The sequence below is a fragment of the Salmo trutta genome, chromosome 3 (genome assembly GCF_901001165.1).
Source record: "Salmo trutta chromosome 3, fSalTru1.1, whole genome shotgun sequence".
NCBI classification, from domain to species: domain Eukaryota; kingdom Metazoa; phylum Chordata; class Actinopteri; order Salmoniformes; family Salmonidae; genus Salmo; species Salmo trutta.
In genome coordinates, this window is record NC_042959.1 from 27,588,776 (window position 1) to 27,875,976 (window position 287,201).

The 287,201-nt window shown below is 42.2% G+C and overlaps 15 protein-coding genes and 1 pseudogene across 22 annotated transcripts; 10 read left to right on the forward strand and 6 right to left on the reverse strand.

The window, feature by feature from the left end:
* Nucleotides 1-890: 890 nt before the first annotated feature.
* LOC115171529 (ATP-binding cassette sub-family A member 1) lies at nt 891-44,534 on the forward strand. The gene is made up of 37 exons (XM_029728460.1): nt 891-1,107; nt 5,461-5,571; nt 7,144-7,237; nt 11,652-11,793; nt 12,014-12,132; nt 18,929-19,050; nt 22,846-23,043; nt 27,534-27,623; nt 30,495-30,738; nt 30,874-31,013; nt 31,116-31,232; nt 31,558-31,752; nt 32,206-32,411; nt 32,646-32,822; nt 32,941-33,163; nt 33,376-33,597; nt 35,021-35,225; nt 35,373-35,486; nt 35,636-35,810; nt 35,934-36,065; nt 36,221-36,498; nt 36,598-37,145; nt 37,268-37,319; nt 37,446-37,959; nt 38,137-38,421; nt 38,568-38,706; nt 38,810-39,054; nt 39,183-39,360; nt 39,493-39,753; nt 39,912-40,035; nt 40,120-40,433; nt 40,550-40,656; nt 40,754-41,030; nt 41,623-41,726; nt 42,095-42,187; nt 42,598-42,841; nt 43,035-44,534. Exons 1-37 carry the CDS (start codon nt 958-960, stop codon nt 43,188-43,190), a joined length of 7,095 nt encoding a protein of 2,364 aa, XP_029584320.1. The 5' UTR covers nt 891-957; the 3' UTR covers nt 43,191-44,534.
* Nucleotides 44,535-44,621: 87 nt separating this feature from the next.
* Nucleotides 44,622-49,487, reverse strand: nipsnap3a (nipsnap homolog 3A (C. elegans)). Its single transcript, XM_029728471.1, has 6 exons — nt 49,286-49,487; nt 47,036-47,243; nt 46,615-46,776; nt 45,690-45,839; nt 45,480-45,566; nt 44,622-45,357 (listed from the first exon to the last, which is right to left on the reverse strand). The coding sequence occupies exons 1-6, from the start codon at nt 49,358-49,360 to the stop codon at nt 45,281-45,283; spliced, it is 759 nt and encodes a 252-aa protein (XP_029584331.1). The 5' UTR covers nt 49,361-49,487; the 3' UTR covers nt 44,622-45,280.
* A 4,876-nt stretch (nt 49,488-54,363) lies between these two features.
* On the forward strand, nt 54,364-55,594 carry LOC115171551 (probable pancreatic secretory proteinase inhibitor). Of its 2 annotated transcripts, none has more exons than XM_029728494.1 (4): nt 54,364-54,595; nt 54,799-54,833; nt 55,001-55,113; nt 55,413-55,594. In XM_029728494.1, exons 1-4 carry the CDS (start codon nt 54,538-54,540, stop codon nt 55,456-55,458), a joined length of 252 nt encoding a protein of 83 aa, XP_029584354.1. In that variant the 5' UTR covers nt 54,364-54,537; the 3' UTR covers nt 55,459-55,594. The 2 variants fall into 2 exon arrangements, with proteins under 2 accessions (XP_029584354.1, XP_029584362.1); XM_029728502.1 differs by having other exon boundaries at nt 54,802-54,833.
* A 355-nt stretch (nt 55,595-55,949) lies between these two features.
* Nucleotides 55,950-58,599, forward strand: exosc3 (exosome component 3). Its single transcript, XM_029728481.1, has 4 exons — nt 55,950-56,229; nt 57,050-57,199; nt 57,718-57,869; nt 58,046-58,599. The coding sequence occupies exons 1-4, from the start codon at nt 56,014-56,016 to the stop codon at nt 58,251-58,253; spliced, it is 726 nt and encodes a 241-aa protein (XP_029584341.1). The 5' UTR covers nt 55,950-56,013; the 3' UTR covers nt 58,254-58,599.
* Nucleotides 58,600-68,877: 10,278 nt separating this feature from the next.
* On the reverse strand, nt 68,878-86,662 carry LOC115171563 (beta-1,4-galactosyltransferase 1). Its single transcript, XM_029728514.1, has 6 exons — nt 85,692-86,662; nt 84,207-84,442; nt 76,270-76,457; nt 74,075-74,197; nt 72,199-72,303; nt 68,878-71,531 (listed from the first exon to the last, which is right to left on the reverse strand). The coding sequence occupies exons 1-6, from the start codon at nt 85,987-85,989 to the stop codon at nt 71,399-71,401; spliced, it is 1,083 nt and encodes a 360-aa protein (XP_029584374.1). The 5' UTR covers nt 85,990-86,662; the 3' UTR covers nt 68,878-71,398.
* Nucleotides 86,663-94,545: 7,883 nt separating this feature from the next.
* On the forward strand, nt 94,546-103,895 carry rest (RE1-silencing transcription factor). 2 transcript variants are annotated; one of them, XM_029728539.1, is made up of 4 exons: nt 94,546-94,696; nt 97,548-98,476; nt 98,574-98,657; nt 99,021-103,895. In XM_029728539.1, the coding sequence occupies exons 2-4, from the start codon at nt 97,570-97,572 to the stop codon at nt 101,000-101,002; spliced, it is 2,973 nt and encodes a 990-aa protein (XP_029584399.1). In that variant the 5' UTR covers nt 94,546-94,696; nt 97,548-97,569; the 3' UTR covers nt 101,003-103,895. The 2 variants fall into 2 exon arrangements, with proteins under 2 accessions (XP_029584399.1, XP_029584389.1); XM_029728529.1 differs by lacking the exon at nt 94,546-94,696 and adding an exon at nt 95,558-95,841.
* A 4,128-nt stretch (nt 103,896-108,023) lies between these two features.
* On the reverse strand, nt 108,024-110,358 carry LOC115171578 (nitric oxide-associated protein 1-like). Its single transcript, XM_029728548.1, has 3 exons — nt 109,262-110,358; nt 108,848-109,012; nt 108,024-108,652 (listed from the first exon to the last, which is right to left on the reverse strand). The coding sequence occupies exons 1-3, from the start codon at nt 109,326-109,328 to the stop codon at nt 108,300-108,302; spliced, it is 585 nt and encodes a 194-aa protein (XP_029584408.1). The 5' UTR covers nt 109,329-110,358; the 3' UTR covers nt 108,024-108,299.
* A 1,540-nt stretch (nt 110,359-111,898) lies between these two features.
* On the forward strand, nt 111,899-123,646 carry polr2b (RNA polymerase II subunit B). Its single transcript, XM_029728561.1, has 24 exons — nt 111,899-112,070; nt 112,473-112,545; nt 112,653-112,803; nt 112,904-113,016; nt 113,128-113,347; nt 115,073-115,231; nt 115,360-115,524; nt 115,632-115,828; nt 116,028-116,147; nt 116,338-116,524; nt 118,246-118,389; nt 118,585-118,724; nt 118,878-118,989; nt 119,140-119,493; nt 119,723-119,891; nt 120,010-120,106; nt 120,189-120,283; nt 120,457-120,707; nt 121,086-121,175; nt 121,539-121,646; nt 121,877-121,990; nt 122,098-122,258; nt 122,848-123,043; nt 123,305-123,646. Exons 1-24 carry the CDS (start codon nt 112,052-112,054, stop codon nt 123,392-123,394), a joined length of 3,525 nt encoding a protein of 1,174 aa, XP_029584421.1. The 5' UTR covers nt 111,899-112,051; the 3' UTR covers nt 123,395-123,646.
* A 256-nt stretch (nt 123,647-123,902) lies between these two features.
* LOC115171594 (insulin-like growth factor-binding protein 7) lies at nt 123,903-135,104 on the reverse strand. The gene is made up of 5 exons (XM_029728573.1): nt 134,625-135,104; nt 130,795-130,904; nt 127,607-127,714; nt 126,405-126,531; nt 123,903-125,567 (listed from the first exon to the last, which is right to left on the reverse strand). The coding sequence occupies exons 1-5, from the start codon at nt 135,085-135,087 to the stop codon at nt 125,545-125,547; spliced, it is 831 nt and encodes a 276-aa protein (XP_029584433.1). The 5' UTR covers nt 135,088-135,104; the 3' UTR covers nt 123,903-125,544.
* A 679-nt stretch (nt 135,105-135,783) lies between these two features.
* LOC115165188 (cytochrome c oxidase assembly protein COX18, mitochondrial-like) lies at nt 135,784-144,559 on the reverse strand (annotated as a pseudogene).
* Nucleotides 144,560-156,412: 11,853 nt separating this feature from the next.
* On the forward strand, nt 156,413-163,745 carry LOC115171601 (CD97 antigen). Of its 3 annotated transcripts, none has more exons than XM_029728588.1 (12): nt 156,413-156,699; nt 156,813-156,851; nt 157,209-157,340; nt 157,440-157,571; nt 158,083-158,211; nt 158,330-158,367; nt 158,458-158,574; nt 158,647-158,809; nt 159,178-159,300; nt 159,438-159,604; nt 159,738-159,902; nt 163,695-163,745. In XM_029728588.1, the coding sequence occupies exons 1-12, from the start codon at nt 156,543-156,545 to the stop codon at nt 163,728-163,730; spliced, it is 1,398 nt and encodes a 465-aa protein (XP_029584448.1). In that variant the 5' UTR covers nt 156,413-156,542; the 3' UTR covers nt 163,731-163,745. The 3 variants fall into 3 exon arrangements, with proteins under 3 accessions (XP_029584448.1, XP_029584442.1, XP_029584446.1); XM_029728582.1 differs by lacking the exon at nt 163,695-163,745 and adding an exon at nt 160,854-162,213 and having other exon boundaries at nt 156,416-156,699; XM_029728586.1 differs by lacking the exon at nt 163,695-163,745 and adding an exon at nt 160,866-162,213 and having other exon boundaries at nt 156,416-156,699.
* A 2,688-nt stretch (nt 163,746-166,433) lies between these two features.
* On the forward strand, nt 166,434-172,768 carry LOC115171620 (adhesion G protein-coupled receptor E2). 2 transcript variants are annotated; one of them, XM_029728599.1, is made up of 13 exons: nt 166,434-167,249; nt 167,363-167,401; nt 168,069-168,128; nt 168,222-168,353; nt 168,570-168,701; nt 169,205-169,333; nt 169,452-169,489; nt 169,580-169,696; nt 169,769-169,931; nt 170,395-170,517; nt 170,645-170,811; nt 170,954-171,118; nt 172,066-172,768. In XM_029728599.1, exons 1-13 carry the CDS (start codon nt 167,147-167,149, stop codon nt 172,210-172,212), a joined length of 1,515 nt encoding a protein of 504 aa, XP_029584459.1. In that variant the 5' UTR covers nt 166,434-167,146; the 3' UTR covers nt 172,213-172,768. The 2 variants fall into 2 exon arrangements, with proteins under 2 accessions (XP_029584459.1, XP_029584470.1); XM_029728610.1 differs by lacking the exon at nt 168,570-168,701.
* Nucleotides 172,769-174,953: 2,185 nt separating this feature from the next.
* Nucleotides 174,954-187,291, forward strand: LOC115171650 (adhesion G protein-coupled receptor E1). Its single transcript, XM_029728664.1, has 12 exons — nt 174,954-175,000; nt 176,263-176,390; nt 180,004-180,042; nt 180,709-180,768; nt 182,017-182,145; nt 182,264-182,301; nt 182,393-182,509; nt 182,580-182,742; nt 183,221-183,343; nt 183,485-183,651; nt 183,794-183,958; nt 184,939-187,291. Exons 2-12 carry the CDS (start codon nt 176,366-176,368, stop codon nt 185,083-185,085), a joined length of 1,173 nt encoding a protein of 390 aa, XP_029584524.1. The 5' UTR covers nt 174,954-175,000; nt 176,263-176,365; the 3' UTR covers nt 185,086-187,291.
* Nucleotides 187,292-188,777: 1,486 nt separating this feature from the next.
* On the forward strand, nt 188,778-198,402 carry LOC115171635 (adhesion G protein-coupled receptor E1-like). Of its 3 annotated transcripts, none has more exons than XM_029728637.1 (11): nt 192,071-192,728; nt 192,842-192,880; nt 193,547-193,606; nt 194,820-194,948; nt 195,067-195,104; nt 195,196-195,312; nt 195,385-195,547; nt 195,985-196,107; nt 196,249-196,415; nt 196,558-196,722; nt 197,703-198,402. In XM_029728637.1, exons 1-11 carry the CDS (start codon nt 192,545-192,547, stop codon nt 197,847-197,849), a joined length of 1,332 nt encoding a protein of 443 aa, XP_029584497.1. In that variant the 5' UTR covers nt 192,071-192,544; the 3' UTR covers nt 197,850-198,402. The 3 variants fall into 3 exon arrangements, with proteins under 3 accessions (XP_029584513.1, XP_029584497.1, XP_029584506.1); XM_029728646.1 differs by having other exon boundaries at nt 197,706-198,402; XM_029728653.1 differs by lacking the exons at nt 192,071-192,728; nt 192,842-192,880 and adding an exon at nt 188,778-189,228.
* Nucleotides 198,403-210,373: 11,971 nt separating this feature from the next.
* Nucleotides 210,374-216,861, forward strand: LOC115171629 (adhesion G protein-coupled receptor E2). Its single transcript, XM_029728623.1, has 12 exons — nt 210,374-211,362; nt 211,476-211,514; nt 212,173-212,232; nt 212,332-212,463; nt 212,967-213,095; nt 213,218-213,255; nt 213,347-213,463; nt 213,536-213,698; nt 214,429-214,548; nt 214,676-214,842; nt 214,985-215,149; nt 216,116-216,861. Exons 1-12 carry the CDS (start codon nt 211,260-211,262, stop codon nt 216,260-216,262), a joined length of 1,380 nt encoding a protein of 459 aa, XP_029584483.1. The 5' UTR covers nt 210,374-211,259; the 3' UTR covers nt 216,263-216,861.
* A 4,639-nt stretch (nt 216,862-221,500) lies between these two features.
* On the reverse strand, nt 221,501-225,588 carry LOC115164785 (probable carboxypeptidase X1). The gene is made up of 4 exons (XM_029717585.1): nt 225,484-225,588; nt 225,275-225,366; nt 222,744-222,867; nt 221,501-222,603 (listed from the first exon to the last, which is right to left on the reverse strand). Exons 1-4 carry the CDS (start codon nt 225,527-225,529, stop codon nt 222,575-222,577), a joined length of 291 nt encoding a protein of 96 aa, XP_029573445.1. The 5' UTR covers nt 225,530-225,588; the 3' UTR covers nt 221,501-222,574.
* Nucleotides 225,589-287,201: the final 61,613 nt, after the last annotated feature.

Below are 287,201 nucleotides of genomic sequence, written 5' to 3' on the forward strand. Positions count from 1 at the left end.
AGAGGCTGCTGCCCTATATACATAGACTTGGAATCACTGGCCACTGTAATATTGGAACACTAGTCACTTTAATAATGTTTAAATAATGTTTACATACTGCTTTACTCATCTCATATGTATATACTGTATTCTATTCTACTGTATTTTAGTCAATTACACTCTGACATAGCTCTATATAATATTTATATATTTCTTAATTCCATTCCTTTACTTTTAGATTTGTGTGTATTGTTGTGAATTGTTTTAGCTACTTCTGCACTGTTAGATATTACTGCACTGTTGGAGCTAGGAACATAAGCATTTCGCTACACCTGCAATAACATCTGCTAAATATTTGACCAACACAATTTGATTTGATACATGCAACCTGGAAATGATTGGAAGAAATCTGGGGAAGTATCTAATTAATGGTTGAATCTCATGAAAGGTAAACATGACCAGATTATGTTTTGACAGTAAATTATGGGGTTTAATCTATGGAAAAACATATTCAACGTCAGTGATTGTAAGTTTTCATTGCGGTTAAGAGCATTGGGCGAATACCCGAGCCGGCTGTCGATGTGCCCTTGAACAAGGCACTTAATTAATCCTAATTGCTCCTGTAAATCTCTCTGGATAAGAGGGACTGCTAAATGACTAAAATGTCAAAATAAAATGTACAGAGTTTGTGGAAAGACGATGGCGTCTAGGCCTATAACCCAACTGTTTACCCAAACGAAATGTAGTCCCGAGAAGGCTATTTACTACTTTAAATACATGTAGGTCTATGGTTTTTATTTCGATTATCATTCGTTCCAGATGTTTAGGAGGTCGGGGAGTGCGAGTAGCCCCGAGTCTACATGTGCTCCACTAGGGGGATTTAATCACGGAACATCTCCATGACCGAGAGTAACCCCTGTAGTTCTCCAAGCGGATGTAGCCAAGGTTCACTCCATATAAAAGCTTTTCTAGATCCAGATGATTCTCCTCCTCTGTGTACAGGTCACACATGCCTGGATAACAAGCCAGGACAAAAATATTTCAAAAAGTAGTGAAGAAGTGTGGTTTAGTTTAGGAGGAAACACACTTGATGCTGAAAGGGGTCTGATTTCGTGCCTTTGGGAAAAGGTATTTCGATTTTCCACTGATTAATTGTCTGTCATTTGTTTATTCTCTTCTTTTAATGGTAGTCCTATCCGCTGGAAAGAAAGCTGAAAAGATAACGGAGTTATGGCAAACTTTAGCTATTTTTCTTTTCAACAGCGCATCAGTTATAGATATTTTGTTTTATAGCAAAAATGTGTTCGTTGTAGTTTTTGTTGTACTTAGTTATAAAACACGATGTAGACTAGTCTTCGGGCACATTTACAACCACATTATGTATTGCTATGTAACATTGATTTACTCATTGAGGAAAAGGACTTCATATTAGATTTTTCCAAACATGCGGAGAACACTGCATGGCACGAATCTTCTCACCCATTGTGTTAAACAGACTTTTAAAAAACGATCCCATATTTTCTATTCAATGACATTCTTTGCAGAGTTATCCCACAACATTTTGCTACCAAACAAGTGAATAAACAACTTAGAAACAAGTTACTTTGTTTTAATTTACAGTAAGGGACGTCAATGTGAAGCCCAGCAAAATAACATGTTATTGAGTAATTTATATTGTCGTATTACCTGCGGGAGTGATCACACAAACAGCCCACCTGGCTCTTGTGAGTACAAAAGACAGGGAGACAATAAAATGTAGCCTAGACTGAGCTTGTCACTCCAAACACCGGTAGAGAAGCTGATAGTAGCGTACGGTAGAGATAGTTAGAGGATGCAACATTGTATATTTCCCATTATGGCGTCTGCGAGCAAGGGCAACGTCATTGAGGCCATCTCAATTTTAAAGTAGTACATTTTCTTCTTCTACTACTTCTATGGTAAACAAACTGAATGGTTACATAGTGCACACTTAAATCAAATTGTATTGGTCACATACACATGGCTAGCAGATGTTATTGTGAGTGTAGTGAAATGCTTATGCTTCTAGATCCGACAGTGCAGCAGTATCTAACAGGTCATATTTAACAATTCCACAACAAAACCTAATATCTAACAAATTCCACAACAAAACCTAATACACACAATCTATTAAAGGAATGGGATGAGAATATATAAGTATAAAATATATGGATGAGCAGTGACAGAGCGGCAAAAATGCAAGCGATAGAAAATAATAGATCGTGAAGGATACAGTATGTACATATGAGATGAGTAATGTGAGATGTAAACATTCTTAAAGTGGCATTATTAAAGTGACTAGTGATCCATTCATTAAAATGGCCAATGATATCAAGTCTGTAGGTAGGCAGCCGCCTCTGTGCTGGTGGTGGCTGTTTAACAATCTGATGGCCTTGAGATAGAATCTGTTTTTCTATCTCTCTGTCCCAGCTTTGATGCACCTGTACTGGCCTCGCCTTCTGGATGGAAGCAAGGTGAAAAGGTAGTGGCTTGGGTGGTTATTGTCCTTGATCTTTTTTGCCTTCCTGTGACATCGGGTGGTGTAGGTGTCGTGGAGGGCATGTAGTTTGCCCCCGGTGATGCGTTGTGCAGACCTCACTACCCTCTGGAGAGCCCTGCGGTTGTGGGCGGTGCAGTTGCCGGACCAGGCGGTGAAACAGCCCGACAGGATGCTCTCAATTGTGCACCTGTAAAAGTTAGTGAGTGTTTTCGGGTGACAAGCCACATTTTCTTCAGCCTCCTAAGGTTGAAGAGGCGCTGTTGTGCCTTCTTCACTACACTGTCTGTGTGCGTGGACCTTTTCAGTTTGTCGGTGATATCTACACCGAGGAACTTAATACTTTCCACCTTCTCTACTGCTGCCCCATCGACGTGAATAGGGGGGTACTCACTTTGCTGTTTCCTGAAGTCCACGATTATCTCTTTTGTTTTGCTGACATTGAGTGAGAGGTTATTTTCCTGACACCACACTTGGAGGGCCCTCACCTCCTCCCTGTAGGCTGTCTCGTCGTTGTTGGTAATCAAGCCTACCACTGTAGTATTGTCTGCAAACTTGATGATTGAGTTGGAGGCGTGCATGGCCATGCAGTCGTGGATGAACAGGGAGTACAGGAGAGGGCTGAGAGCGCACCCTTTTGGGGCCCCAGTGTTGAGGATCAGCGGAGATGTTGTTTCCTACCCGTCAGGAAGTCCAGGACCCAGTTGCACAGGGCGGGGTCGACACTGCCACCTAGAGTGTGTTTGAACAGGTATAAAGACAAGATTGATGATTTACTGCCACCTGCAGTTATGGAATGTTTTCTCACAAGTATAATTCATTGGCTGATCCCTCCTGATGACCTGGAGGAATTATGCGATCCTTCCTTAACCCATAGGAAGTCCCACCCAGTTGACTTCTTCAAAATGTTGAATGTCCTTAGTGGTGCTGCACATGCTAAAACAGGCTTTTGGGCACTAGAGTCCTCGATCTATCTCTGTGTAGCCTACTCACTCATCCACTTATACCCATGCCCCATCTATTGGGTTCATGCTGAGACACTTTAAAAAACAATTATTTTACCTTTATTTAACTAGGCAAGTCAGTTAAGAACAAATTCTTATTTTACAGCAACGGCCTACCCTGGCCAAACCCTTCCCTAACTACGCTGGGCCAATTGCGCAGCGCCCTATGGGACTCCCGATCACGGCCGGCTATGATACAGCCTGGGATTGAACCAGGGTCTGTAGTGATGCCTCTAGCACTGAGATACAGTGCCTTAGACCACTGCGCCACTCAGGAGCCCTAATGCGTCATGGTGGAGGAAAAAACTGTCCAGACTAATCCGTTCAGTTGTTGTTTTTTTATTCGTTTCCTCAATATAAACATTCATTCAATCTATTTATTAATTAATTCTCTCCGACCAAATAAAATAGTATTTGTCACACATGCGCCGAATACAACAGGTGTAGACCTTATTGTGAAATGCTTACTTACGGGCCCTTAACCAACAATGTAGTTTGAAAAAAGTAAGTAAGAAATAGAAACGCATTCTCCTTCTGTACCATGACGGTTTCCTTCCCACTTAGCCGACAACAATTGCAGCCTAATGTAAGTAAATATATTTAGTTAATTACATGCTTCAAATGGTGATGATCACTGATCGTTCAATAGCTTATTTCCAGTTTCAGTGTTTTCATATGCCTCTGAATCATAAGGACAAATAACCCTTGTGGTTTGTAGGGAGCGGGCGTGCAAAACCCCTAATTTAGGCTAAGTAATTTCAATATCCTGAGAAGCCAGGAGCCTCACTAGCAGTCAAAACTGAATGATGCATGTTTACGATGCAAACAAAATACATTTTGTGCAAACTCTGATTCATGCCACTTGGACAACATAAACAGTTGTCCATTTTGCGCGGCTCTCATCCCTGTGACCCAGTGTTTTATCCCTCGTCCATGAAGTTAGGGCCAGATACGTCCAGTAAAACATGGTGCAGCCAAGCGCCTGGATGTGTTTATGTTGTTTACAATTGTGCATGTGAGGAAAGGCATGCTTCGGTGTTAACCGGTGCAATGATGCGCTCTCATCCCTAGGCAGGAATTCTGTCTGGCTCTGCTTCATGATCGTAGATGTTCTAGTTTATACTCCGGGGGAGTTCATTAGCTACCTACCCTGGCAATTAGCTAATATCCAGGTGAATGTATTGTCATCGCAACAAAGCAAATAGCTATTAGTTTTAGTTATGAACATAGAGCAGAGTTGCCTGGTTGGCTAAGTCGCTACACAGCTATAGCTAACGAACAAGATGCCTAGCTAGCAGCTGAGTCAGTCAGTCACACAGTTCTGGGAAAGGGGTCCAGAGAGAGATGGAACTCCGATTCTGACTGGGGTCATAAGGTCATCTGACCCTAGGGGCATATTTTTGGTCATAACCCCCCAAGGTGGTTTATTCAATTCTTTACATCATAAACAAATCTAAATCATGTTTTGTGTTTCTGCATGAATATTGCAAAAAAAATAAAAATCAAGTCCTTTAGGGTCATTTTGACCCAAGCCAAAAACATCTAATTCTGCCTACAGTAATTTCATATATAACACTTTTATTTGCATCTAGGTTTCTCTGGAGACATAATCATTATCCATACCTCAGGGGGTGGAGGGGGGCCTGTATCAGTGATTCTGACCAGATATAAAGGACATCTGCAAAGATATACACTCCAAATCTGGACCATCAGAACCACACGATTTGTACTGACAGAACCACTAATAACCTGTAAATACGTCCCCTCAACCCATCCTCACTCCCATAAAGTCTGCTTGGGAACTGTGCGGGGATACAGTGCAGAATAAGTTCCCATGTGAGGAGGACCTATTGGAGAGATGTTGTCAACTAGACAAATGACCCTTGACCTTGTACCTTTGAGCTGTGTGCTGGCTGGCTGGACTTTTTACCCACAGTCACCACTGCCTGTTTGTCATTTCAGTTTAGAGCTGGAGGGAAGCTTGAGTGGAAGAGGTCCAGAGTAGAGATGTCCATCTCAACTCAGCTGGGCTTGTTGTTGTGGAAGAACTTTACCTACAGGAGAAGGCAAACGGTAAGCAGAACATTTTTATATCAGATTGTGTGAATTGGTGAAATAGGAATTGGGACTTTTTCTCGTGGCTTTGTTTGATAGGACAATTTAAAAGAGGATGTATAATTATGTTCTTCTGTTATAATGTTTACAGTGTATTTCAAACAAATGTTGTATTTACTTTATTATTGTCATATACCAGGTCTACAGTTTTTAAATTCCTTCTTTGCAGCAAATCATACTTTACACAATAGTTCAATAGCTGTTTAGTTAGAAAGAGTGGTCATGTCCTGTTCTCCTATTATAAGAGAAAGAACAGCACTGTGATAGGCCCAATACATCACTGGGGGCGAGCTCCCTGTCCTCCCTGTCCTGTCTGAGGAAGGACCGAAAGATTGTCAAGGACTCAAGTCATCCGAGCCACAAACTGTTCACTCTGTTACTGTCTGGCAAGCGTTATCAGAGTATCGGGTCTCGGACCAACAGGCTCCGAGACAGCTTCTACCACCAGGCCATCAGACTGCTGAAAAGCTAATCCTATCCGTCTCCCTGGACAGACCTGCACCTTAGAGACTATTTGCACTGGATAAATTATTTGCACTGACAACCCACACATTCAACCCTTACACACAAACACCCATAAACACACACACACACAAACACCCATAAACACACACACTCAGAACTCGTATACACACACTCACACGCACAGTCAACACTGATGTTCCAATATATACCATTGATTCCACTACCCACTTTATAATTGTAAATTCAGTGTAAATCCAGTCCATTATTACTATGCATACTACCTCTTCTATTACTTGTTCTTTTTGACTTGACTCCTTTCATTGTTATTATTGATTAATGTTCTGCATTGTTGAGGGAACTAACACAAGCATTTCACTGTACCTTTTATACCTGCTGTAAACTGTATGTGAAGAATACCTTTGATTTGATTTTTACAATAACTATTGTAAGCAATTCCCTTAACTGGAGGGAGATTTTACGCTGTATTAGATGTGAGACGTAGGCTCCTTTATTCAAGTAGTAAAAAAAAAGTTTTATTGGAAAGTAATATGCTACATGCCCAAAGGGACAGAGCTTTATGTTAGCAGTGTTAGCTTTAATTGCTACTACAGCTTGTTCTCCCACCTGTGCTAGAACCCTGCCTCTAGATGGCTTTACGTGTGCTGGAGGAGCATCTCTCTCCGTCTCCTAATCCAATCAGCATGCACCTGATAACCCTTGAACGGAGATGACTTCACTGTTGCTGGATGTGGGTGTGCAGCATTGGCTATTTTGAAGTCGGGGTTGGTTGTATTGATCGCTTTGCATCTATTAGGAATGCAGTCCTAATAAAAGCTGTCTTATGACAGCTACATCATGCCTGCGTATAGCGTTGATGCAGACCTATTATATGGTGTAGTGAGGGAGCCATTTTGAATGGCAGTTTTTAAGCGCTCCAGACTATTAGCAGACAAACTAGGCTTACGGTTATAAATGGAAGGGGGGGGGGGGAGTAATGGTTACCATAGGCCACGCTCCTTATAAAAAATGCTAACTGGCCTTCTTCTCTTGTTTTCTTCTCTCTAGCTCCAACTGCTGATTGAGATAGTATGGCCCCTATTGATCTTCTTCATTTTGATATCAGTGAGACTGAACTACCCTCCGTATGAACAACATGAATGTAAGTATGATGCAACCCTCGTCATTGTTTACACACAGACACTTCTTCACAAGACACTCAACTGAATTCCCCACCCCACACCCCAAATGGCTGTTCAACCATTCCTGTTGTTGTGGTCACAGAGGCATTTGGATTTGGAATCTGTGGATGAACTATGTTGCCGCATGTATACATATTATACATGCGGATACAAAGATACAAGCCATTGATGCTATAGTATACGAGCTAGCAATACCATGCACTAGTATGCTACAATGCCATGTGCAGTCATTTATTCTGAAACTGCTACGTGCTGGCCACTCGAGTAAACCTACTATGGAGAAAAAAAAGACATATACATTTTCACAGTCCAACAGCAGCCTAATCGTGTTGAACTGTTTATGATAGGTCCTTATCGGGTGTGGATGCTGGGTGTTTTATGTGTTAACTGTTATATAGGGAATATTCTGTCCAGCTAATCAATTTTCTGGTATGGGATGGCAGATATACCCCTGTTAATGGGTTTTTATCTAAAGCCTGACAGAAGATTTCTGCCCACTGGGCATGTATCCCTTTACTTCTCCTGCATGAAGCCTCCGATACGAACATCACAATAGATCCAATTAGAGGTCGACAGAATGGCCGATTAATTAGGGCCGATTTCAAGTTTTCATAACAATCGGAAATCGGTATTTTTGGACACCGATTTTTTTTGTTGTTGTTGTTTTTTTTAAATATTTTTTGTTATTATTATTATATATATATTTTTTTACACCTTTATTTAACTAGGCAAGTCAGTTAAGAACACATTCTTATTTTCAATGACGGCCTAGGAACGGTGGGTTAACTGCCTTGTTCAGGGGCAGAACGACAGATTTTTACCTTGTCAGCTCGGGGATTCAATCTTGCAACCTTACGGTTAACTAGTCCAACGCTCTAACCACCTGCTTTACATTGCACTCCACGAGGAGCCTGCCTGTTACGCGAATGCAATAAGAAGCCAATGTAAGTTGCTAGCTAGCATTAAACTTATCTTATAAAAAACAATCAATCATAATCACTAGTTAAACACACATGGTTGATGATATTACTAGTTTATCTAGCCTGTCCTGCATTGCATATAATCGATGCGGTGCGCATTCGCGAAAAAGGACTGTCGTTGCTCCAACGTGTACCTAACCATAAGCATCAATGTCTTTCTTAAAATCAATACACAAGTATATATTTTTAAACCTGCATATTTAGTTAATATTGCCTGCTAACATGGATTTCTTTTAACTAGGGAAAATGTGTCACCTCTTGCAACAGAGTCAGGGTATATGCAGTGTGAAGACTATTTCTTCCTAACAAAGACAGCCAACTTCACCAAACGGGGGATGATTTAACAAAACGCATTTGCGAAAAAAGCACAATCGTTGCACGACTGTACCTAACCATAAACATCAATGCCTTTCTTAAAATCAATACACAGAAGTATATATTTTTAAACCTGCATATTTAGCTAAAAGAAATCCAGGTCAGCAGGCAATATTAACCAGGTGAAATTGTGTCACTTCTCTTGCATTCATTGCACACCGAGTCAGGGTATATGCAACAGTTTGGGCCGCCTGGCTCATTGCGAACTTATTAGCCAGAATTTAACGTAATTAGGACATAACATTGAAGGTTGTGCAATGTAACAGGAATATTTAGACTTAGGGATGCCACTCGTTAGATAAAATACGGAACGGTTCCGTATTTCACTGAAAGAAAAAAACGTTTTGTTTTCGAGATGATAGTTTCCGGATTCGACCATATTAATGACCTAAGGCTTGTATTTCTGTGTGTTTATTATATTATAATTAAGTCTATGATTTGATAGAACAGTCTGACTGAGCGGTGGTAGGCACCAGCAGGCTCGTAAGCATTCATTCAAACAGCACTTTCGTGCGTTTTGCCAGCAGCTCTTCGCAATGCTTCAAGCATTGCGCTGTTTATGACTTCAAGCCTATCAACTCCCCAAGATTAGGCTGGTGTAACCGATGTGAAATGGCTAGCTAGTTAGCGGGGTGCGCGCTAATAGCGTTTCAAACGTCACTCGCTCTGAGACTTGGAGTAGTTGTTCCCCTTGCTCTGCATGGGTAACGCTGCTTCGAGGGTGGCTGTTGTCAATGTGTTCCTGGTTCGAGCCCAGGTAGGAGCGAGGAGAGGAACGGAAGCTATACTGTTACACTGGCAATACTAAAGTGCCTATAAGAACATCCAATAGTCAAAGGTATATGAAATACAAATCGTATAGAGAGAAATAGTCCTATAATTCCTATAATAACTACAACCTAAAACTTCTTACCTGGGAATATTGAAGACTCATGTTAAAAGGAACCACCAGCTTTCATATGTTCTCATGTTCTGAGCAAGGCAGTTAAACGTTAGCTTTCTTACATGGCACATATTGCACTTTTACTTTCTTCTCCAACACTTTGTTTTTGCATTATTTAAACCAAATTGAACATGTTTCATTATTTATTTGAGGCTAAATTGATTTTATTGATGTATTATATTAAGTTAAAATAAGTGTTCATTCAGTATTGTTGTAATTGTCATTATTACAAATAAATTAATCGGCACCGGCTTTTTTTGGTCCCCCAATAATCGGTATGGGTATCGGTGTTGACAAATCATAATCGGTCGACCTCTAAATCCAATACTAATCACTGGAGCTTTTTTTGTCAAAACAAAATGTCTCTTTGATCAGTCAAAACTGTACAAATATAAGTTTGACAGTTTTCTGTTTGATTCGACAGCTTGTTTGTGAGGTGGCTCAGATTGCCTGTGGACATATCAGTGACTTTATGGGGGGGTTAGAGTTTATGATGCCTTTATTACTGCTCTAATCTCATTATGATGGTTCTATATGTGAAAGCTGATAAAGGTTGCAAGGCCCTCGGAGACTATCTTTGGCACGGGTATGGGAAAAGCTTATATAATGGAAATGCACTGGCTGAACCAAAGCCTGTTTTCCTCGGAATGATACGCTAGAGAATTCTTCAGTTAATTATATCACTGGGGGCAGTTCACAGAACAGGATCAATACATCTGCTGGTTACCTTCTCTTTGCTAAAGCAACTATTGTTTTTTTGTATGGGACTTGCATTCTTATTGATCCTACTTTATGTAATAGCCTACAAACCTGCTTCAGGATACAGTTGTGTAGGACAAAGCATTCATATAGCTACTAATAACTATTATTAATGGGATGAACACATCTCCTGAGAAATCTTTGTCTATGTCAGAATGTCCGCTTTCTTTCATTCCCGGAAGCCTGCGCTTTGTTCCTCTGCCAGAAAGCAGAAGCATTTGGGGGTGAATTGCTTTCAGTTCTTCCTAAAGTCCTGGTTAGGCACCAGGCACAGGGATACTTTTGGTGTGAGTCATACAGCACATGGGTCTGGGCATGTTGTAACTGCTCTTACACCACATAGGAAAGACATGGTCTTCCTTGCACAGGGCTAACCTACTGCTTTTGGGGATGGATATTAACCATGAAAAAAATGTGACAGTGCAATAAGACTCCAAATACCCATTACTCTTTTTGAAGATTTCAAATTGTTTGAGTTGAATATGGTGCTAGTTTTGAAATCGTTTCAGATGAATGTGGTGCTAGTTTGAAAACTGCCTAGCTAAATTCCATTTAGGGTTCACATTTATCACCCACTAGTTCATAAAGTCATAATCTTTATAGGCCGTCGATGACGGTCACTCTGAAAAGCAAAATGGCCGCCCTGATTCAGCTAAGCAATTGGCTATGTGGGGTTATCTCTTATCTCTGCTTTTCTTAGTAATGGGCCTGTTGGCAGGCTTCAGGTTTACTGATAGCAGGCCTACTTTTTTAACTCATCACACAAATAAAGGCAAGCCTCTCGGGGAGGGAGGGATGGCACCTTATGAGGGGACAAAGGTTGTACATTGTACTTAGGCAATCACTCCTTCACATTGATAAGGCCTGTAGCTGCAGTGAAGCCTTCAAGATGGGACAAGACGTGGTTACGCTGATGCTAGCTCATCCGCCACCAGCCCGATAAGTTAATCTGAGAACACACATCAGTTAGGTGTCTTTTGCGTAGACAAAAATAGAATTTTGAAACTCTGTAGGTGATGTTCAAAGTCCACCCCAAGTAGTTCCGTCGGGTTGATATAGAGGTCATTTAAGTGTCTCGGTATCAGATCCAACGTGACTGGAATTACCCTGTGTTCTCTCCAGTCCACTCTCTGTAGATAGTGTATTAATAGACTAAATATGTCAAAAATGTCCCCCAAAAAGTGTTTTGCTATACAACCAGAGATGTGGTTTTGAAAGTGCAGTGTACATGATTGAATTTCAAAACACCACAATTTGTGTCTTATGACGACTGTACAGTGACGTTACTGATGGTATCCCTCCCGGTGTCTCCCTCAGGTCATTTCCCCAACAAGGCCATGCCCTCGGCAGGCACCCTGCCCTGGATCCAAGGCATCATCTGCAACGCCAACAACCCCTGCTTCCGCAACCCCACTCCTGGAGAGTCCCCCGGGGTCGTGGGAAACTTCAACGAGTCCATGTGAGTCCCACCCCAAGCTGCATCTCTGTATCTGATTGTTCTTTAAATATAAAAACATGAATACACTTTATTTTATGATTAATCCGCTTCGTTGGATTAATAACGTCATTGTTTCCAAATAAAGAAAATGGTCACTTTAATGTTTCCTGTAAATATCCTATTTATAACTTGAATTTAACTGATTCAATTTTATTCTGTGTTAATCTGTGGATGTCTGCAGAATCTCTCGTCTGTTCTCCGATGCCAAGAAGATCTTGCTGTACAGTCAGAATGACCGGAATTTGGACGGCTTTAAAGGCCTCATCCAAGCCCTGAAGACACTACAGGCCAACACCAAAGGTAAGAGTCACCTCTATATAAACCATTGTTCACTGTACACATTACTACATTCACAAGAAACACCAGGGGCCTATTCATTTGAGTCGAACGTTCATGAACTCAAAGCCTAGAATAGACAGTATTTTCACTGAAGCTGAATCAAGACTCATTCCAGGTCTACATAGTACATCTCTGTCTGCCCTGAACTTTACGCCCCGTTGAGCGGGCCCCGGAGAGTTACTGCACACCCACATCTGGGCAGAAAAAAGAGGGTTTACACTAATTCCCTTACGCTGTGCTGACTCACAGCGGGACTCCCCCATCCCCTTTTGTCCTGTTCCAACCTGCCTTCTGGGTTCTCCTGTGCCTGTGAATGGCTGTGGATGGATAGTTATAATTTTAAAACTGATTTAATATTATACCCCTTCAATTTCACACCCAGATTTCTTCTATAATGACATTCTATTTATGAGCACTTAGACAATGCTGTGTTTAGAGTGACGTTGCGGGCGATATGTGAGATGGTTTGAGGCAGTAGATGGATGAAAGCCGGCAGAGCCTCTCCCAACTGACAGGTCGTTGGCAGGCCATTGGGAAAGGGCAAAAGGGGGATAGCTAGTCAGTTGTACAACTGGATGTATTCAACTGAAATGTGTCTTCCGCATTTAACCCAACCCCTCTGAATCAGAGAGGTGCGGGGGTCTGCCTTAATCGACATCCACGTCTTCGGCGCCCAGGAAACTGTGGGTCAACTGCTTTGTTCAGGGGCAGAACGGCATATTTTTACCATGTCAGCTCGGAGATTCGATCCAGCAATCTTCCGGTACTGGCCCAACGCTCTAACCACTAGGTTGCCTGCCGCATGGCTTGAAGGTATTCTCATATGCCATTCAAGATAGGACAGATTTGACGTACTTCCTTACTTACTGTGTGCTGGGTCAATGGTGTGTTTCGCATTAGACAAAATAAGACTGTGCTACCTTAGTCAGGTGACCTTATATTACATTAGCTTGGGTAATGGACTTTATAAAAGGATAAGCCTTTCATTGGAGTAGTATATCAACATTCAGATAAGACTTAAATTTCAAGGCAAATACAGTACTACTGTAATGAATGAGATATTTGCCATGCCTGTGTATCCACTTTGGCTGATGGTAGAAAATGTCTGCAGAAGTATAGTAGGTATACGCTGAGTCCTGGATAATTAGGTATACGCTGAGTCCTGGATAATTAGGTATACGCTGAGTCCTGGATAATTAGGTATACGCTGAGTCCTGGATAATTAAGTATTAGCTGAGTCCTGGATAATTAGGTATACGCTGAGTCCTGGATAATTAAGTATTAGCTGAGTCCTGGATAATTAGGTATACGCGGAGTCCTGGATAATTAGGTATTAGCTGAGTCCTGGATAATTAGGTATACGCGGAGTCCTGGATAGTTAGGTATACGCTGAGTCCTGGATAATTAGGTATTAGCTGAGTCCTGGATAATTAGGTATACGCGGAGTCCTGGATAGTTAGGTATACGCGGAGTCCTGGATAGTTAGGTATACGCCGAGTCCTGGATAATTAGGTATACGCCGAGTCCTGGATAGTTAGGTATACGCCGAGTTCTGGATAGTTAGGTATACGCCGAGTCCTGGATAGTTAGGTATACGCCGAGTCCTGGATAGTTAGGTATACGCCGAGTCCTGGATAGTTAAGTATACGCTGAGTCCTGGATAGTTAGGTATATGCCGAGTCCTGGATAGTTAGGTATGCGCCCAGTCCTGGATAGTTAGGTATACGCCGAGTCCTGGATAGTTAGGTATACGCTGAGTCCTGGATAGTTAGGTATACGCTGAGTCCTGGATAGTTAGGTATACGCTGAGTTCTGGATAATTAGGTATATGCTGAGTCCTGGATAGTTAGTTATATGCCGAGTCCTGGATAATTAGGTATACGCCCAGTCCTGGATAGTTAGGTATACGCTGAGTTCTGGATAATTAGGTATACGCTGAGTTCTGGATAATTAGGTATACGCCGAGTCCTGGATAATTAGGTATTAGCTGAGTCCTGGATAATTAGGTATACGCTGAGTCCTGGATAGTTAGGTATATGCTGAGTCCTGGATAGTTAGTTATATGCCGAGTCCTGGATAATTAGGTATACGCCGAGTCCTGGATAGTTAGGCATATGCCGAGTCCTGGATAGTTAGGTATATGCCGAGTCCTGGATAGTTAGGTATATGCCGAGTCCTGGATAGTTAGGTATATGCCGAGTCCTGGATAGTTGGGTATATGCCGAGTCCTGGATAGTTAGGTATATGTCGAGTCCTGGATAGTTAGGTATACGCCGAGTCCTGGATAGTTAGGTATATGCCGAGTCCTGGATAGTTAGGTATATGTCGAGTCCTGGATAGTTAGGTATATGCCGAGTCCTGGATAGTTAGGTATATGCCGAGTCCTGGATAGTTAGGTATATGTCGAGTCCTGGATAGTTAGGTATATGCCGAGTCCTGGATAGTTAGGTATATGCCGAGTCCTGGATAGTTAGGCATATGCCGTGTCGTGGTTAGTTAGGTATATACGTTAAGCCCTGAAGTGTAGGTGCCGCAAGCTCCTAAAACACTGAAAGGGGCACAGCAGATGTTAAAGACATACTCCAGCTATTTTTTTACTTTTACTTTTGAAAAACAATATCCCATGTATAAATACAGTAATGTACAAACACTTAAGGGTATGTGTGTATTTTATTTTATATAAAAAAAATCCCTATATCCTCATATTCAACTATGATCTTGTCTCATCGCTGCAACTCCCCAACAGGCTCGGGAGAGGCGAAGATAGAGTCATGTGTCCTCCGAAACATGACCCGCGCTCCTTAACACCCACCCATTTAACCCGGAAGCCAGCCGCACCAATGTGTAGGAGGAAACACTGTTCAACTAATAACCGAAGTCAGCCTACAGGCGCCCCAAACCCTCCCTTAAACCGGACAACGCTGGGCCAATTGTGCACTGCCCGATGGGACTCCCGGTCATGGCCGGTTGTGTGAGAACCTGGGATCGAACCCGGGTCTATAGTGACGCCTCAAGCAGTGCCTTAGACCACTGTGCCACTCGGGAGGATTTAACATGACTGAGCAGGGGTGCAGCCTTGGAGGCCATCAACCTCTCCTTCCTTCTATCCCTCCCTTTAGCTCTCCCCTCTCCCATAATCGGAAACATTCCCTTTAAGTGTGATTTGTTTTTTTTAACCATTCCTCTCCCTTACTGAATGGTTTGTCCTGTCTGAACTAGTTTCATTTGGCTTGCCACTTGGCACCCAGGCCCACCCACTGGGGAGCCAGGCCCAGCCAATCAGAATTATTTTTTCCCACAAATGGACTTTATTACAGACAGAAATACTCCTCAGCAAATCGAAATCAGCTGCTTGATATGCCACACCTGTCAGGTGGATGGATTATCTTGGCAAAGGAGAAATGCTCACTAACAGGGATGTAGACAAATTTGTGCACAAATTTTGAGAGAAATAAGCTTTTTGTATGTATGTAAAATTCATGGGATTTTTTATTTCAGCTTATGGACCAACACTTTACATGTTGCATTTATATTTTTGTTCAGTGTAGCTGGGCGCACATGCGCAATTCAGGAGACAGATTGTAGTTTTTATGCCTTGATATCAGGAGCTGATGGCGAAAAGTTTGATTAAACAATTGAGACTTAAACGAATACATCAGATGACAAATATTTAAGGAGAGCGAATCAATATACAATCCCGAAATCAACTGTAACTGTCAATAGTAAAACAAAGCTTAAAACGATGTTTGAGTGAACCTGAATCAAGAAAATTAATGGTGAAGTCGCTTTCAATCACAGTAGACGACTACTCCTCACCACGCAATAGGGATCAAAAGAGGTCAAAGAGGAAATGCCCACCCCCCCTAGTTGTGCCATGTCATGAGGACACCTGGACCACCTATTGAGATGTGCCTTTTGTTAAGTAAATCATGTGATATATGAGCTGAAAAGTAGACTGGAGAAGGACTTTAAGAAGGTAATCCAGTGATATCTGATTTGAGCCTTTGCGAGTGGCAATAAAGATGAACGGTTATGCTAGATCTTTCTCTTATGACATGGCTTTCATGCTGGTGGCCACCTGTTTCAAAACACTCCCATTCATTTATTTGATTTTGCTAATCAGTTTATGGTTCAGTCCGTTCTAGTTACTAGTCTAAGCATGATATTGATAAACCTTTATTTGAGGTGAAGCCAGTATAGTTTGATGGGGCTGGGGGATATTTTAATTGTGACCAATATGGCTCGGTTTATTACTATGGTATGTGGAAGTATGAACAGTGATGAGGTAACATCCCTTCAGTATTGGTTGTTGATCACGTTCATTCTGGCTCCTGAGTTCACAGTGCACTGACTATATGCCAATGAAGCACTTTTGCACAGCCACGAATCTGATCAAGATACTCCTGATGATCCACGTTGATGATATACGTTAATCAGTCCTTTCTGAAAACCTGTCTGGTGAGGCCAGGGGGATTCTTAGAATCTAGTTTGTACAGTAAACATTTTCAGCTTCTTTGTGTGACTGGGGTAAAGTGGTTAGAATGGAGGATTGATAGTTGAACAGTTTTAACAGAGATCTGAAGCTGAATAAGCAAATTCCACAATAACGCTGATGTCAGCAAGGGTTTGCATGACCAAAGTGGACTCTTTGAAAGGTTCTGCCAGGTATTGTGTGTTTCCCTCTTTTTATGCTACTGGTTGTCATTGAGTTTGTGAACAGAGCTTTGACTGCACTGTGCTCTCCACAAAGCCCTCACTACCACAGCTTTCACTTGGACAAAAGAATCAGATATTTTTCCAAGTCATGTTTTTTTATTTAATCTGAATATCATTTATTTTTGGCAGTGATGTCTTACTTTTTGGATTCACTGTGGACCCATGGCTTTGTTGATTGAATTTGGCGCTGTAAAATGTATTTATAATGGAGCCATCTATCTAAAAGAGTAGATAGTTAGGTCTAAATTTCAACAAAAAAAATGCTTTTGTGGGTTTGCATAATCTTGCATTGACTTTTGAAATTGCTTTGGATCCAGTATATTTCAGGAAGTCTAATCTTTTTGGTGTTCTCAGAGCACACATTTTACAGCTTGATTCTAACTTGATATGTGGTAATATCTAGATTGATTAATCTCACAATTACCAAAGGAGCATGAACAAGACCTAGGGCCACCAATGTTTTGTCTGGCCGTCATGTAAAAACCAAGCCAATGGCTTACTTCGAGACAAAACAGGAATTCACAAAGCCTGTGAAAAGTAGATTTGCTGAAAGGTATCATGGGGGGCGTGGTGGATTCTTAATGTACTGTAACCAGTGGACGAATATTGATTCAATTGTCTGTCACTAAATTCTAAAGCATGTTCATGGTTCATTGGGTAAAATTTGTTGCTAATTTGTAACTCTTTTTGACAATCGTTTCTAATGATTTACAGGGGTTCTAGACAGTAAAACAAAATGGAGTCTGTCAGCTTTTGAAAAGACTCCAGATTTTCTGAGAACCAATTTGACCCCCACCCCCTCACCTCGTCGGTCTTCAAACGGCCGTCTAGCTAATGTTCCAGGAATCTGCCACCTACTGTCCTTTTGTCCCCCCTAACCCCCCACTGCTATCAGTACTAGTGACTGGACTCACTTCCAGCTTTTGTTCTTTGAAAGGGCCAAGGAGTTGAGGGAAGTAGCCAATGAGAGAGGGGGGAGGGGCAGTTAGCAGACAATTTGCAGACAGTTTGTGTATGATCCAGTGTGTGTTTTTCTGTGTGAATGTGCTAGCGGGGCGTTACTTTGGGGCAATTCCATGGTAACGGAGTAACGCTGAGACTCTAAAATGTATAAATGTCAAACAAAAGCCATGGATTTAAAAGTTTAACAAACCATACAACTCTATGCACAAGGACTACTTGGAACAATTTACACAGAACATGTTGCGTTGTATGGTTTGTTAAGCTTTTAAAATGTTTTTTGTTTGGCATACATTTTAAAGTGAAAAACCGGAGTCTCAGCGTAATTCCGTGACCGTGGAATTACCCTGTGGTTGAAGGTGTGAAGTGTGTCACCTCCTCCACAGGTCTATGTGTCAACGGTTGATTATTTTAGATAACATAATGATGGAAATGGTGTATTCTGGCAATGGGCTACAGTCTGCAAAGTGTTTGGTGTGTATGTTGTTGAGAGATTGTTAAAGGCACATCATTGAAATGATCTACAGCAATCAGAGGATGGTACCAGGCAGCACATGTGTGTGTGTGGCTATTTACTTCAGTGTTGGCCATTTTTCCTTGGACATGTACAGAATTATCCTGGCCTAGTTGTTGTCAGTATTTTCATAGAGACACTTCTTTCCAACCTCTGATTGAGACCCAACCTTTTCTGGGATGTTTTCATCCAACAAAATATATTTTGCGACCCTCCCCCCTACTGAACAGCCTCAAATTTCCAAACATTCATTTGAACTTTAAAAGACACAAAAAAAACATATCCAAATAATCTTAAACCTCTGCACCAAGCGTTTTCGAGTTGGTCACCTGAGTAACTAGCAAGCAAGCGCATGCTCCATGACAACGATTTAATGAGGTTGAAAGCTAATACAGTACCTACGATTACAGAAAATAGTATGATTTGGCAGAAGGAACAACCAACATTTGCTAAATAAGTCTACTAAAATAAGACAATTCCGTACACACACACCCACACACACATCTAGTAATGTCAGGGTATAGGAGAGAGCTGGTTTGAACAAGTTGTTGTGTTTGTTTCCCACAGGATTCAAGCTGAAGGATTTCCTCCACAACAATGAGACCCTGTCCACTTTCCTTCTGCGAAACGCTTCCTTCTCGGAACACGCCGTGCGCCAGATCACTGAGGCCGACGTAAACTTGGAAAAGGTAAGAGGAAAAATACCACCTTCCCAAAGTTCTATGACATTTACATTTGAGTCATTTAGCAGATGCTCTTATTCAGATCAATTTACAGGAGCAATTAGGGCTAGGTACCTTGCTCAACAGATTTTTCACCTATTTGGCTCTGGGATTTGAACCAGCATCCTTTCGGTTACTGGCCCAATGCTCTTAACCAGTAGGCTACCTTCCACCCCATGAGGAATATTATGAGGCATATTACTAGGATCAGTTCACCACATCCTGGACACCATGAAAAGCAGTGTAGTAGTTGTTCAACATGCCCATGGCCCATTATTTCCCTCCTACCCTCCCAGTAGATTAGGTCCCATGTTGTCCATTATTTCCCTCCTAGCCTCCCAGCAGATTAGGTCCCATGTTGTCCATTATTTCCCTCCTAGCCTCCCAGCAGATTAGGTCCCATGTTGTCCATTATTTCCCTCCTAGCCTCCCAGCAGATTAGGTCCCATGTTGTCCATTATTTCCCTCTTAGCCTCCCAGCAGATTAGGTCACATGTTGTCCATTATTTCCCTTTTAGCCTCCCAGCAGATTAGGTCCCATGTTGTCCATTATTTCCCTCTTAGCCTCCCAGCAGATCAGGTCCCATGTTGTCCATTATTTCCCTTTTAGCCTCCCAGCAGATTAGGTCCCATGTTGTCCATTATTTCCCTTTTAGCCTCCCAGCAGATTAGGTCACATGTTGTCCATTATTTCCCTTTTAGCCTCCCAGCAGATTAGGTCCCATGTTGTCCATTATTTCCCTTTTAGCCTCCCAGCAGATCAGGTCCCATGTTGTCCATTTGTTGCAGGTAGCAGCAAATACAGAGCAGGTCAGTAGTGTCTCTTTATTTCAGTGACATAAACTTCACTGCAATCCGCCTTGAAACTTCCTGTAGAGACTATAAACAAGGTGGCTTTCCACCGAGTGCACAGACTTGGAGCTCGGAGTGACAAAACCAAGGGTCCCCGACCTGTCATTGCAAAATTTGAACACTACCAACGAAAGGAGCTGATCAAAAGCAGGGGAAGAGAGCTTAAAGGGACCAAATTCGGTCTCAATTACCAATTTCCCCAGGAGATAAACGAACGTCGCAAGAGTCTGTATCCTGTACAGAGGCAACCGAGTGAGAGGGGTAAGCGTGCCTTTCTCATTGTGAACAAACTCTTTATAGACAGACATCTCTTCCGAGACAGCTCCATAATACCATGGCTGTACTAAATTCTACAGGGACGTCATGTTAGGGACTGTAAAAATATCTGAACACTATGAAGTTAACATGAGCACACGCACTCAATTACACGCTCGCTTACACATAAGGATGCAAACATACACATACTTGATCTCTCTCGTTCTCTCTTTCTCTCCTCCCCCTCTCTCCCTTCTCTCTATTGTTGAGAACTTCTCTATAATTTAATGTTTTTTGTTTGTCTATCTTTTGTTTGTCTTTGTCTACATGTTTATATATGTTAACAGCAAGCAATGTGAAGATATCAGAACAGGGACGTTGGGGAATGATAACATATTGTACGGGATACATTTGTACTGTAGTGAAGCCGTCTCTAGAGTAATGCAAGGTCTCTTTCATAATCATGTGAAACGTCAATTGCTATGGAAATTCTGGGATGTGTTTTTCTATGAAAATTATGTTAAATGTATTTATAATGCAACTATGATGGTGATGCGATACGGATTACAATTATCATTCTGAATATTAAGGCTATACTCACTTCATGTTACACACATAGACACTCAACCATACAAATTGTCTGGGTTATTATTTATTTGGACATCACACATTATTGTATTACTCTTATCCAGACGTCATACACACTCTCACTAAATCACATCCATTATCACACACATCAACCTACTCAGATTTACTACTCACAATATCTTGACAAAATTTTCGAACATCTGTGGCATTGGCAAGGAAGGTGGATATTTTGAATATGAAAGTGGAGGAAAAACAGATTTGGCTCATTAATCTATATGGTCCAAATCAGGATGATCCATACATCTTTGAAAATATTTATACCAATTTATTGAAATTACAGGCAACAAACGATCAAATCATTATGTTGGGAGACTATAACACAGTGTTAAGTACCTCAATGGATCGTAAATAAAATCACTTAACAAACTATCATCACCGTGCCCTTAATTAAGGAAATCACAAATATTACGGACACATTAGAAATAGTGGATATTTGGAGAATCTTGTTTCTCATTGTCTGAGAGTCCTTTAGGTGCCTTTTGGCAAACTCCAAGCGGGCTGTCATGTGCCTTTAACTGAGGAGTGGCTTCCATTTGGCCACTCTACCATAAAGGCGTGATAGGTGGAGTGCTGCAGTGATGGTTGTCCTTCTGGAAGGTTCTCCCATATCCACAGAGGAACTCTGGAGCTCTGTCAGAGTGACCATCGGGTTCTTGGTCACCTCCCTGACCAAGGTCCTTCTCCCCCGATTGCTCTGTTTGCCCAGGCGTCCAGCTCTAGGAAGAGTCTTGGTGGTTCTTCCATTTAAGAATGATGGAGGCCACTGTGTTCATGGGGATGTTCAATGCTGCAGAAATGTTTTGGTACCCATCCCCAGATCTGTGCCTCAACACAATCCTGTCTCGGAGCTCTACAGACAATTCCTTTGACCTCAGGGCTTGGTTTTTGCTCTGACATGCACTGTCAACTTTGGGACCTTATTTATATAGACAGGTGTGTGCCTTTCCAAATCATGTCCAATCAATTGAATTACCACAGGTGGACTCCTATCAAGTTGTAGAAACATCTCCAGGATGATCAATGGAAACAGGATGCACCTGAGCTCAATTTTGAGTCTCATAGCAAAGGGTCTGAATACTTATGTAAATAAGGTATTTCTGTTTTTGATTTTGAATACATTTGCTAACATTTCTAAAAACCTCTTTTTGATGAGAATTGTTTATGGAATATCTACATAGGCGTACAGAGGCCCATTATCAGCAAACATCACTCCTGTGTTCCAATGGCACATTGTGTTAGCTAATCCAAGTTTATCATTTTAAAAGGCTAATTGATCGTTACAAAACCCTTTTGCAATTATGTTAGCGCAGCTGAAAACTGTTGTGCTTATTAAAGAAGCAATACAACTGGCCTTGTTTAGATTAGTTGAGTATCCTGGAGCATCAGCATTTGTGGGTTTGATTACAGGCTCAAAATGGCCAGAAACAATGAACTTTCTTCTGAAACTTATCAGTCTATTCGTCAGTGAATACTAGCGAAATGCATAGCACTCAGAATTAAAAAAGTTTTACTAGGTATTGTTCATCCTGATCAGAGAGGGTTTTTACATGGACGTTACATTGGAGATAATATACGCCAAGTATTAGAAATAATAGAACAACATGAACCATCTAAAAAGCCAGGCCTGGTATTTATAGCGGATTATGAACTGTCCTTTGATAAAGTAAGACTGGATTTTATTTATAAATGCCAGGATTATTTGTTCATTTCGTTGATTCTCTTTTAAAATGGGTAAAAGTAATATATAGCAACCCCATGTGTAAAATAGTAAATAGCGGCTACATCACAGAGTTTTGAATTGTCAAGAGGCGTTAAACAAGTGTTTCCGCTGTCACCGTATCTATTTGTTATGGCCATTGAAATGCTAGCTATTAATGTGATGAAGCAGGGATACCCCTCTGGACTAGTAATGTAACCTGGAGAATGTTCAATACTAAACGTTCTTCTCGACTCTGAAGAAATACTGCGTCATTGCTACATTACACACTGACCTTTCTCCATCTCCAGGTGCTGGTCAAAGGCTTCGGTGTCCACCTGAGGGACTTGTGCAGCAGCAACGGCACCAGAGTAGAGGACTTTGTGACCATCACAGACAGCAAGGTGTCCAGTCTGGTCCAGAAAATGCTCTGTGTGTCCCCAGGCTCCTGGCTCAACCAGGCAGAAAGCCACTTCCTCCACAACCTGGACTTCCTCAAACCCATACGGGTAAGAACAAATGGGCACTAGGCACATTATTGTTTTTCTCCATTAAAGACCAAATCCAGGTGACTTAATCACTGACATGCACAGTGCCGAGAAACAAGGCGTAGGGGGGAAAGCAGAAGATCAGAAACAAAGGGATAAGCATAGATGGAGGCATGTTGTTGCTTGTCCCTGTCGACCTACCTCTAGTTGTAGCCTGGAGATATGTTTCAAAACTAAATGCCATCAAAGAGAGGATTTTGGCCCCTCAATCTTAAAATGGTAGTCATTTATTAGTATCACTTCTCTCTGAATCATAGTTTTATAAAGGTCACTTCCAATTCCACACCTTAGCACCAGTGTTAGGGAATTCTATCATTAACGTCCTTGCAATATGGTCATTTTGCCCAGAGATTAGATCATGAATTGAATTCAAAAAGGCAGATATTGCACGATCAACGCCATCTTTTGTCACGTTTCTAGATGGGAAACAAGGTTCCTAGAAACCAGACAGAGAAGTTAGTGGGATTCCTATCTATAAAAGTGCTGCTGATTGTATCACCTTGTCAGTCAGGTACAGTTTGACTGCCCACAATGATAAACATTAAGGAGTCAAGGGAAACGTGTTCTTCTCTAACCCCTGTCCCCATTCTGACATGCCACCAAGGGTCAGTTTCCTTATTGTGATGATAGTTTAATACAAGAAACAGTGTTTGTGTCCCTCTTATGGTTCTTCTTTTTGTAGCCTTTAGGGAACAAGACATGTTAAACAAGACCTCAGCGCATATAGGGTGCTATTAAATCGAAATCGAAACATTATGTTTTTGTCTCACTCTGGAAAGTTGCAGTGAAATGTGTTGTTTTACAGGGTCAGCCATAGTAGTTCAGCGCCCCTGGAGCAAATTAGGATTAAGTGCCTTGCTCAAGGGCACATTGACAGATTTTTCACCTTGCCGGCTTGGGTATTGAAACCAGCAACCAGTAATTGACCGTTAATTAACATAAACACGTTTAGCATCTCCTGGCTTCCAAGCATAGCCGATAAGCCACTGATGCAGACCTTTGAAACGTTTTAAAAAGTCAAATAAATATATTTAATATAGGCTACATTATCACAATAAATCCATTATTTATTTTAGACAGGTCTAAAAAAATAATCTATGATGAAAATGTAGCATATTTCAGAAGAACAGAGTAGCATATTCTGAGTTGTTCTTAAGTTAGGCCTTGATCTGGCTATACCATATGGCTGTGGGCTACACTAGTTCATTTATGTCTTCCCTGTAGCTCAGTTGGTAGAGCATGGTGTTTGCAATGCCAGCATGGTGTGTGCAACGCCAGGGTTGTGGGTTCGATTCCCACGGGGGGCCAGTACAAAAAAAAAAAAAAAAATGCATGAAATGTATACATTCACCCCTGTAAGTCGCTCTGGATAAGAGCGTCTGCTAAATGACTAAAATGTAAAATGTACAAAATTTAGCAGACAAGATTTGCTTAGAATTCCGTGGCATAATTTTATAATATGAAGTAAACAATTGAACATAGCTGAATAAAATAGAAAGGATATTTTCCCCAAACGGTCCTCCTATATGCTTAATTTACAGTTATTTATGCAACTTTAGTTGTGAAACAAACGTTAGACTAAATGTTTTGAGGATACATTTTTAATATGCAGGCATAGGCAGCTAAGCTTTTTCTAAAGTAAATTTAATTAAATGAACACAATTATATAGCCTAATTAGCCTACTCCTGTCTCTACAGAAATAAATACAATTATACAAAATAGGCTACTAAAGCATGATTTGGCCAGAGGATCATTTAGCTTTTAAATTGTGGAAAGACACATTTGGGCAGATTATTGTTGATTTGTGACTATCTGTGGAAGGTAGAGAGGCCAAGCCAGGTATATCGCAATATTTCAAAATACAATCGCAGGAATATATAGTTTGGAAAGAAATGGTTATTGCTGTAAAGAAAAGACAATGAAAAGACTAATCTGTCTTTTAGTTATCAAAAATCTCTGCTTAATTGAATGAACAACAGTATAGCCTATCTTATTGGCAATATCCTAACTGCGCATATTCACTATTTAGGCCTACAGTATCTGCAAATTAGAATATGCATGGAATGCTTTATTATGAAGGTGCATTTTTATGGTGACAATTTGCTTCCCCAAGCTTGAAACCGCAGGCGCCGCCTATGTATGCCAGGTTGTAAAGCGGATTAATGTGCTTAAGAATTTAGCAATAAACATAGCAGCACAAGAAAGCTGGGATCCTCTTTTAAATAGTGGCCAGTCAACTCTGTTTTCACATGCGATTGCACAATGACTGGACTTCTAAGAACACATGTTTCACAAGGCTCTGTAGGCTATGTGCTCTCTAACCGTGTTCCCAGGGTTCTAGGCCTGTAGGCTACCTTTTGGAGTTATTTGGCCAATTCAGTTGTGATACAAACATTAATATAACGTATAGATCTAGTATGACTATGATTTTTTTTTAAGTCGCAAAAAAAGGCTTTTTCTTACCTTTCTGGACACGCTGGGCATCATTCACAACTGATAATATATAATTCACAAGGGATAATATTGTCACTCATCAGACTATTCTTAATTTAATGTTGTCTTTACATATACTAAATAATATATGTGTGGAATTAGTTTTGATTTAGAATGGACCATTATCATGCACCTGTTGGAAAAGGGGTAGGGGGGAAAAATACATGTCATCATATGCACTTAAATAGCGAATGGAGGACGCTCTTACCACAGTTCATTTTCTTTCTTGCCAGGTAGGCTACTCCTGTTGTAAAGCGAAGCAATGTGCTTAATATTAGGAAAGCTGATAAATAAATATGGTAGGCCTAGCCTATAGAAATCTGATGGGATCCTCCTCTTTTTAATAGAGGCCATCAAAACTCAGTTTTCTCAAGCAATTTCATAGCCTATAGAAATGTTGCACAACATGAGCTCATGGGCTCTCATGAAGTGTTTGATGTGATTTTCGATTGAATTTGCATTGATGTCAGAGTGATTAGCGAGACAATAGATCGCTGAGTACCAGGCCATTAGCGACTGGCAGTTAGCAAGTTTGGTAGGCTACTAATGACCATCAGCAGCATCAGAGCCCAGTTTTGGAGAAGCCTAGTTACCGTGACTAAACGATCATCTGGAATTTGACTGCAGTCGCCACGTGACAGCTAGTGTGGCGGTAATACGGTCGAAGTAACAGCCCTAATCACCACTGACTTCTCCAAGGCCTTTGACAAAATCGACCACACTATCGCATTGAACGCCTAATCCAACTGGGTGTCAGACCTGCCCTCACAGCATGGCTCTGCAGTTTTGAGACCATCCGCAAACAACAGGTGCACTGCAAAGACAGCCTCTCAGACTGGCAGGAGCTGACGGGAACTCTTCTGGGCCCTCTCATCTTCCTTGCGGTCATAGACAGTGCAGCCCTGGATGTCAACAGTAGGTGGAAATATGTTGACAATCTATATCTGGTCAACACGTGTACAATAAGAAACATCAGCACACCACAGCAGCCCTGAACAACTTCGACACTTGGGTTCATGCAAGCAAAATGTTACTGAACCCTGCCAAGTGCACAGTGACCATCACAAGAAATCCACCTGTCCCATGCTCTCTCCGGATCGAGGGCCAGGATTTCAAAGTGTGTGAAGATTTTAGAGGTAAAGTTACAGAAGGACTTACAATGGGGTGAGCAGGTTGTTACTATGGTAACCAAGAGCAACAGAAAATGTTTTATCCTCCATAGCCTTAAAAGGTTCCATGTGCCACAGGATGACCTGGTGAGCATTTACACCGGCTACATATGCCACACCCTGGGGTTTGCTGCTTCTGCTTGGCACAGCTCACTGACCCAGGCTTAGTCTGATGACCTGGAGATTATTCAGAAAAGAGCATGCCGCACCGTCCTAGGAGGATACTCCAGTTATACTGAGGCACTTCAGACCCTGTCCTTACCTCAGTATCATGAAAGAGTCTGCACTGACCTCGCTGTCAGCTTCCTAAAATCTCAATTCAGAGACTGGCTACCCACTGACCGAATCGCAGTGACAGGCAGGAACACCCACAGTCAAAACAAACCAAAGTCTAACTGAATGGGTCACCAATAAATAAAGGTTAAATAAATATTTTTAAAAAATTAATTCCATATTTCTGCTCATTGATTTAAGGAGTGGCTTTAAAACTGCAGGACAATATTGATTAAACATTTTTTACTCTTATGTTATTGTTGCTTTTACCCATTAATATTTTGTATGGATATCAAATCAAATTTTATTTGTCACATGCGCCGAATACAACAGGTGTAGACCTTACTGTGAAATGCTTACTTACAAAGCCCTTAACCAACAATGCAGTTTTAAGAAAAATAAGAGTTTTCAGTCTGTATTGACTGCTATATGAGTGTAATAATTCAAACTTGAAAACAACAGTCACTGTTCTTCTTTTCTATGTGTGTGTGAATTGACACTTCTTTCCTCCACAGAAAGATGTGAGGGCTGACCCTGAAGCCGTCCAGCAGGTGGCCAAGGCTACAGACAAACTCCTGGAGAGCCTGGGCTCCCTGGCCTTGGAGGTAGACAATCACTGTCATCACTGCAGTTTATTACATGATGAAAACTATAAGGTTTTATGTTGCCCCCCCACCCCTCCCCCCCTTATGATCGCCCAGTACATTTCTTGTTTATAACCATGTTTATTTTTATCACTGTCTTAACACTCCTGCCTAAGATCAACAGTTTGTTGTTGGCTGGACCACAGACAGAAAAGACCCTTAGATGTACACTGAGTGAACAAAACATTCAGAACACCTGCTTTCCAAGCTATGATTCCTTATTGATGTCACTTGGTAAATCCACTTCAATCAGTATAGATGAAGGGGAGGAGACAGGTTAAAGAGGGATTTTTAAGCCTTGAGACAATTGAGATATGGATTAGGTATGTGTGCCGTTCAGAGGGTGAATGGGCAAGACAAAATATTTAAGTGCCTTTGAATGGGGTATGGTATTAGGTGCTAGGTCCACCGGTTTGTGTCAAGAACTGCAATGCTGCTGGGTTTTTCACTCAACAGTTTCCCGTGTGTATCAAGAATGGGGTGCAACTCAAAATGATGAAGGTTTTCCGAAGGTTTTGTACACTCAGTGTACAGCAGTTTTTTCTCCCCATCATTACAAAATGGCCGCCACAAATTTCTCACCCCACCCCAACCTTTCATCTAGTCTTATTTGAAGTTTCACAGCATACAGGAGGAGAGGTTGGCTTAAAAACAGCACGTGGCATTGTGCTGCCCACCTCAACTCCCTGCAGTATTTGTTTGGGTCAGGTTATCAGGCAACAATTTATTTGGATTGCTAATACATGTAGCTAGAAAGTCAATTGGAGAGGCAGTTGTTCCCTTGACGTTTGAGCAACAGCTTAATGTCGAGGACAACTGTTGGCCTATGTTCTAATGTGATGATAATCACAGTTTCCTCCTGTGAAAGATATGAGAACAGAATAGGATGGAGGCATTCACCTCTTTCAATGAAGTCAAGTGCTGTAGGTCTGACACATATGTTGAGGATATCTCTTCTCATTGTGTTCTTGCTATTTTCTTGCTTTGTCAGTTATACTGTCCTCCACAGCAATAGAAAACGGCCCTTGTAAGTAACTTGGCAGTAACTGTATTGGTATCAAGTGTCTCTAAGCCTAGATTTCCTCAGGAGATAGATGACTGGGAACAGCTGAACAAAGAGGGAAGGCTTTCTAAACAAGTTAGCGGGCAAGTCAGCATTTACGCAAAGGAAAGTTAACTTTAGCTGATTGATTTACACCGCAAGGTGAATGCATGCCCCTATGACAACAAACAGGAGGCTTTAAGAATGGCTCGATGGCGGGCCAGACTACCCAAGTGTTTTGTCTGTGTTTTCTCAACCAGTCAGTGCTCTGTTGATTACTTTGCTTAGAACAATAAGGATAACCCCCTATAAGTATACATAGATTCTTATGTCCGCAAACACATGGTATGTTGCAGCTGCATACGCATGTCATAAGCATTTCGCTACACCCGTGATAACATCTGCAAAATATGTGCACGTGACCAATAAAATTAGATTTGAGCTATTTAGAACTGCTATGTAGTGTTTATGAAGGCTCTTAACTACAGTATAGTGTACAGTCTTTTGGAGTTACTAAAACAACCCCAGCGCTTCGTAGACACACTTTGTTGTTCTTTGTTGCCCTCTAACCCCAACAATGTATCTGAAGATGTCAAGAAACTCTAAGTCACTAAATATGACTTGGTTTGGCACATTACCCTGGAGTTATGTAGTGGTATGGACCCTCCTACCCCAACCAACGCCCTAGAAACAACTCATGAGGGGTCCAGAGCTCCTGTTGTGTGGTTATGACTTATTGTGTGAGAGTTCAGTGTGTACAGCTGTTTCCCCCGTGTCTCACACACACACACACACACACACACACACTCTGCTCCAGGTGTGCCACCCGGGCTCAATTGGAACCATGTGACTGCCTTCTTGCTGTCGTGGCCAGGCTGAGTCAGGTCCATCTATATGGAGAGGAGGGAAGGAGAGGAGATGGGAGGGCCTGACTGGCATGTATGTAACCACATTGTCAAATAGGCTCTGGGAGAGTCAACAGTCGGGATCACGTCTCCTCCTCCTCCCCGGTGATGAATGACCGAGAGTAACCTTTTCCCTTTGGCACTTATTTTCTTCTCACTCCTGACTTTCTTTGTTTTCCCATTCTGGGTGAGGAAACCAGCTTTGGAGAGCGAGGAAAAATAAGGATAGAAATAGATAGTGAGAGAGAAGAGGTCAAACATAGAATGGCAATTCTGCCACAATAGGTCTCGTTTTTCTTTGCAGACATAACAGGACACATTTGTTAGTACTGTATTGTGTGAATGTTGTTACAAGGCGTTGTGCATTACAAGGCATTAGGACAGTTAGCACACATGCTTTACAGGCTTCTTGTGAGGTCTGTTGTGTTTTCAATGCTCCGAGTTTGCTCCGAGTCTGCTCCTAGTCTACTCTGAGTCCCGCCTTTTTATAATTCGGTATGAAGATACATTTTTGACCTGAAATGCAAGGTAGCAAAATCAGGTTGTTGTAAAAATGCACTGGTCAGCCAAGGAATCAAGGTAGTAAAATACCATAATAGCATAATAATAATGAACAATAAAGCATTAACACACGATGGCCGTGTATTACTGTGGTTTTAGCATGGCTGTGCTGAGGTCATAGGTACAAGGCGAAGACTAACACACAGTCATTACAACACATTGACAAGTTGCCTTATAACAATATGTATCCATCTCACCATGTCAACAAGCTGGTCTTGAATCACAATGAATTGCTCCAAGTCCAGGTCACATTCCCATTTGCATCCTACAAGATGACCCCCTGACCCCATTTGCTAACATCACAATCCTTTGTGTCCCAAATAGCTGGCCAGCATGAAGAGTTGGAGAGACCTGCGTAACGAGATCATCTTCCTCACTGAGAACGCTACATCCTCCCCCAGCCACATGTACCAGGCTGTGTCGCGCATCGTCTGTGGCCATCCCGAGGGTGGCGGACTAAAGATCAAGTCCCTCAACTGGTACGAGGACAACAACTACAAGGCTCTGTTCGGCAACCACAACACAACCAACGGGGAGGAGCCCATCTCTGCCTACGACAACACATCCAGTAGGCAACTTCTCCTTCATGTTAATATATTTCAGTGGTATTCAAACCTTTTTTTAGCAGGGAACCAATTTCTTTGCTAGTTGTGACATTCTTGTCTGGACCTGATGTCATTGTTCCTTCTGTGACCCCCTCCAGCTCCATACTGTAACGCTATGATGAGGAACATGGAGTCCAGCCCCGTGTCCAGGATGATCTGGCAGGCCCTGAAGCCTCTGCTCATGGGCAAGATCCTGTACACCCCCGACACCCCCGCCACACAGAAGATCATCCACGAGGTGTGTATCAGTTATACTATACCTCTTAATTACAGTATATCGCTGGTCCCAGTAGTTGTTTTAGCAGAACACTAACAGTCCCACTCTCACCCTTTCCTTCAGGTGAACAGAACATTCCAGGAGCTGGGGGTCCTCAGAGAGCTGGGGGGCATGTGGGAGGAAATTAAGCCCAAGGTCTGGACCTTCATGGAGAGCAGCGAACACATGGACCTAGTAAGGGTATGTCTGACTAATCTGTTGTCTCTACTACAGCCAACATTACTTATGTTAGCCTTGTAGAGCACCATTGTAGTATACCTTATACAATATTTTATTTTCAGTTTTGAAATGCTTTTGGCTTATAGAATGGCATCCGTAATAATAACTCTGAGACAACACCCAGGACATGGCACAGTAACATAGCAATACAACAAAATACATGATTAAGTAACATGATGGGAAGCAGCCCTTTCAGATGGTCAACACTGGCATCTTGTGGAGAGATGCGGGACGGTACCACAAAGTCCACACAGTCACTCTCCTGCTCTTCCTTCCTCTCTCCCAGACCCTACTGAAGAACAATGGCACTGGCAGCTTCTTCACCTCCCAACTGGCGGGCTCAGAGTGGACTGTGGAGGACGTCTCCAACTTCCTGACCAAACATTCGCAGGACACGCATCCCCACGGCACCGCCTTCACCTGGAGGGAAGTCTTCAACGAGACGGACCAGGCCATCATGAGCATATCCCGCTTCATGGAGGTCTCGCTCTCTTTCATTGTCTCTCTATGTGTCGCTCACGCACACACACACACAGTCACTCGGCCCCTTTCTTAGCCTCAGTTCAATTTTGTTCTCTTTCTGGTAAAGTCCCCATTCAGCACCTTCTGCAATACATACCAATTACATAATTGCGGGCGTTAAAACAACAAGTGAAACACATCAAGGTGCTTTGGGTCTGAGAGTTTTCATTCCAGTCATTGCCCTCTCTTTGTGGAAACAGTAGTCAATTGCAGCCATTTTACTTTGTCCCAACTTCTTCCACTGTATAATGGGAAATGGCAAAGAAAAACACAGCTGGACCAAGTTAGCCATGAACCTGATGAACATTCCATTTAAAGCCCTCCCCCCTTCCAGCATGTGAATGGATCTGCTAGTCCTGGCCAAGACCAGAGGAGGATAGGCCTTTTAACAAATGTGTTTGTTTGTTTACAGTGTGTAAACCTGGATAAGATGGAGCCCGTGGCCAATGAGGAAAGGATGGTCAACAAATCCATGGCGCTCCTGGACGATAGGAAGTTCTGGGCGGGGATTGTGTTTCCAGATATTGAGGCCAACAGCTCTGAACTGCCGGCCAACGTCAACTACAAGATCCGCATGGACATCGATAACGTGGAGCGCACCAACAAGATCAAAGACGGGTATGTTGATTCAAAGCGCCCCAATCTATCTACTAGATTTATTGGATGGTGTTTTATGCTTGTGTCATTGGGGTCATTTTGAACACTCATTTTATTTTCTTGTGAAGGGGGATCACTTTTTTGTTGTTGGTAAAATTAGAATTTGTTGTGAACCTTGCTCCTTGGGAGGGAATGCATTTGTAAGAGGTTTACAGGAAGGGGGGTTTAAGCGTTGCTTTCTTTCTCTCTTAATAGATATTGGGACCCTGGTCCTCGTGCTGACCCATTTGAGGACCTGCGCTACATCTGGGGTGGCTTCTCTTACCTCCAGGACATCATCGAGCATAGCATCATCACAGCAGTAACTGGCGTCAAGGAGAAGACGGGAGTCTACATCCAACAGATGCCCTACCCCTGCTACGTGGACGACATGTGAGTCACACCGAGCAGGATTTGACCTTATTCACCTGGGATCTGTGTTGAGTGGCTAACTGCAAGGCTTTAAAATGGCTTCCATTTCCTCCTTTGACCTATGACCCCTGTCCTCCAGCTTCCTGCGGGTGATGAGTCGCTCCATGCCCCTCTTCATGACCCTGGCCTGGATGTACTCTGTGGCCATCATCATCAAGAGCGTGGTGTACGAGAAGGAGGCAAGGCTCAAGGAGACCATGAGGATCATGGGATTGGACAACGGCATCCTGTGGTTTAGCTGGTTCATCAGCAGCCTCATCCCCCTGCTCATTTCTGCCGGCCTGCTGGTTGTACTGCTCAAGGTATTGCACTGTATCCCAGGATTTAGGGTGACAAGGATCCTTTTTTGCATCACAATATTTCAGTGATATCAGTATTTCAGTGATATTGGTATCGTGACAATAACTTGTATTAATATTTTATGTTGATGTGAGACTGGTTTTTTTTTTTCTGGTGTTAATTGACTTCCTCCCTATTTACCAATGAGAATCCTCCCTCTCTCTCCTCTAATCAGATGGGGAACCTGCTGCCCTACAGTGACCCCGGCGTCATCTTCCTGTTCCTGGGTTCCTTCGCCGTGGTAACCATCATGCAGTGCTTCCTCATCAGCACAATGTTTGCCCGTGCCAACCTGGCGGCGGCATGCGGGGGCATCATCTACTTCACCCTCTACCTGCCCTACGTCCTCTGTGTGGCCTGGCAGGACTATGTGGGCTTTGGGGCCAAAATAGTCGCTGTGAGTCATGCTTTTATATGTACTAGACATTTTGAGTTGATGTTGGTTGTCCACATGTGACATTTTATAAGAGGAGCCACTTTCATTAAGTTATTAAGTGTAGTGCCACTACAAACAGGGCAGCTTTTTCTTTGAAATGTGTTTGTAATGTAACTCTTTTGACACATCATTGTTTTTTCTGCTGCTGGTTACCTCCTCAGGCTCATCATCTTATTGCATTGGTGTTGTATATGATACACTAAATATACAAAAGTATGTGAACACCCCTTCAAATGAGTGGATTCGGCTATTTCAGCCACACCCATTGCTGATAGGTGTATAAAATTTGAGCACACCGCCATGCAATCTCCATTGACAAACATTGGCAGTAGAATGGCCTTACTGAAGAGCTCAGTGAATTTCAACGTGGCACCGTCATAGGATGCCACCTTTCCAACAAGTCAGTTTGTCACATTTCTGCCCAGCTTGAGCTGACCGGTCAACTGTAAGTGCTGTTATTGTGAAGTGGAAATGTCTAAGAGCAACAATGGCTCAGCCGCGAAATGGTAGGCCATACAAGTTCACAGAACGGGACTGTAAAAATCGCCTGTACTCTGTCGCAACATTCACCACGAGTTCCAAACTGCCTCTGGAAGCAACGTCAGCACAAGAACAGTTCATCAAGAGCGTCATGAAATGGGTTTCCATGGCCGAGCAGGCGCACACAAGCCTGAGATCACCATGTGTAAAGCTTGCTGCCACTGGACACTGGAGCAGTGAGTAATGAATCACACTTCACCATTTGGCAATCCGACGGACGAATCTGTGTTTGGTGGATGCCATGAGAACGCTACCTGCCCCAATGCACAGTGCCAACTGTAAAGTTTGGTGGAGGAGGAATAATGGTCTGGGGCTATTTTTCATGGTTCGTGCTTGGACCCTTAGTTCCAGTGAACGGAAATCTTAATGCTTCAGCATACAATGATATTCTAGGAGATTCTGTGCTTCCAACTTTGTGGCAACAGTTTGGGGAAGGCCCTTTCTTGTTTCAGTATGACAATGCCCCTGTGCACAAAGCGAGGTCCATACAGAAATGGTTTGTTGAGATCGGTGTGGAAGAACTTGACTGGCCTGCACAGAGCCCTGACCTCAACCCCATCGAACACCTTTGGGATGAATTGGAACAACGACCGTGAGCCAAGCCTAATCGCTCAACATCAGTGCCTGACCTCACTAATGCTTTTCTGGCTGAATGGAAGCAAGTCCCCGCAGCAATGTTCCAACATCTAGTGGAAGGCCTTCCCAGAAGAGTGAAGGCTGTTCTAACAGCAAAGGAGGGACCAACTCCATATTAATGCCCATGATTGTGGAATGAGATGTTTGACGAGCAGGTGTCCACATACTTTTGGTCATGTAGTGTATTAACCTCTCTCCTTCTCTACAGAGCCTGCTGTCCCCAGTGGCCTTTGGCTTTGGCTGTGAGTACTTTGCTCTGTTTGAAGAGCAGGGCATCGGCATCCAGTGGAACAATCTGTTCAATAGCCCCATGGAGGAGGACGACTTCAGCCTGACCACCGCCATCATCATGATGTACTTCGACTCCTTCCTCTACATGGTGATGACCTGGTACATCGAGTCCGTCTTCCCTGGTAGGTGTCCATGAGCTGAACTATTCCTCTGTAATGGATCTGTTTGGGTACCATTTTGATAGGCTTATGTTGAAGCCACTTGTATTGTATTGTTTTGTTGTTTGCATTGTCTGAATGTATGTATGTGTATTTTGCGGTCTCCTTCAGGTCAGTATGGTATTCCCAGGCCCTGGTACTTCCTCTTCTCCAAGTCCTACTGGTTTGGAGAAGGAGACAACAGGAAGACTGACTTCAGTCAGAACAAGAAAAAGAGCTGTGAAGGTAAGACCCCGATTTAACTCCGATGCAGAGCAACTGATTATCCACATGGTGGGCGAATTAATTTGAGCAGTTGTGTGTTTATTCATGCAAAAGAAAATGGGATGGTCATTGTACCCCATTTGAATTACATTATGTTGTGTTGTCTTCAGCTGTCTGTATAGAGGAAGAGCCAGCCCACCTGAAAACTGGTGTCTTCATAGAGAACCTAGTCAAGGTGTACCGGCACGGGAAGAAGCTGGCTGTGGACGGGCTGACTCTGGGCTTCTACGAGGGACAGATCACCTCTTTCTTGGGCCACAACGGAGCAGGGAAAACCACCACCATGTCAGTGCAATAACATACAAGTAGTGCCATCTGTGAACAATAGCCCATACAAATTTAGTTGAATGTTACATTTATATATTTTAAAATGAGTTCATCTAGTATTGACATCTTTGTATTTGTCAGGTCGATTCTAACGGGACTGTTTCCTCCTACCTCTGGCACTGCTTACATCATGGGAAAAGACATCCGATCGGAGCTGAGTGCTATTCGACAGAGTCTGGGCGTTTGTCCACAGCACAACGTTCTCTTCAGCATGTAAGTGTTCCCAGTCCATCATATTAGCAACCAGTTTTAACAGAAAGTTAATTATAATGACCAAAAACAGGAAGTATTTATGTCAATAGTTACATTGGTTTGTTATGAGCAGTTGTTACATGAAGTCTAACGTGTTTGTTTTTGGGTTTGACCAGGCTGACCGTTGAGGAGCACATCTGGTTCTATGCTCGTCTGAAGGGTCTATCTGAGGAACAGGTGAAGTCTGAGATCGAACAGATCCTGATAGACACTGGCCTGCCGCACAAACGCACTTCCAGGACAAGCACACTGTCCGGAGGGATGCAGAGGAAGCTCTCTGTGGCTCTGGCCTTTGTCGGGGGGTCAAAGGTTGTGATTCTGGATGAGCCCACTGCCGGGGTCGACCCCTACGCCCGCAGGGGCATCTGGGACCTCTTGCTCCAATATCGTCTAGGTAACCACTAACTCCTTACCCCTTTTTAGCAGCTATGCATAAAAAACTACTGGGGGGTGTCCTGTGTGATAACTCACTGTTTTCCCTTCCCCTCTCCAGGTCGTACAATCATCCTCTCCACCCACCACATGGACGAGGCGGACATCTTGGGCGACCGCATCGCCATCATCTCCCACGGCAAGCTGTGCTGCGTGGGCTCCTCCCTCTTCCTGAAGAACCAGCTGGGTACTGGCTACTACCTCACCCTGGTCAAGAAAGGCCCAGAACCTTTCCTCAGCTCCTGCCGCAACTCCTCCAGTACCGTCTCCTTAACTAAGAAGGAGGAGGATTGTCCCTCTGAGAGCAGCTCCGATGCAGGCCTTGGCAGCGAACACGAGAGCGAAGTAGCTACCATAGAAACTGCTCAGGCAGCTTCCATCTGTGAAAGTGCCTTCGTGCCCCCCGACGTCTCCCTGATCTCCAGCCTGATCTTCAAGCACGTCCCGGCCGCCCGCATGGTGGAAAACCTTGGCCACGAGCTCATCTACGTCCTACCCTACGGCGCCGCCAAGGACGGAGCCTTCGTGGAGCTCTTCAAGGACATGGACAATCGCCTCCCTGACCTGGGCATATCCAGCTATGGCGTCTCCGACACCACCCTGGAAGAGGTACAACTACAATAGATTATTAAATGGATAATGGGATGGATATCACGTTTCTAGATGCTCAAAGTGTTTTACATTGCATTGGGGAATAGTGTTTGATTTCTGTCTTTTCTATCTCCTCATAGATTTTCCTGAAAGTGGCAGAGGACAACGGAGTTGACACTGAAGTTCCCTCAGGTAAGAACCCTTTAGAAATCGCCTGTGGGTATGACTCCACAGTCCACATGATTATTAAGTCTCGAATGGTTCTAGAACACGTCAGCATCTGTTAATTGTTGTTATTTTGTATGTGTTTTTGCCTAGACGGTACACTCCCCCTGCGCAGACGTCGTAGAAATCATGCCTTTGGTGGAGGAAATGCCTTTGGTGGAGACCACCAGAGCTGCCTTAGACCCCAGATTGACGACGACAACAATGAACATAACGACTCGGACGCAGACCCAGAATCCAGAGAGACAGACTTCTTGAGCGGCTCGGACGGTAAAGGCTCTTACAAGGTGAAGGGATGGAGTCTGAAGAGGCAGCAGTTTGTGGCCTTGATTTGGAAGAGGTTTCTGTACGCTCAACGCTCCAGAAAAGGTTTCTTTGCTCAGATTGTACTCCCTGCTGTGTTTGTGTGCATTGCCCTGGTCTTCAGTCTCATCGTCCCACCTTTTGGAAAGTACCCCAGTCTGGAGCTGCAGCCATGGATGTACGAAGAACAGTCCCTCTTCATCAGCGATGACGCCCCTGAAGACGCTAGCACACAACGGTTATTGAGTGCCCTCACCGAAGGTCCTGGGTTTGGAACGCGCTGCATGGAAGGACAGCCCATACCGTGAGTCTCAATATGCCAGGGTCTAACAAAATAGCTATTTCCATTTGTACAATTTCTCCTGTCTTTGAGGAAATAAATATGACAGATAGGTGTATGATGAGGCACATATTTTCAATGTTCTTTAGGAGATAATGACTCTCAATCTCTCTCTCTCTCTCCCTCCTCCTCCTCTCTCAGTGACACTCCCTGTACGATGGGTGACGAAGACTGGTCCATACCGGAGGTCCCAGAGACCCTTCTGGAACTGTTCCGCACAGGTAACTGGACCATGGAGGAGCCGTCCCCCGTATGCGCCTGCAGCTGTGACGGCCGCAAGAAAATGCTCCCCGAGTGTCCTGCTGGAGCCGGAGGACTGCCACCTCCTCAGATGAAGATCAGCGAGACAGACACCCTGCAAAATCTGACCAACAGAAACATCTCTGACTATCTGGTGAAGACCTATGCAGAGATCATTGGGAAAAGGTATAACTTTCATATATATATTTCACATCTTTTATAACAGTGGTATGATATAGTATGTACAATAATTGAGTTATACAATTGTTTTTGTATACCTGTCTAGCCCAAATTGACATTAAATAATGATGCTTCTTTTTTTCTTATCACAGTTTGAAGAACAAAATCTGGGTAAATGAATTTAGGTACGGTGGCTTCTCATTGGGTGCCAGGAGCACCAACGTCCTCCCCCCAGCTGACGAAATTGACGACGCCATCGCTCGAGTGAGGAAGATTTTTGAATTGGAGAAGGTGAGATTTCCATTCATTCATTCCCACATTCACTATACCTCGGTTTCTGCCACTGAACACATCACTGCCACCAATCTAAACCATTGTTATTCTTTATCTTCAGGGTGCAGCCGCAGACCGATTCCTGGCGAGCTTGTCTAGCTTCATCAATGGTCTGGACACCAAGAACAATGTCAAGATTTGGTTCAACAACAAGGGGTGGCACAGCATGGGAGCCTTCCTCAACGTGATGAACAACGGCATCCTGCGCGCCAACCTGCCCCCTGGCAAGGACCCCAGCAAGTTTGGCATCCGCGCCTTCAACCACCCGCTCAACCTCACCAAGGAGCAGCTGTCCCAGGTGGCACTGTAAGTACCCACGCCACGGACATCTTGGAACAATGACATCATTAAAGTAATTGACCTAGTAAATGTAAATTACCTAGTAGAATGTAGAGTTTGTAAAGTGTATTCACTGACCCCCCCCCCCCCCGTAGGATGACCACCTCAGTGGACGTCCTGGTGTCCATCTGCGTGATCTTCGCCATGTCCTTTGTCCCAGCCAGCTTCGTAGTCTTCCTCATCCAGGAGAGAGTGAGCAAGGCCAAGCACATGCAGTTCATCAGCGGCGTGCAGCCCCTGCTTTACTGGACTGCCAACTTCATCTGGGATATGGTGAGAACTCCTAGCGGCCATTTTGAGTATTTCTTCTGAGCATTTAGCAGCTGTTTTCTACTAGTGTAAAGCGCTACATGAACAGAATTAGTTTGATTGATTGCTAACCTTGACATCTCGTTTGTCTTGCAGTGTAACTACATCGTCCCGGCGACGCTCGTCATCATCATCTTCGTCTGCTTCCAACAAAAGGCCTATGTGTCGTCCACCAACCTGCCAGTGCTGGCCCTGCTGCTGCTCCTCTATGGCTGGTCTATCACTCCCCTGATGTACCCGGCATCCTTCTTCTTTAAGATCCCCAGCACGGCCTACGTGGTGCTGACCTCCGTCAACATCCTCATCGGCATCAACGGCAGCATCTCCACCTTCGTCATGGAGCTCTTCGGAGACAACGTAAGGGACACCACACATTGGCTGCATAATGTGGTGTGCTCATCCTTGCCTAAGGAAGCCATTTTGGTTTTTTTAGACAACAGAGAGAATTAACACGATATTTTGTTGATGTTCCACTTATCTGGTGACATTAAGGGTTAAATATTCCTCCTCTTCAGGAGATTGGGGGTATCAACAACATCCTGAAGAACGTTTTGCTGATCTTCCCTCACTTCTGTCTTGGCCGAGGTCTCATCGACATGGTGAAGAACCAGGCCATGGCCGACGCTCTGGAGAGATTTGGTAAGAACTGCATTTCCCCATGTAATTCAGCGCCGAGGTGTCTCTTGAACATTTCTCTAAAGCCACTCCTCCTGCTGTTCACAGGTGAGAACCGCTTCCGATCCCCTCTGGAATGGGACATGGTGGGCAAGAACCTGTTTGCCATGGCCGTGGAAGGAGTGGTCTTCTTCATCATCACCGTCCTTTTCCAGTACCGCTTCTGCCTCAAGCCCATTAACCTGCACACCAAGCTCCCTCCGGTGGGTGAGGAGGACGAGGACGTGGCCAGAGAGAGGCAGAGGATCGTCAACGGACTGGGACACGGAGACATCCTGGAGCTCCGACAGCTCACCAAAGTCTACAAGAGGAAGCAAAAGCCAGTTGTAGACCGCCTGTGTGTGGGCATCCCTCCTGGAGAGGTAAGATCAGATTATTTAAAACAAGTAAATACATGATGCAATAACATGCAGTCTCTTTCAATCTCCTTTATATTTGAACACGGATATTTCCTCTGTTTCCTTTCTCTTTATCTCAGTGCTTTGGCCTCCTGGGTGTGAACGGAGCTGGAAAGACCACCACCTTCAAAATGCTGACAGGAGACTCCATGGTCACCAGTGGAGAAGCTTTCCTGGCTGGAAAAAGGTAAGGCAGCCATTTTGTGCCAGAGAGCTCATACTAGGTATTACAGTGGAGAGCTTCAGTAGTCTAAATGTGAGACTGACTTATTTTGCTTTGGTAGTATACTGCGGGAGATAGACGAAGTGCACCAGAACATGGGCTACTGTCCCCAGTTTGATGCCATCAACGAACTGCTGACAGGCAGAGAGCACCTGGAGTTCTACGCCGTCCTGCGTGGAGTGCCCGAGAAGGAAGTGTGCGAGGTTGCTGAATGGGGCATCCGTAAGCTGGGCCTAGTAAAGTATGTGGACAAGGCAGCAGGAAGCTACAGCGGAGGAAACATGAGGAAACTCTCCACGGCCATGGCCCTAATAGGAGGACCACCCGTCGTGTTCCTGGTACGTACTATGTCCCAACACACACACACACACACACACACACACACACACACACACACACACACACACACACAGACCTACATAAACTGTAAAAACCAACACAAGGGGATCAGACTGGTTGCATCAGTTTGGAGGTGACCTTGAAGTGACATATCAACAAAGGAACCTCCTCTAAATCAGATAACTGGTGTTTAATTGTTCTCTCGGTGGGGATTGCAGCAGCGATGGTTGTGTAATGAGGGTTAGATTAAAACTCATGCCACAGTGCTCTCAAAGGGTTCCTGGAAAATCATAGGCTTATGTTTTGCTCCTATTGGGCTGGAGAGAGGGGCTGGCCACATCAGCTGTGAGTGGGATAAAGGGAGAGAGAAACAGAAACTGAGTGGTGAGACAATTCAAGAGACAGAGTAAGAGACATGGTGAGAGCGAAAGAGAAAAGGCATAAACAAAGCCAGAGAGAAAGCAAGTTTCTAATAGCATAATGCAACACTAGAAGAGCCATAATGCCTTGCTCCCCCCTGCTGCTGGTCTTCTCTGTGTGTTTCCTGCTCAACCTGTGGGCCAACCTTAACCTGGCTGTGCTCTTTGACAGGACGAGCCCACTACTGGGATGGACCCCAAAGCGCGCAGGGCTTTATGGAACTGCATTCACAGCGTCATCAAGGAGGGACGCTCCGTGGTGCTCACCTCGCATAGGTAACCAGAAACACCTTAACACCTCAGCCATGCTAGGCTAAGAGCTAACTGCTATACATTGAAATGCATGATCTTGTTGTTGTTGATTGGTTGGCAACATAGCTTATGTACGGTATAGGCTGCGGTTCGGCAATCCTCATTAGCACAAATGTAGCCTATTGGCTTGTACTACGTAGTTTACATGATTCAAAGTATTGCTTACCCACTTACTGTGCAGGATGACAATAATAGCTTTTGGAGTGTTAACTTTACTTTGACAAGGTTTTAGCTTAGTTGACATAGACAAACCTTTGCAGGGATGTGGTTTCTAGTTCATCAATTTCTTTACACTGTTTCTAATGTCTGTGTCTACCATTTTGTGTCTTCAGTATGGAGGAATGTGAGGCCCTGTGCACCAGAATGGCCATCATGGTCAACGGCAGATTCCGTTGCTTGGGGAGCGTTCAGCACCTAAAGAACAGGTAAGATGACAAGTCCTTTCACTGATGCATATGAAACAAGCCAATACCTACAAAGTGTGCTCTGTGGCTTTAAATACAGTAAATTGCTCAAGTGATGTATTGATATATTTTAGATATAGCATTTTACAATTTTTTTCATGTTTGAATTTTTTGGTGTAAATCTAGATGCATTTCTTTATAATTCTTAACAATACTTTTTGTATGGTTTTGTAATCATTTGAAAGGGGGAGGTGCCTTACAAGCCTCTCTGGGTTTTTTTTTTTTACCTCTCCTTAAATCTCTTTGTTTGCCTTTTTAATGCTCATCATATTTTCTTGTGAGCAAAATTTTTTATAAAATAATAATTTCTTCACCTTGCCCCCCCCCCCCCCCCCCCCCCCCCCATTTTCTCCTTCCCTCTGTCTCTCCAGGTTCGGAGACGGGTACACCATCATCCTGCGTGTGGCGGGGGCGGACCCTGACCTGCCGCCGGTGATGAAGTTCATTGAGAGCGAGCTGCCGGGCAGCACCCTGAAGGAGAAGCACAGGAACATGCTGCAGTACCAGCTGCCCTCCTCTCTCACCTCCCTGGCACACATCTTCAGCATCCTGGCCAAGAACAAGGACCTGCTTCGGATAGAAGACTACTCTGTGTCGCAGACCACACTGGACCAGGTAAGACGCCATCCGTCACTGATTTAAGGCTTTGTGGTCAAGAGTTGTTTTTGTTGAGGTGTGATTACAGCAGCACTATGCATGTTTGTCTTTCTGCATGTTCTTTTATTAGTAGACTGGACATAGCATCATGTACGCTAATGAGGATTGGAATGTACTGTGATAATAGCTTACACTCTCTCTTCTCTACCAGGTGTTTGTGAACTTTGCCAAGGACCAGAGTGACGATTACCACTCAAAAGACAATTCAGTTAAGCGCAAAGAGGCGGTGGTGGACATTACCCCGCTCAGCTCGCGGCAGGCTGAAGATAAGCTAGCTGAGGAGAGGCTAAAGGAGAGCTTGGTGTGAGCGAACAGACACCATCTTCCACCCAAACCTGGAACCCGCAAACAGTGTTGGACTGAGTTTATGTCCTTGTATTATTACAGTAGTATTTTATTGTTTTAATTCTTCAGCCAGGTGTTGCCCTCGGAAGGGCCCGGCTGGAAAGCTCAATGCAAGTCAATGCAAAGTTTCCCACTCGTGCTGAAGCGAGTTGAGGCCCAGAGAGCCCTTCACGATAGTCATTAAGGAGAAAGAGTATTAAACTAGGAATAACTGCCATAATTTTATCATGTGCTTCAGCAGACGTTATGCAGTGTATATTTTTAAGGAAACTGCGTTCATTTGTGTAATTCCAATTAACTGGTTTCTACCAATGATAGGAAAATAATTCAGGGTCTGTTTCTTTTGTTCTCCAAGACCAGAATTACATGAAGAATCTCAATCATTTCTGTGGCCAAGGGCTGAACTGTAGAATCTGAATTTGTTTGATTTTGAAAGATGTACCTTTTTATTTATATATTAATGAATATATAAAACAAGAAATTGTTTAATTATGTTTGGCTAAGTACATTGTGGCATTACTGTAATTATGAAAGTTCTTCCTTGTAGTTCAGTACCTTACTATGTAGTGGACTCAGCCATTTTGAAACACTCCAATTGCAGAGAGTTCTAAGTACACTTTTCAACGTACACTATGCAAATAACAAGTAAAAAAAAATATATAAAAACATTTTATAGCTTTTTTACAGAAAACTAAAAGATTTGTTTGTGGGTTAAGACGCATTATCAACATTTGCAATGAATACCTCAACGCAACATACCACAGTGCCCTGCCAGACAAACTGTTATGGATACTTCAGTGTTTTCACCGCCTAACCACTAGGTGAAAACAGAAACATTCCCTCCATGGGTTGATAATAGTAAATCGAGTAACATCGTCATGGATACTCTAAGGGGCCAACCGTGCCGTGTCAGTTTTGAACTCCTGTCATAACGTGTGACCTGGGAGCTTGTCCTGTATCGTTGCAGAGACCGGTGCAGTCAAGTGCCATTTTGTGAAATTCATTTTGTGGTCATTCGGGTAAAAGGACTCAGTATTTTGAAACAAAGCTTTCCTGAAATGAGGGCAGTTCAACATTCCAAGCACTTTATTTGTGGTGTTAATTGGAATATTGTTTTTGCACTGGAATTTCCACAGACTATGTATACAATTGTTTGTTTTGTTTTTGATCAAAAAGAAAATCCTACCAAGAAAATTATTTATTTAATAGCTGTTTATGTTTTTATTGTATTGAAAAAGGCTGTGGGAATATCTGTTACTCGCCCAGTACAATACTTATTTACACAATAAAACACAGAAAATCGTCAGTCCTGGCAAGTGTTTTCTATTCTCTTAATCTTGTGTCAACATGGCTGTAAACTTAATCTTGTCCAAAACCACATTTTAGCAGAACGTTTCATTTTGAAATATGTCTTTATTGGTCATACATTTTCACCTAGCCTTCTTATTGACAAAGGTTACGGAAAAGCGCATTCTAGTCCAGACAAGTATTCATGTGGTATGTACACGATGAATAAGGCACAATTATCCATACCTATTAATATAGTATGAATGGCACTTGTAACGCCAGAGTAGTAGGTTCGATTCCCAGGACCACCCATATGCAAAACGTATGCACGCATAACTGAGTCGCACACGTCTACTAAATGGAATATATTATAATAAATCTAATCCATTACTAACAATACTGTTTGATTCAGGACAGAGGCATTTCATAACAAGCACTTCTTTACAACATAGAAATGCATTTCACAAGAGCCATCTATTTAAAAGACTGAACAGTCCTCAGTAGAATGAAATAAACATTGTTAGAGCCAAGGTGCGAATTATACTTGGTCCTGAGTGACATATATTGATATCAGTACAACATTCTGAATTACAAGTAATACATTGAGTGCTACTGTCATCACATTTAGATGATATGATCACCATTGGTTGATTTAAGAAATCTCAGTGGCATTTTATAACCTCTACTTAGGTCTATAAACAGTGTAAGATGCATATTAGATCCAGTTGAGGTTTAGTCCCATTAATCCTGGGTTTCAGTGTGAGATCACTTGAGGGGAGAGTAGGGGCAGGGGAACATGAGTTTGTTCGTCTGCGACTCCAGATAGGTCACACACTCCCTCACTGTGGGGACAGAGAGCGTGAGAGAGATTTGGAAGAGTGCGGATAGAAACTAAAACGTGAATAGAGCTGTCAAAATTCCCTTTTCTTCTTGGATTAAAAGGGGAATAAATTGAAGGGCTTACCGGCTGCCACCACCCTGGCATCACCATGGGCTTTGTGGCGTACTGCTGCCCGTTGGTCCGGACTCTCATACCACCACAGGGCATTGACTGGCAAACACAAGGAGAAATCCCATTCTGCCTCACACTCTTGCGTTCATATTATATCATAGTGTTGTTACCCATGTGTTAGATCATTCCATCCTGATAATCATTGACCCGATTGTACAGTACCTTTGTTGAGCCGTCCAAACTCGCTGTGAAAGACCCCTACCAGGTGGGCGTGCCCCCCGGCAGCGTGGGTACTGACTGCAGCCTGGAAAGCCTTCCCCCACACTGCTGGCCCCCCTGGCCTCATCTGGAACGATGCCAACTCATATACCCCTGAAACACACAACATATCCAACTGTCATCATTTCTTAAACCAACCGCAAGCCTCGACAAACGCTTTAAATCTAGCTCAGTGGTTTGGCAGAACACGTTTGTTCCAGAGCAGTTAACTGAGTGCATTCAACTGTCGAGGGTGATGCAACATAGCCCTACAGATCTGTGTTGAAAGGAACTTTTTCTTAATTGGAACACTGTGGTTTTGTTTACCAAATCTGTATGAATGTCATGCGCTGTACATTTCAAAAACTCCTTTTAAATGAGGCTTAAGTGCATCAGTGTGTAACTCCTCCCTGTGGGGGAAATCACTCATTTACATTTCAATCAGCAAGCAGACGCTCTTATCCAGAGCGACTTACAGTCACAAATTAAGTGTAAGTGCCTTGATCAATGGCACATTGACAGATTAGTTACCTAGTCAGCTCGGGGAATTCGAACCAGCAACCTTTCGGTTACTTGCCCAACATGCTAAGAAGTGAGGCTACCTGCCACCACCTCTTTTGGGTAAACAGGGCTGATTTCATTTCCTGCTAAAAACACAAGGTGCTGTCCTGTACTTACGAGGAATATGAATAAATATAACTACTCTAAAAACCAGTTCTGTTGTTTACAAAATGTGTGCTAGATTATTGTTGTCCAATGAAATAAACACAAAAGGTCAATGCACAAATACACACAAACAAAGAAGGGAGAAGTTCTGTTTTTCTGTCTCGGGACAACTAAACTCAAACAGTGTCAGAAGAGAGGGTAATTATTTAACTCAGCTACTCACCACCTTCCTTGGGAGGCCTGTCCACCTTGCTCCAGGGCACCAAATATGTGACCTCGTTGTCCTGAGACATGAGCATGGGCATGGCCTTGGAGATGTACTCCTCAATCCATTTGGGGTCCTGAGCCAAGGATGCGCGCACACCTGCCCGCTGAGCATAGCTGTCTAGATAGCAACACAACAGGAGAGACAGTGAGATATACTGACGATAATATGGCTTATTTTACATTGTTCTCTGGGCTTGAGTTCATGCAGGTTCCCTTAATGTCAATTTAGGATTCAGAAATGCAAACATGAGTGCTTGCTTATTGTAGGTGAATATCCTTTCCTATATACAATTTCAATGTACAGTATTTCCTGAGTTGACTGAATTACACATGGAATTGGCCTCAAAGACCCAGCTTGCTCTCTGCCTCCTCCTCACCATACTTCCAGATGTGGAAGACCTGGTTCAAGCCTCCATACTCCACACTCCAGTAGCCCAGGAGCTCGGAGTGAGCAGTACGCAGGTGGATCTTCTCATTTGTCAGCTTGAGGAAGGCAGCGTTCTTCTCTGGAAGGATTCTGTAGGTACGGAATTCATAGAAGGTCCCATGTTGCTGCTGGGGCCCAGTGGAAATACAGGCTAGAGGCTGACAGGAGAGAAGTAGTCACCGCTGACACCTTGTGGTCAATGTGGATTTGACATGAATTCCATTGTAAGCGAATTTTGCTGAGACAGATTTATAATGCATACCCGAACAAAAACGATTGATTTCAAAGTTTAATAAACCATAGAACTGTTTGCACAGGAACTACTTTTAACAATTTCCACTGAACATTTTACAAAAACACATTTACAGGAAGAAATGTGCATATCCAACGTTTGGTAACAATAAAACAGAAGATTTTACAAAAATTCTGTTAACAAACTTTGAATCTGCAGGTTTTTTTTAATGTACTGTGTAAACTGTTGAAGGTAGTCGTTGTGTATAGTATGGCTTGTTAAACTTTGAAATCAATGTTTGTTTATTTAGATTTTAAAGACATTGGGAGTCTCAGCATAATTCCGTTAACATGGAATTAATTGCCCATTACTGACAGCATGAAATTCTAATACGATACTATATGTATTCTAATTTATCTCTTCATTTGATGTTTTTTTTGCTTGAGGGACCCAGCTGGATACTTTATTCAGTGTCATGACTTAAATGTGGGTTTTAGTCAAACCTTTGGTGTTGTCTTTCCGCTATTTATCACGTTAAACTAATTGCCTACTCCTATGAGCAAAACTATTCTGGTCCGGTTTCCCGATAGCGATGGAATTTAGGCTAACCGATGTTTTATTGATGCATCGTTCCTAGATACACGTTTCCCAAAACACCACGCAAATACATCGTTGGAGCGTGTGTCCATACTGATATGATCGAAAGAAAGGGAGCGCTGTTCTCGGTTCAGCTTTCTGAATGCAAATAGAACTTTTACATTTGAATTATTTCACAATACTGACGACGGATCAGCGTCTAGAGAAATATTACCGCTTTACGGCTACAAATATTGAGGCGTCTTAAATACTTACCCAATCAAAATGCACTAAATCACTGATTTGACACGTCATTGCGCACAGTTAGGCTACACGTCATAAAATATATTGAGACAAATTACAGACAGTATCCTGTAGCAAAATATAACTAAATTGATTGAACATGGAATGTATTTCAATATGATTGAAATAGGCCTACTGGTTATATTTTAATGCAGTCGTCTCGGTTTTCATTTCAAGCATATTTTCGCTTGTTTGTATCAATTGCAAAGACATTGGTAACTTTGTATTTGTAGTCAACTTTGTTCTGAAGTTATCTGCGGTCACAGACTGATAAACCCAATATTTAGCGGAGATATTCTGTGTAGCCTATAGGCCTAAAGTGACGCGGGAGGGCAAAAAAGCATATACGAAGCACTTAGCTGTTCTACGAGTGGTCTGAGGCAAAAGTTAGACTACGAGCGTTTTCAAGTGCAACGTTAATAACGATGGTTTTGGGAAACAGCTCGGAGATTGAACATAGCCTTAAAATGCTTTTGGAAAACCGGGCCTTGGGCGTTTTGGAATCAGTTTGATACCCAACCTTTCATTCAGTTTGGTCCAAAGGTCTGTCGTACAGTGGAGTTTGACTTCTCCCTAGCAAGCCAGTCTAAAATGTCTACAGTGTGCATGAATTAAATTGCATAACGTTACTCGTACTCTTGCTTCGAAAATCTAAGACAATGTTACCTTATTATGCAAAGTTAGATATGGTAAATAAAAAAACAAGTCACACACTGTATCCTATAGGTCCATGGTAAATAAAACATGTAAAATGCATGACATTTTCTCATGGAATGACTTAATGAAGTTAAGGCAATTATTTGTCAAACGACGTGAACTGAATAATAGTGCCATCTGCCGACCGGTTGGGCTACATACACCGAGGGCAAATCTCTACTAACTCCCAAGATTTCGCAATACCACGCAGATATTGCAAAAAGCGTTTGCATATAAATGAAAACTGAAACTCACATTGACTTTTGTCAAACCTGATGACTGTTAAGCTACACACGTGAACTTTTAAAACAACAATGTGAACAATCAATTTGCATTGGAATTTGCCCTCATCGCACTGTCAAAATAGACCAAATTATAATAGTCCAAACTTACCACGTCACCATTTTTCAAACAAATATTTTCTATAAGCCTTGACAATCTGCGAAATGAATTTCTTACTGTAAACATTTCGCTTGGAAGTTTTTATAATAACACTAGTGTTACAAAAAGTAACCAAGAGCAAGCACTTTGCGAGTTTAGTCAGAGAGGATGGCGGAGCGAGACGTTTCACTCTCGTCCAAATCTGTACAAAATAATGAATTTATATGGGTTTCTTTTGAACCTACACTCCATCGCCTGCCTTTGTTGGGCGGAGACATGAGCATATCGTCATTATATACAAATCTCTGGTTCAGTAAACTGTTTTTTAGTTGTCCGAAGAGGCGAAAGTATTTACTCTGTCCTTTTTTATATGGAAGTCCATGAGAGAGTGTCGAATTTAAGTGAGGCTAATTTGATCGAATAGAGGTTTCGTAGTGTTTAGTCTGTTACACATATGTTAATGTACTGATATAAATGGATGCACGTGGCTTTCCGCGGCGACTTTGAGAAAAACAACTCAGTTATGCCTGTTGTTCACACGCGTATCTGCCCTCTCATTGGCTAGAATGGTCCCACCTGATCTCACTTGCTACACTCAATTGTGGACATGTATTTCCATCGTTAGAGCGGTCACTCGGCTATCTTGTCAAAATAATAGATCATCTTCGGCATTGTGCAGTTGTAGACTACGGAAAGCGAGAGAAGCTCAAATTTAGAGATCCATGAAAAAAATACTCCTTTGAGCTACCTTTCCGATCTCAATGACGGTCTAAGGGAGAAGATAAGATGTAATTTGGTAACACATAGTAAGAATGAAATATGGCATGTATATCCACACCTGGGTGAGTTAAAATATTATGAATAATAGTAAATAAAGTAAAATAAGAAAAGTATAATTGACTATTCCGGATATTTAATCCAACCAGATTAAGACCACCCCCTCTACAGTCTGATTCATCTCAAATGTTCGTGCTCCCTGTCACTAATTTTAGGATTTAGGGAAAGGGGAATATATAGTCAGGGGCGGAAATCCCGGGGGGGACGGGGGGGACACGACCCCCCCCATCCTGGGAAAAATATGATTTGTCCCCCCCAATATATCACTGAAACATAACTATGTAACTTAAATAATATTAATAATATGCAATGAAAGCAATTGTGCTGATTATAGACACTTAATAGCGCGTTTTTAAGTTTCAAAAGATTGCGACCCCCCCACCCTTTGCCTCACAATGGTTTGATCCACTGCCAGTTCCTTAGTTGGCAAGGTAACAGAGGGGTCGTGTCTACTGTCTGAAAGGCACTCAATGCACATAACTGACGTGAGGTTCATCCAGTCAATCGCGCACATACACTAGCTGAATATGCAGAGCTAGCGCGCAAATATTAACTATTAAGCTAGCTAGTACCTATTCCATATATGTGGCATCGTCAAAGATGGAATCTTTGCTATCGTCAATTTATTCCAAGATAAGCATGCAGATGATGTAAGTTAGTGCTTCAAAGTCCCTGTGATAAGGTTAGCGATAAAATAGAAGTCCAAACTGAACAGAACTACACTCTCTTCTACCATTGTCTTAAATATACACTGCTCAAAAAAATAAAGGGAACACTAAAATAACACATCCTAGATCTGAATGAAATAAATCATCTTATTAAATACTTTTTTCTTTACATAGTTGAATGTGCTGACAACAAAATCACACAAAAATAATCAATGGAAATCCAATCTATCAACCCATGGAGGTCTGGATTTGGAGTCACACTCAAAATTAAAGTGGAAAACCACACTACAGGCTGATCCAACTTTGATGTCATGTCCTTAAAACAAGTCAAAATGAGGCTCAGTAGTGTGTGTGGCCTCCACGTGCCTGTATGACCTCCCTACAACGCCTGGGCATGCTCCTGATGAGGTGGCGTCCGCCAACTCCTGGACAGTCTGTGGTGCAACGTGGCGTTGGTGGATGGAGCGAGACATGATGTCCCATATGTGCTCAATTGGATTCAGGTCTGAGGAACGGGCGGGCCAGTCCATAGCATCAATGCCTTCCTCTTGCAGGAACTGCTGACACACTCCAGCCACATGAGGTCTAGCATTGTCTTGCATTAGGAGGAACCCAGGGCCAACCGCACCAGCATGTGGTCTCACAAGGGGTCTGAGGATCTCATCTCGGTACCTAATGGCAGTCAGGCTACCTCTGGCGAGCACATGGAGGGCTGTGTGGCCCCCCAAAGAAATGCCACCCCACACCATGACTGACCCACCGCCAAACCGGTCATGTTGGAGGATGTTGCAGGCAGCAGAACGTTCTCCACAGCATCTCCAGACTCTGTCACGTCTGTCACGTGCTCAGTGTGAACCTGCTTTCATCTGTGAAGAGCACAGGGCGCCAGTGGCGAATTTGCCAATCTTGGTGTTCTCTGGCAAATGCCAAACGTCCTGCACAGTGTTAGGCTGTAAGCACAACCCCCACCTGTGGACTTCGGGCCCTCATACCACCCTCATGGAGTCTGTTTCTGACCGTTTGAGCAGACACATGCACATTTGTGGCCTGCTGGAGGTCATTTTGCAGGGCTCTGGCTGTGCTTCTCCTGCTCCTCCTTGCACAAAGGCGGAGGTAGCGGTCCTGCTGCTGGGTTGTTGCCCTCCTACGGCCTCCTACACGTCTCCTGATGTACTGGCCTGTCTCCTGGTAGCGCCTCCATGCTCTGGACACTACGCTGACAGACACAGCAAACCTTCTTGCCACAGCTCGCATTGATGTGCCATCCTGGATGAGCTGCACTACCTGAGCCACTTGTGTGGGTTGTAGACTCCGTCTCATGCTACCACTAGAGTGAAAGCACCGCCAGCATTCAAAAGTGACCAAAACATCAGCCAGGAAGCATAGGAACTGAGAAGTGGTCTGTGGTCACCACCTGCACAACCACTCCTTTATTGGGGGTGTCTTGCTAATTGTCTATAATTTCCACCTGTTGTCTATTCCATTTGCACAACAGCATGTGAAATGTATTGTCAATCAGTGTTGCTTCCTAAGTGGACAGTTTGATTTCACAGAAGTGTGATTGACTTGGAGTTACATTGTGTTGTTTAAGTGTTCCCTTTATTTTTTTGAGCAGTATATTTAATGGTCTCGTTGCAAAAGCTAAATTGTCGCAAGGGAACTTTTATTTATTTATTTTATTTCACCTTTATTTAACCCGGGTAGCAAAGATTATAGCAAACACCACTGAAACGGAATTGGTGCTCGCTAGCTTTGCAAATTCAGCTATTGTTGGAAGCCAGCCAATATGAAACAAACTATTAAAATTACAAAAGGTTGCAGCATATGTTGTGTAAATGGTGAACTCATACAGCTGTCAACTCTTGTCATTTTAATCCGTTTCACATTTGCTAGCTACCTTTTAGATCGAAGCCCAAATAGAATGATTGAAGATGATAGAAGCCCATCTCCTACTGTAAATAACCTACACACTGTGTGTGTGTGTAGCCAGCCAGCCAGCCAGGTAGAAAAATGGCAGAAAAATAAAAGACGGACATCAGAGTATTTTTCAACACACCAAAACGCATAGTAAGAACCCTAGTAGCCTAATATCTCAAAGACTAGTTGATAAAATATTCATAAGAAAGAAATTAAATTCTAATGGAAATGTTTCACAATGATGTCATTAGGCAGAGCAGGCAACAGATGGCACACAGACAGCAGAGTTGGGGACAGATATGCAGGGACAGACTGGCAGAGACAGGGAGTCTCAGGTAAGTTTGTTGAGTCTTTGTTTGGCAACATTATGAAAGGTTCTCAATTTTTTTGACTTGTAAAATAGGAACATAATTGGAAAATGCCATGGATACCCCCACTCTCAACTTATACTGGTGACTGAACTAAGATTTGTTAAAGGCAATGGTATTGCTGTTGTGATTAGTTGTGTAGTTTTGGGTACCGGTAGTTAGGAGTACGGCAAACACCTTATTTCTTTGGTTCCTCAATTTACCATATTACAATGTAGGCTATGTGTTACAGCACTACATTTGGTGTCCCCCTCAGGAATTGCTCTTGAGAAAATGTCATGTAATTGTCCCCTCCAAAGTTGATATCAGATTTTCGCCCCTGTATATAGTCAATTGTACAACTGAATGCATTCATTAGGCAGAGCAGGCAATGCGTTTTCCGCATTTAACCCAACCCCTCTGAATCAGAGAGATGCGGGGGGCTGCCCTAATCGAAATCCACGTCTTCTGCCTTGCTCAGGGGCAGAACAACATATTTTTTACCTTGTCAGCTCGGGGATTTGATCCAGCAACCTTTCGGTTACTGGCCCAACGCTACCTGACCCTACTGTATTAAGTCTTCTGTGACAGAATTATTATATAAATAATATTTGATTGACTGTACATAGAAGTCATGTGATCCTTCAAAATGAAAAAGAATTAGGTGAATGAGAGCCTCATTAGCATTAGCACAAAGACAAAGGGTTTGTCGACGTTGTAGCCAACGTTGCAGGCGACTGCCGACGTTGCAGGCGACTGCCGACGGACTGAGCTACAAATCACCATGCATCATAAATAACTACTCATTATTATTTGTAGATCAGTCAGTCACCATTTATCCATAATGCATCATGGATTTGATGCTCTCGAACACGGCCAATATGAGTAGGCCAACTATAGGCCTAATTAAACCAAATTTGCCTACCATACAGGTGAAAACAAGACCAGGTCATGTTGTTGTGGGGACCAAAATATTACAAAATCGGTACAAATTCAGTGAACATAATGTACGGTCTTTAATTCAGTGCTTTAAAAAAACGTATTACATAGTAAGGTTTGATAGTTTCTCTTGGTCAACATGTATGCATTTCATCATCAACAACACCAGTGTCACACCCCCGTTTTTATAGGGCGCTCAGCAATATTTAGGCAGCAGGAATGTTCATCCCTTAATAAAGACCTGGACAATAGGGGGGCTCTGCCGTAACTGTTGCTGGCGGGCTGGTCAGGTGCAATGCCGTCAAAACATCAGCTTTACCCAACACAGGGTCACATTATTTCACAGACAAACAGACGCGACCTCCACTATATGACAACGCCACTCCATCCACAGGGACCAAACCAACAGCAGACCTTGAGCAAGGCACATCGCAGAAAATACAGAAGCAAAGGAGACATCATAGAGATTATAGTGTACTTTTGGAGCTGCATTCAGTAATTGGACCTATACCAACTATTGTTATCAGTTGAATTGGACCTCTTTTGGTCAGAACACATGAACATGATTGGGAAAACTCTTTTGCTAGTCTGTCTGGCTGTCTTCTTTTCTGCAGGTAAATACATTAATAATTTATATGAACAAAATGCCTCACTATTCTGTACATAATTCATGTTTCATTTCCATTTAGGAACTGTAGTTTGTCAAAACATGACAAAGATTGTACTGTCGATTGTACTGTTCATTAGCAGTTATGATAAATTATAGGTAGTAAAGAATAATAGGTTAAATTCTACTTGTGGTTATATGTCGCATTAGCAGACGCAGCGGACCAATCCAGACTCTACAGGAGGGTGAGGCTTCCATGAAAATATTATCATTACAGTTCCCTATACTAATGTGGCAACGACAAATTAATTCATGAGAATGTCCATGCATGACTATAGACAACCAGGGTTGGTTTAGTCTTCCAGGTGGCAAGATGATATAATCTTGAAATGTTATTTTATTCTTTTACTAGCCATCTTGTGGGGATATGAGCCAATCCCAGGCATGCCCCCTCAACTACTCCCCAGTGTGCGGTAATGATGGAAACACTTATCCCAACGAGTGTTCTCTGTGTGTTCACCGGCTGTGAGTCTACCATATATCAGTTTAATTATACTGAAATGTTTCCTCTCTAATTGTTTGGGTGTGCTGCTTATCTCTGTAGCACCCACAGCGTCATCCACACACAGTTGTACATTTTGTTATAGCCAGTAAGCACAGGGTGGTGCTACAATAGCCTAGTTGCAGGATCTGTACAAAGAGATCCGGTGACTAGGCAAGTGATTTTCTACCCCGCAGAATTAGTCCACTGGAAAGCTTTATAAGGGACGTTTTGCTTGCTTAAAAAAATCTTACTGGCTGTTTCTTTCTGTGTCTCTCTTAAGGGAAACCAATGCAGACATCTTGATAGTGAAAGACGGAAGTTGCTGAAGAGTAGCCTACTCAAGTACAGATGATTCCGCTGTGAATGTGATAATATTATCACATTTATCTTTGATTCTTTCTGTGATTGTAGAAGTAGTTTTTTATGGAACACTCATGCACAGTGTACACACACACACACATACACACACACACACACACACACACATACACACACACACACCTACACACACACTTATAATCATATTGATTTGTATTAAATCTTAACACTATCTTTGTAAAGAATAAATCGATTTTTCAGTCCCAGCTCCTGTGGAATCTTTTATCATTAAAGGTCCAGATGCTCCTTATTGTGTCCACATGGTTTGTTTATTTGTTTGTGTTATATTGTCCTATTTTTATGTCATTATCCACGTAGTATGTTGATTGGAATACAATACACAAGATATTACACCTACAATACATTTAAGTCACATTCTTGGTAGTAGTAACTCGTAGTAACCACATGGGTGAGCTACAACAAATATACTTCCGTTTTGCTTTTTCTTCCTCGATTTCCTGTGTCACATTTGTTTCCCCTATCAGAAGTGCACATTTTCAGACATGCTGGGTTGTTTCAAAGCTAAAGTTGGTGATGTTTTATTACCAGGAGATGTATTTTCTTTTCAAATGCCTGAAAGTATCACCGACAGCAAACCCGAGAAAGTTGTTTGTGGACCAGGGCTTCGGCGAAACGGAGATGAAGTTCTCGTTTGCAAAAGCGGAATCCTCCGACATAAACAACCGAATCTGTACTGGATAGACTCTCAGCAAAGGAGGGTATGTATGTATGGAATAACTGATCAATAGCTACCTATCTAGATAGCTAGCTATATCATTCAGGGTCAGATTCATTATATGCGTTTGAAGAAGAAACGCACGATGCGTTGGTAACCACGTGTTTTACAAAGAAAGGCGCATGCCTATGATATCTAGAGTTTGGCTACTATTATTTAGTTAGCTAACGTTACCATCTTTGTCACAGTAAACAGGCAATTCACAACCCCAATACAAATATGGTATTGGTAGGAATGAGGTAAAAAGGTTGGTGAAATTGATGGCATGCATGAACATTTTGCACTCTAGTACCAGACTTGGACTTCCCAAGGGAGATAAGTGATTGTTACCGGCGTTGTGACACATCTTCCACCTGCCAGAATCCCCCCCTTCGCGTTAAAGCGCTCACACTCAATTCTTCATTGCTGCGACTTCCTTGCTAGTTGATTTCTGCTCTTTACTCCGTTGTCAGTTTAGCCTACATTTCACTGATCATAGTAGCAGAAAGTATTTATTTGTGTCCTTAAGGCAGCTGTCAATGATCACGTTAGGCTGCGTTTCATTTTATATGGTGTTTTGATCGCGGGGGAGGCACTAGTAATACCTGCAGTTCAGTTTTCTGTGAAATGTAGGCTAAACTGACAACGGAGTGAAGAGCAGAAATCTCAACTAACAAGTCGCAGCAATGAAGAATTGAGTGTGAGCGCTTTCACGCGAAGGGGGGGCGCAGAATTCTGTCGGGGGAAGATTTTCGGCACAACACTGGCAGTGTCCTTTTTCAAGTAAGTTGTTATGGACTCACTGCTTATTTCCTCTCGCCCAGTATGTTCCAGGGAAGGGGGAGAGTGTGATTGGCATCATAACTGCCAAGTCAGGGGACATCTTCAAGGTGGATGTAGGGGGGAGTGAGCAGGCGTCACTCTCCTACCTCGCCTTCGAGGGGGCTACCAAGAGGAATAGACCTAACGTGCAGGTCAGTATTGTCAAACACTTATTTATTCTTCCAGATGGAAGGTTCACTATTTTACAACTTGACGTTAATGGTTCTTCACCCTAAAAAGTAGTCTATGGGCCAAGAGAAAAGGCAATCCAGGGTTGTTCCTTAAACAGCCACTACAAACTTCTGCTAACAATCAATTGCAGGCATGTGAGCATGTTAAAAAAAGTCAAATTCACCTGAAATCAATTCAAATCAACTCCATATTTGGCTTGATGTTACTTAAAATGGTGATTTGGCAAGAAAAGAAACATGCTCACATACCCCCTTCACTTCCATTGATGGTTAGCTTGTGGTGGCTGAAGTTTGTAGTGGCGGTTTTTAAAGAACTGAAACATGGATTTGTTTCTCCTGGCCCATAGACTACTTTCAGGGTGAGGAACCATCTAACATCAAGTAGTAAAATAGTGAACTACTCCTTTAAACAACATCTTTCAATTTAAAGTTTGATGGCACTAGTCTTTCTCAATTTTGTTTCTGTGGTGCCATTGCAGGTGGGGGACCTGGTGTACTCTCAGTTCATCATTGCCAACAAAGACATGGAGCCGGAGCTGGTGTGTATAGACAGCTGTGGACGAGCCAACGGGATGGGGGTGTTTGGAGCAGGCGGGCTTCTCTTCAAGGTATCCCTGGGGCTTGTACGCAGGTATGTCACACTAATAAAACTAGTCTATGGTCATTTAGCAAGTTATTCAAAACAGCCTCACAGTTAAAATATTCAGCATATGATCTACATTTTACAAATCTATCTAAACATTCTGTAATGTTGCACCACTCAACACGACCCTGGTTCTGAATAGTAAATGTCCTCTCTCCATCCAGGCTGCTGGCACCCCAGAGTGAGATAGCCAAGGACCTGGAGAAGATGTTCCCCTTTGAGATTGTGGTGGGGATGAACGGGCGGGTGTGGGTCAAGTCCAAGACCATCCAGCAGACCCTCATTGTGGCCAACCTGCTGGAGAGCTGTGAGAACATGACAGCCCAGCAGCGACAGACGCTCTTCAGAAGGGTGGCCGATGGATCCATCTAGGCTAGGGGACCACTCTGCTCTGGAGAAGGATGTTCGAGAACTGTCTGAATTAGTGGGGTTCGTCTCAATCATTTGAAGTCAAGGAGGCATTGGTCTGGTCGTCTCCTTTCTTTGTCTCCTCTCCTCTGTGACTACTGAGCTAAAAAGGACCTGAGTGATGAATGCAGTGTAGTTGAAACTTATCAAGTCAAAGGGGATTTTGACCCCAGTGTGTTTGCGTTGTGTGAAGAATCACCAGATTTGTATTTTTGTTTTTTTACATCTTTTGTTTGTCAACTACATTTGAGAAATAATGAACCTGGGTTGATTAAAAAAAATATATAAAAAAGTGCTCATGTTCAAACCAGTCCACAAGGGGTCACCACTTTCAGTTACCTTTGCTAGCGGTCATCTTCTGGCAAGAAATCAGACTTGGTTGATGACTGGATGTAGGAAAACACCTGTGCTGTGCGGGAGGGGTAACAAACAGATCAGTTAACATTGAGCAGGACCTATTCAAGGAAGAGTGATGAATTCCCTCACACGCCCAACCTCATTTCACTATCTTTTTTCCAACTAAGACTACATGCATTACACAAGTGAAGTATATGAGGGGGTAAAATCTTAGTGTGGTATTGTTTGCCAGTAGTGTTAATACTGTCAAACTGATATACTCAAAGGAGGCCAAGGTATAGTTTTATTTGAGGAAGTCAAATATTAAAACTAACAAACCAAATGCTGCCCACATACTTGGTGATGTCAGGAGTTCTTGAGGATGTACTTCAGATCACACTTTACTATGCAGTTACTCGGTTAATCAAGACAGCAGGAAGTGATAAAGACATGATTTAGTAAAAGAAAGCATAGATTGTGGAGATATGGGCCTACATAGTCAAGGATCAAAGTTCATTTAGTGGGTTACTTTTTATTTCACCTTTATTTAACCAGGTAGGCTAGTTGAACAAGTTCTCATTTGCAACTGCGACCTGGCCAAGATAAAGCATAGCAATTTGACACATACAACAACAGAGTTCCACATGGAATAAACAAAACAGTCAATAATACAGTAGAACAGAAAACAAAAAGTCTATATACAGAGTGCAAATGAGGTAAGATAAGGGAGCTAAGGCAATAAATAGGCCATGGTGGCAAAGTAATTACAATATAGCAATTAAACACTGGAATGGTAGATGTGCAGAAGATACATGTGCAAGTAGGGATACTGGGGTGCAAAGGAGCAAGATAAATAAATACAGTATGGGGATGAGGTAGGTAGATGGGCTGTTTACAGATGGGCTATGTACAGGTGCAGTGATTTGTGAGCTGCTCTGACAGCTGGTGCTTAAAGCTAGTGAGGGAGATATGTCTCCAGCTTCAGAGATTTTTGCAGTTCGTTCCAGTCATTGGCAGCAGAGAACTGGAAGGAAAGACGACCAAAGGAGGAATTGGCTTTGGGGGTGACCAGTGAGAGATACCTGCTGGAGCGCGTGCTACGAGTGGGTGCTGCTATGGTGACCAGTGAGCTGAGATAAGGCGGGGCTTTACCTAGCAGAGACTTGTAGATAACCTGTGGCTAGTGGGTTTGGCAACGAGTATGAAGCGAGGGCCAACCAACGAGAGCGTACAGGTCGCAATGGTGGGTAGTGTATGGGGCTTTGGTGACAAAACGGATGGCACTGTGATAGACTGCATCCAATTTGTTGAGTAGAGTGTTTGAGACTATTTTATAGATGACATCACCGAAGTCGGGGATCGGTAGGATGGTCAGTTTTACGAAGGTATGTTTGGCAGCATGAGTGAAGGATGCTTTGTTGCGATTTTGGAAGCCGATTCTAGATTTAATTTTGGATTGGAGATTCTTAATGTGAGTCTGGAAGGAGAGTTTACAGTCTAACCAGACACCTAGGTATTTGTAGTTGTCCACGTATTCTAAGTCAGAGCCATCCAGAGTAGTGATGCTGGACAGGCGAGCAGGTGCGGGCAGTGATCGATTGAATAGCATGCATTTAGTTTTACTTGTGTTTAAGAGCAGTTGGAGGCCACGGAAGGAGAGTTGTATGGCATTGAAGCTCGTCTGGAGGTTAGTTCACACAGTGTCCAAAGAGGGGCCAGAAGTATACAGAATGGTGTCGTCTGCGTAGAGGTGGATCAGAGAATCACCAGCAGCAAGAGCAACATCATTGATGTATACAGAGAAGAGAGTCGGCCCGAGAATTGAACCCTGTGGCACCCCCATAGAGACTGCCAGAGGTCCGGACAACAGGCCCTCCGATATGACACACTGAACTCTATCAGAGAAGTAGTTGGTAAACCAGGCGAGGCAATCATTTGAGAAACCAAGGCTGTCGAGTCTGCCAATAAGAATGGGGTAATTGACAGAGTCGAAAGCCTTGGCCTGGTCGATGAATACGGCTGCACAGTAATGTCTCTTATCGATGGTGGTTATGATGTTTATGACCTTGAGCGTGACTGAGGTGCACCCATGACCAGCTCGGAAACCAGATTGCATAGCGGAGAAGGTACGGTGGGATTCGAAATGGTCAGTAATCTGTTTGTTAACTTGGCTTTCGAAGACCTTAGAAAGACAGGGTAGGAAAGATATAGATCTGTAGCAGTTTGGGTCTAGAGTGTCACCCCCTTTGAAGAGGGGGATGACCGCGGCAGCTTTCCAATCTTTGGGAATCTCAGACGATACGAAAGAGGTTGAGCAGGCTAGTAACAGGGGTTGCAACAATTTCGGCAGATAATTTTAGAAAGAGAGGGTCCAGATTGTCTAGCCCGGCTGATTTGTAGGGGTCCAGATTTTGCAGCTCTTTCAGAACATCAGCTATCTGGATTTGGGTGAAGGAGAAATGGTGGGGGCTTTGGCGGGTTGCTGTGGAGGGTGCCGGGCAGTTGACCGGGGTAGGGGTAGCCAGGTGGAAAGCATGGCCAGCCGTAGAGAAATGCTTATTGAAATTGTCAATTATAGTGGATTTATCGGAGGTAAGTCTTTCCTAGACTCAGAGCAGTGGGCAGCTGGGAGGAGGTACTCTTATTCTCCATGGACTTTACAGTGTCCCAGAACGTTTTTGAGTTAGTACTACAGGATGCAAATTTCTGTTTGAAAAAGCTAGCCTTAGTTTTCCTAACTGCCTGTGTATATTTGTTCCTAACTTCCCTGAAAAATTGCATATCACGGGGGCTATTCGATGCTAATGTAGAATGCCACAGGATGTTTTTGTGCTGGTCAAGGGCAGACAGGTCTGGAGTGAACCAAGGACTATATCTATTCCTAGTTATAAAAAAAAATGTAATGGGGCATGCTTATTTAAGATGGTGAGGAAGGCACTTTTAAAGAATAGCCCGGCATCATCTACTGACGGGATGAGGTCAATGTCATTCCAGGATACCCCAGCCAGGTTGATTAGAAAGGCCTGCTCGCAGAAGTGTTTTAGGGAGCGTTTGACAGTGATGAGGGGTGGTCGTTTGGTCGCAGACCCATTACGGATGCAAGCAATGAGGCAGTGATCGCTGAGATCTTGATTGAAAACAGCAGAGGTGTATTTGGAGGGCGAGTTAGTTAGGATCACATCTATGAGGGTGCCCGTGTTTACGGATTTGGGGTTGTACCTGGTAGGTTCATTGATAATGTGTGTGAGATTGAGGGCATCAAGCTTAGATTGTAGGATGGCCGGGGTGTTAAGCATGTCCCAGTTTAGGTCACCTAGTAGCACGAGCTTAGATTCAATTCACATATGGTATCAAGGGCAGAGGGAGGTCTATAGCAAGCGGCAACAGTGAGAGACTTGTTTCCGGAAAGGTGAGTTTTTAGAAGTAGAAGCTCGAATTGTTTGGGTACAGACTTGGATAGTAATACAGAACTCTGCAGGCTATCTTTGCAGTAGATTGCAACACCGCCCCCTTTGGCAGTTCTATCTTGGCGGAAAATGTTATAGTTAGCGATGGAGATTTCAGGGTTTTTGGTGGTTTTCCTAAGCCAGGATTCAGACACGGCTAAGACATCCGGGTTGGCAGAATGTGCTAAAGCAGTGAGTAAAACCAACTTAGGGAGTAGGCTTCTAATGTTAACATGCATGAAACCAAGGCTTTTACGGTTACAGAAGTCAACAAATGAGAACACCTGGGGAGTGGAGCTAGGCACTGCAGGACCTGGATTAACCTACATCACCAGAGGAACAGAGGAGAAGTAGGATAAGGGTACGGCTAAAGGCTATACGAACTGGCCGTCTAGCACGTTTGGAACAGAGAGTAAAAGGAGCAGGTTTCTGGGCACGATAGCATAGATTCAAGGCATAGTGTACAGACAAAGGTAAGGTAGGATGTGAGTACATTGGAGGTAAACCTAGGCATTGAGTAATGATAAGAGAGATATAGTCTCTAGAGACGTTTAAACTAGGTGATGTCATCGCATATGTAGGAGGTGGAACAACATGGTTGGTTAAGGCATATTGAGAAGGGCTAGAGGCTCTACAGTGAAATAAGACAGTAATCACCAACCAGGACAGTAATGGACGAGGCATATTGATATTAGAGAGAGGCATGCGTAGCCAAGTGAACATATGGGTCCAGTGAGTGGTTGGGCTGACTGGGGACACGGCGATTCAGACAGTTAGTAGGCCGGGGCTAAACAAGCTAGCAGTTACTTCTTTTGTCAATGATCCTGGGAGGTACCATCCAAAGAAGTCCACTGGCTCTCCAGGACATCCAGCCTCTCCCCTATTCCCTCCAGTTCTCCCACACAGTCCTATACAGAGACTTTCAAACTAAATAATGGGTTTTGGCATTGGCAAGATAACTGGAACCACTGATATAGTAGCACATATTGGCCATGCCAACTGTAGAAGCATAAACAATTATTACTACACAGAACTTTGTCCACATTGTTTATATTTCATGCATTGATTCAATTATCAGAAAAATTGCTTAACTGCTTGTTGAGAGAGAAAGCCTAAGCCTCTGGGAGAGTCAGAGCCAAACCAGGAGGGTTGGGTTGGCAGCCCTAGCTTAAGCAAAGAAGCTCTTTCCAGCCACTCCCTGGTCCTTGGGGGAAGACAGGTCGTGTGGATGATGTCTCTTTACAGACCCTTCTCAGCTCCTGCAGCTCTATGACCAGCGCTGTCATCTGCAGAAAGGAACAAGTTCATCTACTCCTATGGTTAGCCACTTGCTCAGCTGCTCAATGAAAATGGTGTCTTCCTACATCAAAGTGCAGTTACCAGTAATAAGTAACTACACTAACTAATACCTTTCCAAGTTATTACATTATTTCAAATCAAGTTATTACATGATATCAAATATAATTGTATTTGTCACATGCGCCAAATACAACAGGTGTAGACCTTACAGTGAAATGCTTACTTACAAGCCCTTAACCAATGCAGTTTTAAGAAAATTCCTTAAGAACAACAAATAATTAAATCACAGCAGTAAATAACAATAGCGGGGCTATATACAGGGGGGTATCGGTGTCGAGGTAATTATGTACATGTAGATAGTTATTAAAGTGCCTATGCATAGATAACAGTAGCAGCAACAGGGGGGGGGCAATGCCAATAGTCTGGGTAATCATTTGACTAGATGTTCAGGAGTCTTATGGCTTGGGGGTAGAAGCTGTTTAGAAGTCTCTTGGACTTAGACTTGGCGCTCCGGTACCGCTTGCAGTGCGGTAGCAGAAAGAACAGTCTATGACTAGGGTGGCTGGAGTCTGACACCGCCTGGTATAGAGGTCTAGATATAGATATATGGGCAACTTGGTGTGAGGTGATACTAAGAATTGGATTATGATGATGCCATGAACTGACTGGACTGGCTACCATTGGCTCATGCTGCCATGAATTCCAGCGATTGACCAATACCAGCCCCTTCTCTCTGTCCTGAGATGAGAAGCAGACGAGGAAGGAAGGTATAAAGTTAAGCTTCATGACAAATACTGGTCCCAAGGGCACCAAGTCTGCCATCTGTGGCTACACTCTAAGAAAATAAATAGTTCCAAAAGGGTTCTTTGGCTGTCCCCATAGAGGAACCCTTTTTGGTTCCAGGTAGAACTCTTTTGGGTGCCATGTTGAACCTTCTGTGGCAAGGGTTCTACATGGAACTCAAAAGGGTTCTTCAAAGGGGTCTCCTATGGGGATTTCCAAAGAACCCTTTTAGGTTGTAGATAGCATCTTTTTTTCTAAGAGTGCGCCTCACCGCCCGGACGTTCTCCGCAGGCGAAACCGAAGTACATCATTATGTAGTAGACGGAATGGAACGCATGGAAGACATTTTATGTGAAACAGGGAGGTGTATCTATTCAATCGACACATGACTATTTGTTATCATTCTTACCTGCTGGTGTAACTCTTGGGTTATCAAAATGAAGATATGCGCTAGGGCTCCTGCAGGTTCTGTACATGGAATGATTGGGTTGCATTAACAGTGTATGAATAGTAGTTATTTTGGATTACAGTCAACGTCTGGTAAATGCAACTTTATTGCACTAAAGCAGATTGCACTTACAGTATCTGAAGTGTACTTATCAGGAGTCGATTGTGGAGCCATGTTAACATGAAACATACCTAGTTTGACGTTGTGATGACTTGCCAAAGTCTGCAGTTTAACAGACATGGGTCCGTTAAAAAGCAACAGGGACAAGCATACACTGAGAACACAGAGAAATCTTGGACTGTGATGACGTCAATGGAAAATTGACAGAGCGAGAGAAAGAGCGAGAGAATGTAACAGAGAAAAAGACGGAAGAATAAAGAGAGAGTATGAGTAAGTGAGTAGGAAGTTTCCAGCTTCCTCAATCAAGAAGGATTGTCTGTGCGGTCTGTGCCAGTGTGGAGTCATGCAACGTTGCATCAGCCAGACAGCCATAAGTACATGGTTTTGGGCACATACTTCTCAGTTGCAACAAATAAAATGAGTGCAAGCACAGCTAAACTGTAGGGGGAAATTAGTCCCGTATGCTCCAAGAATAAGTGCCAGGATTGGTCAGTATGAATGTAATAACATTATGTAACACCTATTCCTGAGTAAGCAGTGTACTTGGAAGTGAAAAGAACAGAGGAAAATATGAAGTAGCTCAGTTGGTAGAGCATGGTGCATGCAACATCAGGATAGTCGGTTTGATTCCCAGGACCACCCAGACTTAAAATGTATGCACGCATGACTAAGTCATTTTGGATAAAAGCAACTGCTAAAATAACCGTCTTTACATCTTTTTCTTTGAAAAATACTGCTATCTTGGAGTGCTTTCTTTACATCCTAAACGTAGTTCTGTCTTAACCCTTCTCTCTGATTAGTCCTTCATAATGACATCATCACCCAGCTCTCTGATTGGTCCTTTCATAATGACGTTGTCATAACCCTGTTCTCTGATTCACCCTTTCTTAATGACGTCATATCGGTGAGAGAAAGTGTCTAGCCCTGCAGTATTCCAACCATGTCTTCCCAGTCTGCATATCCCATGAATCCATGTTTATGTGTCCTCAGGGACCAGGGCAGTAAAAGGCAGTGCACCGTGGACCACAAGCTCAGGGCCAAAGAAAATAGTCTCGGAGAGGGATTAGTATTAGCTTAAGCCAGAAATCAAAACTCCTCACCAGCCTCAACAATAAACAAGAACATGTCAGAGTCCTCAGACTTAAGACAATGGCACTGTGTCAACCAGTGTAATGGGGTGTTACATGAATAAATGGACATTGGTCATGGGCTTTGTGGTTGTAACAAGCTTGCTGTTACATAAGGTTGTCACAATGTATACATAGCCAGATTTGAGCACAGCTGTTAGAGAATGGGCTCTCCAGATTCCCCTCTTTCCCCTCACAGACCAGAGGCAGAGACTGTCCAGCATTATCTTTGATCAGTAGTATTCTAAGCCAGTGAATCCTCAGAAATCCACAATATATATAACTCATAGGTATGTCTATAGCTTGTCTATTCAGCATGTGTTGGCATGATACTGGATGGTGAAGCATGTAGCACAGTAAACTGCAAAAAGTAGCATCTTAGCTTAAAAATGGTTCTCAGGTTGCGTGAACTTTACTAAAGTGATATTTTAACTTAAAGTACAGGAAGTATAATAAATACCATGGCTTAATAATATCCCAGGTAAAAAAGAAAGAAATGCTTGTTATATTATATAACACTTTTCTATGTGAAATGAAAGTTTGGTTACTGCTGAAGTGAGGTTTGGAGGAGAGGTATGTTTGAAAGGAAACATCACTCTGCCACATGTTAGACCGCTTCAACATGACATGGTGCTGTAGGAAAGGACTCCCAAAGAGACAGTTTCCTGGTTCTCTTCCTTTATTTGTTTCTGTGGGCCAGACTTAGTGTGTCACCTCATGGATCTTAAGTCCTCACTGAATTTTGACTGCAGATGAATAACAGACACATTATTACCTTCCACTCTCTCCTCCTCATCTTGTTCCTCCATTTCATACACGGCACTCTCCTCCCTCACCCTCTCCTCCTTTCCAGAGATTTCCACATCCGTTTCCTAAGCGCTCCTAAGAGACAAAAAGATGTGGACTGACAACCCCTTTCAGTTTTCTGTTAGCCTTATCAGATGAGGCCTGGGTTAGATACTACCGAGACGTCTGGCAAGATTACATGCTTCTGTACAAATACGAAGTGTAGACTCCTCCAGCAGATGCTCAAGGTTGTCTAGCTCCTGAAAACATCAACAGTTTCTTGGGTTAGGGCCCAAACACAGCAGAGTCAGCCATCCAGAATTCTTTTCTCATGGTGTTTACATGATCGGTGTCAGGGGTGTCAGTTTTGTAATGTTATTAGTGAACAAAAGGATGAGATACAGAGTGATTTACTTTCAAATGTTGACCTTTGTCCACTGCTTGAGAAATAAGCTAGGTCGTGATATTATGGTCCTCCCTCTGACACTGTAGAGGAACAGTACCAACCCAATTCTCCTGATTGACAAACAGAGGTCAAAATGAAAGATATAATTTCAGTGGACATATGACTTTCATAGAGGGCAGCTTTCATTCTGCCAATGGGAGGCTAGTTTCCTATGCTTATGAAGGGCTTACAGGAGTCAAGCTGTCTTTATGGGCCAATGGTCTATTCCTGTGGAGACACTTTCCCCAGAACAGAAAACCTGGTCCAGTTGGGCGCTAATGATCTCCAAGTCCAACTCTAACCTGCCCACTCTGAGGACATGAGACAGAAAAGTCCTGAGCAACATACAAAAAGAGAAAGCCCCCCCCAAAATGTTTTTATTATTATTTAACTAGACAAGTCAGTTAAGAAGAAATGTCTTATTTACAATGACGGCCTACCCTGGCCAAACCCTAACCCGGATGACGCTGGGCCAATTGTGCGCCGCCCTATGCGACTCCCAACCACGGCCGGTTGGGATACAGCCTGGAATCGAACCAGGGTCTGTAATGACACCTCTAGCACAGACGCAGTGCCTTAGCCGGCTGCGCCACTTGGGTGCCCAATGATCCACAAGCACCATAGTTATTCATTACTTTCTATAAAGGTCACCATATGGTTGGATGTAAACGTTCCCTGATAACAAGTCTGGGATGGAGTTTTACTGGTCGTTTGATCTGCCGAAGATTCTAAACAAGTATCTGTGGGGGAGGAAATTAACAAATATGGGTCAATCCCTGGCACAAGTTAGCAGTTAACTTATGAGAAAGGAAATCCACTCAGCTAGGTATTTATTTAGATGTGTCATTAACCTAAATTCCCTTCCTTTAGAATCCCTGATACAAAAACATAATGGAATGTGGCAAGTGTCATAGTGAGCTGGAAACCTACCCAGTCCATTCATATATCAGTGGTCATGAAGGACACAGCCTTTACTACAGAACAGGTGGCAGCAGCAGCTATGTCTATTACCTGGGGCAGTTCATGTCGGCTCCCTCGGCCCCATTCTCTGGAGCAGTCTGAGCCTCGGTTTCTGCAGGGCCCTTTAGACCTGAGCCAGACTGACTTCCAGATCTCTCCTACGCTGCTCCGAGTCCAGGAGGCCCTGAAGGTCAACCGTCCCAGGTTGGGTGAGTCGAAGCCAGCCAGGTGGCATATCGTCCACGGGGTTGTATAGTGGAAAAGACTTTGGCCTCTGCTGTCAACCTGTCAAAACCCCTGCCCTCCAAATCACTGCAGTGTTCACGACACCACCTACGGTTAACAGCTTCAAGCTGGTTGTCTCAACTCAAAAAACTGCATGAGTGAGACTGATGCAACGATGAAGTAGTAGTTACCTCTTACCTGGACATGTTTTTTTTTCTTTACTAAATAAAATGTAGAAAGCAGTTGGCTTGTCTTTATTTTAAAAAGTACAGAGGGCTACTCTACCCGCCCCTACACCTTTGTCCCGTCAAGTATCCCATTGCTCTGTGCAGAGGACACTACTGGCCAGTTCCAACACTGAACATTAACCAAGAGGGCACTTAGAGTTTAGCTGGCTGACCCAAGGCTTGGACAAAAATAATGGTGTGAAGGGACTTTTAGGGCCAGCTTCCCAGGCACAGATTAATCTTCTCAATGGAGACTTCATTCATTAGGGCTTGATCTGTGTCATGGAAACCACCCCCTAAGTCCTCGACCCATGTTAATGAATGAGAAGACGTTTACTTAAATACCTAAATAGATTTTTTTTTTTTAATCGACACCAAAACATTGCTGCAAGTCAGTATAAATTTTTTAATGAAAATGTGAAGAGCCAGCAAAAGATTTACAAAGACACGCATTTGTAGAAATCACAAGCATCCATGCACACATTGAATCATAATGGAAAACATGAAGAGAAAAAGGAAGAACAGAGTGATGAAGCCTTGCAGATTAGCCAGCTAACTTTTGTAAAACAAACTGAATTCACACTTGACATACAAAATGCTGGCTCTCAATAAAGGCCATTGTCTATGGGAGGTACACAACCTGGCTTTAGCCAACCTATAAAGACCTTAGTTTTCAACCCTGAAAGAGCCTTTGGGTGGATTGAGAAAATTATATAAAATGGTATGCATTACACATAATGCATCCCTGCATGCAAGGTATCTCCCATGTCTTTAGAGAGTTTGTGTGTGGCTACCAGACAGAGTGAGGAGGTATGTGGTGATGAGGCCTTTAAGATATACTCAAGGTGGCAACCACTCCAAATTTAGAGTATAGAAATGTGTTGCATGGAGCTGACACAATCCTCCACTCGCCATGATTGTACATTGTGCTCATTCTATATAAAGGATTTCTATATGCAACGTTCCACCATTGTTGAAGAAGCCCCCGATATTGGGTTTCCTGGCCGAGCCCATAAGGCTTACAGCTTGAAGAGGAACCCAGTGACATCACGACCATTCTCTACTTCACAGTGGAAACTATAGGCTGCGTGTGTGTGTGTACATATAGCTTGGCTGCTTCATTGGAACATTTACTACAGAATGTACAGTAGGCAGCCAACTATTGTCCAGTATCTGGGAAAACACTTTTGGGAAACAGCTGGGGAATTACTGACTATGCTTCAGAGCTTAATGTAAACTCATCCCTCCTACTAAAAATGGTCCAAGGTCCATTGTATAGTATTGTCTCTAAAGTTGAGGTCAGTAACCGAAAGGTCACTGGTTGGAATCCCCGAGCCAAATACGTGAAAACTCTGTCAATGTGCGTTTGAGCAAGACACTTAACCCTAATTGCTCATGTAAGTCACTCTGGATAAGAGTGTCTGCTAAATGACTAAAATGTCAATATAAAAATGTTGACCAATTAAATTTATATTTTCAAGTTTATTTAGGTAAGGCAGAAATGGCAGTCATTTTATAGATTCTCCAGACACCAGCACTGATATAATTAAGAAGCAGTCAGGAGAGGAATGGCAAACATGTAAGCCTAAGTATGGACAGCACAATTATTCTGTTCCATCCAGTCAGAAATCATAATGGCTTTTTTTCCTCAAGATTGAGTTACTAACTTTACTTGTGCAACGTCATGCCCCAAAGCTCACAAGCTTGAGTCATTTTCACTGTATATGAGGGATCTATAAAGTATCTGTGAGGAAGACATGGTGACCGTCCAGTTTAAGAACATGCGGATGTCTTTAAGGGTATTGATTACTACGTATTGAGGACACAAAATGCTTGTTTTTCTAACCCTCACACTTCCTTAGACATACACGGACTACAAGAGGATCCTTTTCAGCATAGAACCCACTCTCTTAGACCAACACAAACAAAGTAGAACGCCAGACACTCGTGACAGACAACAGCATAGTAGCATTTTACCTCAGGGCGCACACACACAACACCACCAGGCAAATACATTCAGGTACCTATTTTCCACCAGGGAGAGACCTCCTTAGAGGCTACCTGGAATGGTGCTCTTCACAGGGAAGGGTGCTTCAGCGGAGACACTTTCAAGATAGTTCAAATACCCTTAAGGACCCCTTCTCTAATATAACTATCATGGGATTTGGACTTTTAAACAACCTATTTTTGGAGTTCTAGGCCCTTTGATGCTCCATCAAAAGGTTGTGAACGTACCAAAAGTACAACAAATCTTAAGATTATTGTTTGGTTGCCTTTGAACAAAAAAAAAAGTGACTTGGTTTGTTATTGAACTTCAAATTGTAGAGTTCCATCTTTGGCCTGAGCACTTGGCATTGAATGGGTTGAAACCCTGCTCGATCAGCAAAGGCATCAAAAGGAATAGCAATAAATCTCCCAAAAGTGACAGAAAACTACAACGATGCCAAAACGACAACATCAACAGTACTGGAAAGAAATAGACATACAAGAAAATGAATTATTTGAGAGTCCCCGACACATAGGACAATCAATTAATCATTTCACAACCACCCCTCAAGACAAAATGGCTCACAAAGGACATTGTCGCAGCAGCAATCTTCAAAAAGAGAGAGAGGAGTACATACAAGCCCAATAGGAAACCAACAGTGTGTCAATGTACTGAATGTCAACGGTCATTCCTGGTGTCAATGATTTATGGATCCTATGAAGAAAAAGCTGGAATCCCAGTTCAATTCACCATCGGATGTGCAAAGGCCGAAAATAAAGGGAACATTTGTTTGCTGATCAGATCAGTCATTCTCTGTAGTCCAAAGAGTCCAAGGCATATCATTATTTATAATGTCAAGGCACATTTGGTTACCGCATCCACCACAGGTTGTCAAGGCTGTTCATGTTTTATTGGTTCTCTCAGTCTTTTTTTCCCACGTCCACAGTAATTTTGGTGTATAATTGATCCTTCTCCACTTTGACCACTTTGTACGACAGGGTTTTGATGCCGTCTTTGTTCATTGTCTCCCTGGTGTGGGCGATACGGTCGAACCTGGAACGAAAAACCACAGTTCAACCACAATTCAATATCGTGGTTTAGGAACCATGTCTTTTGTTTATTAAGGTGTAGCCTATGGCAAACATCTCTTTTGGATTTCACAACAACCGTCACCTGATTAAACATAAAACTACACGACAATCAAACAAATCAAAGTGCTATAGGGAAAAGTAATCTACTATACACTAATGTAATATCTACGTAGTGACTTCAATAGAGATGAAGGATTAAGTGGCTTATCACTGCGGCTTCGCGTGATAATAAACACATTGCACGCCAATGTTTTCCCAGACTTTTATATTCTATTAAGTTTGCATCGGTACGGAGAAGAAAGTCCAAGTTCAGAAAGTCAGCCAGCGCTAGTGAGAAATGACGTCAAGGGGAACAGTAGCGAGTGAATTAATCCTTGTATGGAGAAGGAAAGGAGAGCCTGGGGAGGGTTTGTTCCATCCCTTCTGCTCTCCTTTACAGATCTAACAGAGCTGGATAGGTTAAAGCAATATAGCTGAAACTAGGTGGACCAAACGCTTACTCCTATCATATCCAGTTTGGCTATATTCATGTGAAAGGAAGTGAATGAAGACAGAGGCGGTACCATTATAGATTGAAATACCGCCCCTGAGCATCCAGCAGGAGTACTGTTCACAAGGGGGAACCTCACCTCTGAGGGTTGTCTTCGTTCCCACCGTCCCGGTTGTGGCGGATCATCCTGCATTTCCCCACGGCTCCGCTGGGCCGTGAGATGGTCATCCCCTTGGAGCTCAGCCTGTTAAAAGACAGCAGCAACATGCGTCAGAACCCCCGTCTAACTAAAACACTGGACCGCAGTTGCAAAAACGTTTTGCTCCGAGGAGAAAATCTGCACTTTTTTTTTTTACACTAGTGAAATAAACATAAGAGGTAAAATAAAAGTAGGATAGATGTGAAAGGGAGTAAAACAAGTTCTTTGATTTTCATTCAGTTGCCTCTGGAAGAGACGCAAATTGGCCTTGCTTATTACATAACAGTTCACATTTGTGTAGCTGACACAGCGACAAAAGCTTCCCGAACGCCGTGAATAACATTAATCGTCTCTGGAAACATCCAGTCTGCCAGTTTACAGTTTCACAATAAAAATGGATGAGGTGAATTATAAACCAACCCCTACTAAGACCTACGAAAAGCAGAAGAGACAAAAACACATCTTAACACCTCGCGCTGTGAGGCATTCAACACTAAGTGTGGAGTTGTTCTTTAATTCAGTTTGGCTGGTCTATAGAGCAAGTATAGGGTTACACATGCCTCAAAAGACACAGGTTAACAAGGCACAGTATATGTTTTGTAGAGCTAATTTAATGCCAAATCCAGCAAAGCTTGGATCACACTACTGAACAAAACTGGCTCTGGAACAGGAGATACTGTAAATTAAGTTAAACAAAGAGAAACATGCATCTCTTTTCACAAAGTACCAGGAGTTGGAACTGGTTCAGGGAACAAAACCGTAAAAAAGAATTTTTCAAGGAACAGAAATGGGAAGAAAGTGATGCATACTGTTATTTTAAAAAGCATGTTAACCAGTTAATAACGTTATTTTACGTTCCGGGAAAAAAAAAAACGCAAAATCTTTGCCAGTGTTTAGGCTACCTGCGATGCCTAGGCTAATGTACTAACGTTACAAGTGTGATTCAGAAGAGGGAGAGATTTTTAATTCGCTAGAGAAAAATGGATTAACTTCAACGCTAGTTAAGGATACTATAGGCCTAGTTATCAAGTTGGATTTAACTACAAAAAGGTAGTGGTGCCACTCTGCTCAAGCTTGTGAGCTAGCTAGCTAAAAGGACATTCAAAGTTCCTCCATAGAAGCCACTCCTCAAAGGCATAATTCTGTGGACCCAATTCAGATAATGCCTGTCATAAGATGCCCTCAACCCTCCCTCCTCCTCAACCCCCTCCCCAATCTGTGTCCTGAGCCATAGGCTACACTTGTCTGTCAGTCACATGTGAACAACTAGCTTGCCTGCTCTAGCCACACTGATTGGTGAACTAATTTAATAAGCTAAATTTAAAATAAGTTGTTTTTACAGGATAAAAAGGGAACGATATAAAATCGGTAATCGTTTTTGGTTCGAACCGTCACAGAACAAAAATATTTATGGTTCCAATCCCTGCAAAGTACCCTATTAGTCTTATTTCAGGAAATGTCAGACTGGGTCTGAAGGAGCCATAACTCTTTCAAAACCACACATTTCTCTTTTAACACATTAACATTTCCTTCAAGAGCAAATGGTGGTAGTGGCATACAAAGGCACTCTCGGGGACAAGTTCGAACAATGCTGACGAGTGTCACTGATGAGTGACAAGAACTAGGCCTATGTTACTATGTGATGGGGCTTCGACACTGAACAAGAAAACGGTTTCATGTGAAACCTTGGCTAACACTTTACCCAATAAATATGAATTATTTGTAGTCGTATTTCTTGCTGTCCTGCTGCTGACTTTTACATGGAGTCCTAATACGCCACAGACGTTAGTCTGAGAGTGGGTGTGTGGACTCCGACCTGTTGAAAATGTCGTCGTCCTCCCCTCCCCAGCCCCAGTAGTTGTTGGGGAAGCCGTTGATCTTGAGGAACTGCTCCTTGCTCATTGACGACACACCCCCAAAATACTGGTTGTACGGCAACCTGAGAGAGAAAGAGAGACAGAGAGAGCAGAAGAGAGAAAGATAAATAAATACATGGTGATACTTCAAGTTTAAACAGCTCTCAAATGAAGGGGTCAAGGACTTGGGGCCCGACAGAAATTGCAGTCAGTGGTTATGTTCCAGGAAAGAAGTATATGCCTACAAGATGCGGTGCTGCAGAAAAACCCTCTTCCTCTATGCGTCACTGCCTTCTGTAAGTTACATGCTGGCTCTCTGTACACTGTGTACTGTAGGGCCATGTGTAGCTGAGAAACTGAGGCTCCCTGGTTTAGCCTTGCCTCATTTTCTGGTTGATTTTGGACACTAAGAGTTATCCTTGGCTATGACGCGATTCTTTAAATCCCATGGCTAACATTGGAAAGGTCGCCACAATTAAGAAAATCTAATGAAAAGAGAAAAAAAACCATTCATCCATTGTGGGATTTAGTCACCGAACAAGGGGAGCTTGGCGTCTCTCCTTGAGCTGGACTTTCCTGCCCAAAGCCTGCTGGATATTCCATCCGGATGCTCTGTGAGCTGCATGCCCCTGGAGGAACATGACACAGTGACAGGACACAAGCTGTTGTGTGTGCAACACGGAGGAATTTGGTGACAGGACACCCATAAAAGCCCAGTTAGAAGCTGAGAGACCTGTTCTATGACCTGCACACACGGCGCACTAGGACGTCACATCTGGGACCAGCTTACTTTACTAATCTAAATCTTAAAAATCAGAAGCAGACAACGGAGACAAACTGACTGTAGATCAGCGCCTAGCCTAGCATAAGCCCTACAGCTGTGTAGGCCCAGAGCTGTGTATCAGAAGAGAAGCTCCCAAATCACTTTATCAAACACAAAGACAGCCTGTAGCCTCACAAGAGCCCTTCCCTGTCTGACGTGTTACACGTGTAGATCAACAGCTAAACCAACTGGAGTTTGCGCTACAGGTCACTGGCGCAGTTCAAAACCGTGCGACACTCACAGCATTGCCACATAAGGCTAAAATGATTAGCATTTAAGCCATTGTGACAGCTGACCTTTGAAGCCAGTACTGCTCATGTGAGCACGTTGTATTAGGCAGGCTATTCAACACACGACTCGAGGCAAATAAAGTCCCAGCAGCTAATGGGGATCCATAATAAATACAAATAAGCAACAGTTCACTACTAGTGTAACTAGATTTAGGGCCTAATTCAAATGACATGTCAAGCTCTTTCCAACACCGCCTATTGCGTTAGCGATCAAAATGCTTGCTTGTCTTACCGACAGAGGTAAGGAGAAACAAGCCTTTGTGCATTTAATATGTTATTCCTTTGGCATGTGATACTTTACCCATAGCCTAATCTTTCTAGCCTTATTCTTGGCTAATCTTTTACAGAACCTGGTTAGGATCAGTCACGTGATCAATAAGGAAGAAGGCAATCATCACCAACCATAAAATATCCTTCATAATTACATCCCCACCCCATGGGGAATGTGGTAGTCAATCACTAAAACCCAGTGAAGGGCTTGGTTTGAAATGCCCACAGCAAACACCTATAGACAGCTACTGAGGTAAAGACAGGCAAAACCAGAAACTCAACAAAACAAAACGCAAAAGTCAATTTTCAATAGGCAACATCAAGCAAAGTCTACCGTTAGCTCTCTGTAACCGCAATGGTAATTCAGCAGTAAATTGGTTGAAGTGAGTGACACGGATAGAACATCATGGAATCCACAGGTGCTCTTTAAGCTTTTATGTGGCCACTCCTACTAACATTTGTGTCTATCCCATGTCTGTGCCGTGGACTGGGGAGAGGCTGAAACCGCCGTGGACTGGGGAGAGGCTGAAACCGCCGTGGACTGGGGAGAGGCTGAAACCGCCGTGGACTGGGGAGAGGCTGAAACCGCCGTGGACTGGGGAGAGGCTGAAACCGCCGTGGACTGGGGAGAGGCTGAAACCGCCGTGGACTGGGGAGAGGCTGAAACCGCCGTGGACTGGGGAGAGGCTGAAACAGCTGTGGAATGGGGAGAGACTGAAACAGCCGTGGACTGGGGAGAATGCCTGGTCATCTGTGGGAGTAGTTGACTTACTTGAAGCCAAACTTGTCCATGGAGACAGACAGGTGCCTGGGCTGGCTGAAGCACTTGTAGGTGTTGCGGTCGTCCATGGGGATGAGGTCCACATCGCTGAAAACAAAGCAGCCGTAGTCGTACTCCTTCAGGGCCTCTGTGTAGCCAACGTTGAGGAGCTTGGCACGGTTAAAGATCTCATCACCGTCCTAGAGAGTGAATGGAGAGAATATGGGTTTAGAATTGGAAGGTGAATCGTGTAAATCTAAATAGTTATTTTTGAGGGTCTAGACAGGAGTAAGCAACTATGGTCCTCATTGTTTGGCCACCCATGTCTAATTGGACTAAAGTGTACACCAGAACCAAGGCTAAACTAAACCATCCAGAGGGCTATCTATTACAATGTGATTGGGAATACAAAAACGTGCCAGAGATTGAGCACTAGATGCTACAAACATCCTACATTGAAGTTTGGAGAGAAAAGTACCAGACTTGTGTAGCTAGTTGGTTTGGACAACTGAAAAACAGTGGTGTATACAGTACATGACTTTGAGTCGTTGGTCTTTGATGACGTTATGTTGGCATCTTCTTGTTTGCTGGAAAACATGCGTTTACCCTTAATATCAAGAGGGTGTGCACGTACAAACTTGAAATTCATATTCTGTGTTGCTGATGCAGGGTCATCAAAGCTTTGCAGGCCCAGCTCTTTGTGGCTTCGTGTAGCTGTTACGCTAGGTCTTTTCAAGGGTGTATAAATCAACAGATTCAAATACAATTTAATAGCGCTAAAAATGTGTCAGTGGCATTTTAGGAGCTTATGGATCGTGACCTCTTTATGTAGAGTGAATGTAACTAGAGACAGAATTCTAATGGGAAGGAGAGATTTTTCTCCAAGGTGTAGGATAATTATTATGACTCAAAAACAAAGGAATGCTGATGGACATGGATAGATAAATCTGGGAGACAACCATTTCCCATTTTGAAACTTAAAGCAGTAATCGAGTTTCAGCAGTTCTCGTCTTATAATCATTGGCCTAGCTTAATGAAAAAAAAGGGGGGGACAAAATATCCTTAAATTGGGGGATTGAATGACAGAATATCATATTGTAGTCTGTACAGGCTTTTACACTTAAGCCAACATATTCTGGGCGCTTTTCAGGGCTGGCATGTCATCCACTACTTGTTGGGTGGGTATTTTTATTCTCTTTTTGTGTTCTCTGGCTGCATACATGGTCAGTTAGCAGGGATAATGTTCGTCAGTGTCCTGGGATGATTCTCTGTGCGGTGTCCTTTGGCAACAAAAAAAAACGGGAGCATCGTGTTCTGTGTCAATGTGCCTTCAATATGGGCGGAGTGACTTTCAAATGGACACGTCTCATATATCACTGGCTTTATCTGATGGTCCTCCTGAAAAAGTTAAGCTTGAATACCCATAGAACCAAAAGTGTCTAAAATACTCAAATGGAGGTAGATGAAACCTAACAACATGCAATCGAAACAAGGACTGAGGTTCTCAAATTAAAGAATAGCGTGGCTAGTGTTTTAATAAAAACATGTATTTTTAAAACGACAACAATGTAAAAAGAACGGGAAAATGAGGAGGGGGGTCTGGATGCCACAAAGCAGCGAAGTTCAAGTCATCTGAAGAGGCGTTCCAACCCTTGGACAATTGATTCAATGTTCAGTAGTGTTCTCTGCTGATGCACTTTCCCGTCAGTCACATGTCACACATTGTGGTGATATGAGACAGACATGTACACTGATTGAAATAAACGCATTAACATCTGCTACGCTCTGAAATAAATATCCGCTAAGGAGGTCTGTGAGTGTGTTTATGGGAGTGAGTGTGTGTGTGTTTTTTTTTTCCACCAAGTGATGCATCCCTCTCTCCTCCAGTGCATGACAGCTTCACCTGTATACAGGATGTGGATCATTTGCAAAGACGGAAACAAACAAGTGAAGAAGACAGCATGAGACTAAAATAGATCTCTAATTCAATGAGACAGAGAGAGAAAGTAATCCCATATTACCAGTAGAACCCCTCAGCCCATGGGATCACGCAATTGGCCAGAGCAAGCTGGGGGCCGGTCTCACCTCTTGCAGCGACCACAGCCATTGGCCAGATACGCCTGACATGCAAAAGGACGGCGGTTTGAGCAAGGGGCCAGGGAAAGGAGGAAATAAAACAAGGGAGGAAAAGATAGGAAAGGCTAGGAGAAATAGGAGAGAAGAGAGAAACAGAAAGACTGAGTAGAATTTCAACAAAGACCCCATAATTGTGTTTAACAGCATTGAACGGCCCTCTAGCAATAGCTAGGCCTGTCATGACTATGGAAAAAGTCAGATTGGCCCATTAGTATAAAAGCAGCCATTAAAGCTTATTTTCTTTGCAGTGGACACCAATTTGCTACCTGTGCAGGAGACTGGAGTGGAGCATACTAAAAAAATAAAAAATAAAATAAAATAAAAAAAGTTATATGCTGAAATAGAACCATGTATTTACTGCGTATAGCCTAGGTGTAGCGTTCACCCTACAACATGCTGGTTTCCCACACTTTACCTGTTAGTGGGTGGGAGGCAATAGACTCATGTCCTGGCATGAGACCTGAAAGAGAAGTTACGCCTTCAAGCTAAAACCCAGTACTGGCCTCGCAAGTGCCAATAGCGCCTACATCTGCAAAGAATCATGTCCTTAAATGGACCATTGAACTACACCGAACTGATACGCATTTTTTTATCCAATAGGAATAGATTTCATCTACAACATGGCCCTGTACGCTAGTACTAACTTTGGTTGTCAATAAATGTTCAAAAGTTACTTTGCTTTAACCCAGAGTGTTGATGACTTGAAGGATATTGAGAAGAATGGATATCGTTATCCTTCGTTAAGGTCAGCCTTTGCGTGAAATGGGATTAGGTGACCCAATAACTACTACATTTTCACCTTGTCAACTCTGGGCTCTGCAGTGGCATTCATACTACAGTTTGTCCTTTTGCCAGATTGATTTCCAAATATACTCAAGGCCAACTTTAGTATTCCCATAAGTCAATAAATCCCCACACCTGTGAAAATTCAGTCTAACTACTTACAGCATCACCTCACACACACACACACACACACACACAAAACAAGTTTCTGCCCATTTGCCTATGGCCTCATGTTTAGAGATTTCTACAAAATGGGGAGATAGTCAGTGAGAGATGGAGAGACAGAACCTCATTTTAGGCAGGAAAGCTCTCACTTCATGTAACCAAAGTGTTTTAGGTGGCACCACTCAGGCTAATGATTGCCATTGATAATGACCAACAACACTGGCCAGTTTGTAGCTAAGCTACTTGTCAAAACAGAGTAGCCAACTTGTGGCGCTAAGTGCTTATCATGATCACTAGTCATCGGTAGCCATACAAATGATGTGATGTCTACGGTCAACTTGTCCGTTTTCATGCAAAGGTTTTATATACACCAAATGGCCAAAAGTATGTGGACAGACCTTGAAATGAGTGGATTCGGCTATTTTAGCCACACCCATGGCTGACAGGTGTATAAAATGGAGTACACAGCCATACAATCTCCATAGACAAACATTGGCAGTAGAATGGCCTTACTGAAGTTCTCAGTGACTTTCAACGTGGCACCGTCATTTCCAACAAGTCAATTCGTAAATTTTTTGCCCTGCTAGAGCTTCCCCGGTCAACTGTAAGTGCTGTTATTGTGAAGTGGAAACATCTAGGAGCAACAATGACTCAGCCGTGAAGTGGTAGGCCACACAAGCTCACCGAACAGGACCGCAGAGTGCTGATGCAACAGAAGACAAATTATTTTTACACGCAACACTCACTACCACTGCAGCATCAGCACAAGAACTGTTCATCAGGAGCTTCATGAAATGGGTTTCCATGGCCGAGCAGCCACACTCATGCCTAAGATCACTATGCGCAATGCTAAGCGTCAGCTTGAGTGGTGTAAAGCTCACTGCCATTGGACTCTGGAGCAGTGGAAATGTGTTCTCTGGAGTGATGAATCACGCTTCACCATCTGGCAGCCCGACAGACAAATTTGGGTTTGGCGGATAACAGGAGAACGCTATCTGCCTTGTGCCAACTGTAAAGTTTGGTGGAGGAGGAATAATGGTCTGGTGCTGTTTTTCATGGTTCGGGCTAGGCACCTTAGTTCCAGTGAAGGGAAATCTTAATGCTACTGCATACAATGCCATTCTAGACGATTCTGTGCTTCTAACTTAGAGGCAATAGTTTGGGAAAGGCCCTTTCCTGTTTCATCATGACAATGCCCCCATGCACAGAGTGAGGTCCATACAAAAGTGGTTTGTTGAGATCGGTGTGGAAGAACCTGACTTGCCTGCACAGAGCCCTGTCCTCAACCCCATCGAACACCTTTGGGATGAATTGGAATGCCGACTGCGAGTCAGGCTTAATCGCCCAACATCAGTGCCCGACCTCACTAATGTTATTGTGGCTGAATGGAAGCAAGTCCCCGCAGCAATGTTCCAACATCCAGTGAAAAGCCTTCCCAGAAGAGTGGAGGCTGTTATAGCAGCAAAGGGGGAGGGGGCCCATGATTTTGGAATTAGATGTTCGACGAGCAGGTTTCCACATACTTTTGGGCAAGTAGCGTAAGTACATGCACCGCTAAACAATAAAATGGGCCTACTTGATTGCAATAAAAAGCCCAAATTAGGCCTACTGATCGTTTTTACATCTGGAAAAGACAGGATTTTTTGTACCCAGGCCAGGTTCCCCAAATGTTGTGCATTCACGTTTAAGTACAACCCTTGTTGAATTCTTCCATTTTTTATCTGTAACCAAGTCTATACACTTTGAGTACATAAAGAGCTTTCTTTTAATAAAGGATCTTGATGAAAAGAAACAGGAATGTGTGAGGATAAAAAGAGCATTCCAGACAGGATTGTTCTCTCAGGTCTTTAAAGTGACAGAGATAGCCCCGTCTGAAGGCCACTGTATTTTGTGCCATGTCCATTGGTGTTCAGTGCTAGTTTGACGATAGAGAGCATGAGTCTCTTGGCTGTGCAAACACCATGAATAAATAAAGGAAATTGCTGATGGACAAAGAACAGACGCAGAGACAAATACTGGCACTACGTTGCCAGATCTGATTTCTTCCCCATAGATGGGAACAAAGGATTAGGCCTACTGCGAATTGTAGGAGTTCTTTAAAGAAGGGAGGCAAGAGTTATTTGGACGCTTGCCTACTTTTTCCTCTCGACTAAAGCAAGAAATTCCTTTATGGAAAACAGACATTTGGGCAATTCCACAGTAACGGAATTACACCGAGACGCCGATTTTTCCACTTTAAAATGTATGCCAAACAAAAATCATTCATTTCAAAGTTCAACAAACCATACAAATCTATGCGCAATGACTACTTTGAACAATTTAAACCGTAAAAAAATACACGCACACAACCGGTCAAAAGTTTTAGAACACCTACTCATTCAATGGATTCTTTATTTTTACATTCTAGAACAATAGTGAAGACATCAAAACTATGAAATAACACATATGGAATCATGTAGTAACCAAAAGTGTTAAACAAATCAAAATATATTTTATATTTGAGATTCTTCCAATTGCCACCCTTTGCCTTGATGACAGCTTTGCACACTCTTGGCATTCTCTCAACCAGCTTCATGGGATAGTCACCTGGAATGCATTTCAATTAACAGGTGGGCCTTTTTTATTTAACCAGGCAAGTCAGTTAAGAACAAATTCTTATTTACGCCGGTCAAACCCGGAGAGTTGCAAAGAAAAAGCCATATCTCAGACTGGCCAATAAAAAGAAAAGGTTAAGATGGGCAAAAGAACAGTCACTGGACAGAGGAACTCTGCCTAGAAGGCCAGCATCCCGGAGTTGCCTCTTCACTGTTGACGTTGAGACTGGTGTTTTGCGGGTACTATTTAATGAAGCTGCCAGTTGAGGACTTGTGAGGCATTCATTTCTCAAACTAGACACTAATGTACTTGTCTTCTTGCTCAGATGTGCAACGGGGCCTCCTGCTCCTATTTCTATTCTGGTTAGAGACAGTTTGCGCTGTTCTGTTAAGGGAGTAGTACGAGATCTTCAGTTTCTTGGCAATTTCTCACATGGAATAGCCTTCATTTCTCAGAACAAGAATAGACTGATGAGTTTTGGAAGAAAGGTCTTTGTTTCTGGCCATTTTAAGCCTGTAATCAAACCCACAAATGCTGATGCTCCAGATACTCAACTAGTCTAAAGAAGGCCAGTTTTATTGCTTCTTTAAATCAGAACAGTTTTCAGCTGTGCTATCATAATTGCAAAAGGGTTTTCTAATGATCAATTAGCCTTTTAAAATTATAAACTTGGATTAGCTAACACAACGTGCAATTGGAACACAGGAGTGATGTTTGCTGATAATGGGCCTATGTAGATATTCCATAAAAAATAAGCCGTTTCCAGCTACAAAAGTAATTTACAACATTAACAATGTCTACACTGTATTTCTGATCAATTTGATATTATTTTAATGGACAAAAAAAATGTGATTTTCTTTCAAAAACAAGGACATTTCTAAGTGATGCCATCTTTTGAACAGTAGTGTACATTTACTGGAAAAAAGTTTGGCAACAGAATTACGATAAAATCTCCCTCAGTTTTATTGTTACCAAACTTTGTATCTGCACAGTTTTTCCTATCAATGTGTTTTTGTACAATTTTCAGTGGAAAGTATTGAAAGTGTAGTCCTTGTGCATGGAGTTGTATTGTTTGTTAAACCTTGAAATCAATGGTTTTTCTTTGGTATACATTTTAAAGTGAAAAATCTGAGTCTCAGCGTAAACCGTTACCATGGAATTGCCCATATGTCTCTGTCCCAGAAGAGTTACTCAACAAGAAAACAAATCTACCAGTGCATCTCTCAACTAGTCACTGGGCAACTGCCATTACAGCCTGTCATTTGGGAGCTTGATGCCCTTTTCATTTTACATAGCCTAGGCTAACACGTAAAAAACAAACCCAAATAAAATATGGCAAAAGTACCTGTACTTGTGGTTTACCATACCAGTAAACTCTAGCTATCCTATATTGGAAATATACTGACCACTTGTTTGTTTCATGCATTAAAACCACCTAATTTAAAGGGGCACTGCCTGCACTAAGATTTGCTCACTGGTTAAAATCTTACTGCATTTCCCGCTACTAGTGCTGAGTGATTAGCGCTTTTTGAAGTCGGTTTGATTATTTAAAAAATAATGTATTAAAAAAAATAACTGTTACATTAAAAGCACTATGCATTATTTGGGCTGAATGCTGTAACACAATAAAACAATTAATACAAGTCCAATGATAGTAGTGACTGCCCATTACTGTTTACTAACCATTAATTCACATTACTTTAGTAATAGGTTTCAGTTGTGTATATAACATTTGTTTTATTTGATGACTATTATTTCATTCCAAGTCACCATCTCACCTCTATAGAGCTGCTGCCTATTCTGTCTGACAAAATCACTATACTGTAGTTCTTCAAAGTAAAAAAAGGCATACCTTTAAGACTGCTGAATACCAAGTATCAATCACTTAGATCATGCATTTTAAGGCAGTGATACCTCACAAAGAAACAGCTACTCTTTAGATCACCTCACAATCGTGCATTGTTCCCTCTTCCATAGCAGTCGTAAAAGAAACAGACCGGACAAGTAGATGAGCAATGGATTATGGTCATTGTAGTTAATTACCATGTTTTATGGGCTACAATATGTAGAATATTGGCCTGTTGGAAACAACAACTGCCTACTACATTGCACAGTTCAGGCTTGATTTGATTTATCTCCAGAGAAACTGTACGATGTGCGCATTGAGCTAACAGAAAAAACAAACAAAATGGAATTCCAATAATCACTCAGCACTACCAACTACTCCACACAGGCAGACAGAGAGCAGTCAGGGGCCGGGAAGGACTCACCTGGTTGATAACATAGATGCCGTAGTCCAGCTGCTGGCGCTGAAGGATGGGATGGAGGTAGTACAGCCAGAACTTGAGGTGCTCGTCGCGGTTGCGGAAAGGGATGATGATAGCCACCTTCTGGAGGGCCACACAGTCTTTGGGCTTGAAGCGCCCCCCATTCTGAAGATTGGGGTTCTCCTTCCTCACCACATCAAGGCTGACTGGGTTAGAGAACTCAATTCGCAGTGGGCCCACTGGATGAGAACAGGAGAGAAGGGAAGTCTTATACAATTTTGTCAGGGCTCTCTATCTACAACAGCCCTGATAACTGATGATTTCAGTAGAGCCAATGGAAATGGCATGTAAAATCTGTTAATATTGTAGACCTAATTTCCTATTGCAAGAAAATCCAGCCTAGTTCTCCAATCTCCCGCGACTGCCTTTTCTGCTGACAATAACCTCTCAGCTGTTTTATTATTGAACACAATAGTGTGGCTCCTATATGCCAGTGGCTTACACAAGTAGCTACAGTAGGTCAAATTACAAAAGCCATACAAAAAATAACAGAAGGTTAAACTGCATATATGATGTAGTGAACTTATTGTATTGTTTTCTGTAATGTGACCTGGAGGTTGATGTTCCTAGACGGCATTGCTTTTCAATTCAATCTCCAAGTCAGCTGAGGGGAGAATGTGCACACCACTTTAATCCACCAATTCCCACCCAGCAGTCAGGGTTTTGTGGCAGAGAGACAGATCAGCTCAGGCCAAAGCTGCATAAACCAATTTTTTAAACTTGAGAGAAGGCCTCTGAACAACAACAAACCTTTGTGGAAACAAGCAAAGCTGCTCATTCAAGAGCATTAGCAGTAGACCTATGCTATGCATTAATAATGTACGTGTAACCGGTGTGAAATGGCTAGCTAGTTAGCGGGTGCACGCTAATAGCGTTTCAATCGGGGACGTCACTCGTTCTGAGACCTTGAAGTAGTTTTTGTAACAGTTTTTGTGGAGTTTTTGTCGATGTGTGCAGAGGGTCCCTGGTTCGAGCCCAGGTAGGGGCGAGGAGAGGGACGGAAGCAAAACTGTTACATAAGGGTGTGGGCGTGTGGCCTTAGATATACCTATTGTATAAATAAGTGAAATATCAAACCCTACAGGCTAAGTGGTCATAAAATAACTAAGACATCGACTAACTGGTTATACTTGGCGCTTGTAGGTTGCATTAAGATACAGATTAAAGCGACATATGTAATGCAAACTCTACCCATTCCTCATCAGAGCAGATTAATGAATGACTGTGTCCGATTTACATGGTCAACAACTTTTATTCTTTGCTGATAAAAACCACTTTTGGCAAGACTACCAACCAGGCATCATATGACTATAAAACGTACCAGTGAGTCTACAACATACGTCAGAAATATTGATTATGCAATGTTGATTAAATATTAGTTGCCATCGACTCGTTATTAGTTTTGGCAACACATTCATAGCTACTTACCAAGCAGTGGCGAAGTGTCAAGACATTTTACAAGTTCTTTGGTGAGTGTAGATGTCACGTTGTCTATAGAAAAGCGGTTCGTTTCAACCACGTCAGGTTTGGTGTCCTTTGATGTAGTTTGGTCATGCTTTTTCGCTGTGTTCGCTTGCTGATTTTGTGCAAACGAAAATGGAATATCTAACGACCTCACGTAAAAAATTAAAGTGACCGAAATATGGAGAAAACATAGAATGACGACCAATTTGCAAGTTCTATGGAGAACACTGAAATTCACAGTTGAATCCCGCATCATTAGCATGCTATGCTAAATCAGCTACTGTAGCTAGTTAAATTGATAAACAAATCTAAAGTAGGTAACGTTGACGTTACAAAGTTGCAACACCATACCCAATTTCCACGGATGTCACTCAACTAGCTACCGTTAGATAATTTGCTAGCTAGATGCTAACGGTACAATTGCTCATTTTCGCTCGAGACAACTTCAAGAAAAAGTTGCCAGTTTTATCCTTTACCTTGCTTGTACTTTAGTCGTATTTCGTATAAGAAATTAGTTATCTTGTTGTAAAAGCCTCCCTCAAGTTAATACCAGCGTTATCGCTAGGTAGTAAACTAACAGCAGCAAGTCCGAGGTGAGATTCTCGAAATGATTCGTTTCCCGTTATGTTAGCCAAATTGACTTCAACTAAACTCAAACACACATATCCGATGGTATAATGCTATTGTAATTAAAATATTAGCGTCCAGGATTAAAAAAGTAACGTCAGAGTTGTACAATTTGGAAACAAACTACGTAATCCCTCAGCCATTTCCTTGTGGAGACCCCAACATAAATTCGTGGCTAGTTCAAGTGACATCTTCCATGTGAACTGCAGCAGGGAGGAGTCTGCCCTACGAAAAACTTCTTCTTCGATGAGGTTTAACGGCGGTTGGCATTCAATATGTTGCATTAACGCCACCTACTAGATAAACAAATACCCTACTATAACACTACACTCACAGAAAATTCTCAAAACAAATACAATTAAAATAACACCACCCTACTCCACTATTTAAATCTATTTAGTCCTAACTCATGCCAACAACCTGAAAGGATGGGACATCACCACTTATCAGACCCTGTAACTCTTCTGATGTTAAGTCTTGCACACCCAAATAGCTCTCTGCAGCTGTCACCACAACCTCAATTTTCTGTGACTTATGTTCCATCCCTGTAGTACAGTTGATAACCATTGCTATAAATGCTAAAGATCCAACCTCACTAAAACATATATCACTTATTGGCCTATCCCTCTGTACTGGTACAGATCTACTACTCACACCACTCCTCTTAGATCCCTCCCCCTTGACCCATCTTCCTCTACTTTCTTCACTGGCTCAGCAAATGACAACTTCTGCACTACTCTCATCCTGGAAGCCTCAACCTGCCTCTCTCACACAGGACATTTCTGATCCCCAGCACCATGGGCACCTCGACAATTAACACATACCACTACTGTAATATTCATATGTGAATACATACTGAATTATAATTGGATGCGTTTTACCGCCGTATCCTACTGTGCAGTGATTGGTTAAGACCACCCAGACGGTTAGGGCATAGTCAGTTGATCGTGGTTGGAGATAGGCGAACATGTAGTTGTAGCTAGTTAATAAAGAGTTATGTTAAGAAACATCCTGTAGTTCTGCGTTTTATTATTTGTACAAAGCGTACAAAACAAGACATGGTGTCAGAGTAAATGGTCTTAAAAGATGGATTTTTCTGGAGTTCCTTCACCTCGAATGGACTGGGAGTCTACAAACTTACCCGATGCATGGCGTAAGTACAAACAGCATGTGGAGCTAATGTTCACGGGTCCTCTGAAGGAAAGAGGAGAAGAGGAAAAATGTAGCTACCTGCTCCTCTGGATCGGTGAAAAAGGGAGAGATATTTACAACACATGGACACTTACCGAAGCTGAATCAAAGGTACTGAAAACATACTACGATCGTTTTGAAGCATATGTTGTGCCGAAGACTAATACAATTTTCGCTAGGTACAAATTCCATGAGAAAGTACAGGGAGCTAGCGAGTCTTTTGAACCGTTTGTGACTGGGCTGCGTCTGCTTGTGAAAGACTGTGATTATGCAAACAAGGATGAGATGGTCAGGGACCGTATTGTATTTGGAATACACTCACCGCGAGTGAGAGAGAAACTTTTGAATGTTGGGTCTGAGCTAACGCTGGACAAAGCTATCGACATAGCCAGATCTCACGAGCTAGCACAGGCTCAGATGAAAACCATTTCGCGCCGCAGCACGAGCGCATCACGTGAACAAGCAGTGCACGCAGTCAGGCAGACATCAAAGCACACCTCCGGTGCCCAGAGAGCGCGTTTCAGAACGGAGAGAGACATAACTCCAAAACAGAGCGACACAGACTCAAAACGCCCCAAAACATGTGGATATTGTGGATACAAAGTGCATGGCGAACAAGGAAATTGCCCAGCTAAAGGCAAACAGTGTACTAAATGTGGTAAATGGAATCACTTTGCAAAAGTGTGCAGAGCTTACCGTGGAAAAACAGTACACACAGTGAGTGAAGATGAAATGTCAATCAAAGAGTCAAATGATGATGAACTGTTTATTGATTCAGTGACAGGAAAAAGTCACATATCAGAGACAGAGCAAGCCTTTGCTGACATTGAGATAGGAACACAAGGCACAAAGCTAAAGTTCAAACTAGACACTGGTGCACAAGTAAACATTATTCCTCTGAATAAGTACCGCAGCTTGACATCTGAGTGTGAGCTACAGCCCACCATGCGCAGACTGACTGGTTATGGTGGTGAACAGCTCCCAGTAAAAGGCACATGCACTTTCAAATGCAAATACAAGGAAAGTGACATGATGTTGGACTTTTACGTTGTTGACACTAGAGCACCTGCAGTGCTAGGTCTTAAAGCATGTTTAGACATGGACCTCATCAAGCTAGTTTTATCAGTAACAGCACCAGTAGAGACAGGAAATGTACTGGAGGAGTTTGCTGATGTCTTTACAGGAATAGGATTATTCCCAGGAGAATGTACCATTCACCTTGACCCAGACGCAACCCCTGTGGTCTACCCCCCGAGAAAGATTCCCCTTGCTCTCCGTGCCCGTCTGAAGAAAGAGTTGGAGAGCATGGAACAATCTGACATAGTCACCAAGGTTACAGAACCAACCGACTGGGTAAACGCGTTAGTGGTGGTGGAGAAACCACGCACAGGCAAGCTCCGAGTATGCCTCGACCCAAGAGACTTGAACAAGGCTATCAAACGGCCCCATTACCCTTTACCGACGCTAGATGGCATCACACACAAGCTAGCGGGAGCACACTACTTCAGCGTCATGGACGCTAGATCAGGCTACTGGGCTATCAAGCTCACAGAAGAGTCATCTAAGCTTACAACATTCAACACACCGTTTGGACGCTACAGGTTCCGTCGCCTGCCTTTTGGGATTATCTCAGCCCAAGACGAGTTTCAGCGAAAGATCGACGAAGTGTACGAAGGCCTCGACGGAGTTGTGGCAATTGTGGATGACATCCTTGTCTATGGTCGAACCAAAGAGGAGCACGACCGAAACCTCCGCGCGATGCTGCAAAGATCCCGCGAGAGAGGAGTCCGGCTCAACCCAGAGAAGAGCACAGTCGGCGCTACAGAGGTCAGCTACTTCGGACATCTTCTCACAGCGAATGGAATCAAGCCAGATCCACAGAAGATCTCAGCCATAAAAGAAATGGAGCCACCAAAAAACCGTGCAGAGCTGGAAACAGTGCTTGGCATGGTCAACTACTTATCCAAGTTCGCACCCAGCCTCTCCAATGCTAATGCACCCCTGCGTCAACTGCTAAAGCAGTCCAGTGAGTTTCTTTGGGACAAGCAACACGACATTGCTTTCCAGAATGTGAAAGACTTGATCACGAGAGAACCAGGACCAATCCTTGCCTACTACGACCCCAACAAAGAGCTCAGACTCCAAGTGGACGCGTCGAAGTATGGACTAGGTGCAGTGCTACTGCAAGAAGGAAAGCCCATCGGCTACGCTTCCAAATCTCTCACAGACTGTGAAATCAACTACGCTCAAATTGAAAAGGAGCTCTATGCCATTCTATTCGGATGTAAACGTTTCCATCAGTACGTATATGGACGACAAGTCATTGTGGAATCCGACCACAAGCCCCTTGAGTCAATCATGAGGAAACCACTAGCTGCAGCCCCGCCAAGGCTACAGAGAATGATCCTTCAACTACAAAAATACGACTTCACAATCACTCACCGTCCAGGCAAAGACATTCCTGTCGCAGACACACTCTCCAGGAAGTTTCTTACCTACAAGGACAGCAGCCTCAGTGAAGGCATGGACATGCAAGTACACACTGTGTACAGCAACTTACCAGTTAGTGACACAAAACTGAAGGAGATCCAAGCAGAAACAGGAAAGGACTCTCAACTCACACAGCTGAGGGAAGTCATACAGGATGGATGGCCTGAGGAGAGGAGAAAATGCCCTCAGAGCGTCTCAGAATTCTGGAACCATCGTGATGAACTATCACAGATCAACGGAATCATTTTCAAAGGAGAGAAAATCATTATTCCTACCAGTCTCAGAGAAGAGATTTTGACAAAGATCCATGCTGGACACATGGGCATGGAAAAGTGCAAACAGAGAGCACGGGACATTATGTTTTGGCCTGGAATGTGCAAACAAATAGAGGACATTGTTGGTAGATGCACCATCTGTCTTGAAAGACGCCCCTCAAACACCAAAGAGCCAATGTTACCTCACTGTATCCCAGACCGACCCTGGCAGGTGGTGGCAACCGATCTGTTCACCTGGAACAACGAGGACTACATCGTAACAGTGGACTACTACAGCAGATACTTCGAACTCGACAAGCTTCACAGCACCACATCTGCAGCTGTGATACACAAGCTAAAAGCAGCCTTTGCCAGGCATGGCATTGTAGAGACTTTAATATCTGACAATGGGCCCTGTTACAAATCAAATGAGTTTGAATCCTTCACAAAAGCATGGGAGTTCACACATGTCACCACAAGCCCACATTACCCTCAAAGTAATGGCCTTGCTGAAAAATCTGTGCAGATTGCTAAATCACTCATGGACAAAGCAAAAGCAGACAAGAGAGACCCCTACCTCAGTCTCCTTGAATACCGCAACACTCCAGTTGACAACTTCAAATCACCAGCCCAGCTGTTGATGAGCCGCAGACTTCGCTCAACCCTTCCCAGCACCAACCAGCAGCTGCAACCTGAGGTCGTCAGCTACAATGAAATGCATGGAAAACGTGCACAGAGACAACAACAACAAAAGCGATACTACGACAGGTCAGCTAGACCACTGCCACCACTGATCGACGGAGAGTCAGTTAGAATCCAGGAGCATGGCCTCTGGAAACCAGCAGTCGTCATCCAGCCAGCTGACACTGAACGTTCATATTACGTCCGCACAGCAGAAGGAGCAGTGTACCGCCGCAATCGTCGTCACTTACTGAACACAAAAGAACAACACACTGATGAGATGAACTGTTCCCCTGAAAGAGAACGTGATGGACTAAACACACACACAGCACAACATACACCATACTTACCTGCAACACCACAAGAGCTGTTGACTGACACAGAAGCATGCTCAACATCATATCGCACAAGGTCAGGAAGAGAGGTCAAGCCCAGAGCTGTCCTCGACCTGTGAAATGTCAAAGGGTGTAGGCGGATCGCTGCCCTAAAAGAGTTCCAGACTGTAAACTTGTTATTGAAAGTTCACTTGAAATGCTTTGGTATTGTATTTGTTTGAAATGTTAAGATGTCATTTCTACAGTGAAAGCTGAGTTGCTGAGAATCCCTTGTTCTAAAAGTAACAGTATGTTGGATCATTGTTTCAGAGTCTATGTTGATTCAGTTGGTGTGTTATGCAATATAAATGGTTACTTACCATGAGTTCAAACTACAGAGCATGTATTCAAAAGAAAAGCTTAGAATATGTAAACATTTGTATTTTGTTTTAAAAGAAGGGGGATGTAATATTCATATGTGAATACATACTGAATTATAATTGGATGCGTTTTACCGCCGTATCCTACTGTGCAGTGATTGGTTAAGACCACCCAGACGGTTAGGGCATAGTCAGTTGATCGTGGTTGGAGATAGGCGAACATGTAGTTGTAGCTAGTTAATAAAGAGTTATGTTAAGAAACATCCTGTAGTTCTGCGTTTTATTATTTGTACAAAGCGTACAAAACAAGACAACTACTTTCCCTAATGCTACACATTCCTTTGTCTCATGCCCTTCTGCACACTTCTCACACCTAGGAACCTCCCTCCTACACATTGCTGCCACATGCCCATAAGCTTGACACCTGTAACAACGTAACGTATTCGGCACAAAAGCTCATGCAGTATAACTTATATATCCTAACATCACTTTGTCGGGCAAAGACTCAACATCAAAACTCAAAAGAACAGACAATGACTTCAGTTTCACCACTCTCGCCACTCTGTCTCTGTCGCACCAAACGACGAGCATCACAAACACTGGGAATCTTCCCCTTCAGTTGGTCAACTTTTACATTTACTGCTACCCCAGTAATCCCTCCTTTCAATGGCGCCCTTTTCTTGAGAGCGAAACAATTTACATTTCTTGCCCCATTCGTTTAACACAGAGCTCCTTCTCCCTCTGACCAGCAGAAACACAAACAATTATCACAAGACCACTTCTGGTTACCCTCACCGATTCCACAGTACCCAACTCTGTTTTCACCCACCCTGAAACCACAAATGGATCAGCCAAAAACTTCACTCCAACTGTCACAGACTCATCTTTATCCTGACCCTCTGTGCAAGCCTCGGGCTCCGAGAACTTCACCACACCTACCACCTCCGATATTTTGCCCTCATTCACTTCCATTTCTCCTCCTGTCTTCAGCTCCCTCCGCTTACATTTTCTACCATTATTCTTTAACAAACCATCTCCCTTTTTCTGCTATTTTTAACCGACTCAAGCTCACCATCTTCCTCCCGCTCTCTCTATTCCAAGTATACATCTCCTTATGATAATACTGAACTTCTCCTGACATACATCTTGTTCTTGCTTTCTCAAGGGATGTCATTTAACCAGCTATCATAATCTCCGTACAATCAGCGCAAACCCCTCGGGATGTAGCGCTCAACAGTGCATCCAATTTATAATGCCGCTGCTTCATCTTGATGATATTCTTTATCAAAGCTACCGCGACACTTTTCAATTCCAAACTAGCGTGCTCTCAGGGTCCATTCACTGCCTGCAACTCTGCTCAAGCTCCCTCACGACGGACCCCTATGAAGAACCGAGTGTGCGTACAGTTACATGACATTACGCCTATTCTGTTGCAAAACGTTTTTCACCAGAAACCGTTTACTCCAAAAGGAAAACGTTTTGTAACGAAAACGAGTTTCTATTGAACAAATCATTTAGGTCCTTCCCCATTTCGTTCAGTTTGCTTTGTTTGCTTCCGTTTGGTTATTAAACGCTAAACGGTTTCAGTTGCAAGACGTAATGAATACATCCCAAGCAATAAAGTGCTTGTAGTAGTTATATCTTCTATGATATGCTTGTAAATGTTACTGGTTGGTTTTCCTTTATATATGCACTGACTAACTGAAGTTGGTCTTTCGAAACTTTTTTCTTTGTTTGACAGATGGAAATAAAATAAAACTATGAAATTCAGTGTAAAGTGTAAATAAATAACAACATATGGTAGAAAGTTATTAAACTGTTTATTTAGTGTATCTGGTTTTATGTTATTGTCCCTTTTAATATGAAACATTCAGTCTGTTAGTAAAAATTATGTCAAATGGAGCACTAAATTAAGAGAAGACTTTATTTCATTGGCCAATGAGATCAAGGCATATGTGACCTACATTGATAGAATTAATCAACCGCAAAAAATGTTTTGATCAAATCTGCATAAACATTCCATTGTGTGAGACAGGTATTTCACCGGATGTATAAATGTGGAGCGTCCTCTTGGCGTTTCGACTCACTAACGTTACCAAATGTGATAGTGAGAGGAAGCCCAGTGGTCGGCAGTGGGAGAAGATGGAACGAGATGGATTTTGTCCGACATTCTGCTAATTTTCTCATCGATAAAACATTTGATCTCAATACAGTTTTCTATTCCCAAAACTATAACCTGTTACGAACAGAGTGCACTAAGTTTTGTAGACTTAATATATGCTAGAACGCACCAATAGGATCTCTAGCTCGAGTTTGGCTCTGCCCACCTCTTGTTTGTTCTGCCCACTGACTCGTTTGTTTCGATTTGAAACGACAGTCTGTGGTTCATCTTGGTTTAATTATAATAATCTTTGTTAAAATGTTGATCGAAGCAGTGTCCCCATGTCAAATATATCATACAAGCGCCACCCCGTGGCGGACGGCGTTTCGTTGTGATACATTGTGTCCATGATAATTATGTTTCGCTTGAATATTGTGTTAGCAAAAAAGTTTTGTTTTTTTAAATGTTTTTTTTTTATTTGATCATGACCAGCTGGTGTGTGTCAATTACATTTTTTTACAGGCAAACTCCCCCAAGGTAACTACCTATGCTTCTGGTGTAATTCATGACCTGGAGGCCTTGAGTTGTTTATAACACATTCATCAAGCTGAAAAGCTGTCTCTATTTGCAACAGACCCATGACTATACAGTTGCAAAGACCAAATTTCACAAGTGAGGGCACGTGTATGCCCAGACTAGAGCCTGCTTCCTGGCATGCTCCAAAAGACTTTGGACCCAACCATGGACCCAACAGACCAAAGTTAGTTTTTGTGCAGCAGTACACTGTGGACTGGAGAATGCAGTCTGTGTGGGTTGCTCTCATGTTCTATTTTTTATTTTGCATTTAGGCCTGGTAGATCCTCTGCTGAAACATTCCCCACATACAGAGGTCACACAGAAGGATGGGCATCCCTTGAACCATCCCATCCAGGTATTATATTATATTGGTGTGGACAGAATTCAATCAAACCTGCATTGTGGGATTTATGCAATAGCTCTTTCTCCGTGGTCAGTGTGGGTTTTCCCCAGTATACCTGGTAATAAAACACGGAAACAGGAAGATTATCTATTTTTTCCCCTTACACTGATCTAATAACTACACATTCTGTATGTATATATTACACATCATGTAAACAATGTTTCAGGACTGTTTTGGGGAAATAACCAGGCCAGCCAACCCAGGTATGGTGAATTAAACCATGAGACCATCTGATTATGTGGCATTATCAGGGTGCTGAAGCTGTCAACTGTTTGTTGTGAAGCCGACAATGTGAAGATTTAAAACACTAATGAATTATGCATAAATCGTTGTACTTTGACTTGTGAAATGTTCTTTATATTTAATTATAATGTTACATTTGTGATTGTATTATTGGGAATGATGTGTATAGCAGTAGACATTGTATGTAGCCCAATATGTACTCTTAAGGCGCCTTGGACTCCTTAAGGTCCAAGGATTTAACATATTATTTTCAGAGGTAGACTGGCTCTGGCAGCCAAAACAGCCAAATACTCCATCTAAACGTGAATTGATTCTCAATAAAGCCCATTACTTTCATATCACATCACATCAAAATAATTTCAGAAATGCAAAATATACACTTATTGTGTCTAACTGGCTTTATCACAGTTGCAGCTTACACATTTCTGGCGGCCTTCTTCCATTACACGCAGGTGTTCCGAGCATTCTAGATAGCTAATTAGCCCCCCAGTGTAATATATATATATATATATATATATATATATATATATATATATATATATTAGTTTAGTTTAGTTTATATATAAGAGGAATACATTTTTGCCAAAACGTTTCTAAATGAAAATAAATCAACTCATAATGCATAATAATAATAACCGGATTGCTAGATTGTATGACCATTTGGTACATTGGGATTTGGAAAGAAGAAGCCCACGGCAGAAACACTAGCTCGCGTTGACGTCAGCCATCCCTGCAAACAGACGGAGCCAGGCCGATGTGTAGGAATGTGTGGAAACTTCTTCCGTGAATAGTTTGTGTACTATTACATCGATAATATAAACCGAATACCGACAAGGAGTGGATACAGATATACGGTGAGTTGTGTGTAATTTAGGAATGAACAGATTTGTTGTTTATTGTTTTAATTTGTGAAACAAACTAACTTTGACGAACAGTTTTGAAAATGGAGGCAGTGTGGGGGTTGTTGAAAGGGAGAGGCGCTGTCCAGGGCTGATTTCAGCACGAAGATCAGGACCATGGCTAACATAACGCTGTTCTAAACTTTCGAAGTGTTTACACGCCAAACTTTATTTATGATCTATATAATTTTTTTTAAAGTAAAACGAACATCACTCATTATCGCTACATTTTTCAAGAGTTTACAAGTTAACAACCTCGTTTTGGTCGGAGTTTGCTCTTCCGCGAAACTAGTTTTCCGAGTGAAGTTTTGAGGGCCTTGCTGGACAGCGACATTCTCTGCCTGTCGTGGCAAGTTTGCATGGCGATTTGTGGAATACTATTGTTGGTAAAAGTTAGTTTTAACTACAATCGATCCATTTGTTAAAGAAATTAAATAATTGTCTTCTCCCCGACCAACCCTTTACTGTAGCTTTTTTTGTTGCAACTTTCTGCTTTGTATTGCTGAAGTCTAGTCCTTGTTTACAACTATACATAGACTATAACTCAGTCAAATAAATGTTATTTTGCAAGTCATATTGTATTCAGTTTGATTATTGTAATACCAGCAGGGTGGCAAAGTATGTCTATGCACTTTGTCTCATAGTTAGAAAGTAAAGACATGTAAAATGTTTATTTTTTACATTTGTTTACGTATTTGGTCATCATTACCATTTAGGTCAATAATAGCTATATATTTTGTTTCGCATTGAGATCATACAACCCCTTTCTTATTTTCTCTACGTACTAGTTAGAATGTAGGGCAGGCTACTGTAGTTTTTGGGCGCTGTCGACCAAGTTGGTGGTGCTGTTTCAAAATGGCCGAACACACATTTCTGTGCATGCAAACACAGGCCTAGGACACTATGGGGTTTCCCAAGGCACTGTGTTAAAGTAAAATACATGACGTAGGCCCACAATGAAGTTATGAAACATACATTTTGAAGTGGTGGTATATTCTTGGTAGTTTGGTGTTAAACATTTAAATATATTTATGGGGGGGGGGAAAAATATTTTATTTCTCATTTAATTGGTTACATTTTAAGTATGAAATAGTCTGGATAAATATCATTTTTTACAAATTAAGAATCGATACAACATTGTCATCTGTTATAGTCACATACTGGTTCATCACATTGATATGTACAGCAGACTGCATGAAGACATGACTAAATCCAGATAAGGAATCAATGACATGATGAAAGTGTTCTGAAATTGTATAGGTTTAGCATACTTCCCTTTTATTTATTTTGACACTTGGATTGATGACATTTGTTTTTTCTTTATTGTATCCACCATTCCTGGATTATTATAAAAAACATCCTGCACTTTCCAACCATGATATGAATACCAAATTACCTTACATGGTATGTCCCTGGTTGGTAGTTGCTTGGAGAACTTGCAAGCCATATAATTTTGATGACGTGGGACTGAGTGGCCTATGTGATAAACGTTCAAAAGATTGATGAAGTCCAGAATTAAAGGCCTGTTAAAACTCATACTCTCTGTGACTACTACAAAAATGTTAGTTCTGAAATGAAAACAAACATAATTTAACATATCTTATTTGAAGTTGTTTGATCAATGACCATGACCTCTGGTTCTGCCCCCCACCCCCCCACAGCCACAGCCACAGTTCTCCCAACATGGCTTCTCAGACGGTATATCCAATGGGGTTAGTCATGTATGCCACCTCAGCTGGCATGCCCATGGTGGAGGATGCCCAGGGGTTGGCTGAGCTTCCACACAATGAGCTGCCGGCCCCACAGCTGGTCATGCTCGCCAACGTAGCCTGTGAAAATCCAACAGAAGGGAAGGAGATGATGGAGCTTCAAACCGTCGGCAGCAGCAGCTACTCCGATAGTGAAGACGAGAACATCATCAGATACAGTTACGATAGCCATGAGCGAGAGATGTGTATTGTAGACTACCCAGAGTCTCCAAGGGTGGCCCTTTCCCAGGTTGAGGAGATTGACGATGAAGTAGAAGAGGAAGAAGGGATGGACCTGTCCAAACCCTCTGAACAGCGCCCTTCTAGCCCTCCCACCCCTTTCACCCCTTCTACACCTCTGGGCATGATCATGGAGTCAGCTAAGAAGAAGAAACCCTTCTTCTGTAAACCATGCAACTACCAGGCCCAGCGAGAGGAGGAGTTTGTAACCCACATCCAAATTCATAGCGCCAATAGGATGATCGTGGTGAAACGCGTGGAGGGGGACAAGGCACGGGCAAAAGAGACTTCGGCGGGACCAGATCAAGAGGCAGAGAGCGGTGATAGCGGGGCCAACAACAAAGGGGTGATCCGCTGTGAGCGCTGCGGCTACAACACCAACCGCTACGACCATTACATGGCTCACCTCAAGCACCACGAGAAGGAGGGCGATGACCAGAGGGTCTACAAATGCACCATCTGCACTTATACCACCGTCAGCCAGTACCACTGGAGGAAGCACCTCAGGAACCATTTCCCCAGTAAGCTCTTCACCTGCAATCAGTGCTGCTATTTCTCGGACCGTAAGAACAACTACGTGCAGCATATCCGCACCCACACAGGTATGTCGAAAATAACCTTTTCACTCTTAGAATGCACTTAATGGTCAACGTATGATTGTTTTTAACATTATAGCTAACTCTGTTTTTGCTGCTATAGGGGAGCGTCCTTTTCGATGTCCGTACTGTGAGTACTCAAGCTCCCAGAAGACCCATCTTACCAGGCATATGAGAACCCACTCAGGTGAGTGTCTAACACAGGCTACATGACAAAAAAAGCCTGACAGTACATATTTCTAGCATGTAGCATAAATTACACAAATATAATTGATTGTGCATAGATATAGGTCTCTGTTTTGCTTTCCTCTCATAGTCAACTTTTTCTCCTTTGTTGCATTCGCTGGAGCAGATGGTTTTGGATAAGAACGGTAAAGTGGTTTGCGATACGTGCTGTGAGATGCTTAGTGTTCGACCTGTAATTGTTGCTTGTCTCTCCTTACTCTGGTCCATCTTCCCTGCATGAAATGTGAGCCAGTGTTCCCATAGAAGTTAATAGCAGTTAAAATGTCTGTAACCTGAGCATTCTCCACATTGCTTTTCTTGACAGGTGAAAGGCCTTTCAAATGTGACCGCTGCAACTACCTGGCTGCCAATCAGCATGAGGTGACACGCCATTCCAGACAGGTTCACAATGGGCCCAAGCCCCTGTGCTGCCCCCACTGTCCATACAAGACGGCTGATCGCAGCAACTACAAAAAGCATGTGGAGCTCCATCTCAACCCGCGTCAGTTCCTTTGCCCTGTCTGCAAGTATGCCGCTTCCAAGAAGTGTAACCTGCAGTATCACATCAAATCTAGACACCCCGGCTGCCCACAGATTGCAATGGATGTGTCAAAGGTCAAGCTGCGTGTCAAGAAACCTGATTCTGATGAATTCACTGATGAGTACACCATCGTGAATGGAATTGCAAAGTTTGAGCTGTCTGCAATTGATGAGGAGGAGGAGGACATGGAGGAGAGACCAGCGATCTCTGGAGCTGATAAACAATCAATCCATATCAATCTCTCGACCAAGAAGAGCAGCAATCCCGGCCCTCTTCAAGCTGCAGAAAGTGTAGCAACAGACAAGACCCACAAGAAATGTTGTGTCTCCCCTGTCAAAGAGACACCTAAAAAGGCAAAGGACAAGGCAGAGAAAAAGGTAACACTGAAACGCAAGAGTATAGAGATGAGCAGTGAGAATACAAAGCAGCATGTTACCCTGAAGGAGACAGCAGCTGCAGTTCAAACCACAGGTAATAAAGTTAAGAGACGTCCAAAAAAACAGATGAAGGGGAAAACGAGTGTTCAGGATAAGAGTGAAATAAAGGAAACCGTGGAAAAAGTTAAAAAGGCGAGTTTGGAAGAGGACGATATTGAGAAGGAGAAATCGGTCAAGGAGAGGTTAGAGAAAGACATGCTGGAGAGGGAGAATATGGAGAAAGTGAAGGAGGAAAACAAGAAGCTGGAGAAGGAGAAAAAAGAGCAGCTGGGAACACTGAAGAATGAGAGGGAAGGAAAAGAGAACAAAAATGCAACAAAATCTAAGAAGAGTCCTAAAAAAATGGAGAAAGTGGTTGAAAAGACTGTTGCAAAAGCACCTCAAAGTCTGGATGCACCAGTGGAAAAACAGGGAGAGAAGAGCAGGACGAAGCCGCTAAAGAGAAAGGCTGCAGAGGCCTTGGACTTATCAATGAAGGAATCTCCTGAGGAGCCCTGCACTGACATAAAGGCCAAACGGTTAAAAATCAAGGCTGCTCACAAGTCACAATCAAAAGCCAGTATCCCCCAAAGCATGACGACTGAGCCTTGCCCAGTGTCAGAACAGGAGAACCCAGCGAACCAGATTATGAACTCGCCTGTAGTGAAAAAGAGCAACAAGACAGAAGCAAGCTGTGAAGAGACCGAGGCTTCCAGTGAGAACAAGGGGTGTTCCATCATTGAGAACCCTATTAGCCTCCCTGAAAACAAAAAGTGTCCAGCTACAAAGCTTCAGCCAGCAGTTCTCCAGGGAGAGCAGCAGGCGTCTGACCAGGAGACTGTCCCCACAATGCATACCTCTACATCTCAGGACACAACGCCACAGGCTGAGCAGACTAAGGGTGCCGACCAAGCAGAGGAAACTCCTACTCCTGAAGACGAGTCCCCATCTCCCATAGAAATTGACAGCTCTCCCGATTTCAGACGGCCACAAGGAGAACCATCAACACCAACAACACCCTCCCTGGAGCTCCCTAGGCCAAGAGGAAAGCCTACCGAAACTGAAGAGGATGAGGGCATCCACAGCCATGACGGAGGAAGTGAGATCAGTGATAGCGCCTCGGAGGGCAGCGACGACTCGGGGCTCAACGGACTGGCCGCTGCCGCCGGCAAACTGGCCAATGACCCTGAAACTCCCACAGAAGAGATTCCGACTCCTACTGAACTCAAGAGTCACATGTGTATTTTCTGTGACCGTACCTTCCCCTTGGAGGTGGAGTACCGTCGGCACCTGAATCGTCACCTGGTGAATGTGTACTATCTTGACAATGCATCCAAGCTGGACCAGTGAGTGCCTGCAGAGCAGAGGGCTTTGATTTATCCCATTTTAATCAGTTTCAGCAGAGTATTTTTGTTTTACCCTTTCTACCTGTTATAAAACATAATTGTCTGTGTAAACATGTTGACACTACATGTTCAGTTACTTTGCATTAGTGCTCACTAGTAAGTGCTGTATAAAATATTATATGGTATGCCTAAAACTCTCTGACAGCCATTGTAATACAGCTTTAGGCCGACTAGTTAATTTGATTATTGGTGTCTGGGCTTTCACGTATTGGTTCCCAGACATATTTGACTATTAATTCTACAGTTCTTGTTTTCAAACATGATGGGATGCCTTTAATTTAAATCATAAAGGATATGTGAGTTAATATGTGTGAGGCCTAAAACAAATGTTCATGGTTTGGCATTTGGCTGAAACACCCATCAAAGAAAATATGGGATATTAATTTTGTTGCTTGTAAATCTCAGAATACTTGTAAATCTCATATGGTTATTCAACTACTGGTATCTAAAATCGAATAGCATTGTATATATCTTACGTATAGTGGTTGATAGTCAAGAAATCGCTACACCTTGCCGGTTGAGTTTCTATATTAGAAGAAGCCACCAAGAGATGAGTTGCACCAGTTTTTTGTATTTTTATCCATCAGCCCTGTTGAACAACAATAGTACATCGATTATCAAAGGAAGTGGTACACTTTTTCAATGAAGTACCAAAGAAACCCCTTCATTCACACGGGGATGATTTTAGAAGGACCCAGGTGGTCCAGAGAATAATAGGGTTCTCACTCCTGTTGTGTGAGTCCACTCCAGTGAAGTGGTCTGTCCCCTAAATGGGGAAGAGGGCTGCATGTTCAAAGTCGGCACAAGTGTAAGTTGTCCACTCCACCATGTAGGGAGCACTTGACAACTACTTTAATTTGTCTTTTTATTGATAACATCAAGATCATTATTTGTTTAAACATTGTATAAATCAATTATCAATCTGCACAATGGACTAATTATAAAAATCTCTTAATTACAAAAAACTTGACTTATGAGGACTCTTACACTCAAATTGATGAACTATGAAATGGGGTGAGGTTTCTTTGGGTTCATCTGGTACAACGGTGGCGAGATGTGTATAGAATTGTTTCTTGAGTTAATGTTTGAAATATGTTGTCACTTTTTGAATATCCAAGTAAATGTAGTCATACAAAAAAACTCATACTACTCATTAATAAATTCACAACTCTGTGGAAGGTAGGGTGTTCCTAGTGTTAGCCTACTGGACCTTGACATTTGTAGCCCTCTCTAGAACTTAAGATATGGATAGAGATTTTCTGGATGGTATAAAACAGATAGTATGTTGCTATCACTGACAGAGAATAGACTAGCTAACATTGAAAACAAGTTGTGAAATGGAAGTTTGTGAACACACCATTATCAGTTTTGTATCTGATTTCAGAAAAAGTCCAAAGATATATATATTTTTTTTTTTACAGTTGTTGAACCTGCGAAGATGCCCGTAGTTCTACATTTTCTTCTTTTATTTTTACTCTTCAGTGCCTTCGACAATCAGTATTTTATGTTTTTGCATATTAACAGTGTAGGTTTCTGTTAATTGAGTCACATTCTTTGTACACTGTAAGAGCTCGGATTACAATTATATTGTTGTTACATCATGTCTATCTTTATAACCATTCCTTGAGGTTTAGGTGTAGTTGTTTGATTACTCTGATTGTTGCTGTTTTTATTACCCCACTCATCTGTTTTACAGAATTGTACCTCCAAAGCTTAGCCTGTGATATACTTCATTCATATGCATTTAGTTTTCTGTACTATGAGGTGATTGTTAGACTGAGCTAATAAAAACAAATATGCCATGTGTACTCTTTTAGTAAATTCAGTGCAATATTATATTTTGGGTGTGATGCCAAAGTGAGAAGATATAGAATTATAAAGATGTATGTCTTGAGTTTCCTGACTATTGGAAGGAACAGAATATACCAGGGTTCCCTGGGAAACTGGTCCAATTTAGCCGATGTGCTCTTGAACCGGTCTATAAATGCAGTTTCCCAGGGAACCCTATCTAGACAGATTCCGTAGCACTGTAAATGTACACCTTTTATCTCTTTGTTCACTTACTGTATTGTGCTTGTTAGTGGATAAGAAAAGTGTATTTCAGTCTTTGTAACCATTTTGCATTCACATATTGTAATCATATGTACCGTAAAACTTCAATTAAATGCCGAGTCTCAAATTGCCAGCCGCCTGTTCATTTTAATAGCTGGGAATCGGCACACATTTCAGCAAATAAACGCCTGTTTCAAATGAATGTCGGGTCTAAATAAATTGTTTACGATGTTCCCATGTGCATTAATTATTTATTTTTATTCTGTCATTGTTGCTAGCCATGTCGCCACCAAAAAGAAAACGCAACATTAAATTCATGTTGGTGAAGGGTGAAATTGGGGTGTATGATTGGCAGCCTTTGCAAGTCTGATCTGCGAAGGATTTGTTATTATAATGTTTATACTGGTCACAAACAGTGTGGTAGTCTTTACAACATTTTATTGAGCAAAAGCTGTGTGCATTAAGGAAATAGAAGCCTGGCTCAAATAAGCGCCGGTTGTGTTCAGCGATTAAAGCAAATACATGCCCAAGCTATTCATTTTTGTTTTACTGTTAGCCTATACCTGTCATTTGCAGTTAGTGAAGAAATGTACTCTTTTTCAATAAAATAATTGCCAACTAACTTCTATTAATACCTTCACCAAAGTGGCGAATTATTGGCCATTGTCCCCAAGACTTTTTGAAAACAATTGGCTGTTTTAAAACCTTTTTGTGCAGTTTAAAACAAAGCATCCTGTACCATTTCCTGCTCTACACTTTTTAATAAAAGTTGGCCTACTATCCAGAGGTATTGTTGGTGTGTGATTCCTTTCCATTTCTTACATTTTCAGCAGTTACTGATATGTTTAATAATATATTACACTAAAGGTTCCCTGCCTGCTGTCTAAATGTAATGAAAGCAATGTCAATTTAAGCAGTCTACACATAGCTGTTTATATGTAGGGTATTTACAATCATTATATTTACAGACAAGGTTACAAAACCCAGAGTTGAAAAACATCCACAAACTTAAAGTACGGCATCACCATTAGACATTGAGTACAAAAAGCCTTTGACATGAAAATGCACGTTGCTCTATTGAGATTTCAACACAAACATCCTGCGTACGATGGCTTGTGTGGGCACAACCACTTTCACCTCCTGCTCAGTCAACAGATTGAGGACCTAACAAGCATGAGAGACTTTAATGCAGGGAAACTTAAATCAGTTCTACCAAATTTCCATCAACATGTTAAATGTGCAACCAGAGGGAAAAAAATTCTAGATCACCTGTACTCCACACACAGAGACGCATACAAAGCTCTCCCTCGCTCTTAATTTGGTAAATCAGATCACAACTCTATCCTCCTGATTCCTGCTTACAAGCAAAAATTAAAGCAGGAAGCACCAGTGACTCGGTCTATAAAAAAGTGGTCAGATGAAGCAGATGCTAAACTACAGGACTGTTTTTCTATCACAGACTGGAACATGTTCTGGGATTTTTCCGATGGCATTGAGGAGTACACCACATCAGTCACTGGCATTATCAATAAGTGCATCGAGGACGTCGTCCCCACAGTGACACTTCTATGCTTCTATGCTCGCTTCGAGGCAAGCAACACTGAGGCATGCATGAGAGCATCAGCTGTTCTGGACGACTGTGTGATCACGCTCTCCGTAGCCGACATTAGTAAGACCTTTAAACAGATCAACATACACAAGGCTGCGGGGCCAGACAGATTACCAGGACGTGTGCTCCGAACATGTGCTGACCAACTGGCAGGTGTCTGCACTGACATTTTCAACATGTCCCTGATTGAGTCTGTAATACCAACCATAGTCCCTGTGCCCAAGAACAAAAAGGCAACCTGCCTAAATGACTACAGACCCGTAGCACTCACGTCCGTAGCCATGAAGTGCTTTGAAAGGTTGGTAATGGCTCACATCAACACCATTATCCCAGAAACCCTAGACCCACTCCAGTTTGCATACCGCCCAAACAGATCCACAGATGATGCAATCTCTATTGCACTCCACACTGTCCTTTCTCACCTGGACATTAGGAACACTTATGTGAGAATGCTATTCATTGACTACAGCTCAGCGTTCAACACCATAGTACCCTCAAAGCTCATCATTAAGCTAAGGATCCTGGGACTAAACACCTCCCTCTGCAACTGGATCCTGGACTTCCTGACGGGCCGCCCCCAGGTGGTAAGGGTAGGTAGCAACACATCTGCCATGCTGATCATCAACACTGGAGCTCCCCAGGGGTGTGTGCTCAGTCCCCTCCTGTACTCCCTGTTCACCCACGACTGCATGGCAAGGCACGACTCCAACACCATCATTAAGTTTGCAGACGACACAACAGTGGTAGGTCTGATCACCGACAACAACGAGACAGCCTATAGGGAGGTCAGAGACCTGGCCGGGTGGTGCAAGAATAACAACCTATCCCTCAACGTAACCAAGACTAAGGAATTGATTGTGGACTACAGGAAAAGGAGGACCGAGCACGCGCCCATTCTCATCGACAGGGCTGTAGTGGAGCAGTTTGAGAGCTTCAAGTTCCTTGGTGTCCACATCAACAAACTAGAATGGTCAAAACACACCAAGACAGTCGTGAAGAGGGCACGACAAAGCCTATTCCCCCTCAGGAAACTAAAAAGATTTGGAATGGGTCCTGAGATCCTCAAAAGGTTCTACAGCTGCAACATCGAGAGCATCCTGACTGGTTGCATCACTGCCTGGTACGGCAATTGCTCTGCCTCTGACCGCAAAGCACTACAGAGGGTAGTGCGTACGGCCCAGTACATCACTGGGGCTAAGCTGCCTGCCATCCAGGACCTCTACACCAGGCGGTGTCAGAGGAAGGCCCTAAAAATTGTCAAAGACCCCAGCCACCCCAGTCATAGACTGTTCTCTCTACTACCGCATGGCAAGCGGTACCGGAGTGCCAAGTCTAGGACAAAAAGGCTTCTCAACAGTTTTTAACCCCAAGACATAAGACTCCTGAATAGGTAATCAAATGGCTACCCGGACTATTTGCATTGTGTGCTCTCCCCAACCCTCTTTTTACGCTGCTGCTACTCTCTGTTTATCATATATGCATAGTCACTTTAACTACATTCATGTACATACTACCTCAATTGGGCCGACCAACCAGTGCTCCCGCACATTGGCTAACCGGGCTATCTGTACTGGGGCCCACCACAACCCCTCTTTTACACTACTGCTACTCTCTGTTCAACATATATGCATAGTCACTTTAACCATATCTACATGTACATACTACCTCAATCAGCCTGACTAACCAGTGTCTGTATGTAGCCTCGCAACTTTTATAGCCTCACTACTGTATATCTCTGATCCACCTCTACGCAGACGACACCATTCTGTATACTTCTGGCCCTTCTTTGGACACTGTGTTAACAACCCTCCAGACGAGCTTCAATGCCATTCAACTCTCCTTCCGTGGTCTCCAACTGCTCCTAAACACAAGTAAAACTAAATGCATGCTCTTCAACCGATCGCTGCCTGCACCTGCCCGCCTGTCCAGCATCACTTCTCTGGACGGTTCTAACTTAGAATTTGTGGACAACTACAAATACCTAGGTGTCTGGTTAGACTGTAAACTCTCCTTCCAGACTCACATCAATCATCTCCAATCCAAAGTTAAATCTAGAATTGGCTTCCTATTTCGCAACAAAGCATCCTTCACTCATGCTGCCAAACATACCCTCGTAAAACTGACCATCCTACCAATCCTCGACTTTGGCGATGTCATTTACAAAATAGCCTCCAATACCCTACTCAACAAGCTGGATGCAGTCTATCACGGTGCCATCCGTTTTGTCACCAAAGCCCCATATACTACCCACCACTGCGACCTGTACGCTCTCGTTGGCTGGCCCTCGCTTCATAATCGTCGCCAAACACATTGGCTCCAGGTCATCTACAAGACCCTGCTAGGTAAAGTCCCCCCTTATCTCCGCTCACTGGTCACCAAAGCAGCACCCACCTGTAGCACGCGCTCCAGCAGGTATATCTCTCTGGTCACCCCTAAAGCCAACTCCTCCTTTGGTCGTCTCTCCTTCCAGTTCTCTGCTGCCAATGACTGGAACGAACTACAAAACTCTCTGAAACTGGAAACACTTATCTCCCTCACTAGCTTTAAGCACCAGCTATCAGAGCAGCTCCCAGATCACTGCACCTGTACATAGCCCATCTATAATTTAGCCCAAACTACTACCTCTTCCCCTACTGTATTTATTTATTTTGCTCCTTTGCACCATATTATTTATATTTGAACTTTGAACTTTCTTCAAACTAAAAATCTACCATTCCAGTGTTTTACTTGCTATACTTTATTTACTTTGCCACCATGGCCTTTTTTGCCTTTACCTCCCTTATCTCACATCATTTGCTCACATTGTATATAGTCTTATTTTTTCTACTGCATCATTGATTGTATGTTGTTTTACTCCATGTGTAACTCTGTGTTTTTGTATGTTGTCGAACTGCTTTGCTTTATCTTGGCCAGGTCGCAATTGTAAATGAGAACTTGTTCTCAACTTGCCTACCTGGTTAAATAAAGGTGAAATAAAATAAAAAAATATATAGCCTGTCTTTTTACTGTTGTTTTATTTCTTTACCTACCTATTGTTCACCTAATACCTTTTTTGCACTATTGGTTAGAGCCTGTAAGTAAGCACACCGTCGGGTCTACACCTGTTGTATTCGGCACACGTGACAAATAAACTTTGACTTGAGTGAGAAAGAGAGTGTGGGTGGGGGGGCACTGTGGCTTGGTTTATAGCAATCAACAGAAGATTGTGAGCTGAATGGTTGGTATTGTTCAACACTAGTCTGGGATTTTCTTGTAAGAAACCCCTTATGAGAGTGGTACAATGCAATAATTAACCAGTCATAAATCTACTGCAGTGACCACTTTATAGATAATTCTGTTCTATTGCAGTGTGCGTAAATGTATCATGGCATCCTGCTTGTGCAAATTATACTTTGTGGTATAGCCTAGTAATAGGAGAAATAGAAAGACACACCTTGTTCCCCCAGAGGACATGCAAAGGTACTATTTGTATCTACCAACCCTCTTGCATCAGAAGGGAAACTAAGTCGAGTGGTATTAATTAGTCAGCAGTGTTCTCTCCTTGTGACGGTAAACAGCTACACCATGTATACACGCTGTTTCAATTAGGAAGGTACAGGGTTCCATTATGAGCTGCACTGTAATCCATGAAACAACAATTATACTGGCCACGTTGAAGTCGTTTTAGCCCGGCGTAACAGCCAGCAGTGGCGCCAATCGGAAGCAAAAAGTAGCTCACATCATGCTCTTTCATGATGCCAGGGGTGTCATAGAGCCAGTGGGCATCTTTCAGTTCGTTGAGCGTCAAGCCCACATCTGGAGAAGGGTTGAAAAGAGTACGGTCTCTCTCTTCCTTGTCAATCATGTCCTCTCCATAGGCCAGACTATCAGGATCAAACTGTATCAGGCCTCTTTTGGATTCTACGACGGTCCAGAACGTCCTCCCAATACGACCTAAACCAACATAGGATTTTTTAGAATTAGACTACATTACAAAGTACACATTTAAGAGTAACCATGCAAACCATTAACAACACAGTAGGCCAAGGGTTGATCTGTATGGGATGTCCATTTCGAACCCCTGGTATTTAGGCTACCCTGTGGGGTTACCACCAGTTCTGTCGCCAACAGCCAACACCAATCTCTTACCCACTAGGTAGCCCTGCTTGCTGAACTGTTTCAGTCGCTTGAGCTCCTGTGGAGAGAGATCACTCTCTGTCTGCTTGGAGGCACTCTGGAGCCTCTTGGACCTCCTGAACATGCAGTAACGAATGGGGTTGATGATGGGGAACTTCAGAAGGTTCAGCATTATACCTTTGGATAATATTACATTTTAAAGTAATTTGAAGAAAATGAAAATTTTACAGATTTTATATAAACAAATATAAGTCTGATTCAAGCCCTCAATCAATGTGACTGTAAAAGTGGTTGGAATGTGAAGCTCATTCAAGACTAATGATTGCAGCAACAATACACAAAGTAGAGTGTTCCATAAATAATAATGTATAATGTATCTTATAGTAACTGTGGATTACATGCAGGCTGGGCAGAGCTCCATCTTACCAGGCCATGGAGATATGGTGGCTTTGTCGATCACATCCGAGGCTCTGGATTTCCCCGTGTTGGCCATTCCCGCTAGATACACTTCTCCATTGTACTTCCACAATCTCTGGAGATTTGATTTTCTATGCCATATTCCGTTTTGGTTCTAATGAGGAGGGTATCTTTGATATTATCACTGGAAATGCCTACATCAGCACAGTACTGGGAAAGCTGACGTTTAATCCTTTGCAAGTAGTTTTCAGAGACTCCAGGAAGCAAGTCCACTTTATTACCCAGAACCACTATGTGTTTGTTTTCTCCAACAAGCTATAGCAAGTCTGGTACTATGGAGTATGGGATGTCCAGGAGATCCACGATGAACAGTACCAAGGCTTTCTCTGTTTTGACCCTGCGGACTATATCCAGATGTTCCTCCTTGGACATCTTGACGTTTGGTGGTGTGTGAGCAAGTAACAACGATGACAAATGGCTTTTTTCAATTCCTTCTCCTCTGGCAAAAGTTTATACTTCTCACTTGGTAGATAGCCTGCCACATCAGGTGCAGTGCATGACTGCGCCACATCCGTTGCAACAGGTGTCAACCCTCCATATCTGGCGTACCATAGATTTTCTGCTGTCCTTGAGTTTTCTTTTTCGTCTTTTTGCTTGTTTCCTCGAGAAGGAAGTCTATATCACAAAACTCGATGACAGAATCAGGGCTCGCTGTCGCCACTTTGGTCCCATCTTTCAATGACCACAGCTGTTGCTCCAGAGTCCTCTGCTACTTCTCAGAGCCTGACCTCGGCGGCAACCTCTTGTCTTCTTTGGAAATCATGGGGACAGCATTCACATGGAGCTAACCATGAAGTTGGTCCTTGTGAGTATCTTCTTGCTCTATGTAGTCCAGGAAAACAAATTCCTCCTCTTTTTCCGGCTCTACGGAGGTGCATTTCCCTTGAATTTTGACATTTTTACCTAGATCTTGAATTTCACCCCATGCTTCTCTTGCAGTGCTGTAAAATCTGGTCGTTCTTGTGTCATACATAGTGGTGTAAAGTACTTAAGTAAAAATACTTGAAAGTACAACTTAAGTCGTTTTTTAGGTATCTATACTTCACTACATTCCTGAAGAAAATGATGTACTTTTTACTCCATACATTTTCCCTGACATCCAAAAGTACTCGTTACATTTTGAATGGTTAGCAGGACAGGTAAATGGTCTAATTCACACACTTATTAAGAGAACATCACTACTGCCTCAGATCTGGCAGACTCACTAAACACATGCTTTGTTTGTATAAAATACTGAATGTTAGAGCATGCCCCTGGCTATACTTAAATTTAAAAAACAAGAAAATGGTGCCACCTGGTTTGCTTTATATAAGGAATTTGAAAAGATGTATACTTTTACTTTTGATACTTAAGTATATTTGATCAATTACATTTACTTTTGATACTTAAGTATATTTCAAACCAAATCCTTTTAGACTTTTACTCTAGTAGTATTTTACTGGGTGACTTTCACTTTTACTTGAGTCATTTTCTATTAAGGTATCTTTACTCTACTATGACAGTTGGGTACTTTTTCCACCACTGGTCATCCAATACAAAAGGGAGTTCATGATGGAACATGTTTCCTTCAAACACAGACATATAGTGCCTTGGTAGAGGTGATGAGATCGATTTGGTACTTTGGTTTACAGATAGACATGGAATTGATAGATGTCGAGAACATTTACATGTAACTATTTCCCGTAATGGGGCTTGCAAAAAATTATACATCTTTAAAAACTAATACAATTGAACCATACATTATACAATGATAACATAACCTTGAAGAACAACACCAACGTTTGCTTCTTCTTCTTCTTTGGTGGAGTTTAACGGCGATTGGCAGCCATTACCGCCCCTAACTGAACTATCAAAAATGTGTATAACTAAACCAAGAGATACCACAGCATATATTTTCTACAGCAAGTAAGGAGGTGGGTAGAGCCAAGCACGAGCTAGCGAGATTCTATTGGCGCGTTCTAGCAGCATCTGCATATATTCGTTAGGGAACGCATACTCTGTGAAGTGCACGTGCGCAGTAACTCAATTCGTCTTTGCACTCCTTCTAAACGCGATTTTTAAAAACTTTTGCAAAGGGTAAAGTCTACAAAACTTAGTCCACTCGGTTCATTACAGATTCTAGTTTTGGGAACAGAAAACTGTATTGAGATCAAATGTTTGATCGATGAATACATTTGCAGAGTGTCGGCCAAAATCCATCTCGTTCCATCTTCTCCCACTGCCGGCCAGTGGGCTAAGGGCTTCTTCTCACGACCATATTTGGCTATGAGTGGAAACGCCAAGCGGATGCTTCATATTTATACATCCGGCGAAATATCTAATCTGTGAAACTATAGTATAAATCCATTACACATGTGAGTTGCTGCAACAAAAATCCATGTATATCCTGACGGAACTGACGTTGGTGGAAATGTTGTTTATTTACGTTTAGAAGTATTAAGATTCGGCATCTGATAATAATAATAATAACATATATTATTTATTAGATAAAATAATATGATTATCATAGTTAATATTAGAGCAAAACAGTATAAATATTTAGTTAAGACTAATTTCTTGCACGGCAAAATAAGTTTAGGCAGGAAATGACGTTTTACGATTGACCGTCAATATTTCTTTTTGTATTCATTTAGATAGCAAAGTGTGCAACGTTTGACAACGTTTAATCCGACACTGTTGATGATTTAAACGTCGGATCATGCTTATTTAGGCGAACACGAGAGGGAATAAGCAGTAACCATGTATGACCAAGATGAAGGTATTTCAGCTATTTTACATAATGTAGCCAGCTAGCTAAATTAGCATATAGGGTAATATATGGCGCCAGGAGCATCAACAAGAAGAGATAGCTAGCAAGCCTGCTAGCGCTATGTAGGTTGACTCGTTTGTTACATACCAAATATGGTTGCACCAGACTATACACCTAACGTTAGCTAGCTATAGCACACTTTCAACTAGGCCTATCTATATGAGCATCACATAATGACATTATGTGCAAAAAAAGCTGTCTTTGATATCTGCAGAGCTGAAATACCTTTCTTTGTGTCTATCAATTGTTCTTATGTAGAAAACTCCATGAACTATATCCGGGGCCTAGGCAAACATTAAATCACTGTGTCTGCATTCACTTTGTTGATGTATTTTCCGTGATCTCTTGCAGATATCCAATACGATGAGGATGAGGATGAAATCACCCCCGATTTATGGCAAGAAGCTTGCTGGATTGTTATCAGGTAAAATGATGCTCTCCCTACCTATCTCTCTTTTGATCATCTCGTAGCATACACTATGCCGCTTGCTTATGTTCAAATAACACTATATTCTCTGATGCACCCTACAGTTCCTACTTTGATGAGAAGGGTCTGGTGCGACAGCAGCTGGACTCCTTTGACGAGTTCATCCAGATGTCCGTGCAGAGGATTGTGGAGGACGCCCCGCCCATTGACCTGCAGGCTGAGGCCCAGCACACCTCTGGAGAGGTGGAGGACCCGGTGAGTGAGTGACAGACAGGAACTTTCAGATATGCTGCTCTATCTCTGAGGACACTCATTCATGGCCTGTTACTAATGAGCTTGTTGCTTTGTTCTACAGCCACGCTACCTGCTGAAGTTTGAACAGATCTACCTTTCCAAACCCACTCACTGGGAAAGAGATGGAGCACCCTCCCCTATGATGCCCAACGAAGCCAGACTCCGGAACCTCACGTAAGTTGGCCCATTAGGAGCCGTCATTTTATCACAATATATTTCCCGTGCACGTCATAGGCAACCTTTATTCCTGCCAGTGCCAACCAGGCTCACATATGTATTATACAGGTACTCTGCTCCCCTGTACGTGGACATCACCAAGACCATCATCAAGGAGGGCGAGGACCAGCTGCAGACCCAGCACCAAAAGACCTTCATCGGCAAGATCCCGATCATGCTGCGCTCTACCTACTGCCTGCTCAGCGGACTAACGGACCGTGATCTCTGTGAGCTCAACGAGTGCCCGCTAGATCCCGGGGGCTACTTCATCATCAACGGTTCTGAGAAGGTAGAAGAAGAAAGAGCGAACGGGGGTGGAGAGTGGGATGTAAAGTTCCAGTCAAAAGTTTGGACACACCTACTAATTCAAGGGTTTTTCTTTATCTTTACTATTTAATACATTGTATAATAATAGTGAAGACATCAAAACTATGAAATAACACATATGGAATCATGTAGAAACCAAAAAAGTGTTTAACAAATCAAAATGTATTTTATATTTGAGATTCTTCAAAGTAGCCACCCTTTGTCTTGATGACACCTTTGCACACTCTTGGCATTTTCTCAACCAGCTTCACCTGGAATGCTTTTCCAACAGTCTTGAAGGTGTTCCCAGATATGGTGAGCACTTGTTGGCTGCTTTTCCTTCACTCTGCGGTCCAACTCATCCCAAACCATCTCAACTGGGTTGAGGTCAGGTGATTGTGGAGGCCATGTCATCTGATGCAGCACTCCGTTACACTCCTTCTTGGTCAAATAACCCTTACACAGCCTGGAGGTGTGTTTTAGGTCATTGTCCTGTTGAAAAACAATAGTCCCACTAAGCGCAAACCAGATGGGATGGCGTATCGCTGCAGAAGTCTATGGTAGACATGCTGGTTAAGTGTGCCATGAATTGTAAAGTGTGCAATAAATCACCAACAGTGTCACCAGCAAAGCACCATCACACCTCCTCCTCCATGCTTCACGGTGGGAACCACACATGTGGCGATCATCCTGCCCTGCGTCTCACAAAGACACAGTGGTTGGAACCAAAAATCTCAAATTTGGACTCATCAGACCAAAGGACAAGATTTCCACCAGTCTAGTGTCCATTGCTTGTGTTTCTTGGCTCAAGCAAGTCTCTTCTTCTTATTGGTGTCCTTTAGTATTGGTTTCTTTGCAGAAATTTGACTGAAGGCCTGATTCATGCAGTCTCTGAACAGTTTATGTTGAGATGTGTCTGTTACTTTTGGCCAGCAATTTCTGAGGCTGATAACTCTAATTAACTTATCCTCTGCAGCAGAGGTAACTCTGGATCTTTCTTTCCTGTGGCAGTCCTCATGAGAGCCAGTTTCATCATAGCGCTTGATGGTTTTTGCGACTGCACTTGAAGAAACTTTAAAAGTTCTTCAGATTTTCCATATTGACTGACCTTCATGTCTTAAACTAATGATGGACTGTCATTTCTCTTTGCTTATTTGAGCTGTTCTTGCCATAATGTGGACTTGGTTAAATAGGGCTATCTTCTGTATACCACCCCTACCTTGTCACAACACAACTGATTGTCTCAAATGCATTAAGAAGGAAAGAAATTCCACAAATTAACTTATAACAAGGCACACCTGTTAATTGAAATGCATTCCAGGTGACTACCTCATGAAGCTGGTTGAGAAAATGCCAAGAGTGCCTGGATGACAGCTTTGCACAAAGGGTGGCTATTTGAAGAATCTCAAATATAAAACATATTTTGATTTGATTAACACTTTTTTTGTTGGTTACTACATGATTCCATATGTGTTATTTCATAGTTTTGATGTCTTCACTATTATTCTACAATGTAGAAAATAGTAAAAATAAAGAAAAACCCTTCAATGAGTAGGTTTGTCCAAACTTTTGACTGGTACTGTATCTCTGGCCTTGTTTGTTTGGGTACCCTTGTTTCTTCAATACTTTTCACGAAGCACCTGAGGAACACACGCTTTTGCTTGAAGAGGATGTTTTATTGATAACAATTGTTGTGTTTGGTGTGCAGGTCCTGATTGCCCAAGAAAAGATGGCCACGAACACAGTGTACGTCTTTGCCAAGAAGGACTCAAAGTACGCATACACAGGGGAGTGCCGCTCCTGCCTGGAGAACTCCTCGCGCCCCACCAGCTCCATCTGGGTCAGCATGATGGCCAGGGGAGGACAGGTGAGAAACAAACAACCTTGAACACCAAAATATACCCTGTCTGAATTTGCTGGCAAAGTTGCCTTTAGGTTCTCTTTCCTCTGCTACTGCACCCAAATGTTTAATCGCTTTGTTTCTTTTTCCCCCAGGGGGTGAAGAAAAGTGCCATTGGTCAGAGGATCGTGTCCACTCTGCCCTACATCAGGCAGGAGGTGCCCATCATCATAGTGTTCCGAGCCCTGGGCTTTGTGTCCGACAGAGACATCCTGGAGCACATCATCTACGACTTTGACGACCCTGAGATGATGGAGATGGTAAAAGTTCTACATTGTAACTGACACATGATACATACTCCTGCCCCCCCCCCCTTTCTCATCGCCCACCCATCCATCCACACCTCTAATCTGCTGTGCTCCACCAGGTCAAGCCCTCCCTGGACGAGGCCTTTGTGATCCAGGAGCAGAACGTGGCTCTGAACTTCATCGGCTCTCGTGGTGCCAAGCCCGGTGTCACCAAAGAGAGGAGGATCAAGTACGCCAAGGAGGTGCTGCAGAAGGAGGTGCTCCCCCACGTCGGAGTCAGTGACTTCTGTGAGACCAAAAAGGCCTATTTCTTAGGGTGTGTTTTTTTTTTATTATGTTATATTAACGTAATAATCATAGAGATCCTATAATTCACCAGGTTTCTGTTGGAGATTCTATATGTAATTCTATTGTTATCACAGCATGATGTTACTGATTGCATAAAGACCAATATGTTGTTGTTGTGCTTGATGTATTAACCTAACGCAGTGTTGTATATTTGGGGCTGTTTGTAGGTACATGGTCCACAGACTGCTATTGGCTGCCCTGGGCAGAAGAGAGCTGGATGACAGGGATCACTACGGCAACAAAAGATTGGACCTGGCTGGGCCTCTGTTGGCTTTCCTGTTCCGAGGGTAAGGCCTGAAGGAACACTTCTATAAAACTATGCAATATCTATAAAGCTATGATTCACAGATGCAGGACTACTTTGTGCAAACCGCACTCCTATCCAAACTGAGCATTTGGTGAATATTTATGAAGTCAATCGGATACTAAGCCTGTAACTTTAATCAAGCTCTTTTTTATTTCTTTGGACGCGTTTAGAATGTTCAAGAACCTGCTGAAAGAGATCCGCATCTACGCCCAGAAGTTCATTGACAGAGGGAAAGACTTCAACCTGGAGTTGGCCATCAAGACACGCATCATCTCCGATGGCCTGAAGTACTCTCTTGCCACGGGGAACTGGGGTGACGTCAAGAAGGCCCATCAGGCCCGAGCTGGAGTGTCCCAGGTAACAGTGCAGAAGACATCTGGTATACATTCCTACAGTGGGGGAAAAAAGTATTTGATCCCCTGCTGATTTTGTACGTTTGCCCACTTACAAAAAAATTATCAGTCTATAATTTTAATGGTAGGTTTATATGGACAGTGAGAGACAGAATAACAACAAAAAAATCCAGAAAAACACATGTCAAAAATGCTAGAAAATGATTTGCATTTTAATGAGGGAAATAAGTATTTGACCCCTCTGCAAAACATGACTCAGTACTTGGTGGCAAAACCCTTGTTGGCAATCACAGAGGTCAGACGTTTCTTGTAGTTGGCCACCAGGTTTGCACACATCTCAGGAGGGATTTTGTCCCACTCCTCTTTGCAGATCTTCTCCAAGTGATTAAGGTTTCGAGGCTGATGTTGGGCAACTCGAACCTTCAGCTCCCTCCACAGATTTTCTATGGGATTAAGGTCTGGAGACTGGCTAGGCCACTCCAGGACCTTAATGTGCTTCTTCTTGAGCCACTCCTTTGTTGCCTTGGCCGTATGTTTTGGGTCATTGTCATGCTGGAATACCCATCCACGACCCATTTTCAATGCTCTGGTTGAGGGAAGGAGGTTCTCACCCAAGATTTGACAGTACATGGCCCCGTCAAATAATGCGGTGAAGTTGTCCTGTCCCCTTAGCAGAAAAACACACCCAAAGCATAATGTTTCCACCTCTATGTTTGACGGTGGAGATGGTGTTCTTGGGGTCATAGGCAGCATTCCTCCTCCTCCAAACACGGCGAGTTGAGTTGATGCCAAAGAGCTCCATTTTGGTCTCATTTGACCACAACACTTTCACCAGTTGTCCTCTGAATCATTCAGATGTTCATTGGCAAACTTCAGACGGGCATGTATATGTATTCTTGAGCAGGGGGACCTTGCGGGCGCTGCAGGATTTCAGTCCTTCACGGCATAGTGTGTTACCAATTGTTTTCTTGGTGGCTATGGTCCCAGCTGCCTTGAGATCATTGACAAGATCCTCTCGTGTAGTTCTGGGCTGATTCCTCACCATTCTCATGATCATTGCAACTCCACAAGGTGAGATCTTGCATGGAGCCCCAGGCCGAGGGATATTGACAGTTCTTTTGTGTTTCTTCCATTTACGAATAATTGCACCAAATGTTGTCACCTTCTCACCAAGCTGCTTGGCGATGGTCTTGTAGCCCATTCCAGCCTTGTGTAGGTCTACAATCTTGTCCCTGACATCTTTGGAGAACTCTTTGGTCTTGGCCATGGTGGAGAGTTTGGAATCTGATTGATTGATTGCTTCTGTGGACAGGTGTCTTTTATACAGGTAACAAATTGAGATTAGGAGCACTCCCTTTAAGAGTGTGCTCCTAGTCTCAGCTCGTTACCTGTATAAAAGACACCTGGGAGCCAGAAATCTTTCTGATTGAGATGGGGTCAAATACTTATTTCCCTCATTAAAATGCAAATCAATTTATAACATTTTTGACATGCGTTTTTCTCGATATTTTTGTTGTTATTCTGTTTCTCACTGTTCAAATAAACCTAACATTAAAATTATAGACTGATACTTTCTTTGTCAGTGGGCAAACATACAAAGTCAGCAGGGGATCAAATACTTTTTTCCCCCACTGTATATAGTTTAGGCTTAGTTTGCCATAATGCTGCTACAAGATGATTGTTGTCATTCCGAACCAGAACTTTTTGTGTTCTTTATCTCATTAGGTGTTGAACCGCTTGACCTTTGCCTCAACCCTCTCCCATCTTCGACGGGTGAACTCCCCCATCGGTCGAGACGGCAAGCTAGCGAAGCCCAGGCAGCTTCACAACACGCTGTGGGGCATGGTGTGCCCTGCCGAGACCCCCGAGGTACGTTCAAAACCAACCCAAATGACATCTGTGTTCATATCAAGGGCTATTGTTGCATCATACCATATTTTAAGGTTGAGGTTACCCTCAAAGAATTAAGCTCTCAGTCGATTAAGGCGTGTCATTGATATGCTATTGTCCCTTCTTACTTTGTTCCTGTCTTTTTGCCTCCCTCTGTCTATCTGGTCTCTCCAGGGTCATGCTGTAGGCCTGGTGAAGAACCTGGCCCTCATGGCTTACATCTCTGTGGGCTCCCAGCCCTCTCCCATCCTGGAGTTCTTGGAGGAGTGGAGCATGGAGAACCTGGAGGAGATCTCACCGGCAGCCATCGCAGAGTTAGTCCAGCAGATGGCAGCACACTGCTCTTTATCAGTCCAGAAGATATCTAAGCGTTCTCAGTCTTTTATGCTGAGTGACTTGTATAGTTTGTCAACCTATCTTATCTGCATTTTAACGCAAGTTTTTCTTCATTAATTCAACACTAACAGTGCTACCAAGATCTTTGTGAATGGCTGCTGGGTTGGAATACACAAGGACCCAGAGCAGCTGATGAACACACTGAGGAAACTGAGGCGGCAGATGGACATCATTGTGTCTGAGGTAAGGGATATGATTATTTCCTGGAATTTCAGCTTTTCTAACATTTTCATTATTTATTATATTATTATTCATTTGAATTAACCTACAAACACAATATCCCTTATCCTGATGTGCTACGTTGTTCTGATCCGTGTTTACCCCTGTTTCTAGGTGTCCATGATCAGAGACATCCGAGAGAGGGAGATCCGCATCTACACAGACGCCGGAAGGATCTGTCGTCCTCTGCTGATCGTAGAGAAACAGAAGCTGCTGCTGAAGAGGAGACACATCGACCAGCTGAAGGAGAGGGAGTACAACAACTACAGTTGGCAGGACCTGGTGGCCAGCGGCGTGGTGGAGTACATCGACACCCTGGAGGAAGAGACAGTGATGCTGGCCATGACCCCTGACGACCTCCAGGAGAAGGGCGTGGCCTACTGTTCTACATACAGCCACTGTGAGATCCACCCCTCTATGATCCTGGGAGTCTGTGCTTCCATCATCCCCTTCCCCGATCACAACCAGGTACGGCTAAAAATATTACGCTCCTAAAATATATGTTCTTGTTGGCATGGTTGATTTAGGTGCGGTGGCAATGGTATTGTCTATGACAAGACAAGGCTATAAAACATCCTAAATTAAGGATTTTTATCAGTCTTGGTATACAGTATCACACGATTTGTAATTTATATGCCTCTATTTTAACTGTAACTCTATTAATACCATTTCCCCCCCCATCTTTTCCCCTGTGTAGTCTCCCAGAAACACGTACCAGTCTGCTATGGGTAAACAAGCCATGGGTGTGTACATCACCAACTTCCACGTGCGGATGGACACCCTGGCCCATGTGCTCTACTACCCCCAGAAGCCCTTAGTCACCACTCGCTCTATGGAGTACCTGCGTTTCAGAGAGCTCCCAGCAGGTGAGAACTGGAGCGCTGCAGAATTAGCAGCCAAAACACTCCTTAACTCTGACCTAAAGATTTATGCCATTTTTCTAGTTCTGGCTCGTTGAAATCCTCTTATTTGTGCCTGGTTTAGGTATCAATTCTATTGTGGCTATTGCGGCGTACACTGGCTACAACCAGGAGGACTCTGTCATCATGAACCGCTCTGCGGTGGACCGTGGATTCTTCAGGTTTGCGGTGTGATTTGAAGATAGAAATTTGCTGTGAAAAGGACTTTTAACACGGTGGTGTAATTGACGGTGTTTATTTCAGGTCTGTTTTCTACCGCTCCTATAAAGAACAAGAGTCGAAGAAAGGCTTTGATCAGGAGGAAGTCTTTGAAAAACCCACACGCGAAACATGTTCGGGTACGTCCTAGGCATCTTGGCCTATCTACAAATATAGAGGAGTCGGCCAGAAAATCAGAGCCGACTATTTCCATCATCTCATAAAATGTTCCATCGGTAGCTTCCATTTTAAATTGGCATTCATACAAACAGAACTGCTCAGTGAACAACCCAATGCACCTGCCTTCCCCCAGGTATGAGGCACGCCATTTACGACAAGCTGGACGACGATGGCTTGATAGCTCCCGGCGTGCGCGTCTCCGGCGAGGACGTGATCATCGGCAAGACGGTGACCCTGCCGGAGAACGACGACGAGCTGGACAGCACCAACCGGCGCTACACCAAGAGGGACTGCAGCACCTTCCTCCGCACCAGCGAGACGGGCATCGTGGACCAAGTCATGGTCACCCTCAACCAGGAGGGCTACAAGTTCTGCAAGATCAGGGTGCGTCCTGAGTCCTCTAGCTTCCCACAGTAGGCATATTGTGTCAAGTTGACAATGCATTAGTAGGCTGTAAAAATGACAAACAAACAGTAATAAATTATCCCTGTTGGCAGCTCTACCTATTTGTCAAGTTTAGAGTAGGCAGGAAGGTCATCCATGGTATGGGCAGGTTTGAGTTGAGTTTTACGAGCGTGATTGCTTCCAATGAAGCATCAAGTCCGAGATACCAAATCCGAGTTGTTGACAGATTGACTAAATGAAACATGAGCTCCTCTGGTTGAATATTGCACCCTCTAACCTTGGGCCATAAGGTTATGAAGCCTTATGGCCCAACTTGTGGCATGATTTAACTCAAACTCCATTTGTTTCTTCTTGCAGGTTCGCTCTGTTCGTATCCCCCAGATTGGTGACAAGTTTGCCAGTCGACACGGGCAGAAGGGTACTTGTGGCATTCAGTACAGACAGGAGGTAACGTATTAGACACATGTTCCTCATGCACAGTCTACAGGACTGCTCACTCTTAAGTAGACTACACAGTATGACATTGAGCCAGGAAATGTTTATCATGATGTTTAGTCAATGGCCTAGAGACATTGTGTTTAGACTGAGCCTAAACATAAATAAAGCCAAAGGCCTCTTCACAGGAAATGCTAAGTCAACCACATCCCAGTATATACTATAAAACTGATTTATAGAGAATATGGAAGTCTCTGTAGAACGTCCAACATTCCTGCATGGGGTTATGCCTTAGAAAGACTGGTCTAGAAAACTGGAACCCTTACACAAGTTTTTGTAAGTGAACTATGTCCTTTGTTCCGTTTCTTTCCACAGGACATGCCCTTCACTTGCGAGGGAATTACCCCAGACATCATCATCAACCCCCATGCCATCCCCTCTCGTATGACAGTCGGCCATTTGATCGAGTGCCTGCAGGGCAAGGTGCCTGTCTAATAACTCCTCCCCCTACTCCATTTTAACTTGTGTTACTCCTATGTTGAGACCTCTGAAGAATGTGACAGTAAACTAAGGTATCTAGATTGGGTCTCTTAGAAATTACAAAGGTCAGTGTGAATTTGTTTGTTCAAGGTCAGAGACTTTTTGCCATGGAAATCAAGTGTGGTGTATGGATGGGAGTTTTCTTGTTTTCACCCTCTTCTTTCACCGTGTAGGTTTCAGCCAACAAAGGGGAGATTGGTGACGCCACACCTTTCAACGATGCGGTCAACGTGCAGAAGGTCTCCAACCTGCTGTCTGAGTACGGATATCACCTGAGGGGCAACGAGGTCAGGACATCAGCCTCCTTTACCATTCACATCTACCTTCTATAGTAGCTATTTCACACTAGTCTGTCTATAGAGTACAATTAACTGGCCTCGTCTTTCCCTTCTAGGTGTTGTACAACGGTTTCACCGGCCGTAAGATTACCTCTCAGATCTTCCTCGGGCCCACATACTACCAACGCCTAAAGCACATGGTGGACGACAAGATCCACTCTCGGGCCCGAGGCCCAGTCCAGATCCTCAACAGACAGCCCATGGAGGGCAGATCACGGTAAGAATACTAAGAATTATTTAACGTAGGACTTTTTCCCTTTCATGGCACTATTTGAGTGCACTTGGGCTTGTATTTGTTAAGCAACTTTAAGTAGGAGCTGAACTCGGATCAGTTCTGTCTTTTTAGATGATAATAAATGCACAGGGGGAGAGGCCCTGATCCTAGATCAGCACTTCTAGATCACATGCTTTATGAATACAGGCCCTGATCTTGCCCAGTTTAATCTAGAATCCTTAATTGAAACAATAACAAAGCAGGCACCCCACCTCTGTTTTGGTAAAAAGCTGAGAGATGGGCCTGGAGAAATTTAACCACTGAAATTCATAGACAGAGCAATGGATGCAAGGACTGACCATCCATGATATCAACATTATAGTTTTAACCATGTTTTGAGGCAACAATAATGCAGTAAAACAAGGTTATATTTTGGGTTCGGATGGGGTACGACAGTTGAACTAAGCTCATGAGGCATTTCTAAGTTATATTCTTCAAGAATGGCTATAAATCATTACTTTATAAGTCCAAAACTTGATGTAGCAACTGCAGATTGCCGCTTTAACTAACCATGCTCTCATTTTGCACTCAGTGATGGAGGTCTTCGTTTTGGGGAGATGGAGCGTGATTGTCAGATAGCCCACGGTGCGGCTCAGTTCCTGCGTGAGAGGCTGTTCGAGGCATCTGACCCCTACCAGGTCCACGTCTGCAACCTCTGTGGCCTAATGGCCATCGCCAACACCCGCACACACACCTATGAGTGCAGGGGCTGTCGCAACAAAACGCAGGTACAGAACACCACCACCAGTCTCCCAATTATTCCTGTTTATTACTTAGTCTGGCCTATTCACATGTTGTTTATGTCCATTATACCTTTATTACTGTAACCAGAATGTCAATTCCAAATTCTAACTACAATATAGTGAAATAGATTTTTAAGTGTTCCAACAGGACTATAAAAAAGTCTTGCCTCTATAGCCTTAGTTTTGTTGAAGATTTATTGAATAAGATGTTTGTACAATGTAACCGTTTCCACCCTTTCTTGTCAGATCTCTCTGGTCAGAATGCCATATGCCTGCAAGCTGCTCTTCCAGGAGCTCATGTCCATGAGTATCGCCCCTCGTATGATGACCAGTTAGGAGCACTACCAAACCCCTGTCTTGTCAACAGGAATTGTTGTAGGAATGTCGAGGACATCGCTTATCTCTTCAGTGGGAGAGATGGAGCCTCAGGAGACAAAAACTAAATGCAACAGTCAACTTGTTTTTACGCTAATGGTCAGGTCCCCACGATTTGTCTGGCAAAATAATTTTAGGCGTGATATCACTGTTTTGGAACATCGTCTCGGTTGTTTTTGTCAAACTAGAATAAATAAAGGTTGGTTTTTAATTTGTTGTCACACTTTCTTCATTCAGTGTTTGTATTGAGCTAGCTAGCTTTATGTGGATTTGAAAAACTGAGATATACTGTGTGTGTGTGTGTGTGTGTGTGTGTGTGTGTGTGTGTGTGTGTATGTGTGTATATATATATATATATATGTATGTGTATATATATATATATATATATATATATATATATATATAATTTCATAGTATTACACTGTTCTGTGCAGAAGTCTTGATCCTATAATATCGAAATAGCCACAACTTGTAGTCCATTTTGTATTTATTAGTAATGTACAGCAAGTGTCCCATGGTAGTAACATCAGTGTTAGTAAACCATACACCAAAGTGAATACATCAAATACATACTTAAGCTGAAAAACTAGCAACATTTTGGTAAAAGCAATGTCCACTGGCCCCTTCATTGGAGTCGCAGACTTTTAGCAATAGCACCGAAAGTGGATCTCTACATTCCAACATAAATCCTCCTTTTTTCTACGCCATTTCAAACTTGTCGTTTGCTCAATATACCCTACAGTTCATCCCCAGACATCCGCCGCTGTGTGGTTTGTTAGCTAAACCCGTGGTATATGAGCCCTGGGGTTATATGAATGCTAGAGAAAGCCTTGTGTCTGGTTAGCCTGCCTGTCATTCCAGATCGCTCACTCCACACAATGGCTTTTGCAAAGGCATGGCTTTATGGCTTATCAAGTACCATGTCAAGGGAAAGAATGATTTGTGTACTTTTCAGGAGGTCAAAGAAAAACTACATTATGAATAAAAAAATGTAGTCTCGAATGTAATGATTCATTCATTTTCATTCGTTTTTCAAGTTCTGATTTTAGTTATTTTTAGCCTGCATGTCAGTATGTTTCTGCCTTGGCCAACCATGATTGCCTTGAAATGTAATATTTTGAGGCACCCAGGGTAAAATTCTTTAGAGTAAATAAATTCACAAAAACTACATCAAAAGAAGAGATGGTGGAAGAGTAAGGCAGATGTGAAACACTGCTGAGTTTGATTGAGCATGCATATGTGCAATTACATAGTGTGTGCGCACATACAGGAAACTGCCAACATAAAGTGTCTTAATAGGGCGTTGGGCCACCACGAGCCGAACAGCTTCAATGCACCTTGGCATCGATTATACAAGTGTCTGGAACTCTTGGAGTGATGCGACACCATTCTTCCATGAGAAATTCCATAATTTGGTGTTTTGTTGATGGTAGTGGAAAACGCTGTCTCAGGCGCCACTCCAGAATCTCCCATAAGTGTTCAATTGGGTTGAGATCTGGTGACTGAGAAAGCCATGCATATGGTTTTCAGGCTCATCAACCCATTGTGACCACTCGTGCCCTGTAGATGGGGGCATTGTCATCCTATGGGGGCATAGCCATGGTAGCCAAAATAATGGACTGCCCAGCATTTTTATACATGACCCTAAGCATGATGGGATGTTATAATTGCTCAATTAAGTCAGGAACCACACCTGCGTTCAATATACTTTGTATCCCTCATTTACTAAAGTGTTTAAATTATTTTGGCAGTAACTGGTACATTTTAAAGAATGACTTGTGTGTGATGCCACTGACAAGAAAAATGTGTGTGAGAGGCCTAGATGTGTCTTGTGGATGTCTACGATGGTAACTTTCAATGTTGTGAGATGCAACGTTGATGCTTGTGCATACGCAGTATACTGAGTATAACTATGAAAACTATGACTGTTATCAAATAACATATCAAGTATAAATATGATTGATGATAATAGTGAGTGTTGGTCCTCTTTCTCAGTCAGTGTACAGGTCTACTTGTGTTGGAGGTGGGGGGGGGGGGGTGGCTTGGGGCTGCTCCCTCCTCTCGTGATCCTGCCAGGATCCGCCCCTTAGTCCCTACTGTGCTGAGATGCCTTACAGCTCATCATCCTTGGTCACTGGAAGAGACACAGACAAAAACACGATGACAGATGAGTTAATTTATTAAAGAGTTATGTGAATGTCTACGGTAAGGGTCCTTAACTGGTCCTGTTTATAATAAATAATAATACTTAATTTAATTGTTAAAAGCGCTTTCTCAGACACAAGGGGCAAAAAAAACCACATACAAATCCAAGTATTCAGGAAGACCTGAATACTTGGATTGGTTTTCATCAGATTGTGTCACCTATCTAGCTCTGCTTTCTTTTTAGATCACTGGAAATGAAGGAGAAGTGCTTAGATAGGATCTTGCACGATGGAGAGCGTGCCTTGGAAAAGGTTTGTTGTTTTTAATAGTATCCATCATCACAGACCACCAGGGATGGGAGATCACCTAAAGGTAGAGCTAACCTTGTTATTGTGATGGCGTTTTCACTCAAACATCCAGGTTCTTTCCCATGGAGCAAAGCTTTAAAGGCAGGTCAATAAATTGCATGTGTCAACCCCAGAGACACGTGCTGCCTTGTCGAGGCAACCGTCTAGCCCTGTCGAGAGCCAAGTGACGTGGGCCGAGCCAAAAGCCAAAAGCAAAGCAGGCACTCCTAAACATGTCAGGACGGGATGGTCACCACGGGCTAGAAGTCACACACACACTGAATGTACGCATACATGCACAGACACACACACACACAAAATGTACGCATACAAGGACGCACATGTACAGACACAGCACCATGCAAACCTGAAGAGACAAAATCAATGTATAAAGGGTAGACATGCCCTTTGGTGCCATGTTGTGTGGGTCTAGATTTAACATGAAATAAGAGTGCAGTAGGACAGGGATGCTTCAGTACCTTTCTTGACAGGGATGTCATCGATGGACTCCACCACGTGAATGGTGCCCACCGCTGAGGCCTCTCCCTTGGCGTTGACAGCGTGACACTCGTACGAACCCGCCTCTTCCTTGGTGAGCGGCGAGATCTGAAAAGCATGGCGACGGTGGTTATTATACCTTGATGTGATTTTTTAGAAGAACACATGATGTGGTCTGCAGTAAACAAGCAGCTGCAAGAGGAACAAACACAGCCTCAAACTCTCCCTCCCAGCCAAACTCAGCTTATTTCGACAGAGCACGGGCGCCATTTCAAGTGTTCAGGATAGTTTGCAGTTGTATAACTGCTGTCCAGTGCCGGCTTGCCCCTGTGTAGATGTTTAGACGTTTACTTCTCACGAGTACAAACATCTACAGTGGAAGATGGCAAATTAAGAAAACATGGCAAAGAATCATTGTGGAAGATAAATACTCTGAAATGAGATCAAGAAATTGAAAGAATTTGATGTTTGTCAGCAGGGGAGCAGAATACTGAGAGTGAAAAGAGAGGGAAGAAGAGATAGATATAGATCTAACCACTGAACAGGGCCCACCAATGTTTTCTGTTCCTTTACTGAGACATTGAAGAAGGAGTTTCATTTCTATTAAACTCTCTGTTATGTAGAGGCTCTGAACAGAACAAGTCAATGGGGAGCATTGATGGATAACTTTGGAATATGCCTCAGGTAATATTTAAGCAATAAGGCATGAGGGGGTGTGGTATATGGCCAATATACTACGGCTAAGGGCTGTTCTTAAGCACGATGCAACGCGGAGTGCCTGGATACACCCCTTAGCCGTGGTATATCAGCCATATACCACAAACCCCCGAGGTGCTTTATTGCTATTATAAACTGATTAGCAACGTAATTTGAACAGTAACAAAAAAAATGTTTCTCATACCCGTGGTACACCACGGCTTTAAGCCTATCAGCATTCAGGGCTCGAACCACCTGGTTTATAATTATAAATAAATTGCATAAATAATGGAATGTCAGCTATCTAATACATATCTCTTCCACCCTATGCTTTAATTTTCCCTTCATTAACTCTGTGTGTGGTCTTTGAGGTATTTGACTGATTTGTGTCTGTGGGGGAAGATCCACAAGTCTGTATGACAGCTAAAATATTTCAAGTAGTGTGCATATCTGTGTGTTTATGTGTGTGTGGGCTAGTTGGACTCACCAGGACCCAGCCGGTGACCTCATGTTTCTCAGGTCCTCCACGGGTCTGAATGGCCAGGTTGTCTCTGTCTCCTGGAAGCAGCTCCATTCTCTGTTTTCCGCTGGTGACCTGGGAAAACAACCGTTAACTTAATAACTAACTAATCCAATCAACTCATTAAAAGCACAGTGTGCGTGCAGCTGTGAAACTGAAAACACTTGACGCTTCAGCTACTACACTCACGAGGCAACCAACTTAATCATGTTATAGTAGGTTTCAGTAAATCGCCCAATGTTATTTCAAGTCATCTAAAATCACATTCTCTTTATATGACCTAAGCTCAGACACTGACATCTACAGCTATAAAAACACATGACATAAGCAAAGAAAGCAAAGGCTCATCTGGGAAATCAGTGGGCCACAAGAAAGTCTTGGTATGGAAAGATGGATGTAACTAACACAATGACATGTTCTGTTGAACCCAAACCATCCATCTTCAGTTTTATTGTATCGAGCTCACTGACGTTTTTCCTCTCTCTCCCCTCAAAGAGACGAAGTGTGAGAACCAGCTGGAGGTGAGTTTGGCCTGTTTTGGTGTGTAGAAGACGTTGAAGGTCACACACCAGAGAAGTCGCTTAATTCCAGAGAGAAATGCCAGGGTGGTTGTGGGTTTGATTCCCACGGGGGGTCAGTATGAAAAGGTATGCACTCTGGATAAAAGCGCACCTGCTTAATTAGTCAAACGTAAATGTTGTAACATCTTTTGGCCTTTCTCTCTCCTTCACTCTCTCTCTCTCTCCACTCTCTCTCTCGTTCACTCTCTCTCTCCTTCACTCTCTCTCTCTCCACTCTCTCTCTCTCTCCACTCTCTCTCTCCTTCACTCTCTCTCTCTACTCTCTCTCCTTCACTCATCAGTTCTGTCTCCGTCTCCTACTCTTCCCCCTCAATTTTATCTCCCTCTCTCCCCTTTCCCATTCTTTTCCTCCCTCTTTCCCTCTCCCTCCCTATCTGAGGGGATTTTGAGGCAAGCTGAAAACTGTTCTTCAGGAGGCCTGGACATTACTGTCTCCAGGCTCTAGTCCTCTACAGTAGATAGGACCTAACCCGGGCACAGTCATCACCTTCACTCTAACAGCTCAGCGTTAAACACCATAGTCCAGTCCAATCACTAAGCTAAAGACCCTGGGATTAAACACCTCCCTCTGCAACTGGATCCTGGACTTCCTGACGGGCCACCCCCAGGTGGTGAGGGTAGACAACAACATATCTGCCATGCTGACCCTCAACACGGGGGCCCCTCCGGGGATTTTTTTCTTCTTCTCGCCCATCTACACAGAATGCCCCATAATGACAAAGTGAAAACAAGTTTTTAGAAATTTTTTGCTAATTTATTCAAAATGAAATACAAAAATATCTCATTTACACACCCCTGAGTCAAAACTTTGTAGAAGCACCTTTGGCAGCGATTACAGCTTTGAGTCTTTCTGGGTAAGTCTCTAAGAGCTTTACACAACGGTATTGTGCAACATTTGCCCGTTATTCTTTTCAAAATTCTTCAAGCTTTGTCAACTTGGTTATTGATCATTGCTAGACAACCATCTTTAGGTCTTGCCATAGATTTTCTAGTCAATTTAAGTTAAAATTGTAACTCGGCCATTCAGAAACATTCACTGTCTTCTTGGGAAGCAAGTATAGATTTGGCCTGTTTTAGGTAATTTCCTGCTGAAAAGTAAATTAATCTCCCAGTGTCTGGTGGAAAGCACACTGAACCAGGTTTTCCTCGAGGATTTTGCCTGTGCTTAGCTCCATTCCATTTAATTTTTATCCTTAGAAACTCCCCAGTCCATAACAATTACAAGCATACCCATAACATGATGCTGCCATGACTATGCTTGAAAATATGGAGAGCGGTACTCAGTAATGTGTTGTATTGGATTTGCCCCAAACATAACACTTTGTATTCAGGACAAACATTTAATTGCTTTGCCACATTTTGCAGTATTACTTTAGTGCATTTTTGAAAACAGAATGCATGTTTTGGAGATTTGTATTCTGTACAGGTTTCCTCCTTTTCACTCTGTCAAATAAAATGTGATTTGATTTGATTAGGACCATGACAGGCCCACTACCTACTGTAATTAAAACATAATGGGGCCCCTCCACTACAAGAGAAAGAGGAATGTGGTTGCTAAGCTCACCCTTAATTCCTCAAGTTCTGCCATTTAAGGTGTGTGACTGGCTCTTTAAAGGAAAATTCCTAACACCAGTTACATAGGCATTGATTGCTAAATAGGTCCAATTTAACAGGTCAATGCAAATCTCTAATCTATGGGCTCCATTTGAACAAAGCAACATTCGGTTGAGCTGTGAGAGTGTGGGCGTTTGTGTTAATCAAATCAATAAAACCATGCTTACAATGTTAAAACGTATCAATTCAAACCCACACTCTCTCTTTCAGTGCAGGAAGACTTTTTTGTTTACCACCAAAACTTCCAGATTTCCATCATGATTATAAAATCCTATTTAGAGTGGTCTCTTGCTCTATTTTGAGAGTAAGCAATCAGGGGGTTATCTTTGTAGTTTGTCCAGGAATGATAAGTTGTGTTCTCCACATTGACGTCACGCATCCTGTCTTTCCATGGCTCTGTTAATCTCCACTCCCCCCTTCCTTCCTTATTTTCTTGGCCTCATCCTCAATTTCCTCACTGACTTTCTGACATTTTTTTGTCTCTGTGAAACCAATGGGCATTTCATGTCTCTTAGTTTTTTTTAAATCTTAAATGTTATGAATGTTAGCTGCTGCCCGTGAGTATAAGTAAAGCCTTGACTGTAAAGATCAGATAATAATTGAAGATTTCCCCTCTAACCCCTCATGTCCTGTGCTATTGTTTCAGTGTGTGGTTAACAATAGCGCGATTCATAGCCTCCATGGTCATATCGCTTTCATCCATAGAGCCCAAATCAACAATCAGTTGAAGGGGACGTATGAATATCTAGACATAGGAAAATACATTAACAACCTACCGTATGTACAGTTATTTGGACCATCATACTAAACTATACATGGGAGTGATTCTGATACCGTATAGAAATGGTTTCTCAAAGCATGGGGCGATTGTCTTTTCTTTTGTACCATAACCTAGAAAAGTGTTGATTCAAATTTGAATTGAACATGTCCTAGTGACTTCACCGTTGGACCTTCTTGTACCTTCTTCCAGGTGATCACAGGGGTGGGGATTCCAATGGCCTCGCAGCTCAGGTAGACCTGGGAGCCTGTGACATTGTAGACCTCACCAGGGGCTGTCACAATGACAGGTGCTATAGAGGAGGAGAAGAAGAAAGAAAAAAAGGTGAGACAATTCAGTGGATTTAATATCTCCTTCGAATCAACCTGTAACATGTATTTTTACCTTGGGCGGAATCAGAGAGAGCTCTGGTGTTATCCCCTGGGACAAGCTGGTACAGGATGGAAATGTCAGAGCAGGAATTCAATGTTCGTGTTCTGATTGATGCGTTGTATAAATGAGTGAGCGTGTTATAAATGAACAGATAGCGGATAGCGGCCCCAGTCCATTTAGCCGTTCAGAAAATAATTAATGTGAATCTTACAGTAAGTGGTGAAGCTGATATAACATGGACCACATCAAGGAGTTTGGAGTTCATTCTGTTAGTTAGGAATTTGGTGAAATATTAAGCATTCCTTCTCCCCTTGATTTTCTCATGCCAGTAAGAATTAGTTGAACATGACCTCTGTTTGGTTTCTCAATGTGAACCTGGACATTACTGTAATTGCCTTTGAAACATTGGGACAGGCTTTATGCTGACTTGCACCAATTAAAACTCTATTATTAATTCTGAAAAACAAAGCTGGTAATCTATTTAGCTCAAACAGAATGATCTGTCATTTCTATGGGTCAAGAAAATAATTTGTGCAATTACATCACGTCACACTTCTGGCACATAATACTTTACATGCGATCCACAAGTGTGGACAGAAATGTAGGTTTACTGAAATGCTATTTTAGTTATGATGAATAAGCTTTGAATGACAAGGGTTGCAAAGTAAGGGCCGCTTTAGAACAATGTTATGATGAAACAGCAGACCTATGGAAGATTGACTATGTTGTCTTTTCAATGCTCTATACTCCAACCCAAGGAATGGACATGATATGATAATTAGGATCATAAATAAGCGCTGACTCATATACAGTCAGAAGTTTACATACACCTTAGCCAAATACATTTAAACTCAGTTTTTTACAATTCCTGACATTTAATCCTAGGAAAAATTCCCTGTTTTAGGTCAGTTAGGATCACCACTTTATTTTAAGAATGTGAAATGTCAGAATAATAGTAGAGAGAATGATTTATTTCAGCTTTTATTTTTTTCATCATATTCCCAGTGGGCCAGAAGTTTACATACACTCAATTAGTATTTGGTAGCATTGCCTTTAAATTGTTTAACTTGGGTCAAACATTTCGGGTAGCCTTCCACAAGCTTCCCACAATAAGTTGGGTGAAGTTTGGCCCATTCCTCCTGACAGAGCTGGTGTAGCTGAGTCAGGTTTGTAGGCCTCCTTGCTCTCACACGCTTTTTCAGTTCTGCCCACAAATGTTCTATAGGCTTGAGGTCAGGGCTTTGTGATGGCCACTCCAATACCTTGACTTTGTTGTCCTTAAGCCTTTTTGACACAACTTTGGAAGTATGCTTGGGGTCATTGTCCATTTGGAAGACCCATTTGCGACCAAGCTTTAACTTCCTGACTGATGTCTTGAGATGTTGCTTCAATATATCCACATAATTTCCCTACCTCATGATGCCATCTATTTTGTGAAGTGGACCAGTCCCTCCTGCAGCAAAGCACACCCACAACATGATGCTGCCACCCCCGTGCTTCATGGTTGGGATGATGTTCTTCGGCTTGCAAGCCTCCCCCTTTTTCCTCCAAACATAACGATGGTCATTATTGCCAAACAGTTTTTTTTTTGTTTCATCAGACCAGAGGACATTCCTCCAAAAAGTACAATCTTTGTCCCCATGTGCAGTTGCAAACCATAGTCTGGCATTTTTATGGCGGTTTTGGAGCAGTGGCTTCTTCCTTGCTGAGCGGCCTTTCAGGTTATGTCAATATAGGACTCATTTTACTGTGGATATAGATACTTTTGTACCTGTTTCCTCCAGCATCTTCACAAGGTCCTTTGCTGTTGTTCTGGGATTGATTTGCACTTTTCGCACCAAAGTACGTTCCTCTCTAGGAGACAGAACGCGTCTCCTTCCTGAGCGGTATGACGGCTGCGTGGTCCCATGGTGTTTATACTTGCGTACTATTGTTTGTACAGATGAACGTGGTACCTTCAGGTGTTTAGAAATTGCTCCCAAGGATGAACCAGACTTGTTGATTTCTTTTGATTTTCCCATGATGTCAAGCAAAGAGGCACTGAGTTTGAAGGTAGTCCTTGAAATACATCCACAGGTACACCCCCAATTATCCTATCAGAAGTTTCTAAAGCCAGGACATCCTTTTCTGGAATTTTCCAAGCTGTTTAAAGGCACAGTCAACTTAGTGTATGTAAACTTCTGACCCACTGGAATTGTGATACAGTGGATTTTACGTTAAATAATCTGTCTGTAAACAATTGTTGGAAAAATTACTTGTGTCATGCACAAAGTAGATGTCCTAACCGACTTGCCAAAACTATAGTTTGTTAACAAGAAATTTGTGGAGTGTTGAAAAACAAGTTTTAATGACTCCATCCTAAGTGTATGTAAACTTCCAACTTCAACTGTAGCTAGAGGCCCCTGTTGTTTTGAGTTCCGGTGAAATTTACTGTCACCAGTTAAGTAAGGTCAACAAAATCCTCCCCTGAAACCACAGCCCTAGGCCTAGTCAACGAACTCTGAACTGAACGAACTCTGAGAAAACAATAACAACTTGGAGTGGAGAGAGGAACGTTATATTCACCTTGACCTATCTGAGAGCCTAAAGGGTGCATCTTAAGTGGTGGTCTGACCTCGCCCTGTTGTATATGGGCAAATTAGCAAGAGTCTGGGGCCTTTCGTGTGGCACGACTTTTTCTGCCAGCTAGCCAGGTTTTTTCCTCCATTCTTTTTCCACGTCCTGAACCGTTTCGCCTGCCTAATCCAGAGCTGGCATGCAGTTATAATTAATCATGTGAAGGTTCAGTGAACTAGACACTGCTGGCTTTGCTTTAAACCAACAGGGCCTGTCTGTGTGTTTGTAGGCGAGGCGCTGCTGTTTGATTGACAGTCATCCTCCTTTATAAAATGTAAAATCTCAGACGTGTCTGTTCAGGGCTATATGTTCTATAGAGAGCGCCACCCCAGAGTGGAGACAACGGCTTTCAGCTTGTTCAGTGGCTGGCATTAGTTAGATCTGGTTGTTTTGGAAGGGTTATAGAGATAGAGGATGATGTAAACCTTGTCCACACCCAGTGGACAGTGCCACAGATTTTCCATAGTTCTCAGTCAGTTCTTCTATCCAGTAACTAGAGAACACTCATGTCTCTGCATGCGTCCCAAGACAAATCAATGTATTGTGACAGGGATGTACAATAACAATGTAAGTTGATGGTGCATTGGACAGTAGTCTAATCAAGACCATTTAGAATCAGTTCATGCAAGGCAAACATTGACAACAAGTCATAGAGAGATACCACCCATAGGGATTAATACATTAACATTATTTGCATTGTGTAAATGGTTATTGATTATGCCAGAAAGCTTATAGCAAGCATATCACACTTAAAAATAAACATAATACCTCTTACTGATCGAGGGGAAAGATTAGTCAAGATGAAAGTGACACCAACATGTAACACCAAAATGTCATGTCTAGGCCCCTTGGTGAACTATTGGCTATCAGGTCAGAATGTATTTGAGATGGATGAGAATTGTTGTAGCGTGATACACCAAATCAAAACAGTTTTTCCAAAATATACAGAATTCAATGTCCATTAAACGACTACTGCGCTCTATATAATAAGTGGACCGTTATCTGCCGTTCCCCCCATTCTCACCTGTTGAGCATTTTCCTTTATTCAAGATCTTGATTTCAGGCTTCTCCTCGCTCACCGCTTTCAGGCTGGCAACTTTCAAGTCGCAACCAGTTTTATAAGTCACGCCATCGGAGCCACACACGTCGTAGTTGGTTTTGCAGGCGCAAACGCCGAGCTTTGTCTTTTTGTCCTTTTCGCTCTTTACGCACTCCAGTCCAGAGGCGCAACGCTTGGCTGTGGCTCCGCGCCCCCCACATGATTCCCCGGCTCCATACGCGCAAAGTGAACAACAACCGCAGGAGTCAAAAATTGTGCCAGACTTGCATCCCTCCGTTGGTAGAGGGTCACACAGGCTGGGTTCACACGTGCCACAGGTGCGCGGCACACGGTCCGCAGATGCGGACGCAAGTAACAACGATATCGCCACGGCGAAAAGCACCAACATGTTGATGTTGAGTTTATAGTGGTGGTTCTGTATTGCCATGGCTGTCTCATACAGTGTAAAGCACTGTACAGTTCTTATTGGTGATTTTGTTGAAGCTCAACCCCGCCCCCAAAATCCCCTCCTTTGACTTCCATGTCTCCATAAACGTTTTGGTCTAAATCCCCATTTTAAATTGACTTTGCAATTAACCAAAAACACCACAGTTAATACAAAATAATGTTTTATTTTACTGAAGTAACTTCAACCCAATTACTTCAACTTTTTGAACACATCTGATATAAGCAACAATTTATGGATCACATAATGAGATTCACATTCAATAAATAAACATGTTATGCAATTTACACTGGATGTTCAAAGTACAAATCTAGCATCCACTGATCATCCATGACTATGGTGGTCATCTTAAATAGATTTCTTGCACATCATTTGCCAGTTACAATGCCAGTTAAAGTTACATTGCCAGTTACATTCCTTAATCACAACACCGAGTTATCCTGGGTAGAACAGGGAGTGGTTGCCTTTCAAAGTAAGCATGCACGTACATGTTACAGTATACACCAGCCACATAGATATCTTGATACCGACTTGGTTTGTTAGATATGGACGTGTTGGATATATCTGATATTCTCTGATGGACCATCACCCATCGTGGTCCACTCTAGATCTCAGTTCAGTGGTGACCAACCCTTGTCCTGGAGAGATATAGGGTGTACAGTGCAGGTGTTTGTGCCAACCCAGCGCTAACACGTGATTATTCAGCTAATCATTAATACCTTGACTGGCTAAATTGGGGAAAGGGCTTTAGGGTTGATTTAGGATTTAAAGGCTTTTAACCACTATGAGATGGAAAACCGTTTTGACTTGATGTGTTTGGAAACGAAGGAAGAAGCAATATCTCTGTAAGGCGTGTCTGAGTTGGAGCGCGTGGAGGCGATGCCGCACAGCCTCCGGAAGTGAGGCGAGCGCAGGAGCAGATTGTGTCCCAGTCCCACACAACTGGAGGTCAACCAGTACAGAGTCATAGACTAGAGAAGAATGAGGAGGGCAAAAGGATAGTGTGTCAGTCTGGCATTCAGCATAGACAAATAAGCAGGATTTAATTCCATACATAAAATAAAATTCAACTGGAAGCGAGGTTCACATGGGTAGCCCCTCAGAATCCTATCTGAAAAAGCATACCAAACATCACCCTACTAGAATAGATCTAACTAAATCAAAGGTCAGGAATAGACTCCGATTTTTTCAGTCTTCCTTGGAGGATTTCATAGGCCTACTCTCACGTGGACCAGTGTTTTGGGTTTCTCTTTGGCAGATCGGTTTCTTATGTAACGATCATGGTGCTCCAAAGGAAGACAACAAATTACACTCCAGATTATCGAGACAGATGGGGGGGGGGGGCTAGATTGGGAGGATGAATCAGGGTACCTGGGAAAGAGCGAGAGAGGGCTTTCAAAACCAGAGAAGGCTATTCAGGGACAAGCAGGGTTTGTCTGTCGCAACATCTGTCGAACTATAAAATGTACAGTGTGTGTGTGTGTTTGTGTGTGTGTGTGTGTGTGTGTGTGTGTGTGTGTGTGTGTGTGTGTGTGTGTGTGTGTGTGTGTGTGTATGTGTGTGTGTGTGTGTGTGTGTGTGTGTGTGTGTGTGTGTGTGTATCTTCCATATAAGAGAGACGTCCTGTGCATGGGTCTGTGGACTTAGTGGAATTGTCACTAAAGTCGGGGAGAAAACATCCTCAGTGTGTTTTCAGCTATTAGCATTTAGGTGGGCTTCTAAATAAAGTGTTCCTCTCATGCATACCTTATGTAATGTGATGGATGGATAGGCACACAGAGGCAATTGGAGTTATGGAGACAGAGGTGTGGCTGAAGTATTTTGTTTCAGAGCTAGTGGGAGGGTGTTAACATAGGGCTGGCTAGGGAAATGTGCTAGCTGTCTGTTAATCTACAGGGGAAAGTGATGTGGCATGTTTAATAGCTTTTGTGATGAAATGTTGTTGAAGGCTAAAATGTTTCTGGTTTGTGGTTGCGTGTGCAGACAAGCATGCAGACACGCATGTGCATACATGCAGATATATGGACACGCATGCATGAGCACGGATGGACACACAAAGCATCATCACCAGAGTGATCCCTCTGACAAAGTTGGTTACATACTTCTGGAACCTGGATGCTTCTGTCCTCCGCAGAGAAAATACTGGAGAACACAGAAACCAGACGTAATAAGGTCAACGTCTCAATGTTCTCATTCCTAGTGGGAAATACATTCTGTATTTTCATGGGTCAGTGAAGGATGCAGAATGACCAAATTAAAATCCAAAACAGATGTATCAATCACATGCAATAAATCTTAACCAGGGCGCCAGGTAGCCTAGCGGTTAAGAGCGTTGAGACAGTAACCGAAAGGTCGCTGATTTGAGTCCCTGAACCGACTAGTTGAAAAGTCTGTCCTTGAGCAAGGTACTGAACCCTAATTGCTCCTGTAAGTCGCTCTGGATGAGATGAGAGCATCTGCTAAAATGTAAATATAAAATTTTTTAGCAACCCTGCTCATATTTCTATCCTTTGCAAACGTATCACAGTAGATCATCTTTAACAGTATGTTCTGTCCTAGCCTACGTTTTTGTATTTTGTTAGACAAAAACATGACACTTCACCCCTGAAATCTATTGTGAGTTTAACACAGATCTTGCTGAAAGCACAACAGGTGAGGAGTTTCATCTTGTAAAAAAAAAAGGGGGGGGGGGGGGGGGTCTGAATACTGGGTGGATCAAAGCTCTCCTCTAAAATGTTTCCTTATTGTGTGTCTAATGGAGCTGCTGCTCAAGCCAGGGTGTGTTAGTTAGACCAGGGCCTCACCTCTGTGGGACAGGTTGACGACGCCCAGGAAGACAAGTGGAGTCATACAACGTCAGGTTGAAGAACCATAGAGCGCCCCCTACTGTCAGCTCTGTCTGCAACACTGAAATAAATTCAGTATTAATCAGTTAATATTTTAAATATTCCATAGTCAGAATAAAGCAGTACAAATGTGATTATGTCTCTTGTAGAGGATACAACAGCCTTGATTGTGAATTGATTGATTGATTAAGTAGGTGAGTGAGTGTGGAGGTTTACCAGTGGCGTCATCAGACACCCCCAGGCTCAGGATCTGCAGGGCCAGGGAGAGTCACACCCACATGGGCAGCTGCACCCATACCAGCAGGCTGGCCTTGAAGGGGTGGCAGTTATCCCCCGCATACAGCTCAGACACTATTCTCTTCAGGTTCTTCTTGAATTGGTATCTAATGGGACACAAAGGATTTTTTAAGGAAGTTACATTTAGTTAAATCAAATCAAATCAAATTTATTTATATAGCCCTTCTTACATCAGCTGATATCACAAAGTGCTGTACAGAAACCCAGCCTAAAACCCCAAACAGCAAGCAATGCAGGTGTAGAAGCATGGTGGTTAGGAAAAACTCCCTAGAAAGGCCAAAACCTAGGAAGAAACCTAAAGAGGAACCAGGCTATGAGGGGTGGCCAGTCCTCTTCTGGCTGTGCCGGTGGAGATTATAACAGCACATGGCCTAGATGTTCAAATGTTCATAAATGACCAGCATTGTCAAATAATAATAATCATAGTAGTTGTCGAGGGTGCAACAAGTCAGTAACACAAGAGTAAGTGTCAGTTGGCTTTTTCATAGCCGATCTTTGAGAGTTTTCTCTACCGCTCCTGCTGTCTCTAGAGAGTTGAAAACAGCAGGTCTGGGACAGGTAGCACGTCCGGTGAATAGGTCAGGGTTCCAGCAGGTCTGGGACAACAGGTCTGGGACAGGTAGCACGTCCGGTGAACAGGTCAGGGTTCCATAGCTGCATGCAGAACAGTTGGAACTGGAGCAGCAGCACGGCCAGGTGAACTGGGGACAGCAAGAAGTCATCAAGCCAGGTAGTCCTGAGGCATGGTCCTAGGGCTCAGGTCCTCCGAGAGAGAGAGAAAGAAAGAAAGAGAAAGAGAGAATTAGAGAGAGCATATTTAAATTCACACAGGACACCGGAAAAGACAAGAGAAATACTCCAGATGTGACAGACTGACCCTAGCCCCCCGACACATAAACTACTGCAGCATAAATACTGGAGGCTGAGACAGGAGGGGTCAGGAGACACTGTGGCCCCATCCGATGAAACCCCCGGACAGGGCCAAACAGGTAGGATATAACCCCACCCACTTTGCCAAAGCACAGCCTCCACACCACTGGAGGGATATCTCTAACCACCAACATACCATCCTGGGACAAGGCCGAGTATAGCCCACAAAGATCTCCGCCACGGCACAGCCCAAGGGGGGGCGCCAACCCAGACAGGAAGACCACGTCAGTGACTCAACCCACTCAAGTGACGCACCCCTCCCAGGGACGGCATGGAAGAACACCAGTAAGCCAGTGACTCAGCCCCCGTAATAGGGGTAGAGGCAGAGAATCCCAGTGGAAAGAGGGGAAACCGGCCAGGCAGAGACAGCAAGGGCAGTTCGTTGCTCCAGCCTTTCCATTCACCTTCACACCCCTGGGCCAGACTACACTTAATCATAGGACCTACTGAAGAGATATGTCTTCAGTAAAGACTTAAAGGTTGAGACTGAGTCTGCGTCTCTCACATGGGTAGGCAGACTATTCCATAAAAATGGAGCTCTATAGGAGAAAGCCCTGCCTCCAGCTGTTTGCTTAGAAATTCTAGAAACAATTAGGCGGCCCGCGTCTTGTGACCGTAGCATACGTGTAGGTATGTACGGAAGGACCAAATCGGAAAGATAGGTAGGAGCAAGCCCATGTAATGCTTTGTAGGTTAGCAGTAAAACCTTGAAATCAGCCCTTGCCTTAACAGGAAGCCAGTGTAGGGAGGCTAGCACTGGAGTAATATGATCAATTTTTTGGGTTCTAGTCAGGATTCTAGCAGCCGTATTTAGCACTAACTGAAGTTTATTTAGTTCTTTATCCGGGTAGCCGGAAAGTAGAGCATTGCAGTAGTCCAACCTAGAAGTAACAAAGGCATGGATACATTTTTCTGCATCATTTTTGGACAGAAAGTTTCTGATTTTTGCAATGTTACGTAGATGGAAAAAAGCTGTCCTTGAAAAGAGAGATCAGGGTCCAGAGTAACGCCGAGGTCCTTCACAGTTTTATTTGAGACGACTGTGCAACCATCCAGATTAATTGACAGATTCAACAAAATACCTCTTTGTTTCTTGGGACCTAGAACAAGCATCTCTGTTTTGTCCGAGTTTAAGAGTAGAAAGTTTGCAGCCATCCACTTCCTTATGTCTGAGACCCAGGCTTCTAGCGAGGGCAATTTTGGGGCTTCCCCATGTTTCATTGAAATGTACAGCTGTGTGTTATCCGCATGGCAGTGAAATTTAACATTATGTTTTTGAATGACATCCCCAAGAGGTAAAATATATAGTGAAAACAATAGTGGTCCTAAAACGGAACCTTGAGGAACACCGAAATTTACAGTTGATTTGTCAGAGGACAAACCATTCACAGAGACAAACTGATATCTTTCCGACAGATAAGACCTAAACCAGGCCAGAACTTGTCCATGTAGACCAATTTGGGTTTCCAATCTCTCCAAAAGAATGTGGTGATCGATGGTATCAAAAGCAGCACTAAGATCTAGGAGCACGAGGACAGACGCAGAACCTCGGTCTGACATCATTAAAAGGTCATTTACCACCTTCACAAGTGCAGTCTCAGTGCTATGATGGGGTCTAAAACCAGACTGAAGCGTTTCGTGTACATTGTCTTCAGGAAGGCAGTGAGTTGCTGCGCAACAGCTTTTTCAATTTTTTTTGAGAGGAATGGAAGATTCGATATAGGGTGATAGTTTTTTTATAATTTCTGGGTCAAGATTTGGCTTTTTCAAGAGAGGCTTTATTACTGCAACTTTTAGTGAGTTTGGTACACATCCGGTGGATAGAGAGCCGTTTATTATGTTCAACATAGGAGGGCCAAGCACAGAAAGCAGCTCTTTCAGTAGTTTAGTTGGAATAGGGTCCAGTATGCAGCTTGAAGGTTTAGAGGCCATGATTATTTTCATCATTGTGTCAAGAGATATAGTACTAAAACACTTTAGTGTCTCCCTTGATCCTAGGTCCTGGCAGGGTTGTGCAGACTCAGGACAACAGAGCTTTGGAGGAATACGCAGATTTAAAGAGGAGTCCGTAATCTAGTCACATAACACAATGCCACAGATGTCTCAAGTTTTAAGGGAGCATGCAATTGGCATGCTGAGTGCAGGAATGTACACCAGAGCTGTTGGCAGAGAATTTAATGTTCATTTCTCTACCATAAACCACCTCAAACATCATTTTAGAGAATTTGTCAATATGGCCAACTGGCCTCACAACCGCAGACCACGTGTAACCACGCCAGCCCAGGACCTCCACATCTGGCTTCTGGACCTCCATATCCGCACATTGGCCAAGTCAATGTGCGGTTGTAAAGGTTAGTCGAGGTAATTGAGGTAATATGTACATGTAGGTAGTAAGTGACTAAGCAGAGATAATAAACGGCCAGTAGCAGCATCGTAAAAAAGGGGGTCAATGCAAATATTCTAGATAGCCATTTGATTGACTGTTTAGCAGTCTTATGGCTTGGGGGTAGAAGCTGTTAAGGAGCCTTTTGGACCTAGACTTAGCGCTCCACACTGCCAGGTCTCTGACCTCCCTATGGGCTGTCTCATCGTTGTCGGTGATCAGGCCTACCACCGTTGTGTCGTCTGCAAACTTAATGATGGTGTTGGAGGCTTGCATGGCCACCCAGTCGTGGGAGTACAGCAGGGGACTAAGCACTCACCCCTGAGGGGCAACTGTGTTGAGGATCGGCGTGGCAGATGTGTTGTTGCCTACCCTTACCACCTGGGGGCAGCCCATCAGAAAGTCCAGTATCCAGTTGCAGATGGAGGTGTTTAGTCCCAGAGTCCTTAGCTTAGTAAGGAGCTTTGAGGGCACTATGGTGTTGAATGCTGAGCTGTAGTCAGCGAACAGCATTCTCACATAGGTGTTCCTTTTGTCCAGGTGGGAAAGGGCAGTGTGGAGAGCAATAGATATTGCATCATCTGTGGATCTGTTGGGGCGATATGTGAATTGTAGTGGGTCTAGGGTTTCTGGGATGATAGTGTTGATTAAGCCACGACCAGCCTTTCAAAGCACATCATGGCTACCCTATAGGCAAGTTACCTTGGCTTTCTTGGGCACAGGGACTATGTAGGTATTACAGACTAAGCCAGGGAGAGGTTGAACATGTCAGTGAAGACTCTTGTCAGTTGGTCAGCACATGCTCTGAGTACGCGTCTTGGAAATCCATCTGGCCCTGCCAGATATTTAAAGGTCATACTCACATCGGCTACATAGAGCGTGATCACACAGTTGTCCAGAATAGCTGGTACTCTCATGCATGGTTCAGTATTGCTTGCCTCGAAACAAGCATAGAAAGCATTTAGCTCATCTGGTAGTCAGAGCCGGTGTAGTAAGATTCAATCTTAGTCCTGTATTTACACTTTGCCTGTTTGATGGTTCATTTGTTGGGGCATAGTGGGATTTCTTATAAGCGTCCAGATTAGTGTCCCGCTCCTTGAAATCGGCAGCTCTAGCCTTTAGCTCAGTGCGGATGTTGCCTGTTATCCATGGCTTCTGTTTGCGATATGTACATATGGTTACTGTGGGGACGACGTCATTGATGCACTTATTGATGAAGCCGGTGACTAATGTGGAATACTCACCAATGCTATTGGATGAATACCGGAACATATTCCAGTCTGGGCTAGCAAAACAGTACTGTAGCTAAGCATCTGCATCATCTGACCACTTCCGTACTGAGCGAGGCAGTGCGTTCTATTTCTGTTGATATGTATAGACTAGAGTCTTGAGGTTGGCGCCAAGCTCCCAGAGGCAGCCCTCCAGGAGCCTGGGTCAAAGGTAATTTCTTTACCGGCAGTGTTTTTTCATCCAGCCCTTTTCACTTGGCTTGCACTGAGATCTCGTAGCGCAACCTCTTAGCCAGCTCCGCTATCTCCACTTTCAGGTCTTCAACTTAGCTGGAGGCAAAGAGAAGCACGGGGGTTAGCTTTGATTCAACATAGACTCCCCCTGCAGCCAAAAGTTATAAAATTACACTGCACACATTAGTAACCCAAAACTGGACATAGGTCGTAGAGTGAATCAGGGTAGCCAAGTAGCCTGGTCAGAAGGGAGCACTCTCTCTGAGTTATGACAACGAAACAGTCAACCCGACTGCTCCTTTTTTTAATCAAGTTCTCAAAGTCCTCCAAGAGTCAGGGACCTTGATGTATTACAGCCAAATGTTAAAGTAAAAATGCTGTTTTCCTCATGATGACTCATGAAGGTCATTCACAGACATGAGTAGAATAGAATGCTTGTGCGTTCATGTCTGTCTGTGTGTGTGTGTGTGTGTGTGTGTGTGTGTGTGGGTGTGTGTGTGTGTGTGTGTGTCAGGCCTGTGAGAGGGGGGAGTGATATGCTGACCCTTGTTCTCACACAGTGGGGGAGAGAGCAGCACTGGGGAGGGGAGGAAAAGGAGTAAGTGGAGGCAGGAAAAAAACGACATCCCACAGCTGAGGAAGGATGGAGGAGTGGGAAAGAATGCTTAATAAGGCCAAGCGCTCAGCAACGTTTGCACCAGTCACAGCATTGGCTGACTTTAAAATAAAATGCCTGTCATAGTTCCCCAGAATGTGTGTAAACATCTTGATCTTCCTGGGATGTTTCAATAACAGACAAAACGATGGGAGACGAGGGAGTTTCAACAAGTGTCTCATGTGTTCCCTCTGGTGGAATAGTGAGCAGCAGAGAACATCTCCCCATTGTGATGATATCATGTTTCACTTGTTTAAGATAACAATATGGATGAGCACTTCTTTCCTGATAAAATCTGATGTGGTTGTTTGGATACTGTACATTTACATTTTAAATTGTTTAGCAAATAATACATTACACCAGGGGTGTACCTCAATAGTCTAAAGTAGCTTCCTACTCGTATCTCTTCTCCTTCAACTGCATCCATCTGTGTTCACAAAATAGGTGAAACCACTTGGCGATGCTTCCTGGATATCTGCTTTCACCTGTGCAAATTAAGGAAATAAGATGAGGATGGATGCTACTTGACTTTAGACTATGGAGATTCACCCCAGAGCTTCTCAAGCTCAACTCTGACCCTGTTGAGACCAGTGTGTGCACCAACAAGGGCTGAAAAAACACACTGTATAATAGGATGCTTGGTTCTTGATGCAACACAGGCCTTTGTGAGGATGACCACCTTATAGGCTCCCGGTGGCAGTGTTACGACTGTCCTCAGGGGAACGGTGGTACAGACGGTACTGGCCCACCATGGTAGACCTGTGTTCTGATGGATATGTCTCAGTGGCTGCTCAGTCAGATGGACAGGAGTAGAGTCTGCTATGCTCTCATACCGGCCTCTACGGCTGGTTGTAGATACTGGTCTACCGGGCTGAAACATAAAGTTTATTTGACAACTTTAGGATGGAGGCAGGATAATGTGGCCACCCTAAGAGGGATGTGGTTGCGGTGTGTTGTGTGGTGGTCACAGGAAAAGGGAGTGTGGGAGATGCTTCGAATGGGAGGTGGTTGATTTGATGTAATGTTTTTTATTTAAACTTTATTTAACAAGGCAAGTCAGTTAAAAACAAATTGTTATTTACAATGAAGGCCTACCCCAGCCAAACCCTAACGACGCTGGGCCAATTGTGCGCTGCCATATGGGACTCCCAATCATGGCCGGTTGTGATACAGCCTGAAATTGAACCAGGGTCTGTAGGACACCTCTAGCACTGAGATGCTGTGCCTTAGACCGCTACGCCACTCGAGAGCCCCAAGTGCTTGCTAATCTTCTGCGGCAGTATTGTGACAAATCTTTAAGAGGAGAAGACCATTTTTATGAGAAGTAGACTTCATTTGTGAATGGGCTAAATAAGTTGCACAGTAATATAGAAACCAACAGTCACCATTGGCACATTTGTATATAACCTATTGCCTGTGTAGCTAGCTAGGTAGTCTGGTAAATCAGACTGTGATACCAGCTTTCCAGGTTTTTGCAGTGCTTTGTTTCAGGATGTGTTACCAGAAAGCTGGTAGCTGTCTGATTGAGCAGCTTACCTAGTTAGCTACACGGGCAACAAGGTCACTGGACATTGGAACTTAAAACATATTTTTTTGCACTTTGCAGCAACTTTCCCATTACTTTAGAAGAATAGGAACCACCTAAGAAAGCTGTTGCAAACGAGCAGCAGCAAGGTTATCTTACAACTAAAACCTGGCTGTGTAGCTTAGCTACTAGTACATCATGTATTGCACATGAGCTAGCTATCTCATGCAGTTCGGATAAAGTTGTACATTCTCACCTTCATTCCAAATGCAGAAACTAATATTGAAATTAATTAAATCCGCAATCTGTACATTACAATCCAGCAAGTTAAATCAACGAGCCAATAGGATCTCACTCTGCCAACCACCTTGCTTGTTCTGCCAACTATGATTAATTTGCTCCCGTTGGAAACGACAGATTCTGTCTGGTCTATCTTGGGTTAGTTATACAAATATTTGATTATAGCATCTGCAACAACATGGCCAGCGCCATTGAGGCTATCTCAATTTAAGTCTATTTTTTTCTTCTCCCTTCCAATCTCAGGGTGGACACTCTGCCACAGGGCCACTGATTTGCTGGTACTGTTAAAGTAACTGTAATAGTAGCAGTGTCACAAGTGTAGAGAGGAGTAGGCAGTCACAGGTGTAGAACTACTGAATTTATTAAAGCGCCATATATAAAAGCGGGACGAAACCCAAAGTGCAAAATAATAAAGTACTCAGGAAATAGTCGGAGAGATTCCTCTCAGGAAAACAAGCAACATTTACAATGACAGAGGGAGTATATATACAGTGATAGAGTGGGGTTTGGAACCAGGTGTGTGTAATGATGACGAGACATGTACGGGGTTGATGAGTGAAGGGCGTTTGCCCACAGCAGGTTCAGCAGCAGCTAGAAGGCCGGCGACGCCGAACGTCTGAGCTGGACAGGAGGGGGAGCCAAAGCGAGGCTGGTGTGACATTCAGTAGTAGTAGTGCAGAATGCCCTAAGTCAATACTGTAGTAGGAGGAAAGTAAGCTGGGAAAGTAGGAAAGGGATGTAGGAAAGGAAGCTAGGGAAGGAAAGGGAGTAAGGAAAGGAGGAAATGAAGCTAAGAAAGGAAGAAATTGATCTAGGAAAGGAGGAGAGGAAAGGTATCTAGGGAAGGAAAGGGAGCAAGGAAAAAAGAAAGGAAGCTATAATAGGAGGAAAGGAAAGAGAATTAGGAAATTATTGGAGGAAAGAGAGCTAGCATAGCAAAGGAGGAAAGGAAGAAAACGATTAAGGAAAAGATGCTAGGAAACGAGGAAAGGAAATTTAGCTTGGAAATTATATGAGGAAAGGGAATCACAAATGTCATCTGTGGAGTCACAAATGTTTTCATATTCAGAAAAACATATTTGACCACTTGTGTTTGCAAAGTATAAAATATGTTTGTAAAAATGTGAAGGGTTAACCAGAAAACCCCCTTTTTTTATTTGCTTATCATCATTTGTTTTGAGAGTGGTTACATTTATCTAGCCAAGTCCCTTAGCTTTTTACCCAAACTGTAGTAGGGTCGCTGATTTGTTATTGTTTGAATTGCAAATTGCCAGTCAAACTGCGCACAGATAATGACCTGACCTGTGTCAGTTTATACAGTCAATTATACAATCATACAATAAATTTGACTTTGTTTTTATGAATCTAACTATACTGAACAAAAATATGAACACAACATGCAACAATTTCAACAATTGTACTGAGTTACAGTTCATATAAGGAAATCAGTCAATTGAAATAGATTTATTAGGCCCTAATCTATCGATTTCACATGGCTGGGCAGCGGCACAGCCATGGGTGGGCCTGGGGAGCCTCCTGGGGAGACTCCTGGTATACTCCTGGCTGGTCTGAGACGATCCCGCAGGTGAAGAAGCCGGATGTGGATGTCCTGGGCTGGCGTGGTTACACGTAGTCTGCAGTTGTGAGGCCGATTGGACGTACTGACTAATTCTCTAACGCGATGTTGGAGGTGGTTTGTGGTAGAGAAATTAACATGAAATTCTCTGGCAACAACTCTGTTGTACATTTCTGCAGTCAGCATGCCAATTGCAAGCTCCCTCAAAACTTGAGACATCTGTGGCATTGTGTTATGTGACAAAACAGCACATTTTAAAGTGGCCTTTTATTGTCCCCAGCACAAGGTGCACCTGTGTCATGATCATGCTGTTTAATCAGCTTCTTGATATGCCACACCTGTCAGGTGGATGGATTGTCTTGGAAAAGGAGAAATGCTCACTAACAGGGATGTAAATAAATGTGTGGACAAAATTTGTGAGAAATAAGCGTTTTGTGCCTATGAAACATTTCTGGGATCTTTTATTTCAGCTCATGAAACATAGGACCAACACTTTACATGTTGCATTTATATATTTAACAACATAATGATAATCATTTATTTGAATGGTAAATCTCTATTGATAAACTGGGTAAATCAACCAAGATATAGCCTAGGCGTATTCATAATTCAGGTGAATGCATATTCAATAGTGTTATTGAGCTTGTTTTGGCTGATATCATGAGGCTACAGATGACAAACAATCTGTTTCCCTTCCATTTGGGACTTATTTTATTATACTGATCAACAACATTTGCATAAAAAGACACAACCTCGTCTTTTATGAAAGTGCACGCTGTCTCTTTAAGACCTAATGACGTCATTCACACACGGGATGGAGACAGTTTTTTTTTTTTTTTTTACTGTATTTTTTACAGTCTATGCCTGGAACATGGTGTCCGACAGTGAAAGTGATAAGAATTGTAACGGATGTATATTTCCAGGGTTGGGGTCGATGAGGAGATGGAAGAAAGTAGGTTACAAGTTTGAATCCGATGAAGCTAGCAACAATGAGGGAGACAATGTGTCGAGGAAGATTGGTGTCGAGTTCATAAGAATGAGCTGTACTCCAGTAGCTCTGGAGATGAACTAGAAGAGGAGGATGAATTACCTGAGGTGGCAGGTGTAGTGAAGGTCTCAGAGCCCGAGCCTCAACCCGATGGTCATGATAAAGATGATTTTGGTAGAGTAGGAGTGACATTTTTGGAGAAAGTGGACCGCTGCCTTTTGGCTGACACGTGGGTTCAGATTGGGTGAAAAAGGAGTTGGGTACTTTTGAATCAGTGAAGTGGACTTGTGAAGATTTTTTGTGTTTCTTCCTCCCAGAGGCAGCGGGTGCTCTGCGCAACGCGAAAGGGGAAAATACCTGTTACTTGCTTTGCTCTCAGGAACAGGGCGCCATTGATAGGAGTGATTACTGGGGTATTTTATTAGGATCCCCATTAGCTGTTGCAAAAGCAGCAGCTACTCTTCCTGGAGTCCACACAAAACATGAAACAATACAGAACATTAATAGACAAGAATAGCTCAAGGACAGAACTACATACATTTTTAAAAAGGCACACGTAGCCTACATATCAATGCACACACACAAACTATCTAGGTCAAATAAGGGAGAGGCGTTGTGCAGCGAGGTGTTGCTTTACCAGTTTTGCTGTTTATTTGAGCAATATGAGATGGAAGGATGGAAGTTCCATGCAATAAGGGCTCTATATAATACTGTACGTTTTCTTGAATTTGTTCTGGATTTGGGGACTATGAAAATACTCCTTGTGGCATGTCTGGTGGGTAAGTGTGTGTGTCAGAGCTGTGTGTAAGTTAACAATGTTTGTTATAAAAAGAAGAAGTGATGCAGTCAGTCTCTCCTCAACTCTTAGCCAAGAGAGACTGGCATGCATAGTACTAATATTAGCCCTCTGATTACAATTAAGAGCAAAACTTGCTGCTCTGTTCTGGGCCAGCTGCAGCTTAACTAGGTCTTTCCTTGCAGCACTGGACCACACGACTGGACAATAATCATGATTAGACAAATCTAGAGCCTGCAGAACTTGCTTTTTGGACTGTGGTGTCAAAAAAGCAGACCATCTCTTTATTACGGCTAGACCTCTCCCCATCTTTGCAACCATTGAATCTATATGTTTTGACCATGACAGTTAACAATCTAAGGTAACGCCAAGTAATTTAGTCTCCTCAACTTGTTCAACAGCCACACCATTCATTACCAGATTCAGCTGAGGTCTAGCACTTAAGGGATGATTTGTACCAAATACAATGCACTTAGTTCTAGAGATGTTCAGGACCAGTTTATTACTGGCCACCCTTTCCATAAACAGACTGCAACTCTTTGTTAAGGGTTTCAGTGTCTTCATTAGCTGTGGTTGCTGATGCGTATATGGTTGAAACATCAGCATACATGGACACACATGCTTTGTTTAATGCCAGTAGCAGGTCATTGGTCAAAATAGAAAAGAGTAGAGGGCCTAGAGAGCTGCCCTGCGGTACACCACACTTTATATGTTTGACATTAGAGACGCTTCCATTAAAGAAAACATTTTGAGTTCTATTAGATAGATACCTCTGAACCCACGATATGGCAGAGGTTGAAAAGTCATAGCACTTAAGTTTTTTCAACAACAGGTTATGGTCAATAATATCAAAGGCTGCACTGAAATCTAACAGTACAGCTCCCACAATCTTCTTATTATCAATTTCTTTCAACCAATCATCAGTCATTTGTGTCAGTGCAGCACATGTTGAGTGCCCTTCTCTCTGTTAATTTGTTTACAGAGAAATAGCATTGTATTTGGTCAAACACTATTTCTTCCAACAGTTTGCTAAGAGCTGGCAGCAAGCTTATAGGTCTGCTGTTAAAACTAGTAAAGGCCGCTTTACCACTCTTGGGCAGCGGTATTACTTTGGCTTCCCTCCAGGCCTGAGGACAAAGACTTTCCTCTAGGCTCAGATTAAAAATATGACAGATAGGAGTGTTTATAGAGTCAGCCACCATCCTCAGTAGCTTTCCATCTAAGTTATCAATGCCAGGAGGTTTGTCTTTATTGATCGTTATCAATAATTTTTACACCTCTCCCACACTAACTTTACAAAATTCAAACTTGCACTGCTTTTCCTCCATTATTTGTTTTTTTTATACATGAATATAATTGCTCACTGTTTGTCGTGGGCATTTCCTGCCTAAGTTTGCCCACTGCCAATGAAATAATCATTAAAATAATTGGCAACATCAAATGGTTTTGTGATGAATAAGACATCTGATTCGATTAAAAATTTAGTTGAGCTGCCCACAATTTAATTTAAGTACTCCAAAGTTTTTTTCCATCATTATTTATATAATTGAGCTTGGCTTCATAATAAATGTTATTCTTCTTTTTATTGAGTTTAGTCACATAATTTCTTAATTTGCAGTAAATAAGCCAGTCAGATGTACAGCCAGACTTATTAGCCACTCCTTTTGCCCCATCTCTTTCAACCATACAGTTTTTCAATTCCTCATCAATCCATGGAGCCTTAACAGTTCTAACAGTCAGTTTCTTAACAGGTGCATGTTTATCAATAATTGGAAGAAGCAATTTCATAAATGTATTAAGTGCAGCGTCTGGATGCTCCTCATTAATCACATCAGACCAACTAATATTTTAACATCATCAACATAAGAGTCATAGCAAAATCTTTTGTATGATCTCTTATACACTATTTTAGGCCCAGCTGTTGGAACTCTGGCTTTCCTGGATATGGCCACTATATTGTGATCACTGCATCCAATGGGTATGGATATAGCTTTAGAACAAAGTTCTACAGCATTAGTAAAAATGTGAGCAATACATGTGGATGATCATGTTCCTGTAGTGTTTGTAAACACCCTGGTAGGTTGATTAATAACTGGAACCAGATTACAGGCACTAGTTACAGTAAGAAGCTTCCTCTTGAAAACCAGCCAATATTCAGCTCCCCAAGAAAGTAGACTTCTCTGTTTACATCACATACACTATCAAGCATTTCACACACATTATTTAGATACTGACTGTTAGCACTTGGTGGCCTATAGCAACACCCCAAAAGAAAAGTCTTTAGATGTGCCAAGTGAACCTGCAACCACAACACTTCAATAACACTTGACATAAGATTTTCTCTAAGCATTACAGGGATATGGCTCTGAATAAATACAGCAACTCCTCCCCCATAAGCTTTTCTGTCTCTTCTATAAATGTTATATCCTTGAATTACTACTGATGTATCATCAAATGAATTATCTAAGTGAGTCTCAGAAATGGCTAATATATGAGTGTTATCTGATGTTAGCAAGTTATTGATTTCATGAACCTTATTTCTAAGGCTACATATATTCATATGGGCTGTTTTCAGCCCTTTCCTAGCTTATCAGTGATATACATAATATTGAAAGAGCAGACAAAGCAAGATAAAAAAATATATACATTCAGCAATGCATTAATCCATTGGGCTGTGTGTGTGCTGCGGGGTTGAGGCTACGAACCCATAGGCTTGGCTTTCTCATCCCTTCCAGGCTTTTGGGAGGGAGGGTTGACAATGAGCCTGTCCCCACGCTCTCTGGCAGCTTTCATAGCTGGGATCAGTTCTTTCCTCTTCTGGCGCACAGCTTCAGGATAGTCCTCGTTGAGGAAGATATACATTCCTCTCAAGTTCTTGGCTCTTTCCAGAACAGCTACCTTGTCCTTGAACCTCAGGAACTTGACCACTATCGGCCTGGGCCTATCACCTGGGCTCGGTAGTGGGTTTTCCAGTCCTGTGGGCGCACTCCACCTCAATCTTCCTGTGGTCCATCTTCAATTTCTCAGAGATCATCATTTCCCTCACTTTGTCCTCAGACTCCATCCAGGTCTCATGTGGAGATTCTGCAATTCCATACACAACCATGTTGTTTCACCTTGATTGTCCCTTGAGATAGTCTGATTTATCTGTCATTGTTATCATGGATTCACACACAGAACTGATGTCGACTCTCAATGACTTACAGATTGCTGTCATCTTGCCTTTCTCCTGTTTCAACTCATTGGGCTGATCCTGAGAGAACTGCAAACTGTTCTTCAGGTCCTGGACCTCTCTAGTCAGGTTGTCCATTCTTTTATTAGTAGAATCCACGAGTATTTGGACAAAACACTTGAAACTATTTTCTTGTTGTTGTAATAACTGCTTATAGGTCTCTTTTTGTTCGCTCTTTTTGTTCATTCGTAACGGTAAGGGATTCCCGGTGTGGATTCCCGGTGTCTGTGACAACCCACCGTTTGTTGCGACGCAGACCCGGTGGCGAGCGTGCTGAAACAGAAGAGTCACTCTCTGTCCTTTTCAGCTATGATGCTGAGACGTTACCCGACAAAGTAATGTTAGGATATATCAGTTATCCCGTAAGAGCTTTTGTGCCAAATCCACTACAGTGTTTCAGGTTCCTGGCAGCTTTCATGGCTGGGATCAGTTCTTTCCTGTTCTGGCGCACAGCTTCAGGATAGTCCTCGTTGAGGAAGATATACATTCCTCTCAAGTTCTTGGTCATGTTGCGGCAGTGTGTAGGAGGGAGATTCCAAGGTGTGCGAAGTGTTCAGGAGGGCACAGGACAAAGGAATGTGTAGTATCAGTGAAAGAAGCGGTATGTGTTAACTGTAGCGGTGCCCATGTTCCTGGGGATCAGAAGTGGTGCGGTGCGAGAGGAAGGTTTAGGTTGCCAGGGTCAGAGTTGTACAGAAGGGGTCGTATGTTGAGGCAGAGAAGAAAGTACAGGAAGATGGGTCAAGGGAGAGGGATCCTAAGAGGCTCCTGGTGAGTAGTAGACTTTTCCCAGTACAGAGTGCTAGGCCTACGAATGAAATTTGCGACAATGAGGTTGGCTTTTTAGCGTTTATTGCCATGGTGATCAACTGTACTACAGAAAATAGGTGTTGTGGTGGCATCTGCAGAGAAGAATTTGGGTTTACGAGATTTTACTGCAGAAGAGTTACAGTGTGTGTTTTTTTTACAACTTCATAATTTCATTCCAAGTAATCATCTCATCTCTAGAGTTGTTGTCTATGCTGTCTGACAAAATTACTATTTTGTACATCTTCAAAGTAATTAAGGCAAACTTTTATGACTGCTGAAAACCAACTATCAATCACTTAGATCATGCATTTTCAGGTAGAGATACCTTGCAAAGTATCAGTTGTTCTCTATATCCCCTCACGATCGAGCATTCTTCTGTCTCTTCCGCAGGAGGCGTAAAAGAAACACAGTCAGGCTCTGATTTATCTCTTGGGAAACTGTGCAATGTGAGCATTGAGATCGCAGAAAACCACCAAACAAAATGGAATTCAAATAATTAAACTGACATTAGTCAATTAATTATTTGTTTAAAAAATGATAATTGATTGATGTCCCTAACTAACACTGGAGCTAGGCTATACAATGTCCAACCAACTTTGCCACAATCGCACACCAGCTGGCTGAAACTAATTGAGAGAAAGGAGACAACGACATTTATATTTTAGTCATTTAACAGATGCTCTTATCCAGAGCGACTTCCAGATAGTGCATTCATTTTAAGATAGCTAGTGCCTGTGAACCACGTCACAGGCATAAAAAGTACATTTTTCCTCAATAATGTAGCTATCAGTAGATTCAGAGCTAGACGAGGGGTGGGGTGGGGGTGTAAAGTGCAAGTGCTGGTTAAGTGTTTTATATTTTTTATTTTAAAATATGGGGGGTGGTCGTGGTGAGGATTATTTAAGATACTGTTTGAAGAGGTAGGGTTTCAGATGTTTTCGGAAGATGGGCAGGGACTCTACTGTCCTAGCTTCGGGGGAAGCTGAGGTGGCAGAACGGAGTGCTCGGTTTGGGGTGTAGAGTTTGAGCATAGCATAAAGGTACATCTTAGTCATTTAGCAGACGCTCTTATCCAGAGCAACTTACATTTCATACAATAGTTTTTTTTTTTTCTCATACTGGCCCCCCGTGGGAATCGAACCCACAACCCTGGTGTTGCAAACACCATGCTCTACCAACTGAGCTACAGGGAAGGAGGGGTAGTTCCTCTTGCTGTTCCGTAGGAAAGCAGCATGCTGTTGTAGTGGATGCAAGCTTCGACTGGAAGCCAGTGGAGTGTGCGGAAAAGCAGGGTGACATGAGAGAACTTGGGAAGGTTGAAAACCATGCAGGCTTCTATGTTCTGGATAAGTTGCAGGGGTTTGATTGCACAAGTGGTGAGCACAGCCTCCAGCGAGTTGCAGTAGTACAGACGGGAGAGGACACATGCCTGGATAAGGACCTGCGCTGCTTCCTGTGTGAGGTAGGGTTGTACTCTACGGATGTTGAACCTGCAGGAGCGGGTCACTGCTTTGATGTTTGCAGAGAACTACAGGGTGTTCTCCAGGGTCATGCCAAGGTTCTATATTTTCATGTTGCACACCCTTTAGTTTTCTGATTAAATGCTTTCAATATTTGTAAATGAATTTCTACAATTTATAGTTGGTTTGGGGTTTTTAAGTCATTGACATTTGGAGCTATTTGAATGTTAACATACCATCCCATGTACATTGTGCAATTTACAGATGCTCCCTAACTAGCCCCATATGGAAATCCAAAGTTAATCCAAATTAACCACAGGCATTACGTTTGGGTCGGGTGCAGCTGCACTCCGAATTGATGATTACTTGTGTGCTGCCAGCTGTGGGCATGTGGGCAGTATTGAACAGCTGTGGAGACTGCTGAGGGGAGAATGGCTCAAAATAATGGTTGGAATGGAGTAAATGGAATGGTATAAAAAACATGGTTTTCATGGGTTTGATAATATTCCATTCACTCCATTCCATCCATTACACTCAATTTCAACAAACCCAACCTTCATTTATGTTGTGATGCAGTAGTCAAGACCACAATCTCACAAAACTCAGTTAAAAAACCTGTTTAGAATAGGGGGCAGTATTTTCACGGCTGGATAAAAAACGTACCCGATTTAATCTGGTTATTACTCCTGCCCAGAAACTAGAATATGAATATACTTATTTTATCTGGATAGAAAACACCCTAAAGTTTCTAAAACTGTTTGAATGGTGTCTGTGAGTATAACAGAACTCATATGGCAGGCCAAAACCTGAGAAGATTCCATACAGGAAGTGCCCTCTCTGACCATTTCTTGGCCTTCTATAGCCTTTTTATGGAAAATAGAGGATCTCTGCTGTAACGGGACATTTTCTAAGGCTCCCATAGGCTCTCAGAAGGCGCCAGAACGGGGAATGATGACTCTGCAGTCCCTGGGCGAAAAACAGTAGGGGATTTGGAAAGTGGTCGATCTGAGAACAATGATTTTACTTCTTTCAGTCTTCGAATGGATACAACGTCTCCCGGTCGGAATATTATCGCTATTTTACGAGAAAAATCGCATAAAAATTGATTTTAAACAGCGTTTGACATGCTTCGAAGTACGGTAATGGAATATTTTGAATTTTTTTATCACGATACGCGCCGGCGCATCACCGTTCGGATAGTGTCTTGAACGCAAGAACAGAACGCAGCTATTTGGATATAACTATGGATTATTTGGAACCAAAACAACATTGGGTGTTGAAGTAGAAGTCCTGGGAGTGCATTCTGACGAAGAACAGCAAAGGTAATCCAATTTTTATTATAGTAAATCTGAGTTTGGTGAGTGCCAAACTTGGTGGGTGTCAAAATAGCTAGCCATGATGGCCGGGATATCTACTCAGAATATTGCAAAATGTGCTTTCACCAAAAAGCTATTTTAAAATCGGACACCACGATTGCATAAAGGAGTTCTGTATCTATAATTCTTAAAATAATTGTTTTGTTTTTTGTGAACGTTTATCGTGAGTAATTTAGTAAATTCACCGGAAGTGTTCGGTGGGTATGCTAGTTCTGAACGTCACATGCTAATGTAAAAAGCTGGTTTTTGATATAAATATGAACTTGATTGAAGAAAACATGCATGTATTGTATAACATAATGTCCTAGGAGTGTCATCTGATGAAGATCATCAAAGGTTAGTGCTGCATTTAGCTGTGGTTTTGGTTTTTGTGACATTATATGCTAGCTTGAAAAATGGGTGTCTGATTATTTCTGGCTGGGTACTCTCCTGACATAATCTAATGTTTTGCTTTCGTTGTAAAGCCTTTTTGAAATTGGACAATGTGGTTAGATAATGGAGAGTCTTGTCTTTAAAATGGTGTAAAATAGTCATATGTTTGAAAAATGGAAGTTTTGGGATTTTTGAGGAGTTTGTAATTCGCGCCACGCCCTATCATTGGATATTGGCGAGGCGTTCCGCTATCGGAACATCTAGATGTAAGAGGTTTTAAAGACTGACTTAATGACAAATTATCCTATTTACAATTGGTAGTCAATTTTGACACTGAAGAATACATTTTGGACTCATATCGATGCTACATAGGCTGTATTCTAAATGAGAAGTTGGTTTTTAGGGGTGGTTGCTGTTTAAAGAGAAAGATGTTGCTAGATAAGATTAGCTATTTTTACTTCCCTGTTCTTACCACATACGTGATGTTACCAAATCATTATTTAGAATTAAAGCCAAGCTGGCGTGTGACATTAACTCACCGCCTGTCAGAGAGCATGGGAGCAATTATATATCTCCTGATTCTGGGTCAGTAAATGTTCAGCTTTTTATTTGACCAACATATCATCACTGAGTTTGTTTAAAAGCTATATATTATATGTATGTGTGCAGTTCAACCTTTCTTTTATGTCTTCATTTAGCGCTTCTCAAGGACTATGGTCATGGAGAGCCACAGGAAGGTGGGGCTGAAGATAAGGGCATTTTGTGTTATGCTATTTGTGATGATGATGAAGACTGAATGTGAAGGTTTTAGACTTCATTTTTGTAAATGATTGTATTGTTAGGTTGATCAGTAATATTCACCTATATCAGCAATTTATACATGGCTCATTTGTTCATTCTCCAGCATTAACCAGACCTTGCTCAAGAACATTAAAACCATTCACTTTAAGGGGGGTCTTTAATCAGAAAATATGTATTTATTGTGACTTAAATATGATCTGTCAGCAGGACTAGCCAAAACCAGTGCTTTTAAATGGACATGTAACGACATTACACGTGCCATAACATTCTTTTGTATATGTGGTATCATTTAGATATTGACGAGTGCAGTAAAAACTCAGTCATCTGTGTGGACAATTCATCTTGTTACAAAAGTAAGGATGGCTACAGCTGTGGGTGTAATACTGGGTTTGACGACTTTACTGGTGCCACACGACAATGCATGGGTAAGAATTCTGTGTCTTTAGTATCATCCTTGTAATCAGAGACTCTCACCCTCATCTCTCCATCTCCACTTCATCCTCACCACACGCTTTCTCTTTCAGACATAGACGAGTGTGTTAGGTTGCCAGAGATTTGTGGGAAATGGAGAACCTGTCTTAATAAGGTGGGTAGCTACCTGTGCCAGTGTCCCGATGGATTTAGGAACTCTAGCGACAGAAAAACTCCGTGTGTAGGTGAGAGAAACACAATTCTTCTTGAGTCTTCTGACTGTGCCATCCAATGCTGTCTTATTTTGACTGACCCATAATATTCTGTTTCAAATTGTATTTACACCATGTGTAACAGGCTTCACTGTGCCTGCTTTACTGTCCCTGGCTCAAACGAATTATCCTCTGATTAATAAACACACATAACTGTCTGCTTGACAAAACACTAGCCAGCTGCGCCACCGAAAAGGTACCATTTTGGTGATGCAGGTGGAAACATTTTAAACTCTCTTACACTTGGACTCATCAACATTATTTAGATATCAACGAGTGTATAGACATTCTCCCCGTCTGTGGGGACAATTGAACATGCGTCAACACCACAGGCTGTTTAATACTGTGTCTTCCTGGGTTTAGATTAGAGCCTGAGAATATCACTGGTAAAATGTTTGTGTGTGACCTCCTTTCCTTGTCATCCCACACTTTCATCCTCTCTCCCTTAATTCCTCATCTCTTTCTTTCTCTCTTTCTCTTTCAGACATTAACGAGTGTAATGCAGGCGGAGTATGTGGAAATGAGGGAATCTGCCACAACCTGATTGGCAGTTACTGGTGCCAGTGTTCTGCTGGATTTACTAACTTCGGCAAAAACCAAACTAAGTGTGTAGGTGAGAGACGAGCACCATTCCACCTGTCGTCCATGATGTACTCCTTTATCATGCACAGGTCTGTACATAGTGTACTGTAGAAGGGTATTGAGATAATGTCTCCATGTTTTTACTTTAGAGCTAAATTGTGACCAGTACGAAACACAGCCTGGACAGGTAAAGCTTTACTTTAGAAATATTACATTATTAATTGAGTAAAGGCTATTTTTCCTTGATCTTGAATTGTTTTATGCATTTTCCTCCCAGACTCTACCAGGTTTTGACAGTTTCTTGTCTCTGTTGAGAAACAACTGTTTGGTGTTGAACAACTCTACGTTGTCTGGACCTACAAGACCGCTGTCAACTGGAGATGTGCTTTTGACAGTAAGTCACCACACAGAAACACACATGCAAACGCACACACATGTACAAAACCCTTATGTCTCTCTTGTCTAGTTACTGGTTAATACCACTGATGTTCTTCAACTGGGCCTCCAGTCCAATGGTCACCGTAGTAGCAGTGAAGTGACTAAGTTACTGAGAGTTATTGAAAACTCGACCAGACTGCTCGCTCCACTGCTGACAGAGAACATGACCAGGATAGAGACCAACCACACAGGTAACACACACACACACTGAGCACACGCTGACCACATATTTACAATGGGGTGGCAGGTAGCCTAGTGGTGAGAATGTTGAACCAGTAACTGGAAGTTTGCTAGATTTAATCCCCGAGCTGACAAGGTAAAAAATCTGTCATTCTGACCCTGAGCAAGGCAGTTAACCCATTGTTCCATGGGCACCGAAGATGTGGATGTCGATTTAAGGCAGCCGCCCGCACCTCTCTGATTCAGAGGGGTTGGGTTAAATGCAGAAGACACATTTCAGTTGAATACATCCAGTTGGACAACTGACTAGGTATCCCCCTTTCCCATTTACTGACTGATTTCTGGTCTGTGTTGATTTTGTAATTATTTTCAAAAACAGAGGTTGAGATTATGGTGAGGAGAGACAAGACTCCACCTAAAGGACCAGTCAGCCTGACCAATGAGAACACTCAACTTGACACCACCTGGGAGACGGTGGTTGGAGATTTCCTGAAGTACCCAGGTAGCTGCAGTCCTACAGTACCAATCATCTGCTAAAAATATTATTAAAGGCACACATTGATGGATTCACTTGGGATATTGTGAGTTGTACATGTTTTCGTAGCAGGCTTTATGTTTTCGTGTGTTTTTTGTGTGCAGGGTTTGCGTTTGTTGTTCTGCTCAGCTATAAGAATCTGGATAGTCTGAAGGACAACACTTCTCATCAGAGCCAGCAGCTCATGTCCAGTGCTGCGACAGTGTCCGTTAGCAACTCCAACACAACAAACCTGCCCCAACTGATTAATCTCACCTTCAATCACCTGCAGGTAACACTTGTGTCTTCTTAATAGTTTCTGGCTGTCAGTAAAGCATGTTTTTCATTGATATATTTTTCATGAAGTCACATTCTTTACTGAGTCTAAATGGAATTGACCCCAACCCATATACGCTGTATCCTAGTCAAGTGATGTTGACCCCACCTGTGTTTATTGGTCGGATGAGAATGGACCGGGGGTGTGGTCTGGGCGGGGTTGCACCTCAGTGATGTCAAACTCCACCCACACTGTGTGCTCCTGCAACCATCTCAGCACATTCGCTCTGCTGAAGGGAATCCATCAGGAAAAGGTAATGAGAACACTAACCAGTTTTCCATCAAACCTTTTTATGCGAGTAAAGTACATGTAGGATGAAAAATGTCATGACAGGCCTGATGGAAACAGAAAATGTTTTGGAAAACTTTCTAAATGTCAAGAAAACAAAATACGCTAGACAAGGTGGGATCTTTTTGTGTCGGTAAAAATAATTATGCAAGAAATGTCAGTGGAAACGCTTTTATGGCCAAATATTGATGTAATAACCATCATATCGAAGTAAACTTGGAGTCAAGCTATGACGGGTGTGGTCCTCCCACTACGACTTGTCAGGAAAGCATGCAGTTTATTAGGCAACAGATTAAATATGTTTATGTTGAACTTCATGGGGTGGTGAATGTGCATGGTGATGAGCTTGATGCTGCTTTCAAATAGCGCTGTGGTCTTCAGGGCACGTTCCAATACCAAAAAAACAACAATTGTGAGAAAACGCTCAGAGTTGAAAATGCCATGTAAACCCATTTAACTTGTAGTTTTTATTCGGTACATGGACATTTTACCACAAAGGGTATTTTTATCTGCACTATGTCATCAAGCACAGCCTTTTATCCGCAACAAGTCAATTTGATGAAACACATCTGGTGGGAAAATGTACATATTGTTTTAGTGCAGATTTTAGAGTATTCCCATGTAGATCTGTCACCAAATCGATGGAAACCTACTGTAGCAACTATAGCTCATCTGAAGGGGGAGAAAATATATTCCCAGATATGTGTGTCAGAGACTTCCTTTGGTTAATCTGAAAATGTTCATGTTTTAAAATAGTAAAAATAAGTGTTTGATGCATTTGTCACATTATTTAGGGGAGTTTGATGCATGTTGAGTGCTTAAGTGCTGATGTTGTTTTGGAGGCTCAGCTGTGTGTTTGACATGTTCATAATGTCTATTCGGTGTGTGTCTGATGCTTGTTATTCCTCGTTGGCAGGGAAGCGGGCAGCTGTCGTTGGTGATGTGGGGGGGTGTTTTTGTGGCATTGACCTGTGTGGTCCTGTCCCTGATCACAACCCTGTGGTGTCGCTTTGTCAGCCGCAAACGCCGTGGAGGAAACCGGCTGAAACAGGATGTACAACTCAATAGAAAATAAGACATGGATTTGAACTATTTGTGTTCTAAGAAAAGCTTTACTTGGAATGAATTTGTAACATTGTCTCTTGGCTTGCAAGGACATCCACATGCCAGCATTTTTTATTTAAGTAGTATAAAAATGTATCAAACAAACAAAAATATAAGAAGGGGGAGAATGTCTGACTTAACTGACTTAAAGGCCCAATGCAGTCAAGAACATGATTTCCTGAGTTTTATGTATATTTAAACACTTTGAGGTTGGAATAAGACTCTGAAATTGTGGACATTATGGTAATGCCCTTTTAGTGTAAGAGCTGTTTGAAATGTCAGCCTGTTTTGGTAGGATGGAGTTTTGGCTTGCTGGTGACATCACCAGGCAGTAAATTAGTTAATAGACCAACAAGAAAGAGCGTTCCAAACCTGGGCTGTATCATAAAAATCCCCCATCCCCCAAAAAAGAAGATTTTTGTCTTAATTTAAGGTTAGGGTTAGGCATATGGTTAGCCGTGTGTTTACGTTTAGGGTTAGGTTTCAAATCAAATTTGAATTAAGAAGAGACATTTTAGAAATAAGCGGGGCTTATGACTTTGTGGCTGTAGTAACTAGTGACGATAAGTGCACAGAGAGAGATAACTTTGTCAGGAAGACTTCGCGTTTTGTGTCAGCCAGACTAGAGAAATGTATGTCTGCCCTGAAACTTACCGTTGATTATCATGAAGGAACATAGTGTGAGTGATATTAATATCGCAAATCTAAAGTCCCCCACCATTTGATCATAGTTGCTTCTTAATTTTCCAACAGGCTGTTTATCACACAAATGCATTTGCCATCATTATCATGACTTTGATATCTCTCATTAGCTCTTGAAACTTCTCTCTTCATTGGTTAATCGACCTACCTTTTGAGCTAACATAAATCTAGATAATGTAGTCTTTCAATGTATTAGGATGCTTCGCTATGGAGGGATAATTCGTCAGGAAAATTATTGATTTCATGGACAAATAGTCCCACCACCACTTGAAGAAAAACCCAGAAACCCTCTTCATTTGTGTAATCACAAAGACACACTAAATGTTAAGCATTCAAACCCCTTTCCCGTCAATGCTGATAGAGCAAGTGAGAAAGTGAAAGTTACGGGAAATGCTGCTGCAGTAACTTTTAAAATTTGCATAAAGGTCAGACATCTTCAAAAGAAATCAAGAGCAAGACATTTTGAAAAAGAGAGAAAAAGATAAGTAGCAGTGCTTCAGAGTGAAATATGGATTCTAAATCTACTTTTGGTAAGGCAGCTGGTTTATGTGGCCCTGTTGATAAGAGTCTATACTGTGCATGTTGGTGTTTTAGATCAATGTGTCCTCTTATGTCTGATCTTGGAGACAGACCCTCTACACTAGAGTCTAATTCAGGGATGGAACTCATGGACGTGGTCTACGCAGAACTAGACAAATCAACCTGATGCAAATGGTCTTCTCATGCTACCCAGTCAGTTCCTCTTTGTTTTCGACTTAAAATAATTTTCCGTTGCTAGTTATGGGGAATTATTTTTACTTCCCTGCGCTAACCACATCCGTGAGGACTCCAAATTATTCTATAGAACTAGAACCAAGCTGACATGTGACATTAACTCACCAGCTGTCAGAGATCATGGGAGACATTCTATTTCTACTGATTGTGGGTCGGTCAATTTTCTGCTTTTTAGTTGATCAACACATCATCGTTGAAATGTCCTTGTTTTTGACGTACAGAGGCCCATTATCAGCAACCATCATTCCTGTGTTGCAATGGCACGTTGTGTTAGCTAATCCAAGTTTATAATTTTAAAAGGCTAATTTATCAATTTCTCACATGGAATAGCCTTAATTTCTCAGAACAAGAATAGACTGACAAGTTTCAGAAGAAAGTTCTTTGTTTCTGCCCATTTTTAGCCTGTAATCGAACGCACAAAACGCTGATGCTCCAGAACCTCAACTAGTCTAAAGGCGGCCAGTTTCATTTCTTCTTTAATCAGTACAACAGGTTTCAGCTGTGCTAACATAATTGCAAAAGAAACGACAGTCCATCATTACTTTAAGACATGAAGGTCAGTCAATGTGGAACATTTCTAGAACTTTGAAAGTTTCTTCAAGTGCAGTCGCAAAAACCATCAAGTGCTATGATGAAACTGGCTCTCATGAGGACCACCACAGGAAAGGAAGACGCAGTTACCTCTGCTGCAGAGGATAAGTTCATTAGAGTTGCCACCCTCAGAAATTGCAGCCCGAATAAATGCTTCAGAGAGTTCAAGTAACAGACACATCTCAACATGAACTGTTCAGAGGAGACTGCATGAATCAGGCCTTCATGGTCGAATTGCTGTAAAGAAACCACTACTAAAGGACACCAATAAGAGGAAGAGACTTGCTTGGCCTAAGAAACATGAGCAATGGTCATTAGACCGGTCCAAATTTGAGATTTATGGTTCCACCGCCGTGGCTTTGTGAGACGCAGAGCAGGTGAACAAAAGATCTCCTCATGTGTGGTTCCCACCGTGATGCATGGAGGAGGAGGTATGATGGTGTGGAGGTGCTTTGCTGGTGACACTGTCAGTGATTTATGTAGAATTCAAGGCACACTTAAACAGCATGTCTACCACAGCATTCTGCAGCGATACGCCATCCCGTCTGGTTTGTGCTTAGTGGGACTATAATTTGTTTTTCAACAGGACAATGACCCAAAAACAAACCTCCAGCCTGTGTAAGGGCTATTTGACCAAGAAGGAGAGTGATGGAGTGCTGCATAATTTGACGTGGCCTCCACAATCACCTGACCTCAACCCAATTGAGATGGTTTAGGATGAGTTGGATCGCAGAGTGAATGAAAGCAGCTAACAAGTGTTCAGCATATGTGGGAACTCCAAGACTGCCAGAAAAGCATTCCAGGTAAAGCTGGTTGAGAGAATGCCAAGAGTGTGCAAAGCTGTCATCAAAGCAAATGGTGGCTACTTTAAAGAATCTAACACATGAAATCTATCTTGATTTGTTTAACACTTTTTTGGTTACTACATGATTCCATATGTATTATTTCATAGTTTTGATGTCTTCACTATTGTAGATTAAAGAAAACCCCATGAAGGAGTTGGTGTGTCCTAACTTTGGACTGGTGCTGTACTTTGATCAGTAATGTTGACCTTTGATAATCTCCAGCATTAAACAGACCCTGTTTAGGAAAGTTCAACACGATGTACTGTTTAGTAGTGGGATGTTTTTTCAGAAGATAATTTAGTCTTTCTAAATTCACCTCTCATCTCCCATCATGTAGATATAATGAGTGCTTAAATGAGAAGAACATCTGTAGGCTATTCAACTTGTATCAACACTGTTGAAAGCTACTACTGTCAATGCTATTCTGGCTTCAGATTGCTTGGCTTTGAATCATGTGGTGGTCAATACAATCTTTTTTAAAGTGTGACTGTGTTAACGTGTGAGGGATTATCCCCCTCTCTTTGTCAACATACAATCTTTAATCATCTTTCCATCTCCACTACTTTTCCCTTCTCCCTTTCTCTGTCAGACATAGATGAGTGTGTTGAGAACCAACATATTTGTGGGGAACGGGGAATCGATCTCAATCAGGTGGGCAGCTACCTGTGCAAGTGTCACACAGGATTCAGTAGCTATGGCAACAGAAACTCAGTGTGCAGGTGAGAGACACATTTCTTCTTGGGTGTTGTTGTGTTGGGTTTTGTCTAAATACTCTAAGGTGGCTACCTTTTGTCTGTCTTCCATGTACTGGCTGACTACTGAACCACCATAACATTCCTTGTCAAGTTTTATTTACCCAGGACAAAACCTGAATGGCAGTTACTGGTGGCAGTGTCCTGCTGGATTTACTAACTATGGCAAAAACCAAACTAAGTGTGTAGGTGAGAGACAAGCACCATTCTACCTGTCGTCCATGATGTACTCCTTTATCATGCACAGGTCTGTACATAGTGTACTGTTGAAGGGTATTGACATATATCTCCATGTTTTTATTTTAGAGCTTGTGTTACCAGCATGAAACACAGCCTGGACAGGTAAAGCATGCCCCCCCCCCCCCCCCCCCCAGACTGTACCAGGCTTTGACACTTTCTTGTCTCTGAGAAAAAACAGTTAGGTGTTGAGCAACTCTATGATGTCTGGACCTACAAGATAGTTATTGACTGGAGATGTGCTTTTGACAGTAAGTCACCACACACAAACACAAACATGTATATAACTCTTGTGTCTCTCTTCTCTAGTTACTGGTTAATACCACTGATGTTCTTCAACTGGGCCTCCAGTCCAATGGTCACCGTAGTAGCAGTGAAGTGACTAAGTTACTGAGAACGATTGAAATCTCTCTGACTGAACGCTCAGCTGCTGCCAGAGACCTAACCACACAGGTAACAGACAGACTCTGAGCTCACGCTGACCACATATTTACCATTTACTGACCACCTCGCAGGCACCACAGGTTGACCACAATCTGAGCACCATACTGATCATAAACGCAGCACTAACAAGCACATTAGATTGTGTCAACGTTAAAATATAAGTAATGCAATATTGTGTTCTTTCAGTAATGGTGATTTCTGGTCTGTGTTGATTTTGTCAATATTTTGAAAAACAGAGACTGAGATTATGGTGAGGAGAGACAAGACCCCACCTGAAGGACCAGTCAGCCTGACCAATGAGAACACTCAACTTGACACCAATTAATTGAGAGAAAGGAGACAACTACATTTGCATTTTAGTCATTTAACAGATGCTCTTATCCAGAGCGACTTCAAGATAGTGCATTCATTTTAAGATAGCTAGGTGGGTGAACCACATATCACAGGCATAGAAAGTACATTTTTACTCAATGTAGCTATCAGTAGATTCAGAGCTAGAAGAGGGGTGGGGTGGGGGTGTAAAGTGCAAGTGCTGGTTAAGTGTTTTATATTTTTTATTTAAAACAATGGGGGTTGGACGAGGTGAGGAGGAGGATTATTTAAGATACTGTTTGAAGAGGTAGGGTTTCAGATGTTTTTCGGAAGATGGGCAGGGACTCTACTGTCCTAGCTTCAGGTGGAAGCTGAGGTGGCAGAACGGAGTGGCAGAACGGAGTGCTCAGTTGTGGTGTAGGGTTTGAACATAGCCTAAAGGTAGGGAGGGGCAGTTCCTCTTGCTGTTCCGTAGGAAAGCACCATGGTTTTGTGGTGGATGCAAGCTTCGACTGGAAGCCTGTGGAGTGTGTGGAAAAGCAGGGTGACATGAGAGAACTTGGGAAGGTTGAAAACTATGCGGGCTTCTATGTTCTGGATAAGTTGCAGGGGTTTGATTGCACAAGTGGTGAGCGCAGCCTCCAGCGAGTTGCAGTAGTCCAGACGGGAGAAGACAAGTGCCTGGATAAGGACCTGCGCTGCTTCCTGTGTGAGGTAGGGTTGTACTCTACGGATGTTGAACCTGCAGGAGCGGGTCACTGCTTTGATGTTTGCAGAGAACGACAGTGTGTTGTCCAGTGTCATGCCAAGGTTCTATATTTTCATGTTTCACAACCTTTAGTTTTCTGATGAAATGCTTTCAATATTTGTAAATGAATTTCTACAATTTATAGTTGGTTTGAGGTTTTTAAGTCATTGACATTTTTTGGAGCTATTTGAATGTTAACGTACCATCCCATGTACATTGTGCAATTTACAGATGCTCCCTAACTAGCCCCATATGGAAATCCAAAGTTAATCCAAATTTACCACAGGCATTACGATTGGGTCGGGTACAGCTGCACTCCGAATTGATGATTACTTGTGTGCTGCCAGCTGTGGGCATGTGGGCAGTATTGAACAGCTGTGGAGACTGCTGAGGGGAGAATGGCTCATAATAATGGTTGGAATGGAGTAAATGTAATGGTACAAAATTCATTTATGTTGTGATGCAGTAGGCACGACCACAATCTCACAAAACTCAGTTAAAGACTGACTTTATGACAAATTATCCTATTTACAATTGGTAGTCAATTTTGACACTGAAGAATACGTTTTGGACTCATATCGATACCACACAGGCTGTTTTCTAAATGAGAAGTTGGTTTTTAGGGGCGGTTGCTGTTTAAAGAGAAAGACGTTGCTAAATAAGATTAACTGTTGTTACTTCACTGTTCTTACCACACGTGATGTTACCAAATCATTATTTAGAATTAAAGCCAAGCTGGCGTGTGACATTAACTCACCGCCTGTCAGAGAGCATGGGAGCAATTATATATCTCCTGATTCTGGGTCAGTAAATGTTCAGCTTTTTATTTGACCAACATATCATCACTTAGTCTGTTTAAAAGCTATATATTATATGTATGTGTGCAGTTCAACCTTTCTTTTATGTCTTCATTTAGCGCTTCTCAAGGACTATGGTCATGGAGAGCCACAGGAAGGTGGGGCTGAAGCTAAGGGGATTTTGTGTTATGCTATTTGTGATGATGATGAAGACTGAATGTGAAGGTTTTAGACTTCATTTTTGTAAACGATTGTATTGTTAGGTTGATCAGTAATATTCACCTATATCAGCAATTTATACATGGCTCATTTGTTCATTCTCCAGCATTAACCAGACCTTGCTCAAGAACATTAAAACCATTCACTTTAAGGGGGGTCTTTATTCAGAAAATATGTATTTATTGTGACTTAAATATGATCTGTTATAACTTTAAACATTATTTTCCTCTAATGTATTGAGCTTTGAACTAATACTCTTATGGCTACCTTGAGTTTGAGAGTGAATCGTATGTAAGCAGGACTAGCCAAAACCAGTGCTTTTAAATGGACATGTTACGACATTACACATGTCATAACATTCTTTTGTATATGTAGTGTAATTTAGATATCGACGAGTGCAGTAACAACTCACTCATCTGTGGAGACATTTCAGCTTGCTTCAACATTATCATGTGCTTTCGCCCATGGAATTAGCTGTTAGGAGGTCAAAGGTTGAGGGGGTGGGATGACCTGAAATATTCTGCTTTTACAAAATGTTATGCTGTTTTCAAATGAAACACAATACCTTGCTCCTGTTAAAGCTTTTAGAATTTTTTTATTTTTTAGGTATTGCTGTGTATGTTTTTCTGGGTTTATTGACTACTGGTGCCACTCAACAATGCTTGGGTAAGAATTCTGTGTCTTTAGTATCATCCTTATAATCAGAGACTCTCATCTCTCCATCTCCACTTCATCCTCACCACACGCTTTCTCTTTCAGACAAAGACGAGTGTGTTGAGTTCCCAGATATTTGTGGGAAATGGGGAACCTGTCGTAATGCGGGTTGTAGCTACGTGTGCCAGTGTCCCAATGGATTTAGGAACTCTGGTGACAGACAAACTTCGTGTGTAGGTGAGAGAAACACAATCCTTCTTGAGTCTTCTGACTGTCCCATCCAATGCGGTCTTATTTTGACTGACCCAAGATATTCTGTTTCAAATTGTATTTACACCATGTGTAACAGGCTTCACTGTGCCTGCTTTACTGTCCCTGGCTCAAACTAATTCTCCTCTGATTAATAAACACACATAACTGTCTGCTTGACAACACACACGCTTTCTCTTTCAGAGAAAGACAAGTGTGTTGAGTCCCCAGATATTTGTGGGAAATGGGGAACCTGTCTTAATCAGGTGGGTAGCTACATGTGCCAGTGTCCCAATGGATTTAGGAACTCTGGTGACAGACAAACTTCGTGTGTAGGTGAGAGAAACACAATCCTTCTTGAGTCTTCTGACTGTCCCATCCAATGCTGTCTTATTTTGACTGGCCCATAATATTCTGTTTCAAATTGTATTTACACCATGTGTAACAGGCTTCACTGTGCCTGCTTTACTGTCCCTGGCTCAAACTAATTATCCTCCGATTAATAAACACACATAACTGTCTGCTTGACAACACACTAGCCAGCTGCGCCACCGAAAACGTACCATTTTGGTGATGCAGGTGGAAACATTTTAAGCTCTCTTACACTTGGACTCATCAACATTATTTAGATAACAACGAGTGTATAGACATTCTCCCCGTCTGTGGGGACAATTAAACATGCGTCAACACCACAGGCTGTTTAATACTGTGTCTTCCTGGGTTTAGATTAGAGCCTGAGAATATCACTGGTAAAATGTTTGTGTGTGACGTCCTTTCCTTGTCATCCCAGACTTTCATCCTCTCTCCCTTAATTCGCCATCTCTCTCTTTCTCTTTCAGACATTGACGAGTGTAATGCAGACGGAGTATGTGGAAAGGGGGGCATCTGTCAAAACCTGAATGGCAGTTACTGGTGCGAGTGTCCTGCTGGATTTACTAACTTTGGCAAAAACCAAACTAAGTGTGTAGGTGAGAGACGAGCACCATTCCACCTGTCATCCATGATGTACTCCTTTATCATGCACAGGTCTGTACATAGTGTACTGTAGAAGGGTATTGAGATAATGTCTCCATGTTTTTACTTTAGAGCTAAATTGTGACCAGTACGAAACACAGCCTGGACAGGTAAAGCTTTACTTTAGAAATATTACATTATTAATTGAGTAAAGGCTATTTTTCCTTGATCTTGAATTGTTTTATGCATTTTCCTCCCAGACTCTACCAGGTTTTGACAGTTTCTTGTCTCTGTTGAGAAACAACTGTTTGGTGTTGAACAACTCTACGTTGTCTGGACCTACAAGACCGCTGCCAACTGGAGATGTGCTTTTGACAGTAAGTCACCACACAGAAACACACATGCAAACGCGCACACACATACAAAACCCTTATGTCTCTCTTCTCTAGTTACTGGTTAATACCACTGATGTTAATCAACTGGACCTCCAGTCCAATGGTCACCGTAGTAGCAGTGAAGTGACTAAGTTACTGAAGACCATTGAAATCTCGATCAGACTGATCGCTCCACTGCTGACAGAGAACGTGACCAGGATAGAGACCAACCACACAGGTAACACACACACACACTGAGCACATATTTACAATGGGGCGGCAGGTAGCCCAGTGGTGAGAACGTTGGACCAGTAACCGGAAGATTGCTGGATTGAATCCCCAAGCTGACAAGGTAAAAATCTGTCATTCTGCCCCTGAGCAAGGCAGTTAACCCATTGTTCCATTGGCGCCGAATATGTGGATGTCGATTTAAGGCAGCCGCCCGCACCGCTCTGATTCAGAGGGGTTGGGTTAAATGAAGAAGACACAATTCAGTTGGACAACTGACTAGGTATCCCCCTTTCCCATTTACTGACCACCTCGCAGGTACTGCAATCTGAGCACCATACTGATCATAAACAGAGCACTAACAAGCACATTAGATTGTGTCAACGTTAAAATATAAGTAATGCAATGTTGTGTTCTTTCAGTAATGGTGATTTCTGGTCTGTGTTGATTTTGTCAATATTTTGAAAAAACAGAGGTTGAGATTATGGTGAGGAGAGACAAGACTCCACCTAAAGGACCAGTCAGCCTGACCAATGAGAACACTCAACTTGACACCTCTTGGGAGACGGTGATTGGAGATTACCTGAAGTACCCAGGTAGCTGCAGTCCTACAGTACCAATCATCTGCTCCAAATATTATTAAAGGCACACATTGAGATATTGTGAGTTGTACATGTTTTTGTAGCAGGCCTTATGTTTTCTTGTGTTGTTTTTTATGTGCAGGGTTTGCGTTTGTCGTTCTGCTCAGCTATAAGAATCTGGATAGTCTGAAGGACAACAATTCTAGTCAGAACCTGCAGCTCATGTCCAGTGCTTTGACGGTGTCCGTTAGCAACTCCAACACAACAAACCTGCCCCAACCGATTAATCTCACCTTCAATCACCTGCAGGTAACACTTGTCTCTACTTAATAGTTTCTGACTGTCAGTAAAACATGTTTTTCATTGATATATTTTCCATTAAGTCAAATTCTTTCCTGAAATGACTGAGTCTAAATGGAATTGACCCCAACCCATATACACTGTATCCTAGTCCAGTGATGTTGACCCCACCTGTGTTTATTGGTCGGATGAGAATGGACCGGGGGTGTGGTCTGGGCGGGGTTGCACCTTAGTGATGTCAAACTCCACCCACACTGTGTGCTCCTGCAACCATCTCAGCACATTCGCTCTGCTGAAGGGAATCCATCAGGAAAAGGTAATGAGAACACTAACCAGTTTTCCATCAAACCTTTTTATGCAAGTAAAGTACATGTCGGATGAAAAATGGCATGACAGGCCTGATGGAAGCAGAAAATGTTTTGGAAAATTTTATAAATGTCAAGAAAACAAAATAAGCTAGACAAGGTGGGATCTTTTTGTGTCGGTAAAAATAATTATGCAAGAAATGTCAGTGGAAATGCTTTTATGGCCAAATATTGATATAATAACCATCATATCGAAGTAAACTTGGAGTCAAGCTATGACGGGTGTGGTCCTCCCACTACGACTTGTCAGGAAAGCATGCAGTTTATTAGGCAACAGATTAAATATGTTTATGTTGAACTTCACGGGGTGGTGAATGTGCATGGTGATGAGCTTGATGCTGCTTTCAAATAGCGCTGTGGTCTTCAGGGCACGTTCCAATACCAAAAAAACAACAATTGTGAGAAAACCCTCAGAGTTGAAAATGCCATGTAAACCCATTTAACTTGTAGTTTTTATTCAGTACATGGACATTTTACCACAAAGGGTATTTTTATCTGCACTATGTCATCAAGCACAGCCTTTTATCCGCAACAAGTCAATTTGATGAAACACATCTGGTGGGAAAATGTACATATTGTTTTAATGCAGATTTTAGAGTATTCCCATGTAAATCTGTCACCAAATCGATGGAAACCTACTGTAGCTAGTATAGCACATCTGAAGGGGGAGAAAATATATTCCCACATATGTGTGTCAGAGACTTCCTGTGGTTAATCTGAAAATGTTCATGTTTTAAAATAGTAAATGTGTTTGATGCATTTGTCACATTATTTAGGGGAGTTTGATGCTTGTTGAGTGCTTAAGTGCTGATGTTGTTTTGGAGGCTCAGCTGTGTGTTTGACATGTTCATACTGTCTATTCGGTGTGTGTCTGATGCTTGTTATTCCTCGTTGGCAGCTGTCGTTGGTGATGTGGGTGGGTGTTTTTGTGGCATTGACCTGTGTGGTCCTGTCCCTGATCACAACCCTGTGGTGTCGCTTTGTCAGCCGCAAACGCCGTGGAGGAAACCGTCTGAAACAGGATGTACAACTCAATAGAAAATAAGACATGGATTTGAACTATTTGTGTTAGAAGAAAAGCTTTACTTGGAATGAATTTGTAACATTGTCTCTTGGCTTGCAAGGACATCCACATGCCATCACTTTTTATTTAAGTAGTATAACAATGTATCAAACAAACAAAAATATAAGAACACAACTTTATGTTAATAGATATACAATATCTCATGTATAGAACTCTTATCAGTTCTGGAGTGTAACAGATGAGCTCTCATCTCTATGGCAACATACATAAGTCATTTTAGTCTCATAAACATGGTCTGTAATTTGTAGAGATGAGAATAGTGGTATATCCACTCAACGCTGCATTTGTCCAGTATTATGCCACTTGGTTGTTGTTGTAACTGAGTTATTTTAAGTGACAGTAATATTTTTCCTGTTTATTTTACAGTGCTTGAGAAGGTATTTAAATGCAAAAATCATCTCGCTATTATTTCCTCCATTCTGATATAAATATCTAAATATGAGTTGTCCGTTTCTTCAAAAATAAAGCACGACATCATCCTGAAAGGACAATGAATTTGATCATTGCTCACCCAAAACATTGTTTTTTTTGCCTCTCATTAAGCTAGGCCGACAGAACTGCCCACATGGTGTAAAGACTTCCAAACTGACTTAAAGGCCCAATGCAGTCAAGAACATGATTTCCTGAGTTTTATGTATATTTAAACACTTTGAGGTTGGAATAAGACTGTGAAATTGTGGACATTATGATAATGCCCTTTTAGTGTAAGAGCTGTTTGAAATGTCAGCCTGTTTTGGTAGGATGGAGTTTTGGCTTGCTGGTGACATCACCAGAATAAGTTTTTTGGTCTTAATTTAAGGTTAGGGTTAGGCATATGGTTACGGTTATGTTTCAAATCAATTTTTAATTAAGAAGATACGTTTTAGAAATAAATACGTTTTAGAAATAAGCGTTGCTTATGACTTTATGGCTGTAGTAACTAGTGACAACAAGTTCACAGAGAGAGATAGCTTTATCAGGAAGACTTCGCGTTTTGTGTCAGCCAGACTAGAGAAATGTATGTCTGCCCTGAAACTTACTGTTGATCATCATGAAGGAACATATGCCATGCATTTGCCATCATTATCATGACTGATATCTCTCATTAGCTCTTGAAACTTCTCTCTTCATTGGTTAATCGACCTATCTTTTGAGCTAACATATATCTTCCCTGTGGCTCAGTTGGTAGAGCGTGGTGTTTGCAACGCCTGCATGGTGTTTGCAACGCCAGGGTTGTGGGTTTGATTCCCATGGGGGGCCAGTACAAAAAAACAAAAAATGCATGAAATGAAAATGAAATATATGCATTCACTACTGTAAGTCGCTCTGGATAAGAGCGTCTACTAAATGACTAAAATGTAAAAATGTAGATAATGTAGCCTTTCAATGTATTAGGATGCTTCAGCTATGGAGGGAGAGTTCGTCAGGAAAATGATTGATTTCATGGACAAACAGTCCCACCACCACTTGAAGAAAAACACAGAAACCCTCTTTATTTGTGTAATCACAAAGACACACTAAATGTTAAGCATTCAAACCCCTTTCCCGTCAATGCTGATAGAGCAAGTGAAAGTTACGGGAAATGCTGATGCAGTAACTTTTAAAATTTGCATAAAGGTCAGACATCTTCAAAAGAAATCAAGAGCAAGACATTTTGAAAAAGAGAGAAAAAGATAAGTAGCAGTGCTTCAGAGTGAAATATGGATTCTAAATCTACTTTTGGTAAGGCAGCTGGTTTATGTGGCCCTGTTGATAAGAGTCTATACTGTGCATGTTGGTGTTTTAGATCAATGTGTCCTCTTATGTCTGATCTTGGAGACAGACCCTCTACACTAGAGTCTAATTCAGGGATGGAACTCATGGACGTGGTCTACGCAGAACTAGACAAATCAACCTGATGCAAATGGTCTTCTCATGCTACCCAGTCAGTTCCTCTTTGTTTTCGACTTAAAATAATTTTCCGTTGTTAGTTATGGGGAAATATTTTTACTTCCCTGCGCTAACCACATCCGTGAGGTCCCCAAATTATTCTTTAGAACAAAAACCAAGCTGACATGTGACATTAACTCACCAGCTGTCAGAGATCATGGGAGACATTCTATTTCTACTGATTGTGGGTCAGTCAATTTTCTGCTTTTTATTTGACCAACACATCATCATTGAAATGTCCTTGTTTTTGAAAGAAAAGCACATGTTTTGTCCATTAAAATAACATCAATTTGATAAGTAATACAGTGTAGACATTGTTAATGTTGTAAATGACTATTGTAGCTGGAAACGGCTTATTTTTAATTGAATATCTACATAGACGTACATAGGCCCATTATCAGCAACCATCATTCCTGTGTTGCACTGGCACGTTGTTTTAGCTAATCCAAGCTTATCATTTTAAAAGGCTAATTGACCAATTTCTCACATGGAACAGCCTTAATTTCTCAGAACAAGAACAGATTGACAAGTTTCTTCCCATTTTCATCCTGTAATCGAACGCACAAAACGCTGATGCTCCAGAACCTCAACTAGTCTAAAGGCGGCCAGTTTTATTGCTTCTTTAATCAGTACAACAGTTTTCAGCTGTGCTAACATAATTGCAAAAGAAACGACAGTCCATCATTACTTTAAGACATGAAGGTCAGTCAATGTGGAACATTTCTAGAACTTTGAAAGTTTCTTCATGGGCAGTCGCAAAAACCATCAAGCGCTATGATGAAACTGGCTCTCATGAGGACCACCACAGGAAAGGAAGACCCAGTTACCTCTCCTGCAGAAGGTAAGTTCATTAGAGTTACCACCCTCAGAAATTGCAGCCCGAATAAATGCTTCAGAGAGTTCAAGTAACAGACACATCTCAACATGAACTGTTCAGAGGAGACTGCGTGAATCAGGCCTTCACGGTCAAATTGTTGCAAAGAAACCACTTCTGAAGGACACCAATAAGAGGAAGAGACTTGCTTGGGCTAAGAAACACGAGCAATGGTCATTAGACCGGTGAAAATCTGTCCTTTGGTCTGATGAGTCCAAATTTGAGATTTATGGTTCCAACCGCCGTGGCTTTGTGAGACGCAGAGCAGGTGAACGGATAATCTCCGCATGTGTGGTTCCCACCGTGTAGCATGAAGTAGGAGGTATGATGGTGTGGAGGTGCTTTGCTGGTGACACTGTCAGTGATTTATGTAGAATTCAAGGCACACTTAAACAGCATGTCTACCACAGCATTCTGCCGCGATACGCCATCCCGTCTGGTTTGTGCTTAGTGGGACTATAATTTGTTTTTCAACAGAACAATGACCCAAAAACAAACCTCCAGCCTGTGTAAGGGCTATTTGACCAAGAAGGAGAGTGATGGAGTGCTGCATCAGATGACTTGGCCTCCACAATCACCTGACCTCAACCTAATTGAGATGGTTTAGGATGAGTTGGACCACAGAGTGAAGGAAAGCAGCCAACAAGTGGTCAGCATATGTGGGAACTCCAAGACTGCCAGAAAAGCATTCCAGGTAAAGCTGGTTGAGAGAATGCCAATAGTGTGCAAAGCTGTCATCAAGGCAAATGGTGGCTACTTTAAAGAATCTAACACATTAAATCTATTTTGATTTGTTTTGATTTGTTTAACACTTTTTCTGGTTACAACATGATTCCATATGTATTATTTCATAGTTTTGATGTCTTCACTATTGTAGAAAATAGTAAAAATAAAGAAAACCCCTTGAATGAGTAGGTGTGTCCTAACTTTGGACTGGTGCTGTACTTTCTAAATTCACCTCTTATCTCCCTCATGTAGATATAATGAGTGCTTAAATGAGAAGAACATCTGTAGGCTATTCAACTTGTATCAACACCGTTGAAAGCTACTACTGTCAATGCTATTCTGGCTTCAGATCGCTTGGCTTTGATTGATGTGGTGGTCAATACAATCTTATTTAAAGTGTGACTGTGTTAACGTGTGAGGCATTATCCCCTCTCTTTGTCAACATACAATCTTTAATCATCTTTCCATCTCCACTACTTTTCCCTTCCCCCTTTCTCTGTCAGACATAGATGTGTGTTGAGAACCAACATATTAGTTGGGAACGGGGAATCGATCTCAATCAGCTGGGCAGCTACCTGTGCAAGTGTCACACAGGATTCAGTAGCTATGGCAACAGAAACTCAGTGTGCAGGTGAGAGACACATTTCTTCTTGGGTGTTGTTGTGTTGGGTTTTGTCTAAATACTCTAAGGTGGCTAACTTTTGTCTGTCTTCCATGTACTGGCTGACTACTGAACCACCATTACATTCCTTGTCAAGTTTTATTTACCCAGGACAAAACCTGAATGGCAGTTACTGGTGCCAGTGTCCTGCTGGATATACTAACTTTAGCAAAAACCAAACTAAGTGTGTAGGTGAGAGTCAAGCACCATTCCACCTGTCGTCCATGATGTACTCCTTTATCATGGACAGGTCTGTACATAGTGTTGTCGTGTCTTTGGGCACCATTAAACTGAAGACATGTTTATCAATTAACTCCCTGTAATTATTATTACGCGATTAAACTGATTAATCGTTTAACTGTAACTAGGAGATCGGGGCACCAAGGAAAATATTCAGATTACAAAGTTATAATTTTCCTAATATAACCTTCCTATATTATAACATTATATATTATATTATAGTATTGGACGGATTATCTTCTGGTTTAAATGGTGTATTCTACCTCGTCCAGTCTCATTCCAAATGTCGTAAATTGTTGTATCTGCACGAAACCAGCCTTTACTAAGAGTCATCCATACGTCAATTGTCTTAAAATCATTTATTTACTAAACTTAGTAATTCACAGAAAGCATACAAACAGTTGGTTATCGTTACATAGCATTGGTGGAGTAATGTGCCCTAGTGGGCTAAACAGGCATGGCGGCCTGTTAAACAAACAAGGGGGGTGGGGGCAGCTGAGAAGGCCCTACAGAGTTGATAAATATAAACCATTGATATGCTAATCCTTTGCACATGAACGCTCATTCATTCGGAAACAATTGCAATCAATATATATATTTACGCTCAGTGTGTCGTCGTGATCTTCGTTGGAAAGGTCGTTCTGTTGGAGAGTTCTCTCTCTCGGTTAGAATGGATCTTTCAAAGCGACATTCATTAATGTCGTTATAGAATGGATGTTTCGTCGGTCTTCGCGTTCGACAATATTGAGTACTTAGCTGCAGACTAGTAATTAATATCAATGACTTGTTCTTATTCTGTCGGTATCGATAGTCTAAAAGTTAACCACGTGGTGTAGTTAACTTTCAGTAGAGGAATTGGATGGTCAAACCTATTGGCCAACTCGTAATGGAGTGGAGGCCTGGTCTCTGTTCAGTAGAGGAATGCATTGTCAAACCTTGGCTCTCTCTTCTGAGGTAAGCTGGTCTGAAGAAAGTAATTCTGGGTGGGGGTTTTATACTTGAACCTAGAACAGGCTGTCACCTGACGCCTTGTCTTGTCTGTGTCCCTGGGGGTGTGCCGATGACTGAGTTAAACTTTGAACAGAAATACAATTATATCACATTAACATCAGTACATCAGTACAACCTCTCAACATATTCCAAATAGCTTTAACCTCTCTAGGGTAGGGGGCAGTATTTGCACGGCCGGATAAAAAATGTGGCGCGATATTCAAATACCTTCGAAATGCCATTACTTCAATTTCTCAAACATATGACTATTTTACACCATTTTAAAGACAAGACTCTCGTTAATCTAACCACACTGTCCGATTTCCAAAAGGCTTTACAACGAAAGCGAAACATTAGATTATGTCAGCAGAGTACCCAGCCAGAAATAATCAGACACCCATTTTTCAAGCTAGCATATAATGTCACAAAAACCAAAACCACAGCTAAATGCAGCACTAACCTTTGATGATCTTCATCAGATGACACTCCTAGGACATTATGTTATACAATACATGCATGTTTTGTTCAATCAAGTTCATATTTATATCAAAAACCAGCTTTTTACTTTAGCATGTGACTAGCATGTGACTAGCATTCCCACCGAACACTTCCGTTGAATTTACTAAATTACTCACGATAAACGTTCACAAAAAACATAACAATTATTTTAAGAATTATAGATACAGAACTCCTTTATGCAATCGTGGTGTCCGATTTTAAAATAGCTTTTCGGTGAAAGCACATTTTGCAATATTCTGAGTAGATAGCCCGGCCATCACAGGCTAGCTATTTTGACACCCACCAAGTTTGATACTCACCAAACTCAGATTTACTACAAGAAAAATTGGATTACCTTTGCTGTTCTTCGTCAGAATGCACTCCCAGGACTTCTACTTAAACAACAAATGTTGGTTTGGTTCCAAATAATCCATAGTTATATCCAAATAGCGGCGTTTTGTTTGTGCGTTCAAGACACTATCCGAAGGGTAACGAAGGGTGACGCGCCCGGCGCGTTTCGTGACAAAACATTTCTAAATATTCCATTACCGTACTTCGAAGCATGTCAAACGCTGTTTAAAATCAATTTTTATGCGATTTTTCTCGTAAAATAGCGATAATATTCCGACCGGGAGTCGTTGTTTTCGTTCAAAGACTGAGAAAGTAAAATGGACTCCTCACGTGCACGCCGCGCCCGTCTCATTGTTCTCAGATCGACCACTTACCAAATGCGCTACTGTTTTTCAGCCAGTAACTGCAGAGTCATCATTCAACGTTCTGGCGCCTTCTGAGAGCCTATGGGAGCCTTAGAAAGTGTCACGTTACAGCAGAGATCCTTTATTTTGGATAGAGATGACAAAGAAGGCCAAGAAATGGTCAGAGAGGGCGCTTCCTGTTTGGAATCTTCTCAGGTTTTGGCCTGCCATATGAGTTCTGTTATACTCACAGACACCATTCAAACCGTTTTAGAAACTTTAGGGTGTTTTCTATCCAAATCAAACAATTATATGCATATTCTAGTTACTGGGCAGGAGTAGTAACCAGTTTAATCGGGTACGTTTTTTATCCGGCCGTGCAAATACTGCCCCCTATCCCCAACAGGTTAACATACCATCCCATGTACATTGTGTAATTTACAGATGGTCCCTAACTAGCCCCATATAGAAATCCAAAGTTAATCCAAATTAACCACAGGCATTACGATTGGGTCGGGTGCAGCTGCTCTCCGAATTGATGATTACTTGTGTGCTGCCAGCTGTGGGCATGTGGGCAGTATTGAAAAGCTGTGGAGATGGTTGGAATGGAGTAAATGGAATGGTATAAAAAACATGGTTTTCATGGGTTTGATAATATTCCATTCACTCCATTGCATCCATTACACTCCATTTCAACAAACCCAACCTTCATTTATGTTGTGATGCAGTAGTCACGACCACAATCTCACAGTTAAAGACTGACTTTATGACAAATTATCCTATTTACAATTGGTAGTCAATTTTGACACTGAAGAATACGTTTTGGAGTCATATCGATACCACTAAATGAGGAGTGGGTTTTTATGGGCGGTTGCTGTTTAAAGAGAAAGATGTTGCTAGATAAGATTAGCTATTTTTACTTCACTGTTCTTACCACGTGCGTGATGTTATCAAACCATTATTTAGAATTAAAGCCAAGCTGGCGTGTGACATTAACTCACCGCCTGTCAGAGAGCATGGGAGCAATTATATATCTCCTGATTCTGGGTCAGTAAATGTTCAGCTTTTTATTTGACCAACATATCATCACTGAGTCTGTTTAAAAGCTATATATTATATGTATGTGTGCAGTTCAACCTTTCTTTTATGTCTTCATTTAGCGCTTCTCAAGGACTATGGTCATGGAGAGCCACAGGAAGGTGGGGCTGAAGCTAAGGGGATTTTGTGTTATGCTATTTGTGATGATGATGAAAACTGAATGTGAAGGTTTTAGACTTCATTTTTGTAAAATTGTATTGTTAAGTTGATCAGTAATGTTCACCTATATCAGCAATTTATACATGGCTCATTTGTTCATTCTCCAGCATTAACCAGACCTTGCTCAAGAACATTAAAACCATTCACTTTAAGGGGGGTCTTTATTCAGAAAAATATGTATTTATTGTGACTTAAATATGATCTGTCATAACTTTAAACATTATTTTCCTCTGATGTATAGAGCTTTGAACTAATACTCTTATGGCTACCTTGAGTTTGAGAGTGAATCGTATGTAAGCAGGACTAGCCAAAACCAGTGCTTTTAAATGGACATGTAACGACATTACACGTGTCATAACATTCTTTTGTACATGTGGTGTCATTTAGATATCGACGAGTGCAGTAACAACTCACTCATCTGTGGGGACATTTCAGCTTGCTTCAACATTATCATGTGCTTTCGCCCATGGAATTAGCTGTTAGGAGGTCAAAGGTTGAGGGGTTGGGATGACCTGAAATATTCTGCTTTTACAAAATGTTATGCTGTTTTCAAATGAAACACAATACCTTGCTCCTGTTAAAGCTTTTAGAATTTATGTATTTTTTAGGTATTGCTGTGTCTGTTTTTCCAAGTTTATTGACTTCTGGTGCCACTCAACAATGCATGGGTAAGAATTATGTGTCTTTAGTATCATCCTTATAATCAGAGACTCTCACCCTCATCTCCCCATCTCCACTTCATCCTCACCACACGCTTTCTCTTTCAGACATAGACGAGTGTGTTGAGTTCCCAAATATTTGTGGGAAATGGGAAACCTGTCTTAATTTACATTTACATTTAAGTCATTTAGCAGACGCTCTTATCCAGAGCGACTTACAAATTGGTGCATTCACCTTATGATATCCAGTGGAACAACCACTTTACAATAGTGCATCTAAATCTTTTGGGGGGGGGGGATAAGAAGGATTACTTTATCCTATCCTAGGTATTCCTTAAAGAGGTGGGGTTTCAGGTGTCTCCGGAAGGTGTTGATTGACTACGCTGTCCTGGCGTCGTGAGGGAGCTTGTTCCACCATAGGGGTGCCAGAGCAGCGAACAGTTTTCACTGGGCTGAGCGGGAACTGTGCTTCCTCAGAGGTAGGGGGGCCAGCAGGCCAGCGGTGGATGAGCGCAGTGCCCTCGTTTGGGTGTAGGGACTGATCAGAGCCTGAAGGTACGGAGGTGCCGTTCCCCTCACAGCTCCGTAGGCAAGCACCATGGTCTTGTAGCGGATGCGAGCTCCAACTGGAAGCCAGTGGAGAGAGCGGAGGAGCGGGGTGACGTGAGAGAACTTGGGAAGGTTGAACACCAGACGGGCTGCGGCGTTCTGGATGAGTTGTAGGGGTTTAATCAGGTGGGTAGCTACCTGTGCCAGTGTCCCAATGGATTTAGGAACTCTGGCCCCATCTGTAGCTCAGTTGGTAGAGCATGGTGTTTGCAACGCATGGTGTTTGCAATGCCAGGGTTGTGGGTTTGATTCCCACGTGGGGCCATGTATGAAATGTATTCATTCACTACTGTAACTCGCTCTGGATAAGAGCGTCTGCTAAATGACTAAAATGTAAAATGAAGGACAACCTTCGTGTGTAGGTGAGAGAAGCACAATCCTTCTTGAGTCTTCTGACTGTCCCATGGGATGGGACTTGGACTCGTCAATATTATTTTGATAACAACGAGTGTATAGACATTCTCCCCGTCTGTGGGGACAATTGAACATGCGTCAACACCACAGGCTGTTTAATACTGTGTCTTCCTGGGTTTAGATTAGAGCCTGAGAATATCACTGGTAAAATGTTTGTGTGTGACGTCCTTTCCTTGTCATCCCAGACTTTCATCCTCTCTCCCTTAATTCGCCATCTCTCTCTTTCTCTTTCAGACATTGACGAGTGTAGTACAGACGGAGTATGTGGAGAGGGGGGCATCTGTCAAAACCTGATTGGCAGTTACTGGTGCCAGTGTCCTGCTGGATTTACTAACTTTGGCAAAAACCAAAATAAGTGTGTAGGTGAGAGTCAAGCACCATTCCACCAGTCGTCCATGATGTACTCCTTTATCATGCACAGGTCTGTACATAGTGTACTGTAGAAGGGTATTGAGATAATGTCTCCATGTTTTCACTTTAGAGCTTAATTGTGACCGGTACGAAACACAGCCTGGACAGGTAAAGCTTTACTTTAGAAATATTACATTATTAATTGAGAAAAGGGTATTTTTCCTTGATCTTGAAATGTTTTTATGCATTTTCCTCCCAGACTCTACCAGGCTATGACAGTTTCTTGTCTCTGTTGAGAAACAACTGTTTGGTGTTGAACAACTCTACGTTGTCTGGACCTACAAGACCGCTGTCAACTGGAGATGTGCTTTTGACAGTAAGTCACCACACAGAAACACACATGCAAACGCACACACACGTACAAAACCCTTGTCTCTCTTCTCTAGTTACTGGTTAATACCACTGATGTTCTTCAACTGGACCTCCAGTCCAATGGTCACCGTAGTAGCAGTGAAGTGACTAAGTTACTGAAGACCATTGAAATCTCTATCAGACTGATCGCTCCACTGCTGACAGAGAACGTGACCAGGATAAAGACCAACCACACAGGTAACACACACACACACACTGAGTACATGTTTACAATGGGGCGGCAGGTAGCCTAGTGGTGAGAACGTTGGACCAGTAACCGGAAGGTTGCTGGATTGGATCCCCAAGCTGACAAGGTAAAAATCTGTCATTCTGCCCCTGAGCAAGGCAGTTAACCCATTGTTCCATGGGCACCAAAGATGTGGATGTTGATTTAAGGCAGCTGCCCGCACCTCTCTGATTCAGAGGGGTTGGGTTAATTGCAAAGGACACAATTCAGTTGAATACATTCAGTTGGACAACTGACTAGGTATCCCCCTTTCCCATTTACTGACCACCTCGCAGGTACTGCAATCTGAGCACCATACTGATCAGAAACGGAGCACTAACAAGCACATTAGATTGTGTCAATGTTAAAATATAAGTAATGCAATATTGTGTTCTTTCAGTAATGGTGATTTCTGGTCTGTGTTGATTTTGACAATATTTTGAAAAACAGAGTTTAAGATTCTGGTGAGGAGAGACAAGACTCCACCTAAAGGACCAGTCAGCCTGACCAATGAGAACACTCAACTTGACACCACCTGGGAGACGATGATTGGAGATTACCAGAATTACCCAGGTAGCCGCAGTCCTACAGTACCAATCATCTGCTAAAAATATTATTAAAGGCACACATTGATGGATTCACTTGGGATATTGTGAGTTGTACATGTTTTTGTATCAGGCCTTTTTGTTTTCTTGTGTTGTTTTTTATGTGCAGGGTTTGCGTTTGTCGTTCTGCTCAGCTATAAGAATCTGGATAGTCTGAAGGACAGCACTTCTCATCAGAGCCAGCAGCTCATGTCCAGTGCTGTGACGGTGTCAGTTAGCAACTCCAACACAACAAACCTGCCCCCACTGATTAATCTCACCTTCAATCACCTGCAGGTAACACTTGTCTCTACTTAATAGTTTCTGACTGTCAGTAAAACATGTTTTTCATTGATATATTTTCCATTAAGTCAAATTCTTTCCTGAAATGACTGAGTCTAAATGGAATTGACCCCAACCCATATACACTGTATCCTAGTCCAGTGATGTTGACCCCACCTGTGTTTATTGGTCGGATGAGAATGGACCGGGGGTGTGGTCTGGGCGGGGTTGCACCTCAGTGATGTCAAACTCCAACCAAACTGTGTGCTCCTGCAACCATCTCAGCACATACACTCTGCTGGAGGGAATCCATCAGGAAAAGGTAATGAGAACACTAACCAGTTTTCCATCAAACCTTTTTATGCGAGTAAAGTACATGTCGGATGAAAAATGGCATGACAGGCCTGATGGAAGCAGAAAATGTTTTGGAAAATTTTATATATGTCAAGAAAACAAAATAAGCTAGACTAGGTGGGATCTTTTTGTGTCGGTAAAAATAATTATGCAAGAAATGTCGGTGGAAACGCTTTTATGGCCAAATATTGATGTAATAACCATCATATCGAAGTAAACTTGGAGTCAAGCTATGACGGGTGTGGTCCTCCCACTACGACTTGTCAGGAAAGCATGCAGTTTATTAGGCAACAGATTAAATATGTTTATGTTGAACTTCATGGGGTGGTGAATGTGCATGGTGATGAGCTTGATGCTGCTTTCATATAGCGCTGTGGTCTTCAGGGCACGTTCCAATACCGGAATGGGCACATTTGCTATAAAGCGCCCCAAAAAATAAAAATTGTGAGAAAACCCTCAGAGTTGAAAATGCCATGTAAACCCATTTAACTTGTAGTTTTTATTCGGTACATGGACATTTTACCTCAAAGGGTATTTTTATCTGCACTATGTCATCAAGCACAGCCTTTTATCCGCAACAAGTCAATTTGATGAAACACATCTGGTGGGAAAATGTACATATTGTTTTAGTGCAGATTTTAGAGTATTCCCATGTAGATCTGTCACCAAATGGATGGAAACCTACTGTAGCTACTATAGCTCATCTGAAGGGGGAGAAAATATATTCCCAGATATGTGTGTCAGAGACTTCCTTTGGTTAATCTGAAAATGTTCATGTTTTAAAATACTAAATGTAAGTGTTTGATTCATTTGTCACATTATTTAGGGGAGTTTGATGCTTGTTGAGTGCTTAAGTGCTGATGTTGTTTTGGAGGCTCAGCTGTGTGTTTGACATGTTCATACTGTCTAGATGGTGTGTGTCTGATGCTTGTTATTTCTCGTTGGCAGCAGTCGTTGGTGATGTTGGTGGGTTTTTTTGTGGCACTGACTTGTGTGGTCCTGTCCCTGATCACAACCCTGTGGTGTCGCTTTGTCAGCCGCAAACGCCGTGGAGGATACCGTCTGAAACAGGATGTACAACTCAATAGAAAATAAGACATGGATTTGAACTATTTGTGTTAGAAGAAAAGCTTTACTTGGAATGAATTTGTAACATTGTCTCTTGGCTTGCAAGGACATCCACATGCCATCACTTTTTATTTTAGTAGTATAACAATGTATCAAACAAACAAAAATATAAGAACACAACTTTATGTTAATAGACATACAATATCTCATGTATAGAACTCTTATCAGTTCTGGAGTGTAACAGATGAGCTCTCATCTCTATGGCAACATACATAAATCCTTTTACTCTTAAACATGGTGTGTAATTTGTAGAGATGAGAATAGTGGTATATCCACTCAACGCTGCATTTGTCCAGTATTATGCCACTTGGTTGTTGTTGTAACTGAGTTATTTTAAGTGACAGTAATATTTTTCCTGTTTATTTTACAGTGCTTGAGAAGGTATTTATATCCAAAAATCATCTCGCTATTCTTTCCTCCATTCTGATATAAATATCTAAATATGAGTTGTCCGTTTCTTCAAAAATAAGTACGACATCGTCCTGAAAGTACAATGAATTTGATCATTGCTCACCCAAAACATTGGTTTTTTTTGCCTCTCATTAAGCTAGGCCGACAGAACTGCCCACATGGTGTAAAGACTTCCAAACACCCAAACTGACTTAAAGGCCCAATGCAGTCAAGAACATGATTTCCTGAGTTTTATGTATATTTAAACACTTTGAGGTTGGAATAAAACTGTGAAATTGTGGACATTAAGATAATGCCCTTTTAGTGTAAGAGCTGTTTGAAATGTCAGCCTGTTTTGGTAGGATGGAGTTTTGACTTGCTGGTGACATCACCAGGCAGTAAATTAGTTCATAGACCAATAAGAAAGAACGTTCCAAACCTGGGCTGTATCATAAAATTCCCCATCCCCCCCAAAAATAAGCTTTATGGTATTAATTTAAGGTTAGGGTTAGGCATATGGTTAGGGTTATGTTTCAAATCAAATTTTAATTAAGAAGAGACATTTTAGAAATAAGCGGGCTTATGACTTTGTGGCTGTAGTAACTAGTGACGATAAGTGCACAGAGAGAGATAGCTTTGTCAGGAAGACTTCGCGTTTTGTGTCAGCCAGACTAGATAAATGTATGTCTGCCCTGAAACTTACTGTTGATCATCATGAAGGAACATAGTGTGAGTGATATTAATATCGTAAATCTAAAGTCTCCCACCATTTGATCATAGTTGCTTCTTAATTTTCCAACAGGCTGTTTATCACACAAATGCATTTGCCATCATTATCATGACTTTGATATCTCTCATTAGCTCTTGAAACTTCTCTCTTCATTGGTTAATCGACCTACCTTTTGAGCTAACATAAATTTAGATAATGTAACCTTTCAATGTATTAGGATGCTTCGGCTATGGAGGGAGAATTCGTCAGGAAAATGATTGATTTCATGGACAAACAGTCCCACCACCACTTGAAGAAAAACCCAGAAACCCTCTTAATTTGTGTAATCACAAAGACACACTAAATGTTAAGCATTCAAACCCCTTTCCCGTCAATGCTGATAGAGCAAGTGAGAAAGTGAAAGTTACGAGAAATGCTGATGCAGTAACTTTTAAAATTTGCATAAAGGTCAGACATCTTCAAAAGAAATCAAGAGCAAGACATTTTGAAAAGGAGAGAAAAAGATAAGTAGCAGTGCTTCAGAGTGAAATATGGATTCTTAATCTACTTTTGGTAAGGCAGCTGGTTTAAGTGGCCCTGTTGATAAGAGTCTATACTGTGCATGTTGGTGTTTTAGATCAATGTGTCCTCTTATGTCTGATCTTGGAGACAGACCCTCTACACTAGAGTCTAATTCAGGGATGGAACTCATGGACGTGGTCTACGCAGAACTAGACAAATCAACCTGATGCAAATGGTCTTCTCATGCTACCCAGTCAGTTCCTCTTTGTTTTCGACTTAAAATAATTTTCCGTTGTTAGTTATGGGGAAATATTTTTACTTCCCTGCGCTAACCACATCCGTGAGGTCCCCAAATTATTCTTTAGAACAAAAACCAAGCTGACATGTGACATTAACTCACCAGCTGTCAGAGATCATGGGAGACATTCTATTTCTACTGATTGTGGGTCAGTCAATTTTCTGCTTTTTATTTGACCAACACATCATCATTGAAATGTCCTTGTTTTTGAAAGAAAAGCACATGTTTTGTCCATTAAAATAACATCAATTTGATAAGTAATACAGTGTAGACATTGTTAATGTTGTAAATGACTATTGTAGCTGGAAACGGCTTATTTTTAATGGAATATCTACATAGACGTACATAGGCCCATTATCAGCAACCATCATTCCTGTGTTGCACTGGCACGTTGTTTTAGCTAATCCAAGCTTATCATTTTAAAAGGCTAATTGACCAATTTCTCACATGGAACAGCCTTAATTTCTCAGAACAAGAACAGATTGACAAGTTTCTTCCCATTTTCATCCTGTAATCGAACGCACAAAACGCTGATGCTCCAGAACCTCAACTAGTCTAAAGGCGGCCAGTTTTATTGCTTCTTTAATCAGTACAACAGTTTTCAGCTGTGCTAACATAATTGCAAAAGAAACGACAGTCCATCATTACTTTAAGACATGAAGGTCAGTCAATGTGGAACATTTCTAGAACTTTGAAAGTTTCTTCATGGGCAGTCGCAAAAACCATCAAGCGCTATGATGAAACTGGCTCTCATGAGGACCACCACAGGAAAGGAAGACCCAGTTACCTCTCCTGCAGAAGGTAAGTTCATTAGAGTTACCACCCTCAGAAATTGCAGCCCGAATAAATGCTTCAGAGAGTTCAAGTAACAGACACATCTCAACATGAACTGTTCAGAGGAGACTGCGTGAATCAGGCCTTCACGGTCAAATTGCTGCAAAGAAACCACTTCTGAAGGACACCAATAAGAGGAAGAGACTTGCTTGGGCTAAGAAACACGAGCAATGGTCATTAGACCGGTGAAAATCTGTCCTTTGGTCTGATGAGTCCAAATTTGAGATTTATGGTTCCAACCGCCGTGGCTTTGTGAGACGCAGAGCAGGTGAACGGATAATCTCCGCATGTGTGGTTCCCACCGTGTAGCATGAAGTAGGAGGTATGATGGTGTGGAGGTGCTTTGCTGGTGACACTGTCAGTGATTTATGTAGAATTCAAGGCACACTTAAACAGCATGTCTACCACAGCATTCTGCAGCGATACGCCATCCCGTCTGGTTTGTGCTTAGTGGGACTATAATTTGTTTTTCAACAGAACAATGACCCAAAAACAAACCTCCAGCCTGTGTAAGGGCTATTTGACCAAGAAGGAGAGTGATGGAGTGCTGCATCAGATGACTTGGCCTCCACAATCACCTGACCTCAACCTAATTGAGATGGTTTAGGATGAGTTGGACCACAGAGTGAAGGAAAGCAGCCAACAAGTGGTCAGCATATGTGGGAACTCCAAGACTGCCAGAAAAGCATTCCAGGTAAAGCTGGTTGAGAGAATGCCAATAGTGTGCAAAGCTGTCATCAAGGCAAATGGTGGCTACTTTAAAGAATCTAACACATTAAATCTATTTTGATTTGTTTTGATTTGTTTAACACTTTTTCTGGTTACAACATGATTCCATATGTATTATTTCATAGTTTTGATGTCTTCACTATTGTAGAAAATAGTAAAAATAAAGAAAACCCCTTGAATGAGTAGGTGTGTCCTAACTTTGGACTGGTGCTGTACTTTCTAAATTCACCTCTTATCTCCCTCATGTAGATATAATGAGTGCTTAAATGAGAAGAACATCTGTAGGCTATTCAACTTGTATCAACACCGTTGAAAGCTACTACTGTCAATGCTATTCTGGCTTCAGATCGCTTGGCTTTGATTGATGTGGTGGTCAATACAATCTTATTTAAAGTGTGACTGTGTTAACGTGTGAGGCATTATCCCCTCTCTTTGTCAACATACAATCTTTAATCATCTTTCCATCTCCACTACTTTTCCCTTCCCCCTTTCTCTGTCAGACATAGATGTGTGTTGAGAACCAACATATTAGTTGGGAACGGGGAATCGATCTCAATCAGCTGGGCAGCTACCTGTGCAAGTGTCACACAGGATTCAGTAGCTATGGCAACAGAAACTCAGTGTGCAGGTGAGAGACACATTTCTTCTTGGGTGTTGTTGTGTTGGGTTTTGTCTAAATACTCTAAGGTGGCTAACTTTTGTCTGTCTTCCATGTACTGGCTGACTACTGAACCACCATTACATTCCTTGTCAAGTTTTATTTACCCAGGACAAAACCTGAATGGCAGTTACTGGTGCCAGTGTCCTGCTGGATATACTAACTTTAGCAAAAACCAAACTAAGTGTGTAGGTGAGAGTCAAGCACCATTCCACCTGTCGTCCATGATGTACTCCTTTATCATGGACAGGTCTGTACATAGTGTTGTCGTGTCTTTGGGCACCATTAAACTGAAGACATGTTTATCAATTAACTCCCTGTAATTATTATTACGCGATTAAACTGATTAATCGTTTAACTGTAACTAGGAGATCGGGGCACCAAGGAAAATATTCAGATTACAAAGTTATAATTTTCCTAATATAACCTTCCTATATTATAACATTATATATTATATTATAGTATTGGACGGATTATCTTCTGGTTTAAATGGTGTATTCTACCTCGTCCAGTCTCATTCCAAATGTCGTAAATTGTTGTATCTGCACGAAACCAGCCTTTACTAAGAGTCATCCATACGTCAATTGTCTTAAAATCATTTATTTACTAAACTTAGTAATTCACAGAAAGCATACAAACAGTTGGTTATCGTTACATAGCATTGGTGGAGTAATGTGCCCTAGTGGGCTAAACAGGCATGGCGGCCTGTTAAACAAACAAGGGGGGTGGGGGCAGCTGAGAAGGCCCTACAGAGTTGATAAATATAAACCATTGATATGCTAATCCTTTGCACATGAACGCTCATTCATTCGGAAACAATTGCAATCAATATATATATTTACGCTCAGTGTGTCGTCGTGATCTTCGTTGGAAAGGTCGTTCTGTTGGAGAGTTCTCTCTCTCGGTTAGAATGGATCTTTCAAAGCGACATTCATTAATGTCGTTATAGAATGGATGTTTCGTCGGTCTTCGCGTTCGACAATATTGAGTACTTAGCTGCAGACTAGTAATTAATATCAATGACTTGTTCTTATTCTGTCGGTATCGATAGTCTAAAAGTTAACCACGTGGTGTAGTTAACTTTCAGTAGAGGAATTGGATGGTCAAACCTATTGGCCAACTCGTAATGGAGTGGAGGCCTGGTCTCTGTTCAGTAGAGGAATGCATTGTCAAACCTTGGCTCTCTCTTCTGAGGTAAGCTGGTCTGAAGAAAGTAATTCTGGGTGGGGGTTTTATACTTGAACCTAGAACAGGCTGTCACCTGACGCCTTGTCTTGTCTGTGTCCCTGGGGGTGTGCCGATGACTGAGTTAAACTTTGAACAGAAATACAATTATATCACATTAACATCAGTACATCAGTACAACCTCTCAACATATTCCAAATAGCTTTAACCTCTCTAGGGTAGGGGGCAGTATTTGCACGGCCGGATAAAAAATGTGGCGCGATATTCAAATACCTTCGAAATGCCATTACTTCAATTTCTCAAACATATGACTATTTTACACCATTTTAAAGACAAGACTCTCGTTAATCTAACCACACTGTCCGATTTCCAAAAGGCTTTACAACGAAAGCGAAACATTAGATTATGTCAGCAGAGTACCCAGCCAGAAATAATCAGACACCCATTTTTCAAGCTAGCATATAATGTCACAAAAACCAAAACCACAGCTAAATGCAGCACTAACCTTTGATGATCTTCATCAGATGACACTCCTAGGACATTATGTTATACAATACATGCATGTTTTGTTCAATCAAGTTCATATTTATATCAAAAACCAGCTTTTTACTTTAGCATGTGACTAGCATGTGACTAGCATTCCCACCGAACACTTCCGTTGAATTTACTAAATTACTCACGATAAACGTTCACAAAAAACATAACAATTATTTTAAGAATTATAGATACAGAACTCCTTTATGCAATCGTGGTGTCCGATTTTAAAATAGCTTTTCGGTGAAAGCACATTTTGCAATATTCTGAGTAGATAGCCCGGCCATCACAGGCTAGCTATTTTGACACCCACCAAGTTTGATACTCACCAAACTCAGATTTACTACAAGAAAAATTGGATTACCTTTGCTGTTCTTCGTCAGAATGCACTCCCAGGACTTCTACTTAAACAACAAATGTTGGTTTGGTTCCAAATAATCCATAGTTATATCCAAATAGCGGCGTTTTGTTTGTGCGTTCAAGACACTATCCGAAGGGTAACGAAGGGTGACGCGCCCGGCGCGTTTCGTGACAAAACATTTCTAAATATTCCATTACCGTACTTCGAAGCATGTCAAACGCTGTTTAAAATCAATTTTTATGCGATTTTTCTCGTAAAATAGCGATAATATTCCGACCGGGAGTCGTTGTTTTCGTTCAAAGACTGAGAAAGTAAAATGGACTCCTCACGTGCACGCCGCGCCCGTCTCATTGTTCTCAGATCGACCACTTACCAAATGCGCTACTGTTTTTCAGCCAGTAACTGCAGAGTCATCATTCAACGTTCTGGCGCCTTCTGAGAGCCTATGGGAGCCTTAGAAAGTTTCACGTTACAGCAGAGATCCTTTATTTTGGATAGAGATGACAAAGAAGGCCAAGAAATGGTCAGAGAGGGCGCTTCCTGTTTGGAATCTTCTCAGGTTTTGGCCTGCCATATGAGTTCTGTTATACTCACAGACACCATTCAAACCGTTTTAGAAACTTTAGGGTGTTTTCTATCCAAATCAAACAATTATATGCATATTCTAGTTACTGGGCAGGAGTAGTAACCAGTTTAATCGGGTACGTTTTTTATCCGGCCGTGCAAATACTGCCCCCTATCCCCAACAGGTTAACATACCATCCCATGTACATTGTGTAATTTACAGATGGTCCCTAACTAGCCCCATATAGAAATCCAAAGTTAATCCAAATTAACCACAGGCATTACGATTGGGTCGGGTGCAGCTGCTCTCCGAATTGATGATTACTTGTGTGCTGCCAGCTGTGGGCATGTGGGCAGTATTGAAAAGCTGTGGAGATGGTTGGAATGGAGTAAATGGAATGGTATAAAAAACATGGTTTTCATGGGTTTGATAATATTCCATTCACTCCATTGCATCCATTACACTCCATTTCAACAAACCCAACCTTCATTTATGTTGTGATGCAGTAGTCACGACCACAATCTCACAGTTAAAGACTGACTTTATGACAAATTATCCTATTTACAATTGGTAGTCAATTTTGACACTGAAGAATACGTTTTGGAGTCATATCGATACCACTAAATGAGGAGTGGGTTTTTATGGGCGGTTGCTGTTTAAAGAGAAAGATGTTGCTAGATAAGATTAGCTATTTTTACTTCACTGTTCTTACCACGTGCGTGATGTTATCAAACCATTATTTAGAATTAAAGCCAAGCTGGCGTGTGACATTAACTCACCGCCTGTCAGAGAGCATGGGAGCAATTATATATCTCCTGATTCTGGGTCAGTAAATGTTCAGCTTTTTATTTGACCAACATATCATCACTGAGTCTGTTTAAAAGCTATATATTATATGTATGTGTGCAGTTCAACCTTTCTTTTATGTCTTCATTTAGCGCTTCTCAAGGACTATGGTCATGGAGAGCCACAGGAAGGTGGGGCTGAAGCTAAGGGGATTTTGTGTTATGCTATTTGTGATGATGATGAAAACTGAATGTGAAGGTTTTAGACTTCATTTTTGTAAAATTGTATTGTTAAGTTGATCAGTAATGTTCACCTATATCAGCAATTTATACATGGCTCATTTGTTCATTCTCCAGCATTAACCAGACCTTGCTCAAGAACATTAAAACCATTCACTTTAAGGGGGGTCTTTATTCAGAAAAATATGTATTTATTGTGACTTAAATATGATCTGTCATAACTTTAAACATTATTTTCCTCTGATGTATAGAGCTTTGAACTAATACTCTTATGGCTACCTTGAGTTTGAGAGTGAATCGTATGTAAGCAGGACTAGCCAAAACCAGTGCTTTTAAATGGACATGTAACGACATTACACGTGTCATAACATTCTTTTGTACATGTGGTGTCATTTAGATATCGACGAGTGCAGTAACAACTCACTCATCTGTGGGGACATTTCAGCTTGCTTCAACATTATCATGTGCTTTCGCCCATGGAATTAGCTGTTAGGAGGTCAAAGGTTGAGGGGTTGGGATGACCTGAAATATTCTGCTTTTACAAAATGTTATGCTGTTTTCAAATGAAACACAATACCTTGCTCCTGTTAAAGCTTTTAGAATTTATGTATTTTTTAGGTATTGCTGTGTCTGTTTTTCCAAGTTTATTGACTTCTGGTGCCACTCAACAATGCATGGGTAAGAATTATGTGTATCATCCTTATAATCAGAGACTCTCACCCTCATCTCCCCATCTCCACTTCATCCTCACCACACGCTTTCTCTTTCAGACATAGACGAGTGTGTTGAGTTCCCAAATATTTGTGGGAAATGGGAAACCTGTCTTAATTTACATTTACATTTAAGTCATTTAGCAGACGCTCTTATCCAGAGCGACTTACAAATTGGTGCATTCACCTTATGATATCCAGTGGAACAACCACTTTACAATAGTGCATCTAAATCTTTTGGGGGGGGGGGGATAAGAAGGATTACTTTATCCTATCCTAGGTATTCCTTAAAGAGGTGGGGTTTCAGGTGTCTCCGGAAGGTGTTGATTGACTACGCTGTCCTGGCGTCGTGAGGGAGCTTGTTCCACCATAGGGGTGCCAGAGCAGCGAACAGTTTTCACTGGGCTGAGCGGGAACTGTGCTTCCTCAGAGGTAGGGGGGCCAGCAGGCCAGCGGTGGATGAGCGCAGTGCCCTCGTTTGGGTGTAGGGACTGATCAGAGCCTGAAGGTACGGAGGTGCCGTTCCCCTCACAGCTCCGTAGGCAAGCACCATGGTCTTGTAGCGGATGCGAGCTTCAACTGGAAGCCAGTGGAGAGAGCGGAGGAGCGGGGTGACGTGAGAGAACTTGGGAAGGTTGAACACCAGACGGGCTGCGGCGTTCTGGATGAGTTGTAGGGGTTTAATCAGGTGGGTAGCTACCTGTGCCAGTGTCCCAATGGATTTAGGAACTCTGGCCCCATCTGTAGCTCAGTTGGTAAAGCATGGTGTTTGCAACGCATGGTGTTTGCAATGCCAGGGTTGTGGGTTTGATTCCCACGTGGGGCCATGTATGAAATGTATTCATTCACTACTGTAACTCGCTCTGGATAAGAGCGTCTGCTAAATGACTAAAATGTAAAATGAAGGACAACCTTCGTGTGTAGGTGAGAGAAGCACAATCCTTCTTGAGTCTTCTGACTGTCCCATTTTGATCACAACGAGTGTATAGACATTCTCCCCGTCTGTGGGGACAATTGAACATGCGTCAACACCACAGGCTGTTTAATACTGTGTCTTCCTGGGTTTAGATTAGAGCCTGAGAATATCACTGGTAAAATGTTTGTGTGTGACGTCCTTTCCTTGTCATCCCAGACTTTCATCCTCTCTCCCTTAATTCGCCATCTCTCTCTTTCTCTTTCAGACATTGACGAGTGTAGTACAGACGGAGTATGTGGAGAGGGGGGCATCTGTCAAAACCTGATTGGCAGTTACTGGTGCCAGTGTCCTGCTGGATTTACTAACTTTGGCAAAAACCAAAATAAGTGTGTAGGTGAGAGTCAAGCACCATTCCACCAGTCGTCCATGATGTACTCCTTTATCATGCACAGGTCTGTACATAGTGTACTGTAGAAGGGTATTGAGATAATGTCTCCATGTTTTCACTTTAGAGCTTAATTGTGACCGGTACGAAACACAGCCTGGACAGGTAAAGCTTTACTTTAGAAATATTACATTATTAATTGAGAAAAGGGTATTTTTCCTTGATCTTGAAATGTTTTTATGCATTTTCCTCCCAGACTCTACCAGGCTATGACAGTTTCTTGTCTCTGTTGAGAAACAACTGTTTGGTGTTGAACAACTCTACGTTGTCTGGACCTACAAGACCGCTGTCAACTGGAGATGTGCTTTTGACAGTAAGTCACCACACAGAAACACACATGCAAACGCACACACATGTACAAAACCCTTATGTCTCTCTTCTCTAGTTACTGGTTAATACCACTGATGTTCTTCAACTGGACCTCCAGTCCAATGGTCACCGTAGTAGCAGTGAAGTGACTAAGTTACTGAAGACCATTGAAATCTCGATCAGACTGATCGCTCCACTGCTGACAGAGAACGTGACCAGGATAAAGACCAACCACACAGGTAACACACACACACACTGAGTACATGTTTACAATGGGGCGGCAGGTAGCCTAGTGGTGAGAACGTTGGACCAGTAACCGGAAGGTTGCTGGATTGGATCCCCAAGCTGACAAGGTAAAAATCTGTCATTCTGACCCTGAGCAAGGCAGTTAACCCATTGTTCCATGGGCACCAAAGATGTGGATGTTGATTTAAGGCAGCTGCCCGCACCTCTCTGATTCAGAGTGGTTGGGTTAATTGCAAAGGACACAATTCAGTTGAATACATTCAGTTGGACAACTGACTAGGTATCCCCCTTTCCCATACTGATCATAAACGGAGCACTAACAAGCACATTAGATTGTGTCAATGTTAAAATATAAGTAATGCAATATTGTGTTCTTTCAGTAATGGTGATTTCTGGTCTGTGTTGATTTTGTCAATATTTTGAAAAACAGAGTTTAAGATTCTGGTGAGGAGAGACAAGACTCCACCTAAAGGACCAGTCAGCCTGACCAATGAGAACACTCAACTTGACACCACCTGGGAGACGGTGATTGGAGATTACCAGAATTACCCAGGTAGCCGCAGTCCTACAGTACCAATCATCTGCTAAAAATATTATTAAAGGCACACATTGATGGATTCACTTGGGATATTGTGAGTTGTACATGTTTTTGTATCAGGCCTTTTTGTTTTCTTGTGTTGTTTTTTATGTGCAGGGTTTGCGTTTGTCGTTCTGCTCAGCTATAAGAATCTGGATAGTCTGAAGGACAGCACTTCTCATCAGAGCCAGCAGCTCATGTCCAGTGCTGTGACGGTGTCAGTTAGCAACTCCAACACAACAAACCTGCCCCCACTGATTAATCTCACCTTCAATCACCTGCAGGTAACACTTGTCTCTACTTAATAGTTTCTGACTGTCAGTAAAACATGTTTTTCATTGATATATTTTCCATTAAGTCAAATTCTTTCCTGAAATGACTGAGTCTAAATGGAATTGACCCCAACCCATATACACTGTATCCTAGTCCAGTGATGTTGACCCCACCTGTGTTTATTGGTCGGATGAGAATGGACCGGGGGTGTGGTCTGGGCGGGGTTGCACCTCAGTGATGTCAAACTCCAACCAAACTGTGTGCTCCTGCAACCATCTCAGCACATACACTCTGCTGGAGGGAATCCATCAGGAAAAGGTAATGAGAACACTAACCAGTTTTCCATCAAACCTTTTTATGCGAGTAAAGTACATGTCGGATGAAAAATGGCATGACAGGCCTGATGGAAGCAGAAAATGTTTTGGAAAATTTCATATATGTCAAGAAAACAAAATAAGCTAGACTAGGTGGGATCTTTTTGTGTCGGTAAAAATAATTATGCAAGAAATGTCAGTGGAAATGCTTTTATGGCCAAATATTGATATAATAACCATCATATCGAAGTAAACTTGGAGTCAAGCTATGACGGGTGTGGTCCTCCCACTACGACTTGTCAGGAAAGCATGCAGTTTATTAGGCAACAGATTAAATATGTTTATGTTGAACTTCATGGGGTGGTGAATGTGCATGGTGATGAGCTTGATGCTGCTTTCAAATAGCGCTGTGGTCTTCAGGGCACGTTCCAATACCGGAATGGGCACATTTGCTATAAAGCGCCCCAAAAAATAAAAATTGTGAGAAAACCCTCAGAGTTGAAAATGCCATGTAAACCCATTTAACTTGTAGTTTTTATTCGGTACATGGACATTTTACCTCAAAGGGTATTTTTATCTGCACTATGTCATCAAGCACAGCCTTTTATCCGCAACAAGTCAATTTGATGAAACACATCTGGTGGGAAAATGTACATATTGTTTTAGTGCAGATTTTAGAGTATTCCCATGTAGATCTGTCACCAAATGGATGGAAACCTACTGTAGCTACTATAGCTCATCTGAAGGGGGAGAAAATATATTCCCAGATATGTGTGTCAGAGACTTCCTTTGGTTAATCTGAAAATGTTCATGTTTTAAAATACTAAATGTAAGTGTTTGATTCATTTGTCACATTATTTAGGGGAGTTTGATGCTTGTTGAGTGCTTAAGTGCTGATGTTGTTTTGGAGGCTCAGCTGTGTGTTTGACATGTTCATACTGTCTAGATGGTGTGTGTCTGATGCTTGTTATTTCTCGTTGGCAGCAGTCGTTGGTGATGTTGGTGGGTTTTTTTGTGGCACTGACTTGTGTGGTCCTGTCCCTGATCACAACCCTGTGGTGTCGCTTTGTCAGCCGCAAACGCCGTGGAGGATACCGTCTGAAACAGGATGTACAACTCAATAGAAAATAAGACATGGATTTGAACTATTTGTGTTAGAAGAAAAGCTTTACTTGGAATGAATTTGTAACATTGTCTCTTGGCTTGCAAGGACATCCACATGCCATCACTTTTTATTTTAGTAGTATAACAATGTATCAAACAAACAAAAATATAAGAACACAACTTTATGTTAATAGACATACAATATCTCATGTATAGAACTCTTATCAGTTCTGGAGTGTAACAGATGAGCTCTCATCTCTATGGCAACATACATAAATCCTTTTACTCTTAAACATGGTGTGTAATTTGTAGAGAGGAGAATAGTGGTATATCCACTCAACGCTGCATTTGTCCAGTATTATGCCACTTGGTTGTTGTTGTAACTGAGTTATTTTAAGTGACAGTAATATTTTTCCTGTTTATTTTACAGTGCTTGAGAAGGTATTTATATCCAAAAATCATCTCGCTATTCTTTCCTCCATTCTGATATAAATATCTAAATATGAGTTGTCCGTTTCTTCAAAAATAAGTACGACATCGTCCTGAAAGTACAATGAATTTGATCATTGCTCACCCAAAACATTGGGGTTTTTTGCCTCTCATTAAGCTAGGCCGACAGAACTGCCCACATGGTGTAAAGACTTCCAAACACCCAAACTGACTTAAAGGCCCAATGCAGTCAAGAACATGATTTCCTGAGTTTTATGTATATTTAAACACTTTGAGGTTGGAATAAGACTGTGAAATTGTGGACATTATGATAATGCCCTTTTAGTGTAAGAGCTGTTTGAAATGTCAGCCTGTTTTGGTAGGATGGAGTTTTGACTTGCTGGTGACATCACCAGGCAGTAAATTAGTTCATAGACCAATAAGAAAGAGCGTTCCAAACCTGGGCTGTATCATAAAAATCCCCCATCCCCCCCAAAAATAAGCTTTATGGTCTTAATTTAAGGTTAGGGTTAGGCATATGGTTAGGGTTATGTTTCAAATCAAATTTTAATTAAGAAGAGACATTTTAGAAATAAGCGGGCTTATGACTTTGTGGCTGTAGTAACTAGTGACGATAAGTGCACAGAGAGAGATAGCTTTGTCAGGAAGACTTCGCGTTTTGTGTCAGCCAGACTAGATAAATGTATGTCTGCCCTGAAACTTACTGTTGATCATCATGAAGGAACATAGTGTGAGTGATATTAATATCGTAAATCTGAAGTCTCCCACCATTTGATCATAGTTGCTTCTTAATTTTCCAACAGGCTGTTTATCACACAAATGCATTTGCCATCATTATCATGTGTCACGTCCTGGCCAGTATATAAGGTTAATTGTTTTGTAGTTTGGTCAGGGTGTGACAGAGGGTATTTGTTTTATGTGGTTCAGGGTGTTGTGTTTTGTTAAAAGGGTGTTTGTTTTAGTAATTCCGGGTGTTGGTTTATGTTTAGGTATTTCTATGAGGAGTCTAGTGAATGTATGTCTGTTTGGTTAATTGGGGTTGGGACTCTCAGTTGAAGGCAGGTGTTGTCTATCTGCCTTTGATTGAGAGTCTCATATAGTAGGGTGTGTTTGTGTTTGGGATTTGTGGGTGATTGTGCTGTGTTGAGCTTTGCTTTGCAGACTGTCAGTGTATCGTTCGTTTTCTTGTTTGTTGTTTTTGTATTCGTGTTGAATTTCATTAAATGTTCAAGATGAACTCTATCGACTCTGCTGCGTATTGGTCTACCTTTTCCGACGATGATTTCGTTATATCGTCTGAAGACGAAGATATTCGTGACATCATGACTTTGATATCTCTCATTAGCTCTTAAAACTTCTCTCTTCATTGGTTAATCGACCTACCTTTTGAGCTAACATAAATTTAGATAATGTAACCTTTCAATGTATTAGGATGCTTCGGCTATGGAGGGAGCATTCGTCAGGAAAATGATTGATTTCATGGACAAATAGTCCCACCACCACCACTTGAAGAAAAACCCAGAAACCCTCTTCATTTGTGTAATCACAAAGACACACTAAATGTTAAGCATTCAAACCCCTTTCCCGTCAATGCTGATAGAGCAAGTGAGAATGTGAAAGTTACGAGAAATGCTGATGCAGTGACTTTTAAAATTTGCATAAAGGTCAGACATCTTCAAAAGAAATCAAGAGCAAGACATTTTGAAAAGGAGAGAAAAAGATAAGTTGCAGTGCTTCAGAGTGAAATATGGATTCTTAATCTACTTTTGGTAAGGCAGCTGGTTTATGTGGGCCTGTTGATGAGAGTCTATACTGTGCATGTTGGTGTTTTAGATCAGTGTGTCCTCTTATGTCTGATCTTGGAGACAGACCCTCTACACTAGAGTCTATTTCAGGGATGGAACTCATGGACGTGGTCTACGCAGAACTAGACAAATCAACCTGATGCAAATGGTCTTCTCATGCTACCCAGTCAGTTCCTCTTTGTTTTCGACTTAAAATAATTTTCCGTTGTTAGTTATGGGGAAATATTTTTACTTCCCTGCGCTAACCACATCCGTGAGGTCTCCAAATTATTCTTTGGAACTAAAACCAAGCTGACATGTGACATTAACTCACCAGCTGTCAGAGATCATGGGAGCCATTCTATTTCTACTGATTGTGGGTCGGTCAATTTTCTGCTTTTTATTTGACCTACACATCATCATTGAAATGTCCTTGTTTTTAATGGAATATATACATAGGTGTACAGATGCCCATTATCAGCAACCATCATACCTGTGTTGCAATGGCACATTGTGTTAGCTAATCCAATTTTATAATTTTAAAAGGCTAATTGATCAATTTCTCACATGGAATAGCATTAATTTCTCAGAACAAGAATAGACTGACAAGTTTCAGAAGAAAGTTCTTTGTTTCTGCCCATTTTCAGCCTGTAATCGAATCCACAAAACGCTGACGCTCCAGGACCTTAACTAGTCTAAAGGCGGCCAGCTTTATTGCTTCTTTAATCAGTACAACAGTTTTCAGCTGTGCTAACATAATTGCAAAAGAAACGACAGTCCATCATTAGTTTAAGACATGAAGGTCAGTCAATGTGGAACATTTCTAGAACTTTTAAAGTTTCTTCAAGTGCAGTCGCTAAACCCATCAAGCGCTATGATGAAACTTGTTCTCATGAGGATCGCCACAGGAAAGGAAGACCCAGAGTTACCTCTGCTGCAGAGGATAAGTTCATTAGAGTTACCACCCTTAGAAATTGCAGCCCGAATAAATGCTTCAGAGAGTTCAAGTAACAGACACATCTCAACATGAACTGTTCAGAGGAGACTGCGTGAATTATTTGTATTTATTTATTTATTCCCCCAGGTAGGGAAGTTGAGAACAAGTTCTCATTTACATCTGCGACCTGGCCAAGATAAAGCAAAGCAGTTCGACACATACAACAACACAGAGTTACACATGGAGTAAAACAAACATACAGTCAATAATACAGTAGATAAATAAGTCTATATATAATGTGAGCAAATGAGGTGAGATAAGCGAGGTAAAGGCAAAAAAGGCCATGGTGGCAAAGTAAATACAACATAGCAAGTAAAACACTGGAATGGTTGATTTGTAGTGGAAGAAAGTGCAAAGTAGAAATAGAAATAATGGGGTGCAAAGGAGCAAAATAAATAAATAAATACAGTAGGGGAAGAGGTAGTTGTTTGGGCTAGATTATAGATGGGCTATGTACAGGTGCAGTGATCTGTGAGCTGCTCTGACAGCTGGTGCTTAAAGCTAGTGAGGGAGATAAGTGTTTCCAGGTTCAGAGATTTTTGTAGTTCGTTCCTGTAGTAACTTGACAAGGAAAGCCCACACGCATTTATATATTACTTTCCTTTACTTTCAACCCAATAACTAAAAGGTGTACAGCCAGGTACAAACGGTACAAATATAACAGAACTATATAGCCCACTCAACCGGTGGTAGAATCACATTGCACAGAACTCACTCTTAGTGATGACATCATCAAAGGGGAAAAGTCACGGTCAATGCCAATAATAACCATGTAATTATTTATATAGTGTCCACACTATAACAGTTCCAGTCATTGGCAGCAGAGAACCTGAAGGAGAGATGGCCAAAGGAGGAATTGGCTTTGGGGGTGACCAGAGAGATATACCTGCAGGAGCGCGTGCTACAGGTGGGTGCTGATAAGGTGACCAGTGAGCTGAGATAAGGGGGGACTTTACCTAGCAGGGTCTTGTAGATGACCTGGAGCCAGTGGGTTTGGCGATGAGTATGAAGCGAGGGCCAGCCAACGAGAGCATACAGGTCGCAGTGGTGGGTAGTATATGGGGCTTTGGTGACAAAACGGATGTCACTGTGATAGACTGCATCCAATTTGTTGAGTAGGGTGTTGGAGGCTATTTTGTAAATGACATCGCCGAAGTCCAGGATTGGTAGGATGGTCAGTTTTACGAGGGTATGTTTGGCAGCATGAGTGAAGGATGCTTTGTTGCGAAATAGGAAGCCAATTCTAGATTTCACTTTGGATTGGAGATGTTTGATGTGAGTCTGGAAGGAGAGCTTATAGTCTAACCAGACACCTAGGTATTTGTAGTTGTCCACATATTCTAAGTAAGAACCGTCCAGAGTAGTGATGCTGGACGGGCGGGCAGGTGCGGGCAGCGATCGGTTGAAGAGCATGCATTTAGTTTTACTTGTATTTAAGAGCAGTTGGAGGCCACGGAAGGAGAGTTGTATGGCATTGAAGCTCGTCTGGAGGGTTGTTAACCTGTTAGGGCTAGGGGGCAGTATTTACACGGCCGGATAAAAAACGTACCCGATTTAATCTGGTTGCTACTCCTACCCAGTAACTAACTACCGTACTTCGAAGCATGTCAACCGCTGTTTAAAATCAATTTTTATGCCATTTTTCTTGTAAAAAAGCGATAATATTCCGACCGGGAATCTGCGTTTAAAAAGAAGAAAGAAAATAAAGCTCGGGGTCGACTCGGGCACGCGCCTAAGCCCATTGTCCTCTGATCGGCCACTTGCTAAACGCGATAATGTGTTTCAGCCTGGGGCTGCCTCGTTATTGTTCAGCTTTTTCCCGGGCTCTGAGAGCCTATGGGAGCCGTAGGAAGTGTCACGTTACAGCAAAGATCCTCAGTCTTCAATAAACAGAGGCAAGAAGAACAACAACTTGTCAGACAGGCCACTTCCTGCATGGAATCTTCTCAGGTTTCTGCCTGCCATATGAGTTCTGTTATACTCACAGACACCATTCAAACAGTTTTAGAAACTTTAGGGTGTTTTCTATCCAAAGCCAATAATTATATGCATATTCTAGTTACTGGGCAGGAGTAGTAACCAGATTAAATCGGGTACGTTTTTTATCCGGCCGTGTAAATACTGCCCCCTATCCCCAACAGGTTAACATAGTGTCCAAAGATGGGCGAGAAGTATACAGAATGGTGTCGTCTGCGTAGAGGTGGATCAGAGACTCACCAGCAGCAAGAGCGACATCATTGATGTATACAGAGAAAAGAGTTGGCCCAAGAATTGAACCCTGTGGCACCCCCATAGAGACTACCAGAGGCCCGGACAACAGGCCCTCCGATTTGACACATTGAACTCTATCAGAGAAGTAGTTGGTGAACCAGGCGAGCCAATCATTTGCGAAACCAAGGCTACTGAGTCTGCCGATGAGGATGTGGTGATTGACAGAGTCGAAAGCCTTGGCCAGGTCGATGAATACAGCAGCACAGTATTGTTTCTTATCGATGGTGGTTACGATATCGTTTAGGACCTTGAGCGTGGCTGAGGTGCACCCATGACCAGCTCTGAAACCAGATTGCATAGCGGAGAAGGTGCGGTGGGATTCGAAATGGTTGGTAATTTGTTTGTTGACTTGGCTTTCGAAGACCTTAGAAAGGCAGGGTAGGATAGATATAGGTCTGTAGCAGTTTGCGTCAAGTGTCCCCTCCTTTGAAGAGGGGGATGACAGCAGCTGCTTTCCAATCTTTTGGAATCTCAGACGACACGAGAGGTTGAACAGGCTAGTAATAGGGGTTGCAACAATTTCGGCAGATAATTTTAGAAAGAAAGGGTCCAGATTGTCTAGCCCGGCTGATTTGTAGGGGTCCAGATTTTGCAGCTCTTTCAGAACATCAGCTGACTGGATTTGGGAGAAGGAGAAATGGGGAAGGCTTGGGCGAGTAGCTGTGGAGGGTGCAGTGCTGTTCACCGCGGTAGGGGTAGCCAGTTGGAAAGCATGGCCAGCCTTAGAAAAATGCTTATTGAAATTCTCAATTATAGTGGATTTATCGGAGGTGACAGAGTTTCCTATCCTCAGTGCAGTGGGCAGCTGGGAGGAGGTGTTCTTATTCTCCATGGACTTTACAGTGTCCCAGAACTTTTTTGAGTTTGGGTTGCAGGAAGCAAATTTCTGCTTGAAAAAGCTAGCCTTGGCTTTTCTAACTGCCTGTGTATATTGGTTTCTAACTTCCCTGAAAAGTTGCATATCACAGGGGCTGTTCGACGCTAATGCAGAACGCCACAGGATGTTTTTGTGTTGGTTAAGGGCAGTCAGGTCTGGAGAGAACCAAGGGCTATATCTGTTCCTGGTTCTACATTTCTTGAATGGGGCATGCTTATTTAAGATGGTGAGCAAGGCATTTTTTTTAATAACCAGGCATCCTCTACTGACGGGATGAGGTCAATATCCTTCCAGGATACCCGGGCCAGGTCGATTAGAATGGTTTGCTCGCTGAAATGTTTCAGGGAGCGTTTGACAGTGATGAGTGGAGGTCGTTTGACCGCTGACCCATTACAGATGCAGGCAATGAGGCAGTGATCGCTGAGATCTTGGTTGAAAACAGCAGAGGTGTATTTAGAGGGCAAGTTGGTTAGGATGAATCAGGCCTTCATGGTCGAAGGACACCAATAAGAGGAAGAGACTTGCTTGGGCTAAGAAACACGAGCAATGGTCATTAGACCGGTGAAAATCTGTCCTTTGGTCTGATGAGTCCAAATTTGAGATTTATGGTTCCAACCGCCGTGGCTTTGTGAGACGCAGAGCAGGTGAACGGATAATCTCCGCATGTGTGGTTCCCACCGTGAAGCATGGAGTAGGAGGTGTGATGGTGTGGAGGTGCTTTGCTGGTGTCACTGTCAGTGATTTATGTAGAATTCAAGGCACACTTAAACAGCATGGCTACCACAGCATTCTGCAGCGAAATGCCATCCCGTCTGGTTTGTGCTTAGTGGGACTATCATTTGTTTTTCAACAAGACAATGACCCAAAAACAAACCTCCAGACTGTGTAAGGGCTATTTGACCAAGAAGGAGAGTGATGGAGTGCTGTATCAGATGACTTGGCCTCCACAATCACCTGACCTTAACCTAATTGAGATGGTTTAGGCTGAGTTGGACCGCAGAGTGAAGGAAAGCAGCCAACAAGTAGTCAGCATATGTGGGAACTCCAAGACTGCCAGAAAAGCATTCCAGGTAAAGCTGGTTGAGAGAATGCCAAGAGTGTGCAAAGCTGTCATCAAGGCAAATGGTGGCTACTTTAAAGAATCTAACACATGAAATCTATTTTGATTTGTTTGATTTGTTTAACACTTTTTTTGGTTACAACATGATTCCATATGTATTATTTCATAGTTTTGATGTCTTCACTATTGTAGAAAATAGTAAATATAAAGAAAACCCCTTGAATGAGTAGAAGTGTCCTAACTTTGGACTGGTGCTGTACTTTGATCAGTAATGTTGACCTTTGATAATCTCCAGCATTAAACAGACCCTGTTTAGGAACGTTCAACACTATGTACTGTTTAGTAGTGGGATGTTTTTTCAGAAGATAATCTAGTCTTTCTAAATTCACCTCTCATCTCCCTCATGTAGATATAATGAGTGCTTAAATGAGAAGAACATCTGTAGGCTATTCAACTTGTATCAACACCGTTGAAAGCTACTACTGTCAATGCTATTCTGGCTTCAGATCGCTTGGCTTTGAATGATGTGGTGGTCAATACAATCTTATTTAAAGTGTGACTGTGTTAACGTGTGAGGCATTATCCCTCTCTTTGTCAACATACAATCTTTAATCATCTTTCCATCTCCACTACTTTTCCCTTCCCCCTTTCTCTGTCAGACATAGATGAGTGTGTTGAGAACCAACATATTTGTGGGGAACGGGGAATCGATCTCAATCAGGTGGGCAGCTACCTGTGCAAGTGTCACACAGGATTCAGTAGCTATGGCAACAGAAACTCAGTGTGCAGGTGAGAGACACATTTCTTCTTGGGTGTTGTTGTGTTGGGTTTTGTCTAAATACTCTAAGGTGGCTAACTTTTGTCTGTCTTCCATGTACTGGCTGACTACTGAACCACCATTACATTCCTTGTCAAGTTTTATTTACCCAGGACAAAACCTGAATGGCAGTTACTGGTGCCAGTGTCCTGCTGGATTTACTAACTTTAGCAAAAACCAAACTAAGTGTGTAGGTGAGAGTCAAGCACCATTCCACCTGTCGTCCATGATGTACTCCTTTATCATGGACAGGTCTGTACATAGTGTTGTCGTGTCTTTGGGCACCATTAAACTGAAGACATGTTTATCAATTAACTCCCTGTAATTATTATTACGCGATTAAACTGATTAATCGTTTAACTGTAACTAAGAGATCGGGGCACCAAGGAAAATATTCAGATTACAAAGTTATAATTTTCCTAATATAACCTTCCTATCTTATAACATTATATATTATATTATAGTATTGGACGGATTATCTTCTGGTTTAAATGGTGTATTCTACCTCGTCCAGTCTCATTCCAAATGTCGTAAATTGTTGTATCTGCACGAACCCAGCCTTTACTAAGAGTCATCCATACATCAATTGTCTTAAAGTCATTTATTTACAAAACTTAGTAATTCACAGAAAGCATACAAACAGTTGGTTATCGTTACAAAGCCTTGGTGGAGTAATGTGCCCTAGTGGGCTAAACAGGCATGGCGGCCTGTTAAACAAACAAGGGGGGTGGGGGCAGCTGAGAAGGCCCTACAGAGTTGATAAATATTAACCATTGATATGCTAATCCTTTGCACATGAACGCTCACTCATTCGGAAACAATTGCAATCAATATATATATATTTACGCTCAGTGTGTCGTCGTGATCTTCGTTGGAAAGGTCGTTCTGTTGGAGAGTTCTCTCTCTCGGTTAGAATGGATCTTTCAAAGCGACAGTCATTAATGTCGTTATAGAATGGATGTTTCGTCGGTCTTCGCGTTCAATGATATCGAGTACTTAGCTGCAGACTAGTAATTAATATCAAAGACTTGTTCTTATTCTGTCGGTATCGATAGTCTAAAAGTTAACCACGTGGTGTAGTTAACTTTCAGTAGAGGAATTGGATGGTCAAACCTATTGGCCAACTCGTAATGGAGTGGAGGCCTGGTCTCCGTTCAGTAGAGGAATGCATTGTCAAACCTTGGCTCTCTCTTCTGAGGTAAGCTGGTCTGAAGAAAGTAATTCTGGGTGGGGGTTTTATACTTGAACCTAGAACAGGCTGTCACCTGACGCCTTGTCCTGTCTGTGTCCCTGGGGGCGTGCCGATGACTGAGTTAAGCTTTGAACAGAAATACAATTCCATCAGTACATAGCCTCTCAACATATTCCAAATAGCTTTAATCTTATTAAATCATTGTATACAACCATTTAGATGCAAGTCCCATAGCTGAGGCTATTATATAAACCTTGGTATGATAATATGGCCATATTGTTTCTAATGAGTATCACAAAATTGTACCAAGCGGACCAGTTCGTAGCTGGATTCTTCACCGATCTTTTATACCTTCTCCAGAACATAAATGTCGTTCGGTTCCCCAATTCTGTGAGTTGGAAGAATTTCCTTTGTCTCTTTATGAAACCCCTCTCTGTCTCAACTGGGCCATGCGGCAGGACATTCTCCTCTAGAATTTTACGACTCCTTCACACAGGGCCTGGGTGGGGGGAGATAGGTTGGGGGATGGTGCAAGGGGGAGGGGGTCAACTGTCCTCCCTGTACTCAAAGAGGGCAATGTCATGACAGTGTACTGTAGAAGGGTATTGAGATAATGTCTCCATGTTTTTACTTTAGAGCTTGTGTGACCAGCATGAACCACTTCCTGGACAGGTAAAGCTTTACTTTAGAATTATTACATTATTAATTGAGAAAAGGGTATTTTTCCTTGATCTTGAATTGTTTTATGCATTTTCCCACTAATGCACATGTCTGATCATAAACGCAGCACTAACAAGCACATTAGATTGTGTCAATGTTAAAATATAAGTCATGCAATATTGTGTTCTTTCAGTAATGGTGATTTCTGGTCTGTGTTGATTTTGTCAATATTTAGAAAAACAGAGACTGAGATTATGGTGAGGAGAGACAAGACTCCACCTGAAGGACCAGTCAGCCTGACCAATGAGAACACTCAACTTGACACCAATTAATTGAGAGAAAGGAGACAACTACATTTATATTTTAGTCATTTAACAGATGCTCTTATCCAGAGCGACTTACAGTTAGTGCATTCATCTTACATCTAGACGTTCCGCTAGCGGAACACCTGCTCCAATATCCAATGATAGGCGTGGCGCGAATTACAAATTCCTCAAAAATACAAAAACTTCCATTTTTCAAACATATGACTATTTTACAGCATTTTAAAGACAAGACTCTCCTTTATCTAACCACACTGTCCGATTTCAAAAAGGCTTTACAACGAAAGCAAAACATTAGATTATGTCAGCAGAGTACCCAGCCAGAAATTATCAGACACCCATTTTTCAAGCTAGCATATAATGTCACAAAAAACAAAACCACAGCTAAATGCAGCACTAACCTTTGATGATCTTCATCAGATGACACGCCTAGGACATTATGTTATACAATACATGCATGTTTTGTTCAATCAAGTTCATATTTATATCAAAAACCAGCTTTTTACATTAGCATGTGACGTTCAGAACTAGCATTCCCACCGAACACTTCCGGTGAATTTACTAAATTACTCACGATAAACGTTCACAAAAAACATAACAATTATTTTAAGAATTATAGATACAGAACTCCTTTGTGCAATCGAGGTGTCCGATTTTAAAATAGCTTTTCGGTGAAAGCACATTTTGCAATATTCTGAGTAGATAGCCCAGCCATCACGGCTAGCTATTTTGACACCCACCAAGTTTGACCCTCACCAAACTCCGATTTACTATTAGAAAAGTTTGATTACCTTTGGTGTTCTTCGTCAGAATGCACTCCCAGGACTGCTACTTCAATAACAAATGTTGGTTTGGTTCAAAATAATCCATAGTTATATCCAAATAGCGGCGTTTTGTTCGTGCGTTCAAGACACTATCCAAGGGTGGCGAAGGGTTACGCGCCTGACGCGTTTCGTGACAAAAAAAATCAAAATATTCCATTACCGTACTTCGAAGCATGTCAACCGCTGTTTAAAATCAATTTTTATGCCATTTTTCTTGTAAAAAAACCATAATATTCCGACCGGGAGTGGTTGTTTTCGTTCAAAGAGAGAGAAAGTAAACATGGAGTCGACTCATGCACGAGCCTCAGTCTCATAGTACTCTGACCGGCCACTATCCAAACGCGCTAATGTTTTTCAGCCAGGGCCTGCAAAGCCACGATTCAGCTTTTTGCTGCCTTCTGAGAGCCCATGGGAGCCGTAGGAAGTGTCACGTAACAGCAGAGATCCCCTGTTTTGGATAGAGATATTCAAGAAGGCCAAGAAATGGTCAGACAGGGTACTTCCTGTACAGAATCTTCTCAGGCTTTGGCCTGCCAAATGAGTTCTGTTATACTCACAGACACCATTCAAACAGTTTTAGAAACTGTTTTCTATCCAAAGCTAATAATTATATGCATATTCTAGTTTCTGGGCAGGAGTAATAATCAGATTAAGATAGCTAGGTGGGTGAACCACATATCACAGGCATAGAAAGTAAATTTTTCCTGAGTAACGTAGCTATCAGTAGATTCAGAGCTAGAAGGGGGGTGGGGTGGGGGTGTAAAGTGCAAGTGCTGGTTAAGTGTTTTATATTTTTTATTTAAAACAATGGGGGGTGGTCGAGGTGAGGAGGAGGATTATTTAAGATACTGTTTGAAGAGGTAGGGTTTCAGATGTTTTCGGAAGGGACTTTGCTGTCCTAGCTTGAGGGGGTAGCTGAGGTGGCAGAACGGAGTGCTCAGTTTGGGGTGTAGGGTTTGAGCATAGCCTAAAGGTAAGGAGGGGCAGCTCTTTCTGTTCCCTAGGAAAGCACCATGGTTTTGTGGTGGATGCAAGCTTCGACTGGAAGCCTGTGGAGTGTGTGGAAAAGCAGGGTGACATGAGAGAACTTGAGAAGGTTGAAAACTATGCGGGCTTCTACGTTCTGGATAAGTTGCAGGGGTTTGATTGCACAAGTGGTGAGCGCAGCCTCCAGCGAGTTGCAGTAGTCCAGATGGGAGAGGACAAGTGCCTGGATAAGGACCTGCGCTGCTTCCTGTGTGAGGTAGGGTTGTACTCTATGGATGTTGTAGAGCATGAACCTGCAGGAGCGGGTCACTGCTTTGATGTTTGCAGAGAACGACAGGGTGTTGTCCAGTGTCATGCCAAGGTTCTATATTTTCATGTTTCACAACCTTTAGTTTTCTGATGATTCTTTCAATATTTGTAAATGAATTTCTACAATTTATAGTTGGTTTGAGGTTTTTAAGTCATTGACATTTGGAGCTATTTGAATGTTAACATACCATCCCATGTACATTGTGCAATTTACAGATGGTCCCTAACTAGCCCCATATGGAAATCCAAAGTTGATCCAAATTAACCACAGGCATTACGTTTGGGTCGGGTGCAGCTGCACTCTGAATTGATGATTACTTGTGTGCTGCCAGCTGTGGGCATGTGGGCAGTATTGAACAGCTGTGGAGACTGCTGAGGGGAGAATGGCTCATAATAATGGTTGGAATGGAGTAAATGGAATGGTATAAAAACATGGTTTTCATGGGTTTGATAATATTCCATTCACTCCATTCCATCCATTACACTCCATTACACTCCATTTCAACAAACCCAACCTTCATTTATGTTGTGATGCAGTAGTCACGACAGTATTGAACAGCTGTGGAGACTGCTGAGGGGAGAATGGCTCATAATAATGGTTGGAATGGAGTAAATGGAATGGTACAAAATTCATTTATGTTGTGATGCAGTAGGCACGACCACAATCTCACAAAACTCAGATAAAGACTGACTTTATGACAAATTATCCTATTTACAATTGGTAGTCAATTTTGACACTGAAGAATACGTTTTGGACTCATACCGATACCACACAGGCTGTTTTCTAAATGAGAAGTTGGTTTTTAGGGGCGGTTGCTGTTTAAAGAGAAAGACGTTGCTAGATAAGATTAACTCTTGTTACTTCACTGTTCTTACCACATACGTGATGTTACCAAATCATTATTTAGAATTAAAGCCAAGCTGGCATTTGACATTAACTCACCGCCTGTCAGAGAGCATGGGAGCAATTATATATCTCCTGATTCTGGGTCAGTAAATGTTCAGCTTTTTATTTGACCAACATATCATCACTGAGTCTGTTTAAAAGCTATATATTATATGTATGTGTGCAGTTCAACCTTTCTTTTATGTCTTCATTTAGCGCTTCTCAAGGACTATGGTCATGGAGAGCCACAGGAAGGTGGGGCTGAAGCTAAGGGGATTTTGTGTTATGCTATTTGTGATGATGATGCACACTGAATGTGAAGGTTTTAGACTTCATTTTTGTAAATTATTGTATTGTTAGGTTGATCAGTAATATTCACCTATATCAGCAATTTATACATAGCTCATTTGTTCATTCTCCAGCATTAACCAGACCTTGCTCAAGAACATTAAAACTATTCACTTTAAGGGGGGTCTTAAAGTGTATTTATTGTGACTTAAATATGATCTGATATTACTTTAAACATTATTTTCCTCTGATGTATTGAGCTTTGAACTAATACTCTTATGGCTACCTTGAGTTTGAGAGTGAATCGTATGTAAGCAGGACTAGCCAAAACCAGTGCTTTTAAATGGACATGTAACGACATTACACGTGTCATAACATTCTTTTGTACATGTGGTGTCATTTAGATATCGTCGAGTGTAGTAACAACTCACTCATCTGTGGGGACAATTCAGCTTGCTTCAACACTATCATGTGCTCTCACCCATGGAATTAGCTGTTAGGAGGTCAAAGGTTGAGGGGTTGGGATGACCTTAAATATTCTGCTTTTACAAAATGTTATGCTGTTTTCAAATGAAACACAATACCTTGCTCCTGTTAAAGCTTTTAGAATGTATGTATTTTTTAGGTACTGCTGTGTCTGTTTTTCCAAGTTTATTGACTTCTGGTGCCACTCAACAGTGCATGGGTAAGAATTCTGTGTCTTTAGTATCATCCTTATAATCAGAGACTCTCACTCTCATCTCTCCATCTCCACTTCATCCTCACCACACGCTTTCTCTTTCAGACATAGACGAGTGTGTTGAGTTCCCAAATATTTGCGGGAAATGGGGAACCTGTCTTAATAAGGTGGGTAGCTACCTGTGCCAGTGTCCCAATGGATTTAGGAACTCTGGCGACGGACAACCTTCGTGTGTAGGTGAGAGAAACACAATTCTTCTTGAGTCTTCTGACTGTCCCATCCAATGCTGACTTATTTTGACTGACCCATAATATTCTGTTTCAAATTGTATTTACACCATGTGTAACAGGCTTCACTGTGCCTGCTTTACTGTCCCTGGCTCAAACTAATTATCCTCTGATTAATAAACACACATAACTGTCTGCTTGACAAAACACTAGCCAGCTGCGCCACCGAAAAGGTACCATTTTGGTGATGCAGGTGGAAACATTTTAAGCTCTCTTACACTTGGACTCATCAACATTATTTAGATATCAACGAGTGTATAGACATTCTCCCCGTCTGTGGGGACAATTGAACATGCGTCAACACCACAGGCTGTTTAATACTGTGTCTTCCTGGGTTTAGATTAGAGCCTGAGAATATCACTGGTAAAATGTTTGTGTGTGACGTCCTTTCCTTGTCATCCCACACTTTCATCCTCTCTCCCTTAATTCGCCATCTCTCTCTTCCTCTTTCAGACATTGACGAGTGTAGTACAGACGGAGTATGTGGAAAGGGGGGCATCTGTCAAAACCTGATTGGCAGTTACTGGTGCCAGTGTTCTGCTGGATTTACTAACTTCGGCAAAAACCAAACTAAGTGTGTAGGTGAGAGACGAGCACCATTCCACCTGTCGTCCATGATATACTCCTTTATCATGGACAGGTCTGTACATAGTGTACTGTAGAAGGGTATTGAGATAATGTCTCCATGTTTTTTTTTACTTTAGAGCTTAATTGTGACCAGTACGAAACACAGCCTGGACAGGTAAAGCTTTACTTTAGAAATATTACATTATTAATTGAGAAAAGGGTATTTTTCCTTGATCTTGAAATGTTTTTATGCATTTTCCTCCCAGACTCTACCAGGTTTTGACAGTTTATTGTCTCTGTTGAGAAACAACTGTTTGGTGTTGAACAACTCTACGTTGTCTGGACCTACAAGACCGCTGCCAACTGGAGATGTGCTTTTGACAGTAAGTCACCACACAGATACACACATGCAAACGCACACACACGTACAAAACCCTTATGTCTCTCTTCTCTAGTTACTGGTTAATACCACTGATGTTAATCAACTGGACCTCCAGTCCAATGGTCACCGTAGTAGCAGTGAAGTGACTAAGTTACTGAGAACGATTGAAATCTCTCTCAGACTGATCGCTCCACTGCTGACAGAGAACGTGATCAGGATAGTGACCAACCATACAGGTAACAATAACACACTGAGCACACGCTGACCACATATTTACCATTTACTGACCACCTCGCAGGTACCTTTATTGAACACGATGGGAGACAGAGAGCTGGTTTCAAGAGCAGAGCGCAGCAGGTGTTTATTGTAAAGGACCACAGGAGGAGGCAGGTAGCTGTGTCCAGGGGCAGGCAGAAGGTCATACACAGGGGGTCCAAAAAGGCAACAGTACAGGCAGGGATAAGACTTGTAACATCCGGGAGATCATCGAATAGGTTGATAAGAGGAAATCCGATAGGCTAAAGTACAGGCAGGGAATAGGCGAAAGGCACTGTTAGTTTTTGCCTGCTTCACCATCATACATGGGAGGATTAAATGACAGATGAAAACAGAGCTCCAAATGGAAGTGTATCACAAAACAAACAACACCCCCACAATGATGGGGTGCAAAGAACTGAACTAAATAGTGTGTGATAATGACATAAAGGTGTGTGAACAGGTGATCAGAATTCAGGTGATTGAGATCTGGAGATTGAGCTGCGTTCAGGGGATCAACGTGTTAGGGAGTGTGAGTTGGCAGCAGACATTACAGTACCACAGGAAGACCACAATCTGAATACCATACTGATCATAAACGGAGCACTAACAAGCACATTAGATTGTGTCAACTTTAAAATAAATGCAATATTGTGTTCAGTAATGGTGATTTCTGGTCTGTGTTGATTTGTCAATATGTTGAAAAAACAGAGGTTAAGATTGTGGTGAGGAGAGACAAGACTCCTAAAGGACCAGTCAGCCTGACCAATGAGAACACTCAACTTGACACCACCTGGGAGACGGTGGTTGGAGATTACCTGAAGTACCCAGGTAGCTGCAGTCCTACAGTACCAATCATCTGCTCCAAATATTATTAAAGGCACACATTGAGATATTGTGAGTTGTACATGTTTTTGTAGCAGGCCTTATGTTTTCTTGTGTTGTTTTTTATGTGCAGGGTTTGCGTTTGTCGTTCTGCTCAGCTATAAGAATCTGGATAGTCTGAAGGACAACAATTCTCGTCAGAACCTGCAGCTCATGTCCAGTGCTTTGACGGTGTCCGTTAGCAACTCCAACACAACAAACCTGCCCCAACCGATTAATCTCACCTTCAATCACCTGCAGGTAACACTTGTCTCTACTTAATAGTTTCTGGCTGTCAGTAAAGCATGTTTTTCATTGATATATTTTTCATGAAGTCACATTCTTTCCTGAATTTACTGAGTCTAAATGGAATTGACCCCAACCCATATACACTGTATCCTAGTCCAGTGATGTTGACCCCACCTGTGTTTATTGGTCGGATGAGAATGGACCGGGGGTGTGGTCTGGGCGGGGTTGCACCTCAGTGATGTCAAACTCCACCCACACTGTGTGCTCCTGCAACCATCTCAGCACATTCGCTCTGATGGAGGGAATCCATCAGGAAAAGGTAATGAGAACACTAACCAGTTTTCCATCAAACCTTTTTATGCGAGTAAAGTACATGTAGGATGAAAAATGGCATGACAGGCCTGATGGAAGCAGAAAATGTTTCAGAAAACTTTCTAAATTGCAAGAAAACAAAATACGCTAGATAAGGTGGGATCTTTTTGTGTCTAAAAATATTTATGCAAGAAATGTCAGTGGAAACGCTTTTATGGCCAAATATTGATGTAATAACCATCATATCGAAGTAAACTTGGAGTCAAGCTATGACGGGTGTGGTCCTCCCACTACGACTTGTCAGGAAAGCATGCAGTTTATTTGGCAACAGATTAAATATGTTTATGTTGAACTTCATGGGGTGGTGAATGTGCATGGTGATGAGCTTGATGCTGCTTTCAAATAGCGCTGTGGGTTTCAGGGCACGTTCCAATACCGGAATGGGCACATTTGCTATAAAGCGCAAAAAAATAAATTGTGAGAAAACCCTCAGAGTTGAAAATGCCATGTAAACCCATTTAACTTGTAGTTTTTATTCGGTACATGGACATTTTACCACAAAGGGTATTTTTATCTGCACTATGTCATCAAGCACAGCCTTTTATCCGCAACAAGTCAATTTGATGAAACACATCTGGTGGGAAAATGTACATATTGTTTTAATGCAGATTTTAGAGTATTCCCATGTAAATCTGTCACCAAATGGATGGTAACCTACTGTAGCTACTATAGCTCATCTGAAGGGGGAGAAAATATATTCCCAGATATGTGTGTCAGAGACTTCCTTTGGTTAATCTGAAAATGTTCATGTTTTAAAATACTAAATGTGTTTGATGCATTTGTCAGATTATTTAGGGGAGTTTGATGCTTGTTGAGTGCTTAAGTGCTGATGTTGTTTTGGAGGCTCAGCTGTGTGACATGTTCATACTGTCTAGTCGGTGTGTGTCTGATGCTTGTTATTCCTCGTTGGCAGCTGTCGTTGGTGATGTTGGTGGGTGTTTTTGTGGCACTGACCTGTGTGAGCCTGTCCCTGATCACAACCCTGTGGTGTCGCTTTGTCAGCCGCAAACGCCGTGGAGGAAACCGGCAGCAACAGGATGTACAACTCCATAGAAAATAAGACATGGATTTGAACTATTTGTTTTATAAGAAAAGCTTTACTTGGAATGAATTTGTAACATTGTCTCTTGGCTTGCAATGACATCCAAATGCCAGAATGTTTTATTTAATTAGGTATTATAAATGTATCAAACAAACAAAAACATAAGTACACAACTTTATGTTAATAGATATACAATATCTCATGTATAGAACTCTTATCAGTTCTAGTCTGTAACATATGAGCTCTTATCTATATGTCAAAATACATAAGTCATTTTAGGCTCATGAGTTTGGCCTATAAGTGGTAGCATGAATTTTCCTAGAATAGTGGTATATCCACCCAACGCTGCAAATACATAAGTAATTTTAGGCTCATGAGTTTGGCCTATAAGTGGTAGCATGAATTTTCCTAGAATAGTGGTATATCCACCCAACGCTGCATTTGTCAAGTATCAAGCCACTTTGTTGTTGTTGTAACTATTTTCTGAGAGCTAACCAAGTGAATAATATTTGGCCCTGTCATTCAATCATCTGCAATATTTTGCTCCAATCTGATTCAAATATCTAAATACATTCGGTCCCTTTCTTCAGCAATAAAGCTACACCATACTGAAAGTACAATGTATTTTACCATTGCTCTCACAAAACATAGTTTTTTTGCCTGCCCACATGGTGCAAAGACTTCCAAACTGACTTAAACCAGAAAGTGCCCTAACAAGAGTCAATGAAATACAACAACCCTCCAGACAAAGTGGGCTGTGATCGTTCAAAATCACCATCCCTGTGCCTTCCTGCTAGCTGCCGCTGGTTGATGGCCTTAGTGCTGGCACGCAGTTTGCGCAGACGCAGTTGTTGCAGCCTCAGCTGCAGGGCTTTGGGGAGCTTGCCTCCCTTGGACGGATCTCCTTCAGCCTCTGCTTGGGGGGGTTTTGTGAGGCGGAAGTCACAGATGGTGGGGTAGTGGTTGTACATCACACGGCAAGTATGTATGGAAGGGTTATAGCCCTCGGCACTCACCGTGACCTCGTACTCACCCGGGTTCTGCAGGCGCCAGTAGTCCCCGTCAGATACTACAGTAGGGGCAGGACACAAAATGGCTACTGGTAAGTGGTTGGCTTCTTTGGCCTACTAATTTCATAACATATTCCTATATTGCCATCTAGGGGCAATTTGACAGCATTATTTTTAGGTTTTCTTGTATCATTTACTGACATACAAAAATGTGCATGTGAGGAGGGAGGGAGCCCATCTGATCTAATATGGTGGTCTATGCCATCCACGTTGATTATAGCATCCTCAATGCCAGCCTCTGTGTATTTGTCTCCGATTACACCCTTGCGCCCTCTATGGACCTTCAATACAAAGCGATAATATAGAGTTAGGATAAACAACACCATCGTGTTGTGTTTAAACTGCACTAGACACTATTGATGGACGAACCTGCTCCATGTAGACCTGTAAAGACTCTTTGTTGTTCTCCCACTCGATGGGCAGCTCACTGGCATGAGGGAACTTATCACAGGACAGCTCCACTGTTACAGTGGACAGCTCCACAGTTACACACTAACACGAGAGAAGCAGCTGTGGTGATTGCGCTTTATCAGCTCCGTGCACTCTATCCAATCATACACTCTTAGAGAAAAGGGTTCCAAAAGGGTTCTTGCGGTGTCCCCATAGGAGGACCCTTTTTGGTTCCAGGTAGAACGCTTTTAGGTTCCAGGTTGAACACTTTTGGATTCCATGTAGAACCCTCTGTGAAAATGGTTCTACACGGAACCCAAAAGGGTTTTTCTTTCTACCTAGAACCAAAAAGGGTTCTCGTGTCTGTGACTGTCATTAAATGTGAAGATTGTTATTTTATCAAATCAATTCTCTGTGTAATTATTATTACGTGATTAAAGTAATCATGTAAACTTTAATTAATTAGGAAGTTGGGGCACCACTGGAAAATGTTTATAGAGTCTCTCTTTCCCTAATTGACTCTTCAGATATTTTCATATTTTATCGATAAGTAATTCTCATTAATGTATTGTACCTCATCAGTTCTCATTACTGAACGTCACAAACCCTTGGATATCTGCATGCACCCTAGCCTAAATGATGAATCAGCAATATACAAATTGGCTTAATTATTTATTTACTAACTAACTAAATAATCACAGAAATACATAATCACACACACAATTAGTTATACAAGGAGTACTACATGATACAAAGACAAAGTCCCCAGTGGACGAAACCGATATGACGGCTTGGTAGACAAAGGAAAGGGGGTGTGGACCGCTCAAGAGCGGGAAACTCATAGCTGATAACGACACTCATAGATATTGCTACTACCTTACATGAACGACCGCTCATTCGAAAATAAATTGCAATTTACATATTTACTGGTGTATGTCTTGCTGCCTCTCTCTGTGGTCACCGGTCCGTCTGCTGGAGAGTCAATCGACAGAAAGTCTCTGGTTGTGTTCATAATGGATACGTCAGACGTACCCATCGTTGTCGCATAGGATAGATGTTTTGGTGGTGTCGGTATTCTTGTCCTAGGCTTTGTACATTTCCAGCTGCAGACTGGTAGTTCGGCGGCCTAGGATTTCTTACTTCTGTAGTGAATTGATAGTCTCAGAATTTAACCTCTCTAGGGTATGTGGGATCGTCCCACCTAGTCAACAGCCAGTGGAATCGAGTGGCGCGATATTCAAATACCTTAGAAATGCTATTACTTCAATTTCTCAAACATATGACTATTTTACACCATTTTAAAGACAAGACTCTCGTTAATCTAACCACATTGTCCGATTTCAAAAAGGCTTTACAACGAAAGCAAAACATTAGATTATGTCAGGAGAGTACCCAGCCAGAAATAATCACACACCCATTTTTCAAGCTAGCATATAATGTCACAAAAAACAAAACCACAGCTAAATGCAGCACTAACCTTTGATGATCTTCATCAGATGACACTCCTAGGACATTATGTTATACAATACATGCATGTTTTGTTCAATCAAGTTCATATTTATATCAAAAACCAGCTTTTTACATTAGCATGTGATGTTCAGAACTAGCAAACATACCGAAAACTTCCGGTGAATTTACTAAATTACTCACGATAAACGTTCACAAAAAACATAACAATTATTTTAAGAATTATAGATACAGAACTTCTTTATGCAATTGCGGTGTCAGATTTTAAAATAGCTTTTCGGCAAAAGCACATTTTGCAATATTCTGAGTAGATAGCTCGCCATCACGGGCTAGCTAATTTGACACCCACCAAGTTTGGCGTTCACTAAACTCAGAATTACTATAAGAAAAATTGGATTACCTTTGCTGTTCTTCGTCAGAATGCACTCCCAGGACTTCTACTTCATCCACAAATGTTGGTTTGGTTCAAAATAATCCATTGTTATGTTCAAATATCCTGTTTTGTTCTTGCGTTCAAGACACTATCCGAACGGTGACGCGCGGACGCGTATCGTGACAAAAAATGTCAAAATATTCCATTACCGTACTTCGAAGCATGTCAAACGCTGTTTAAAATCAATTTTTATGCGATTTTTCTCGTAAAATAGTGATAATATTCCGACAGGGAGATGTCGTTTTCGTTCAAAGACTGAAAATGTAAAATGGACTCTTCCCGTGCACGCCCGTCTCATTGTTCTCAGATCGACCACTATCCAAATGCGCTACTGTTTTTCAGCCAGGGGCTGCAAAGTCATCATTCAACATTCTGGCGCCTTCTGAGAGCCTATGGGAGCCTTAGAAAGTGTCACGTTACAGCAGAGATCCTCTGTTTTCAATAAAGAGGGTGTAGAAGGCCAAGAAATGGTCAGAGAGGGCACTTCCTGTACAGAATCTTCTCAGGTTTTGGCCTGCCATATGAGTTCTGTTATACTCACAGACACCATTCAAACAGTTTTTGAAACTTTAGGGTGTTTTCTATCCAAATCAAACAATTATATGCATATTCTAGTTTCTGGCAGTAGTAATAACCAGATTAAATCGGGTACGTTTTTTTATCCGGATGTGAAAATACTGCCCCCTACCCTAGAGAGGTTGACCATTTCCAGCCGTGTAGTCAATACTCCACCCTGTATGGTCTTATCCTTTGGTAGAGTTGTAGTGCCTAACCATTTCAACAGGTAGTGGTTTGGTTTGGTTCAAGTGCCCTCTCTGACCATTTCTGTACAGCACTTTGAGATTTCAGCTGATGTACGAAGGGCTATATAAATAAATTTGATTTGATTTGATTTGATTAGTGTCATCTCCATATTTTCTGGTCTGATGGCCTATAGAATTGTAGCCATTCCAACTTGGGGACTCCGTCCCGGCGTTCTCTGACTTAATGTACATTTTGTAGAAAGTGGTTTTATACTCTGTGGAAGAAGGGGCGGTTCTATGATGCCTAATGTGATGTTTGGGCTCACGGGGGTGTGGCCACTGACTAGTTAAACTTTATATGAAAATCCGTACTCTCATTTAGAAGGTTAACATCACATTACATCTTTTCACAAATAGTTTCATGTTTAATCACATACGTTTCACAATATTTATATGTAAACCTGAAAGCTGGGAAATGTACACTTTTAGAGATACAGTTATGTGTGTTCCTGTCCTTCATGAGGTCACCAAATGAAACACACTCGACATAACTGTCCCTTAAGTGTCCACGGACCATTCCCACATTCCCAAAAATAGAAATATTGTTTAATTATTCAAAATGTTGATGTCCAAGGGTCTCTGTGTTCCACAGTTTACATTCCAGTCTCGAACACAACAGAGCATAGAAGCAGCGTATTTTATGACCGCCCATAAAACAGCAGACTTCCTGCTCTCCCCCTCTACGAGAGAGAGCACACTGTAGAGCGGATCCACTGTAACCTGATCCTTCAGATCGTCACAGGAGAGCTATGACAGGGTTCTCCAAATGGTTCTCCCATGGGGACAGCCAAAGAACCCTTTTAGGTTCTAGATAGCAGCCAGGATATCCAGACAGCAGATCTGCACTTTACGCAGCGCCTCAGACTTGTTTACATAAGACAACACGTCCCCAATGTTATGTTGGAATAACCCTTGGCCCTAAGCCCTTTATGGAGTGGCCACTTGCTGATGTTTTTTTATAGTGTCAATCACTTGAGTCTGCCACTTTTTCTGCAAAATTAGAATTGAGACGATCAGAGTGAACTTGTATCCCATCTGCATCTTGTCAATATTCCAAAACCCATTCGTGAGCATCTTGTGTCTCCCGTGACAGTTTTTTTCTGTGTGAAACACTGCCAGACAGACTCACACTCTGGTAATAGATAATGAGAAAGTTGTTAAAAACTAAACAGCACCGAAGCACACACGTCTCCACTCACCAGTGACTTGATAAGCTGTTTGTGTCCTGGCTGCTCAATGTGCCTGCTAGCTACTACTTGCTAGCTTCATCAACAAACACAGAGTTGGAATTTAGCTATTTAACAAGTGATTTTGGGCACTGACAAACAGTGTGTAGCTCGTGCTTTATTTACGATAGTTTAACAGCTTGCAGATGATGATGTTGTAGACATGTTATTGTTCTAAGAAATCAGTTCTGAGCATGCAGCCAGACCAAACATTTTACCTAGATGTAAAATTGCTCGACTAAGACCTCGGCAAAAACTTCTAAATTAATGACAGATTTCTTGATTTATCTTAGATTAATTCAGACTGTTGTTGCTACAGTGACTCAGGAGGGACAAATAAGAAAACCAGCCAAGGTACAATATGCAAACATAACACACCCACATCAAACCACACCCTTAAGACAACTCTTGTTTAGCTTCAGTCATGGCTGCTAGCATTTCTTAATGAGTTATCTTGAAAATGAGGCCAAATCAGGAAGTACAGTCATCCTTTAAGCCTTGTGTTACAGCAGTACATTAGGGATTACGTCACATAGGAAGGAACCCCACAAAAAAGAAACAAGGAACATTTATCTTACCATGAACCCACTATCTATGAGTTCACATTATAAATACTGGAACATGACATGGAGAGACAGAGTCATTTACCAAGCCAAGCTGGCTTAACCTCTGCCAAGAGAGTTGGAGATTAACAAATATATACAGTCAAGTTGACAGTCAAAAACCATTGAAAGCTTTTTACTCCGTACAAAACAGGCCAACAATTTCCAGTGTTGACATACTAAGACTAGTCACCCTCTATATAATAGGGTTTTCCTCTCTATTCCAGTGTGCAGGCTAACCAGTTCTCCGTCTATGCTGCGGCATTCCTGGCTCTCTCTCTTCCATTATAAGTGCTGTCGGTAAGGGGTATTAGCAGTTGCCAGTACTGGCAGACCGATTCAATGGGCGCAAAGCAAACACTTTAGACCTGTCAGTGTAGACAAGGGTTGACTCCAGTCTCTGAGAGCATACTGTACAAAGTACTATAGCAGTGGTACTGTAGATATGTTATGTAGTATTGCCATATGATAAAACTTCATAAACTGGAGTAGGTCTATATCTACTTACCCAGCTCATGCTTTCCAGGGTTGTCAGAGATCTCCATGACGTACATCTTGAGGCCCATGTGGCTCTTCCCGATGCTGTAGATATGGGTGATGTCAGGACAGGACTCGGTCACTGACTTCATGAGCTGAGGAGGGACAGAGTTAAATGGTACTGAGCATTACGGTGTTGTCTGGTGGGCAGAAGACTTCCATTCCTGTGGGACCCCCAGGGTGTGCACATTTTTGGGGGACAGATTTTTTTGTTGTTGTTGCACCCACAGGGTCCATCAGGAATGGATTTGGTAACACTGCCTTATGATGGGTAAGTGCAGTGGAGGCTGGTTAGGGGAGGATGGCTCATAATAATGGCTGGAACGGAGCAAATGCAATGTCATCAAACACATGGAAACCATTCTACTAATTCCGCTACAGTCATTACCACGAGCCCGTCCTCCCCAATTAAGGTGCCCCCAACCTCCAGTGGTTAAGTGTGAGAAGAAAGCTTCACTATGTACAGTAGAGTTTTACTACTTTACAAATAGATCCAAGTCTTGGATTAGTTTGCAGAGCACATAGGGAGAGTGTGGTGTGTGTGTGTGTGTGTGTGTGTGTGGACACAAGAGCCCAGTGTTATATCATAATGGTCAGATTCACCTCAAGCTCTTTACTGAGCGGTGGTGGCAGTGTAGTGAGGAGGGGAAAAGAAGAAAAAAAGTTGAATAATATTTGTTTTTCGGTGAGACTGAGGGAGGTAGCTACAACCACAAACTCTCTGCTTCCAGGACAGGTCAGTCAAGCGCCACACAGAGTAGATTGAATGGAAGGGAGGGAGTTTCTTGCTAACTGTTGCATGCAATGGATTCCTACGCTCTTAGAAAAAAGGCTTCCATAAGGGTTCTTCGGCTGTTCCCATAGGAGAACCCTTTTTGTGTCCATGTAGAACACATTGTGGAAAGGGTCCTAGATGGACCCAAAAGGGTTCTACCTGGAACCAAAAAGGGTTCTTCAAAGGGTTATCCTATGGGGACAGCTGAAGAACCCTTTTAGGTTCTAGATAGCACCTTTGTAAGGTCCCTACTGCACTTATTTAGAGTGCACAAGATCACAACATTTTAGCCAGTGTATGATTATTTTTTGAGAGAAATTATTATTTTCTAAGTCACTATGTAGTTCTAAAATATGGTGAGTCAGTTGCTTAGAATGATAATATGAATGATTATCTACCTTGAAACTGCCTGGCTCTATTCTTATTGGTCAGAAGTTTGCTAATTGTTAGAGGAAAACAGGAAGTAGTTGAGTTAGTGGTCGCGTTTCACTGCTTAGACGTTGCCAGATCTTAAAATGCCTGGAAATGTATTTTACTTATCAGCTAACCACATCATATGATATAGCAATCTGTTAGTCAATGACACAGTCGATGACGTGGTACACCATGCAACCATTGGTTGATGCATGCAAAGTCTAAGCAGTGGAACGCAACAGATATATAGCTGTGAATATGGTCAGTTCCATAGAGATGAATACATTTACATTTACATTTAAGTCATTTAGCCGACGCTCTTATCCAGAGCGACTTACAAATTGGTGCATTCACCTTATGATATCCAGTGGAACAACCACTTTACAATAGTGCATCTAAATCTTTTAAGGGGGGGGGGGGTTAGAAGGATTGCTTTATCCTATCCCAGGTATTCCTTAAAGAGGTGGGGTTTCAGGTGTCTCCGGAAGGTGGTGATTGACTCCGCTGTCCTGGCGTCGTGAGGGAGCTTGTTCCACCATTGGGGTGCCAGAGCAGCGAACAGTTTTGACTGGGCTGAGCGGGAGCTGTGCTTCCTCAGAGGTAGGGAGGCGAGCAGGCCAGAGGTGGATGAACGCAGTACCCTTGTTTGGGTGTAGGGCCTGGGTAGAGGGCTCTTGTCCCCAAAAGGTATTTTAAATCTAACCACATCATATGTTATAGCAATCTGGTGCCCGATGACACAGTCGATGACATGGCACGCAACCATTGGTTGATGCATGCAACTTCTAAGCAAGGGAACGCGACCGATGCGGAGTTCATAACCAAGTGGAAAGGTGGTAATTACCTGTTGAAGTCGTAAATACCAGTTGGATGCATTCAAATGCTTTGACCTCGTTGAGAAACGTCAATTGGTTAATGGCCAACCATAAACTAAAAGTATAGCTAACATGCTTGTAAACAAATGATAGTGTTAAAAAAAACCATATGAATAGATTGCTTTTTATAAATAATGTTATGTTGTTAATTTTTTTTTACTGTCAAAAAGGCTGTTAATTGAGGTCATTTCCGTAGTAGGTGATGTCAGAGGTCAACATGTGGGAGAAATCGGAGCTCAGGGATGATAGACAAGTTTCCCACTAGTTATTGCCACCTTCCTAATTGGTTATGAATGCAGCACTATATTTGCAAAATATTAACCAGTCTTCATTCAGTGTTTGTCTACATAGAGAGTCATCCATCCACCATCTAAATAACCCTCAAACTACACCAATAGCCTATGGGTGAGTGTTGAAGGTCTCCACTTCAGGACTTACTTTCCTCATCTCCTTGTAGTTGTGGTGTCTGAAGTCCAGTTTGTTCTGGGTGCCTTGCTCCGTCTGCTGCCAAGCGTAGATGTTGTTGGGATCTACAGGAGTGAGAAGACACAACGTAATGGAAAAATTCAGTGGTAACATTTGAATGTTGTTGAGGTTATGTTTCCTGAGTGTTAAGCTAGTGTTGATGATGATGATGGTGGACATACCTGGGAGGGTACAGCCCAGAACCTCAGCTCTAAGACACAGTTCCATTCTAGTACCAGGTCTGTGGATTGATGCGGATGTAGCTTACCACTGTTGACAACTTATTAAATAGGGCCAGCACTGGATTTTCAGTATCCTGGTTCCCCTCAAATACCTACAGTAGGGGAGAGTGGGGTAAGTTGAGCCAGTGTTGTTTCTAGGAAACCATATAATTTGACCAAATATTTAGGAAGAGTTCATAGGAAGGAAGAAAGAGTTCTGGGAAGGAAGAAACCACATGGAAAAAGTGGTAAGCAAGTTTCACCAAGTCAAATTAATTTATTGTGTTATAGGTTTCATGATGCTTGTATCTAAACCAAAGTTGATACTTTTATGATTGTTCTGTACATCAGTTGGGGTCTCTATAAGCTTTAATATGAGGTCCCTAAACTTAGCATGAAAGCACATCCTTGTAGCTTTGTGGGCTAATATAGTCAAAATGTTTGCCTTGGGGTAAGTTGAGCCAATAGCCATGAGGTAAATTGAGCCAATGTTTCAGCCAATGGCAAGTTGAGCAAATTGAAATGTTTTTTTCCCAGGGGGATGTGAGGTAACATTAGGGCCTGGCCTATGTTAAAAGTGTAAAACAAATCGAATCAAATCAAAGTTTATTGGTCATGTACACAGATTTGCAGATGTTATTGCAGGTGCAGCGAAATGCTTATGTTTCTATCAGCAGCGTAGTAATAATATCCTAGCAATACAAAACAATATGCACATAATCAAGAAAGTAAAAATTAATTAATTAATAAATATCGGAATGAACAGTCAGAGTTCGGAAAACACTGAGTGTACAAAACAAGACTTAATCACCGCAGAGCTTAATTCATTAAATTAAAAATATGATTTATGAAAAATGTATAAATTGTATTTAATTATAAACTGAGTGTACAAATCATTAGGAACATCTGCTATTTCCATGACAGAGAGACCATCCAGGTGAAAGCTATGATTCCTTATTGATGTCACCTGTTAAATCCACTTCAACCAGTGTAGATTAAGGGGACGAGACAGGGTAAAGAAGGATTTTTAAGCCTTGAGACAATTGAGCTATGGATTGTGTATGTGTGCCATTCCGATGGTGAATGAGCAAGGCAAAAGATTTAAGTGCCTTTGAACGGAGTATAGTAGTAGGTGCCAGGCACACCGGTTGCTGTATTTTCATGCTCAAACGGTTCCTGTGTGTATCAAGAATGGTCCATCACCCAAAGGAAATGCAGCCAACTTGACCCAACTGTGGGAAGCATTGGAGTCAACATGGGCCCGCATCCCTGTGGAATGCATTTGACACCTTGTAGAGTCCATGCTCTGACAAATTGAGGCTGTTCTGAAGGCAAAAGAGGGTGCAACTCAACATTAGGAAGGTGTTCCTAATGTTTTGTACACTCAGTGTACATCTCTCTGCCAGTCACATTTCCCCTCTGCACCTTTGCCAAACCAGTGCCACAGACTGGTAATTAGATGGTCCAATCTGCCACAGTGTGCCCATGGAGAGTAGGCTGGGATAGCACAGTTGGCAAGTTTGACACAGTTGGCAAGGTTGGCACAGTGGAGTCAGCTTTGGCCAGGGCACACTTTCCAAAAGAACCACTGACTGGGCCATGATCAGCTTGCCAATAGCCACAGTCTCCATTACAGTGTAAATAGGCCAGCGGCAGTGGAATGTCATTGGTCAATGATGTCAGAGCATGGTAGATATAATACCTCACTTGACCACATAATGAAACACAACTTGACAACTGGATCATGAGGAACCGAATAGTAAGATATTCAAGAGATTCAAATGTGTGGAATATCCAAATGGTGCAGTAAAAGTCATGGAAAGAAGGCAATAGATTATGGTTACTTGTCAGAAGGTGAGTGTAGCTGGTGCATGAAGTCAGGCGCAGGAGAGCAAAATGAGTGAGCAACGTACTTTACTCAAAAAATAAAGGCACAAGGTAACAAATACACTTGACCAAATACAAACGGTAAATATTACGCACGGGTGAAAACAGCACCCGTTGGAAAACCAGCCATCATGGGGCACAAAAACATGGGGGAAACAGAGGGTTAAATACATGAACATGTAATTGGGGAATGAGACATAAACCCTCACGTCCTTAGCCAAAGTGGACCACCAGTACTTCCCACTAAGACAGCGCACTGTCCGACCGATGCCCGGATGACCAGAAGAGGGTGACGTGTGGGCCCAACAGATCAAACGGTGGCGGACAGCAGACGGAACGTACAGACGCCCAGCTGGACATTGGAGGGGAGTGGGCTCTGTACGTAACGCCCGCTTGATGTCCGCGTCCAGCTCCCACACTACCGGTGCCACCAGGCAAGAGACCGGGAGTATGGGAGTGTGATCCATGGGCAGCTCCTCTGTGTCATACATCTGGGACAGTGCGTCTGCCTTCGCGTTCTGGGAACCTGGTCTGTAGGATAGGGTGAAAACAAAATGGGCAAAAACATGGCCCACCTTGCCTGGCGAGGATTCAGTCTTCTCGCCGCCCGGATGTACTCCAGATTGCGGTGGTCAGTCCAGATGAGAAAAGGGTGTTTAGCCCCCTCAAGCCAATGTCTCCACGCCTTCAAGGCCTTGACGACAGCCAACAACTCCTGGTCCCCCACGTTATAGTTTCACTCCGCCGGGCTGAGCTTCTTCGAAAAGAAGGGGCGGAGGGGCGGAGCTTTGGTGGCGTACCCGAGCGCTGAGAGAGCACGGCTCCTATCCCAGCCTTGGACGCGTCCACCTCCACTATGAATGCCAAAGAGGGATCCGGATGTGCCAGCACGGGAGCCGAGGTAAACAGAGCCCTCAGCTGACCAAAAGCCCTGTCCGCCTCAGCTGACCACCGCAAACACACTGGTCCCCCCTTCAGCAGTGAGATAATGGGAGCCGCTACCTGACCAAAACCCCGGATAAACCTCCAGTAGTAGTTGGCAAACCCTAGAAACTGCTGCACTTCCTTTACCGTGGTGGGAGTCGGGCAATTACGCATGGCTGAAATGCACTCACTCTCCATCTCCACCCCTGAAGTGGAAATGCGGTACCCTAGGAAGGAACCGGACTGTTGGAAAACAGACATTTCTCAGCCTTGACGTACAGGTCATGCTCCAACAGTCGACCAAGCACCCTGCACACCAGGGACACATGCTCAGCGCGTGTAGCGGAGTATATCAGGATGTCATCAATATACACCACTACACCCTGCCCGTGCAGGTCCCTGAAAATCTTGTCCACAAAGGCCTGGAAGACTGATGGAGCATTCATCAAACCATACGGCATGATGAGATACTCATAGTGCCCTGAGGTGGTACTGAAAGCTGTCTTCCACTCGTCTCCCTCCCGGATACGCACCAGGTTGTAAGTGAGATCCAATTTGGTGAAGAAGCGCGCCCCGTGCATTGACTCAATCGCACTGGCTATGAGAGGTAGCGGGTAACTGTACCTAACAGTGATCTGGTTGATACCTCGATAGTCAATACACGGGCGCAGACCTCCATCCTTCTTCTTCACAAAAAATAAACTTGAGGAGGCAGGTGAAGTGGAGGGCCGAATGTACCCCTGCCTCAGGGATTCGGAGACATATGTTTCCATAGCCGCCGTCTCCTCCTGTGACAGGGGATACAGGTGACTCCTGGGAAGTGCTGCGTCTACCAGGAGATTTATCGCACAATCCCCCCGTCGATGGGGTGGTAATTGAGTCGCCTTCTTCTTACAGAAGGCGAGAGCCAAATCGGCATATTCAGAGGTGATGCGCACGGTGGAGACCTGGTCTGGACTTTCCACCGTAGTCACACCAACGAAAACCCCTAAACACCTCGCCGAGCACTCTCATGACCACCCCGGGAGAGCCCTCTGTTGCCACGAAATAGTGGGGTCATGACAGGCCAACCAGGGTATGCCCAGCACCACGGGAAACGCAGGAGAATCAATAAGGAAAAAAATGATTTTCTCCTTGTGATCCTCCCGTGTCACCATGCCCAGTGGAGCGCTGGCCTCCCTAATTAGCCCTGACCCTAATGGTCGACTATCTATGGCGTGAACTGGGAAGGGCATATCCACTGGAACAATAGGGATCCATAAACTATGGGCAAATGATCTGTCAATAAAGTTCCCAGCTGCACCTGAATCTACGAGCGGCTTATGCTGGGAATGCGGGGAAAACTCAGGAAAATTAATATACACAAACATGTGTGCAACAGAGGGCTCTGGGTGAGCCTGGTGCCGACTCACCTGGGGTGACACAAGAGTGCCCTGCCTGCTGCCTCGATTACCAGAGGAACCTCTCCAGCACCGACCGGCAGTGTGCCCTCTGTGGCCACAGATCATTTGATTTGATTTGATTTGAAAATAAATAAATTTGAAAATAAATTTGATTTGATTTGCATGGACTGGGCCCTCCTCCGGTCGCCCTACGTGCAGCACCTCCCAGCTCCATGGGCGTAGGAGCTGTGGTGCTGGGGGATGGAATCGACAGACCCCGATCTGGACGTCAGCGGGTAGCCAGCAGGTTATCCAACCGGATGGGCAGGTCCACCAGCTGGTCAAAGGTGAGAGTGGTGTCCCTGCAGGCCAATTCCCGACAGACGTCCTCGCTAAAACTACAACGGTAGTGATCGATCAGGGCCCTGTCGTTCCATCCCGCGCTGGCGGCCAGGGTCTGAAAGTCCAGAGAGAACTCCTGTGCGCTCCTCGTCCCCTGCCTAAGTTGGACGAGACGTTCACCCGCCACTCTACCCTCAGGCGGGTGGACGAAAACTGCCCGGAAGCAGCGGTTGAAATCCTCTAATTGGTCCAACATCGCTTCTCCTTCCTCCCATACGGCAATGGCCCACTCCAGGACTTTCCCTGAGAGACAGGAGACGAGGGCGGACACGCTTTCACGGCCCGAAGGAGCTGGGTGGACGGTTGCTAGGTAGAGCTCCAGCTGTAGTAGGAACCCCTGACATCCCGCAGCCGTCCCATCATACTCCCTCGGAAGATCGAGCTGAATCCCACTGGGACCGGGTGAAGGAGGGGTGAGTAGTAGTGCCCTTGGTGATGCTGGTGGAGGCGCTGGAGGAAGTCCTCTTCTCTCCCAGCAATCTATATTCTGCAGGACGCGATCCATGTCGATGTTGTATTATGCGCTCCTCGACCCCTAATCCGGGGGTGTCTGCTCCTGCTGACTCCATATGGTGTGGCGTGTGATTCTGTCAGAAGGTGAGTGTAGCTGGTGCATGAAGTCAGGCGCAGGAGAGCAAAATGAGTGAGCAACGTACTTTACTCAAAAAATAAAGGCACAAGGTAACAAATACACTTGACCAAATACAAACGGTAAATATTACGCACGGGTGAAAACAGCACCAGTCGGAAAACCAGCCACCATGAACCGAAATGAACATTGAAACAATCACGCACAAAAAACATGGGGGAAACATAGGGTTAAATACATGAACATGTAATTGGGGAATGAAAACCAGGTGTGTAGAAAACAAAGACAAAACCAATGGAAAATTAAAGGTGGATCAGCGATGGCTAGAAGACCGGTGACGCCGAACGCCGCCCGAACAAGGAGAGGGACCGACTTTGGCGGAAGTCGTGACATTACAACATATCATATTTTAATATATTGTATTGAATCAACTCACTGCCTCTTTAGTCCCATTCATAGCGGTTTTCCAGACCAGGGTATCATTACTAAACAGCACCTTAGGTGAGTGAGAAATCCCAACTGCTAGGAAAGACTGGAGCAACTCTTTAGCGATGTCCATGCAACATTTACAATACATACAAATCTATGCAATGGCTAAATCACTGCACAGTGAGTGCAACTTTGCGATTAGTTGAATCAGAAGTGTTAGTGCTGGGGTGGAACAAAAACCTGCACTGACCTCCAAATTGAGCTGCGTCCCTGCAGGATGACACCGGTGAAGCGTGTGGGTCAACGGGCATCCACCTCCAGCCATTGTTTCTTATCCTCATACTGGGCACACCACGCCCCATTGTAGATGTCCCCATCCTCAAAGCCCAACAGACAGACAGACAGACAGACAGACAGACAGACAGACAGACAGACAGACAGACAGACAGACAGACAGACAGACAGACAGACAGACAGACAGACAGACAGACAGAAATAAATAAATGGAAACGGTGTCAGTTCCATTTCCCAGTAGGCCACTGTGTCTCACCTGTATGTCTCTCAGAGACTCCAGCCCCAGAGGAGGGCACTCTGACAGACACGGAGAATGAGATTGTCATGTGGTGATAGAGGAAAACATTATTGACCAGCAGAGAAGGAGTGGGAACCAATGGTTACTTATGCATCTATTATATAAAAAAGCTCACTGTCCATAAACACTAGCATTACAGGCTGAATTTGATGCCTTTACATGGGTATTGAGAGAATGCAATTCTACAAGGCTTATATGAGCATGATAGGCAATGATAGGGAAAGTGAGGAAACGAGAGGGAGAGCAGCAGGGTTCACAAGAAAGAGAGACTTCCTCAGTTTTTACTGGGTTTCCATGAGAGGAGCAGACAGGGGCTCATTGTCTGAGGAGTTGAGCCTGGTCGACTGGCCCTCTAAACACCAGTTCCTGTGCCAGTGCTGCCAGTGGTCTCTCTTAAAACCCTAACACCATTTTGCCTTCGAGGCCTGCTGGATCTCTCCACTGGGTTCATTGTGAGGAAAGCACTGCACTGCTCCAAGACTTAATTGTTTAAAACTACTGTTGATAGCAGCCTAGCCTGTGGTGTCCCATGCCATATAGCCAAGTTACCTACTGAACTAGTGAAGGGATTCCAAATATATTGAACCCATGTCAACAATGCTTTCATTAGAGAGAGAGAGATGGGTAGGAAATACTACAGAAGACTAGGTCAGTCACTGGAGAACAAGTGCAAGCACAACAACTATTTAAGCCAGGGAATATTTTAGTTTTTGCTCTACTACCACTAGTACTGTGACTATGTGCCATCAAGCAATGCTGTGAATGTCAGATGTCGATCATGTTGCATTTCCAACATGAAATGAAAACTGCATTTTGCACAGTAGGGAAATAGAGATCTCAATACTGCTATTAGGGCCACACATTTTTACATTTTAGTCATTTAGCAGACGCTCTTATCCAGAGCAACTTACAGTAGTGAATGTGACTTACAGTAGTGAATTTTTTTTGTTGTTGTTGTATTGGCCCCCCGTGGGAATCGAACCCACAACCCTGGCATTGCACACACCATGCTGGCATTGCAAACACCATGCTCTACCAACTGAGCCACAGGAATCTTCACCACTGGGTGAACCTCATTCGTATACTGTATATGTCACTCAGCGGTATTCTCCTATACATACGTCCCACTGGCTTCACTAGCAGCCAGGGGGCGCCCACTGGCCTTTCGCTTCTTTGGCAGGACTTTGGGTTTCTTGATTTTCTTTCATATCTTTTTAGGCTTCTTTACTGCCTTATCACTCCTGGTGGACCGCTTGGCTACAAAAGGCAAACCATCTCATGAACAAGGACGAACATTGTGAAATGTCCATAATTAGGACTATGTAACACATTCACTGGCTATGCAGAACTGTGGTGACTTGGTACTGAATGGAGTTAGCAGATCCAGCCGGTTCCCGTCACCACCTGATAACCCCAGATAAACACTTCACCACACAGAGGTGGGAATGTAGAACCAACCCCCTGGACTTGGTTTTCAAGACCACAGCTATGCAGAATGGACATACCAACCACCCTGTTAATCATGTTTTCCCCGCGTTGTGACCCACACTATTGTCATTTATCATGTCAGCTTTCAATGGCGTGTTTTCCGAGTTGTTTGTCGAATAACCTGATGGACAGTATTCATGGTATAAATGTTTTCCATGTAAGAACTGAAAGATAAAGATTGAAGGGCTTTTTAACCAATAGGGCTGTGCCATTTTCCAGTCATATCACACTTTTATAAAGACGCATGAGATTATTAAAAATGTCGGCAAATATATATAATGTACAATGTATAGGCCTATAATAACACGTTAATACTTTACTATGCATTATATTGATATAACAATTATTTCAGCAGTTGACCTGTATTTTACATCAGCAAATACATTTGAATGCTCACCTAATTCTAGTGTGTTCACCATCAGGTTCTTTGTTCCATACAATTTTTTCCCCGTTTCCTGTCGATACCCTCATTTAAAACTTCGGTGTTGAAGCTATAGTTAGCGGTGGTGGACGTTTTGGGTGGTCTAGTATTGGTAGTCCGTTCCTTGGGCTTTGCTGTAATTGTAGATGTCAACCTTACCGGTGGTGCATTGACGCTATTATTGCTAGGGGTTGAATTTGGTTTAGTTGTACAATCTCGTCTCTCTGCAGCAGTTGTAGTTTTATTATAATCCAAAGTAGACCTCACTGTAGTTGTTGATCCACATATCAAAACGTTACAACTAAAGTAAAGCACAGGGCTTGTACCATAACTGTCCCTTCAGACATTGCTGGTGAATATTGACCGTTTAAACGTCCGCCACTCCACATGAAGGTTCACTCAAAGATTTACATAATATACGGTCCCCTCCGCAATCTGTTGTGCATGCAGCAGTGACAGGACCGATGCCGATAATGTTCTGTCCAGAACGTTTACAAAAACGTCACAATAAGAGCCCATGTTTGACAGTTTAAAAAAGTTACACATTTTTCACAAGTTACCCATTTTTCACAAGGCTGTAGAGTATTATTAAACGCAAAACAATGAAATATTTCATAAACAATTACATCCTATTTATATGAGTTTATTACAACTTTATTGTAAGTAGGGGACTGTAAGCTACTTCTGTGTCAGTCCTACTGAGTCTTTGTCTGTCCATCCAGTCTACTTTCTCATCAACCATCTTCAACATTTGATTCATATTATTACTTGTTTTCTCTCTAGTTATTCGCAAAACAATGATGGTGTTCACAATGAGGCAGCTATACGATCAAGTTTCTAATTTGATAGAAATAAGCAGAAGCTTCTCCGCTAATATCAGACTGCCAAAGATTGATGGGGATGTGCTTCTGTCTAATGGCCATAGTTTGAGTGTTACAACGATAAACGTTACAGAATAATGTGCAGTTTGAATGTAGAAGATAAATCATTGCTAAAACCTATGATTGAAAGTTAATGAAGATGTAATGTTAATAACAATTATTCTATAAAAGTTTAATGAAAATAATGACAATAATTGATGACGTTTGCGTTCGTCTATATGTTTTTTTCAAGACAGAGCTGAAACAAATGGAAAATGTATCAAAAGCAATGTGCATTGCTCAGCAAGTAGCCTATAGGACAAAAAAGGCTGAATAAAAGCAGTCTTACTGTCTTACATTTCATTTAACTGTCAAATTGTACATGGAATCCATATGGATTGTTTATCTTGATCCGTATCATTAACATTGTAGGGCCAGTGGACTTTGATGCAAATGGTCCTTCTGTAAATGGGATAATAAGTAGTGGGGAAGATGCACACACTAGATGGCGCCAGTGACCAGAGTTTGAGCTGAAGATTGGGAGGGCCAAAGTAGGGACCAAATATTATTTTTTTGCTTTTATTGAGTATGAACATTTCAAGTGTCTTGTCTACTTAATGGATTATAGTCATGATAAGTAAGCCACATCAGCTTTGATAGATAAATTAAACTAAGTATTTTTTGTGGAATATAATATAAGTTCATCATCTTACATAATTGTCATCACTTCAGACAATGTGCAAAATGATACTTTGTTTGATAAATACATAGGGAGGAACTAATTATTAGAAAATTGCAATAGTATGACAGACATATAGGAAGTAGCATTTATGTTTTTACTTCTTTGTGGACTTACCATTCAAATGCAGTAGCTATTACTTGATTGTCCTCTTTTTATTTGATTTCCTTCCGCTGACCTTCAAGGAATTAGAAATGGATGTTTCTGCATTATGCATTGAAGATTTGTTTTGACAATGTTGAGCAAACACTTGAGCAGAGTTCCTGGTTCCTCCTAAGTTATACATGCTATTCAAATGAGTCACGTTGCACGTTTTCCAGTGTACACTTCATTCAGGCTCCGCCCCACTTACTCTCTTCTGGGGGAATGAAGTCTCACATGCAGGTATTTGGAGCTCTGTTAGTTGGATCCTTTCCCCAATATCCTCCTGTGTCTTTTAAGCCCTTGTGTAATGGTGTTTTAGCCTTTACTGTGAAGCACTGAACCCAATCAATGATATTAGAGCATGCCCAGGGACAGCAAATAACATAAATATGGAATGCTGCTTCATTTTTGACTTGTTTTTTTAAATTGTCATTTGCAACTTTAACTTTTTTCATGTTTATTTCATAGAAACACATACACACACATGTATGTGCACAGTTCAGCACACACCGGTGCCAAATAAGAGTGACTAACTAGTTCTCAAGCTAGTCAACAACAAATAGGCCTGTTGTCAATAAAATCACCATGATGTGATCTGATGACAGATGTACTGTACATCTAGCATCTTATCCCTGACTTCATTGGTATTTGAACATGGTAGAACATTGTGTATTATTGTTGGGATAATGTAAGCCATAGACCAGTCTGTGAGATCCGAAGGTTTTGTACATGTGTAACAGAAAAAGGCATGAAGCACCTGGTGTTATGGCTCCCAGTGAACATAATAGAACATAATAGTTGTTTTGAATGTAGCACCATCATTTAACTTTCTAATTATAATCGGATCTAACAAATCAATCAATAAAACATGATCTCCCTGCCTTTCATTTCATACTGCACAAAAGTTTTGCTGTTGTAAATCTAAGTGTCGGTAGGCTATTTGTTAATACTAACTGAGTGTTAGTTTTCCTATGGATGTTGTTTGGACGTTGTCTTTTCTCAGACTCTTCAAGTATGCCGTTGAAGACATTTGGCTTTAACATGTAGGAGTCTGTCATAAAACTATCAGTATGATAACAAAACTAGACAGACAGTCAATTGGGGCTAAGAGGTTGTATTTCTCCGCTACATATCCCCTACATATCCCATACATATGTAACATATAGATTTGTTACAGTAACTCGACAAAAAGAAAATGTGTGAACACTAACCAACCCATTTCAACAAAGCAAATTCATGACTTTGTATTGACTTCCCCATTTCATCACTTTTATGGAAGAATGTTTACATTTTGCCTAGCATTGAACATTCATTCTATTTATGTCAGATATTTGTGTTATAACTAACTATCTAAGATTTCACTGATTCAATGTATCACGTTTACAGTAAACAGTGGAGTAGAGATGGTTTATCGCTCAACTGCTGTCAGAGCAATAATGGTCAGAGAGACGTGTGTGTGTGTGTGTGTGTGTGTGTGTGTGTGTGTGTGTGTGTGTGTGTGTGTGTGTCTGGGATCATGGGTGGACATGTGTGAGCGGGAGTGAAAGTGGAGTGAAAGTGTGTGTGTGTGTGTGTGAGAGAGTGCTGATTTAAACCAGGTGAGAGAGCTGCATACTGCCCTCTTAAAGACCTTATTACCCCAGGGTTCCTGGTTTCACTGCACCTTGTGTGATACATGTGTATCTTTCACAATCAGCGAAAGGAGAGATTTAGTGTAAATGGTCTCCATTTGGCAGAGCACTCTCATTTCTCAGCGGAGAGGAACTAAAATAAACTCCAATTACCCAGAAGGACCAGGTGAACGTACTGCAGATAAAATAGAGCGCCTTTCGATTCCTTTCAGGAACATGACAGGGAATTGACTGCAATACTACACCCACAACTGAGACAGGTAAAACGTTTATTCCTTCATGGCCCAGCATAAAATGTATGCTACATTTGTTACGCTGAAGCCTAAAGTATGAGTAAGGAAAAGGGATTAAAAAAGGACTAATGAATATCACAACTTTCCCATCATAATAGTTTAACAATACTTGGACTATAGGACAACTGTGTCATGAGTATAACACACAGGGGCAAATAATAACTATTACATTGATTCATAGAGAGAAAAGGACAATTTTACTGTTTGCTGAAATTAGTTGATATAAAGATTTGTTACCGAATAATAGCTGAATATTAGTAAGATTCAGATCAGAAGACAAAATAAATAGTTATGATAATCTTCCCAAAGGCTATTTCATTTGGAATTGAATCTTACTTAACTCTATGTGCCTCATTTGTTAGTGCAGTGGATTATCCGCTTTTTGTTGTTCTAGCTCAAGGCACTGTGCATATTACAGATATAATTTATAATGCATTATATGTAGAAATGCAGAATTTAATAATTTGTCAACATTTATCAACATGAGTTTTTCAATATTTAATTGTGTTTTTAGTTACTGTGCAAATGACTATTACAAAGACCAATAAAATATTAAAATATTAAGATATACATGGTGTCTTGCAATGTAATATTCTATTCATAGCTTGATACACAGTGGGGCAGTATTTCCCCCTTGATAATAAAACCTATTACGCTTTTGCAACAGTTTCTAAATATTACTGTATTAAATGCTTGCATACAGAATAGTTTAAAACAATGGAACATAGGGCATGGAAGAAACCGTCTAGTCTGCAATAATTGTTTACATGTTGCGGGGTGTCCTAAGAACAATGGTCTGGATCAATGTAAATCATTTTCATACTTATTGGGGCCTAGATTTGTTTTGGTGGGACACTCGTACTTCAAATCCTTGACTACACAGTACAACGACTGCTTCGAATCGTGTTGGAGTTCAGATACGAAAAATACAATATTTTTTTGAGTAGGGAAAAGAGCAACAGAACATCGACTTCAAACTTTTTTCCAACTTCCCTAAATTTGGAAGAAAAAAAGAGGACGCAAAGTCCCTTGACGGTCCCTCTATGAACAATACATGTGGAAGTCTGATACAATATTGATGGCCTTCGCTATCTCTTGGCGACCTCCGTTTGGTCCCTCTCATGTTTTATCAAATATGTATGAAGCACGTCCTCTTTCCCTCAGCCACCTCCCTGAGATCCCATTATGCATGTGTAATGTTCTGCGGAGTAAGGTCGGAGCCCAGACTGAGACAGATCGGCAGGAAGAGTGAAGGATGATGGGAGAAATGGGCGGTATAGTCACTCCTGGGGAAAGACCTGCTCAGAATACGGTATTTAGTGCTAATTTCTAATCATATGGCATTTTTTCCCTGATTTAGTTTAAGCACATTCTCTTACCGCAAACCACATGATCTCTCCATATTCCTTTCTATTGCACCCTGAGGAACCCTCTTTTGGTGCTCCACCACTTTCCGCTTGGACTTTCCCTCTCCTGTTGTTTTTTATTGATCACCGTTGCTAATATGTCACCTCCTTTCTACTTCTCTCTTCCCCTCCTACCTCTTCAGCGCTCTCTTTCACCTGTGCTTCACTTAATCAGATCGTTTGTCACTGTTAGTGATGTGCGCCACCTCCCTCCCTCCCTCCCTCTCCTGTCTCGTTCTCTCTTTCTTCCCCCCTCCCTGGGTCCTCTCCCTTCCCTTCTCTCATTAACACCCTGCCCTGATAGATGTAGAGGGGAGCCCGCCACTCGCCAGGTCTCCCCCCTCTCCCCCCTGCCGGCTCCACCTGGGAACTCCTCACCTCACGAGGTGAACCTGTCCGAATTCCCCCTAGGCCCATGCCATCTGCCATCTCTCTCCTCAACCGCTGGGGCCTGGTAACACTCACCACAGCTGGGGAGAGGAGATGACGAGAGGTGATGCTGCTGCTGGTGCTGAGGTATAGCTGAAAGACTAGAGCAGGGAGTTACTGCTCAACTTGGATGCAAATACGATGGAAGGGCTGAATAGTGGTTAAAGTGTGCCAGGACATTGCTGGTGGAAATCTGTCTTCTTCCTATCCGTAGGCCTACGCAATTTATAACTATATTACAACTACTAACATTATCACTACTAATATTACCACTAGGCCTAATTCTACTACTTCTACTACTAATAATATTAGCAATAATGATAACTAAAAAGACATTATATTCAGAGCCATATCACAATTCTAAGCTCCAACACTAATTACCACATGATTGTATGCTTGGCATGGAAATTATAATTAACAAACCATCTTGGTGCCAACCTAAGCAGGCAATATGCTGTTTACCTAAAGCCATATCTGCATGGAAAAACAACAGAAACAAGTAGCTATGTCTGCTTCAGAGAGGAACTCGGGTGTCCCTGGAGAAGGTAACAGTGTGCCGGCTTGCTTTATCACAATGGCGGCGCATCCCTCTATTCTCAGATGTGTTGCCGGCTGTAGCGTCCCAGGGAGACGGGCCACTTTGTGGTGTGGACAAGAGGAAATATGGGGGAGCGAGCCAAGATAGGAGACCCATTGGGGGGGTGACATGAGAGTGCAACGCGGGAGGCACGGTTGTAAATTGGAACATACACACAGAGACATAGACACATACACGCACATTATGTAGACACACGTGTGCACACACACACACCAGTGGAGGTTGCTCCTCAGAGGAAGGGGAGGACCATCCTCCTAAGTGAGTTTCAGAAGATTTTCTTTTTGTGAAACGTTCAAATAGTTATCCTTTTTAGATAAAACTATACTAAATATATTCACGTGTTACCAAATAATTGATTAAAACACACTGTGTTGCAATGAAGGTCTACAGTAGCCTCAACACCAGGGTGTAGCCGGAGGACAGCTAGCTTGTGTCCTCCTCTGGGTACACTGAATTCAATACAAAATCTAGGAAGCTCATGATTCTTACCCCCTTCCATAGACTTACACAGTAATTATGACAGCTTCCAAAGGATGTCCTCCAACCTATCAGAGCTCTTGCAGCATAAACTAACATGTTGTCCACCCATAGTGGTTAGAGCTTTGGGCCAGTAACTGAAAGGTTGCTGGATCGAATCCCCTTGCTGACAAGGTAAAAAGCTGTCATTCTGCCCCTGAGCAAGGCAGTTAACCCATTGTTCCATGGGCGCCGAAGACGTGGATGTCGATTATGGCAGTCCCCCGCACCTCTCTGATTCAGAGGGGTTGGGTTAAATGCGAAAGACACATTTCAGTTGAATGCATTCAGCTGTACAACTGACTAGGTATCCACCTTTCCCTTTCCCAATCAAATGATCAGAGAATGAATCTATTACTGAAAGCATAAGCTACACCTAGCTAGCACTGCAGTGTATAACAAATTAATTTAATCCAAAATGAAGGTGAGGCGAGAGAGATAAAGAGAGAGAGAGCTAGTTAGCTATATTTCGTATATACATATATACATATTTGTTTTACTTTCACTTTTTAGCCTACTCAAACACCGGTTCAAACAGAGAGGGATGCTATTTTAGCTAGCTGGATATGGCTATCACAGACAGCTGTTGTATTGTGCATTGAAGTCCACAAGCGAAGGGGAAAGGGGAGAGGAGGAGAGAGGGTAGATGCGAGAAGCAATTAAATATACAACAAGAAAAGTGATCATGCAGTTTATATGTGGCTGAGTTCTGTGTGTGATCAGGGGTGTATTCATTGCGCCGATTCTGTTGAAAAACGTTTCTTAAACGGTAGCAAATGGAACAAAACGGGGGTAAACATACCTGAATTTGTCCAATAGAAACTCTCATATGCAACGATTGGACTAATGATTATACCCTCTCTCAGCTAGATGGACGCATTGAATGTGTCACTCTCTGTCCATGTGTCATTTTTTATTGAACTTGGCAAGTCAGTTAAGAACAAATTCTTATTTACCTACTCCGGCCAAACCCGGACGACACTGGGCCAATTGTGCGCCGCCCTATGGGACTCCCAATCATGGCCGGTTGTGATACAACCTGGACCTTTCATTCATAGGCTAGGTTGTAGTAACCTCATGATGGGTATAGGGACTATTCGAGTATCATGTAGTAGCTTAAACCTATCGATGTTACATTGAGCTGTGTGAATGGAATATGAATGACAGTCATCCAATATGATGTAATACAAATAAGGCCATGCTCATAAAAAATCAATATTGTCCTCCCTCGTCTTAAACGGCACCGATTGTCACTGACACACACACACACACACACACACACACACACACACACACACACACACACACACACACACACACACACACACACACACACATACACACATACTGTACACAAACACGTTCAAGCTAGCACACACAATGCACATACTGATGTGTGACAAGCATCAAACACATTCTAAAATGTACCCACATATGGCGACACATCCTGGGGAGCGTCGAGGCAACCACAATGTTCTCACAAAGCCGTTTTTTCCTGCTCAGTCTAATTCAGGGTCTTGTAGAACTGGGCAAAAAAAATGCAGATTGTGTGTGATTCTTTTCCTTTTGTTATTTATTGGGTGGGCAATGAGTCGCTGCCTGCTTATTTGCACCAGATTGCTTCTCCAGATGTTTTTTAGGAAAAAAAATCCCCACCCCCTCCATCTTCCTTTGTCCAGATGCGGGTCATTTTTTATAAGGTTTCATAATCCTTCTCTTTCCAGGCCAATTTTCCACCGCATGGTGATAGGAAACTTATCATACGAAGAGGAGTACATTTGGAAGTTACGTCCTCGGTCTGTCAATGGGAAGCCATCTCTTCCTGTTGTCATTACTCGATGCCCCCTTCTTGTTGACATTTATGTTGATGGTGACATAGTGACCTGGAGTCTTCAATGTGAGAATGGTAATAGAATGTATCCTTAAGTTTTGAAGGACTGTAGCCCCACCTCTAACCCTAACCTCTAACTAAAACCACAATGGGGCCAAGGGGGAATGAGGGTTGGAGCATTTTAGCACATTTTGTTCCACATCAATGCACATTTTGTAATATTGTAACTTACTGTATTTTGACATCATGAAAATATATTAATTTGCTGATCACGATAGAAAAATTTGTGCCGGTGGGGATTTTGAACTGATTTGAAGAGATTTGTGAAAACATCCGAAAAACAAAAGCTCCTGACCGAGTTACTGCCAACTGAACAAATGCTAACTTTGATATTACATTTGAGAAAAAAGCTTACATAAGAGTCACTTGAAAGAGATTTTTATAACAATCACAAAGCTTTCATAACACAGCGCCAAGGAAAAACCTCCTCTGTCAAGTGGGATTTCCTCATGAGGCAAGAACTGATCTGAAAACCAAAAAAAAAAGTCTAATGAGTTTTGTTATGTTACTTCGTACACCTCCATTTACTGAGGGTGGGGGTGTGGGGAAAATGGCAGATTGATGAAAAGCCAAAAAGGTCCCACGATGACACAATCTCCACTCCACAATATTAAAAACTCCCACACGTTTTGAGGAAGCAAAATTGCCCTTGCTGGGATGTACTGTATGCTCGGTAATGAGACGCATTTGTTTCATCGTGATAGATGGGCCTCTCGACAGAAGTCATATCATCCCGGAACTGGAGATTGCACTCGTGCCTACGAGTCCCATTGATGGCTGGTGAAGGACATCTTGATGATTTGTGTGGGGAGGCCTTCAACTAAGAACTTCAAAGCGCATTGTGTTGCCTCCTAACAATCGTTGTTTTTTTAGTTCTGCATGTGGGAGAAGAAAATCCCCAAATGCTGTTACAAGACCTTTTCTTACAACCTGTTACTTCTAACATCCCACACACACTGGCATGCCATCATATCCTCTTCCCATCGCTTTGAAGCAGCTTTCCCACATTGTTAAACCCAACGTTGTTCCCCTGGAAAGGCAGGTGTTTATGAATATTCAGCCAAAGAGATGCTCTTGGATGTCTGGTTTAATGCTATTCATCATTAGTATATTGGAACATTCTCGTCTAGGATTGGTCAGTGAGACTCAAGTTTCTTGACTGTATGGTTTGGGTCTCAGTACAGGAACTATGCCTAGACAAGTAGTGTAATCCAAGCCAGTCTCTTGTCATAACAACATATTCAAAAAAATATATAATTGTACGTTACAGTTTGACAATGACGATCTGGTTATAGTTTTGTGTTCACCGATTTAGTGTGACCAAAGCAATAAACATTTCGTAAAGTCGTAAAAGGTAAGTAACCACACCGGAATAGACCCACACTCCGAAACTCATCATCTAAATGCTTCAAACTGCCTCTGACGGCTATATACCATTTTACTATATACCTTCTTCTGTTCATATGCATCCATGAGAATCCTCTAAGGGGTTGGCATGGTCTGCAATGATTTTCAACGCTTCCCACATTCACTGCATTCATCTAGAATCTACTAAACTAGAGCCGAGCTGTATCAGGACTATCGGCGAGGTGGCAGAGGCGTTGAGGTTAAGACCCGATCCCAGCAGCACAACGCTCCGAGGCCATATTGGTGCCATATGTGGCAGAGCTGCTGGAACAGCAAGGCGGCTTGTGTCATTTCCTACACTTAACTCAGGCTCTCCCACTCCAAGCTGGGAAAACAGTTTTCTCAGGGCACCTTTTTTTTAGACCCCCCTCCCACCGCCCCATCTGCAAACTTACATTCGACCGCAGCGGCACCCCTCCCCGAAGGTCTGGCGAGGCAACCGCAAACCCTCTCTTCTCAAACACAATTTATATAGCACACCCGTGTTGAAAGCATATTACCATATGCGGTTTACGGTGGGACTCTAAACATGTTCTACTTTGCAGGGGGATGTGGGTAATTAGAACTGACTGGTTTACAGAGAAGGCGACAATGCATGGATTTGGAAACATCAATTTGAACATGTGGGAAGCATACGACTGATACTTATTATAATGGGCAACCCACTTACTTGGAGTCTCTGCAGATATCTTATTCTTGTGTAGACCCTTTTGTTTCAAACTTTAGAAACTAAAATTCCCACACATTTAATAAGTGGTAATGTTTTGATCCAAGGTAGATCTTTTCCAGGTCATGTACTTATAGCCATACATGTAGTATAAATGTACAAGCTACACTTTCAAGTAAAGTAAAGCCAATTCCTCCTTTGGTCGTCTTTCCTTCCAGTTCTCTGCTGCCAATGACTGGAATGAACTGCAAAAATCTCTGAAGCTGGAGACTCATATCTCCCTCACTAGCTTTAAGCACCAGCTGTCAGAGCAGCTCACAGATCACTGCACCTGTACATAGCCCATCTGTAAATAGCCCATCTATCTACCTACCTCATCCCCATACTGTATTTATTTATTTATCTTGCTCCTTTGCATCCCAGTATCTCTACTTGCACATTCATCTTCTGCACATCTACCATTCCAGTGTTTAATTGCAATATGGTAAATACTTTGCCGCCATGGCCTATTTATTGCCTTAACTCCCTTATCTTACCTCATTTGCACTCTCTGTATATAGACTTTTTATTTTGTTCTACTGTATTATTGACTGTTTTGTTAATTCCATGTGTAACTCTGTGTTGTTTATGTGTCGAATTGCTATGCTTTATCTTGGCCAGGTCGCAGTTGCAAATGAGAACTTGTTCTCAACTAGCCTACTTGGTTAAATAAAGGTGAAATAAAATACAAATAAAATTGAAAATTACGAAATGGAGATATGGTGAATATGATATGATGAGAGCATGTTAATTAGTGATAATAACATGCTGATAAAACTGTACATTAAAGACACACATCACAAGGGGTCGCCAAGACTGAGATTGTTAAAGAGGGTGTGAGAATCTGGCATTAGGTCAGGGAGCAAGTCGTTGTCATGCCTTTTAGTCCTCATCTCCTTGTATGTAGGGCTGTAGCGGTCATGACCTTGTATGTAGGGCTGTAGCGGTCATGACCTTGTATGTAGGGCTGTAGCGGTCATGACCTTGTATGTAGGGCTGTAGCGGTCATGACCTTGTATGTAGGGCTGTAGCGGTCATGACATTTTGTCAGCCGGTGATTGTCGAGCAAATAACTGCCGGTCTCACGGTAATTGACCATTAATTAACATAAACACATTTAGCATCTGCTGGCTTCCGCGGATAACCTACAAACCACCGATGCAGACCTTTAGAACATCTACAGTGCATTCGGAAAGTATTCAGACCCCTTGACTTTTTCAGCATTTTGTTACGATACAGCCTTACTCTAAAATGTATGATTTTTTTACCCCCCCTCATCAATCGACACAAAATACCCCATAATGACTAAGCAAAAACTGTTTTTTTTTTCGAATTCTTTGCCAATGTATTACAAATTAAAAACTGAAATATCACATTTACATAAATATTCAGACCCTTCACTCTACTTGAGGCAGCGATTACAGCCTCAAGTCTTCTTGGGTATGACGCCACAATTTTGGCACACCTGTATTTGGGGAGTTTCTCCCATTCTTCGGAGACTTGTCCCGAAGCCTCTCCTGTGTTGTCTTGGCTTTGTGCTTAGGGTCGTTGTCCTGTTGAAAGGTGAACCTTCGCCCCAGTCTGAGGTCCTGAGCGCTCTGGACCAGGTTTTCATCAAGGATCTCTCTCTGTACTTTGCTGCGTTTATCTTTCCCTCGATCGTGACTAGTCTCCCAGTCCCTGCCGCTGAAAAACATCCCCACAGCATGATGCTGCCACCACCATGCTTCACCGTAGGGATGGTGCCAGGTTTCCTCCAGACGTGACGCTTGCCATTCAGGCAAAAGAGCTCCATCTTGGTTTCATCAGACCAGAGTATCTTGTTTCTCGTGGTCTAAGATTCCGTTAGGTGCCTCCAAGCGGGCTGTCGTGCCTTTTACTGAGGAGTGGCTTCGATCTGGCCACTCTACCATAAAGGCCTGATTGGTGAAGTTCTGCAGAGATGGTTGTCCTTCAGGAAGGTTGTACCATCTCCACAGAGGAACTCTGGAGCTCTGTTAAATTGACCATCGGGTTCTTGGTCACCGCTCTGACCATGGCCCTTCTCCCCGAATTGCTCAGTTTGGCAAAAATCTCTAGGAAGAGTCTTGATGGTTCCAACCTTCTTCCATTTAAGAATGATGGAGGCCACTGTGTTCTTGGGGACCTTCCATGCTGCAGAAATGTTTTGGTCCCCTTACCCAGATCTGTGCCTCGACACAATCCTGTCTCAGAGCTCTACAGACAATTCCTTTGACCTCATGGCTTCGTTTTTGCTCTGACATGTACTGTCAATTGTGTGACCTTTTATAGAAAGGTGTGTGCCTTTCCAAATCATATTTTTACAAACATTTCTAAAAACCTGTTTTCGCTTTGTCGTTATGGGGTATTGTGTGTAGATTGATGTGTAAATAAATGTAATACATTTTAGAATAAGGCTGTAACGTAACAAAATGTGGAAAAAGAAAGGGTCCGAATACTTTCCAATGCACTGTACATTTGAAAAAGTCTAATAAATACATGTAATATAGCCTACACCATCACAATAAATCCATTATTTATTTTAGACAGGTCTAAAGAAACATGATATGAAGAAAATGCTATCTATTTCAGAAGAACAGTATAGCATACTCTGAGTTGTCCTTATGTTAAGCCCTGATCTGGCTATGCCATTTGGCTGTGGGCTACACTAGTTCATTTATCCCGAGTGGGGGCAGCGGTCTAAGGCACTGCATCTCAGTGCAAGACGCGTCACTGCAGTCCCTGGTTCGAATCCAGGCGGCATCACATCCGGCCGTGATTGGGAGTCCCATAGGGCAGCGCACAATTGGCCCAGCATCGGCCGGGGTAGGCCGTCATTGTAAATAAGAATTTGTTCTTAACTGACTTGCCTAGTTAAATAAAAATATTTGCTTAGATTTCCGTGGCATTATTTTATAGTATGAAGAATACAATTGAGCAAAATAGAAAGGATGTTTTCTCCAAACATTTTCTGAGGGAGTGCGGACATGCGGTTAACAAAGAAACATGTCCTCCTATGTGCTTAATTCAGTTATTTATTCAACTTTAGTAGTGATACAAATGTTGGGCTATATGTTTAGATTTTGTATACATTCTAAGGCTGCATGATGCGACTCTAATGATGATTTGAAAGAAGTTACATGAAAGGCATGAGCTCTGCTTTGTTTCTTGCACAGGCTGCACATACTTCATCAGTCTCTCATTCACAAATTTGACAAGCACTTGATAATGCCTTGAATTTCCCTGTGGCATCCCCCTAGTGTTTCCATAATGCCCCCTAAAAAAATCCCAGCTTTTTGCGGCCAGTGTCCGTTGTGCCCTTGGACTGAATATAATAATTTGAATTCCCTTCTCCTGACTGCATGTTCCGAAGCACCTCTCACTCACATGGCTCTCTCAGATATTTACATTCTTGTTAGCCAATGCTCGTTACATGATCGGGTTCTTCTCACAGGCATCTATGTCAGCTCCGAAGTAGGTTACAAGTGAAGAAAGACACATCAGGGACGTAACTGCGCTCATGCTTCTTATCGAATTCCGATGTGCCAACTTTTCGTCAGCCAACAAGATGAGTATGCCTAACGAACAGTAAAAGCACTAGCCTATGTCAATCTACTGTCCCCAATAGTACAATGGCTGACCTATTCTATTGGTCAACTTGTCCTTTGCGATAGGATGTGATAGATCCCAAATTAGTACAACCACTCGTATCAAAAAAACGTTTTAAAAGCAGTGAGGCTGATGCAACAATCAGAACATTTAGCTTAAAATGTTGAGAAACTATTAGGTTATTTCTTCCCATTATAAGCGCAACAATGCCACACGGCATTTGGCTATAAGTGCGAATGTTCCAAAATGCAGTCAATTAGCGGGAAATCCCCATTCTCAAAAGTGAACACAAATGCAATTATGCATGTAATGCTTTATTGTTAAGGTGCATTTTTATGATGAAAATTATCTTCCCCAATTTTGAAACTCATGCGCTGCCTATGTATACCAGTTACAGTAGGCTCTACACCGGTTGTAAAGTGTATTAATGTGCTTACTTTTAAGGAGTTATTTGGCAACTTTAGTTGTGATACAAACCTTATCAAAACATATAGGCCTTTGGGCTAGGCTACATGAGGTGTGGAACTATGATTTGAAAAAGTCAACAACAACAAAAAAAAGCATTGATGTCAGAATGATTAGAGGGACAATAGAGTGCTGAGTACCAGGCAGTTAGCAAGTTTGGTAGACTACTAATGACCATCAGCAGCATCAGAGCTTGGAGAAGCCTAGTTACCGTGACTAAACGGTCACATGGAATTTGACTGTGCTCATGACTCGTGACTGCCGGTGTGGTGATAATACGGTCACCGTAACAGCTCTACTTGTAGGTGCCAATTAGAAACTGAAATTTTAATAGAAATGGCTAATAATAGATTATTGTATTGCCTTTCAAGTGTGAAGAGACTATACGACCCCAAGTGGGAAAATGTCACAGTTTCCTAGATCTTTCAGATAAGACTGGTGGTTTTTCAGAACCTTGGAGAGCGCTGAAAATAGCCGAAAAGATGTTGGCAAAGATTGGCTTTGATATACAATATTATCCTTGGTAATCTCGTTAAATAAGCAGGACTGCTTGGATATTAAATGTGGTGATTGTGAAGCCGCTAAAAAGAAAGAAAATTCCTAGTTTACATTCATATGATAATACGAACTATATTTGAACATACGATATCTGTCATGTATAATACTACACATCCCCATACTATATATGAATATAATCCAGATGTTCAATAGAATACTAAATAAGCCTATGGAATTCTCATGGAGGTGGCATACCAGGAAATCTGTCATCGGTCCTTGTAGATCATTATGGATTAAATGACTTTAAAATCATATCTGATGTTGACCTCCACTCAAACTATTTTCCACATTATCCCACACTGCTGAGCGTACATGGTTATTGATATATGAATTCTCTGTTGTCGGTAACTGAAACCTTCCTCCAGCTGCAGCCACTTATGATGTCATTTACTCAGTTCTCTATCTCATTCCTGATCTCAGATTAGATTGACACGGTTTTCTGCTTACCTCAACTGAGAGATGCTTCCTTCCACAGCTGAAGAGCTCCCATCTGCAAACCAAGGCTGGAAGCTGTGAGAGGTCCGTTGGTGGACAAAGGGCAGCATACTTTTATAAGGACCTAAAGGGTTGCAAAAGTTGTGTGGCAAGTTTTGAGCCATGGCTACCAAATGTGGGAGTTATTCACGTTAATGTCAAGTACAAGACGCATGTTTATTTAACCACGGAGAATGTATTGATGTATAGTGGTATTAATGCAACTAATGCTACAGTACGACTACTATTACGACTACTATTACTACAACAGAAATAATACTGACACTGATGCCAATAATACTGTAGTCTAATTCTAATAGGCCTCTTACAACATGCACAAATTCTAATATTGTCAGATAGTAATTGAACAAGCAACAATTCCACCCATGATAAGCATGCCACAGTGCATGCAAGGAAAGCCCAGAGGCGCTATAAACAATATTCCTGAGTAGAAATATTCATTTGGTCGGAATCATAAATAACTCCAAACTGCGGGAAAGCTTTGTGAATTTGCTAGAGTGCAAGTCTGACATCATCATTTGGAAGGAGTTCAGCAAACCTGTCCTGTTTCACTGCCTTTGTCTAATTCCTCCTGGATCACAATGTTAGTTGGGACTTGGCACACATTGTCTTTCAGAGCTTTGGCTTCCCTGTTAACGCCAGTGGAGGGTTGTGCACTTCCTCTCTCTTACGATACAGGTTGAATGTAACTTGGCTTTACCTGTCAGATGTCATTAGCAGACACAGCTAGCATCATATTATATCAATGGATTGAATTCGGACCCAGTTTGAGGTGTAAACGGCGAATGATGTGCCTTGTCAATCCCAAAGATGATGAGCACTGTATAGCAGATTGATAAGACTGCAGACATTCATGAATAATTGCGCATGCTTATGTCTAAAAGTGCAAGTTATCATAGACTGTAATGTGACATACCAACCCAAGCATTTATGAATGTTTATGGGGTCCATAAAGTGTCATGCATTCCTCATTGTTCCTTTGTTAGGAACTCTTCGTGGACTTCCTGTGGAGACAACAACAACAAGAGGGGAGAGGAGAGAGGAGATTCTTCCGCCCACCTTAACAAGGAACAAGGCTTCGCCATGATCCCAATGTGCACCCTTGCTGCATCCTGGAGGAAAGGAGTGTGGGGAGAGGACGTCCTGTTTCCTGTGGCCAGTTGTGTTCGCCCCGTTCCCCTCCAGTGGAAATTGGATGTAACTAAACCAGAGGACAAAATAAGTCCATTACTTTTTAAAAGCGTGTCTTAAGTGAGACAGTGATGCGCACTGACAAGGCCTGCTAATTGGAGTAAATTAATTTACCTCGGGCGCCGTGTTCGCACAAAGTGCCGCGCTACGCGTGAATAAGTGATGATAGGCAGGCCTGTATAAGCCCCGACTTTTTAAATCATTTAACAGCGCGATCTGCTAATTAGCAGAGAGAAAGCCAGCTTTCAGCTACAATTAAGACAGGCCTCTGTCAGTCAAGGGAAGGGAGCCAGAGAGGCTCTCATTTATTCATTCTCCAAGCAGATGCTGAGTGCAATGGGGGTTTGGATGGAAGGATCGAGGGAGAGAGAAAGCAGAGGGATCTGACTGAGGGATGGAAGGGAGAGGGGGAAGAGAGGAATCTTGTGGTTGGTAGGTGGTGGGTGGTTGAAGAAGTACCCCCCCTTTCCAATTTTTTTTGTTGGTCCCCTGAGGGGGGCCAGCCAGGGGCCCAACAAAAGAGAATCAAAACAAAAGGCTTGTAATAATGGGATGAGGAGAAGGATTCCATGTAACACACCTAGTTAGTTCTAACCACTTGTATGGCCCCAGGACAACACAAACCCCAGATGGTCCTAACATGGCTCCCACATGAGCCTCCTCCCACGTTTCACCAGCTGACTGTGAGAAGTGCATCACCCTTTAAACTTGATATCGTATGACCACTCAACTGACTGATGTAAATAAGCTCTTTCTTGCACATGTGGGTAATGACTATAAACCTTACTACCAATATACTAAACATTCCCTTCTCTATGGTATTTGCTCTCAGCTAAAATGGACTTGAACTTGGACAACACTCAGATGTTTGGATTGGATCTGGGTGCAGGCCTTTGGCTTTCAGTTTCTCCCATGGACAAATAAAACCCCCATCTGTTACAGTCTGCTGATATCATTAATTACGTATAATTATGTGAATTGCACTGCTGTCTGTTATGGAGGGGATTACCGTTTGTGTCATCCCTGTGAATGGACCATGGTTCCCAGCTATAGGAATGAAGAACTAGGATTGGCTAATTCAGTCGTGTCCCATTTCATAGGTTTTTAGTGTCACAGGTTTGAAATGAGAAGACAGAGAGACGATACTCCCAATTTGATGACAAATTACTGTCCACCAGACTCTGAAAAGACAGTTAAAAACACCAAAGTTAAACTATTACTCTCAGGTGAAAAATTCTCACAAATTATCTGGAATAATAGTTAACTTTTGACATTCACATAGCCTGTCTGGCAAGGCTCACTTTGATGCACTTACAGCATGTCTGGCACTTAGTTCCTAACACTTAATCAGAAAGTGCTTTGCATAGCTTTTACGACATCGACAGATTTCTTTAACTCTGAAAGAATTTACAAGGAGGTATAATGAGATCAAACCATCTAGGCTAAGAAAAAGTGTTTCCAAGGTATTTTTGGGACAGCTCCTTATGAAGGAATGACAGGAAGCTGTGGCTGTGTAGTTAGAATTTGAAAATAGTTCCAAACCAGATCAAATTCATTATTTACTAATAATCCTACTTAGGAAGTGCACATTGTTGCTCTGAGCCCCAGCTCATTCCATAATCAGTGAGAGGCCGAAAGGCGACTGCTCAGCACTTCTCTGTGACAGATACAGTGTACAGTGGTGCCACGCTCACTGCCTGATCGATCACTGAGAGTTCATCAGTACTCCACTGAACTAGCCCACCAACAACCACTCATTTTCATTAGGACACACAGATCTGTCACATTGACGCTAGAAAGCCTTTTACTCCCCCTGGCCAATTTATTCAAGGTCAGGCCAATGAGTCCCGTTCCATACATTCAGCTCCTCACATTCTGGCCTGTAAGCTCCTCAGACTTGGAAATCAGTATCTACCGTCGAACTATGAATATGTTAAAACTAGGGCCCATTGGATTTATGATGAACACAATGCTTTGAATGTATGCATGCGAGGATGTTGATGCAAACTTTGTTGACCTCTGTTTATTTATCGCCTATTCCCAACTTGTGTTTCCTGGATGGTTCCCACTTGCTGTTGGCTCGCTGTGGCTGTTTTTTTTGCCCCCCTTGCTTCCTGCAGAGCTAAAGTCTTTCACTTTGATCTGAAAGTCTTTGCAGCCTCATTGACTGTAATGAGATCTGGAGAATCCATAAAGACTGCAGGGATTTGACGGGGAGACTAAAAACTCCAGGCTGGGAACCGGCAACATTTCACGGGTGCAAACAAAATAGAAAAAAAGAGAGACGATCTCAGATGGCTTGGCAAGCGCTTTGCCTTACCCTCCTCCTCACTAGATCCGAACATTAATTTCCCCAACGTCTGGAATTCCAGGGTAGAGAGGAGAATCGCGGGAGAGGGGGATTGGCACGGAAGCTTCTGGATGTTTCGGTTCGCGGCGTGGCGGCACAGAAGGAGGCGGCGTCCCCAGATGAGAGACAGTGTTTCTGTAATCTGGCCCCCTGACTGCCGCTCTGCCGTCCAGTCCATTAATCAGTCACTCAAGGTCTCTTTTCCACCAAGGCCTCCTATCAAACCGAAGAGCTGAGAGCGTCTGATATGTCCGAGTACTCTCTAGGTCAAGGAGATAACCACAAGGTCACCACACTGTTTCCTCTGCTGAAACTCAGATCTATGTACATTTGGTCTGTGATTATTAAACAGACTGGAGCATGCTACTGATTGAATATGTGTTTATGTATTGAACCTACTAGGTCATTGCCAAGGTGGGTTTGTGAGGGTTTCAAGGAGCAACCCATACTGTAGGTAGTACTCTGCTTGAGTTCCTGTGAAGATTTTGAGTTGCATTATGGGTATGTCAAGCTGTATTACAACGAAGGCTATGAACAGCAATTAAAGCCATTTGCACCTCTTACCTTAATTTAATGTAAGCAATTTTATAATATCAAATTGGTATAATCATGTTCATTTTAGAAATGACAGTGAATATTATTGACAACGGCAGTTTGTTGACTAATTGGATTTAGCTTTAATATTTTGTTGGCTTAAAACCCAGTTTCAACAAAACCCAGTGGTCAATACTGGTTAATCAATGACGTCAATAGAACCAGATTTCCACTAGTTCTGCCTGCTTTGCCCACTGGGAAGTTAGCATACAAAACAAAAACAAATCAGATGTATTTTATATGACACATCAGAAATATACTTTTTGTTTTACCCTTTTTTAAAGTGTATAAAGACTAACGGGAGGTTGTATATTCATAGAAAGAGAAATTGGCATGCTCAGCTCAAATGTTTGTAGTAACAAAACGTCTTTGGGTGCCGTGTTCAAAGTATAAATATACAGTGCCTTGAGAAAGTTTTCACACCCCTTGAATGTTTCCACATTTCGTTGTGTTACAGCCTGAATTTAAAATGGATTAAGTGTATATTGTTGGTCACTGGCCTACACACAATACCCCATAATGTCGAAGTGAAATTCAGTTTCTCTAAATTTTTACAAATTAATAAATAATTAAAAGCTGCGATGTCTTGAGTGAAATAAGTATTTAACCCCTTTGTTATGGCAAGCCTAGATAAGTTCAGGAATATACATTTGCTTTACAAGTTGCTTGCACTCACTCTGTGTGCAATAACAGTGTTTTTAAATGATTACCTCATCTCTGCACCCCACACATACAATTATCTATAAGGTTGGTTTTTTACCCCCTTTTTCTTCCCAATTTCATGATATCCAGTTGGGATCCAGTCTCATCGCTGCAGCTCCCCAATAGGCTCGGAGAGGCGAAGGTCAAGTCATGCGTCCTCCGAAACATGACCCGCCAAGCCACACTTCTTAAGACCCGTTCGCTTAACCCAGAAGCTAGCTGCACCAATGTGTCGGAGGAAACACTGTTCAACTGATGACTGAAGTCAGCCTCCCGGTGCCTGGCCCGCCACTAGGAGTCGCTAGAGTGCAATGAGTCAAATAAAGCCCCCCGGCTTTAGTGATGCCGCAACACTGCAATTTAAAAAAAAAATATTATACCTTTATTTAACTAGGCAAGTCAGTTAAGAACAAATTCTTATTTTCAATGATGGCCTAGGAACAGTTAACTGCCTTGTTCAGGGGCAGAACAACATATTTGTACCTTGTCAGCTCGGGGATTTGAACTTGCAACCTTGCGGTTACTAGCCCAACGCTCTAACCACTAGGCTACCCTGCTGCCCCGATGCAGTGCTTTAGACCGCTGTGCCACTCAGGAGGCTTCGAGCAGGGAATTTCAAACACACATTCAACCACAAAGACCAGGGAGGTTTTCTAATGCCTCACAAAGAAGGGCACCTACTGGTAGATATGTAAGACAAGCAGGGTAAAGTTATTCATTACACTTTGGATGGTATATCAATACACACAGTCACTACAAAGATACAGGCGTTCTGCCTAACTGCTCAGGGATTTCACCATGAGACCAATGGTGACTGCAAAACAGTTACAGAGTTTAATGACAGTGATAGGAGAAAACTGAGGATGGATCAACAACATTGTAGTAACTCCACAATATTAACCTAATTGATTTGATTTATTAGGATCCCCATTAGCCGACGCTAATGATGACAGCTAGTCTTGCTGGGGTCCAACATAGAACGAAAAAGACATTACAGACAAAATAAGTTTATGTAAATTGTAAAGAGTGGAACATCGAGTGAAAAGAAGGAAACCTGTGCAAACTAAAAATATTCCAAAACATTCCTCCTGTTTGCAACAAGAAACTAAAGAAACATTTGTTGCAAAGCAATACACTTTTTGTCCTGAATACAAAGTGTTATGTTTGGAGAGTACCACTCTCCATATTTTCAAGCATAGCGGTGGCAGCATCATGTTATGGGTATGCTTGTAATCGCTAAGGACTGGAGAGTTTTTCAGGATAAAAAAAGGGAATGGAGCTAATAATAGGCAGAATCCTAGAGGGAAACCTGGTTCAGTCTGCTTTCCACCAGATGCTGGGAGATTAATTCACCTTTCAGCAGGACAATAACCTAAAAAACAAGGCCAAATCTAAACTGGAGTTGCTTACCAAGACGACAGTGAATATGTGGCCAAGTTATAGTTTTGACTTAAATCTGCTTGAAAATCTATGGCAAGACCGGAAAATGGTTGTCTAGCAATGATCGACAACCAATTTGACAGAGCTTGAGGAATTTTGAAAAGAATACTGGGCAAATGTTGCACAATCCAGGTGTAGAAAGCTCTTAGAGACTTACCCAGAAAGACTCACAGCTGTATTTGCTGCCAAAGGAAATTCTAACATGTATTGACCTAGGGGGTGAATACATTACTTATCCTATCAAGATGTATTAGTGTTTATTTTTCATAATTGTTTACAAATGTTAGAATTTTTCTTAAACTTTGACATTACAGAGTATTTTGTGTATATCGTTGACACTTGTAAAAAATTACATCCGTTTTAATCCCACTTTGTAACATAACTAAAGGTGGAAAAAGTCAAGCAGAGTGAATACTTTCTGAAGGCACTGTACTTGAAGAAAGGAAAAACCCGTACTCACTGAAATATTCCTGAAGTTTTAATGTATATACAGTATTATGTTTTTTGTACTACTGCAATGTGATGCCATCTATAAATATGGTTGATGTCTATTGTTCTCCAAAAGCTGACGAAGGCTGCCGCCGAAACGCATCCATTTGTTCTAACCTCTGCTGCTAAAAAAAATACCTAAAAACGTAAAGGTTTTTCCTTTCTTCAAGTGATTGTATATTCAACCACCACTGCAGAGCTTGAAAAGCATTGCCAATGTGATCCCACCAGGTTGCTTAGTGCAAACTTCACTCCCTGAGTGATTTTTTTTAACAACACAGAATAAACTCCTCAAGTGTCAGAGTGCTCTCGTAAAGCCTTTTGAATTTCATGCCAATATCCCATTTATTATTAATGAGCATGTAAATAATCTGGGAGGCGCATTCCATAGCTAATGCCGACCCTTGGTTTCAGGCTCAATTATTTTGATTGTATTTGCTCTTCAGGGTCCCTGTTGAGGCACATGACCAGCCTTGAGAGAGACAACCGGAATCCGATCAGCATAAGTTAAGACTTCACGCTCCGCGGCCTCTTCTCTCAACCTGTGAAAGACCCTGTGACCTTGACGTTTGGTTCTCTCTTTCTTTTTCTCTATTTATTTTCCCTTCCTTTGTTTCCTCCCACGTAAATATACTGGCTGGACTGACCACCTAGATGTCTACCTGGTTGCGTTATTTCTTCAGCGCATGATGTGAACACGGTGACATCACTAGGCATCTGCGAGTGACACCTTTCATCTGTGTATATGACAATTAAAGGGGCCCCTTAATTAAAGTATGGGAGGAAAGGTCATTACAGGGGAACAGATGGAGCCTTAGCATGCATTGAAAACCCACCGAATTGTTCCCAGCCCCTTTCTTTGTTTGCGGTTTTCCAAACGAGCTTTTAGCAATTTCCCTTACAGGCATTGTGTATATTATGTTCAATATTCTACAGCTGTAAGCTAACGTTAAACTCACTTTGTTATCCCAATGTAAATGGGGTTTAGCATCTGCAAACATTATAATTTTTTACCTTTTAAGCTTTTGGCGTCAATCGCGGGGTAAGTGATACGCATACAGTAATGTGATATTATGATTAAGGAAATGGACGGGTGGTGAACGAGTTCACAAGTCTATTTCCCTGGTGGGTTTCACTGTTGTTGTGCCCTGGAGCTAGACACTTGTCCTGAATTGCCTCGCTGAAACCCAATGTTCTCGTAAAGGATGCTGCAGTGCTTATCCTTGATGCCCTAGGATAATACTAATGTATGCGGTGAATACTCAAGGCAAGATGCGAGACAAGGACTCCGGGTCTATATCTAAGTCTTATCTGCCCTCTCGTCTCTCCTCTGGCTCGCCCTCATTGAGAGGATTCTGCGCCCCCCCCCCCCCCCTCGTGGACGTGAGAGTGCCCCTGTCTGTCTTTCAGCATCGTGCTCCCTCCTCTCCTCCTACACTCTGCCTTCAACATCCATCTTTAATGTGAAAACCACAGAAAGAACAATGGCTTGTCCCCCGGCGAGGGGCCTGCTCGCTAATAATTAGCCGGGGGTCATCATTTTTTGATAAAGCTGCGAGAGAAAAAGAGAGAGGGTGGAAAAGAGAGAGAAGGCTCTCATTTGCATAGCGGCTCTACATGGAAATGTACCCTTCCTACAAGCGCAGGTCAGGCCGTCGCAGGGATTGTTGGGCGGTAATTAGCCCGATTCCCCGTCGCATCATCTGAAATATTGAACATCGCAGGGGCCAAGGATGAGGAGAGGAGAGAGCCCGTATGTAAATGGGAGGCTCGCGTCGGAGCCCAGGCTGGAGCTGGCGGTAAATCCCTGCCCAGCACCACAAAGCGCTTTATGGTGCTCACGGAGAGCCGGGGAGGCGTTTGTTTGTTTGCAGAGAGGTGAGCCTCTGTAGGCCAAACTTCGTGCTGTAGAGTTTGAAGGCAGGGCCCCGGGCAGACACATCACCCCCCCCCCCCCCCCCCCCCCCCCCCCCTTTTGGTACGATCCGAACAGAATGTGAATGAGGTTGAGTTGCCAATAAGCTACAAGCACCGTGTACAACTTCTTTCAGTCAGAGCTGAATGCCTGAATGCACAGGAAAACTAAAGAATACAAAGACTAAATTAATTTGTGTTTAGCTACTAATGATCTAATCAAGTCATCTGTACCTTGGGTTCTTGTGGTTGGTGGTTTGTTTAGGTTCAGTTGGGGGCAGTAAACATCAAGAGGGCTCCATTAGCAGGGAGGCAGGAATTCTTCCATAAGGTCCCAATGGGTCAACCCACATCTAAAATACGTAATCCTCCCAACATTTGACTCATAGCCTGTTCAACCTATGTGTGGATCGAAGTGTAATGAGGCTTTGCATCATTGGCATCATACTCTATACAGAACAGGTAATGTAAACTATTCACACTTAACAGGTCAGAGGTTAACTATAAGCACATACATACCTAATAACTTAATACTCAGTGGCTCTGTCCCCAGACTAACATTACATATGTGGGGTGTAACAAAGATGGCAGCACTGAGGTTTTGCTGAATGTGTCTCGTTTGTTTATCTGTTAAAAGTGTTTATTTGTAATGTATTGTATTGTTATGGGTACACACTGACTACTTTCTGCTGACGTCTTATCAGGTCCCCCTTAAAAAATTGGTTTTAACTGGGTCTTTTCCTGGTTAAATAAAGGTTAAATACAAAATAAATAAATAAAGCCATCCACATCTTTCACTCAAAGCCTGAATACTGAGTTAATGAATAAGAGCCAGAGATCCACCAGGGATGCCCAACTGAAGCCTCTTCCTCAACTTCAGTTCAAGCATGGATAGGATTTATTGAATTGGCGTTTCATTTTTTAGGTTGTTTTGATTTACAGTAGTTTACCATTTCCCCTGGCAGTGGCTTGATGTAAAAAAAATAATTTAAAAAAATGAAAAAATATTAAATGAAATACATTATTAGTATGTACTGGGATGAAACTTAAACAGTCTGCTCCCTTTCAAAACAAGTCAAACTAAGCACACAGTCATCTATGAAGAGTTCTCTGTCTGGCAGTTTAAGTTGTTTCATTGTAAATGACTTATTATCACATTTTTTATAAGCACTTTATACATTATACTGTAAGTACCACCAATACTGATCAAATAAAATATGGTTGTAATGTATGTATACTACAATTTTCCACCATTCCAGCCTCAATATTGCAAACATTAATTTATGGATGGATGTGAGATATAAACGATGCATCAGTGTGGCAAAACAAATGATTGGGAGGCAGCGATTACCCCGTGGAAATCCCAGGAGATATATTAAATATGAAAGTAATCTGCTTGCTTAACTTCACATGCTCCCCATTGAGGATGATAAACATCTAAATTAGTACAACAACCAAGTGTAAAGTTTTGTCTATAAGAGTGGCCTGCTTACATGTACCTCTCAAATGGTGAGCCATCACAGACATGGCATCCAGCCCGTAGCCTACTGCTGCCTTTCCATATGTGATATATGAGAGACATTCATAATGGAATCATTTGCTGATTACCATGTCACAATCTATCAGCGTGTTCAAGCATTTTCTCTTGGAAGAGTGGAGCAGAACATTGAGGTTCTGCTAAAGAGCTTATTACTGGGAAGTTGGGAAGTTCTCAAAAAAAGGAGGGAGAGTATAAGGTTCATATGCCAACTCTGCTTACTTTTGGCACAGTTGGAAATTTACTTTGACACACATATTGTACTCACACACATGCGCGCGTGCACACACACACACAGATAAACACACACACATGCAGACACACACACACACACACGCACAGACACATGCAGACACACACACACAGCACTCCCTAATGTAAAGATTTGTAATGGTATTTCCCATGTGGGCCTATCCCTTCTGTTTCTCTAGTGTGGGAGTGGGACAGAACTCCTGGGAGAGTGAGAGGAAGTGGAGGAAGTATTTCAGCCCTCCATCTGGGCCGACACAAACCTGACATGTGTTTCAACCCCTGACCCCCCCTGGAGAGAGCGCCGCCATGGCAACCACTAAGTCATTTTGTAGGTTTTCAAATTCAAACCATATGAAAAACGATTAATACAGCCATTTAAAGAGAAGGCGGTATGAGAGAAATGAATAGGAAACAGATGGTTGAAGAACCACAGAAGATGTGAACCATCTTTCCCAAAGCAGGTCAGTTCATCTCCATTTCTCGCCATTGTATTGTTTGAAAAGTGTTGCCGAGTTCTGCAGAAAACTTTGTGACCCAGCAGAAACCTGCTCAACCATTGTTGCATTGATCTCGGAGTCTGTTCTAGGCACGTTTCCCCACACCTCTCTCCTGTGTGAGCGCAGACTACCTGAGGCAAATGGAGTGTTTTTAAATTGGAGGACGTCCGGTGAACACGATGATGTATTCCTTGAATCATTTGCCTACAGCTGTGAGCGGTATGGATTAGTATGGAACATTCCTTGTGAATTACACGGGCAGCATAAATATATGATGGTTTTAACTAAAACCCACCATTTGAGTTTAACTTGGCACTTGCCCAACGCCATTCCAAATCAAAATATGTGATTGCACAATCAACCTCAACCAAATGGGTTCTCATGCCTGGAGCCATAGATCTCCCAGTACAATAGGAGGCTGTCTTGCTTGTAACGGCCCTTGTCCAAAAATATGTGAGAATGGTTTACAACAGAGCACAACCTTCTTCCAAATAACAGTAATCCATTATGAAGAAACATCAATTACTTTGGCTCAGATTTTTGGCAGATTATGGAAATATTCACTTCTCAAAATAGTCTGTGTAATATGGATAATTTGACTTTCCTTCCAGAACCCAGCATTGTGATGTTCAGAAATGTCCCTTTCCTGCATGTTTTTAACAAAGGCTTCACTGTGTTCCATTGTATAGCACATGCAAGAACCCGAATTCTGCTGTTTATCTTTTGGAACAGGTCAGAATATAATATCAGACCACTAAGCATCGGATAAATACAGAAATATAATGTCCGCTGCAGACCATTTGTTAGATGAATGTATGTCTTCTGAAAACAAGCCTGTGTATTCAACTTCTTCCAACAATAAATAACTTTCCCTTCTTTTTTTGCTGCAGACCTGCTATCTTTAACCGTGGAATACTCTGAGGACTCTGAGCAGAGAAGAAGTCGAGAGAGAAGAGGCTGTTGTTCTGTGCACCTCGCCGTCCCCAGTGTCTCGGGGTGCGAAGACATCAGTGGCCAGATGGGACTTTAATTAACACATGGGCCCTCTTGTCAGTACAGTGTGTCCAGGTGTCACGGGGGAGAGTAGGAGACACAGACACCATGTTCCTAACATTATTATGTGGTATAATAATAATAATAATTATTGTTATTCTAGTAGTACTAGTAGTAGTGTAGGTTATATGTTGCTGTATTAGTTCATGGTAGTAAAATTACATGGTGACATTGCTGTAGAATGTCATTACAATAGCCATATTTCTTACCCAGAAAAATGTAATAGAGACTGATATAGTACAAAGGCATGGTTTTAAAAAGCATTACAACATACAGTATGAATGAAGCCTTCTTCGCTGCAGTACTCCTTCGGCGCAGTACTCTGTCGGTGCGGTACTCCTTCGATGCAATACTCCTTTGGTGCAGTACTCATTTAGGTGCAGAACTAATTTAGGTGCAGCACTCCTCCGGTGCAGTAGTCCTTCGGTGCAGTACACTGCAGGGGTCAGCATCACTAATGTATTAGTGCTTGCCAACTTTGCTTTGTTTGTCAGTTACCATATCCTATAGAGACCTGCCATAGAGCCCTTGCTCTGTAGGAGCTGCTGGATCTACACTCTTAGGGTTCCAAAAGGGTTCTTCGGCTGTCCCCATAGGAGAGCCCTTTTTGGTTCCAGGTAGAACCCTTTTTGGTTACAGGTAGAACCTTTTTTGGATTCCATGTAGAGCCATCTATGGAAAGGGTTCTACATGGAACCCAAAACGGTGTATACCTGGAACCAATACGGGTCTTTCAAAGGGTTATACTGTAAGGACAGCAGAAGAACCCTTTTACGTTCTAGATAGCACCTTTCTTTCTAAGAGTGTACAGTACTTGCTTCTCTGATGTGAGGTGAAGTGATGATATATTGATACTTCTAAATGTAGTGACATACAGTACCAGTCCAAAGTATGGACACACCTACTCATTCCAGGGTTTTTCTTTATTTTTACTATTTTCTACATTGTAGAATAATAGTGAAGACATCAAAACTATGAAATAACACATATGCAATCATGCAGTAACCAAAAAAGTGTTAAACAAATCAAAGTATATTATATATCTGAGATTTTTCAAAGTAGCCACCCTTTGTCTTGATGACAGCTTTGCACACTCTTGGCATTCTCTCAACCAGCTTCATGAGGTAGTAACCTGGAATGCTTTTCCAACAGTCTTGAAGGAGTTCCCACATATGATGAGCACTTCTTGGCTGCTATTCATTCACTCTGCGGTCCAACTCATCCCAAACCATTTCAATTGGGTTGAGGTTGGGTGATTGTGGAGGCCAGGTCATCTGATGCAGTACTCCATCACTGTTCTTCTTGGTCAAATAGCCCTTACACAGCCTGGAGGTGTGTTTTGGGTTATTGTCCTGTTGAAAAACAAATGATAGTCCCACTAAACACAAACCAGATGGGATGGCGTATCACTGCAGAATGCTGGGGTAGCCATGCTCGTTAAGTGTGCCTTGAATTCTAAATAAATCACTGACAATGTCACCAGCAAAGCACCACCACACCATCACACCTCCTCCTCCATGCTTCCTCTGCAACAGAGGTAACTCTGGGTCTTCCTTCCCTGTGGCGGTCCTCATGAGAACCAGTTTCATCATAGCGCTTGATGGTTTTTGCGACTGCACTTGAAGAAACTTTCAGAGTTCTTGAAATGTTCCATATTGACTGACCTTCATGTCTTAAAGTAATGATGGACTGTTGTTTCTCTTTGATTATTTGAGCTGTTCTTGCCTTAATATGGACTTGGTCTTTTACTAAATAAGGTTATCTTCTCTATACCAACCCTACCTTGTCACAACACAACTGATTGGTTCAAACGCATTAAGAAGGAAATAAATTCCACAAATTAACTTTTAACAAGGCACACCTGTTAATTGAAATGCATTCCAGGTGACTACTTCATGAAGCTGGTTGAGAGAATTCCAAGAGTGTTCAAAGCTGTCGAAGGCAATATATAAAATATATTTTAATTTGTTTTACACTTTTTTGGTTACTACATGATTCCATATGTGTTATTTCATAGTTTTGATGTCTTCACTATTATTCTACAATGTAGAAAATAGTAAAAAATAAAGAAAAACCCTTGAATGAGTAGGTATTCCCAAACTTTTGACTGGTACTGTATAAGTAAGGTCTTTCCTTTGAGCACCCCATCTGTGGTTTTATGTCCTGTGAATCACATCTGTAGTCACTGTGCTGTAAATGGACAGACTGTGACAAGCAGTTTTCTCAAGGCTCTAAATGGCAAAACCAAGCATGTAATTCAGCCCTTTCTGTCATCTGCCCATTCTAAATAATACACACAAACAGGCTGTTGCTGTGATTTTGCACTTCCACAGCCATTCCAATCACCTTTTGTGTTAACTCCTTTGCTGTGTCGCAGCCTGTTTGGAGGATCTCTCCATTAAACCAAAATGGCTGACAGTTTCTCAGTGTCTCAACGCTACCCAGCCACGAGCATCTGGACACAAACAAGTGCACTGAAACCCCACACAACAACTCGTAAAATGGGGTGCCAGCTGCCAGTGTAAATAACCTATACCACCGCAGAGATGCCCAAATAAGCAGTGTGACATGCTAGTAGATACCCATAGACTTCCATAGACAGTCATTGCGCTAACACAAGTTAGCATTAGCTTGCAAAACTACCTCTAACTTCCTTCCTACTGGACACAGAGACAAAAATAAAAATGGTATCTACGAGTTCATCTGACTCTGGGGAAGTAGATAAAGGGCCTCCTTTCCAAAATCCCGAAGTATCCCTTTAAGACCCTAAAGAGGGGGACATCAAACCAGGGCCGGAGAAGAAACCTCCGCGGGACCAGAGATCAAATTTTAATTAGAAGATGTAGCATCTTCCCCCGTTCGACTCGGGTTCAAATTGCACCAGTGAATTTTGTCCAGCTGTTGATCTACAAATGGGGCTCAATTACCCCTTCGTAGCAACAACAACCATCTCACCCCCTCGCCCTGTCCTGCCAAGCCGGGACGTTAATTGTGAAACAAAGTGAAGCTGAGTGTGCGGCCTCGCCCCTGGTCAAGCTTCCATGGACTTGACAGCTGACATCATTGGGAATGACTTTACCCTCGTGCCCCTGTCTGCATGTACACCCCTTTGTTATTACTATTGTAAACACTGAGAGATGAGGAGGGAATGAGAGAGAGAATGAGGGGGTTGGGATGGGGAGGCCCAATGGGAGGCCTTGACTTTGCCTCTGTGATAATGGACCTGTTGGCATGTCACACTAGCAGTGCATCACTGGTGGAGGTTTTGGCTTGTTCTGTTCATGACAGTCTTTCAGGCTGATCTTTCCTTGTTTTCATAGGGCATCTTTGAAGGGTGCTTTCAAAGGGTATCTGGATTCAATGGTGAGGGGAACAAATATTTGTTTTCAACAGCCGATATGAAAGTTGTGCACCAAAAGACCAGAAAATATTTCTGGATTGGCGGGGCCTGGGGGCTGATACTACTGCTGTCCAGTCCAATGCTGCCTCTAACATCTAAGTCATTCCTAATATTCCTCGCCAACAGTCAATCAAGATTCATTGTCCGATACTTTAGACGACAGTCTTGATGTTTGATGCATTCTCTACTTCTGAATAATGACTAATGTAACACGTCTAAGAACAGCAAATGTGCTGCTCTGTGGACAGACAGGCGGATGGCTTTTAAATATATAGTGTGGTTGTGGTGAGCGACTCATTCCTTGTGTAGCTGTTGAAAGATAGGCCTGCTGGTCTATTTCATGCGGTCACATTCTATCTCATTTGTGAGGGTTAAGCAATGTACTGTATGAAGCTCTACTGATTGGGCTGAACTATGAATACCATGTGCCCAAATCATAACATTACAGTGCACTGCTGTAGGCTATCAAATCATAACATTACAGTACACTGCTGTAGGCTATCAAATCATAACATTACAGTACACTGCTGTAGGCTATCAAATCATAACATTACAGTACACTGCTGTAGGCTATCAAATCATAACATTACAGTACACTGCTGTAGGCTATCAAATCATAACATTACAGTACACTGCTGTAGGCTATTATGCCGTTTCGATAGGATATAACATGATGTTGCACATTGGAGGAATTGTTCTACAGTACAAACTTGCTAACATGACTGTAATCATGCATACATTGTTAGGAGCTTTGCCAATTAACTTTATTACACTTGCAGCTGAACCATTTCAATTACTACATTATTACTGTACACAATCAATGAAAGGCTACATTATGTATGGTTATTTTAACTGGCGCTCCTGATTACAACCTCTAGGGCCCTGTTCATTTCACTCCAAGACTTAAAACTATTAGTATTGCCTGTGCCATGGGTGTATTGGCCCAAATAACATTACTTCAACTCCCAACATAAGTTACCACAGTAGCCAAGAGTCCCTGAAGACCACATATTATCCAAGCAATGAGGCAGGGGCCAAAGCGGCGGTCCTAGGGAGAGAACAAAAGCGTGTTCGCTACAGCAGAAAAGCCTTTGCCGCTTCACTTAGCTCAGGTAAACAACTGTGCTCTATGGCATCCTAAATACCTTCGGGCCCAGTGCTAGCCCTGTAGCGCAGCCCCATAATAATCTTCATCATCACTGCCGTACATTAAAACCGCTGACGCTAACGGTAATGCCTCGGGGGCGACGTGCCCTCTCCCTCTCTCTCCCTCCCTCCCTCCCCACCAACCCCAAAACCCCGCTCTGCATTTTCATTTCGTCAGATTTTTCTTTTGCTTTCCTCTTTTTATTATTTCCCTTTGGCTGCGGCTGCTCCCTTTACAAAGCCCAGGAGCATTAACAGAACATTGCGGTGCGCAGCATGTGTTTGATTAAAAAAGTGTAAAGTTACAAATTAGTTAATAAAATCATTTAGGCCGATCGCTGCAAATGGTGATAAATGTGTTCCATATGTTCCCAATAAAAAAACCAAGTGCCATGTGCCCGTCCCCTCTGTCTTCACCATAAACAAATAAATTAAAACAATTACCGCGGCGAGCGCCTTCCGTCTTTAATGAGAGCGCGGCCGCGTAAAATATGTGACAGATCTCATTTGCCCAGAATGGTGCCTGTCTCTATCAAGAGTGGTCGAAAATGTCCAGATAAATATTTTTCTTATTCCCTCGGTTTCCCTCACAAAGTTTCCTGTTGCTCATAAGGACTTGGGGTTATCTTGTTCAAATCACTGTCATCTTGCCTGGTGCTTGGCCTGAAGCCCTTCTAAGCTTGAACAGCTACAGGCATCAGGTGGGCTCTCTGCCCTAATAATCAGTGATATACAGCGCGGCTACTCTAGTGTTACAGTAAAAGGAAGTGGAGGGATTAATTTCTGTCCTCCTCCTCAAATAAAACACCATTGTTAAGAGCAGGTCCTGTTTAAACGAGGTAAACGATATGTTACTGATTGATGTTGAGGAAAAAGATGTACTGTATATAATCCACATTATGTTGACTTACAATAAATTAATGTACCACATGACCTTGCCAATACCATAAAGCTATTAGCATAATATTTTACTGTCGTTTAACTTCCCATGGTCCCGTCAGACTCTGCAGAACCTACACAGGTTAACTCTGGCAATACAATCATACAATCACAGTCCATCATCACGAGTGTATGTGATGCTATGAACTCGCCCGATCAAACGAGGGCTGTCCGCTGAACCAGCTTTCACAAACCATTAGTGACATGCTTTGGCAGGCCTGATCTCCGAGTTGCGGGTAATCATGATGTCTTTGCCTACCTTAGTTTCGCCATGTCTTGAAGGCCTGCCACATTACTCTACATCTAAAACGGATGATATGGGAGCAAAGCGCTGAGCTAAAGACGCCTACCACCCAGAGAAGCAACAAAATCTGACTGAGTGAAACAAATTGCCTTCAGGGTCCATATTTCTTAGACACAAACACTTGGTCGGTGCTCCTCCAACTTGAACAACAATCACTCCCCACTATAAACCTGCCTTTTATTATTGAATATGATATCAACATTATTTTAGTTTTTTTTCTCCTATTTTCCGGTCTGTCTTTTACCGAGGCCTTCGATTGCTAATTGTATCTCTGGGGATATAGAATATATTTGGTGTCATTTGCGGTGAAAGAACATGACCAGTGACAATAATACAACATTTCCTCTCAGTCAATTGTTGCAGGGCTCCATTGTAAACTGTAAATGGACAGCTTTATTGACTAGCAGCAGTGCCCTCATTAGAACAGAGGAAAAAGACAGCAATTACTTTGTCAACTGAAATCTCACAGTTTGTACAAACTTGCTCAATAAGTCATTTTACGATGTAGCCTACACACTGTTAAATGCCTGTGGATAGGTTGAGACCATATCACTCCCACCTGTCATGTACTTTCAAATGAGTGGTCTAGGAGGTAAGGAGATGGGAAAAGGAAGTTATAGAAGTGGTAGTGGACTGCAACCCTGGTTTTAATGGACTTCAGGTAATGGGCCTTTACATTGGGCTGGGAGGCAGTGAGGCGGAGGGCAGGGAAGAACAGCGGAGGAGGATTCCGCAGCTTTTTGCCTGTTGACCGTCACAGTATCTCAGGAGGGAGCCAGGGATCAGAGGACAACCTGGTGTCTGTCCGCTAGCCTGGTAATTTGGACTCAGCAGATAAAATCAGCAAAGAAGCAGATGAGGGGAAATTAGCCTTTTAATTGAAGCCTTAAATGTGCTAGAGGAAAGAGGAGGGAGAACCGGTAACATGATCGTTTTCATATCACAATAGGTCAAGTTCACAGGAATTGTAAAACCTTGGCTGGGTCTTTAGGCTTAGCCTACTCTGTGCTTTGGAATTTGTGTGGGATATTATAGTAACCAAATCTTTATTCCAAAGAGATGACTTTGACATACTCAGAGGATTGGACTCACCTATCCATATATAGTATGTTGATCAGAGGTGTTTGATTTGAGATTACTTTTTATTCAAGCTTGAAGGAGGATGAATAAAAAGTAATTCAGAAATAATTGCCATCTAAATGGTCTTGCATCATAGACAGTCAACTTGGTCAATTGAAATGATCAATCAAATGATGTGCTGTGACCTGAGTTGAAGCTGGGAACCATAACTAAGATGGTCTCTAAGGCTACTTGAATATATTATAGAGATAAAACTAACCCTTTATCTTTCATAATCACCACCTCAATCACTTCATCAGTGGCTGATACAAGATAGCATACAGCACTTCGACAAGGTTCCCTATTTGAGCTAATTTAAAGAACCTAACCATAGAGAGAGAGAGAGAGAGAGAGAGAGAGAGAGAGAGAGAGAGAGAGAGAGAGAGAGAGAGAGAGAGTGAAAAAGAGAGAGAACTGCTCTTGTCTTTTCCAGTTTAGGGAGTCCAGATGGGAAGTCATTTTTTATTCGTCTTGAGGCGGCACTTCACATCTGCTGGCCCAGATGCCTAATGAATACGGAAGCAGGGCCATGCTGTCGCCTCATTAATACTGCACTCGCACGGGGAGCTGGCCCGGCCCGTGCGCGCCATACCGCAGCCGCCCATCCCAGCCCAGCGCGCCGCTGGAGCAGAACCGACGGCTACCCAGCAGTCCTCTGGGCCTGCGCACCGGCAGCTGGCGCTTCGCAGGAACAAAGCTGCTGCGCTTTGTCGGGCCTAATGCCTCTCTGTGTTGTCACTTAAGGTCTTTATTGGTATTAATTGATACGAACTCACCTACTTCTCTTCTTTGCCCGCTTTCTCTCAGCCCGATGTGTCTCATGAGTTTTGGGGCTCCTTCAAACAGGTGGGCTGGTTTGAGTTGAGAGCGAAGGAATGAATGCGATGTTGGACCCCTTTTTGCGCATGTCTGCTTTACAGGTACTGACCGATTTCCAGTTTTCATGTGGTGGATTAGTGTGTGCGCACACTTTTCTTTTATGATGGTGTTTAAATGACATTGTTGCCTCTTTTTCTATTCTCAGGGCAGTCAAATTCCATCTGAGCTCAAAGCAGATAAAAGGGAAAGGAAGACAAGTTTACACCGCTGCACTGTCAGGTTGTAACCCTGGAGGGCCGCAGACATGGTGAGGGAGGCCAAATGATGCAGTAAGATCTGACTGAAACCCACACACGCGCTGGATTGCCAGGTTTTCAGTCAGATCTAGGGTTGCAAAGGGGGGGTATATTACTGGAAACTTTCTAAGTTTACCAGTAAACTACCAGAATCTTGGTAATTTCGTTTTTTTGGGGGGAAATTTGATCAGATCTAGTGGCCTTTTGCGGTACTTCAGATTATCACAGGTGTTTGTAATTATCTTTAGCTCTCTGTGTGACCTTATCACAAGTATAATATACAAAATAATCAAATAATATGATTTTAAAATTTAAATATAATATAGAATGACATAGCTAGAAACAATTATCCTAAATATAAACCATTGACTTAGTGTATACCATTGGTGTTTAATATGAGGTTATCAGCATGAAACATCCTTCATATTTTTTTACTTACTTTTATTTATTTTACTATGTCAATATGTCTTTGTTGTAAATGTGTACGGAGTTAATTGCCAATGTTGATTAGATGCTTTTTTAAAAAAATGAATATTATATATAAATACATGTTTTTCAAGTTATTCAATTATAAATTACCAAAGTTACCATCGATTGTCATAGATTACCTGTTAATTACTAAAATTACAGAAGATTCCGGTACTTTGGTAAATTATCGGTCGCTTCGCAACCCTAGTCATATCTAAAAGTGTCAGTGCATGTTTTTCTGCAGCACTTGGCCTACTTCACCATATGTGTATGTATGTGCAGGGGCGTGATGCACCCATTATTTTTGAAGGGGCACAAAGTATGTGAAGATTGGGGGGGTAATCTAACTTGATTGATAGCCTGAAATGGCTTGATAGCTAGTTATGAGGTTGGGAGATTGGCAACCTACAGTATCTAGTAGCTAAAGCAAACTTCATCAAATTGCTAGGTAACTAATATTACATTTTTTAATCAAGAAAGGAATCAATAGGCCACATAGCTTGATCAAATTCATATATGAACATACCTCCTGCTCATCACCGGCAGCTAAAATAAATCAAACTCTGTGTGTGTCGCTGTAGACTCTTTCGCCTCATTCACTGATGATACTGAACACACTAGAGTATCTAACATCCTGCCCGGCATCTTTTTGCTCTGTGGTGCAGCTTGGAAGGAACCACTTACTAGGGAGAATAGGGGAGGGGGGTACTCTTTCAATCAGTGTTCCCGTCCAGTCAGTGTTCCCCCTCCCCAAGATACCGCTGACAGATCTTTTTATAAATAATTATTATAAAACGTGGGATAAAAAATTAAGTTTAGTAATTAATTTAACATCTGAAAGACAAAGGCACGTGCCTTTGTGTCCCTTATGGGCATGACGCCACTATGAATGTGTGTGTGTTGAATAATATTTCCTTCTTTTGTAAAAGTGATGTTGACACAGGTAGTCACCAGCCCAGAGGATTTTAGCCTACCTTATGGGTGGATGGAATAGCAGCCTGGAATTACATTCTCTCCTTGTCAGGCACTGAACCTCAACATGGCAGACTGCTGGAAAGTGGAGCGAGTTTATTTTTTACCTTTATTTAACTAGGAAAGTCAGCTAAGAAGAAATTCTTATTTACAATGACAGCCTACTGGGGAACAGTGGGTTAACTGCCTTGTTCAGGGGCAGAACGACAGATTTTTACCTTGTCAGCTCAGGGATTCGATCCAGCAACCTTTCGGTTACTGGCCTAACTCCCTAACCACTAGGCTACCTGCCACCTCTTGGAAGTACCCACGGTTATAATGACTTTTTAGAAATAATTGTAGACAGCCCACTTTCTTTGTTCGGTCACAATTCATTTTTCAGTGCACTGAAGAAAGTTGTCTGCCTGTCTTTTTTTGTTGTTGCTTTGATTGTGACTATGTTTATGGCGGTATCCTTTTGACCAATGAGTTCAGTTCAGTTTCCAAAATGAGTTCAATGAACTTAAAATGTAAACACAGGCTTAAGTATTTCACTATTTTTGTATCGACTGATGGCACCTCACAACCACTGAGGATCTCTGGATGTTCCACATAATGTTCCACTGTCTTATCTCTCTGCATTTCTCAAAACACAGCTTCTGTAATGGCATAGGTCCCATTGAACTTTGCCCAACTGATCTCTCATGCTAAACAACCTTTGGCCAATTATTACGGATACATTAGGGCAATAGCTACGAGAGGATTTCACAGGTTGTTACTTTCCTATAAGATGACATTGATGCAGTAATTTGCATTTGTAGTAGTAAGAACACATTCTTCATGCTTTGGATATACTGCCCCCAGCCAACCAAAACATCTGTAGAGTCTGAATGGTTTGAGCTGCAAACTATTTAAGCTATGAAAAGCTGAGACTCTCATGACCATGCACATGTTTTGCTCTATGACACACACAAGCTACACAAGAGTCGTTAGGAGGTAATGGGTTCTTCTACATAGAAGATCGTACGATATCCAAGGACATAGTGTCTATAATACTGTAATAAAGTCATATAGTTGCTGTCACAAACAACAAACTCCAAACAGTTGTCACCAGGGGCGCAACTTGGTTTTAGAAGTGAGGGGGACATAATTGTTAACCTCTTACATCTAGATGTTCCGCTAGCGGAACACCGCTCCAATATCCAATGATAGGGCGTGGCGCGAATTACAAATTCCTCGAAAATCCGAAAACTTCAATTTTTCAAACATATGACTATTTTACACCATTTTAAAGACAAGACTCTCCTTTATCTAACCACACTGTCCGATTTCAAAAAGGCTTTACAACGAAAGCAAAACATTAGATTATGTCAGGAGAGTATCCAGCCAGAAATAATCAGACACCCATTTTTCAAGCTAGCATATAATGTCACAAAAACCCAAACCACAGCTAAATGCAGCACTAACCTTTGATGATCTTCATCAGATGACACTCCTAGGACATTATGTTATACAATACATGCATGTTTTGTTCAATCAAGTTCATATTTATATCAAAACCCAGCTTTTTACATTAGCATGTGACTAGCATGTGACTAGCATTCCCACCGAACACTTCCGGTGAATTTACTAAATTACTCACGATAAACGTTCACAAAAAACATAACAATTATTTTAAGAATTATAGATACAGAACTCCTTTATGCAATCGCGGTGTCCGATTTTAAAATAGCTTTTCGGTGAAAGCACATTTTGCAATATTCTGAGTAGATAGCCCGGCCATCACAGGCTAGCTATTTTGACACCCACCAAGTTTGGTACTCACCAAACTCAGATTTACTATAAGAAAAATTGGATTACCTTTGCTGTTCTTCGTCAGAATGCACTCCCAGGACTTCTACTTCAACAACAAATGTTGGTTTGGTTCCAAATAATCCATAGTTATATCCAAATAGCGGCATTTTGTTCGTGCGTTCAAGACACTATCCGAAGGGTAACGAAGGGTGACGCGCCAGCACGTATTGTGACAAAAAATGTCAAAATATTCCATTACCGTACTTCGAAGCATGTCAACGCTGTTTAAAATCAATTTTTAAACAGCGTTTGACATGCTTCGAAGTACGGTAATGGAATATGAGACGGGTGTGCGCGTGCACGTGAAGAGTCCATTTTACATTTTCAGTCTTTGAACGAAAACGACGTCTCCCGGTCGGAATATTATCGCTATTTTACGAGAAAAATTGCTGTTTAAAATCAATTTTTAAACAGCGATTTTTCTCGTAAAATAGCGATAATATTCCGACCGGGAGACGTCGTTTTCGTTCAAAGACTGAAAATGTAAAATGGACTCTTCACGTGCACGCGCACACCCGTCTCATTGTTCTCAGATCGACCACTATCCAAATGCGCTACTGTTTTTCAGCCAGAGACTGCAGAGTCATCATTCAACGTTCTGGCGCCTTCTGAGAGCCTATGGGAGCCTTAGAAAGTGTCATGTTACAGCAGAGATCCTCTGTTTTGGATAGAGATGACAAAGAAGGCCAAGAAATGGTCAGACAGGGTACTTCCTGTACAGAATCTTCTCAGGTTTTGGCTTGCCATTTGAGTTCTGTTATACTCACAGACACCATTCAAACAGTTTTAGAAACTTTGGAGTGTTTTCTATCCAAAGCCACTAATTATATGCATATTCTAGTTTCTGGGCAGGAGTAATAACCAGATTAAATCGGGTACGTTTTTTATCCGGCCGTGAAAATACTGCGCCCTATCCATAACAAGTTAATATATACAGTGCATTCGGAAAGTATTCAGACCCCTTTACTTTTTCCACATTTTGTTACGTTACAGTCTTATTCTGAAATTGATTAAATTGTTTTTTCCCTCATCAATCTACACACAATACCCAATAATGACAAAGCAAAAACAGATTTATAGATTTTTTTGCAAATGTATATAACCCTCCCTGAAATACTTTTGTATTCAGACCTTTGGCAGCGATTACAGCCTCGAGTCTTCTTGGGTATGATGCTGCAAACTTGGCACACCTGTATTTGGGGAGTTTCTCCCATTCATCTCTGCAGATCCCCTCAAGCTCTGTCAGGTTGGATGGGGAGGATTGCTGCACAGCTATTTTCAGGTCTCTCCAGAGATGTTCGATCGAGTTCAAGTTCGGGCTCTGGCTGGGCCTCTCAAGGGCATTCAGAGACATGTCTCGAAGCCGCTCCTGCATTGTCTTGGCTGTGTGCTTAGGGTCATTGTCCTGTTGGAAGGTGAACCTTCGCCCCAGTCTGAGGTCCTGAGCGCTCTGGAGCAGGTTTTCATCAAGGATCTCTCTGTACTTTGCTCCGTTTATCTTTGCCTCGATCCTGACTAGTCTCCCAGTCCCTGCCGCTGAAAAACATCCCCACAGCATGATGCTGCCAGCACCATGCTTCACCGTAGGGATGTGCTAGGTTTTCTCCAGACGTGACGGAAATTAGTCTAAAGAGTTCAATCTTGGTTTCATCAGACCAGAGAATCTTGTTTCTCATGGTCTGAGAGTGTGTACAGTAAGTGCCTTTTGGCAAACTCCAAGCGGGCAGTCATGTGCCTTTTACTGAGGATTGGCTTCCGCCTGGCCACTCTACCATAAAGACCTGATTGGTGGAGTACTGCAAAGATGGTTGTCCCTTCGGTAAGGTTCACCCATCTCCACAGAGGAACAGAGTGACCAGAGTCACCACCCTGACCAAGGCCCTACTCCCCTGAGGCTCAGTTTAGCCAGGCGGCCAGCTCTAGAAAAAGTGTTGGTGGTTCCAAACTTCTTCCATTTAAGAATGATGGAGGCCACTGTGTTCTTGGTGACCTTCAATGCTGCAGAAATGTTTTGGTACCCTTCTCCAGATCTATGCCTAAACACAATCCTGTCGTGGAGCTCTATGGACAATTTCATGGCCAATCAATTGAATTTACCACAGGTGGACACCAATCAAGTTGTCCACCTGTGGTAAGTTGATCAATGGAAACAGAGCTCAATTTCGAGTCTCATAGCAAAAGGTCTGAATACTTACATTTGAAGTCGGAAATTTATATACACTTAGGTTGGAGTCATTAAAACTCGTTTTTCAACCACTCCATACATTTCTTGTTAACACACTATAGTTTTGGCAAGTTGATTAGGACATCTACTTTGTGCATGAAACAAGTAATTTTTCCAACAATTGTTTACAGACAGATTATTTCACTTATAATTCACTGTATCACAATTCCAGTGGGTCAGAAGTTGACATACACTAAGTTGACTGTGCCTTTAAACAGCTTGTAAAATTCCAGAAAATGATGTCATGGCTTTAGAAGCTTCTGATAGGCTAATTGACATAATTTGAGTCAATTGGAGGTGTACCTGTGGATGTATTTCAAGGCCTACCTTCAAACGCAGTGCCTCTTTGCTTGACATCATGGGACAACCAGAAGAAATCAGCCAAGACCTCAGAGAAAAAAAATTGTAGACCTCCACAAGTCTGGTTCATCCTTGGGAGCAATTTCCAAACGCCTGAAGGTACCACGTTCATCTGTACAAATAATAGTACGCAAGTATAAACACCATGGGACCACACAGCCATCATACCGCTCAGGAAGGAGACGCGTTCTGTCTCCTAGAGATGAACGTACCTTGGTGCGAAAAGTGCAAATAAATCCCAGAACAACAGCAAACGTCCTTGTGAAGATGCTGGAGGAAACAGATACAAAAGTATCTATATCCACAGTAAAACAAGTCCTATATCGACATAACCAGAAAGGCCGCTCAACAAGGACGAAGCCACTGCTCCAAAACCGCCGTAAATATGCCAGACTACGGTTTGCAACTGCACATGGGGACAAAGATCGTACTTTTTGGAGAAATGTCCTCTGGTCTGATGAAACAAAAATAGAACTGTTTGGCCATAATGACCATTGTTATGTTTGGAGGAAAAAGGGGGAGGCTTGCAAGCCAAAGAACACCATCCCAACCATGAAGCACGGGGGTGGCAGCATCATGTTGTTGTTTTGGTGCTTTGCTGCAGGAGGGACTGGTGCACTTCACAAAATAGATGGCATCACGAGGAAGGAAAATTATGTGGATATATTGAAGCAACATGTCAAGACATCAGTCATGAAGTTACAGCTTGGTCGTAAATGGGTCTTCCAAATGGACAATGACCCCAAGCATACTTCCAAAGTTGTGTCAAAATGGGTGGAAGGCTACCCCAAATGTTTGACCCAAGTTAAACAATTTAAAGACAATGCTACTCACCCCCACAATTTCAGAATGTGGGGGTGGAAGTTGTGCCCTTGGTTGCCACTGACTAGTTGGTTATCATTTTCCCACTGATCAAACCATTTCTGTACTTACAGTATTCATACGAATTCATTTTTTAGCAAGTTTTTGCTTTGGTGGACCTTGTTTTTTTTTATTGACACTTGTTAATAAAACTCATGAATGCAACTGTCTATACCAAATTGTGTTCTACTCGTAGCCCTGGTTGTCCTGAAAAGAAAATGGTAAAACACTTCATTGTGAGGCTTAATATAAGGGCTTGACATAGCCTGATATTTCCAATTCTTTCAATAAGTTTGTCCAATGACTTTCTTGGAGCTTTTGTTTCACATTAAAGATACAAATGAGTAGCACCGTAGCACTTTACATAGTTGATGATTTTAATCTGTTTGACAAAGTCCATTTGAATCAGGACCAACATTACAATATGAGATCTGTAAAGTGGAGTATCCCTTCAGTTAGTAAAACAGGAGGGATAAAATAATGATGTAGATGATGCTTAATTAAAACTGCATATCAACTATTGAGATAGTTCATGACAGGCTTTCTTTGAGAAGGAGAAGAGTCTCTGAGCCATCATATCCAATATGAATCTTCCAAACAATATTCTCACAAATGTTGCTCGTTAACCCATAATTTGCTTTTAACAGGAAACCATCCAGCGAGGCGAATCCAAACAGTTTAAAAATAAGGGTTCACCTAGCATGACATCCTGCCCTGTTCATTGTCAAGTCTGTCATCAACATGATGAACTCCTGAGTCAGACTTTTTTTTTAAATTGGAAATTTCTTCCACAACACCTTGCCAAAAAACATATTCATACGAGGAGACTAGGTTCAGTTTGAAATCCCCAATGTCTCAGTGGAGACTGGAGAGAAAAAATGGATTGGGGATAATGTTTTTGTCATCTGCGTGAACCCAGGAAACACAGCGTTGTACAGATCTAGAACCATAACTCATTCATGCTCCTCACTTAGCTAAGTCTCTTAGGTCATGAGCGGTTACATTGCACATCTGATCCGAGCCAAGGCACTGTATAGACCTAACTCTGGAAGCACACCGCAAACAGACACTGACACTCTGCACCTGGGGAGCGAGCATGAAAAAAGCTTGGCGGGATACAGAGTGAATAGTGATACAGTCTCTCATAATTTATAGTCTTCCAAATCACAGATCGTGTAACGCCACCTTACAAAAGTTGAAGACCAGCTGAACGACGAGTGAGGTACATAAAAATTAAACTCACAAATAGTTTGCAAACAATTTCTAACTTATTTCCACTTTTCTCTAGGTTCTAGACCCTCCTTGGAAAAAGAGTCTGGCAAAGAGGCAATGTCAAACAAATGAACATACAATAGATATCGCATACTGCCCACCTTACCTAGAATTATTGCACCGTCCCTAAGGGGACAATTGAGTGTTGATTGGGAGCCTGTAAGTGATCATGGTTTGAACAAAGGGAGCATAGATCACCCTCCTTCCATCTCAAAGAAAAGCAGTGGCACCCAGCCTGAAGGTAACGATCATCATGGCAACAATCATAACAGAAGCTCATTGCAAGGAAACATCACTTCATTACATGCCTGTCAAAACACAGCTCTGTGCCTCGACAGACGAGGGGGGGCTCGTTTGACTTCCAGTTCAACATACTGTAGAAAAGGCACAGTATATTAAATGTGGAATACAGTGAAAAAGAATGCGCTCATTCACGTAGTGTACCTACTCAGATTTTCCTGCAGGTGCATTGGGATATTGAACACGATTCTGAAGAAGAAATTCCCACACACTGCTTGCTTGCAAAGTTTCACTTTCACTCATTTGAACGCCAACTTTTCAGTATTTCTTCTTTCGTCAAAGCAACAAACAGAAATGTTGGTGTTCTAAACAATTTTACTTATTTTGAAATATGAAGTAACGTGCCTGAAAATTATGCCTGTATGAGAATCAATATTCCTGAAGAGAGATAGGGGGTGAAGAGTTCTAGCAAGGTGCAGCTCGTGTGCCTAATGTTTTGTCATAGGTTTGGGTTGTGGGAGGGTCACCTTAGCTGAAGACAGAGCTTCACAGCGACTGGCATGGTGGTTTTGTGTGCTGCACCAGGTTTCTGTGTCTTCTTTTTCTTCATGGAAATGTCCAATATCTTGACACAGACAAACCTTAGCATGAGGGAGGATGTGGGGTCTTTTTTGGCTAAACACGTGTTACAGGCTGTCCCTCCAACATGTCGGAGTTTGTTAGACCTGACTTTAGACTAGAAAAACAGCATACTCACCGAAGTGAGTATGGATCACTCTTTAAAAACTCTGTATTTTAGTTTTTCCTTTCCAGTGCAGGTGAAATTTCACCTGGTAAAAAAACCACCGAAGGGAGACTGTTGCAGTATCACAACATCTCTCTTGTGTACCATTTGTACTCTGTCCATCGGATTGCTTTGCTTCACTTTCTCACCAGTCATATTTTCAGTGAATGAGTCTCATGAATCAACGGTGTCATCACACATCACATCTCAGTCTTTGCAACAAGAGCATTCGGGCCCTGGTCAAATTTCAAAGCCACCCTATCAGAGAGGCTGTTTGTTCTCCCGTGAATAGTGGCGAGAAACTGTGGTTGACTTCAGCTACGTCAAGATGGCAGCTGCAGTTACAGTAGCTTCCAGTCAAAATATTGTCTGTCATTGATTTTTTTCCCCCCTCCTTCCTCTAGGGATTCAAATCACCCAGAGCATTTTAGTTCCTCTTTTGTGCAATTCAGTGAACCAATCCCAAGAGGCCTAGTAGACACAAAGCGGGTAATTTCATGTAATAACAAAGTAGAAACCAGCTGTACCACTTACTGCTGGATCTGAAAACACATTGTTTCATTTGAAGTGCCTTCAGGTTCAAACATGAGAGATGTTTATGAAGGACAAAGGAAAGTAAAAAAAAAGAAGTGTTTCCATTATTCATTTGCCATACATGTCAGGACTACTTTTTTTTTTACATGTACCTTCAACATAATTTATTGATGTAACATGTTCCGACAGACAGAAGGTAAAGTAGATGAGAGGGCCGTACTATATTCTTACAGTCTAGTTTGATGTTTAAAAAGCCACTTTTCTTCAATTCAGAAACATTTTGTTTGTGTTGCAATGGCTATAAACTATATGAATGTCATTCAAATAATGTCCAATTAACATAATTTCCAGACAAGTACTCAAGCTGGTCTAAAAAATATGCTCACTGGCTCGCACCAAAATATATAGAAGAAATAGCCTACTGTACAGCCAATGGGTTGCAGTGTAAAATCATTTCCCATATTTTTCACAACCGATCATTTCAGCAACAAATACAAAATAATAAATAAATAGTCTGAATGAAAATGGACATGTGGGTGATGTTTTAGTTTAGTGTATGGTAAGAAGGTTAGGAGCATGCATTCTAATGGCTTTGCAGTTTAACAGGAGCTGTTTGTGATAGCAGCAACTGTCCACAGGGGGGCCAGGCAAGATGTGCTGCTGTGCATTTGATAACACATTGAGAAACCTGCCATTATCCTCTAATCACTGTTGCACCATCGAAACCCTTTGCACCATGGATTCCCTTTGTACCATGGAAACCCTTTGTACCATGGAAACCCTTTGTACCATGGAAACCCTTTGTACCATGGAAACCCTATGCACCAGGGAAACTCTTTGTACCATGGAAACCCTTTGCACCATGGGAACCCTTTGCACATGGATTCCCTTTGTACCATGGAAACCCTTTGCACATGGATTCCCTTTGTACCATGGAAACCCTTTGTACCATGGAAACCCTATGCACCAGGGAAACTCTTTGCACCATGGAAACCCTTTGCACCATGGGAACCCTTTGCACCATGGGAACCCTTTGCACCATGGGAACCCTTCTCAAAAACACACACAGACTACAACTGCTAGTCAATCAATTGCAGACATAACACCATTGAGAATAATGAGTGAAATAAATGTGTGTACTGCACTTGTAATTAACAGTTGTGTAAAGTACTTAAGTAAAAATACTTTATAGTATTTATATTTATAGTACTACTTAAGTCGTTTTTGGGGTATCTGGACTTTACTATTTCTATTTGTGACTAATTTTACTTTTACTTCACCACATTCCTAAAGAAAATAATGTACTTTTTACTCCATACATTTTCCCTGACACCCAAAAGTACTCGTTACATTTTGAATGCTTAGCAGGACAGGAAAAGGGTCCAATTCACACGCTTATCAAGACAACATCCCTGGTCATCCCTACAGCCTCTGATCTGGCAGACTCACTAAACATACATGCTTCGTTTGTAAATTATGTCTGAGTGTCTGAGTGTTATTTACGGAAAGCCCTGGCTTTCCGTAAATAAAAGAAAAGGAAGAATATGGTGCCTTCTGGTTTGCTTAGTATAAGGAATTTGAAAGTATTTGTATTTTTACTTTGATACTTAAGTATATTTAAATCCAAATGCTTTTAGACTTTTACTCAAGTAGTATTTTACTGGGTGACTTTCACTTTTACTTGAGTAATTTTCTATTAAGGTATCTTTACTTTTACTCAAGTATGACAGTTGGGTACTTTTTCCACCACTGGTAATTAATGAACCTGTTCACAGATTATTCTATATTTTTTTAACCAACTATATGGTTGAGTGTGTGTTTTTGGGGTCGGTGATGGCCATGAAAGGGAAAGTTATCACCTGACCATCGACGTCACCTCCCTCAGTCACAACCTCAAACCCATATACCTCAGAGAGAGGGTTATCACTTTACCTATCATCTCTCTCTGGTGAGCTCACAGTGAATATTTAACCCTACGTTATCGCCTCTGTCGAGTCGGCCTAATTGCAAAAGAGGTGAAGGCTTGTGTCAATCAACCAAGCCAGCGGCAGTGCTGTGATAACACGCGTGGTCGGTTGTAGACACAGACAGACTAATTAACCCCTCTTGATTATGGCAATTAACCCTGACACATTAGGGCTAATCTGTGTGATGCCACCAATATTCATCTTGAGCATGCACTCCATATCAGTGACTCTACCACAGTCACAGGCCTGGGAGGTTGTGAATGAATAGTGTCTCAGTGGTGGGAGGAGACTAGGTTGCACTTTCCTCACCACATTTTGCCTTATTGGGAGACAAGATAAACTGCGCTTCTATTTTCCTCTTGTACTTTACTAGATGGAATGATGCTATGTTGGTCACACGATAAATGATTGAATTGCCCTGTTGCCACTTTTGTCCATTCTAGTATGGCCATCTCGTGACTACAGGTAGGAATGTGGTGATAAAAAAAAATCATCAACTGCATTTAAATTAACTTTATGAATGTACTGGAATTGAAATAGAACTGATGTGAGTTCATTAGCACTGCGGCCATTTAAAACCAATCATTAAACAAGGATTACCTCATCTTCTGGATGTTCCATTCCCACATCCATTGCTTGAGCCTTGTATCCCTCTTCCTCAGTCTTATATAATTGCAATTAGCAGAGAGCAGAAAGGAATGCCCTTCAACTGGCAACTCTGTGTATTAGCTGAGAGTTTTGTTAAAGTAAAGATCAATGGAAGGTGAATGCATGATTCAGAAATAATGTGCTCTATATTTAATGACTTAAGAAGCAGACACATAGAAGATTCCCTACATTGCTGAGCACATCCAGTGGTGTAAAGTACTTAAGTAAAAATACTTGAAAGTACTACTTAAGTTGTTTTTGGGGGTATTTTTACTTGACTTTTCTATTTATATTTTTGACAACTTTACCTTTTAACTCACTACATTCTTAAAGAAAATAGTGTACTTTTTACTCCATGCATTTTCTCTGACATCCAAAAGTATTCGTTACATTTTGAATGCATAGCAGGACAGGAAAATTGTCTAATTCACACACTTATCAAGAGAACATCCCTGGTCATCCCTACTGCCTCTGATTTGGAGGATTCACTAAACACATGCTTCATTTGTAAATTATGTCTGAGTGTTGGAGTGTGGCCCTGGCTGTCTGTAAAATAAAATAATAATAATATTAAAATGATGTTGTCTGGTTTGCTTAATTTAAAGAATTTTAAACGATTTATGCTTTTACTTTTGATACTTAAGTATATTTTAGCAATTACATTTGCTTTTAGTACTTAAGTATATTTAAAACCAAATACTTCTAGACTTTTACTCAAGTAGTATTTTACTGGGTGACTTTCACTTTTACTTGAGTCATTTTCTATTAAGGTATCTTTACTTTTACTCAACTATGACAATTGGGTACTTTTTCCACCACTGAGCACGTCCATACAAAGTCCCATCCCATAGATAGTTTACAGTAAAGTAAAAATTGGCCGAATGCTAACTTGAGATTTGCATGCTTAACTCAGATTTTCGCATAAATCATGCATTGATGTCAATGGGCTTACATTCAAGTTGCACACACAGATTTTAAGGTCGGATTTGGCTTTGAAGTCAGTAGAAAGTGGGAGATCTGGGAAAATTGAGAAAAAGGGGATAAATATTGAGTGAATCAGAGAGGGGAGTTGCAGACAGGGTAGATGGAAAGAGATACAGAAAGAGGAGACAAGGACAGAGGGTCTTAGAGACTGTGGGAGATAGATAGAGACATGGAAAGAGGGTCTTCGAGACTGTGGAGATAAATCGAGACGCGGAAAGGCATCAAGAGAAAGACATGGTTAGAGAATAGGGGAGACGGAAGGGATATAAACAAAGGGACAGGAAAGAGAGAGAGACAAGTGAAAGAAGGAAAGGCTTAGAGACTAGGGCAGACGGATAAAGAGGGGGATAGAAACTGAAGGAGTGAGAGAGATAGAGAGCCAAGTGAAAGAGGGAACAATCCGAGGAACAGAAGCAGCCGTGGCTGCCTGGTCTGATTAATATTCATGGGCCGGAGGAGGCAGATGCGGCTGACATCTGGGTGATGTCAGCGTGTTGTCAACACATTGTTAGCGCCGCAAATGTGCAAACAGATTAACAGCCCGGCAAAGCTACGTTGCAACGCATTCGCAGGGTGAGAAAACCAGCCCCCGTGTTTTACTTACAAGGAAGAGGGAGAAGAAGAGTATAGACAGGTCAGTTATTAGAAATTAACAATGGTTCAAGAGGGGGCAACATGGGCACTGTTTCCATAAATGTTCAAAGTATCAGTCGTCGTTAGGCTTATTCAAAGTTGATAATGAACTGAGTACAATTAATGGTTTGGGAGACGGGCCGGAATGAATGACAGACGATAGTTACTTCCAGTTGTGCGCTCTTGTACACTCTTTGAAAAAAAGATGCTATCTAGAACCTAAAAGGCTTCTTCGACTGTCCCCATAGGAGAACTCTTTGAAGAACCATTTTTGTTTCCAGGTTAAACCCTTTTGTGTTCCATGTAGAACCCTATGTGGACAGCCGAAGAACACTTTTGGAACCCTTTTTTCAAGACTGTAGGGGAGCACTTAAGTGCTTTGTTGATACCTTTTGTGTGACAAAGGAGTATTCAGAATGTGTCCTACAGACAGTTACTGGTAGGCCAACTGTCTTCGAATCAATTGTAATCAAACTGTTATGCACCATATAGCTAGAGGAATTGTAGAATATTTTGTCAATGACTGCAATGCTAATCATAGATGATTTACAGAAATAAAGTGAGCATTGGAAAAATAGACAGAGGTTTTCCCTCAGACAAATTTTGTGTTGCTAGGCATTATAGTTTAACCACTTCAACAAGACAGGATTCATAATCTCAACCAATTCACTATTCCACATCTACACCCTCATCCCCCACGTCAAGGCGCTTGAGGTACAATAGGATTATTTCTGTACAGGATCTACATCGTTGAGGCTTCAGATCTTGAAGTGGTAGATAAGGTCACTGGACGGTGAGATGTGTTTCAGGAAGTGCTCCCCTCAATGGGACACTACCAATGGGAGTTTGGATGTAGGAGAGCCCCTGATCCCTAATTGACACCCACATCGTACAGCATGCACAGGGCTAGGCCCTGGCTCAGTGCACAATGCAGAGCAATGTGTTACTAGCACAGAGGAGCCTGCGTGGGCTAGCGGGGTCATACGCCAGACCATCCATATTGTCCCAATAGCGGACAAACTGGGAAAATTAGGACATTCCAGCCACTCCCTGCCACTTGGCAGATACAGCTTTGTCTGTTTTGGAATCAATCCCCATTTTAAGTTGTAATCCTAACATACTCTCACACAGAGACATTTTCTGATCTCTCTCTCTCTCTCTCTCTCTCTCTCTCTCTCTCTCTCATGCTTTGTTTCCCCCGCTTGTGGCAACAGAAAGCAGACGCCTTTGATAGATGAAGTGACAATGTCTCGTTAAATATCCACCTTGTTATCCGGTTCTACAAGAGGTTCCAGGACAAAAAGGCAAAAGCAAGCAATGAATGAAATACACACAAAGATACAAATGCACTTTAATAAGCTACTTCTATAGTCACAATGTCAGCAGTGCATCTAAGTGTCTCACAATACACAGTTCACATACAGTAATAACAACATTAATGAGGTTTTTATTAGCGGCATGTGCTGTAATCCACCTCTATGGCTCCAGGCAACTGCACCTCGGCACTGGGAGAGAGGTGTTATGTGTTTGATGTGAATACAATTATGTTCATTATGGCTCCTCTCAATTGCTGATTCTCTAATCACTGAAGAGCTTAGTCTCCCTGTAGCCTGCCTGCACTGCTCCATCATAATCAGTCCTTTACAGCTGGCTCGTTCACTTTGAGAGCTGCAATGTTGTTTGTACTCTATTTCTTTTTACGCCGGCATCTCGGGGGACGACTGTTTTCCAAGTTTCAGGACCTCTGGGAAAGCCAGTGAACAATTGGCCCTGTTTGAATTGACTTCTTCTCTCCTTCCAGCCTGTCTTCAGTTTATAACTGATATGTGAAATATTTCATCATATTGCCTTCCACTATACATTCCTCATGGATCACTGAACATGATGTAATCTGTGAGAATGGGCTGATGAGATTTAGCAGGTAAACTGCCAGTAGGAGGAAACACTGTAAAGGAAGCCATTTTGGATCTGAGCTGGGTGCATGGAGAAATGTAAGTCAGCCTATGTCATTTCACAGATGTTTGTTCTATTTGACAGGCAATTATGGTCATACAGTACCCTACTAATGACAGTGTTTGTATGTGTATCTTATATGGGACACATTTTTGTACATTGTATATAAATATTCTTATTGCACTCAAGAGTTATAAAGACAGCCTCATACTTTCTAGAATCACAATACTGTCAGGTCCCCACACGTCTACCTTACTTTGCCAAACTTTGCATGAAGTTCTGTTAATATAATCAATTACAATAGTCATGGAGGGGGAAAAATACTGAAAGATTTGGAACCTGAATTCATTTGACATTTTTCCACAACATGAATATTTATAGAAGGTTTTGGGAAGTGATTTTGTTGCATACCATTACGTGATTTTTCACGTCTTTTGGTCGGCATGTAGTAACGACACTGATGTCTTCATTTCTCATGCTGCATAATCATATCCTCATCCTCTCTTCAGCCAGTCATTTTGAAATGTATATCTTGGCAATAGAGACTGTGCCGGTAAAATGAGCAATGTAGTGGCAATTGTTCATTTTAATTGTGGAAACATGTATGAAGATTTGTAAAAAAATAACTCAGCCAGATGTTATATTGCTAGCAGGCTGATTTGCATTTCATTTGGCACTATCGAGGAAAATACTGATGCATTTGCAATATTGAAATGCACTGAGGAAACTGTTACCAGTGACTTATACGAGTAGGAGGCATTTTTCGGGGGGGGGGGGGGGGGGGGGGGGGGGGGGGGGGGGGTGGAAGAAAAATAGCTCCTCCTATAGCAATTAGCCACAGAGCTTGTAATATGCCAGAATCTCTCTTACTTAGTGATTTTCTCTCTGTCAAATGAGCCAAATTAATTTGAGTGATACTTTTCATTTAGTTAGCTTCAAAAACAGCCTTTCCGTTCACATTCCATATGGGCATCTGATGCAAGGTATGCCATTAAACTGCTGCAGCCAGATGTTCACCACAACCCTCCCATTATCAATGCAAATTTATTCATTAAACAATTTAATTGTGTCAATGATTGACAGGAGGCCACATTAGTATGGGGGAATGTTATGAAGCTAATAATATGTTGGTCTTATTAACTCCCTGTGTAAGCAATATGTATTTCAATGTTTGTATGGATTAACCCCTTCTGATGTTGTGCAGTGGGCCAATTGGTTCCACCCACAGATAAGATAAGGCAAAAATGCTGCATCATTTGATGTCAGTGGTTATTACGCTGCTCAACTGTATATGGAAGAGGATCTGCATGATAATGTGGAAAGCCCTAGAGACATGCCCCACAACTCTCAGAACACTACAATTTGTTCTCGTAGCCAGTTTAGATGAAGAAAGAGCATATCAATTTCTGTCAATTTCACAATGGATTCATGTGGGGCTATGCCAAATTTACAGGGTGGTCTATTAAGGCGTATATCTTACAGACAATCACAGCTTCTGAAGGCCTTTCCTAATGGTAGAACCAGAATAGGTAACTTTTTTTTATGTAAATGTTTGTATGTATATGTACATATGTATATATGTATATATAAATGTATATATATACATACCAAAAACGTTTTAAACTACAACTAAAGACACAAACATTTACATATTTTTTACATTTTTTAAGTTATACTATTATACTATATATACATTCGGAAAGTATTCAGACCCCTTCTCTTTTTCCACATTTTGTTACAGCCTTATTCTAAAATGTATAATTTTTTAAAATTCCCTCATCAGTCTAAACATGATGGCAACGCGAAAACAGTTTTTTTGAAATTTGAGCAAATTTATTGAAAAAAAACTGAAATACTTTATTATTCAGACCATTTGTTATGAGACTCGAAATGGAACTCAGGTGCATCATGTTTCCATTGATAATCTTTGGGATGTTTCTACAACTTAATTGAAGTCCACCTGTGGAAAATTCAATTGATTGGACATGATTTGTAAAGGCACACACCCGCTTATTTGTGACCCGTTTACGGAAACTAGGCGTA

Excerpts from the sequence above, each read along its gene's own strand:
- exosc3 (XM_029728481.1), top strand. The coding sequence starts at position 56,014 with ATGCTGGGTTGTTTCAAAGCTAAAGTTGGTGATGTTTTATTACCAGGA. Across the intron at positions 56,230-57,049 it reads TAGACTCTCAGCAAAGGAGG|TATGTTCCAGGGAAGGGGGA; the intron begins GTATGTATGTAT and ends CCTCTCGCCCAG. Across the intron at positions 57,870-58,045 it reads TCCCTGGGGCTTGTACGCAG|GCTGCTGGCACCCCAGAGTG; the intron begins GTATGTCACACT and ends CTCTCCATCCAG.
- LOC115171594 (XM_029728573.1), bottom strand. The coding sequence starts at position 135,087 with ATGGCAATACAGAACCACCACTATAAACTCAACATCAACATGTTGGTG. Across the intron at positions 130,905-134,624 it reads TAAAGGAAAATGCTCAACAG|CACCTGTCATTGTGACAGCC; the intron begins GTGAGAATGGGG and ends CCTCCTCTATAG. Across the intron at positions 126,532-127,606 it reads AGGTCACCGGCTGGGTCCTG|ATCTCGCCGCTCACCAAGGA; the intron begins GTGAGTCCAACT and ends CATGCTTTTCAG.
- LOC115171635 (XM_029728637.1), top strand. The coding sequence starts at position 192,545 with ATGGGCGGTTGCTGTTTAAAGAGAAAGATGTTGCTAGATAAGATTAGC. Across the intron at positions 192,881-193,546 it reads TCATGGAGAGCCACAGGAAG|GTATTGCTGTGTCTGTTTTT; the intron begins GTGGGGCTGAAG and ends TGTATTTTTTAG. Across the intron at positions 195,313-195,384 it reads CTGGAGATGTGCTTTTGACA|TTACTGGTTAATACCACTGA; the intron begins GTAAGTCACCAC and ends TCTCTTCTCTAG.
- LOC115171601 (XM_029728582.1), top strand. The coding sequence starts at position 156,543 with ATGTTGCTAGATAAGATTAGCTATTTTTACTTCCCTGTTCTTACCACA. Across the intron at positions 157,341-157,439 it reads TGCCACACGACAATGCATGG|ACATAGACGAGTGTGTTAGG; the intron begins GTAAGAATTCTG and ends TTTCTCTTTCAG. Across the intron at positions 158,575-158,646 it reads CTGGAGATGTGCTTTTGACA|TTACTGGTTAATACCACTGA; the intron begins GTAAGTCACCAC and ends TCTCTTGTCTAG.
- LOC115171650 (XM_029728664.1), top strand. The coding sequence starts at position 176,366 with ATGGCAACAGAAACTCAGTGTGCAG. Across the intron at positions 182,302-182,392 it reads ACGAAACACAGCCTGGACAG|ACTCTACCAGGCTATGACAG; the intron begins GTAAAGCTTTAC and ends TTTTCCTCCCAG. Across the intron at positions 182,743-183,220 it reads GATAAAGACCAACCACACAG|AGTTTAAGATTCTGGTGAGG; the intron begins GTAACACACACA and ends TTTGAAAAACAG.
- LOC115171629 (XM_029728623.1), top strand. The coding sequence starts at position 211,260 with ATGTTACCAAATCATTATTTAGAATTAAAGCCAAGCTGGCATTTGACA. Across the intron at positions 213,464-213,535 it reads CTGGAGATGTGCTTTTGACA|TTACTGGTTAATACCACTGA; the intron begins GTAAGTCACCAC and ends TCTCTTCTCTAG. Across the intron at positions 213,699-214,428 it reads GATAGTGACCAACCATACAG|AGGTTAAGATTGTGGTGAGG; the intron begins GTAACAATAACA and ends TTGAAAAAACAG.
- LOC115171529 (XM_029728460.1), top strand. The coding sequence starts at position 958 with ATGATTCTCCTCCTCTGTGTACAGGTCACACATGCCTGGATAACAAGC. Across the intron at positions 31,233-31,557 it reads AACACATGGACCTAGTAAGG|ACCCTACTGAAGAACAATGG; the intron begins GTATGTCTGACT and ends CCTCTCTCCCAG. Across the intron at positions 36,499-36,597 it reads CTTGCTCCAATATCGTCTAG|GTCGTACAATCATCCTCTCC; the intron begins GTAACCACTAAC and ends TCCCCTCTCCAG.
- nipsnap3a (XM_029728471.1), bottom strand. The coding sequence starts at position 49,360 with ATGTTTACAGTAAGAAATTCATTTCGCAGATTGTCAAGGCTTATAGAA. Across the intron at positions 47,244-49,285 it reads GTTTGAAAAATGGTGACGTG|CCTCTAGCCTGTATTTCCAC; the intron begins GTAAGTTTGGAC and ends CTCTCCTGTCAG. Across the intron at positions 46,777-47,035 it reads CTTCCACATCTGGAAGTATG|ACAGCTATGCTCAGCGGGCA; the intron begins GTGAGGAGGAGG and ends GTTGCTATCTAG.
- LOC115171563 (XM_029728514.1), bottom strand. The coding sequence starts at position 85,989 with ATGCTAATGATGCGGGATTCAACTGTGAATTTCAGTGTTCTCCATAGA. Across the intron at positions 76,458-84,206 it reads GCATCTATGTTATCAACCAG|GACGGTGATGAGATCTTTAA; the intron begins GTGAGTCCTTCC and ends TTCACTCTCTAG. Across the intron at positions 72,304-74,074 it reads GACGACGACATTTTCAACAG|GCTGAGCTCCAAGGGGATGA; the intron begins GTCGGAGTCCAC and ends GTCTTTTAACAG.
- rest (XM_029728539.1), top strand. The coding sequence starts at position 97,570 with ATGGCTTCTCAGACGGTATATCCAATGGGGTTAGTCATGTATGCCACC. Across the intron at positions 98,477-98,573 it reads GCATATCCGCACCCACACAG|GGGAGCGTCCTTTTCGATGT; the intron begins GTATGTCGAAAA and ends TTGCTGCTATAG. Across the intron at positions 98,658-99,020 it reads GCATATGAGAACCCACTCAG|GTGAAAGGCCTTTCAAATGT; the intron begins GTGAGTGTCTAA and ends TTTTCTTGACAG.
- polr2b (XM_029728561.1), top strand. Across the intron at positions 112,546-112,652 it reads GCTTGCTGGATTGTTATCAG|TTCCTACTTTGATGAGAAGG; the intron begins GTAAAATGATGC and ends TGCACCCTACAG. Across the intron at positions 120,284-120,456 it reads CACACGCGAAACATGTTCGG|GTATGAGGCACGCCATTTAC; the intron begins GTACGTCCTAGG and ends GCCTTCCCCCAG.
- LOC115171578 (XM_029728548.1), bottom strand. The coding sequence starts at position 109,328 with ATGGCCAACACGGGGAAATCCAGAGCCTCGGATGTGATCGACAAAGCC. Across the intron at positions 109,013-109,261 it reads CACCATATCTCCATGGCCTG|GTATAATGCTGAACCTTCTG; the intron begins GTAAGATGGAGC and ends TATTATCCAAAG. Across the intron at positions 108,653-108,847 it reads CAAGCAGGGCTACCTAGTGG|GTCGTATTGGGAGGACGTTC; the intron begins GTAAGAGATTGG and ends ATGTTGGTTTAG.
- LOC115171620 (XM_029728599.1), top strand. The coding sequence starts at position 167,147 with ATGTTACCAAATCATTATTTAGAATTAAAGCCAAGCTGGCGTGTGACA. Across the intron at positions 168,354-168,569 it reads CAGACAAACTTCGTGTGTAG|AGAAAGACAAGTGTGTTGAG; the intron begins GTGAGAGAAACA and ends TTTCTCTTTCAG. Across the intron at positions 169,334-169,451 it reads AAACCAAACTAAGTGTGTAG|AGCTAAATTGTGACCAGTAC; the intron begins GTGAGAGACGAG and ends TTTTTACTTTAG.
- LOC115164785 (XM_029717585.1), bottom strand. The coding sequence starts at position 225,529 with ATGGAACTGTGTCTTAGAGCTGAGGTTCTGGGCTGTACCCTCCCAG. Across the intron at positions 225,367-225,483 it reads TCTGGGCTGTACCCTCCCAG|ATCCCAACAACATCTACGCT; the intron begins GTATGTCCACCA and ends TCACTCCTGTAG. Across the intron at positions 222,604-222,743 it reads CCCTGGAAAGCATGAGCTGG|GTCTAAAGTGTTTGCTTTGC; the intron begins GTAAGTAGATAT and ends CTACACTGACAG.
- LOC115171551 (XM_029728494.1), top strand. The coding sequence starts at position 54,538 with ATGAACATGATTGGGAAAACTCTTTTGCTAGTCTGTCTGGCTGTCTTC. Across the intron at positions 54,596-54,798 it reads GGCTGTCTTCTTTTCTGCAG|CAGACGCAGCGGACCAATCC; the intron begins GTAAATACATTA and ends ATGTCGCATTAG. Across the intron at positions 55,114-55,412 it reads TCTCTGTGTGTTCACCGGCT|GGAAACCAATGCAGACATCT; the intron begins GTGAGTCTACCA and ends GTCTCTCTTAAG.